Source organism: Desmodus rotundus, chromosome 1, assembly GCF_022682495.2.
Source record: "Desmodus rotundus isolate HL8 chromosome 1, HLdesRot8A.1, whole genome shotgun sequence".
Classification (NCBI taxonomy): Eukaryota; Metazoa; Chordata; class Mammalia; order Chiroptera; family Phyllostomidae; genus Desmodus; species Desmodus rotundus.
The window spans coordinates 125,287,021-125,575,378 of NC_071387.1; the positions used below are offsets into that span (position 1 = coordinate 125,287,021).

Sequence of the window (288,358 nt, forward strand, 5' to 3'; positions counted from 1 at the left end):
AATTTATCACACTAGTCTCAACAATCAGAACACAATAAAAGATACCTACTTAAAATCCTTATACAACCTTAGGGGGTGATATATTTTTTAATGTATTTTATTGATTATGCTATTACAGTTGTCCCATTTTCCCCCTTTATTCCCATCCACTCTGCACACCCCCTCCCACCTGCATTTCCCTCCTTTAGTTCATGTCCATGGGTTGTACATACAAGTTTTTTGGCTTCTCCATTTCCTATACTATTCTTAACCTCCCCCTGTCTATTTTTTTACCTACCATTTATGCTACTTATTCTCTGTACCTTTTCCCCCTCTCTCCCTCTCTCACTTCCCACTGATAACCCTCCATGTGATCTCCATTTCTGTGATTCTGTTCCTGTTCTGGTTTGCTTAGTTTCTTTTTGTTTTTGTTTTTTTTATGGTTTGGTCGCTGATAGCTGTGAGTTTGTTGTCATTTTATTGTTTATATTTTTGATCTTTTTCTTAGATAAGTCCCTTTAACATTTCATATAATAAAGGCTGGGTGATGATGAACTCCTTTAACTTGACCTTATCTGGGAAGCACTTTATCTGCCCTTCCATTCTAAATGATAGCTTTGCTGGATAAAGTACTCTTGGATGTAGGTCCTTGCCTTTCATGACTTGGAATACTTCTTTCTAGCCCCTTCTTGCCTGCAAGGTTTTTTTTGAGAAATCAGCTGATACTCTTATGGGAACTCCTTTGTAGGTAACTGTCCTTTTCTCTTGCTGCTTCTAAGATTCTCTCCTTCTGTTTAATCTTGGGTAATGTAATTATGATGTGCCTTGGTGTGTTCCCCCTTGGGTCCAACTTCTTTGGGACTCTCTTGAGTGTCCTGGACTCCCTGAAAGTCTACTTCCTTTGCCAGATTGGGTAAGTTCTTCATTATTTTTCAAATAAGTTTTCAATTTTTTGGTCTTCTTCTTCTCCTACTGGCACCCCTATTATTCAGATTTTGGAACATTTAAAGATGTCCTGGAGGTTCCTAAGTCTCTCCTCATTTTTTTGAATTCTTGTTTCTTCATTCTGTTCTGGTTGAATGTTTCTTTCTTCCTTCTGTTCCAAACCATTGATTTGAGTCCTGGTTTCCTTCCCATCACTGTTGGTTCCCTTTAGATTTTTCTTTATTTCACATAATGTGACCTTCATTGCTGCCTGGGTCTTTTTTATGCTGTTGAAGTACCCAGTGAGTTCCTGGATCATCCTGATAACCAGTGTTTTGAACTGTGCACCTGATAGGTTGGCTGTTTCTTCATTGCTTAGTTGTATTTTTTCTGGAGCTTTGATCTGTTCTTTCATTTGGGCCATATTTTTTTGTCTTGGTGCACCTGTTACGTAGTAAGGGGTGGAAACTTAGCTGTTCACCAGGGTGGGGCAACCCATGTGGCTGCACTGTGATGCTGTATGTGGGGGAGGTGTCCGAGAGGGAACAGTGCCGCTTGCTCTGCTCTCTGCTGGTTTTTCAGTCACTTCCCCCACTACCCACAAGCAAATTGGGCCCCTCTCGTGCTTCCCGAGTGGGTGGGTTTGTGTACGTTCTAGGCCCCTGTCGGTCTCTCCAAGGAGCTGTCCTGTGATGCTGGGAGTTTCTCCTGCTGCTGTCTCAACCCCCACAGGTTTTTCAGTCAGAGGCTCTGAGGCTTCATTTCCCCACGCTGGAAATTGTGTGGTCTGTCTCACTTCCCAGTTGTTCCTCCTGGTTTTTCCGTACCAGTGGTGGAATGTGGAACTGTCTACTCTACCAGTCGCTGCCTCGACAGGTCCTCCACCACCTTGCTATGAGTCCTCTCCAACACAGCTGCCCATCTCCGCCCCTCCTACCAGTGTAGATGAATGTTTCTTCTTTATCTCCTTGGTTGTCGGACTTCCATACAGTTTAATTTTCTGGCACTTCTGGTTGTTTTTTGTTTTTAAATTTGTTGTCCTTTTCATTGCGGGAGGAGGCACAGTGTGTCCACCTACCTCTCCATCTTGGCCAGAAGTCCAGGGGTGATATTTTAACAGGCATATTTTACTAAACAAAAAATTTAAATGTCATATGGCAGGAGACTACATCCAAAGTTAAAAGAACAGGTAGCATAGAAATATTTGTATAATAATAGAAAAAGTATTAAAGGGAACAGTGTGATTCCACTTGGCTTCTACCAGACTGGTATCAAGTCAAACAGTGACATCAATTTTGGTGAAGATGCAAGGAGATGGGCACAAGAGAACATCACTGGCACGACTAAACTACCACAAAAAGTTACCTATCCATACTGCAACCCTACTTTTGAGAAATTATCCTATAAAGATACAAATACCCTCACACAAAAATATATGTACACAAATGTGTATTGAAATATCTATTGGAGAAGAAAACCTGGAAATCTAAATAGATAAATGCTTGAACCAATTGTGGTACATCCATACAATGGAATATTCTATCATTCTCTAAAATATGTTAGATTTGTATCTGCTTATCTGAGGTTGGTGAGAGAAATTGCAAAGTAAAAGGTATAATATCCCATTGTTTTGTGAAGACATAGAAATATGAATAAAAGCATACACGCAAAATAAAATTTTAACATGGGAGTAGGGAAGAAAGAGATAATATGTTCCAAACTCCTTTAAACCCCATTCAATGACATGATACCAAATGTTGTATGTGTGTTGGTGGAAAAACAAACTTTTTAATAGGACTTAATAACTTTGGGAGCTGCTCTGTTGAGTAAAGTTCAAAGGAATACTTTTTCTGAACTGCTGGGATGTTTTTGATGCTTGATATTAAGTAAGAAAGGTTACCCTTTGGAGTACTTGGAAAAAGTTGAACATAGATTACTTAAATGTACCTGTCAGTCTTTTTAGAAATGTGTATAGCTTTTGCTACAGTTATTTTTAAAGCTAAATCTGTTTTTGAATTTTCCATGATTTTTCTCCCCTTTGCTTGCTTGGTATTTTTCTGTATGTATGTGTCCTATCATTCAGGGATCTAATGCAGAGTTAGCCTATCACATTGTTTCACAAGGCTTCTTGGAAGGAGAAAAAATGTCTTTTGTTCTTCCACTCCAAATACAGATGGCTGGTAAAGACAATTGGTGTGGCAACCCATTTCCTCCACAATGGAAATGCTTTGCTCATCTACAACTGATTGTCTACTCAATATTAGTATAGGTATTACTTACAGAACAGAATTTAAGCAGTACAGTGCATCAGCCTAGGATATGTGTTAAATAAATTTTTAAACCTATATTCCTCCCATATACAAAATACTCTCTAAAACTCCAATATTTTCATCTTACCACTCCATCAGGGTCAGGCTTGAGCCCCAGAATTCTATCATCTAAATCTAGCATGTAAATGGGGCCTTGAATGAGGTCCCTCAAGTACAGTCTAAAGACCTATGAGCTAATAAGTTATGTGCCTCCCACACACCAAATATACAGTGATGAGATGAAGATAAGCTGGCTGGCTATGTCCCATTCTAAAACGGGGAAAATTAGAGTCACATAATAGTCCCTGTCTATAGATATTCTGAAATTGAGCTGGGCACATGTCACCAGTTCCCTGAGTAATCCTTTTCCCTGGAAGTAATTCTCCACGATGGGTTATCCACTGGCCTGGTTTTTCTACCTCTGAGTCATCCTTCCTTTTCCATAAATGTAGCCTGTATTTTTAACTAAGTACTTTTCTCAGCCCATTTCTTCACCAGAGAAGTTTGAGGGTTCAAAGGCCTCTACATTTTATATTATCCCTATGCCTTATGGTTAAATCTGGGGGAAAAAATGTTTTTAAAAACCATGGGTTTCATATATATATGAAATTGTAATCCACTTATTAGAGAAAAGTCAAACCCATATTTTTTTTCTGAAACAAGCTCTTCTCTACCTTGGGCCACCTGTGAGACTGCTGTGGTATAGAGATTTTTAGAAGTTGTAGTATCTCACAAAAAATCTACTTGACACATCCCTAATCTGAGATTTTAACAAAAGGACTTAACCACAACCTTGGCCATGTCTTGACTCAGACCATTTGTAATCCACAATACTGAATTAATTTTTTTTTTAATTAATGAGGCCACTTCCAGTCAAGATGGAGGCATAGGTAAATACACCTCGCCTCATTGCACAACCAGAAGAAGGAACACAACTAAAGTAAAAATGAAAAACACCCAGAGTCGCCAGGAAAACACCCAGAACTGTATGGAAGTCTGACAAGCAAGGATTTAAAGAAGCTGTATTGATCCAGATGGGTAGGAGGGGTGGAGATGGGGCATCCTGGGTGGAGACAGATGACTCAGTGTGGCCACTGAGAGCTGGAAGCGGAGAGGCTGGTGGATAGGGCAGCCCCTGCCCATGTGGTGGATAAAAATCAGGAAGACACCTTGTGAGCCAGCAAGCATAGACACAGGCCAGACTGCGCACCCCATGACTCCAGCGCTGGGAAAGAAAGCCTCATAACCTCTGGCTGTAAACCCAGTGGGGATTGGGTGGCAGAAGAAACTGCCAGGTCCTCAGGAGAGCAGGGAACAAATGCCAACCCAGCCACCCTGGGAACCTCAACCAAGACAGCCACTGAGGAGGGCCAGTTGCACACGGGAAGTGGGTGAAGTGACTGGAAATGGGGCGCAGGCCAGGCAAGCCCCCAGAAGTCAGCCAGCAGCAGCGTTGTCCCATTTGATCCCTTGTACACACATGGAGCCACAGTTGCCCCACCCTGGCAAATGCCCAAGATTCTGCCCCATACGACTTAACAGGTGCACTAAAATGGAATCAAAGTGGCTCTACCTAGTAAACAGACACCAGAGGCTGCCAAAATCAGGAGATAAAGAAATATGGCCCAAATGAAGGAACAGAACAGAACCCCAGAAAAAGAACTAAGTGAAATAGAGATAGCCAACCTATCATACACAGAGTTCAAAACACTTGGTGGTCAGAACACTTGAAGATCTCATTGAATAAGACAAAAGCATAAAAGAAGAAATGAAGGCTCTACTAAGGGAAATAAAGGAAAATCCACAGGGAACCAACAGTGAAGGGAAGGAAGCCAGCATTCATATTAATAATTTGGAACATAAGAAATAAACACTCAACCAGAACAAAATGAAGAAATAAGAATTCAAAAACAAGGAGAGTTTAAGGAGATTCTGGGACATCTCCAAAAGAGCCAACATCGGAATCAGGGGTGCCAGAAGGAGAAGAGGAAGAGCAAGAAATCGAAAACTTATTTGAAAAAATAATGAAGGAAAATTTCCCCAATCTACTGAAGGAAATAGACTTCCAGGCAGTCCAGGAAGCACAGAGACCCAAACAAGTTGGACCCAAAAAGGACCACACCAAGACACCTCATAATTAAAATGCCAAAGGTTAAAAATAAAGACAGAATCTTAAAGCAGCAACAGAAAAGGAGACAGTTACCTACAAAGGAGTTCCCATAAGACTATCAGATGATTTCTTAAAAGAAACCTTGCAGGCAAGAAGGGGCTGGCAGGAAATATTCAAAGTCATGAAAAGCCAGGATCTGCAACCAAGATGACTCTCTCCAGCAAAGCTCTCATTGAGAATGGAAGGGCAGATAAAGTGCTTCCTAGACAAGGTAAAGCTAAAGGAGTTCATCATCACCAAGCCCTTATATGAAATGTTAAAGGAACTTATTTAGGAAAAAGAAGATTAAAACTATGCATATTAAAATGACAATAAACTCACAACTATCAACAACTGAATCTAAAAAACAAAGGCAAAAACAAACAACTAGAACAGGACTAGACTCATAGATATGGAGGTCATTTGGAGGGTTACCAGCTGGGAGGGGGAAGGGGAAGAATGGGGTAAAAGTATAGGGATTTAGAAGCATAATTGGGTAGGTACAGAATAGACAGGGAGATGTTAAGAACAGTATGGGCGATGGAGACTCCAAAGAACTTACATGCACAACCCATGGACATGAACTAAAGTAGAGGGATCACAGGAGGGAAGGGGGGAACCAGGCAGAGGGGAGCAAAGGGGGAAAAATTGGGACAACTGTAATAGTATAATCAATAAAATACTTTAAAAGAATTCATGAGGCCATTGTTAGGTGGAGGGAAAGAGAGAGATCCATGTGTGAACACAGAAAATTCATGCATGGAAGTAAGTAGCACACCAACTCCTTACCCTGAGTATTGGTAATTAGAAAGAAAGAAGTGAGGCTATTGGAGAACAACATGGGAATCAGAACCCACTAGGTGACAGTGCTTTGCTCTGAGCATTCCAGGATTAAAGTGGGAGCCTTGCTGAAAATCAAGTAAAGCTTTGCCAACTTGGACTAGTGTTTCATGGATGTAAGTACACAAAGGACCTCTATCGATAGAACTAGGAATATAGGCCATATTTATAGAAAAAGATGTTCAGAGTAGAATTGTGCAGCCAAAGACAAAACAAAACAAAATTAGCCTTTGTAGTATTTGGGATAAAGCTCAAGGGAGATTTGACATACTCAAAAAATAGTTCAGGTGAGGAAGAACGCACAGAGACAAAGAATCCAGTGGCAAGTCACAAAAGTAAGAGTTACAGCTAGGGGCAGCGCTATAGTTTCTATAGAGAATGGCTTAAGGGGTGAACATCTAGAAACACGCAGAGAACTTGGTTTCATGGGTAGGGTGTCTGACAGAATTGGCTAAGATTGTAGATAAAGTCACCCTTTGATACAGACAGTAGTTCCAGTAAGCTTTCTTAGGAAGAGGTGTGCTTTAGTGACTATGTTATCATAGGCATTAAGTAGTTCTGGATAAAAAGTGAAAAAATATGATAAAGATATAATCGTCAGTGATGTGTAATAGCCATGAGAAGGGGCTGCAGTCTATGGAAGTAACAGGAAAGTATCATTAATCCTAAATTTTTATTTTTATTCTATCCCTGAGTTTCTAGTTTGTAGAACATTGAACAAACTCTACCTTACCCAATCTGCATCTTGATTTCTATTGAGAAAAATACCTATACTTTTTACCTTGCTCATATGGTTACTGTGAGGACAAGATTACACTTAACAATGCTCCTAAAAGAAATAGGACTGGAAAGAGAGTTGGACAATCATATGTTGGAGGACGTTGAACTTATAGTCATGTTTTGCATCAGGCATTTTCACTGATGCACTCCCATGAAAATGTAGGTAAAGCACAAAAAAACACTAGACATTTCTGTGGCCTGTGCTGAAGGTGCACTGCCTTGCGTCTGTGCTTTTAGCCTGCTGGAAAATGTTGGGACAGCACGAAAGGAACTGGAGGCTATTATGCTAAGTGAAATGAGCCAGTCGATGAAAGACAATACCATAATGATCTCACTTATAAGAGGGATCTAATGAACAAAATAATGAGCAATATAGAATCAGAGGGATAGAATCATGGAACAGACTGACAGCTGTAAGAGGGGATGGGGGAGGCAAGGGCTGATTGAAAGAAGGTGAAAGGATTAGTCAAAGAATATATATGAAGGACCCTTGGCCATGGACAACGGTGTGGGGATTGACTATGGAAGTGGGGGTGGGCTGGGTTCAGGGGGGCAAAGGGAGAAAATTGGGACAACTGTAATTGCATAAACAATAAACTATTTTTTTTTAAAGAAAAGAGCATGCTAGACCCTGTCTTTCTCCTCTCTTCACACTGCCTGGAGTGCCCTTTTCTCTTGGCAAACTCCAGTTCATCCTTTTTATGAAATCAGGGAACATGAGTCACTTCCACTCTCCTCCCAGAGTGTTTGTGCATACATTTTTGTTGCATGTATTGTGGTGGTGTGTAGTATTTTCGGTCTGCTGTTGGGAGTCAGCCTATGTGCAGGGCTGACCAGTAGTTATATGTGGATTTTCCAACAGTGTGAGAATACCGTGTCCCTCACCCCCTGTTGTTCAAGGGTCAAATGTAGGTATTTCCTTACACACAAAAAGAGGAGGCTGGTACTCAGTAAGCAGAGTAGAAGCTTGAAGCAAGAGAGAAGAGGAAACAGGCTCAGAAGATTTCTTGAAACTTTATGACTTTGTCTAAAATTAGTTCCTATACCTTCGGCTGGGCAGAAGCAAAATAATAGGCATGCCCAGAGGTATTTCTGGCATGCAGCTGCAGTTACAGCTCTCTACTTCATCTGATTTATAGGCTTTGGGGGTATTGTTTTTTGGGGTTTTGGTCTGCGAGGATTTATTAATCTAGATGTAGCTGCAATTATTTTAAAATATATTTAGTCATTGAATAATGAACTGATTATTAGGAACTTTTTAGATTCCAGTGCATTTTTTATGACCCCAACTTGGAAATAGGCAAGACCTAGTTTGAAAATAAAATGATCTGAGTACTTATTGGCCCAAGTAAAATAAGTGAAGTTAATTATATTGTTAATTTCTTTTTTTTTTTTTTTAATTTTTCCTCAATTTTCTTTAATTATCCAATTGTACAAATATATTTGATTTCTGTTATCCACATTTATTCCTTCCTATCTTCACTGTTCTTAAAATGTCTTAAAAATATAATTACAAACATAAAACATCCATCCAATAAACTTAGATTTAAAACAGAAGAAAAATTTCAATGTCTCTGGTTATATTTATCAGAGGGGAGATGGGAAGGGATAATGGGAGGTAAGTGGGAAGGGTTTTCAGGAACAAGTATGAAGGACACATGGACAAAACCAAAGGGGGTTAGGATCAATGGTAGGAAGTGGGGATGGCTGGGGTTGTGGGGGGAATATGGAGACAACTATACTTGAACAACAGTACAAAAATGTGGGGAAAAATATATAGAATGATAGAAAGTGAATTATATGATGGCAAAAATTTAATTAGATAAATCTAAGCATGTTTACATGATAATAATGAAAGGTAATGAAGAACAGGAGAAAGATAAAGAAAAGAATAGAAGGGATTGGTGAGTCAAGATCCACAGAAGAAGCCAAAGTGCCAGCCATATTAAATAGAAGGTAGGTAAGTTTTTGGAAAGGACAAATAACGTTATGTGTCCCAGAAGGAAAGTGTCAGGGTAGTACATCAGATATAAATGTGTTGGTGGCAGGACAAGAAACTGAAGAAATTCTCACTTGATGGCATTCATTTTTTCAGTGGTAGGCTATGAAATATTTTGACTGCCAATTGTGATGCAGTAGTGTATTAGACTTTTGGAACTCTGGTATTTTCCTAGGAACCTTTTATCAGGTTCTTCTATGCCCCAAAATACTGGATTTTTATTCATTGAAAGAAAAAACATCTCTCTTATCTCTCATACTTTCCCTGCATAGTTTCTTTTTTTTTTTTAATATATTTATTGATTATGCTATTACAGTTGTCCCATTTCCCCCCCCACTCCACTCCATCCTGCCCACCCCCCTCCCTCCCACATTCCCCCCCTATAGTTCATGTCCATGGGTCATACTTATAAGTTCTTTGGCTTCTATATTTCTTACACTATTTTTACCCTCCCCCTGTCTATTTTCCACCTATCATCTATGCTACTTATTCTCTGTACCTTTACCCCCCTCTCCCCCTCCCACTCCCTTATTGACAACCCTCATGTTCTAGTTGTTTGCCTAGTTTGCTCTCGTTTTTGTTTTATGTGTGGTCGTTAATAACTGTGAGTTTGCTGTCATTTTTACTGTTCCTATTTTTGATCTTTTTCTTAGGTAACTCCCTTTAACATTTCATATAATAAGGGCTTGGTGATGATGAGCCTCTTCAACTTGACCTTATCTGAGAAGCACTTTATCCTCCCTTCCATTCTAAATGATAGCTTTGCTGGATACAGTAATCTTGGACGTATGTCCTTGTGTTTAATCTTGGGTAATGTAATTATGATGTGTCTTGTTGTGTTCCTCCTTGGGTCCAGCTTCTTTGGGACTCTCTGCGCTTCCTGGACTTCCCGGAAGTCTATTTCCTTTGCCAGATCGGGGAAGTTCTCCATTCTTTGTTCAAATAAGTTTTCAATTTTTTGTTCTTCCTCTTCTCCTTCTGGCACCCCTATAATTCGGATGTTGGAACGTTTCAAGGTGTCCTGGAGGTTCCTAAGCCTCTCCTCATTTTTCCAAGTTCTTGTTTCTTCATTCTTTTCTGGTTGAATGTTTGTTTCTTCCTTCTGGTCCATACCATTGATTTGAGTCCCAGTTTCCTTCTCATCACTATTGGTTCCCTGTACATTTTCCTTTGTTTCTCTTAGCATAGGCTTCATTTTTTCATCTGTTTTTCGAATAGATTCAACCAAGTCTGTGAGCATATTGATAACCAGTGCTTTGAACTGTGCATCCGATAGGTTGGCTATCTCTTCGTCGCTTAGTTGTATTTTTTCTGGAGCTTTGAAGTGTTCTGTCATTTGGGCCATTTTTTTTGTTTGTTTGTCTTGGCGCGTCTGTTACTTTAAGGGGCGGAGCCTTAGGTGTTCACTGGGGCGGGGTAATGCTGGTCGCTGCGCTGTGATGCTGTACGTGGGGGCGGGGCCGAGAGGGAGCAATGGCGCCCGCTTCACTCTCCTCCGGATCTCAGTCTTTCACTCCCCTACCCACAATCAATCTGGGCCCCTCCGGTGCTGGTTCCCGAGTAAGTGGGCCCGTGCACACTCTAGGCCCCTGTGGGTCTCTCCAACAACCTCTCCCGTGAGGCTGGGAGTCTCTCCTGCCGCCCCAACCCCCAGGGGCGCTTTCAATCAGAGGTTTGAGGCTTTATTTCCCCGAGCTGGAGCCCTGGGTTGCGCAGCGGTCTGCTTCTCTGCCCGCCGTTCGTTCGGTTTATCTGTGGGCGAATGTGGTGCCGCAATGTGCTATCCGCCACTCTGCCTGCCCCACTCTCCGCCACTCTGAGTCCGGCCCTCTGGGTTTATCTGTGCAAATGTGGGACCGCAGGGTCTGCTAGTGCTAGGACTGCCTGCGCCATTTGTCCCACACTCCGCCAGTCTCAGTCCCGCCACAGCCACGCGAGTCCTCTCCACCCCGGTGCCGTCTCCGCCCCTCCTACCAGTCTGGATGAATGATTATTTTCTGTTTCCTTGGTGTTGGTCCCCCTTGCTGTTCGATTCTCTGTCGGTTCTGGTTGTGCGAGGAGGCGCAGTGTGTCTACCTACGCCGCCATCTTGGTTCTCTATATTGTTAATTTCTCAATACGATCATACTATGAAATACAGCGGAGTCCCATGTTCTTTACCAAAGTTAAAGGGGAAAAAGACTAGTAGTCCTTTGATGACAGTGATGCAAGCTGCCTGACAGTGCAAAGGCCCCTTCCCGGCCCCCAAGAGGAAGTACTGAGGCAAAGGCCACTCTGCAGTGTTTCTACTATCGGCATCTGTAGTCTCTCGGGTCTAGATGGCCCCAGGAAGGTGAATGGTGGTGAGGGAAGGTGGTAGGTAGGGTCCCTGGAGAATTTAAATTTTATAATATTTTTAATTTTAGCATTCTTATGTTTTGTGGGGAAGTACAGAAATTGAGAGGTTCAGGATAAAAGAGGAGAGGCATTTAACAGAATGCAGCCCCCGTGGATAGAAGAGAGGCTTAGGGAGGCCCCAGAGGACTGGCGAGTGGGTTTACTCTGATCCGCTGGGATGAGATGAACTGAATGAGTGTGGATACACATGGCATTTTTGGTAGCTGGGGCAGGAAGTCAAGAAGAGTCTCCTGATCTGTATATTTTCTATGAAATAGGAGGTGAGGTTGTATTTCAAGAGCAGGCAGTGTGATGGGTGGGAAAGGTGTCTCAAGGAAAGGGGTAAAAATTGTACCCCCTCTTCCTTTTCATCATGATGCAGAAGGACATACAGGCTGGGGGAAGACATAACCAAGATTAGAGGTCATGAATCCGTAGAGCATTAAGTTTCACATTTTTGGTTCTTCTTAAGTAGCCCATATGAAAAAGTGGATGGCTAGAAAGATTTTCCGGCTTCATAAAAGGGAATGACAGTGGGGTAAAGGAAAAGGAGGCATTAGTGAGTAATTGAAATGCTGGTTCTCGGGGTTAGGCTGGAGAGGAAAGGAAGCCGAATAGGAGAAAGGAAGAGTGTGGGGGCCGGGGATGAGAGGCTGAAGCCAGGGTGTGGAATGTTAGAGGTAAAGCTTACAGAATATCTATGAAGATAAAGGTAGAAGGGGCTCTGGGGACTGCTGCTGCACGGTGCAGCTGGGGACAAGGGCACCTGAAATGAAGCAGTGGTCGAAGTTCCTGAGGTTGAGGTTGCAGACACCATGACCTCCTGGCTGATGCTCACAGCAGTCATGTAGATGGGGCTCCTCCTGCCTCATGCAGAAGAAGCCACGTCTAATTAAAGTTTTGTACTTTGTCCAAAGCCATCCATCTTACACAGGGCAGATTCGTTACTAGAACTTCAGGTAGTGGTGACAAATGTCACTGTTCACAGGCATTCAGGGATCGTTTCTAATTATTTGGAGGTAGGGGAGGCTGGGAGGGTACAAACTCTTTTAATCCTAATTTAGGTGCTTCACTGCAGACTGAACAATTATTTAGAAAGTACTTGCCTTTGTCCCTCCCATAACTGGGAAGCACCAACAAAGACTGTGTCTGCTAATCCAGAAACCCAGTAAATAGACCTAGATAACTCCTCCTCTCATCCCTGTTAAAAATAAGCAAAGGAAACCTCATTTAAAATGGAGTCAGGAAGCTATGAAGGGGAATCTCTCATGAACTGCCACCCAGACCCCAAACAGGAAAACATACCACAGCAGGAGGAAGAATTTCTCCTAGGCCAGGAAAACACCTCCATCTTTGTCAATATTCATTCACCTGAACCTCTTTAGCTGGTTGCCTGGTTACATCCTAGCCAATGAAAAAATGCTACACTCAGCCAATGAGAAGATTGAACTCTTGGAAAAGCCCCTCCCCTCCCCACTTCCTCTTTTCCCCCCTATAAAACCAGTCTTTCTCTGTTCTTTAGACTTGCTTGTGGTTGTTCACCATACTTTTGTTGTCCCAAATTGCAGTTCCTCTGATATTCCCAAATAAACCCATTTTGCTGGTAAAATAACTTCTTTTTGGGTTTTTTTTTTTTTTAAGGTCAACACGTTCCATATCCTGTTAATCTCTGGGGCCTAAATCTTGCATCCATCTTTCTACCTACTTAGTTTAGGCCCTCAGCACCTGTGTTCTTTCCCTATTACTGCTCCAGCATTTGGGGGGTTAAAAAAAACACAAACCTATTATTTTACAGTTCGGTAAGTCAGAAGTTCCAGTGGGTCTCACCAGGATAAAATCAAATGTCAGTAGAGCTGAGTTCCTTTCTGGAGGCTCTAATAAGAGGATCCATTTCCCTGCTCAGTGGCAGAATTTAGTTCCGTGCATTTGTACGAATGGGATACCCATTTTTTTGTTGGCTGTGGCCCATGCCTAGCTTTTAGAGGCCACCCACCTTCCTCGGCTCCTGATCCAGGTTGAGTTCCTCTCATACTTACAGTGTCTCTGACCTTGAAACTTTTCTTCCACTTTATGGTACTGGTATGATTAGATTAGATCCACCCAAGTAATCCAAGATAATCTCCTCATCTCAATGTCTCTAACCTCAACCACATCTGCCAAGACATTTTTGCCATGTAAATTAACATATTTATAGGTTCCTGGTATTGGGAGTGGACATCTTTCTAGGAGTCATTATTCTGCCTAGCACAGTATCCATCAAAATTTATGACAGAGAGCTTAGTCAAGACAGAAATACCAGGAGGGCCCATAAGAGATGCTCTCACACCCTATGTCGGTAAAGATAGCCGGATGGGAAGACATCTATGTTTACAACAGAGTACTATGGTTGTAACAGCCCTTCCCTTTAACTTTCTTTTTCCCTCTGTAAAAGAGTTTCTTGCTGCTTCTTGCTTTTCCTGTTTGCACGCGGCTTGCCTTGTCTGCACATACGGGATTGCAGTTCTTTCTCCCTGCCCCAATACAGCCATGCACTACATAATCCTGTTTCAGTCAACGCCCCACCACATGTATGATGGTGGTCACCCAAGATTATAGTGAAGGTGAAAAATTCCTGCGCCTAGTGACTTCACAGCACAACTCATTACACAAATATTTACCATTGTGCTCCAACTGCCTACAGTATTCAGTGATGTAACATGCTGCATAGGTTTGTACCCTAGAAGCTCTAGGGGAATAGAATTTATCACCCCAAAATATTTCCCTTTGGCATATTGATTATTTTAGGCTGGTTAATTTTAAGAAACAGCAGACATGAAAGAATCTCTGAAAACCAAACAGAAGTTACCCTTTGTAAAAGACATTCACTTGTGTAAGGAAAATTTCCACTTGCAAGGGTGTCTCCCTGGCTGTCCCAGGAAGAGTGGGCATCACCTTGTGTCTAGACAGTCTTATCAGTGCAGAAGACAACACTGTTACAGCCTTGTCATCGTTTGCTGTCCTTTTTCTGGTAACGCCCCATAACTGACTCCTCTACCCCCAACATCTTCTTTTGTCTTCAGCTGAAGATGGTATTTAAGGTAATGGTTTCATCAATTTTAATAGTTGACTTAGTTTTCCTGGGTTCCTTCCATGTATCTAGGACATACACATGTTATTGAACAGTTTTTGTTTTCTCCCTGTTAATCTGTCTTTTATTATAGGGATGTCTCAACCAAGAACCCAAAAGGGAGGAGAGAAAATTACCCACCCCACCTTCCATCCACAGAGCAATAGGCTATACCACACAGATGAGGCCAGTGGGGTGTGCAGCAAGCTATACCATCTAGGTTTGTCTGAGTTCAGGCTACGATGTTTCCACAAAGACAAAACCACCTAACTATGGGTCTCTTAGGCTGTATCCCTGCTGTTAAGCAGCACATGACTCTAAATCGTTTTCGGTGACAGAACACCTAGTCAATTTTTGTTTAAGGTCAACAGTCCCAACTTGACATATTTTAATAATTTCTTAAGTAAGTTTCATGGCTCTGACATTCTGTTTTCAAATGAACCTTCCTAGAACAACATTTGACATGCCCCCCATGTTTAAAATCCTTTCGCTTTCCACTAACCAAAGGTCAAATTAATATTCTTCAGCTTCTATCGGAAGAAAACACTCGGATTTAGTACTCTTCTAGTTTGTTTTTTGCTTCATTCCAATCTCCACTCCACTTCCTCACTAACCTCTCTTAATGCTTGAAAGATGTCTCAGTAGGAGACTAGGAGGTTCGTATCTGATTTATACAACTGAAGAAACTGAGAAGCCAGAAAGGTAACATCTTCCCTGCGTTTGTCCCAGGTCAGTCCCGACCCCTCGCGCCCAGGGGTCTAGCTTCGCGGTCCCGGTCCAGTCCCCAGCGTGCTGCCAGCCTCTTCCGAATTCTCGGCGGCACCGGGGCTTCAGTCAGGCTCCGCCCCGCCCCCCGCCCCGGCCTCCAAACTCCTCCCCCGTCCCGCCCCCCGCTTTCTCGTTCCGTCTCCGGGCCCCGCCTCTGGCTCCTCCTCTCCGGCCCCGTCCCGCCCCGTCCCGCCCCCGGCCCCTGACTTCTTTTCTCCCGCCCGCTCCGACCCGCGCCGTGGCTGATCGGTCCTTCCGAGCCGGCGAGCGTTCGAGCGGCTGGGGAAGTCCGTCCGCGCCGTCAGATCGCCCCGCTCGCCTCCGTCCCGGCGCCGCCGCGCCCCTTCTTCCAAGTAAGTGCTTCCCTGGCGCGCGGGTCCCGCACGCAGCCTCGCGGGGCTCTCCCGGCTGCTCTGCTGCGGGCTGCTAGTGGGGGGCGCTTTTCGCCCACCGAGAGTTTGGAGAGTGAGTGGGAGTGGGTGGGAGTGGTACATGTGAGCGAGTGTGTGTAGGGGTGTGCGCAGGCACTCACAGCCTGGAAATTCCCCGGAGTTTTACCCTGTTCAGGAGTTGCAGCGACAATCCGAGACCGTGGGCTAGGAGCCCCTACCGACTCGGGCCGACCCCCTAACTTGCACGCCCTGCCGCGAGCCCCACTCGCCGTTCCTTCCTTCCTTCTGTCGACGCGGCCCCCGCTATGTGTCACGCCCTCCTGGTAACAGCCCATGCGGTCGCAAGGGACTGCCCAGGTTATCAGGGTGCCCCAGATTGCAGGGCGAGATGCTGGCCTGAGATTGTAATCCAACCCTGCATTGTACAACTGGCAGGAACTAGAGTTTTGCCTTGAGATCAACCGGTGGAGACTTCCATCTGAAGAAGAAAGTTGTGTGTGCGCGCAGTACGATACTCGAGCCCTCTGCACCTGATGCAAGAACACCTGATGAGAGCCCTCGGACTCAGGGCAGCTGCGGGGCACTTTCAAGACCAGGCTGATCGACCACGCTTGGGCACCTAACGGATGTTTATTGATTCAGTGACACCATATCTTGAAAGCCAACTGATTTCCTACAACACAGGGCTACATAGAAAGGGCCGCTCCTCCTCTGAGGGAGTCATGGAAAGAAGGAGACAGTAGTTGAGTGCCCAGTGTTGAAACACCAAAATCCCTGAGTTACTTAAGACTGATAATTCTACCCCTCCGTAAATTATTTTTATTGGGGGCTAAATACTATCTCAAGGTAGGGCATATTTTAACATTTTAAAAAAGTTAAATCAGTAGCTTTGAGAGCAATAGTGTACTTGAATCCATCAATGAAATGATTCCCTGGTTGCTGAGGTCCCATCCGATTCTAACAGTCTCTGAATTCTCCTAGCTCTCAGTTTCTTCCTGCTGTTGTCTTTCTGTAGAAGTAGAGATACCCAGAAAATCTCCCCACTTTCTTGACAAGAATCCTTTTAAGAGGAAAACAGAGTTTATGGTAGGGAAACAGAGTTTATTTATTCATTGTAGTGTAAGGGTAACAAGAATTCTGTGGCTAAAGGAAGTAACGCTGACAGAGTAACCTTTGAGTGGCCATTGTGCGTTGGCATATGGAAGTTCGAGTTGTTAAATTACTTCAAGTGCTGCCTATCGCAGCAGCTATTTTTGCCCTGGTTTGAATCCTGTTACACAAAGTGTTTCCACAGATTTTTGCCAAGGAAACATTATGCTTTGAAATGTAAACATATGACTCCATCTCTTTAAGGAAAGAAATAATTATCACACTTAATTAAACACCTGGAAACATTTATTGCCACCTTCTAATTAGATCTGTAATGGGAAGTTAAGTCAGCAAGCTGTTCTTAATACTGTAGGTGGTAACACAGTTACCTTTTTTGTCAGTTTTTTGGGTGCCTGTTCCCTGTCCATACATATTAATTGGCTCCCCAACCCCTTGCCCATCTTTTGAGGATTACCTGTAATTTGAATAAATAAAGTTTAGGGAAGTGGATTACCACTTACCTCCACGTAAAATGAGTATCTTAGATATTGAATGTTTTGTGTTAAGACTTTGCATACAGAGGTAGGTTTTATCAGCCATTATATTCATCTAGATTATCTGATCATTTAAGTATCATTCATAAAGCATCAATCTAAGAAGATTCCCCCAAAAGTGTAATGATCCTCCACAAATGGGCCTTTACAATTTTTTTCTTAAAGGGAGACTTCTACTGTGCTGATTCTTGTGTGCTTAGGTTTAATTAGAAAAGGGGTGGTGTGAGCTGGAAAATCTCATCTTTGGTGTCTCTTAATTTTCTGTGTCTGACTTTATTGCTAGCTATAATCTTCATCTTCATCAGTGTAGTGAGGTGTTGTGAGGACAGGCCGTTCTGGTATCCCAACAGGATGGCGGAAACTGAGGGTGAACACCCACACCGCAAAGGCCAGGAACAGAGTATTTTATGAGGCCTGTTCTCTGCAATTCTTCCTTCTGCTGAAAGTGGAGGAAAGGGTGTGCAAAGAGAAATAATTGCATCCAAACAGTACTCATTAGGAAATGCCATGTGAGGGGAGGAGCAGATTTCTAGGTCGTTTATTGCTTGGAGAACTTTGACTAGCTGATCCTTGAAGTGGAGTCTGCCACAGGGGTGGGCACTACAGAGGTCTTGCAGTTAATTGATCCAATTAATAACTTTTCTGCTTGGGATAGCCCCTTAAAAGTGATACATTTCCTTCTTGGAAATGTCATTTGTACTCAATCAGAATTGAGCTTCGCTTCCACACCATGCAGAATAGGTCATCTACCAGCTCCCTCCGTTTTTGTCCAGTACACATTGGAGGGACTGAACGTGGGGTAAGCTCCGAAAGGCAGGGGAAGGTCAGTGATTAACAATAAGGACCACTTCTTTGCTCTCAGAGGGGACTAGGAGCATTCATGCAACCCCAGTACCAGAGGAACTGACTTGGGCAATTGGCTCATGCACAGGGGCCAACTGGATAATAAGCAGGCACCTTACTCCAGTTTGGCATTCACAGAGAGAATTAGCTCTGCTACAGGAGTTAAGGGAAGGCACCGTGCACTGCCAGATTCTTTTATCACCTTGCCCCTCCTTATACTGCCCACATCCTGTGTTTAATATCAAATGCACACAGTAAGAAGTCAACAAACACTGAAAAGGAGCTTCTAATACCCCAAATTTTATTTAACAATTTCAACTCTCCCTTCTCTGGTTTTGATGGCTTTGGCCCTGGGGTCTGAGCCAACCGCAGTTTCTAGACTTTTGTCCATCAGTGGTGCTCCCCAGGAGGTGAAAATGAATGATTCATTTAGAAAGAGAAAAAATATCAGCGAACTTTGTTGCAAAATGTAAATGAGGTCAAACAGTATCCAGTGGAAGTTAGTTTGCAGTCTACATGTTGGCAGTAAGAAGAGGAAATGACCTAGAAGTAGAGCATAGATAATTCTAGAATGTGAGAGGTAAGAAGCATCTTGCAGACCATCTGGCCGGTGAATCTTAGACCACAGCGTTTGCCATTATCCAAGATGGGAGGTGCGTCCCCTCAGTCCCCCTTGCAGAAGCGCGCACCATTCGTTCAGGCAGCACCACTGAACTACTGTGTGCAAGGCGCCGCACTACCCTCTCATGTTCACGGGAAGGCATGCGATCCGAGAGGACCGGTGACTTGCAAAAAAATGTTTGTTTGTAAGAATGGGTCTCCGATGGTAAACTGATAGTGGCAAAACTGGGTTCAGAATTCTGCGTTTCATGGTAAAGGCACTTCCTTAGGACAGCAGAAGAACCATTTTTCATTTTTTTTTTTCACAATCCTAAGAAACCCAAGTGAGCACATTTCTTCTGATGTCTGTTTCAAATAGCCCCTGTGATAGCTGCATTAAACCTAATTCCACAGGCTTTTGTTTTCTTGGCCTTTTATGTCAAGTATAGAAGTTACCTGAGAAACTTGTTTTAAAAAGTCACAGGTTCCACAGTAATCAGATAATACCCACCCATCTTTTTAGGGAGCAGTTGCTTTTTCTCTAAAAGCAAGTATTTATGGTTCAGAACCGGCTGCAAAGCTGGATGGGCATTAACAAATTTGTTTTCCTAGGATTGTGCTTTTTAATATAGAACAAGAGGAGTCATAGACCAACATGACTTTATTTCCCTCGCGGTGGCTGAGGGCTAGGCATACGGCAATCCTCCGCACTGAGAAGAAGAAAACGGTGAGGTCCTAGGAATGGGCCTCCACCAAAGCACTCCACGCTGACTTATAAACAAATCCAGGTTTATTTTCTTGTGGACAAGGGGATTAAGTCCAAAATTCCACTTGTTGTACTTGTGTTAAACATGGGGAATAAAGATGACTTTTAGTTTAGTCAAAAAGATGGTTGGTTCACATTACTTCTGGAATCAGCTGTTCGTGGCTCAGCCACCACTGGCTGAGTGACTTTGGACAATCTACTTAAGCTTTCTGAGCCTGTTTTCCCCCCAGAAACTGGGGTAGTATTTGCATCATAGAATTGTTGTGTGGATGAAACCAGAATGTTCTCCTGTTGTCCGATGTGAAGAAGGCATCCGACAAGTGGGAGGCTTTTTGAATTGGCCAAATCTATCTCATTTCAAGAGGACGGTGTTTGTACTGAGCCATGGTGGCGGAGAGAGGGAGAGTGGTAGCTTGCACCTTGTGCGCTTTAGCATGAACTTCCTTTGTTTCCCTCTAACGAGGCCAGAAGAGTCCAGAGAAGTGGGTGGATTTAGCAGTCTCAGTGATTCCCAGCTGCGGAGTCACGTGATTATATAGGGAAATCTCGCTGCTGCTCCAGCTACAGGGACATGAGCCAGAGCAGGCAGTCCTGGGTTTTAGGTGTCTGAGGGTGAAGAATAGTGTGACATCCAGTAAGCCTCCCTGTGTATATGACCCATTGCCGTTAAGTTGTGAGCAGTGGTTTGGTCTTTCACCACTGGAGGCCCTTGTTTCAAACCGGTAATGGATGAAACCACATTATCTAAGAAAGACAGGAAGATAAGTCTCAGCTGCCCTTAGTGCTGCAAAGGGACTCAGGCTAGCATGTGCTCAGGGGAAGTTGTGTGAATTCTGGAGGCAGAGGGCAGGGACGCACCTGTGGGGTTACCTGCTGGGGCAAGCTTTTCTGGGGACCTGGCACTCTTCAGGGCACATGTTACACATGAATATTTGAAAGGAGCCAAAAAGTAACAAATACTTTCTCTAAGCCTCGCTTGTATTGCTTCAAACCAAATTCATTTAGTTCAAGCCTTCTTCACTTCAGCTGTTATTTTATTTATTAAAAAAAAAATGAGTTTCTGACGACTGTCAGCCACAGTGAGGGAGGCAGATTGTGGTGTATGCTTGTGGAGACCTAACTGTCCTCCATCCTTCCCTGTCTCCTTCCCAGGGGCTCCTGAGCTGGCGGGGCTCAGGCCCTCACACAGTTGCTGATGCAACAAGGGAATTCCGCCGAAAATGCCACAGTGGTCTTCTGAGAAAAACTGCTGCACGATGCTGGCAACAGATTGCAAAGTTCAAAACAAACTTTTATGACTCAGACCTTTAAAAAATAAGTCTAATACCTGATTATACTGCTCTGTTATCAGGAAACAACTGTTATTTTTCATTCTTCTCTTTAAAAATAAGAGGTAGTTTTCTCGGAAATGGCTGGTGTTTGCTTAACTACTATCACCACCCTAGAAGGGCAGAGCAGTCTTGACTTGGTGATTGGACTTCCTTCTTCCTTGGTGTAGACATAGGCCCCCAGTGACTCATGAGTGTGTCTCACTTGGGAGGGGTGAATGAGCTCACACCTCCCCGAGCATCCAGTGGTGGCCCGCGTTGCACACATTTAGCCATTTTGCTCCTTTGCTTTTATGGCCCGGAATGATAGCGCCTGAAAGAATGACTACTATTACTGCCAGGGTGACAGACTGTATGTCGACAGGGAGCCTCCCGAGCAGGCAGGAAGTCCCTGCCCTGTGTGCCTCTGGCAGCGTGGTTTGAGAACACTCGTCTTGGCAGTCACAGAGGTGAGAGGTCAAGTAAAACTTTGAACTTGTCCAGTGTGCTGCTGTATTTTAGGGCTCATCTGAGGCCATAGTTTCCACCTTGACTGCATGATAAAATCAACTGGGAAGCTTGGTACAAAAGGTACAGATTCCTGGGCCGTACCTACTGCAGCATCACAAAGGCTGGGCCTGGAAATCTGTATTTTAACAAGGTCCCCTAGATGGCTGATGCAACAGATTGAAAACCCCTAGCCTGGGAGACTAGTGTTAATGTCTTTTTTTTTTTTTTTAATTTTTATTGTTATTCTAGTGTTAATGTCTTGTTGTCTAAAGATTATTCAGGCAGCAGATATCTTGTTTTTTTTCTCTCCTTTTCCTTTTTTGGGGGAGTTGGGGGTAGTGGAAAGAAGAAATCTCTTAAAAGTATGGAGTAGCTTTAAAAGCTTTAAAGTTTAAAGAAGATTGCAGTGAACCCCTGTGTACCCGTTCTGAGAAATAACAAAGTGGTTTTTCAAGTAGGTCCCCACTGGGTTGAAAAATGATGTCCAACAACCAGGTCAAGAACAAAAAATGACACCCAGTCAATAGTTCTGTGAGGCAGAGACATTGGGGAATCTGCTCAGCATTTACTAACTGGAGATCTAGAACCGGAGTCACTGGCAGTGTGGACAGCATCGTCGAGAGTGCCCGCTGACCTGAGGACGTCTCACGTTGCTCGTAGATCCCTGACATGGGATGGCTGTCCTTTTCTTCCTCACTTGTTGGGAGGAGTTCCAGGCCCAAGACCCTGAGTTGCCAAGTGTCCTGTTTTCCCTACCCCAGGCCTAACCCCCTGTCTTGAGGTCCTGGCACCTCCAAGAATTGATCCTGTTCTCAGAACACGCTCTCATTTTATAATGGTGGGCAATGGGAGAATGGAGAACAGGTTGTTTTTTTCTTTGAGCCCGTCTTTTAACTTCTCCCTTCCTTCTCCTCCTCCCCCTCCTTTAATGTTTAAATTTGAATTGTACTAGTACTTGAGATTTCCTTCCCTATTTCTGAATTCTGATCAGTTTTCAAGTTATCATTCTAATAAATTCCATTCATATGAAAATATGAATAATAAGGTCTGCTAGTGATGACACATACATGGGACTAATTTTAGTAGAGTCACTATTTTTTCCTCTCAGTTTAAATATTTGACCAGGGACTAGCAAGTATGAAAATGGCGTCATTTGAGTCTTGTCTCAGTCTTCTTGTCTATCCATCCCTCCTCCAGGTTTGCTGCCTGAATCCAGAGCATCAGGGGCCTTCCAGCCTCACAATTTGGAAAAAGGGGCAGATAGAGGAGATTGGGTGATGCCTTGTGGAGACAGGCAGCAGGGCCAGAGGATTAACCATTTCCGTCTTCCTGATGCATACCTGGACTCTGATTCCCCACAAGCACCTCCACCCCTAGTTTTACCCCTCAATCAACCTTTTGTAAGTTCTGTTCTCCTTTGTGGTTGCCTTATGTTTTGTGTATTCATGACAATAAATAGTATGCTGTGTCTCGGTAATGGTGTGCTAGGGCAGCCATAACAAAATATCACAGACTAGGTGGCTCGTAAACAATAAAAATTTGTTTTCTTACAGTTCTGGAAGCTGGAAGGCCAAGATCAAGGTATCAGCAGGTTGAGTTTCTCCTGGGGCTGCTCTCTTTGGCGGGCAGTCAGCCACCTTCTTGTTTCCTCACGTGGTCTTTTCTCCATGTGCATGCCTTCTCTGGGTCTTTCTTTTAATAAGGACACCAATCATGTTGGATTACAGCCCCACCCTTATGACCTCATTTAACTTTAATTAGTTCTTTAAAGGACCCATCTCCAGTCACGTTGTGGGTTAGGGCTTCAACACATGAATTTGGGGTAGAGGACAGAATTATCTCAATAACAAACTCCTTTGTGAAGGTTATTACAAATAGTACTCTTTTTTTGTCAATGGTTTACATCTACCTATATGTTCAGAAATCATGGTTATTATTTTGTTACTTTAAATAATTATCCTTTGAAGAAATTAAAACACGAGGAAAAGTTTTGAATATTTATCCACTTATTTACCATATTTGGGGGCTCTTCATTCTTTAGGGGAGACCCAGCAGGTATTTTTTGACCTTTAGCCTGAAGAACTCTCTTTAATATTTCTTACAGCTTAGAGCTGCTGGCATCACTTTCTCTCAGCTTTTTTTTTTTTTTAATTCAATCTCAACATGGCTTCTTCCTTATATCCTTAATTGTAGGACTTCTGTGCAGTTAGTCTTCAGATGGTTCTCCAGGTTGATTGTCCTATAATTTGGTTGTAATTTTGACGTGGTCACAGCATCCGCCTACTTCACCATCTTGACCCTCTCCCAGCTCCTTTTGTGTGCCCCTGGTGTCTGTGTGTCCAAATCTGTTCTTATAAGGATACCAGACAGATCGCATTAGAGCCCACCCTAACTCCCTCCTTTCCGTGGAGTCACCTCTCCGAAGACCCTATCTCTACAGCCTCATGTAAAGGTAGTGGGGGTTGGAGCCTCAACATATTAACTCTGGGGGATGGCTATTCAGCCCAAAACAATTAGGATGCTTTAGACTTCAGTTTAGACTTCCAGGTAAGAGATGATTCAACTGACAGTGATTTAAATAATAAACACACTAAATTATCTTACATGAAGGGTAGTCTGGGCTTGGTTTGATCCAAAGTTGAATCAGTGACTCAGACAATGTCATCAGGGACCAGGTACTTTTCATTCTTCTGTTGTCCAGTTCTTAGCGTTTTAGCATTTTTACTACAGACTTTACACCTCATGGGCAGAAAATGGTTTCCTCAGCAATGGCTATCTTAACATTCCCCTCATCCAAAAGGCAACAAGTGCCTTAACTGCCTCATCCAAAGGCAGGAAGTGCATGTGGCTGTGTAGGGGAGGGGTGGGACACAGAGAGGGCCGCAGAAATCTCTTCTCTTATAGTACCTATCTCTTTTCATCAGGGGATAACATCTTTCCTGCAGCTCCCTCAGGCCTCGTTGGCAAGAACTGAGTCATAGCTGCAAGGGAAGCTGTGCAAGTGCATAGGGGGCGCCGATGGATCCTCCACAGTGGGAGCCACTGTGCCAATAGGAAGAAGGGACAGAGGCGTGATTATTGGGCAGATCAATAACGTTTGCAGTTGCTAGACCTAGCTCCCATGCCCTAGCTAAGGCCATCACTGTTACTGATGTAATAATCCCAGGTTTATTGGAATGAAAGCTAACTACCCATGGTGAGTAGTTGGGAGAAAACCAAAAGAAAGATGTGGAAGTTGTTGAATATTACATATACTTAATTACTACTAACAGTGATTTTTTAATGTTGAGGGTTTGTAAAAATGGCACTACATACTTTGGATGTCTTCATCCTGCATTCAGACCTAGAAGATGTCCATCAAATCGAGTGTACTTTATGTTTCTGGAGATGTCCACAACCTCAGTGACAGTAATCATGACAAACGCTGATTGAGCTCTTGGAATGAGCAAGTGCTTCATACACATTTCATTTCATCTTCATAAGGGATTTACGAGAAAGGTATTATTGTTGATCCGTGTGTACAGATAAGGGATTGTGGTTTGGGAGGTTAAATAACCTGCCGCAGATGCCGAGCTGGGACTCACACCTGGCAGCTCAGATGCCTCGCCTCCTATGCTCTGAACTGCTGCGGAGTTTGAGCCTCAGCAAAATGCTACCAACTCCTTCATTTTCTGTGAACTCCTAAGGGCTGTTACCTCTCCAACAGTCAGGGTCTACTTCATATCTTGTAGTAGATTATATTTTTCAGATTTTGTTATTTTCAGTAGTAGAAACATGAACCATGGGAGGGTGACCAGCTGACGGTCACTCACCTGGTGACCGTCAGCAAGTCACCAGTCTCCTTTGCCAGATGCAGAGTGTCCCAGCTCTTAGGGTCTGTCATTCATGAACCTGTTTCCATCTTCAGATTGTACCAGAAATCCTGCTTTTGGTTTTTTGTTTTTGTTTTTTTTTTTACTATTGTTACTCATAATTTGCATGGGAAGCTGAGTAGGGGAATAAGGGGGTTAAATTCCATGTCTAACTCTGGGCACCAGAAGCTGTGTGCAGCTGGAGTATTGAATGCTTGCTACAACTTTTGAGTTCAATGACTGATGTCTCCCAGAACCCAACAGCCCTCTGCAATTCCAGTAGGCATCGAAGAAGTCATTCTGCATTTCCCAATTGAGATTGCCTTTGAGACACTTTGGATCACATCATATGTTATAAGCTTTAAAAAATAATTTAAGATGTTATAAGGCAAATTTAATTAAAACAATACAGGTGAAATAATTTGCCTTAAACACGAGAAGTTTGTTGAAACAGAAGTTTTTCCTAAGACACTGGCTCCAGCTGATTTGCTGCTGGGCCCTTTTCTCTCCTCCACACCTTGTGGTCTTTCCATCATTTGGTCTTTACTGTGCTGTCACCTAGATCTTAACACTTAAAAAAAACCCTTTTTATTACAAAATAAAGCACAAACACCCAAACTACCCCCCCCACAAAAATGCACACTCTGGTGAGTTATTATAAGGTAGTCACTCATATAACAATCACTCGGGCCAAGAAATAGAACTTTGCCACCTACCCCCAAAGCACCACCATCTTTCCCCAGCCACATGTCCCTGAGGCTCTCCCCGACTTCTGTAGTAATCACTTCCTCGCATCTCTCTATGGTTTTATCACCTAAGTGAGCAGACTGACCCACTGTAGTTGTCTTGCCCATTTCTTAAAAATTTGATGCGTCTCCCATAAAAGTCCTAGAGGGAAACATTGGCAGGAAAATCTCAGACATTCCACGCAGCAACATCTTCACAGATATGTTCCCTAAAGCTAGGGACATAAAGGAAAGAATAAACAAATGGGACCTCATCAAATTAAAAAGTTTCTGCATGGCTAAAGAAAACAGAATTAAAATGAAAAGAGAACCAACCATATAGGAAAACATATTTGCCAATGATACCTTGGCCAAAGGTCTGATCTCCAAAATATATAAAAAACACACGATTCCACTCCAGGAACACAAAAAACCCGATTAAAAAATGGGCAAAAGATTTTAACAGACACTTCTCCAAGGAGGACATACAGAGGGCCCAGAGACATATGAAAAGATGCTCAGCATCACTAGCCATCAGAGAGATGCAAATTAAAACCACAATGAGATACCACTTCACACTGGTCAGAATGGCCATCATAAACAAATCAACAAACAAGTGTTGGAGAGGATGTGGAGAAAAGGGAACCCTAGTGCACTGTTGGTGGGAATGCAGCCACTGTGGGAAACAGTATGGAATTTCCTCAGAAAACTAAAAATGGAACTGCATTTTGACCCAGCAATACCACTCTTGGGATTATATCCTAAGAACCCTGAAACACCAATTCAAAAGAACCTATGCACCCCAATGTTCATAGCAGCACAATTTACAATAGCCAAGTACTGAAAGCAACCTAAGTGCCAATCAGCAAATGAGTGGATCCCAAAACTATGGTGCATTTACACAATGGAATTCTACACAGCAGAGAGAAAGAAGGAGCTTATACCCTTTGCAACAGCATGGGTGGAACTGGAGAGCATTATGCTAAGTGAAGTAAGCCAGGTGGTAAGGGACAAATACCATATGATCTCACCTTTAACTGGAACATAATCAACAAAAGAAAAAAAGCAAACAAAATATAACCAGAGACATTGAAATTAAGAACAATCTAACAGTAGCCAGAGGGGAGGGGTGGGGACAGTGGGGAGAAGGGTTTTCAGGAACTACTATAAAGGACACATGGACAAAACCAAGGGGGAGGGTGGAAGCAAGGGAGGGAGGGCAGTTTGGGGTCAGGAGGGGGAAGAAAATGCATACAAGTGTAATTGAACAACAGTAAAGTAATTTTAAAAATTTTGATGTGTCTTTTAAATCTCTTTTAGTCTATAGATTCCCTTAATATCCTCCCCTTTTAAAAAATACGATTTTTCTGTTAACAGACATGAGCTGTTTGATCTGTAGAGTTTCCTACAGTCCTGATACCAAGAAAGAGGCACATTCATGGTGCACTTCACCTTGTTCCTTTGCCCTCTATTTCCTGATCTGGGTCCAGAAGCTTAATCAGACTCAGGTTTAATCCCTTTGGCAAGATTACAGGTGTGTAGTATCCTTTCCTGGGGGGTGGGGGGCACATGATGTCTGGTTTTTCCACTCTGTTTTGGCGTTAGCAACTGTTGTTCCTCATTTTCTTGACCTATTAATTCATTAGGAATTTCAGAATGGTGATATTCTAATTTACTGTTTTGATTTTATTAGCTGGAATAATTTATAAGGATAGACTCCCCTTTAATCTGCTAGTTGATTACCCAGTGGTACAGTTCACACAAAAAAAGCAGGATAAATGCTTGATTCTTTCCTTTGATTTGTCCAGATTTCAAGGATTGGTTGTCTGTTATTCTCAGAAATTGACCGCTTGGTTTTTATAAATTGATATTATTTTGGAATTAAATGTATTTGATGGGTTTCAATCCATTGAAATTTAATTTTTTTACTAAGACTGAAATAGTCCCATCTTTGACCAGTGGGAGCCTCATCCAATTAGCTCCTGAGTCCTCTGACATGACCTAACTAATATTTTATAGCTTTTCTGCTGTCTGGTATGTTAAGGTGATTTAGGCTTGTCTTGTACCTGGAATCAACCATTTCTTCACCAACCTCTGGTTTCCTTTAATGAGAACAGTATTTTTGGATGTCTATGCAAACACCAGGGATGATCGTGCACTGGAATGGTCATTGTTTCTAGGCCTTTTCACTGGTTAGGGCTGGGAAAATACATGCATACACATACACACATTTATGTACAAACATAAACACATAAGACATTGTGCATTCTTATAGACATTTCCAAGCCAAGTTCAAGACTGAGGGTTTTTTTGTTTAACCTCTTCTATGTGACATTTGTATTTCCTTTCTCTTACACTTAGGGTTCTAGGTTTTTAGTCACAGGGGAGATAATGAATTATTTGATTGGGCTGTATTCAACATACAGCATTTTACTTATTTCTACAGGTAGCTACATATGACCCGCTTACTATAAGTTCTAGTATCAGTGTTTTTAGACATTTTGATTGAAGCTCTTTCTGCAGTAGTTTTCTTAGGTAGGGCTCATGGGAACAATATCCCCTAATATTCTGACAACACTTTGTCTGTGACCCTTTAGTATAGGTCAGTTTTGTTGGGTATAACAACCTTCGCCCGCATTTTCTTTCCTTGCGAATCGTAAATGTTACTCCATTTTTTTCTGACAAAATATTGTCAAAAAGCCTGATTATGATAATCTAATTTTCTTTCCCTATGACCCACTCTTTTAGCCCTTTTGAGAGCATCAACTATCTATTTGTTTCCTTCGGTTTGCTATCTACATAGCATTCCAGTACAGTGATTAGTGACCTATTATGTTACCAGATCCAAGTTTATGGCCTGGCCAACCATGGTGCCAAATAACCTCTCCCTCCTATTAATTCAGAATACGCCATTTACTCTCAGTATCTAAAGCTTTCAGTCTTTGTAACCTCAGCTGTACCTTGCAAAGCGTATAACATTAGCACGAAGTATGTACGTGTTTATGAAATGAATGATGTGAAAGGATGTGGGGTTTTTCCTTTCCTTTTTAGCCTGTCAGAAGCTACCCTCCCCCTTTGATTCTTTTCCTCGGTGACTTTCATTCAGACACAGCTGTGCTCACTGAGGCAGGCTGTCCGCAGAGCAGAGGTGTGTGGGTGTTGCACCCATTGGTCGCAGGTTGTTCCTGCCCTCAGAGTGTCGGGCTGTCAGACGATGCTGTCCTGTCCCTGGGCTTCCAGGGCCTGCACACAGGGAACCCCTGGCCTCACAGAGTGTCTGGCTCTACACCAGATGCCACGGTGGTTTCCATACCTGGTGACCTCCTCAGTGTGGGTTTTCGGTAGGGCTCATGGGAGCAAACGACCTCTCATTGTGAGTTTTAAGGCCCAGGCCCCTGGCATGTGGGGCCCAGTCCCTGTCTGTCCAATTGTGCTGGGGCACCACCTGCCCTTTCCTTTCTTGCCTTGGCTGACCTTTTTGCTCTTCACTTTTAGCCACCAGAACCCATGGCAGGATATTGGACTGGGAGCCTAGGCTAGGATGTGATCCCTGCTGCATTCTGTTTAACATGCACACTGTGTTTTGTTTTTAAATTTTAAATGCCAGTTCGTGGTGCATACATGCCAGTTTGGCCCAAGCCCCTGCTGCTCGCTGTTGTAGTACCCCAGTCATTTATCTGCCTGCCTCCTGTAGACAGTGGGGACTGTGACCTCTGACACAAGCTCTCCAGTCTCTCAGCACACTTGTTACATGGGCAAGACCCTGGGCCGCCTGACTTGGTGGCCAGCCTGCGCTCGTCCTGCAGCGCCCTGGCCCTGGGTCTCCTTGTTTGGTCCTGGTCTGTGGGCCATGCAGACTTTCCATTCCCATCCTCTTGAGTATCTCAGTGCCATGAAATTAGCAGAAAAAAAGAAAGGAAAAAACAAAAACAACGTATGATATATAGTTTTTTAAAACATTAACCCTACAAAAGCAATGGTGTGAGTAATCCACGGATAATGGAACAGCGGCTCTTCGCCGGTGGACTGAATGCGGAGGGGATCTCTTATCTCAGGTATGCAGAAGAAATAGTGGAGCCTCATAGCCTTGACCACACCAGGGACATCTCGCAAGTAACAGAGAGTTGGTGATAGGGAAAAGCCACCACGACATGGGAAATTTCTGAGGGACCCACTGCTCTGTTCCTGGCCAGTGCCCCTGAGGTGAGGGCTATAGAGTTAGGCTTTCCACACCTGTGGCTGAGGCCTTGAGGGGCAGATCAGTGGCCTGACCCACCCGAGTGCGTTTTTTCCTCAAATCCAGTGTTTCTCGTTTCCATTGAAACAGTCCTGGGCGTGCCTCTTTGCTCCTAGGATTCTCCACACATATGGACTGTGTAAAAGTGTAACCATTTTCTGTTCTGCTTTTATTAATTCAACAGAAAGCTTGATGAAGACTTTTCTTCTTTTCCTCTCCCAGCTACCTTTTGCCTTTTTTCCTTTTCTCTGTCATTGGCCCCTGTGTGAACCAGCTGTGGTGGCGAGGCTCAATATTCATTGAGTACTTACTGAGCTCAGTAAATATTGAAAGCACATAGTAAGCCTGAGTGTTCCTTCCCCAGCGCCAAGGGGAGTGGAGTTGGGGCAGAATACACTCCTGGCCAGGAGGTTTCCACCAGAGCAAAATGCTGGGAGCACCCCAGCCTTAGCGGGCAGTGCCTAAGGGTAGTTCCATGTGGACTGGCTTGGGTGGGGGAGGTGGCAAAAATGGGAGGGAGGCAAAAGTGTAAAGCACCCGGTATTCACAGGCAGTCTCCTATGCAGTTTTTAACCAGGTCTGACCCTGCTTAGCTTCCCAGAGCAGGGGCGATCCAGCGCATTCAGGGTGGTAAGGCTATAGTGGGGGAAAGGGGCCTCCAGGAGGCTCAAGAGCATGTGGTTCCTCTCCAGGCCACTAGCTCCTAGGTTGCCCGGTGAGGGCACTCTCACATGCATGTGTTCCATGCACCTCTCGGTGATGCTTTGCCTTAAGCCTTCCAACTGCCCCTCCCCCAGCACATCACGTTCCAGTGGGCTGGAGGGAGGGCCACCTCGAAGAAGGTGCAGTTTCTTTTCTAGCAAAAATGCTGGTGCCCCTCCCAAATTCGGAAGGCAGGGCTCCCAATACTTGCACTGAGGGAGAGGGGAATGAATGGGCATTGTATTTAAATGTTTATGTACATTACCGAATCCTCCGTTCTATCCGTTATTATCCCCATTTCGAAGATGAGGAAACCGACCCCATGAGAGTGTAAGTGCTTCCCCAAGGCCAGAAGCATAGCTGATAGTCGCATCCCTTGGTTCTTTACCATATTGCTGTGTACTTCCTCATGCGGAAACACAGGCTTCACCTAGCCAGCTGGCAGGAGTGTCCTAGGTCAGTAGCAGGGCTGGGCCCCAGGGCTTGGAGCTGCCTACTCTGTGATGTTTAGATCTTGAGCAGACTCTCCCCAGGAGCTCTTTGAGATCCCTGATTTAGACTCTGCAGCATGAATGGGAGAGGGAGTGGGGATTTATGCAAATATGGCTCAGACTCAGCCTGGAGTAGTCCCAGGTTTAAAAGTCCCATTGTCAGAGCTGCTGACAGCCTGACAGCTCCTGTCTTATTGTTAACAGGCCGGCAGCTGACTCCTCAACAAGAGGCATAAGGCAGGTGAAACTCATGTGTCAATTTTGAAATTTGCTAGCCGTTCTAGTAGTGACTTTGGTGGAGAAAGAAGTTAAAACAAGGTTTTTGAATTTCTTAACTATCTGTGCTGTCTTTACATATATTCTCAGATGGTATTTTAAGCATTGTTATTTCTATTCAGGGGAATATTACAGACAAATTTTGTTTACATGGCCTTTCTGAAATAATCAAGCAGAAGATGCAGATGCTATTTGGTTATATGTAATTGGAAAAGCTCTGGACAGGCATGGGAAAGGTGGGCTGGGCAGGGACTGGCTGTGTGATCTTGGTGAGATATTCAACCCTCTAGGCCATGCCAAATCTAGGAAATGGAAGGTGTAGACTAGATGATCTCTAGTCCCTCCGGGCTCTGACACTCTGTGGTTCTGATTGTTATCACCTGCACATTTCATTGTCATTTTAAGCATGGAAACTAGGGAGGCTGAAGCCACAGGTGGAGCAGCATGGCAATGCCCGGGGTCCTCTGGAATGCATGCTGTCCGCCCCCGTGTGGAATGAGGAATTCTGCACCAGCAGCTCAGGGTGGGAAGCCAGGACTCAGGCCCAGAGTCTTTCCAGGAGGTTCCAAACATATAACATGAGATAAAATGCCAGTGAGAAATTTATTTTTAGATTATCTTTGTGTTCCTCTTCATTGCTAAGATAAGTGATTGTTAATTATAGTAACATGAGGAAATTTGCTGAATTATGTCTTAGACAAGAGAGCCTATCTGTGAGTCCCTAAGAGGCTGATACAAAGGAGTACAGGCGATTTCAATTTGGAGTAAAAAGAGTTCACTGCAATGTTGTTTTTAAGAATAAACAAAGCAAAAACTGAAAACAACTTAAATATGAATCAGCAGCTTAAATCCTTCATGCTACTTCCTTGAGGTGAAACATTATGCAGCTTTAGAACAAGGTGGCTCTCTGTGCACTGATATTGAAAGGTCTCCTGGAGAGATTAAGTAAAACAGCAAAATAATGATCCCTTATGTTTAAAAACGTATTATATGTTTGAGTGCATAAGCATTTTTTTTTAGAAGCATGAGCAACATACTATTAATAGCGGAACTATGGGCTGGAAGAGGGGAAAGGAGTTTAACTTTTCATTTTATACCTTCTAGAGTGGTTAAATTTCAAAATCAAAATACATTTGGTAAAGGAGAGAATTTAAATTTCAGTTGAGTTTCTGAGGCATTCTAATACTTCCTTAGAAAAGTCTATGAACAAAGCATGCTAAGCAAAGCAAGATGTTGTCTGTAACAGTTTAGGCTCTGAGCATTAGGTAACTCCCCCGTTCCACCTCCCAGCCTTTACTATATACTCTTCTTAACACACACTGTCCAGTTACTGTGTCCCCCCAATCCCAAAGTGTCAGTGGCTCCCAATGTCTATCTACAAGCACAAAGAGCAGTGCGGCAGAGCAGCAGAGCATGGGCCTGCTGGTTTGTCACCCCTGCATTCAGGCAGTGTTGTGAAGGGCCTGCTGAGCACCAGGCACAGTGCTACCTCAGGGATGTGTGGATGAATGACATGCTTTTCAGAGACTGTATCTGCCTTCTCACTTGTAAGACAAGTTCTCAAGACTAAATGCAACAGCAAATGCAAGGCTCCTTGCCCAGGCCCCAAAGGATAATATTTGCTCACTTGCCCCACCCTTCTCTGCCTGGTCAAGTCAAGGTCAAATCCCCATTACTCTTCCTCATGTTTCCATTGGTTCTCATTCCTAAACTGTGCGTAGCTCTAGGTGACATCCTACTCTTCCCTGATTTTGTCTTTGAGGGATAAAGCCCCCCTGTCCTAAAATGCCCATCATCTCTCCTTCCTAGCCAAAATTAGACTATCTTTCAGGATCTGGTTCAGATGTTGCCTCCTCCGTGCAACCTTTTCTGGTTCTATTCTTTGCCAGGAAAAGAAATCTGAAAGTAATTGCTTCCTCTTAAGAATTTGCATAGCTTCATCTGGCCTCCCTATCTTTATGTTGAATCTATCACTTATGGCATTTTACCTTAGTTTGCAGCTCTATGAGCTCTTGACTCCACTGGAGTATCTTCCCAAGGGCAGTAACTAAGTTTTGTTCATCTCTAGAACTCATCTCTTTACCCATGTTCTCAGAAATACATATTAGTGAATGACTCTATTTTTGTGATTTGCCCAAATATCTTTTGTACTTTCATTAAAAGGACCGTTTTAGTTTGCTACAACAAAAAAAGAAAATTTAAAAACATCCACTGCCTAGTAGCAGGTTAAGTAGAGTTTCTTATAGGAGAAAGAAAATTGGAAATTGTGGAACTGCTACCCTTAAAGAATTTGTAGGAAGTGACATGCTGGCATCTATCTAGGGTGTCCCAGGCAAGTCACCACCCTTTGCATGAGTAATCAGCTCGGAAGTCCTTGTGTGATGAAGTGAAATCTTATCCTGATAATTTTATAAAAGCAAACAAACTACACCCACTATTAAGATAACCACAGCAGAAGTCAAGGAAATTTAGAAAGAAATAAACATAAGGTTATAGGTGTATGTGAGAAAACAACTTTATTTTTCGTATTACTTTCCATCCTTACCCATATTTATATATTATAGCTGTGACCATAGTATATACATAATGTTGTATTCTGCTTTTTTCTTTTTTTTAAGTATATTTTATTGATTATGCTATTACAGTTGTCCCAATTTTTTCCCCTTTGACCCTCTCTGCCTGGTACTCCCCTTCCCTCCAGCATTCCCCCGCTCTTAGTTCATGTCCATGAGTCGTGCATGTAAGTTCTCTGGCTTCTCCATTTCCTTTACAATGCTTAACCTCCTATTTTGGGAGTTATTTTATACCTACCAATTATGTTTCTTATTCCCTGTACTGTTTTTCCCATTCCCTTCTGCCCCCTCCCAGCTGATAACCCTCCACATGACCTCCATATCTATGATTCTGTTCCTGTTCTAGTTGCTTGCTTAGTTTGTTTTTGTTTTTTAGATTCATTTGTTATAGTTTTGAGTTGGTTGTCATTTTACTGTTCATAGTTCTATCTTCTTCTTTTTCCTAAATAAGTCCCTTTAACATTTCATATAATATTGGCTTGGTGATGATGAACTCCTTTGGCTTTACGTTGTCTGGGAAGCTCTTTGTCTGCCCTTCCATTCTAAATGACGGCTTTGCTGGATGGAGTCATCTTGGTTGTAGCTCCTGCCTTTCATGGCTTTGATAATACTGCTTGCCAGCCCCTTCTTGCCTGCAAAGTTTCTTTTGAGAAATCAGCTGATAGTCTTATGGGAACTCCTTTGTAGGTAACTCTCTGCTTTTCTCTTGCTGCTTTTAAGATTCTCTCTGTATCTTTAACCTTTGGCATTTTAATTATGAGGTGTCTTGGTGTTGACTTCTTTGGGTCCAACTTGTTTGGCACTCTCTGTGCTTCCTGGACTTGTATGTCTATTTCCTCCACCAAATTAGGGAAGTTCTCCATTATTTTTTCAAATAAGTTTTCAATTTCTTGCTCTGCCTCTTCTCCTTCTGGCATCCCTATGATTCGGATGCTGGCACTTTTGGAGATGTCCCAGAGTCTTCTTATTCTCTCCTTGTTTTTTTGAATTCTTGTTTCTTCATTCTGTATTAGTTGACTGTTTATTTCTCCCTTATGTTCTAAATCGTTGCTTTGAACCCCAGCTTCCTTCCCTTCACTGTTGGTTCCCTGTGGATATTTCTTTATTTTATTTAGTATAACCTTCATTTCTTCCCTCATGCGTTTGCTGTATTCAATGAGATCTTTGGGTGTTGTGACCACCAGTGTTTTGAATGTGCATCTGATAGGTTGGCTATCTCCACATCACTTAGTTCTTTTTCTGGAGTTTTGATCTGCTCTTTCGTTTGGGCCATGTTTCTTTGTCTCCTCAATTTGGCACCTTCCCTGTGTTTGTTTCTGTGTATTGGGTAGAAATGCTTTGCCTCCCTATCTTGGTGCACCTGTTATGTTGTAAGGGACAGAGCCTCAGGTATTCACCATGGTAGGGCAGTCTGCTTCCCTGCTTTGTGGCACTGTATGTGGCAGAGGGGTCAGAGAGGGAACAATGCTGCTTGCCTGGCACTTGTCCCATTTTCTGTCACTTCTCCCACTTCCCATATGAGACTGGCGCCCTTCAAGCTGTTGACCTGGTAGTGGTTCCCAGAGCATGTGGGTTTGCATGCTCCAAGACTGTGGGGGCCCTTTAAACAGACTCTTCTGAGAGACTGGCTATTTCTTCTGCCACCCTAACCACCACTGGTTTTTACAGCCAGAAATTTATGAGGCTTTATTTTCCCAGCACTGCAATCCTGAGCTGCATTGTCTGGCCTGGGGCTGGGACCGCTCATTCCCCAGGTGACCCTCTCGGTTTTATCTGCCACATGTGAATGTGGGACCGCCTGTTCTGGTTGCATAGCTGCCTGGCCGCCTTGCCACCCTGCCACTGCCACACCGAGTCTTCTCTACTCCCACTCCTCATCTCTGTCCCTCCTACCCATCTGGGTGAATATTCCTTCTTTAAATCCTTGGTTGACATACTTCCATACAGTTCGATTTGCTTGCATTTCTGGTTGTTTTTTATTTTGAGGTTAGCTGTGATCATTCTTATGGTTGTGCAAGGAGGCAAAGTGTGTCTACCTATGCTTCCATCTTGGCCAGAATTCTGCTTTTTCTTAACATTATTTCCTACACAGTTCTCATATTTTTATGGACATTTGATTCTGTTTCTCAATGACACGACGAGTTCAGTTGAATGTTGCCTTTCTTGAGCAAGAAATGGGAACTATAAAACAAAGATGTAGCCTGAGGGAGTGTCAGCATTATAGATTTTTTTTTATTTTTATTTATAGCATTGTATGTTTTTAAAAGACAAGATCTTATTCTGATAATTGCTGCAATGTACTGGATCAAAATATTAACGATTGAAGTTTGCAGCACAGTACATGAGATTAAGATCATGAGCCACTTGGAAATGTTTTCTCGAATGAACACACATCTTTAAGAGATTAGACGGTGTTTGCCCAAGCAATGGTTCTTTATTTACAAAGTCTTGTGGGGAGCAGCTGGAAGACAGCTTTCTCTTATCAGCAGGTTTGTGTAACTAGCCTCAAGTTGTTTGCTAATGATTCCAGGTCTCCACCACTAAAAGGATTGAACAATTTTACATAGAAGAATCAATCTCTAGTCTCCTTTTTCAGAAGAAACTAATCTGACTGGTGCCTATTGCAATGAGGTGTGTTTCACATATGGAAATCATTAGGCTCAATACCAGAATCTCTTTGATGTTTCTGGACATAGTTTGCAAAGAGAGAGAAGGGCATTTAAACTAAACTTCACAGAATTCTGACAAGCACTACATACTTATTCTTGGAACTCAGTCTTCTTGCTTCAGCCCTCGGCTAAACTGACTAGATTTTTACTCCCTTTGTTAACTTGAAGTCACATTCACCCCTTTTCACAATGAGAACCAGCTGTCTGCTAACATGTTTTGTAGCTTTCCTATATAGAGGTTCTTGATTATTTTGCTACTTCTATTATCGGTCTGAGTCATTAATACAAATGTTGATTCAAGGTAGATTTACCTTCTGGGCCAAGGTACCCATTAAGAATTAGTATATTTTATAATTATCTTGCTCTACTATACTTACTGTGTATAATCTCTTAATAATTAAGCATAGGATGATGATCACATGTCTTTGTGTTTCCCAGAGGGGTAACTGCATCTTTGTGAGGTGTCTACCATTTGGTCTATAAAACGACCCATGAAAGATTGGTCCTGTTTTGTCCTGTTTTCCTCTATGGCTTAAAGAGAGGTATTCAATCCTATTGGCCACCCAGCTACTGTGAGTCCCGAGAAGACCTATTGGAAGAACTCTGTCAAGACCATGTCGACATAAGAAACGTTCAAACCTGTACAGAATTTTTGTAAGAGCTTTTGAGCCAAACTGATGACATCTGCCAGGGAGCAATATCTCAAATGCTCCTGAGAATAACACGTCTCCTATGTATTTGAAATGGAAGACACATAAAGAAGATTACATGGAGGTGGGAGAAAGCATGTGCTCTCTTGAGGGTGGTTATGGCTTATTTCAAAGGTATGTTAACCTACATGCACAGAAACAGTCAGCGGGGCTTGCTTAAGGCAACGGTAAGCCTTTTACTAAAGAAGTTATATGCCTGCGGAGTGACTACGCACCTCGACCTGCCCAGTTAGGAATTTATGATCCCCTTTATTAGTCCACAGCCCTAACAGTCCTGAATTCCAAGGAGGACCTGCCTTGGGCTGTAATTCTCCTTTAAATATTGGAGGATTCAAAAGAAATGTCACTTAGAAACCAGTGATATGCCTCCCATTCCTGGGACAGGGGCCAGAGTGCCTAGAGTAGGGATTCTGCCAGGTTTAGGTTGCTTGGACATGGCTGACTGACAGCAAACCCTCGCTGTTTATTATTACTGCCGGTCACTCCCTCATGCCCATCCCCGACTCCTGCCCCGTCCCACTGCCTATTTCTCACCTGTGACGCTGTCAAGCTGCTCTTGCCTTGGGATGAGTTAGGGATGTGAGGGTGGGAGGCAAGTCCTGAGGCAGGGGGGAGACGGGTCACTCTGTGTTTCTGGCAGTGGTTCCTAAACAGCCAGCGTGGGGATCCGCATCCAAACTCTCAGCTGCCAGCAGTTCTACACTACCAAGTCTGTGAGGTAAAAATAAAAAAGTGGGACAAATTTAAAATGATGGGATCAACCGGAACTTACATGAACTCAGCCCAAGGCACAGCTTTACCAATAGTGTCGCGTAGTTTTTCTTTTCTTTTCTCAGTCAGTCAACTAATGATTACTAAGTGTCTTACTAAAGCGTGCGGAGAATTGAAATACGGCAGAGATGGTCCCTGCCCTCTGGGAAATGTTCATCTTGTTCTAAGAAAAAGTTAGGGTGCAAATGATCCAGTGGGTATTCGTTTCAATCGCCACAGAACAAATTGCCCTAAAACTTAGCAGCTGAAAACGAGAATAAACAACTATTACACACAATTTCTGTGGGGCAGGAATTTGGGAGTAGCTTAGCTGGGTGATTCTAACTTAGGTTCTTTCATGAAGTGAGAGTCATGGAGTTAGCCAGCTCTGCAGACATCTGAAAGTTTTGGGGGGGCTTTTTCTGTTTTTTGTTTTGTTTTGTTTTTCCTGAGGATCCAATTCCACGCAGAGGCCTCGGTTCCTCACTCTGTAGGCTTCTCCCTAGGTTTACTGGAGGGTCCTCATGACATCGTGGGTGGCTTCCCGCAGAGTGACTTACCCGAAAGAGCACCAAGTGGAGGCCTCAGATGTCTTTTATGATCAAGCCTTGGAAGTCACATACCAGCACTTCCACGGTGCCCCACTGGTTCCCCAGGTCGCCCAGTTGATGTGTGAGGAGACTGCACAAGGGAGTGAACGCCAGGAAGTAAAAGTCCTTGGGGCAGGTCATGGAGACTGGCTGTCTCAAGGGGCAAAGATCGTGTGTAGTAATGAGAAAAACAGTGTTGCGGCGCTTCCAGGAAGGAGGTGGAATATAAAACCGATAGATTTTCAGTAGCTGAGGTTGTGGGAAGGGGTGTTGAAAAGGATGGGGCATCAGGAGCAAAGAGGGTTGACAGTGACAAGGTGTGTTTGGCTGGAGCAAATCCTGGCAAGGTGATTGGGGCCGAGGCCTGTGAGGTCTGAGTCCGGACTTTCTTTGATTGTTAATGATGAGTCACTGAAGGTTTCTGAGCAAGCGAGTAACATAATCATTGGCATATTTTAGCGTTAGTCTGTGTGTGAGCTTTCGTGTTTTGGTGTCCTTAATACCCAGCCCCCCGCCTTTTTTTTTCTCAGCATGATCCAGGCTGTCACTCTCTAATTTCTAAAATTCTCTAACACTTCTCCCCATGCCCCTTGATCGCATACAACTTTGTACTGTTTAACTTTTCATGTTTTTGTTTTATCATACACAGCTTCCAAGGGCCATAAAGGCCATATCTTTATCCATTTCTGTTTCCCCTGCTGTGCCTAGCTCACTGCGTGCTCAATAAATATTTGCTAAGTGACTGGATAATAGCAGCCAATTACTGTATGTGTGTATAGCCACTATTTCTGGCCTGCAGTGCATAACTTACAGTTAAACGTTTTTCAAAAGAGAGAGCCATTGCAATAGATTTGATTTATGTAGGTGGAAAAGTTTCGTGCGCTTGCCATTTGCCAAAATACTTACAGGAAACTTGGAATAATAATTTTACTTATAAAAACCCATGAATTATTTTTACTTTCAAAGAGAGCTCCTATTGTGTTTAAATTAAGCAGATGGAATAATAAGTAAGTGGAGTGAAGTAAGGGCCACTTGCCTCTTTGAATAGCGAGGGGCAGCCTCTTTCATGTACATAAGACAATGATGGAATAACACGTATGTTTAGGATTTGGGGCAGGGTTTTTGTCTTCCTCCCCCTTGCTTAGTTTGAATGAAATGATCGTTGTTCATGTCTTTTCATTGCCAAGTAAGTATTTCACCATAGTTTCATGAAAGTTGAAGACTTCTGGTTTCAAGCTAGCAAAGAAAGTTTTCTGAAAATCCCCCCTCCATAAACAACTAAAAAGGCAAAAATCCAGGAATGCAGACTATATCATCATAATCTGGGATACATCTGTCATCCTGAGCAATATAGAACTTAAAGACAGAAAGCAGATGAAGTGATTGCAAATGAGTTTGCAGAGAGAAGGGGGCCAAGAATAAAATACCTACAGGGGACGAAGGGAAAGGAGCAGAAGCAACTGACATGCTCACAGAATCTCAGGGAGGCTCAGAAATAAGAGTTCCCAGGTTCCACGGAGGACAGGCAGAGGGCCTGAGGATGAGAGTGGGGATGTGAGAGTCAACAGGAGGTGACTGGGATGACTAAGGAGGGAAGTTCCTCGGTAGCAGCTCTGGCACAGAGGTGGAGCACGGCCAACACGGTTCACGGAGGGATGTTTTACGGGGAACAGCGAAACTAAAAAAAAAGAAGGAATGGGCAGTGGTGGGTTTGAATTCTGTCTCTGTCACCAGTGAACTGTGAATATGAGCAAGTCAGGTAATGTCTTTGAACTTCAGTTTCCTCATTTGTTAAATAGAGGTTGGAATATATGATGTTGGGTGCATTCAAACTCTGATATTTTGTGATCCATTGGCTAACAAGGCTATAAAACCCCCCAGCAATTCCACTCTTAGGTGTCTACCTAAGAGAAATGAAAACATATCCACACTTATATGCAAATAATCATAGAAGCATTATGCATAAGAGCCCAAAATGGAAACAGCCCAAATATCCATCAGTTGGTGAATGATAACAAAATATTATGTATTGATACACTGGAACACTATTCAGTGATAAAAAAGAAGTACTATATCTGCTACAACGTGGATGCACCTGAAAAACACGCTAAGTGAAAGAAACCAGAAACAAAACACTATATGCGGTATGACTGATTCTCTTTAATGTAACATCCAGAAAAGGCAAATTCATAGTCAGAAAGTAGATTAATGGTTGCCTGAAGCTGAGGTGAGAATGGAGATTGACTGCAGACAGGCCCTTTGGGGTTGATAACGTGTCCTAAAACTGGATTGTGGTGAGAGTTGCCCAGCACTCTGAGTTACCGAGAAGTATTGCACTGAACAATTACAAGTGCAAATTACACCCAATAAAGCTGGGAAAGGGGAAGGGTAACCAACCTGGGGTAAGGGATGGAGAGTCGCAAATGGAACAAGATTGGCAAGTATGTTGATTATTTTTAAAGGTGGGTAATAGATAACGAAGCCTTGGTATACTCATCTTCTCTTTTGTGTATGTTTGAAATTTTACATTGTTCAAAGTTTAAATTATAAGGATAAAGAAAAATGGCAATCATAAGCCTGTTACTGTGTGGAGGTCAGATAACACACCTTACGTTTTACCTTCTATAGTGGGAAACATTCTAGACACTCTTGAGATATAATTTAACCCCCATTTACACCAAATCTGCAGTATATCAAGTCACTTATAATGTGTTAGCTTTTCCCGATCTCTCATAAGGCACTTGAGAAAATTGTGATTACATCATCAGAAAGAAGGCTAAGTTTTGATTAGAAAGTTCTGTTTAAGTAAGTGTGATACATTTTAAAAAGGATGAAATTAACATAAGCTTTAGTGCTTTACAGGGAAACCCTCAATCTTAGAAAAGTAGACCATCTGAAACCACGTCATTTCTATTAGCTGTGAAGAGCTGGGATTTTTTATACATGAGCCTTAGAAGCCATATTTTGTTCCAAATGCAGTCAACAGACTGAATGTAAGTCCAAAGTGAATGTAAGAGTGATTGTTATTTTCCTTGCTTACTGTGTTCTTGTACAAGGATCTGTTTTCAAACCTCACGTCAGCATTCTAAAGAAAGGGGTTTTTTGTCCCCATCTTACAGTGAGGAAAACTGAGGACAGAGAGGCTGAATAACTTGCCTGAAATCAAGTGCTGGTAAATGTTAGCGCTGGTGCCCTTATCAATTTTATTCTCCTGGTTGTATTGGAACATATTTTCTGCCAAAGGCCTTTCTTCCACAAACCTCAGTCTAACCTACGTAATATGCTTCCTCTATGGAGTCCATGGGAGAAAGAGGAGGGGTGGTGTTCTGGAGAGAGGGGAGCTGCCGGTGTCCAGGCCAGGCAAAGGCAGTAACCATCTGCAAGGTGCTCGAGTTTTGGGCTGCTTCATACTAAAAACATTACAAATGGGCCCCAAGCATTGTTTTGAAGATCATGGAGACGGCTGTTTGGAATTCGGGATTCAGATTCTTATTGGTCGGCAGAATTATTATGCTTTCTAACTGGTCTCCCAGCTTCCAGTCCATTCTTGGACTTGGCCACCCAGTTGTGTTGCTTCTTTGTGTAAAAATCATCAGTGGTCCTGCATCGCCTACACATTGAAATCTGACCTCCTTAGTTGGTGTTCAGAGCTCCTCATGTCTTGCTTCAACCTGTCTTTCTGTCCTGCCTCCCAAGGTTTCCCATTGGGCACCCTATCCTCATGCCATCTGGAACACTACACGGTTCCTATTCCTCTGTGGATTGGTTTGTTCCTACTGACTGTGATTCCCTGGTGCCCCTTCTCTATTGGACCAGCTCCTATTCAGCCTTAAAAGCCCCAGTGAAATGTCACCTCCTGTGGGAAGCCTTCTCTGATCCTCTCTCAGCAGCACCAGCTCCTTCTCCATTTTCTTCATACCTTGATCATGTGTGATTTTGTCAGTTATTCATGTGTCCCAGCTCCTTCAGGCCAGAGACCATGGAGTCCCATCTCTGTGTCTCATCACCCAGTTCTGTGTCTGGCATGTAGTAGGTCATCGTGGAATGTAGGTGAAATGAATTTTACCATAGAACTCTGATTTATAATTTTTAAAGATTTTTAACAAATCATCTTCATGTGGAAAAGGAATGGGAACTGACCTGGAAGTATTAAGGCATATATTCATAAAGTACCATAAATGTAGTCCAATTTCTTAGGTCTCAGTAGTTCATCTGATTGTTTTGTGTTGGGGAAGGTGTGGGAAAATGAGCATCCAGGAACTTGAGAGGGGCGAGATAGATGTTCCTAGGTAGGAATATTCCAGTTGAACTTCAGGAAAGAAGACACCACTTAGATTATTGAAATATTTTTGGTTGTTTCAGTCCCCTTTTTTAGCAATATAAGAGAAAGGAAGGATTGGTTATTAATTCACTGGACACAGGACCAAAATCATAGCACCAAATTTGGTGATCTTTTTGGGGTCAGACTGGCCAGTGCTTTGAATTGGAGCTTCAAACTACCTACTGTGTGTTCAGGTCATTCATTTAGTTCCAACATGTAGCTTTTCTGTAAATACCTACTGGTATTTTATGAACTAGAAGATCCCTGTACTCTCAGAGACAAATGCAAAAAGTTAACATCCCAAGGGAGATAATCCAGAAATATTGTCATTCTTTTGTTAGAGAAAATAATTTCCCAAATAATTAGGAGAAAACTAAATAGTTTTTTTCCTCCTCTCCTTCCAATATGTTTTCTAGTAGCCACTGGGTAACTGTTAAAAATTCACCTTCCTTCGGGAAGGGTGAGCTGAAAATGGCTTCTATTTCTGTTGAGAATTGGTTCTGCAGAACTGTCACATCTTCCTTTGTCAAGTGGGACGGCGCCTGGCTTTCCGTAGTCCTCCCCCCTCATTTTCCCATAGTCTTTTAATGGACGTTGTATGAGCTCATCTGGAGGGTGTTGCTCACCTGACCATCTTTTCACCAGGGTTAGCTGAATCAGTGCATCGATTTCCATTCTAATTAACACTTAAAGCATATGATCTGAGGGGGCTCACCTACAGAAACAAAAAAAGATTCAAAACAGCAAAGCAAAGCAACTCTCCTGTCAAATGCTGGGGAGATAAGAAGAAAATAAAACATTCCTTGATTTTTCTCTCTGCCCCAGCGTTGAAGGAGAGATCCCTCCTACTTGGAATTTTCCACTTCTGGGTGGAGATATGATATTGCAAATTGTTGTACTTTGAGCCATTAAAACTATAATTTCTGCCTTCATTTACTTGATTTATTATATTTTAGAAGTTGGCTTGGAAAGACCCACCTGTCATGTCTGCCATTCTCTTCTCTGCTTCTCTTGTCTGAGAAAAACTGACTCTTGTGCCCTAGAGCCCGACAGAGCAGAAACCACAAAGTAGGAAATCGGGGAACTGGGACCTGGCTTCCCCGTTGATTCCTTTAGGGGAACCGCTCTGCAGCCAGAATAAACATTCCAATCGGGTTAGAGATAACGTCTCAGTTTTCTAGTATCCACACCAGTGAGATCATTAAGGATATGCTCACTTTAATGAGTGTCGTGTTTTATTTAAAGTACGTGTTGTCTGATAGAAAATGCTTAGAATTTGGAAACTAGAGGATTGGGTTCCAGTTAGTGTTTTGCTGCTGACAACATGTTACACAGAAACCATTTCGCCTCCTCCCTCCTCCCTCCACTCCCCCTTGCTGCTGTGTGCCCTGGGCTGGGCTCAGTTAGATATACCTGTGCCTCATGTGGGTCACCACAACTGTGCTTCCTGACTAAATCTCAGAGCCCTCAAACATTGGAGACAGGCTTTCCCTTCCACCCTCATGGGGGTGTCAGTGGGTGAAGTAAATGCAAAGCATTGTATAATGGCAGAGAAACCAGAAGGATCAAATGCTTACATCAGACAAATAAAACAGAAAGGGTAAACAAGTCGAGTTCAAGGAGAAGTTTCATGCAGTGGGTGCTAAGGAATAAGAGTAACCGTGGCAGTGACAGAAAAAGAAGGGGGGGAAGGGGGAGCTCTGCCCAGCAGTGGCATGGGCATTCATCAGATGGTCGCCCTTCCAGCAAGTCCTTGCCCATGACATTGTTTGTGTGAACCCTGTAGTGAGAGTAAACACAAACCAACTACAGTGCGTTTCCAACACCTTGTGCAATCACTTCCCACCATTGTTAGGGAGTGAAATACTTCACCTAAGTAAATTTACCAGGTAAGTGGTTTCTAAGTATCAGCATTTCAACCCGTTTGAATGGAAATTTTCTCAACCTTTGTCTCTCAGTCTTCCTAGTATAAATGGAGAGACTGCCCTCTCTGGGTCTGCCTCCCAAGGTCTAGAGTGAGCTTTCCAAGAGACAACTATCACCTTGTCATTCCCCAGCCTGAAATTCTCAAGAGTGTTCCTGCTGTTTTCAGGATCAAGTTCATTCCAACTCCTTCACCTAAGATATGAAAGGCCTTGTTATCTGGTTCCAGTCCAACTTTCCAGCCTCATTTCCTTTCGCTCTTCCAAAGGGCGCTCTGTGCTCCAAACGGCTAGTTGAATCTAAACTTTCCACATATCGCTCCTTCTGCATTTGGTTGCTTCCTCTGAACTTAGGCTTCAAGATACTCCCAAGCATGCCCTGCTCCCCTATAGCCCCTGGTGCCCCCATATAAATTAGATGTTGCTTTTCTGGATTCCTCCAGGGTACCTCTCCAGGACTGAGTATATTGGACTGTAATTGTGGGTCTCTTGGCCTGCCGCCCCCACTAACAATAATCATAACTGCTAGCATTTGTTGATACTATGCTCCTTCCTAAGGGTTTTATTTGTATTAACTCTTTTAGTCCTCACAGCAACACTGTACAATAAATACTATTATTAACTCCATTTTAAGGACGAGTAGACTGAGTCATGGGACATTGTACAACTCACGTGAAGTTTTGCTATCACTATTTGGTATAAGTGGGCTTTGATCCCAGGCATGTTGGCCTCACGACCTGAATCCCTGCACCCACTGCTGACGGGCGGCAGGCCCTGGACCTGGTGAGGGCGCACAGTGGGCATGCTGGGGTGAGGGGGCAAACAGATGAGTGGGTACAGTGGTGCACCATGAGCTTACTGAGGCCAGCTGGTCTGAAACAAGAGCTGTACCAGATTGGCATTTGAAAGTCTTCTATTTAACTCGACTACTTCCTCAGAGTTGGTTGTCCATTTCTAATGTGATTGATATTAATCTTACCTTGAGTAAGGGAAAGAGCTTTTAGGGATGCAGGTAGAGTGTTGACTACTACAGAAGGCAGGGATGACCTTCTGGAAACTTCAGTGACCCACAGGGAAACCTGAATGCTTTCCCTGCTGTGATTCATGGTGCAACCCTCGGCAAAGTCCTTAAAACCTGCACTTCAGTTATATTCTGCCTCATGTTGCCAATCTTGTTACTGTCTTGTTGGGAATGTGAAATCAAAAACCATAATGACATAAACTCAACTTCTCTCCGATGAAAGTAGCATAACTATCCCTTTTTCCCCAGGGGATAATTTCCTTTTAACAAACTGATACTATTCCTTCCAGAAATTATTTTAAATTATCATCTGTGTATACCTTGTACACAGGTTTCCCTTTTGGATGCGTCAGGAAGCAAATGAAAACATCTCTGTTTAATACAAATTGATTTAAGTGGTACATTTTGCTAAATTCTACCCCTGTGTTTGAAGCTTCATTACACCAGAATAGAAAAATCCCATGGGAATGGTGAGGTGAAAATTACCTTTGAGAGGGCACGTCATTAAATCATGTATTAGTAAGCGAATGTTATATGCCTTCAGTGATGACATAAAGAGAAAAATAATGCCACATTGCTTTCAGGGAGGAGGGAGATAAGCTTAAATCTTCAAACCCCAAACAACAGAAGAGCCATCTGAAGAGCAAGCTTTGGTGCTGCGGATTCCCAGGTACAGCCTCACCCCCTGAGCAGAATCTAGATAAGCCGGTTTGCAAAAGAAAATGTTTAGTGGACGTAACCCACGTTCAATAAAACACCTCAAGACTTAAGGAATATGGGGTTAAGTAAAACAAATAAAACACTTTTCCTTCCCCTAATTTACAGTTTAAAAGTAGCTTTCTGGAAATTTTCAGTGCCTATTCAAGCGTGTATATTCTTTATACACACACACATTCAAGCATGTATATACACACAAATAGGATCACAGTGCTATATTTCATGGATTCTTAAATGTTGGTTGATACACATGACTTCACAGATGTGAAGTTATGAAGAGATGTGAATTCACAGCAGATAAAATACAGAATGTTACTCTTGTAGGACTCGCTTTTCTCCCCACACATTCATATTTCAAACATCAGTCCATATCACCAGTGAAAGAGACCTAGTTTATTCTTTCCACCTCATTCTATTAGATATTCCAAATCTGTATGCAAATATGTGTTCATATTCCAAGTTCATGACTTTATCATGATTTGTTAAGAATTCCCTTAATTGTTGAGCATTCATGATTTTTACAGGTTTTTATATTTCAGGTCATGCCGTAGTAAACATTCTTGTTTATATGCCACCATATATAAGCAATTATACTTCCAAGGCAGACTTCTAGAAGTGGAATTACTGGGTCAAAAGGTGTGCATACAATACATTTTTTTGGTGCCCCTTGTATAAGGCTCCCCCTGGCTTCTGTGTTGCAGTGTTTGGAAGGAACCAAACACAGACGAACAGCTTCTTCCAGCAGCCCTTATAGAGAAAGGCTCTGGAAAGGAGGATAGACACATCGAGTGAAGCATCTATAATTACCCATTCCTGCCACAGTCTTTCTACTTTCAGAGGCATTTTTTTTTTCATTTTTAAAACAGTTCTGCCTTGGGGATGGATGCAGGTGATGTCACAGTCCTTCCTGCAAAACCCCTGCTGTTAAACTGTGGATCTTACGAACAATGGCGTTTGAAACTGAGGAAACACGAAATACAGTGTATTTTAGTAAGTGTGTGTATAAGTCCTTCCAAGCCTTATTTGGGACGTATTCTTATTCTACTTTAATGGCGAAAATAGAGTTTTAACTATTTTCCCATCAAAACAAAGCTTGGAAGCAGGTCAGAGATTTGCAGACAGTTTATCAGCAGCTACTCCTCTGCTTTGGGGTCTGCACATGTAATGTGAAAGTGAACCTTCGTTTACTAAAGAGCCTCATTTCAGGGAGAAATCAAGTCACAAGCAGCACCTTGAGAGATACTGATGCTATGTTACCTACAACGACAGAATTTAGAAGCTGATCCAACCCGCTTAGCTTACAGAGAAGGAAACTTAGAGCTCAGTATGTGGTATTTTGTGCATCTTGCCCAACTGAGAGCTGACGTTAAAACAATAGTAAGTGAGCCCTGCAGGGGCACTACTGCAGTCACGGAGTGATAGCTTTGCTGCAACCGGCAGCGTTTCCCCCATCCCGCTGACGTTCTGGCCACCTTCCCCGTGACCGCTCTTAGGGTTTAGGGTCACCTGCATCATTTCCCAGCGGCTTGGTGTTGGCAGATCTGGCCCCTCACATCTGTTTCTCCTGTTTAATTAGGTTTGAAATTAAGCCACCACTCTTCCTCCACCTTTATTTTTCAGTTGCCCAGCTGGTGTGCAGATCATCATGCAGGCCACGCTCTCCTGACTCTTGGCACCGACAGGCTTCCATTACATCAGGGACGGCCTTGGGAGTAGGCCTTAAGCAGTCGGCACTTAATAAATATACTTGGCTGTGTTAGCTTTTTTGGCCATTCTGCAGACTGTTCTAGTAGTGCACTGGCAGGGTGTCTGAGCCAGGGAGCCCTCCGTACCCCACAGAGGTTGACGCCCTTTCTTTTCAGTTACCTACCCCATCCCAATCCCATATGCAGAGAAGCAAAAGCAGTTGTGCATGTGTGTGATCAAATTGTTAACTGTTCTTGTTACCTGTCAGCTGGTATGGAAGGAGACAGTTATTTTACATTTTTCAGTTGCTTCTTGTGAAATACAAAGATCAAAGTCCTTTTCTGCAGTTTCCTCCTCTGCTCAAACCACAACTTCCTTCCTATGTATTAAAAGCTTCTGCAACACATTAGTATTCTAGTCTACTTTCTCACCATGAGTGGCAAGTAGTAATTTTATTGGACCAAGATGAAATGTGCCCACTTCATCTGTGGGTGCCTCGGAGTCTCTGAATGGACACCCATATAAGACATTTACAGGGCTATATTTAGAAGCCCATTTTGGTTTTGTTTCTAAAGGAAAAAAAGCCTTTGTGGAGGAGCTCCTCAGTAGTTCTCAACTCGTTTTGGTTAGGGACCATTGTTCTCAGAATCTGAGGAAAGCTTGGGTGGGGGCAGGGGCGGGAGGCCTGGTAACCAAGGACAGCTGTGGTTCACTCCAGCACATTCTCTGAAAGTGATTCCCTTTCAACAGTTATTTAAATGATATGTTAACAAGATGGTTCTTAAGACTAACGGAAAGAGAACAGTAGAGGGAACAGGTAATGAAAGGGTGGTAGTTCTACAGGAGGTTGCAGCATCGGCGTTTGCACTGTGGGAGATGCAAAGTGGGAGTACCCATCTCAGGACACGAGGCACAATACCCAGTCTCAAGACACTGTGACAGTCCCAAAGCCCACCAGGGATGCTAGGGGTCAGTAGGCCTTAAGGAGTAAAGTTCTGCTCTTTGGCTTGATAGGAGTTGTGTGTGGGCCCAAGAAGCCAAGGGCGGACCGTTACCTGAATCTGAGCTCTAGTGCTTCCCAAGTGTGAGGCCTTGGCCACTCAACTTACTTCATTTTCTTAAGATGAATTAACTTTTAAGTTTTCCCACTGAAAGTGGGAAGACATCAAACCAGACACACAGGATTGTGGGAGGCCTACCTGGGATAACCTGAATGAAACACCTGGCACGTAGTGGGATTTCAGCAAGTGGCTGTTCTTTCTCTCTTCCTCTGTTAGTCTTTGATTCCTTTTGTGGGGAAAGTTTTCTTTCCTAAGGAGATGGATTTTAGAACAACAGAAATCATTAACAGCACTGAGAGTGATCGTATCTCTCAGAACTCAGGTACCTTTGAAGAGGTAGGAAATAGCTGTTAATCTTCAGGGCCACCCACACATAAGATGCTGTGGGGGGACAGCGAGACTGGCGCTGACTCTGGTGGGCACTGCACGAAGGCTGGAAAGTCCGGGGAACCATCCTAGGAGGGCCCAGAGGCGAGGAAGCCCTGCGCTCACACACACAAGTTGAACCTCCCCCCAGGACAGTAATTCCTGCAGGGGGCATTCTCTGCTGGGCCAGGCTCAAGGCTGGAGGCCAGGGCTGTCTCCCAGAGGAATTCTGGACAGCTGTCCACAGTGGAGGGAAGGAAGGTCTCAGTAAACTTGAAGAGGAGAGAGAACCAACCTGGTCAGGGCCCATTCCTAGTCTTTAAGGCTGATGAAAACACTTTGAAAATGAGGGTTCACTCTTCCCTTCCTTCTCCTTTTCCTCCCCCTTTTCTGTTCCCCAAGATCCACCTAAGAGTCTTTCAACAAAAACGTTACACTCCAAGGGCTTAAATATTCCTAGCTTGGTTTGGTGTTCATTTTAAAAGGAACAAAAAGGGGGAAATGGCAACGTGACTTTTGAAAGGTAAAATGAAAATTAGGATCCTGTTGAAAGAACCCTTTTATATTAATGGGATGGGGAAATAAGGTGATTAGCAAAAGTGGAGTGAAATTAGTACAAAGTGCTAGTGAAGGGACCTTGCGGGCCTTCACTCAGGAAGGAGAACAAAGCTCTGGTTGTGGCGTTTGAGTGTTAAGCAGAGGAGTAAAATATCCACAGACCCCTGTGGTTCTCTTGAGGTCCAGCGGAATGTTATTTCTGTCGTTGCTTCTCCGGGGTGATTGCAAAGTACGGAACTGGCTTCTTCGTGGCTCAGTGTTTCTTCACCCAGTTTCCACCGTGCCCTTAAAGAACCAGCCCTCCCCTCTGTGTCCTAGTATGGACTACGGAAAGTAGCACTAGTTAATAACCTTGTAATTATGACTCAGAATCAATATGAATGGAATGCTTATGTAGAATATTTTCAGTGGGAACCCAGGCATTACATTTAACAGAGGGAAAATGTTAGGCAACTACAGAGCAGTGCCAGGTCTGTGTGCTTTGAATGGGTATCATTTTTCATGCCTATTATCTGATAGGCGGAGTTTGATCAGGCCCAGGGTTGGAGGAAAGCGGGCAAACAAAGGCGTTCTCAATCTCAAACACTGTTGATAAGATTGCAAACTGGCAACTTATGTATTATAATTTAAAACACATGTACCCTTTGACCCAGCCATTTCATTTCTAGGGATCTATTCTTCGGTAATAATTTGACGTGTGAGAGAATGTATATGCCCAGGTGTATTCCTAGGATAGCCACTGCAGTATTATATGTAATAGAAAAAAAGACTGGACACGGCGTAAATGTTCACCAAACTTCAGCAAACCTAGTTTAACTAAGGTTCACTTAGTTGGGGTGCTGCCGTGTGACGGACGGGCTAGTGCTAAACCATGACCGAGAGAAAAGGAGCTATAGATTGCCTTTGAAAGATGATAGCAATACATTATTAAATTCCAAACTAACGTGTATAGTATGATCTTTTTTAAGTAAGAGGGAAGGAAGTGGGGCTCGGGGTAGGCATGCTTATTTGGCATTTAAACTTTGGAAGAGGGGGTTGGGGAAACAGGTGTGAGGTGGTATCTCATGCGGTTGTGACTTGCATTTTCCTAATGATTAGTAATGTTGAGCATGCTTTCATGTAAGTGCTGGCCATTTAAATATGTTCTGCAGAAAAAGGGCTATTCAATTTCTTTGCCTATTTTTAAACCCAAATGTTTTTTCTTGTTACTGAGTTGTGCGAGTTCCTTACATAGTCTGGCTGTCAACCCCTTGTCAGATACATGGTCTGCAAAGTTTTCTCCCACTCCGCAGATTGCTTTTTCTTCTTGTTGATCACTTCTTTTGTTGTTCAGAGCTTTTTAGTTTGATGTAATTTGCTTTTTTATTTTTGCTTTTGTTATTGTGCTTCTGGTGCCCTGTTAAGTATTCTTGGCTCCCTTGGCAATATTAGTTGATTGTATGTGTGTGAGTTTATTTCTGGGCCCTCAGTTCTGTTCCATTGGTTTATGTGTCTGTTTTTATGCCAATATTATATATTTTGATTGTTATGGCTTTTTAATGTAGTTTGAAATCAGGAAGCATGATGCCTCCAGCTTTGTTTTCTTAGAATTGCTTGGTAGTTCCATATGAATTTTAGGACTTTTTTTTCTATTCGTGTAAAAAGTGGCACTGGAATCTTGACAGGGATTGCATGGGATCTGTAGGTGCCTTTGGGTAATATGCACATTTTAACAAAGTTACTTCTCCCTATCCACTGAACACACGGTGTCCTTCCATTTATTTGTGTCTTCAAATTCTTTCGTAAATGTCTTCTAGTTTTCAGTATACAGATCCTTCACCTCCTTGTTCCTAAATATTTTATTGTTTTTTATACTATTTGAATGGGATTGTTTTCTCTATTTCTTTTTCAGATAATTCATTGTTGCTGTACAGAAACACAACTGATTTTTGTATGTTGACTTTGTTTCCTGCAAATTTACTGAATTTGTTTAAAATTTCTAACAGTTTATTGGTAGAATCTTTAAGATTTTCTGTATTATAAGCTCATATCATCTTCAGAGGCATGTATGCTTCTTTTTTTTCCCCCCAAAGACTTTATTTATTTATTGGTAGAGAGGGGAAGGGAGGGAGAAAGAGGAGAAGAGAAACATCGATGTGTGGTTGCCTGCTCGCATTCCTCCTACTGGGGACCTGGCCCACAACCCAGGCATGTGCCCTAGACTGGGAATCAAACTGGTGACCCTTTGGCTTGCAGGCCAAAACTCAGTCCACTGAGCCACACCAGCCAGAGCAATATGCTTCTTTTACATTCTGAGATTGTATATTATGGAGCAGCCTGAGATGAGTGGTTTATAGTTGGTACCTATAAATACAACTCGATCATTGTGCTTAAGAAGGGCACATACTCTGTCTGGGGAGACCAGGCTCAAACACATGAGCCATTTCCTTGTACCTAGCTTAGCTGGTGAACTAAGTGCTAAATTATGTCATTGACTGATTTGTTTTATCAACAAATATTACCAAGCATTTGGTGTGAAGTGTGGGATTGAAGCAAGAACAAAATTAAGGTAGTTTTCCACACCGTAGACAGAGTAATTTCTTCAAATGCAATTAGCATACAATATATAGAGGCAATGTAGCATGGAGGTTAAGAATGACCGGTGTCTGTTTTGTTCACCCACAAATCTCCAGCAAGTGGGATAGGACCTGTCCGATAGAACCATTCAGTAATACCTGTGGATTGCATAAACGCTCATAGAAGTAGTCCATGCCCGCTGGGAGCTTCCAAACCACTGGTAAAATCCACTTTTCCCATCATCCCTAGGACATTCCTTTGCCTATCCTTCATAAACACAGAGGGTTTCTTTGACAAATGCTAGGTTAAGTCAAGTAGGTTAAACCTCTCATTTTGATTCAGGAAGGGTGCTGAATATAGCACGTAGCATTTACTAAACTCATTTGAAATGAATGTGTATGGGTCTGGCATCTCTGAGAAGGGTTGGTTTGGCCATAAAAAGTCAGGAGAAGGAAGACACCAGGAGTAGAGAGAGTGTCAGCTTTTGTATTTACTAGACTCTCTCTAACAGCTAAAGCAATACTTGGCACTGCTTAATATAATTTTGGGGAGGAAGGAAAGCACCCCAGATCCAATGATCAGAGTGGCTCAGTAAGCTAGTTATGCCTTAGACTTACTTTTTAATATGTGTGTATACATACATATTTATGTATGTATGTATATGTATATATATGTGCATGTGTGTGTGTGTGTGTGTGTGGTCCTGCACAAATAACACCCCTTTTTAATTACAAAATCTTGTATTACAAAATCATAAGCATGTAATTCTATAACAACAATATCACACTCAAGCACACCATATGACATTTTAGGTGAAATGTTCAAATTAAACCTATAAATTATTACAATCATGTTATTACCCTACCAACCACACTCAAGCAGGCGTTACTTCTGCTGGACCCTGTATATGAAATAAATGAATGCAATAAAGGATTCAAAGTGAGGGGGTGGGTCTTGAGTCAGATGTGGATAGCGGGACTCTCAGAGCCAGGTCATACAGGTTGGTGTGAGCAGAGCGTGTTTGTGGAAGACAGTGGAAATTGGTTAGATTAGAACTGTGAGATTTTATGGTGGGAAATAGTAAGGAGAGCACTAGATAGTTAGAATAGGATCTGAGTAAAAGGAGTCTTCAGAACTGGGCAGAAGAATTGGGGCCATCAGAACGAGGGAACTTGCAGATTTTTGAGCAGAAGAGGGACAACTTGAAAGTGGTGTTGAAAGATTTGATATCTGTGTGCGAGATGGGTTAGAATTGAGCTGGACTGAGCCAGCTCATAGGCATTTGCAAATCCAAGAGTGAAAAACGAGAGTCCTAGCAAGGAAAATAGAGCATTAGGGAAAGACTTGAAAGAAGAGTCAGTAATGCATGGTGAGTATGAGTCAAATCTGAACCCCAGGATTAATTTAAGGCAGGTAAAGAGTGCCCTGTGGTCTTCATGGTGGTGTCTGGAACAAAATTTGCATATCCTGTACCCTCTCTAAGTCTGGGAAATTTTCTTCTAACCTAGCATTGCTAGCCCAAATCAGTGAGAGCTTGAGACATTTACAGTTGGTGGCATTCAGGTCACTGATATGGATTCTTGCAGGACCAGGGAGGCCACGTTACATGATGATTAGGAGCATGGGCTTTGATGACAGAGAGAAATTGGTCCGAGTTCTGGCTTTGCCTTGGATAAGTTTCTTTCTTTCTTTCTTTCTTTCTTTCTTTCTTTCTTTCTTTCTTTCTTTCTGTCTGTCTGTCTGTCTGTCTATCTTTTTTTTTTAAGAGTTTATTTATTTTTAGAGAGGGGAAGGAAGGGAAACAAAGAGAGAAACATCCATGTGTGGCTGCCTCTCATGCACCCCCTACTGGGGGCCTGGCCCACAACCCAGACATGTGCCCTGACTGGGAATCAACCAGCTGACCTTTGGTGCGCAGGCCGTCCCTCAATCCATTGAGCCACACTGGCCGGGGCTGGATAAGTTTCTTAAACTGCCTAAGCCTCAATAACGTTGTCTTTCAAATGGCAACACTAATGCATGTTCTTTACAGTGCATCCAGGAGTCAGTGAGAGAATGCATATGTGGCACTTAGCAAAATCCTGTATGCATCACACAACTCCGTACAAATTGCTGATTATTGTTGTTCCTGAACTAAGAGAAGTGTCTGTCATGTGTGAATGCGTGTGTGTGTCTACTTGCTTTTTTCCTAATTAAAGAAACAGCAATCAATCAATCTGTTAGCATAACTAGTAGGCTGCTGCAAGGTTGGTGAGGAAGCCACAGCCAGAGACTAGCATGTAGGGGAACAGTGCCCTCAGGGGCAGTGCCTGGCCATTCTCTGCCAAAGTTGGAACTAGGCCCTGTGTTGCTAAGCAGACTGAGGAAGCTGGCAGAGGATGCCGAGGTGTAATGGGCCGGGGGGAAGCATATTGGCTGCTCATGGCCGTGGAGCTTTAGTACCAGTGTCAGACTTTGCTGTAAGCACCAGGTAGGTCCCTGGTAATGTCATCTATTGGAGGATGGACCCCCAGGAAGGGCTTGACTTCCCTTCCCATATGGGGCTCTCTGAGTGTCTTCCCAGCCCACTGCTTGTTAGTTTGTTCATTGTTTTGAATGAACTCAGCATTTGTCCCAGGCTGGTTTGGTGGCACTCATTAAAGAGATGGCAGCTCCAAAGTCATCTTCATGGTCGAGCTGGCGTTTCACCCTGGGAGGAAAGAGGTCTGTTTTCCTGTCTGTGAAGCTTGGTTTCTAAATATCCCAAACCGTAGAGTGTTTTAAGATGCAGTGTTAGGATTCAAGTAAATCTTTATGCCCTAGTTCCTGTCCAACCAAGAGGGAAGAAGAAAACATTTGCAGACCAGAGCTGCAGTTCACCTTCTTCTTGTCCTCTGCTTTCTTCTGTTTGCTGTAATCAAGTAGATTCCAGTGCTCAGATAAGGAATACTCTGGTGGTGGAATGACATGCCTTTTTGTGCCATCTTATATTGATTCGATGACTTACCTGATATCATTGATATACTATAAGGAAGAGAATCTTACACTTGGCTGCATATTAGAATTGTCTGGCTTCAAAAATCGGGTGCCTAGGACCTCGTCCAAATGAACTAAGTCAAAAATCTCTGGGTGGTGAGACTTGGAATCAGTACTTTTCAAAACATCTCAAGTGCTTCCAGTATGTAGCCAAGAACCAGTGTCCTAGCAGAGTGGCGCTGTACCTGTGGCAATTGTCCCTCCTCCACCCCCCTCCCGGGGGACATTTGGCAATATCTGGAGGCATTTGTGGTGTCACAACTAGCTGAGCGGTGTGCTACTGGCATCTAGTGGGTAGAAGCCAGAGATGCTGTTGAACAACCGGCTGTGTACCGGACAACTTCGCCATAACAAGTATAATTATCAGGCTCAAAATGTCAATAGCACTAGGTTGCAAAACAGTGTTCTAGAATAATCAAGCTTAAGAAGTGAGATATGCCCGACAGTGTAGATGCCCACTGTGAGGAAATCATAGCATGTAGAAGTTTACATTTTTGCCCTCCCAGCAAGATGAGAGGGAAGCGGCTTAGTACTCTACCCCTTGAGTCTCTTCTGTCCTGCCCTCTCGGTGGTCCTGGCCTGTCCGTGTAGCTGGGGCACCTCCTGGCTCTGATTTTGGGGACAGAATCTCTTTCTGTGGTTCCATAAGTTTCCAGCCCTTGAATGGCTTGGAAGAAGACTAAAGTTAGGAAAATTAAGCCCATAGAAATTAGCCAAAATAAATAATTTTAGAACAAGCTTTCAAGTTGCTTATTTTCTTACATAAAATTAGGGAGAACCATTTGAGAGTGATTTTACGTGGGCTCTAAGTAATCTGATTGTATCTGCTTTGGAGAGTTCTTTCTCTTCTTTTGGAGTAGAGAAGAGTAGGCTAGGAAAGGCGTTTTTGATTTCAGCGCTGTACAGTTTTCTTTCATTTCCAGACCATCAGAAATACTTCATAGCAGGTGAACTGTAACCTATATATTTATTATTTACATAATTAGTGTTGTGCACTTTATCTCCCTCCAGCACGACTCATGTAAAAGATCTTTGTCGTAAGTAAGTTGTCTTATTTCCTGTGTACACTGTCAAATTTAAAGAGTTTAATTGAGGTGGTGAATTGTAATGTTAAATAAAAATATAATGTAACATGTTAAATATACTAAAAACTGTTTGTTTCCAAAAATCTGATGAAAGTGGATAGTTATAACTTTTGAGGTTCTCCGAATTCACTGATCTTATGCAGGTGGTTGATTGCCAATTCTTTTTTTAATTGTTTCTTTAAAGGGATTTTAAAGAGATTTCAAGTGGTACTTTTAATGCTCTACATCAACCTTTTATACTAGAATTAAATTCACATGTATGAATCTGGGGTTATGCCTGTAAAAGCTTTTTCAGTTGTCTCCTTTCTTTTTTATTTTATTTTATTTTTTGCTATTGCATGAGTCCTTTGCCTCCGGTGTAATGGAGTTTATTTATTCAGTATAAATTTCAGGGCCTACTATGTGCATTTTGCCTTAATAGCTATATTAGCTTTAAAAATTGTTTGTGTGGTTTGAGGCACTAAGCCAACACTCTTGCATTCTGGGTACCTTTTACACCCAGTGTAAAGGTTGGAATGTTTTAAATTAAGACTAGATGCATAACAGCTTATGTAAAATTTGGCATGAATACTCCAAACTTCTGTGTTGGAATAACATATCCCGTTTCTTCAGTGAGTTTTAGCAGTGACTCCATAATCCGAAGGATACTTTAATTTTTATCTAAGCCTGGTTTTTGTAGCTGTGCTTTTAACTTAATTTATAATTACACTTAAAAATAATTTTCTTTGGATATGTAAACATTCAGGCTTTTCTTCCAACTTTGGAGTTTTGTTGTATGAAGTTTGCAGAAAATTAATCCAAGTTTAGGTGTAAAGACTCTTTCCAAAAAATTTGATTGTCATGAGAACCATCATAGGATGTGCTCAGTACATGGTCACATATTCTCCTAACAGTCTGGGGGTGTGCATGTGTGTGTGTGTGGTGTGGCGGGGAGGACTGTTCTCTGCTGGGGCTGGGGGACAGGATGAGGAGGAAGAGGATTAAATCAGTGCTTAAGAATTGAATGGATCAAGCCTGAACTTTGAAGTAGAAATGACCTGGAACCATTCTGGTTTCTTGGGAACCAGAGTTATATTGTGGGCTATTTGGTATTGGTGTGACTTTTTTTCCAAAATGTTTGTCTACACCTTCATCACACTAAAGAACAGCTAAGTGAATTGGTGGCCCCTGTCTAGATATTTCCTAGAATTGGGACCTGTTTATCTACACATGTAAAGAGAACTGATTTGGGAGTTCTGGAATAACAGGGTGGAGCAAGAGTTAACAGTTTCCAAATGTTTGAAAGACATGTAAGAGGGATTAGCTATGTTCTCTGTGTCCTGAAGACACAGAACCGGAGCCAGTGGGTTGAAATATAGGAAAACAGATTCTGGCTCAGTCCAAGAAGTGTCCAACGAGATCATAAACTGGGGGCTGGTGACAGAAAGGGGGCGGAGGGAGGGAAGAGGTTTAGGAATGCCCTTCTAATGTAGGTTGTCAGGAGGACACAAACGGGATTGGACACGGGATTCCTGCAGTGGCCTGGAAGTAGACATTGAATTAGATCAGCGATATTCAACCAGTGTTAAAAATGATAGCAGCCAACACAATAGCTGTTTGGTATGGATGAATCAAAATTATACCTATTTTTTGGCATATCAGCAAAAATATTTTTTTTTTGATGTACAGCATAATTTTAGTAATTAGTTTATTTGTGCCATGAGATAAAAAAGGTTGAAAATGCTAGATTAGATGAACATTGGACACTGAACTTGACATTGGACTAAGTTCCATTGCTGCCAAGCCATTTTGTGCTTTTTAGGACATATTACATCCCCTGAAAAGTGGAGACACCTGGCATTCGAAGGGGAATCCATTAGTTCAGGCTCCCTGAGGGCTTACTGTCTTCAGTCTCTGCAAGTCCTCCTGCAGTTGCAGCCTCTCTGTTACAACACCAGTGTCTCTCTCCATGCAGGGGCATCTTCATCAACATCCACACATGCCTTGTTATTACCTGTCTTAAAAAGCAAATGAAAAACCAGATTCCTCCATGCAAAGAAGCCTTCCAGCTCTAGGCCCACTGCTCTCTCCATTCTGGTGGCACTCCCTAAGGAGCTGTCTCCGCCTGCGTCCTGCCCTGCTCACTGCCCTTCCTCATCCCCCCACTCCCCCAAACTGTCTCTGTTAAAGTCACCAGAGACCTGCATTCTAACAGATGTGTGGGCTCCCTGCTCCTCCTCTTACTGAGGGTCAGCAGCATTCTGCATGGTTCATCCTTCCCTCTTCTTAAAACACTTTCTTGATGTGCCTTCAAGGGTGTCACACCCACTTTTCCCCACGTGCCATCTGTAACTCCTTCCTCTGGACTCTTGGACGGAGGTGGCCCAGGGCCCAGTCCTGGCCTTCCTCTCCCCACTCTCACAGCCTCGGATCTTCACCGGGCTTGGGCTGTTAAAAAAAGGAGGGGTGCTAGGTCTTAATTTGAGTTTAATTAATTCAGAGTCTCTGAAGATTCATGGGCGTCAGCTTGTTTTTTGTTATGTGGGGATGCTAATGTGCAGCCAAGACTGGTGATCTGGTGATTTCACCTAAGCTCACGGAATAAATACCCAATGCTAGCGCATGACTCCCAAATTAAAGTAAGTGACACATCTTTTCCACACTCTGGACCTGACTGTTCTGTTGTTTATTTTAATTTCCTATAGGAACAGGCATTTCGATTTCTGCCTTGCCGTCCCAACCTGCTCCTTCCCTGGGTCTGCCTTTCTCAGCTTTTCTCCATCTACACATTTCTATATGTAGCTCTCAGCTTAAAAGCCTAGATGACATCTTGCGTCCTCCTTCCCTTGACACTCCACAGCTCATCCAACAGCTGGTCTTGTCCATTGTCCTTCCAAATATCACTGTCTCACATCCCTCCACTTCTACTACCACCATTTCTCTTCTCAACAACCCGGCAACTTCTTTGCTCTTGCCTGCCCCCTCACCACTTCTGCTCATGTTGTCGGAGTCCTCTTACAAAACTCACCAGACCATGTCATTCCCTTGCTTCAAACTCCCCTGTCCCCTCCCATGGTGACTAATAAAGCCCGCCTTTCTTACCATGAGCTAAAGGACCCCCTTGCATGGCCCTGGCCCAACTCTCCGACTTCATCTCTTACACCTCCTGCTTTCCCCACTGCTGTCAGACCACACTGACTGCCTTGCTGTGCCTGAAACTTGCCAACCTGGCTCCTACCCCAGAGCCTTTGCACCCACCCCTCCATCTGCCCGGAAGGCCCCCCGCTAAGGCATGTCCCTTGGCTCTCTCCCTCTTTTCAGCTTTCTGCTCAGGTGTCACCCCAGGAGAAGGCCTCTCCAAAATGCTCCCTTTTCTTCTAGTTTATTCCCTTCCACCCTCACATAGCATTTGTCACTGTTTGACATTCTGTTTTCTGGCTCTTTTACTAGAACCTCGTCGCTGCTCTGCCCCCTGCACTGTTAACAATGCCATACGTCATAGATACCAATAATAACAGAGTGCCACTCCTTCAGGCCTGATCCCAGAACCTTATGTTTTGTCACTTCTGTGGCCCTCGGTTCCCTTTCCAGCCCCTCAGCAGACCATGCTGCCGTATCCAGGATCTACTGCTAAGCTTCTCTCAGAACCTAGGCTCTTACTCTCCTGCCTCCCATTTGACCCCTGCCTGGTCATGGATGACTCCAGAAATACAGAGGAATGGGAAGGAGTAGAGCAGCATCCGGCCTTCTAGTGATGCTGGATGGACACCTTCCAGTTCTTTCTTGACTGCTTGCTTAGTGCGAGTCCATACTGCTCCCATTTTCTACACACAGATTTTCCTTGGCAGTCCACTCTCTGGATTTTCTCCTTCTTTTCTCTGCTCCTTCTCAGTCACCTTCCTCTTTTTTATCCCTCTATTAAAGGTTGGTATTTCTGTCCTGGCCAGGTGGCTCGGTTGGTTGGAGCATCGTCCCATCACCAAAAGATTGCATGTTCAACCCCCAATCTGGGTGCATACAAGAGGCAACCAATCAATGTTTCTCTTTTGCATCGATGTCTTTCTCTCTCACTCTCTTGCTCTCCCTTTCTCTTCCCCCTCCCTCCGTCTCTTTCCTCAAATCAATAAAAGCATGTCCTCACCAAGGAAAGGTTGCTTTTTCTTAGGACTCTGGGTTCTCTGCTTTTCTCTCTCCTTTGGTGATCCTATCCATTCCCAGGGCTTCACATTCTCACATGGCAATGAGTTCCAAATTTATAGTTCAAGTCCGACCTCCTGTCAAAATTCTAGACCTGTATGTCCAGCTGTAAAGGGTTCATCAGTACTTGGATAGCTCACAGGCAACTCAAATTCAATATGCAGTCAGCTGAAGTTAACCTCTCTCCCAGTTTTCCCCTCAGTGAATGATCTAGTTGGCCACCCAGAAACCTGGGAGGCATCTTCCTCTACCTCAGCCCTGTACCCAATCAATTGCCAATATTATCAGTTCTCCCCTGAAATGGCTAGAGAATCTATATACTGCTTGTCATGGTTTTCTGCCACCAGCTATGACCAAGACACCACCGCCACGTCTTACCTAGATTATATCAAGGACAGTTCACATGCCACATGCCCCTTATTCCCACCCCCTCACCAGTCTGGCTTTCTGTGCTGCTGTTGGTCTTTGTAAGATATCTACCTGATTGTCATCCCTTGGTTAAGATGTCTTATTGGAGTTTTGATAAAGTCTAAATTTTAAACAGGGCTTATAAGATTTTTAACAGCCTATTTTCAAAGTGACTGTACTTGTTGGAGTCTCCTGGAACTCTCCGTCTCCCTCACTTCACACCCCCACCACACCGCCCTAAGGCATCACGTGCTGCCTCTGGCCCCCTTGTTTATTAAACCTAGGAGCCGCCATCGGGCACAGTAAGGCCCAGTAAATATGTGTTGAGTGAATGCGGGAAAACAGTGGCCCTGGATTGTAGCGGTCAGTGCCCTTGAATTCTGATTTAATTTGCCTGAAAAATGTAAAGGCCTCCAAAGTCAAAAATTTTTGTTTTGTGGTGTGGTCCTGTGTGTATGTCTTTCTCCACTCTGTAGTTGCCAGGGGCTTATTAAAAATGAAACTAAAAAAAGTATGTGGGATTCTGCCAGCAATCACTTTCAATCTGTGCTAGCTGAATGGCCTTTGAGTTCTGAGCTCAGGAGGCTGCCAGACAGGACTTGGAACCAAACAACCAGTGTGACCCAGTGGAGAGCAGGGAGGCAGGCTGGCTGCATCGGCCTCTGCCGGGAACTTCTTCAGCGTGACCATGTGCAAGCCAGGATCCAAGTGTCTGAGACCTGTTGTGACTTGTCTGAACTGTTCATGAAATTGTCAAACCTGTTTAGGAAGAAGGCTTGAACACAGGAGTGTGTTTGGGTCTTGAGCAGTAAATCTTACTTAAAAGAAATAGACAAAAACTTAATTAACTGTTGGTCTCAGTTGTAATGAATCTAAAGAAGAATAGGGAAAGCTTTTTCCTTTAGAAGATCCAGGTCAGAATTTAAACGTCACCGCCAGGGCTGCGAGATGCTGGGTGAGGTTTCCCAGCCTCCCACCTCCCAGACGCCGATCTGCAGCGCCTTCCCAACAGGGATCAGAGGGGCCGCACAGTCAGTGCTGAGTCAGGAGGACAGCAAGAAGGGAATGACACACTTCCTGCCCTAACTCCTAGGGAGTTTTTATGATTTTTCTGTTTTGCTTTGAAGATTCCCTAAAAAGTCAGAAGATTGCCCTGGCCACCTCTTGATCAGCAGCCTCCATTTATTTTTGTGATCTCAGAGGATGTACACGCTGCTATACATTCTCGTGACTCGCAGATTTCTCAAAACCTTTTTCTTGCTACAAAAGTATATATAGTGTATTTATCAACTACAGTTTGAGAAAGGAAAGAAAGAAAGAAAGAAAGAAAGAAAGAAAGAAAGAAAGAAAGAAAGAAAGAAAGAAAGAAGCTTCTTAATTTCACCACCCAGGGAAAACAAAACAAAACAAAACATCGTGCATATATCACACGAGGCCTTTATTCGTATGCCTGTAATTTTGCCTCTATAAAAATTATATACTACTTACTATAATTCCTGTGCTTTTTTATATTGCTTTGTAGCCTTTGTGAAGCATTCTTGTGTTATTAACTATTCCACAGGTCATTTTAAAAGACTGTCTTGCATGCCCCTAGATAGATGTGCCATAATTCACTGAACCAATCCCCCATTTGGATCGTTCCGCTGTTATGTTTCCACCGTTGGCATAACAACACACAGCTCGCTTGAACTACAGCTGTCTGCACTTGTCTCTGTTTCACTGGATATATTCTTAGAAGTGGTTCAAAGAACATGTGGAGTTTTGAGGTTTTGATCTTGATTGCCACTTTGCCTTCCAGACATTTTACCTGTTTTACATTCCCACCATATAATATACACTTCTCTCCACGTCCTATATGGTCCTTTCCTGTTCTGGTCTTTGCCTAATTTCCGACTCCTGCTCGTACCCTTCTTTCCTGTGCTTCCAACACTGCAGCCACATTGGCCCTTTCTCTGCTCCTTTCCCTGGAGCGTGTCAGTCTTGTTCTGTCTCAGGCTGGAGTGCCTGCTCTTCCTCTGGTTTCAGTGCCACCTCTACCAGAGTGGCCTCCCTCAGAATCCCCTGTTCCTGTCCATCCTATCAGCGCTCGTGATCTGTCCTCTATTTATTTCTGTGTTTACTTGGCTGCCATCTCTTTCTCCCTGAATGTCAGTTTTGTGGGACAGGAGACCTCATGTTTTATTTCCCACCGCGTCCCCAGCTGGTAAGCCAGCGCCTCCCATGCAGTAGGTACTGGATAAATGCAGCGCCTCCCATGCAGTAGGTACTGGGTAAATGCAGGCTGGCTGATTGTGTTGAACGAGAGAACTCACCCATCACCTAGGGGCAGGCAGTGTAATGTGTATAGCATCGCTGTCCCTTGGAGTACACTTGGAGTACACATGCTAAATGCTGTGAGAAAGCTTCCAAGTGACAGAGGGAGACAGAGGGGTGGGAGCTGGCATCTGGCTACGACAAGCCACGTGTGAGCTGAGCCTTGGGAGACTGGCCGTGTTTTATAGCTCATGGTGGTGGGAAGGACCTGGGAGGCCAAGGAAAGCAAGAGTGCAGAGGCCCGGAGGTGGGTGGGCAGGACTGAGACCACCTTCAATCCCATGCAGTTGGGAAGCATCACACATTCCTCATCAGAGTGACATGGTGAAGTGTGGACCAGACAGGAAAGTACTTTTTAAACTCGATTCTAGGCACAGATGGTGACGTGATGGTAATAGACCTGTGCTTTCGGGAGGTGCACTATGAGGGCAACTAAGTGAAAGGAGCAGTAAGTACAGGTGATGAATAGGGCCGGAATGGGGCTGAAACGGGGGGAAGGGGCATTGCGGGGGTGTGGGGGAATATGGGAACTTGGTGGCTGGGGGGAGGTGGGGTGCTGGGATAGGGTGGGGGAGTGAGGTACATGATGACACTGAGGTGCCAAGTCTGAGTGACTGATGGGAAGGTGAGGTATGGAGCCCCAGAAGAGAGGCTGTTTGGGGTAAGGAAATGTATGAATTTGGTATTAGCCTGCCCTTTTGCTATATGAGGAGCGTTTTCTTGATTAAACTAGCCCACATGCCCTCCTTGTCCCAAAGGGCCCCCAGATAGGGGACTCTGGGCCCCTGTGGCCCCCTGCTCATCTGTAACAGTAGCACTGCTTAGTGGGGAGGGAATGCAGAGCTCTGACGCCTCTCCAGGGGACGAGAGGTGGTAGGCTGGCAATGCCTGCTCCCGCCACATGTAGAAGGAGACTGTTTGATGTCAGCTTGTCCTGATGTAAATTTGTTCCGTTGTTGGGTGGAGGAGGATGGGACGGAGGACAGGTGCTTACTGTTGGGTACAGGAGCAGGGGGGCACTGGGTGCCAATGGGGTAAGACGAAGAAGGTGGGTGGCACGATGCCCTTCTACAAATTGTCAGGACTGCTATGTGTTTTCCCTGGGGAGGGGGGGAATCAAAGAGAAACTTTACTCAAGACATGGTGTAATTTTTTCTTGCTCTTGAAATTTAAAAGTTTCTGGAAGTTGTGTTTTCAAATTCAAGTTTGAAAATAACCACATGGGTAAAAGACAAAATGACAAAGCCTGTGTCCTCTAAAGAGGGAACAGAGAGTAGAACTGCTTTGCTGGAACTCTCTGGAAAGCTGTCTTTTCCAGAAACCACCCTCTGCTACCGTTAAAGCAAAGGGTTTGACAGAATATAAATGGAAATGAGGGTAGGAGACCACAGATAAGGAGCCAGCAGTGCTTGGTGGATGGGTGACCTTCCAAACCAAGAGAAGAACTAGTGATACAGGGTGACAGGGTGGTGATGGAATCCAGAGAGGTTAGACAGAAAAGTGATCAGATTTGGCAGTGGAGGGAGTGTGAGGAATTCAGCTTGGGAAATATCATATGTTGCATATTAACTGGAAATTCTAGAAATTTATGGAGACATTTACTCTGAATTGGAGAGTTTTTCTTGGCGAACTGAGACTTTAATTAGTTTAATACTTTACTACGAGGGATCATGTTCCGTTTCACATGAAGGTTTGCGATGGAAGAATGCTATAAAATGTCAAGACTGTGTTTATACTCAGGTCCGGAGAAAACAAACCATATTCGAGCGCCCCGCACACTTACTGCAGCAGAGGCTCGGTGTCTCTTTGCTTTGTAAATGCTGATTTAGTGTTTTCATTGGTGGTGTAAGTGTGAAGAGGGATTTGAGCCTGCATCAGAGAAGGCAGACTTAAAAGCCCATTCTGAAGTCCTGAGCCCCCCGCTCTCACCGCAGCTGCGTGTTTAAGCAGCCAGCCCAGGGATTTGGGCATGCCTCCAGCCTCGCCGGGCTGCCTCGTTCTCCTTGCTGTGAAATGAGGTTAGATGGTATCAGAGGTCTTGCCAATGCTGCAGTTAGGTGATTCTAAGAGAGAAAAGAGAAAGACAGTCTTTGTTTGTTGAGTCATATTTATAAAATTTATACCTAAAACACAGAAACACGTACTATATGGTGGAAAGGTCTGCCTTCCCACACTTCCTTTCTGTGCAGGCTGTCAGGGGGAGGCCATGAGTGACAGCTGAAATGATGACAGACTTGAGAACTCTGCACCCCAGACCTGTCCTTGATGCCAGCACTGGCCCCCAGCAGCTCTGTTCACACCATTTAACTGACTGCTCTGCTGGGCCTTGAAGAGGGGGTTGCCAGGTGTCCTTTTTATTTTCCAGACAGTTCCACATTTGTGCTTTCTGTCTGCTAAACCAAGGACGTGTTCATGATATGAAGAGAAAAAGGCCAACACATTTAGAGTGAGACATACCTACATTCATATCCTGGCACTGCACTGAACAGGTGTGTTAAATTTATGGAGCTCAGTTTGCTCACCTGTAACCAGCGGGCAATAGAGCCCACCTCCCAGGGTTTTGGTGAGAACTGAGCAAATGCAGGGAAAGCGCCATGCCCGCTGCCCAGGTTCCAGCAGGTGCTCAGCCAGTGGGGCTTCGCCACCCTTGTCTAGGTGTGAACCGTGCACTTTTCTGCCAGTGCGACTCCTCCTTGGGCCAGAGAGGGTAAGTCTGACCACCCGCCCTCGGTGATAATATCTGTAAAAGGCTTCTGGAGCACCTTGCCAACCTCAGGCAGTCCCCTGGAATAATTTTCCCTCAGCCCGTCTTCTTTCCCACTTTACCAATGAGCCCTTATTCCTTGAAGAAGAGGAGAGGGACAACGAGAAGCTGAATCAGGAGGAGGCTGTGGTTGAGCCATGGTTTTAGGGAGGCCCTTAAAAGAGTTAAAGTGGCTGAGAACAACCCAGAAGAGGAGGGTGCAGAGAGAATGGATGGGGAATGGCAGGGAGTGGGGTTGAACAGAAAGAAAATACCACCACTCCTGGCAACCACCAAGTCTTGCACTAGGGAGTGCAGAGTATCTTGGGAATGCCAAAGCGCAAAGTTCAAGGTGTTTTGTAGATGTTTCCAGTTCTGTCTCTGAGGCTATAGAATCGGATGAAATAAACAAATGAAGGTATCTTTTTCATGCAGGCGCATTTTATTATTCTTGTGCTGATTTTGTTGAATGTGTTGCCGATAAGGATGTGGGCTGCTGTAAAGAAAATGTTTTTCTTGGGGTATGCAATAAGCAGTGGATGAAGCTAGGCCAGAGGGAAAGTGTGTGCTCTGGAGATTATTCTGGGAAGGTAGGGCCTAGGTCTTCTGGTTCCTCTTCCCAGCCTGGCCTCATCGTACAGAGCCCTGTTGAATGTGCTGCTTAACCTCTTTTGCTCTGTCAGTGTCTGGAAATTGGGATTACAACCCACTTTCATCAGGTGTGGAGACGGTGGAATGATTTAAGTGGTAGTGCCTCTCTGGGAGATGCCTAGATAACATGGAGATAGCCCACTCAGGAAGAGGAAGATCCGGTTTTCTAAGAGCCACTGTCATGTGGTTGCAGATGGGTGGAAAGGGAATATCAGATAAGATGGGCCCAGACTTCCCTAGTGAAGGCTCTGCCAGTATCTTGGTGAAGCTCTGAGTGCCTCTATCACAGGCAATGCCATTTGTACTCCCTGGGGCACCCTGCTTCAGAGCTGGGCTTGCCAGAAAAAGATGGAGGGCCATGTTTATCCCTGAGCACAAGCTGCCTTAACAAAGCTGGATCTGGACAGATTCTTTTGTCACTGGGCCACCGGGTGGGGTTTCTAGGGCCTGAATCCCTGGTGCCTCCTCTCCTCTCCCTGCCTCAGAGCACGGGTGATGCTGCTGCATTGGGCCACCATCACAACTGTCGATCCTTGCAGCTACTGGGAGGGTCCTAATTTGCAAGTCCCTGGGAAGCACAGAAGAGCTGTGTTCATATCTACAAAGGCAATCAAAGAGAGTTAGATATTTTTTTTTACAGAAGGCTGTTCTGTGAGTTTTAACTGCTCCACAAATCCTCTCTGATCTTTGGCCCCTGACTATGATTCTTCTTTCTTCCCAAATGAAGTAGGATGACCAGAATATATAATTACAACTGCTGGGATGGCTTAAAACAGCAAACTTTGAGTAAATCTGAGCATGTAAGACCTGGACAGGATGTCTTAAGGAAATGGATCCCCTGACTTATTGTTGCCCATCCAGATGTGTTGCTTCCTACTCTCCCATTGTTGGAGAGCTCTCTGCAAAATCAGGAATTGGTCCTGCTGGGTGTGGAGGTGCCCAGCTGATACAGGGGGCTGTGATGCTTGCAGCATTCTGTGCCCTTGCCTGGTGTCAGGAGCGTGCTGGTGCCTCCCTGACAGTGCCTGGAGCATGTGTGAGGGTGCTGCCACTGTGCTGGCAGTTGTTTTTATGTGATGCCATGTGACTTCCTCCAGCCTTCGCTTCCCACAGCCTCACTGTGCCGCTCCTTCTTCTATCGGTAGTGGACAGAGTGGTTTCTGAGCCGCCTAGCCATGCAGCTACCACTTGGGCCACATTTTAAGGAAACGTGAGAGACCAGTCCCTCTGTTTAGATGTAGCATTTCTGCTTTTTACACTTTGTAATTTACCCTCAGAATTGCTACTGAGTCAGGGTTTGGGAAGTACTGGTGCTTTAGAAACCTGCTCTTCCAGCCCCAGCCCTTGTGGCTCAGTTGAATGGGTGTCCTCCTGCAAACCAAAAGGTCGTCGGTTTGATTCCAGGTCAGGACACATGCCAGGGTTGCAGGTTCGGTCCCCAGTCAGGGCACATATGAGAGGCAACCAATTGATGTTTCTCTCTCACATCAATGTTTCTCTCCCTCTCCTTCCTGCCTTCCCCTCTCTCAAAAATCTAAAATAATAAAATTAAAAAACAAAAAGGAAAGAGAATACTCCTCCTGCACTTCCAGGAGGAGTATTCTCTTGGTATCTTCTTTGACCCTTAGTCCCTGATGAATACATAGCATCAAGGGGCCAGTCAGAATTTGGGAAGATGACACAAAGAAATGCAAAAGGATGGATTCTAAATGTAATCACATGATAATGGAGGCTAAAGAAAACAGGAAGTGTATAATATGCTTGTAAGTTGGTGTGGATTCAGTGTGTTTCAGCCTCCTGTCCGGAATGGTTAGTGGTAGGCGTTAGTGCCGGTCAACAGCAAGGTTCGTTGGCATTTGAGCGCGCTCTGCGTTTGCTTCACATGGTTCTCTGCATCCTGACAGCAGTTCTCTGAGGTAGATGCTGTAATTCTCACTTACAGAGAATAAAGTTTCCGGGAGAGGTACAGTAACTTACAAGTCTCCAAAACCAGGGAGCACCACCGCGGCGGCACGTGAGCCACGCCTACTAGCCTCCAGAGCACTTGACTATTACGTTTCAGTTGCTATCTTTCTTTTTGTTGCCGAGTACCTTTTAGATTCAAGACAAAGTGTTATTGCTTCAAGAGCATAAAAATAAAATCAAGAAACTTAGCAGGTAGTAGAAGATAGGTAGATAAGTCACCAAAGATAATATAAGGACCACTGTGATTAGGTACCCAGAAAGTGTTACCAAGAAAGCACCAGGGGATCCTCAGAAAGAGGCTTCATAGAGGTGGTGCACTTGAAGTGCACCAGGTGGAACCGGCAGAGTCTCGCGTGTGGGGGTGCAGAGGGAAAGACTTGTGGGTGGAGACGACTGTCAAAGCACCAGTAAACAAATAAGCCGGTAAAGGACTATTCGTGTATATGCATATATCTGTGTGTTCGTATGTACATACTGTGTGTCTGGGTATAGGCATGTGCACATTTTTAATAAAAACCTTATATTCTCTTCAAAAGCAAAAGACTAATGATTTTAAGTAGCAACATTGCCCAAACTCTTTTCTCTAGTTTTCCAGAGAACGAGAACACCTCCAAGCAGTACTTAACTATGAATAGACTTTCATGTTTATACTGGCCAGGTAGGAATGAGGTGTTTTTTGATTTTCTTTTTTCCAGGCATCTCTGATTGGTGCTGCTCCCTTTTTTAAAGTATGCGCTCCTCTTTTCTAGCATGTTGAAACATTAGACTTCCTGTTTCTGCTTGATTTTGAAAATATCTCCTGTTCGCCTCTCACAGATAATCCCTGTGTTCCTATGTAGCCGTAGTTTACAGGTAGCAAGTGCAGGCAGCAACCAGTCCATCCCCATTGGGATGTGGAGACCTCTCTGGATTCAAAATTAAAGGCTTCTTAATGCATTCCACTACAGGTGACGAAACCCAGCTCCCAGAATAACAAGCAAGACAACTTTTAAAGTGACTGTTGTTGACCAGTGTCTCTGTGCATTTGTTTGGAAAGCTCATGGTAGGTTTTTCAAAAGGACAGTATAGATTCTTTTGAATTATTCTCAAGGAGGACTGACTCTTCCTGAAGGTGATACAGATGCCAGATGCCATAGAGAACGTACCAACAAGGGTGGCTGTGCATTTTCCTCCCGTCTGGGTGACTCTGCCAAGACTCTGAAGCTGTCCTGATCGATACAGGGAGAAAATGCTGAAACTAGGTGAGTCAAAGCTGCCCTCAGACTAACCTGGGTGTAAGGTCCGTGTTGGAATCCAGTGGAATGGTCAGATGACTAAGTAACCTGGTGTTGCCGTCTCCGAGGGAATGACTTCTGGTCGCAGCTTTAAAGTGGTTGTGTTCAACAAATCACGGCTTTTCTCTCGCTGTGACTCTGGGTGTGGAGAACTGGCGTTGAGCTGAGGGGGTTTGACTACTGTTGGTGAAAAAATGGCACCTAAATTTGCATGGGGACGGTTTCATTAGTAGACAAATGAAGGCTTGAAGTGTTTCAGAAATGGGGCTCCGAAAAGATTGGATAGCTTTTTCACGTAAAGTTTCTTGTTTTTACAATTTCTGTGAGCTTTATTGACTCTAAGACATCTCTGACTCCCAGTGGTCTGGTAGTGGCAGCGGCACCATGGGATGGCCTGCGGACACGCGGATGTTTACTTCTGTTCTCCCAGCGTGTAGGTGTTTGTCACAATATCCCTGCTACCACTTCCTCTAACAGCCAATGAGCAACTTTATCCTATATGTAAGCCCTTTTGTACTTTTAAAATACACTTTAGGCTTATTTTCAGCCTATTTAATGCTTCTACACGTCGACTTAATTTTATTTTTAAGGTAAATTGGAAAAGTTTTTGAGGGTTGAAATAAAGAGGGAATTTTCAGTAGTCCTTAAATTTATATTTACACAATGTTCTTCAAGTTTATGTATAATTTTTGTTGAAACTGATTTAGAATTTTTCTGCTCCGAAAACTTTCTGGAGCTCTGCTTGAATGCTAGGAAGGAACTAAAAAATTGGAAGACATAGGTGGGTGTTAATATATGTAGTTTCTTGGCTCATTAAATGAAAGCTTGGCAACCAGTGCGACTTCCTAGAGCCGTGACTTTTTCTGTGACGTGGGATGTGGTCACTGGCACATCATTTATGTCAAGTGTACATTTGCCTCCCAGATGCCCAGAGCTGTGCATGTGATTCTCTGTCAGCTTTCTTTGTATATGTGTATACAGGCATATTCTATCCGATGTATAAAAGTGGTTATATGTCTGTGGCTATATATCATGGCATATATAAGGTTGGGATCAGAGCCAGGTTTGGTTGGGAAGGTTTTATGGAAGAAGTGAGTTTTGGGTAGAGTTCCAAAGGGAGGGTAAATAACATACTTTGGCAGAAAGAAGAGCATATATAACTTTTCCAAGGCTAGCGTGGTTAAGGCAAACACACTCATGAGTAGGCATGAACCATTTAAAGCACATTATAAATTACTGGTTGAAAATAGCCAGGCTAAAGGGGAAGAGGCAAGGGGATACGTATAGGAAGAAGAGGAGGGGCATGCGGGAGCTCCTCCAGTCCCTGTTGCCGGTAAACTTCCCCCTTGGATAGCAGCACCCTGGCCGTGTTGCCATCTAGTGGAACTGGCCCAAAGGCATGTGGGAGCATCACCCACCTCTTCTCGCTTCAGGTTGAATTAATAGTGTGGTATCTTGGTGGTGGGGAAGCTTAGATGAAGAATTAGACAAAGGAAACGGATGTAACTGTGTTCTCTAAAATGATATTCATTATGCCGTAGGAGAAAAGTAGGGGTGAATACAATATATATTTAAATATATATAGTAGAATAATATGTTTATCAAATATAAAGAATTTCCCATAGAAATGTATTTATCCCATTTTAAGAATTTCCTATAGACAACCTTTGGAGGCTGTGGTATTGCTGAGAGTACAGGGTGCCTGTGGCCCTTTGGCACAGGGCGTGGAGCATGCAGGAAGCCGCAGTGGAGAAGTTGTGCAACAGAGTGAAAGTGTATCACATCTGGCCCTGGGCTGGCTTGTTGTCTCATGTGGTTATGGAGTCCATACTGGTACAGTGGTGAAAGAGAGCCCTTGACCATAGATTTCACAGCCCACAGACCTCACAGCTGGAAGACGCTGTAAAGAGCTGTGCTCGCTCTCCCTTCACCCACCCATGCATACATCCATTCACCAAAACTTACTGAATTCCTGTCCTCTTCCTGGAACCGGGGAAACACCAGTGAACAAAGCAGATAGAAGTTCCTGCCGTGGGGGAGTCAGCCTTCTAGATAATAAGAAAAACAAATAAGTAAAACGTTCAGACATAGAGCAGGGGAAGCCAGATCCATGGAAAATGAAGCTAAGTATTTATGGTAGGTGCAGCTTTTGGAAACAAGGTAATAAGCCTTTTCCTGTGGCATACTTTTCTAGCGACCTCAGGCCTTCGTCTGGCACCGATATCCTTGATTGTTCTTGTTGGTCCATTCTGGATTAAAAAATAAGTAAATGTGAAAAGCAGTATACAGTGGTACTCAGTACTCATCGGCTTCAGAATGCATCAAACCCGGTATTTGTCACATTTTGATGAGAAAAAATGTTTCAGCACTGGGCGTTTGCTCGCCACTCATCACACTTGCTAGAACTTGCATGAGTCACCATCCCTCCCTGCAAGAGGAAATGCTTTCTCAATCGTCTCTTGCTCGCCACTCATTGGAATGAATTAACGATGAGTACCAAGGTACCACTGTACGTATAGGGAGAGATTGATTGATTGGTATAGATAGAGTACATGGGATATTTATTGTTCTGTGACAAGGAGGGAAAATGTTTTTTCAGTTGAACCGGGGGTGAGGGTTGTTGTGAGTATGTATAGGCAGGGAGGATTTGCAGCTGTGCGTCCTCACTGAGAATGTGACATTAGACTCACAGGGAAGATATGAAGAAGCCAGACCTGTGACTACCCTGGGGAAGAACACTCTGGGCAGAAGGAGAGCAGATGCAGAGGCCCAGAGGTGGGAATGGGCGTGGTATTCCAGAAAAGGCCAAGGGGCTAATAACAGTTGGGGAGAGGAGCCAGACAGACGGTGAGGAACCAGAATAGGGGGCACCTTGTGGGCAGTTATAATGAATTTGACTTTTACTGGGCAAGGGGTGAGAAGCCATTTGGTCTAGTTTAATCTACTCACTTTATAAATTAATTTTAGGACATAGAAATCAAGTCAGGTGTCCATGGTTATTCAGTGTCAGTGTGCCAGAGCTGGGCTGAGAACCTGCCTCACCCCAGCATTCCGCCTACCACCCTGTGTTCCCCGGGTGGGATGTTCGACCACGTGCAGGCCCAGACTTCCAAGTGCAGTGGGTCCAGAGAGAGCCGAGTGCCGGGGGCCCCTGCAGCAGTGGTGTCAGCCCGGTTCATGATGGTTTTTCCCCCAGAATGTGCTACCCACCTATAGAGGACCCACAGCAAACACAAGAAAGGATCAGAACTCTTATCTCAGAGGAGGCCTCTCCAAATGTTGCCTTCCTTAGTTTTGACATGGAGACAAATATTTTTGGTTTTCCAAGAATTACAATCTTATAGACCCCAGAATCTACAATCTCATAAAGCCTCCCTACATTCATATTTTTTAAATCCTCACCTGAGGATATGTTTATTGATTTGAGAGAGAGAGAGAGAGAAACAGAGAAACATCAATGTGAGAGAGAAATATCTACAGGTTGCCTCCTGTATGCACCCCAACCAAGGACCAGACCCACAACCTAGGCATGTGCCCTGACTGGGAATCAAACCTGCAATCTTTTGGTGTATGGATGATACTCCAACCAACTGAACCACCCGGCCAGGGCCCTACATTCATTTGTCAGTTAGTTGGATGTAGTTAACATGAGAGTGACTGCTATCAAGTGCAGCTTAACCTGGACAATTTTTGCCCAAAATTCTTTGTCTTCTTCCTTTATTACAAGCCAGATTCAAGCCTTTTTTCTCCTTCTACCTCCTTTAGATCTTATGAATGTTGTCCTCTGGACACAGGCCAGATCTTTGAATTTCACTATCCGTTGAAGGTCGGACAACTGCTAAGTATAGAGGAAAATGACCTTGTGCTGTCACCTGTGTCGTCCTCTTCTTTAAGCACCCATGGTCAGTATTCTGTGGACAAAGTGACACGAGGTATTTGCGCAAGGTCGTCCCATCTTGTGGAGATAACTAACTCATCCCTGACTCTCTTGCCCCTTCTTTCCCTTCCTCCCATTGTAGGTAGTATGAGATTTACATTATCGTCTTAATTTGCATTTACATTTGTGTAATACTTTTTCTGGGTTTTTTTGTTTTTTTTTTTTTTTTGATCAACCAAGGTAATTTCTTATGTTCATTTTTGCATGTTGAGTACAAATGAGCTCTGAAATCCCACTTCCTCAAACCGTGGAGGTCAACATTGATTGACCCCAATCAATGGCATCAGTGCTTTCAGCAGTTAGCTCTTTGTCTACCCCTGGAGCATGCGGGCAAAGACCCCTGTGGTCCTTTGGCCCTTTAGGAGAGTTTTCCTAGCTGGCTTTGGTGAGAACCTGAAAAGGAACGCTTGCTGGAGGAAGTTCCATTATCAAAACTCAGGACAAGAAAGCAAATGCAGAAATGCTGTTGTTTATGTGGTCGTTGCTATGAGCAGCAAGTAGGCCTTCAGAAAACTTGACAAGAGACATTTCTTCATTTCTAGCTTATGAACAAGTATTACTGCATGTGGGTGGTGGAGATTGAGAGAGTTCAGTTAAAGGTGCCTGCAAAGACAGCCTAAAAAAAATGCCGACCGATTTTCCCAGCTTCCAGAAGTGATTCTTTTGGGATTCAGCATTGTGGCGGTAAGACTGAGGAGTGGAGGTGCAGAAATGCAATGAGCTATGTGCTGTGTGCCTTTGTAAAAGCAGCCCTGAGTGGACTTTGAGCATATCCTAAGGCGAAAAGCTGGCCTGACCCGAATAGACCAGTGCTGTCCAACCCCAGCTCCCATCCTCCATCCCCAAGACAGTGCCCTGTCTCTGCTATCTACCTAATAAGTTCCTACCCTTCACTAAATGTGCCCCTGAGCACCTTACCACACCCTTGGCTCCTGGGACAAAGCCCAGGGCAGGTCTGACCTGGCTCCTGGCCCTTGGCTCCACATTAGGGTCTGGAATTTTTACACACCTTTCCCTACCTTACGAGTCTTGCCCTTTCTGCCCCCTGTCAGGAAGGCGGCCATTCCTTTGTGGCAAGGATGTCCCCACACAGGGTCCATCAGGAAGCCCCATCAGGGGTGGTGGGGCAGCACCATGCTGGGAGTGGAGGAGGAAGCCCAGGAACTGGGGTCCTATCTTTCAGGCTCCTCGCTGTCTGTGCACAGAGCTTTCTCAGCATCCCTGCTGGGACTCTGCTGCCAGTAACCACTGCCATCGACAGACAAGACTTGGCCTTGCAGGAGAGGGGCCCCCAGACTGTGCTCTGGCCTTCGTTAGGCAGCAATTTGAGGAAATGGAGGAGAATGGGCTGGTCATGCGGGAAAGCCGCAGCAACATTAGAAGTCCTTGTTAGCTGCGCAGGATATTATATCAGTTATGACTCTTATGCAAGAAAGAAACCCAGTGTAGACTGGCTCATACACAAGAGAATGTTTTATTGGCTTACATAACTAGAATGAGTTTTGATTTAGCAGTTCAGTGATGTCAAAAATGTGTTTTCTTTCCAATCTGCCTTCTGTGCTTAGAGTTCATCCTCAGCTGGCTTCCCTCATGGTGGTTAAATGCCTGCAGCAATTCTACCTTCATATCCCCAACTGTCCCGAGGGACAGAGAGAACTGGCTTCTGGTGGCTCTATCACAGGAGTGAGTGACCTTTTCTAGAAGCCCCCAGCAGATTTCTGGTGTCTCCTTAACTCAGATAGGGCCACGTGCCCAAGCTTAAGCCAGTTTATTGGCTACGGAATGTGCTGTGTTGACTGGCTTGGGCTTGGATTGCAGTCAACCAGTCACTGCATGGTGAGGGGGATGGGGTTACTTTGACTGAGTTAAAATGGTTGGAGCTGAGCCTGAGAGCTGGGGTGGGGGTAGTTCCCTCTCACACAGCACCGTGCTAAGGAGGGGGGATGGAAGTGTTGTCAAGTGAGCCACGATGGCTGCCGCACAGGCTTCCTTTCACTGGGCTTTTCTCTCCATTGCTTCTTATTTGGTGACTGGCTATGATATAATACTGTGAATGGGGCCCTGCATATTGGATTACCACCCCCCCAGACAGGGGCATGGATGCTATCAGGGAGACCAAGGACACGGACTCCAGGAACCGCAGCACTGCAGACGAGAAGGGGAAATTCTCAGAGTCCGTAAAGCGTCCCCAAGGCACCTCAGACCTGCTCAGGACAGCACTGAACAATGAGAATAAGAACTAGGGAAAATTAATTACAGGCAACCTTCAACCTGTGGCAACTATAAACCCCCACAAAACGCTGAAGTCCAGTATGATTTTCAAACAGTGTAGTAAGACCATATGTCCCTGTAAAGGATGCCCCCATCTTTTATAGACACAAGTTTAATGGCCATATTTGATTATTTTTAAAAAATTGATATTACTGGGTTCAGGATAATGTAAAGACTTTGAAGTGGTACACAAATAAACAAAATAGGGGCGGTGATTTGGGGTTCTACTTCGTTTACTCCAGACGGGACTTCTAGGAGAATGTCTAAGGTGGGGAAAGGGACTGAGCACATTCAGAGATCTCTTGGAGAGTAAGAAACACGGTGATGCAAAGGGAACCACCATTTGGTCATGAAAAGTTGGAGCAGAAGAGATGAAGTTTATCTTTGTAAGTGAAGTTCATGACTAGGTACACGATTGCAAACTCCACAGCCTAGTCTCCAGCCAGTCAATGTTCCCTGCCATGTCTCTGGGGATAATATGTGCACATAGGAGCCTTTTATTATCAGCGGGCTTTGACTGAAACCCTAACCATGACCTTGAGTGAGCTGGGCTGCCCATGTGCCAGAAATCAAGTTCAGGACTGCTGGGCTGGGCTACAAAAGGACATGGTACCTAAATGCATGCTGCGTCTCAGGGTGGCTGGTTGCAGAGAGGACACACATCCACAGTGGAGATCTTGGACATCTGGGTTCTGGTCCCTATTAAGACACTTGTATGACAAAACTTTGAGCACGTTCTATCAACTTGCTGGGCCCAGTTTCTCATTCGTGAACAAGTTTGAGGAATGAGGAGACTGGATGAGAGGACCTCATAAGCTGTCTTTGAGCACTAGCTTTCTGACTGGGTTCTGTGCGGGGTGTGATAGGAGGTGTTATGGGGAACTGAGATGGAGTTGAGGTAGGGAATTAAATCCTCTGTGCCGGGCATAGAGACAGACGCGTGATGGCACAGTGTTTGTATTGCCTGCTGCAGATGTCTCAAATAGCAACCAAGTGGCCTGACTGGCTGCGTACCGGGCATGAATTGCTCCAAGTGTCGTTATTTGGACACTACAGATGCTGCAGCGTAACCACAGCTTACTGAATAATAGAGTTGTTTCCTTTGCCGAGCCCAGCTTGGACTGGATATTGGCTTCCAGGCTAATGTTCTGTGACATCCAGATGTCAGGGATCTTGTGGGATCAGTGTACATGAGGCGAGATTAGAGGGTGACTCTGGCAGATACTTGTGTGAAAAAGCTGTTTCAAAGCCACGGTCACGTGGCTTATTCTGAGACTGATGAGCGGCCCTGGTGCGGTTGGTTTCCTCTGGTTAATGATGATTACCAGTGGTATTGCGCACTGTTGCGGTTCATCGTTTTCCAGTGACCCCATTGCTCAACAATCCACCCTGAAACATTTAACACTGGAGCTCTACCTTAGTAGGAGAAAAGTTATTTGTTTCTAATATCAGTTTATATAAACCAGTTGTCCCAAACTCAAATGTCTGCAAGAACCAGGCGAGAAATATGAATGTGTAAACAGTGCTTTGTATGATCAATTGGAACTTGAGAGGCCTGCGGCCAACTTGCAGAGAACAGGTCCCACCTAAAGGCACTAAAGTTGAGGTGAAACTCCGAACTTATCTGGCCCAGACAACTCTGAGAGCTGGATTCAGACCTAAGTTTACCAATTTGTGATTCCTGGGCTGTACAAACCAACTAACTTCCGCTATCATTGATGTGTTTGTTCAACTTGAGAGATGCCAGATTTCATGGATGTGAGCCTTTCGTAATTTTGTTTTTATAACAGATTTTAGCTTTTACATTAGAGTACAAAACTAACTATTGTTGGAATAAGTGGTTAAAAACCATAATTTTTACACACAAATTGGGAATACTTCAAAAGAAATAATGTCCTCATGAAAATAATTTCTTTGGTTCATGGCTATTGGAGGCTGAATCAATTTAGAGAAGCAGAGATGGAAATCTCAATCAAAACAGTTCTGAGTATTTCACATGACTTTTAAAAATTGCATCACTGAAGATAAGGAACTCCAAGCATTTGAAACTTATACTTCGGCCCTGCAAGTTGTCTGCTGAGTGTATACACTCCTTATTGCCTTTTCTTGGTATTAACAGGGGTGGGGTTAATGACCAGGGTGGAATTGGGTGTGATACAAGCTTATGCTCACTGCTTTCCCAACCTTCCACCCTCCCTACACGTCCACCTGGGAAGCACCATGAGGGAAAAAAGAACCAGTGAATTCATTTATTCTTAGATGTCAGTCACCCAGGACTTTCCTCCAAGGGACCCTTGTGTTTTTACAAGAACCTGATGGTAGAACAGAAAACAGGGCAAAGTTTAGCCCAAAGCACCACCTCTCTGATGAGAGTATTTTCTGTCATGCCGAGAGGATGACTTGAGACTTGGGAGCCTCCCAGGCTCCTCACAGATAACACCTCGTGTTGCCCTGCTGCAGGTAAGACCTGCTGGACCAGCAGCAGCCACTGAGCATGGATTGGAGCTCGACTTCGTTCTTTTTTATTTACATTATTCAAACTCGTATCAGAGCCCACACAAATTCTTGCAAATGTGTTTTGTGAGAGATTGATGGCACCCAACTTCCCCTTGCCTGGTGTTGGCCAGTGGGAGAATTCTGGGAATTTAAATATTCCTTCAGCAAAGTAAGTCAAAGCTGTGCTAAAACTGTGTTCTTTTCATAGTGCTTTCTCTTCGGAGTGCTCTCAACTTGTTCTTTTCAATGAGATTTCATAAACAAATAGTCCACCAGTCCTTTCTCTCCGTCCTTAACACCAGTTTATTCTGCAGCCCCTTGCAATTTGGCTTCTATTGCCAGTCAGTTACTCCACTAAATTGTCTTTCTCAAAGCTTTCCAGTGGCCACCTGCTCATCATATTTATTGGCCTTCACTGACGCCTTTCTTTCTGACCAGTTATTCTTTCACCTGTGGACCATTACACGTGCTGCTAACTCTACCTGGAACCATTCTTCCTTCTTTTCTTCCTCACCTCCTCTTCCTTGGCTAATTCCTGACCCTCCAGTCTTAGCTGAGACATTGCTTCTTTCAGGAAGCCTTCCTTGATGACTCCCTCCCCCAGGTTTGATTCAGGTACTGTCGTGTGAGCTTTCATAGCACTCCATACTTCTCTGCTGTTGCACTTACCATACGTACTATATTTTCATCAGTGCCCTGCCTTCTCCCTCACTGTACTATGGACTCTGTGAGGACAGGAGCTGTGGTGGTTTCATCCACACCATGTGCCTTGTACCTGTGCATGGCAGACGCTCAGTCAGTATTTGTACAATGAAGATGACATCTGAGCAGTCACATCTACAGCCTCCTGTGGAGCAGACAGTGAACCCGTTTTCCTCCATCACCCTTCAGTTCTTCCTAGGTCCCTTTGACCGCCAATTAGAAGATGTAGAAGGGTTGTTAGATACTGTCAGTAAAAAGTGGCATCTGGCCCTGAGGAAGAAGGCAGCTGTCAGGAAATCCTGGCCATTCACATTTAGCCATTTCATGACTAGGGCGTAAGTCTTGGCGTTGCTTATGTTAAACAGTGATGGTATTGGTGACGCAACCAAAGGAGAGGGTGAGCTCTGAGGGTTCCGAATACCAACAGAGTGGCAAACACGTGGTTCAGGAGACCAAGCAAAGAGGTGGTAATGATTTTTTCACTATTATGGAGAAAGAACTTGAATCTATCTGATTGGCAATGGTAGAGGAACAGAGAGTAAGAGAGAGACTGGTAAGTGTTGTGTAGATATAAACTATATAGACAGTACTGTACTTTCTGGGCTGCGTGAGGAACTTCCAAGGTAATTTAACTATATGCAATTTCAGTTGAATGATTTTAGAACCTGATGCCCCTTCTGTCACCTCTGAAAACATGATTCTGCTATATTAAGGGTGTCACATCTGTTCTGTAGATCTATATAGTGAGACAGGCTTTCTAGAGCATTTAAGAAAAATATGATATCTTGATCTCGTGCATCTTCTTGTCTCTTGAAATTGGGTAGGAATCGTTGACTGGCTGGAATGACAATGAAAAAGCACAGCGTTATTAGGCAGGGTTCCGTGAGCAAAAAGTAGGTTCACATCTATATTACAGAATGGTGTGATTAACAACAATAGTTTGCCCCAAAAGAAAAAAGTATGTTCCATAGCCTTTGTTTAGTGAAGAGGAGATACTCTACACAATCTATTTGAGAAATATTTTCATGCAAAACTGTGAGTTTTGTAGAAGCAGCGGCACCTCCTTGAAGAGCTCCAGTTATGCGGGCGACGAGGCCAGTAGAAGAGGCTCAGCATACACCCGCATTGGTTCTTCTGCTCCGACCTCAGACTCCCATGTGTGAAGTGGACCTCCTCGCCTTCCCTCTTGCCACAGCTGTTCCTCCTCTGGACCTCCACGTTTTTATTAATGTCCAGCTCCCTCTTTCTCCAAATCAGCCAGGCTCAGAGCCGTTGTACTGCTCTCTATCCCTCTTGGAGCCAATGGCATAGTTGCCTTGAAATACAATTATTTGTGCTCCACTAAATCAGAGACAACATGACATAGATAAAAATAGCAATGGGATGAGGTCAAAGGACCCACATTCTAGTCTCAGTTCACATTCAGTGTGATCTAAGTGACCTTGGGCCAGACACTTAATTTCTCTGAGGGTCTGGATCCTCCCCAGAAGCAAATGGAGCCAATAAAACCCAAGAGTCCTTCCTGACGGGACCGTTAGGAGGACCGCTGGCCACGTGTGTGACCACCGCTTCAGAGCTAGAACGCACCGCCTCACTGAGGTGTAGGGAAGCAGAGAGAAGGCGGTGCGCCTTGCATAATACCTAGCACATCGCAGTGCTTGGTAAATTACACTTATTATCGCTGGCAGTATTAAGGGAGGTTAATTCAGACACATAAATTGTTTGGTTCTCACCGGTTGCTGGTTCAGAGTTTGGGGGTATGTCCCACGGGCGTACTTTTGCCTTCCTCTGGTTCAGGTAACAGGGTTTGGGGGACAACCAAGTGTTGCCTTTTTTTCCATTCGCAGGTTAATTTCATCCGTTAAGAAAACATATGACAAAATTAATTATATATTGTACAATGATGGGTCCCAAAGTGGCTTTAAAACAGCATATTTTAAACGCAATACCCTCTGAGGGGAAGCTTGCTCTGAAGAGGCTTGCGTAACAGAATGTTTATCGCCTGACAGAAGTCCGTGCCTTGAGCAAAGATGTGTTTGGAATTCCTGTCTGGGATTTATTAGTAGGTACAGATATTCAGGGGGCCCAGTGCTGGATGTTCGTTCTTAATGTAAAGGAAACAAAGCTCCCACTCTGAGGATGGTGAGGTTGCTTCCCTTTTAACGTGGGCAGCTGCTGCTGGTACCTTGCAGGCCCTGGAAATTCCAGAAACTAATTTTGCTCACTTTGTCTTATTAATGGTGCCCAGGACAACTGTGGGGGGTTTGAGAGGTGGCCGTGATAAAGATGAGTACGATCCATTAGCTGAAGCCTGGACACAAGTGGCCTCTACCGGGTGTTTGCGTTTGCTCGGCACTCTGTTTACGGAGACGTTAAAGGAAGTGCGTCCATTCTGTGCATGTCGTAAAACAGAAGGGTTGCAGCTGTCAGAACTATTCTCTTCTTGGCTCTTTTTTCTGATAGAGCGTCTTGGTAAACCTGCTAGATTTATGGATTGGTGCAGATTACCAGCGTCAGCAATGCTATATTTCTTTTCTTGTTTTCTTTCTTTGAAGATAACAGATATTTATATATGCGGTTCCTTGTAGTGTGCTTTTTGAGTCAGGGCAGATTAAGTTTATTCTTATGTTGCCATAATTCAATATTATGAAATAATTAAATGATGAATTATTTAGTTATGTAATGCTTTCAAACTGTCCGGCGTGTGTTCTACTCTCTAGAAACATGAGGAAAGACCCACAGGTATTACCTTGTGATTTAAATAGCTTACAAATCCGCCTCAGGAGACAACTAGCATCAAACTGATCGACTTTCAGTAGAGCAGACGTTCGCTGTGGAAGTATAAGCTCGCTACAGGCCCCAGAGGGGAGCTGAGACCCGAGAAGGCTTTGGGAGGGGCAGAAAAAGTAGACCAGTAGCAGCTGCTCTCACAGTGTGGCTGCACAAAGGGTTATGATTCATCGTAAGGTTTGTTTCAAGCAATTTCCCATTAATTATTAAAACAATTATTAAAATTTCTGAAGGTTACGTACTTTTCAAATCATTCACATCCACGTGCAGGGCTGCGCATTCTTGATTTTTCCTCTAGTAGCATCCTTCACACTCCTTTGCACCGCTATTGCTTTCTTCAGGAGAGACAGGTGGTGTTTCAGCTGGCATCCTCGGTGCCTCGCCCACAGCCTGATTATCTCTGCTGCCTACGTGGGTACAGGGACTAGGATGGCCAGTAGTTGTGGTAGGTATGGATTATTACATTTCTGGCCTTGGGGGGCACTTGAATTTTCAACCCATGGTCTCACTTAAAGGAATGTGCGTCGGTGTCTGTCTGTGCCTTCAGGGATAAGAATACTTCTAGACAGGGTGAGCCTAAGGAACCATCCAAGCAGACCGGTCCTAATGGGAGCTGGAAATACGCAGACTGGAGCAAAGGTTCCCAAACGTTCTTCAAATCATTTTTTTGCCTGTTATTTTTTTTCAAGTCATTTCAAGGACAAAAGAAGTACCTGACAGTTTCATTTATTAACAGCTTAGGTCCCAATAACTTCATAACTAATTATCTACTAATACCTTTGTGACCATGTGAAAAAATAATACAAACCAATTTAAAGAAAGAAAAAATGATGTTTTCACTTCATTCTTCTCCACAGTTACTCACTAATGGAATGTGTGCACCCGTTGGGCCTTGCGTGTTTCAGTCAGGCTCCAATCAGGAGACAAACCACGCGATAATTTGGACAGGGGTGTTTAATATAAAGGAATTCTAACTAGCCAAACAGTATGGTGGCTCCTCAAACAATTCAAAATGAAATCACCATATGATCTAGCAATTCCACTCCTGGGAATATACTCAAAAAGAATCGAAAGCGAAGCTTTGGACAAACTTTTGTGCGCTGTGTTCGTGGCAGCGTGACTCACCAGAGCCGAAAGTGGAAGCAATCCAGGTGTCCACTGACGGAGGCGTGGGCAAACCGCATGTGGGCCATACGTGAGAGGGAACATCATTCAGGAACATCAGCCTTAAATATTTAGGAAAAAATCCTGACACGTGCTACAACATAGATGAACCTCGGGGGCATCGTGTTACGTGAAATAAGCCAGTCACAAAAAAGACATACTCTGTAATTCCAGTTACATGAGGTACCTACAGCAGTCAAATTCAGAGACAGAAAGTAGATTGGTGGTTGCCAGGGACTGGGGGGAGGGGAGGACAGGGAGTTGGTGTTGAATGGGTCCAGAGTTTCAGTTTTGCAAAATCAAAAGCGTTGTAAAAATGGGTGGTGGTAAGAATTGCACAATAATGTAAATGCACATAATACTACTAAACCATACCCTTAAAAATGATTAAGATGGTAAAGTTTGCACTGTGGATTCTACTATAGTTAAAAATTATAATAAAGAAAGCAAACTATTTTTTAAAAAGGAGATATTAACTTTGATGAGGATTGACCATTAGAAGGAAAGAGAGTTCTAAAGAATAGAGGAATAGCACATGGAAGGAGCAGTCACTTCTCCTGGGTTTGAGATAGAGCACCAAGCACGAGCTCCCCTTTCTTCCATCCGGTCCTTACTGGAGTGGGGATGGCTGGCTCCTCAAATGGCAGAGAAGTCACTGTGGTGTTGTGCTGGTAGATCTTGCTGGAAATCCACCCTCCAGGATGCTGTGGAAATCTGTTTGTGGGGAGGTTTCTCAGTGGAGGCAGTCTGCTAAAAAACACCTATGGGGGCATCGGCAGAAGCTGTTGGGGGCTGGACGGTGCTGACCACCAGGTACAGCAGGAGGCAGTTGCTGAAGAAACTGCCGGGTGCTGGAGGTGCCACGTGTGCATGTAGGAGTTTACAGCAAGACCACTCCAGCACCAGGAGGGAAAAGTTCTTCTGTAACATCTCCACAGTTTGTTTCACTGACAAAGCTTAGAGTTGAACCTGCTGGTAAAAGAAAAAAAAAATATTTAAACTCCCATCTTGATTTTCTCACAGCAAGTAAGGAAGGCTGAATTTGGAGGTGTGAGGCAATAAATTGATTACTGATCACCTCACAGCTTCTCAAACCTTGAAATTAGGGATTCTACCACCCTAATTTGCTGTCCCACGTTACTTTTCCCAAAATACGTGCAACCACTGACAACCTAGTTTTGCAAAGAAATGATGTCATCCAAAGAAATGTAGTGCTACCTAATATTACCCTGTGTGTGAGCTTGAATTAGTAGTTCATGCAGTGTTTGAGAGATGTTGAATAATTCTACGTTTCCCTCAAAATTACAATATACTGCAACACCCCTGTGAGTTTGCCATAGTGTCCTGAGGCACCACGGCACACAGTTTTGGGATCTTATGTCTAAAATCATGCATCCCTTTCAGCAGTTCTGACCACACCACTCTAAGATATGAGAATCTAAGATGCTGATTTGGTCAAGAGTACAGAAGAGTGAGGTGTAAAGTGAAAATTGTGTGGGGTCAATATTATTGTTGAAAACCTCTTAGGAATTACCAGACTGGAGAATAACATACCACCTTCCAGTAAATACAAGACTTACTGTATCAATGTTTCCGTTAGCATTAGAGCAGGTTGCTGTTTCTTTGGGCAGGATGAAATAGTTGGCTTGCCTTGAGAGGCACTGTGATTTGAAAAAATTTAGTCTTTAACACAGCGCTTATCCTCAGTGCTTGAGAAGCTTATAATGCAAGAGGCAACACAAGACACAAGACAAGAGCCAGGGAGGGACCAGCAAATCCCCAGCTCCATCTCCTGCTTCCTCTGTGGCACAAGCTCATTAAATGGGAACGGTGGCTGAGGCACCGTTGAGATTGTCACTTTCCTCTCTCTTCCTGTTTTGGGCTGATTGTACGTAGTTGAATTTGAGAAAGTTAAATGTCATGTGATGGGACTTTGCTATTGAAATAGATTTTAGATTAAGAAATTGGTGGTTTTTAGCCATCTTCTGTTTCTACTAGGAAATTAATGAGCTTATTAATAAGACCTTTTTTTAGGGACGTGAGCAGACACACTATTCGTAGTAGCAGTTTCCCAGGAAATACATTCATTTTGGTGATGTCTACAACTTTGTGCATCTTAACTGTCACCAATTTCTATTGCTCTTCTTTTAGGAGAAGCTGAATAATTTAAGTTTTATAACCTGACCCCTAATGGAAAAAAATGCCTTTTTTTATGGCCTGTGCCTTTCTGGGCTACCCGCAAAACAGCCCACCCCCCAATCCTGTTTGGATAAGTTCTGCTTTGGTTCACAGATTCACCACCTGCTGAGTTTGTCTGTTGAGTTTCATCCTTGGCTGCTTTCACCTGGCAAGGCTGGCCAGCCCTGTCTCCTCGCCTCCCAGTCTTCTCTGCCTCTTAAACAGTGACTAGTTGGCACAAAGGTTAGCTTCCCAGAGATCCTACCCAAGTCAGACACTCAGTGTAAAAAGCAAATTATGACGACTTGGAGTGCATTAGGCTTTCAAGCAGATCTCAGACCAGGAATCTGTGGTCCAAATTCCACAGATGGAGCACCGCTTTGCTTCTTTGAACAGAGTTTTAAATTCTGTTCAGAAGCCTGAGTAACACTCTTAACTGCTCAGAGGCAGTCAAGTAGGGCCCCTTCCTCAGCCTGGTTGGCATCATTTTCTACCCCTCAGAGTTTGCGCCCGGGAGAGAAAAGCGACTATCCCTGCTGCCACCTCCACCAGCACTGTTTGCTTCTGGGTTCTTCACAGTAATCAGGAACAGATGTGTGGCTGGCACTGCAAAGCGGTGTAACTGTCTCGTGTCGCATTCCACTGCAGTCCGCTAGCCAATAGCAGGGGGTCTCCACTAGGTCACTGAAAAGAAAATTTTGTTAAAAATGTATGTTTATTCCGTCCCCAAATTATTTCAGTGCTGTAAGGAGTAAAGGCAATGCTTAGTTTGACAATCACTGCCCTTAAACCTGAATTGCAGTTCATTAGGGGGAGGAACTTTCTAATGATGAGAAGAGAGATGGGCCTGTCTTTTAAAGGAGTGAGTCTTTACGAATAGAGGGAATCAAGGAGGTTTGGATGAAGGCTGACTGCCTGTGACGTGCCTAGGAGATCTCCTCACCACCAGCTAGAGGATTAGAATAAATGACCTCTACGGTTACTTCCAAGCCTGAGTTTCTGCAACTATGTTTGTTGATCACTTTTTCCTCTTGCTGCTTTTCGGAAGGAAAGCCGGGGATTTGTAGGTCAGATGTGACACCGTCTGGGCCCCGTCTGGGCCCTGCCTCTCTTCTTCCCTGTGAGTCCCTTCTGCAGCCGCACTCATGTTACACCCCCGTTGACCTCGTTACCCTGACACAGTAAAGAAGTTCAGTCCTTTGACTTTTCCTTTCTATCCTCGGACCACGCCATCAAATTGCCGCACCTATCTTGAATAGTATCTGTAAGGCCAGCAACCAAATAGATGCTCCACAGCCTAAGGCAGTCTGGCCTTACTCACGAAAAGTATTTGGAAAAGTGACGAAGGGGACCTTGATAACTTTCAGTTGTTTAATCACATTCTTGACTCATTTCATGACAGTTACTGCCCTGTTAAATAAGTGGCATTCCCCCCATTTTACAGGTGTGCAAACAGAGCTCAGAGAGGTTCAATGACTTGCCGGCTTTTAGAAGAATGAATAGAAAAACCAAAAGGAAACATCCTCGTGCAAATGAGGCAGTGCTTGCGGGGCTCATGGCAGCCCAGGTCTCCCTCATTAAGGGGTGTTCTTCTGCAGGCTCCTGACAGTTTCATATCGGAGGGGTTAATTAGGGTCCTGGCCCAACTTTTAATGTAACAAAAATATTTATAGTTTCCTGTACCTGAACAAATAGAAGCTATTGGGTTTGTAGCTTATTGAAAGCACTGAATATCAGGAATAGAATAACTGTGCCTGCGGCCGTCAGCTGAGCGTTTGAACGCAGCCATCTGAGCAGTCTGGGCAGAACCGTGGCAGCTCCAGCTCTTTGCATACTGCCTGGCATGGCGTGCTTGGAGCTACTCTTGTGCAAAATAAAGGACTTGCATTTTACATGAGTAGTTTAATAGAGTGAGAAAGTCTGGAGAGAGGAGAAAGGAAGCCGAGACGTACTGCATCTACTATATGTAGTCTAAGGGACAATACGACTTAGTTATGCGACCTTGAGCAAATCATAGCCCTCCTTTCTTTAATTACATATCTGTAAAATGGGTATGGTGACCCAAGGGAGCTAATTGGGAAGTCTGAAAGAAGCCTATATGAATGGAAGGCATTGTTGCTAAGTTTTGTAAAAGAAAGACCATACATCCCAAATTCTTCAGATAATATTTTCAAACCTGATTTTGAGTGTGTGTGGGTGTGTGTTTAATCATTTAGTAAAAACATTTTAGCCAGGAAGATTTCTTAGGAGAGAAATAAAAGCCGACACTGGAAGCCTGGGGAACAACTGCACCCCAGATATCTTATGGTCCCCACGTGCGTGCTCACCTTAGATGCCACTTCTTCCTGTCCCGTGGAATTCTGCACTCACACTCAGAGCATTAGTGAGCAGGGAGGGTTTGTTGAAGATGTCACTGAGGAGAGAGTTTACCTACAACAAACTTCAAACTACCAGGCAGGGCCCTGGAGGCAGCTTTCTCCCTCTTCCATCTGCACACTCAGCCTCCGTGTCCTTCCGTGACTCACAGCAGTTCTGCCCCCTATTCTGCCAGCCCCAAACTCCCCAACCTTAACCCAGTACCCAGCAATGGGTGGTCATAAGGTCTCTCGAGGCACAGGGCATGGCTCCTGAGAAGGCGCATAAGTAACCTCCGCTGTCATTTGAGTGTCCCCTTCTCCGGTGTGGCAAGTAAATCTTAAGGCCAGGAGAGTGAGATCACCTGGGCCAGGCAGGGGCTTTGGGGAGACGCCCACCCAGCCCCGCCTCTATTTTGGAAGGTTAAGTCCAACAGAGTGTCCGAGGAGGATGAGAAAGATGCAGAGCCTGCCACCCCAACCAGGTGAGACCGGGAACACAGACCTTTTCCGCAGTAAGGAGAGAGACTGAAAACAGACTTTATATATAGATTATAGAAGTCTTCAAAGTTTTTCAAAGGTATAGACATCAACTGACATTATTTGCATATGGCATGGTACTGTACATAGAGAACCCTAAAGATTCCACCAAGAAACTACCAGAACTGAGAAATGAATTCAGTAAAGTAGCAGGATACAAAATTAATATCCAGAAATCAGTTGCATTTTTCTCTGCCAATAATGAACTATCAAAAAGGCAAATTAAGAAAATAATTCCATTTCCAATTGCTTCAAAAAGAATAAAAGACCTAGGAATAAATCTAACCAAGGATGTAAAAGAAGACCTGCACTCAGAAAGTTATCAAAAGGTGTAGACATAATGCAAGAAAAGTTGAGGAAAGCCTCAAAGTCAAAGAGAAAAAAGCTACTTTTTATACCAAGTATAAACAATGTTATTGTAGAGATTCAGCCTCTTATCAGCAGGGTGGTAATAAAAATGTGGACGAAATGGCTGTTTTTGTGACCTGGGGCTCTGAATGACCTGGAGGCTGTAGGTACGTGTTATAACTCACAGAGATGCTCAGCACTTTTCACTGCAGGGAATGTACACCATTCCTGAATGTGAGCAGAGGGTGTGACTCCTCCTGAATGAACGGCACCTTCTCTTCCCAGCCCTGCTGGTCTTCTCATTTGTGTGAGTCTGGAAACTTGCTGACCTCCCCCGTTCTCAACAGACGTCTGGGCAGCTGTAAGCAAAAGGCCCAAAAGTCCAGATATTTTTATTTTTAACAGCTTTTTTGAGGTAGAATGTAAGAGGAGACTTTTCTGTTGCTCTGTGATAAAGTTCAGGTTAGATGTGTTAGCAATAAACCTTCCTTAGAGCCAAGGAAGGTTGAGTTTTTTGTCTGTGGTCAAAATTAGCAAAATTATGCCAGTAAGCTCCACATAAGCTGGCCCCTTTTTCACATGTAAATATTTGATACTGGCTGACTGAAAAATAAGTTAGAATCTTAGCCAGCATTTTAACTCTCCCATCTTGACACAGAAGGTGGGAAATTTTGTTATTAGACTCTAGTAGGAGTTCAACATAGTATTTAAAAGCAGTATTGTATTAAATGAGAAGTGTTGCTAACTTAGTTGCTATTTTGTATCAGGCTGTCTGTAATAGGTTGTTGGTATGACTTCCAAGCATATCCCAAGTCACACTAAGTGATGTTGGAGTGTTTCTTAAGCATACAAGAGTGAACAGGCTCCACTTGCAGGAGATAAATCATTGTGATGTACTATATATCACAATGTAATGTACATCACCTAGTAATGTACATTCACTAGGGCTAAAAGGTAACTAATCCCCTTTTGAATAAATGCAGCGCAAAGTCAGGAGGAAGTGACTGACCTAGTCTCTGGAATGCCCCAGAGAACCAGCTGCCCTTTGTCACCGTTTTGCAGGGTGGGGCCATGTAGTGCCCAGGGCAGATGGAGAACTTCCAGGTTATACAGGTGACTGAGGAGCATCCTTATCCACATATGATTTTTAAAAATAAGCTGAGCAGTCCTTGCACTTCACCTAGATCAGGACATTAAGTTTCTCTCTGGCTTTCTCAGGATCACGGTGAATGCTCAGAGATCATCCGAGCTGCTGAAAAGACTCTCCATTGAACTTCAAGGCTGATGTAGCAGTGTTTGAACTGTTCGTTCAGCAGTTCTTCTCCTTGGCTAACCTGAGCAAGGCTGAAGGCCTTTTTGTGAACCCCGTGGAAAAACAAGTAGGACATTAAGGACATGTATTTTGATACACCTTATGTGGTTTTTACGTAATTGGACTTGCGGAAGGACACTTAATAAGTAATTCTTTGGGGGACACTTGCTGAAAGAAGAGGTTGAAAGTGAGTTCTGCCTGTGGCAGATGGGGCCTGGAATTTGGGTTGTCCGATTTTGCATAATCATCACCTGGAAAAGGTGTTGCATCTTCCTCCAGATTCAGATGCATGGGAGCTGTCTTATCTGTACCGCGCACAGCCCTGGGAGAGCCTGCCGGGCTGCTGTGAGGGAGGGCGAGGACAGATGGCAGTGGGGGGCTCCCAGAATGTCCTTTCCTTGGACAGGACAGGAAAGGTCACTTATGACTGGTGAGGGAGCATTTCTCTGGATTCAGAACGATCCTCCTGTCTCCTCCATACACTGAGGTTCCGGGGTAGAGGTGCGCATCTGAGCAGGTCCCACCCCCGGACGTGCAGGCGCGGGAACACACAGTGCACTGGAACTTTCGGAAGGGTGCAGCCTGCTACCCTCCTGGTGGTGAGGTCAGTTTCCGGGAGGCTCTACAATACTGATATTTTCCAGATGTTTCTCCCCTCCTCTCCTCTCCGACTAGCTATGTCTTCCTCTCATCATCGTTCCCTGTCGGTGACATTGAGATCAAGTTCTACTTGGGGTCTTAGGCATGTTAGAATCATTCAGCAGTTGGAAGGGATTTATTATCTAGGCCTTACAGTAATACTTATAATAGCCTTCACTCCTTGTGAATAGCATAAACACCTCTTTTTCTGTTCAAACCCATTATTGAAATAAAACCTGAGTTTATGTCACAAAAATTTACTTTGAATGATGTGATAGTTTGTAATAATGGTCATGTACTTTATGGTTTTCAAATCACTTTTTGTTTATACTACCTTATTTAATACCAAACATAAATCTGTGAAGCAAATAATACTATTTTTATCCTCATTCTCCAGATGAGAAAAGGGAGGCTCAGAGAGGTTAAGTAATTTGCTTAAGGTCATACAAATAATAACTGGCAGAACTAAATTTTAATTCAGACTCTTTAAATCCATATCTTTTGTATGTCCTTTTTATTAAGTTTTTCATGGTGCCTTTCCTCTTGGGTTCCCCCCCCCCCCATATAAAAATAGGAAATGAGGACAAAGAAAGCAGCTGGAAATCAATTTGTTAAAAGAATGTAACATTTCTCACATTTTCCCAGTCAGTCTTTTGAGTGTATTATTTGAGGATGTTTTACCTTAGATTGGTAATAAAACTGGTGCTCTGCGAAATCTCTCCACGAGACAGGTATTTCGTGGCAGCTCTTGTCCCCACTTCTCCGAGGTAAAAACCAAGGCTTTATAAAGCTAAAATAACTTCCCCTCAGCCAATTGGAGGAGACTGCAGGCCCGACCAGGGGTCAGAATTGAGATCTGTTCTTAAGGCTCTCCAGCCTCTTTATTCTATCAGCATTTTGCATACCCCACCCTGCCTTTGGCATTCTGAAGGAATTTATCCAGGGCTGCTGTGAGTAGCTGGGGAGGGAATGGCGCTCTCCCTCTGAGGATGGCCCTTTGGAGTAACTGCAGGGGAGTTAGGCTCGTCCAGCAGAGTGCTCGCCGCGGTTACACCGCATGAGTAAGCCGCCTTGTCTGCTTTTCCTGTGCAAAGGTAATGGGTGGAGGCTGTCCCAACTTTCTTCAAAAGGCCCTCCTCTTGGGCTTGTGAAGCAGGTCCTTCCAGTCACATGGACCAATATGCACGTTACTTTCCTAAAAAAATAACGTACAAAACCGAGCAGGTTTAAGTCCTTAATTTTTGGCGTATAAGACCCCCAATGCAAGGAAAATCGCAAGGAAAATTAAATGGGCGTCAAAATGTAACCCTAAGATTCAGAAGTACCGTACTTTTCGGACTATATGACGCACCGGACCGTAAGACTCACCTACGTTTTAGAGGAGGAAAATAGGGTGGAAAAATTTGAAGCGAAAAATGTGGCCCTGCTCCCGCCTCCTGTGACCCCGCTCCACCGCTGCCTCCCTGCCCCCAGCGAACCAGGTAAGCTGCATTCGGATTATAAGACGCACCCCCATTTCCTCCCAAATTTGGGGGAAAGTGCGTCTCATAGTCCGAAAAATACGGTATTTCTTTTCCTGCCAGTGCATTTACTATTTCTGCAGCGCACGCTGAAGTGAGCGGTTTTTTTCCCTTTATTGCACAGGTATTTCACTGGCCTAGCCTGTCTCAGTTTCGTTTGCCTGCAGCACCCCTCTGCCGTCCTCTCGGAGGGCTGTGGTCTGGGCCTCCTCCCCACCTGCACGCGCCCCTGGCCCGCCAGCCCCGCCAGGTTTTCTCCACCCCGGGACGCGCTGCTGCGCTCGCCCCGGGGGCGGACTCCTGCCGCCCTGCCGAGACGCGATTCGTCACTCTTGCAGAACTTTCCCCCTTAAAATCCCTGCACAGAACCAGCCCTCCCTCCCCGGGGAGGTTTTGATTTTAGTGGCTTTCGTTCCTTTTATTTTCCATCGTGTTTGGGTTTTGGCCGCGGATCGAACTTGTGGCGCGTCCAAGTGCAATTTCAGAGGTAATCGCCCCAGAAGGCGGGTGACCCTGACACCATGCACTCCGAAGCAGAAGAATCCAAGGAAGGTATGATTTTGATTTCTCAGGGACCGGCCAAGTTTTGCGGAGGAATGTGGAGGAAGGGCGTAGTAGGAGAGCAGATGAAAGTTATAGTGAGCTGCGGGTATTTTGTTCGCTTTCCCTGCTCCCTCCTGACTCCGTTGGAGCTGCATCTGCCGATCCCTGTACGCGGGTGGGAGGAAGGGTCAGACCTAGCTCAGCCAGCCCACTACAGTCTGCTTTTCAGATTTCTCTGGAAACTGAAGGGCCCCAGTAGTGCCTCCGAGAACGCAAAATAAATGTGCTTGGAAAAGCACCGCCTGCCTCGGGACAGCCCACAGCCGGGGCCCCTGGTAGAATCGAGGGTCTCCTGAAAAGGGCTTCAGAAGTTGGAAACGCTGTGTGTTTCAGGCCAAAAGGGGAAGCTGAGGGAGGGGGAGAAGTGAAAGCTATTTGGGGAATATTTTTTTTCCCTTGCTGGCTTTTCAGCAGTGAATTCATTTTGTTGGGGGCTGAAGAGATATAACTGGAGCCTTGTGCAGCCTGAAACTGAGGAGAGTTTGTTTCCAACTTTGTCTGTTTCTAACTTTGCCAGAGCAAAGGGCTTCATTTACTCCTAACACAGAACGGGTGACAAGGCTGGAAAAGCTCCAACCAAAACACAATTATACGTTGGTGTTAGTACGTGGAGTTTATTTGTGTGTGAGTGTTTGTATGCTTTGTTTCCTGAAGCTTTGTGTATACAAAAGTACTCTTGTACGTAGGGGTGGCAGTAGGGATAGTTGGGCAGAATTAGAGAGTAAGGGAGTAGCGTGTTCAGGATTGTGAAATTTCTTTTCTTTTCAAGTAGCCTCTCGGCCAACTGGTAAATTTCAAGTCCATCACAGCAGCTCCCGGAGCCTGAGAAGCAGAAAGGAGCCCCCTCATTTTTTCTCCCTTTGGTAGCTATCAGTGAGGGAGAGCCCTTGGAAGTTGCCCTCTCCTGTCTTTTACTGATTCCCCTCCCAAAGTAAAGCTCTGTGTATCGCTGTGGGCTGACATTTACCTTATTATGCCGTGTGGGGGAAGCAGTAAAAGAAACAGGCGTGTTTAATAGAAATATGGGGCTGCTGTGGATAAAAATGACAGCCAGGAGCATTGTTTCTGAGTTTGATGTGGAACTTGGGGGATTAACATTTCCTTGCCTTGGCCTCCATCCTGATGATGGATACTTTTCTGTCTTTTTAGCAGCAGTTTATAGTAAGTCAAAAGTAGTCGAAGGAAGGCAAAGAGGAAATGGGCTGAGAGAATCCAACGGTGAACTTTTTAAACTTATATTGTTTACTTTATTGAATTTATTGCAGTATAGGTTTCAAGTGTGCAACTCAAGAAAACATCATCTGCACACTGTGTTGTGCGCCCATCACCCCAAAGTCTCTTTCCGTCCCCCCAATAGTGAACTTATCAGTGACAAGTAGCACTTAAATTTGTATTTTCTCCCAAGCATGTTTTTTCTTTCTTTGGGGTAAAAAGAGAGGGGAGAAATTGGAAAAACAGTATCCAAAAGTGCATTATACACTTCTCCAGCAGCATCCACGTTCTTTCCTCCTGCGCAGCTCTCTAGTTGTGATCCTGAACAGGAGTGTCAAGAGGTCCCTTAATGGCCCCCTCCTACTGGTTCCTCATTTTCCCTTCACTTGTCATTTTCATTCTCACATCAGCAGCAAACCTTCTGGCCTCTTACAGAAAGCCCAGAATGTTTCTTTTAAAGTAATATGTGGTGCTGGAGTTGTAAATTGATGGCAATTAGGGTAGGATACGAAATAACCCTTGAGGGAGATTGATCAAACACTTTATTAACAGATGGAATCATTGTAGCTTCCACCAGGAGGTGAAGGATGAGTGTCTGTCTGTGGGCACGTGTTGTGTGTGTGTGTGTGCACGCGCACGCGCGAGTGTGAATGTCCTGGGAAGCTCCTGCAAGGCTGGTTACTGGCTGGGATCTAGAACCACCGCTCAGATGTCTATGAAAGGAGCCGTGCTGTGTAAATAGCATCTTACTCTATCCTTTTTACTCCTTTCCCCTCTCCTTAGCTTTTGTTTTTCTCCCGTGGACTTATGTATCCCATTCAGTGTGAGATCCCCACAGCTCTTTACGATGTCTACATCGCAAGAAAATTGTCTTCAGATGCTTCATGCCTCATTTGCTGTGATGGGAGATACTTTCAAGTCATTATTCTGAACTGCAGTGTGAAACCAGTACACTCTGGGGTTGAATATGAAAAAAATATCAAGTCAGATTCAGAGGCCCTTGGAAGCCAACATATTTGTGAATGTAGAAGCAAATGACTGGGGATATTGTTAAGACTTCATAGCTTGGAACGTACTTGACTCCATGCCAGGAGCGCTGGACTTCCGTCCTGAGTCTATAGCCACCTCCTAAAGAATTGATTTAATTCTGCTTGCTTACAAATGAGTATGTGATTGTACTTGAGTATGACACAGAGAAAAATAATCTGGGTCTCACTTTACTAAAAGCTGAATAATTTAAGGTATTCAGGCATAAAATGATAGAAAAGCAAGAGAAACGAAGGAAGAAACCCACTTTATTAAAAAAAAAAAAAGGGAAGCCATTAGAAGGAAAGATACCAACAGTTTCCAACAGATGAGGGCTTCCTGAGGAGGTAGGTCAATAGTCATATTTTTGGCATTTAGTTGCTTTCTGTTGAGTAAATTACTTAACTAGGTAGTAGGAAAAGTGAATGGCAGGTAAGATCTCTGAAGACCTTTCTAGTGGTAAGCATCCTGATATCCAGGGCTTCTTGGCCCTCATTATTGAAGCTTTGGTACCAGAAAGCGAGGAATCCATTGTAAGGAGGGGCTACCTTGAGAGGACTTGGAAAATGGCAAGAGTTGAGCTGTGAGTCCAGCTCCTCCTCCATTGCCCATAATAGCTTTTCCCACACCTCCTGGCCCAGTTTGTTCATGCCTCACCAGCCCTGCTATTTCACAAAGAAAACAGTAGCCATTAGACAACTCTCTCAACTTCCTGACCAACAGGCTCACCTCCACCTTCACCCACCCTGCCGGTGTCTATGGAACAGGTGTGTGTCTTCCGCACTGAAGAAGACCACCCCTTCCACTCGGGCTCCTCACCACACCAGTCAGCCTCATGTCTTCCCGGGCTCCTTCTCTCCTGTGTGTAGACGTGCTCGAGCTCCCTACTTCAGGGTGTTTGCACTTGCTGGCCTTTCTGCCTGAAATATTCTTCTCCCCACTTGACCCCTTTTCCTGATCATTCCCTGGTTGGAAGCTTTTTGGAACCTTGAACATAAATTAGGATACCTTACTGTCCTTTCTGAGAGCACCTATTCCCTTCCTGGCTAGCACTCACCACGCTGTTTAGCATCTCTTCTCTAAACCACAAGCTCTTCAGGGCAAAACCATGTCTGTTTTATTCTTCACTGTATCTCCAAAACTTACCCAGTAACAGGTGATCATTCAATATTTTATAAAATGAATGAACGATTCCCATTTTTAAAAGGTAAGCCTGAATATTTTGTTTAATTTCAGACATTTATCTGTCCTTTAAAATGAGCCCTTTAAAGAAAACATTTTTGCATGGTTCCTACTTTCTCTGTTTTATCTCTCATCCCACTGAAGTGTTTTCTCTACCACTCCATGGAAATCACCAAAGTCACCAGTGACTTCCCAGAAGGTGCTAAAACCACGAGTGATCCAGCATTCATATTTTTGTCCTGATCTTACATGACCTTTTTGCAGCATTTGGCCCTAGGAGACCGGTGTCCCTGTAATCCTAAGCCCCTTCTTTGGTTCCTAAGGCACAACACTCTCCTGATTTCCCTTCCTTTTTCCTGCTTTCTAATCTCCTAGCCCTCCCACCTGGGCTCTTCTCAGAGCCTCCTGCGCAGCCTGCAGCCTGGTGCACACCACACTTTGAACATCATGGAAGTACCTCAAACTCAATATGTGTCAACTGAGCCCATCATTTTCTCCTCTTCACAAATTTGATATTCCTTTTGTATTTTTACTGATTTTTGGTCTTGTGGGCTTCAAACTACAAATCCGCAAGCTACCCATGGCCCTTTATCTTCGGCTTCTACTCGGCACTTTATCTTCCTCACTATCTGTTGAATATATCTCCTTCTCTTCGTCTCCCCCACCTCTGCCTTGGTTTGAGCCCTCAGCATTTGTACCCTGATGGTTATAATAACTACCTGTGTCACTGGTTACAAGAAATGGAAGTTGATTACTGCTATCATAAGCAGAAGAAATTTATTGAGAGTATACTCGGTGGGTTACACATCCACAGAAAGGCAGTTCACACATCTTCTGAAAATGCGTCAGGAGATGCAGCCAAGGACACGCCCAAGAACTGCCTGGTAAGGAACTCACCACGGCCTTCCACTCCTCTGTATTTTTCAGTTCTGTCACTGCTGGGACTCCAGACGTGGCTGAATATTTGGTCATCTTTGACATTCAAAAGTCCCAGAAACATACCATCTGATTCATCATAGATTGTATACCTACCCCTCCCTGCCCATGGGAGAGGGAACTTCTGGTTCGAGCTTTGGTAGTGGGAGAGAGGGGCCTCACTCCTCCCACCACTTGGAAAACGAGGGCTTCTCCAGAAATAAGAAGAAACTTCTGACGTGAGTCACCAAAACAACAATAGACATCTACCACACCATCGGACTGCTCCATCCAACCCTGGTGTTGCCCTTTTATTTACTTCCCTGTTCCCTTGTTTGAAGAGCCAGGAGTGGAGAGACCAGGTGTCTTGGAGGCAAAGAGAAGAGCCCAGGCCCTGCCTCTTTCTCTGCTGTCCAGGGCACAGGCAGGGATTTTTTGAGTGCATCCTTCACCCCTGATACAACAGACCAGGGAGCCTGGCAGGACTGGACAGGAGATGCCTGGAGCCCACTGCAGAGAGGGACCCAAGTACCTGTGGGACAAGAGAGGGACCTCACTTCCTGGGGCAGTGGCCAGCTTGAGAATAGAGGGTATGGACTTCCCTGGTCACTGATGTGAAATAAGGTTCAGTTAATGTGTGTTATATTAATACAACTAGGTGACCTGGTAGCATCTGTGGAGTTTCAAGTTTCTTTAAAATCTACAAGGTGTCTATGCGTACAAATGTGTGATTCTCGGCACGGTTGCGTTCCGCTCGGTCATTCATCATATCTCCTAATAATACATTAATTTGGGGGATGGGGGGTATGAACAGGCATTTGCACTCTTAATTATAGCCCCACTTGGTTTCAAGATCATTTAACAGGCCCCTAACCTGTTCCTCAGTGCTCCTGCAGAAGTTTCTCTGAGCTCCAGGTTACCTGAGTCCATCTGTCTGCCATACCTGGGTCCCCAATTCCCTGGTGGGTTTTCAGGAAGTCCATTTTGATGGACCAGCTTGCGAGTCAAGTGACTAAGGTCAGTCAAGTGCCAGGAAAGAGGTATGCCTGCAGGCTAGCCCCCAAGCACATTGTGCCAACAGGCTGGCTTGCAGAACATTCCAGGGACCTCAAGGTCAGCATCGCCCAACCTGCTGGGGCTGATGGCTCTTCAGGGAGACAAAAAGTAGAGACTCCCACTAGAAAGAACGGGACCAACACTGGGCAGAGCATTTGTCATAGAAAAGTTCAGTTCAGTGGAGGTGACTTACTAATGTTCTCTTCAGTCATCAAGATGCCCAGTGGTATTGTATAAGCTGCCACACCATGTAGTGTCCTCAAATTTCAACCTCACATGGTGTGGCAGCTTATACAATAGCAGTCACTGCTAATAAGCATTATTGTACCAGTTCTCTCCCCTTTTCCCCCTTCCCCAGCCCTTGCCTTGCAGAGGGAATGGAAAGGAAAGCAGTGTTCAGCTTTGATGAGATGCGTGGCACTTGTGCTGCTGACCTTGATGTCATCCATACTGTAAGAGGTACAGCCTATGCTCGAAAACACGACTTTGATGTGATTATGTTTCCTTGTAAGTACTCGTCAGCCTTGGAGTGAGGTGTGGTGATCAGGACTAAAAGTGCACAATCCAGTCAGAGATCTGTGCCCAGCTGTGTCCTCCACAGTGGATGTCACTAATAACCTGGTGTTGCCTGGCACCCCCAGTTCTGTGAGCTTATGTATATTGGGGCCCTTTATTCCTCACCTCTGAAATTCTCATCAGACTGAAAATGCATCACACCTTTCTTGTCCTGTAACTATGATGCCATGGACAATCAGGGTAATACAGATGATTAACACCCCTGCTCCTGGCTGTTGGTAATCCAGGAGGTAGCCAGGCAGTGCGTGGGTGGAAGAGCAAGCAGCAGGGCCTGGAAATCTCAGGACCCGGTGATTTCATTTCAGAATAATGCAGGGTCGCTGGGCTTGCTGCAAAGTGTTTGTCAACATTTCGTCTGTGTGAGAAAGATGCTAACAACCTTGGAAACAATGAGATCAGCGTGGTTGTGTACCTCTCTTCATTTAGTGGATTGTGCCTAAAAATAATAGTGTTAACTGAATTATTTTAAAAATCAAATCAATGCTTGTATCTGTGATATTTAAGGAAGATCTGCAGTGAGAAGACTTTTCTAATTAAAATGACTCTAATACAAGTAGAATCACCATGATTTAGAGTTAAAAGCAACCTAGCAGGTCCTTTGTCTAACCTCTTCACTTTAGAGAAAAGGGACTGAGCCCCGGAGAGGTGATGTTCAGGCCCTTTCTAACCCCCTTGTGCCTGTTTGGCAAACAAGAAATTTTGTGAATGTAAGTTTGAGCACCCTGGATTTTTGCATGAGATCGCTTTGAAGCAGGACAGATCTGTTTGTAGAGGTGTCACTCACTCTGTTTTGGGGGAACTGTAATGGAATGGTTGAACACATGGGGATTTCTTATTTCACCTTCTCCTGTGTGTACCATAGGAGAGTAAAAGATGAGGCATTGTGAAATCAACTTTACCTCTGCAATAGAACCTATTAGATCCCTGGTTCTGAAAGCAATGGACCGAGAGGCCATTAAACAGTGAGCTCACTTGTTTTCATTCCTTTGAGAACATCATTCGGGAAAATGAGCTTCTGAGGGCGCTGGTTGGGCAGGGGCTCTCTGCCTGGGTGAGAGGGTGTGCATGTGTGTGGGTGGGAAGGGAGTCGGTGTTCAGGTGCCAGACATGCTGTCGCAGGGGCAGACGGGCATGCCACAGCCTCGTTGCCCCGGGCTCCTCAGGCCTGGTGCCTTTGGGAGTCAGGTGCATCCTTTTTCAGGAAATGGCTGTGGGGCTGCAGCCTACTGCCCCCACAGCCGCAGACCAAGACAAAAAAAAACAATAAGACTGTTGTTTAAGCTTGTTCAAAGGGCTTAAAAACCTCGCAGAAAAGTTAGATATAGAGCTGCATTGTGTCCGGAGTGACTGAATGCTGAGTGGGCAGTAAATGGCTGAGGGGGTGCTGGCCTGGACTCTGTAAAACTGTGCAGCACCTGTGTTATTAGGCTGGTACCTGGTGGTACCTATGGTTTTCAAGTTGTAAGGGAGTTTGTGTTTGCGTATATAGTATTGTCTGTGGACTTACATTGCAAAACACTTGTAGTGACAAATAAGATTTAATTTTATAAATATGAGCAAAGTTTCTTCTGAGCACACGGTGAAGCAAAGAGGTCACTAAACAGAGTGTCTGCCACAGCTTTAGGCTCCTGAAGCCTTAAGGCCTTATTTGCCCAATTCGGGGTTGACTGTCAAAAACAGAATAAGCAACTCAGGAACTTTCCTTCCAGTTTGACAGGCCATCTATGCTTGACGTCAGCTCTCCGGGCCCAGGTGTGTGTTACCACGTGGTCCACTCAGCTAGGCTAGGAGCTGGGGACCAGAGGTTTCCGCAGAATCACAGGCTGTTCTGCTTGCCATGGACAGTTCAGTGTTTACTTCCAGGGTGTAGCCTCTCACCCTAAATCACTGCCACCTTCCCTGGGCCTCCAATACTCATAGCCGCAAGTGCTGACTGAGTTAGTACCTCCTCTTCGGAGCCTGGGGAAGCAGAGGGTGTATGTGTGCCTGTGTGTGTCTGGGTGGGGGGGCCCTGCCCTCCAAGAACTTCTGGCTCAGGCCATCAGATACAGCACATGTGCATTCACAGGACAAACTACATGATGAGAAGCTTAGGATGAGAACAGCTCAGAGGATGAGTGTTCACCACACGTCACGAGGGGTTAGTGGGAACTTCAGCTCAGCCCTTTAGGCAAGAGAAGAATGAAGGAGGTTTAGAGCATTGTGGAGTGGAGGGTTCATGGAGGGCATTTGTGGGCTATAGTACAGTGGTCCATGGGGACAGACTGGCTGCCCAGAGGGACACTGAGTAACAGACAGGCACTGGAAGTCAGAAGTAGAGTTGGTGTCCTTGGTTGTCTGTGCAAACTTCAACCGCTGATAAGGCTCTGTGAACTTAAGGTTTCTCATTAGAAAAATGCAGGCATTGATATCAGTTAGACTAAAGCTTGCCTGAGATACCATCTGGGAGGGAAACACAGGAATTAGGGGTGGGAGTCTTGAGCTAGAAGAGGGCAGACGCAAAGTACTGTTTTAGGATTACCACGCTAACAGGAACCATGCTTGGTCTGGAGGACAAGGCTGAGCCTGGGTAAAAGGAGCCTGGGCAGTACAGTGTGTGACTCTCCAGTCGCAAAGGGAGGAGAGGTGATTCCCCTCCTGTGTTCTCCAAGGGAAAGACTAAAGAGAGAGGAGAGGACTGGGCCATGGAGTTAGCCTCTGATAACATTCACTTTTTCAAGGGAAACAGGTAGATACAATCAGTAAAGGGCAGAGAAATTGAGTACCTCCAGAGGGAGAAGGAAAACAAGGAAGGAAGAAGGGCTTTAGAAGCCAGGAGGAGAGAGCCCCATGGAGGCCGTGGTCAGCCATGTCTAGAGAGAGGTTCCGTGGAAGGTGGCTTTGCCCCCTTCTCTTTGAGACTCAGGGAATGCTGGGACCCTAGGTTTGAAGAGCTCATCTGCTAAGGGATGAGAACACTCAGGAGTGTTCAGTCATTATTTAATGGGAGTGAGGGAGGTGTGTGGGGCCCAGAGATGACTGCCGCAGCTGTGAGCACGGGCCCAGTCCCCTGAGGAAGGGAGACGTTCACCAGGTCCACCAGTGCACACTCAAGCCCCAATCGCCAGCAGATTCCTTCCTGATCTCCTCCCCTATCATCTCCGACCTCTCCCTTTGGCATCACACAAAACGAGCACTGGTACATGAGGCTGACACGTGATCATAGGTAGCAATTTGATCTAGCTCTTCATCCTGCAAAGAAGCTTTGGCCGGTCTGAGAATTACAACATTTTTCTCTCCTCCCTTTCACTGTGACTTTCTCTTCCCCATATTCTTCCTTCCTGTGACAGGAACACATGTCTCAGAAAACCCCTGATGCTTCATTCAGGAATATCCCAGACTGGACACAATGTGGACTTCAAGGGCTTTAGTCTTACACATGTTAGATAGGATTTGGGCTGCGCCAATGAGCTGAGCCATTCTGCAGTGGGAAGCGATTGTCACACCAGTAGAAATATGCTAGATGGCTCGTCCCATGTGAGAACTAATGAGATAATATTTGTGTTGATGATTAGAGAGCTACATTAGTGCTGAATAAATAAGGAGGCTTTATAATCACACCCAATGACCAAACCCGCCCGTGGCCTGCCTACGTATGGTATTTACCTGATTAAGAAGTACTCATTTCACATTCTGTGAAAAGCAGCCGGGCTTGTCCCAAGGAACTTCTGTAAAGCTCTTTGATAAAGTGAAATATCAGTGCCCTGACTGTTCTCCTTATTGTGAAGCACTAACAAAGCCATTTTCACCTTTTGAGGATTAAAATTAGAATTAAGTCAGTTATGAATTAGCTAGAATGAAAACGCACCCCTCCCTGATATCACAAGTCTAAACGTTGGACTCAGGTTCTTCCGAGAAAGGAGATGACAGAAGGAGTCTCTCAGGAGCGTGTTCAAGGAGGTGGAATCCAGGGGCAAGTAGCACTTACTGAAAGGGAAGGAGAAGAATTGGGAAACTAGGATAGTGAAGGAAGTTGAGGGAGGGGCCATTGGCAGGTTTTGAAATTTTAAGGGAATAATGAGGAATAGATAAGGAGTGGGGGCCTTGGGGAGAGGGAGGAGGTGGGAGACACGGCTGGGATCCCAGCCTGATGCAGTGCCCAAGGGAGGGGTAGGCATATGGAGACTGAGGACAGGAGCAGTAAGGAAATAACTCTGAAGTGAAAACAAAACAAAATTAAAGAGGTGAGGAGCAGTATAACTAGGGTAATTGGGATGTAGACGTTGTGGGCATTTGTTTATTTTGTTTGATTCTGCACTTCTGGGGGTGGGGGTGGGCGGGAAGGTGTGCTGGTCCGCAGAGTGCGTACAGACTTGGAGCCCGTGAACCGGCGCTGTCTGTCCGCGGGGCGCAGAAGCAGCATTAGTGCGGGGCCTGCTAACTTGGACGTGCACCGAGGAATGCTGCTGCTTAACTCCAAACTGCCAACGCAGAGCCCGTCAGAAGCCCGCCCTGTGCTGTGTTGGCTTGGATGTCTAGTGACTTTCTTACTGGGTTGCAAAAGTGATTTCCTCAAAAAGCTTGCAAACTACACATGATGAATTAGAAAAGCAGTGATGCCAGCCTGTGGGAGTCGTTTCAAAGCTGTGCTCTGGGCTGTGCCATCCATTTTCCGGAAGGCCAGCGGAGCTTTTGGTGAATGGCTGTCACAGGAGTAGAGAACCACCACCCCCTTCTGTGAAGCCGAACCTGACTTCTGGGGGGTTCGCTCGTTAACAAGTCTGATGGTAAGCAGGCTCACTGAGGAATTTCAGGCCAAGGGGTTTTTATGGGGAGGGCTGGTTTAAATTATTGGACTCACTCCACAATAGCTCTGACTTGATGATCAAGCTGATAACCTTAGAAGTAGAGGATCGAGGACTGGTTGTTGCTGTCTGTCCCAGCATGCTTTGGGGTGCCCCTCTGTGCATGTGGTTAGGTCATGGGGGAGGGGAGGTGCTCTTGTGTCTCTCAGCAGAGGAACTTGAGCTGGCTTGTTTCAACATGTGTAAAGGTTAATCAGGTAAATTATAATGCATTTGGGAGAGGCAGCCTAGCTGAAGCCTGACACAGCCCTCAAGGTTGCTGGGAAAGGGTCACTCTTAAAACCCTTACTTGACTCCCTTTCTTTCGAAAGATGGCTTCTTAATGTAACACTATGGTGCTAGACCAGTTGGTAAAGTTTACATTCCTGATTTATATTCTAGTCTTCTGCACACTTGCTGCTTTAAAACTCTCAGACAGCCCTTCTTTTAAAGTATAATTGGACCAAGTTAAAAGGAAAAAAAGGAATAAACTGACTTTGTTGAGACATTCTACAGTCTTCAGGCATTTTTGTAAATGGAGATGTGGAATGTCCGTTGGACTTCTTTGATTGTAGTGGGTGGGAGTGGGAGAGCTGTCATATTTGGTAGTGGTGTGCTAGAATATCACAGAAGTTAGCAGCAAATTGTCTGTTAAAGTAATGATGTCTGTTGTTTTCTATTTTTCCCCCCATGGCACCATCTGTCCCTATTCTGTGAAGTAATCAACCTGTTTTCATTGTATATCTTCAGTTAATGTTTGATGCTGTTTTCTAGTTCATGAATGACTCAATTGACTACTAAACTTGGCAGTTTGTTACCATCATCATGCCCCTGGACAGGAAATGTTCAGTATAGATATGACTAACCAGTTTCCAGGCTTAAAAATAAAGCTGGGGATTTCTGGACAGAACAGGCCTTTGTCACTCATTTCAACGTGCCTGATAAGTATGAAGCTCAAAGCCAACCACTTTGGTTTCTCATTTTTTCCAGGCCACCACTTCACCTGGAATTTTCTATTATACAAATTGAAACTGATTTTACAGTGTTGGTGGTTTCCTTTTTTTTCAAAGGAATAAGGGGATATTTGAATAATCATGAGAATCAGGTAGAGTCTGTACTCTCCTTATTGCCTTTTTTGTATTTAGCTCCATTTATTTATTTATTTTTATTATTACTATTTTTTTCTTTTTTAGCTCCTTTTAAATGATCACCCTCGTGAGGTGGATGATGGGGAAATAGTCTTCACTTGCCTGTATGGCACCTTAAACTCAAAAGTACTGAGCATGTGCGTGGATGTCTTCATAAACTGTGTGACTTGTCCTCTTGAATCTAAGGCCTACCTGAAGTAGCATTCTTTCCTCCCAACGTCACTTCCAATCAATCCAGTGATTCCGAGATAATTTTTGTCAGGTAGCCCTTTAACAACACGGGAAGAATTATACTATTTGGACAGATACCAAAAGGTGTTTGGCATCTTGTTGCCTACAGCCGTTGTTCCAGGACATGAAAGATAATTTCATACTTTATGTTTTCTTGTCATATTCCTAAAAAAATGTAATTTTCTCTTCCTTAATAAAAATGTCTTTTCTCTCCTTTATTTCTTATTCTAAGTAGCATTTTGGGGGAGGAGGGGTCAGGGATTTAGGAAAGCTTGACACCACGATTTGTGGAAGTGCTAAAGTAGACCCAGCCTGTGTTAGATGAGGATGTCTCTAACAACAACAGAAAAGTGTTTCTCTTTCTGAGTCCTTAACCCTGTGCAAGAGTTAATCTGTGAACTTTTATTTGTTTTTCAAATAAGGAATTGTGCCAGGGAATGATGATTTAAAATACCAAGTGCACGCAAATATTTTTAGTTTGCATCAGGGTAAAGTCAGTAATGATTGTTTGGGACAACTCGGCTTCCTTTGCCAAATTTAGAAATAAACCCTAAATTTATAAAGAATGTGTTGGTTACTATACTTGGCTCTGAAATGCTTGTTCTCCTAGGCTCCTCCTCATTGACTCCTCTGTGTCACGAACAAAGTAAAGCAGAGTCGAAGAGCCTCTGCTGTGCTTCGGATTATAGCTTGATAAAAATCTGGTCCTTTGAAAACAGGAATCCTGTGCCCCAAATACCCTGTACCTGTTCCAGTAGGATGCTTTCAAGGCAAAAGGAGCACTATTTATATAAGCCAAACTTTCACTGAATGAAATGATTCCCTGATCTAAAATGGTGATCTCCTCTACATTTGTAGTGATCAAGAATCTTCCAGATTTTATGATAATGGGCATACTGTAGGGAAACTGACAATGTTTCATAACCAGTGAAGTGTGAGGATAGACATGTGGTCCAGAGGGTAAACTATTTTGCAGAATTAAAGTCTTTGCCCTTTTCATGAGACTTGTGGATCATGCAAAGATGGATTGTTGGCGATCTATCATCTGGCCTTTCTGTCTGTTTCTTGTCTGTTGTGTTTTCTCTGTCTGTCTGGGTTTTAGGTGCAGAGGGGCGCTGTACTCACTAAGGGTTGTACCATCCATGGTCTAGCAGTCAGCTAAAACCAAGATGGACATTCAGAATATTCTGGGGGGGGGGGCATTTAAGAAGTCCTGGTAGAACCTTCTTACTGGTCCCTTTGGAGGCCATGTGGGTGATCTTCAGTCTCCTAAGCCAGTGTTTTGAATCACAGTGGTTAGGCCTAACCTCAGCGCAGACCTGCAGGAGGGCTTTACCTAGACCAGATAGAAAACTGGAGAGTTGTCTTTCAAATTTCGGTCAGACTGGCTTTATTATCAAAACTCTTCTGGCACATCTTGTGTGGCAATGGAAAATGGAGTGTTTTAGTTGTGATCCTTGTGTTTGAAATACCTGCTTTTTTTCCCCCACTAGTTTTTTTGTTTGTTTTACCACAAAAGCATTTCTCTGTTTCAATTCATGGGAATTGTACATCTGTGGAGTTCTTCCTGGGTTCCGGCCACTGGGGCATGAATCATCCTCAAAAAAGCTTATTACTATTAAGTCTAGTTTAAAATAAAAAGCATTTTTAGGAGTAAAATTAGAGAAGAGAAAGCTGTTACCTGATTGGGAAACAGAGAAACAGTGGGTAAAACCAAATGTAAAAACTCTTTAGGTTAAGTAAAGGAGCCCTTTAAACCCAACTTAAGGCTTTCAACAACTAAAATTCTAGCCTTAGTTTGTTAGTTTATACCTAGAAGAAGAGAAATGGACTTTATCAGACTTTGACAGCAAATTAAAGACCTCAACCCTCTGTAACCACAAACATACATTCTCTGGAGTTCAATCAAATAATCGGTGATAAAGGCAAGCTACTGGTCAAAATGATCTCTGTTGTGCTTGAAAAGAGCTTCTTGCTTCAAAGACCAGAGGGACCCAAAGTGCTGGCCTTTGTAGACCTGGACCACCATTTTGCATTTTGCTTGGAGCCCAGAGAGACAAAGGAATAGCTGTTACTAAGATCTCTACTGCCCCAACACCAGCCTCCAGCCAGAGTTCTAGGCATCTTCTGTTAAATAGTTTCAGATTCTTTACCCTCCATCAGAATGCAATGAACTCTAAACTAGCTCAGGAAAAGATGACCCAATTTCTGACCCCTCAATATCTTGAAGAGCTTGGAGATTACTAAGGCCTACATTTGGAACCTGGTCTCTTAATTCAAGAATTCTGTGGCTTCCCTTTTCTGTGTGTGTTTGTGCCTGTATCTCAGATTGCCCTATTTTGTGATAATTCCAACTTAATGGAAGAAAAATGATGTGAGACATTTGCTATTCAAAAATTTAATTCCTTTTGATGTTAGCTAAAGTCTCTAAACATTTATTTAAACAAGGTTTCTAAATTTTGGTGGAGATAATATGGTATATGATTGTTATTTAGCTCTGTAGGATGTAGTGAAAAAAAAGATTTTTTTAAAAAGATTTTATTTATTTATTTTTTTAGAGAGAGGGGAAGGGAGGGAGACAGAGAGAGAGAGAAACATCAATGTGTGGTTGCCTCTCATGTGGCCTCCACTAGGGACCCAGCCTGCAACCCAGGCATGTGCCCTGACTGGGAATAGAACCAGCGACCCTTTGGTTCACAGCCCTCACTCAATCCACTGAGCTATACTGGCCAGGCCAAAAAAAAAAAAAAAAGATTTTATTTTGTTTAGTCAACAGGGAAAATATGGCAGAATTCATCTGGGGCGTTTGCTATAGACTGCTCCTTGCACTGGAATGTGGGTGGAGTTCTGGCATTTGTGTATTTGTATGTTTCAGGGAAATAAAGATACAGGGAAGCACTTGTTTGTTCCCTATATAAAGACTAATGTACAGCTGACAGTTTAAAAATACTATATGAGACATTTCATGTCCAACAGTAGCATCTGTTTTCTTCATTCCAAGATCAGCAAATAGAATTAAAGGTGGATGCTGAAAATGGAAGAGAAAAAAAACAACTTCTTTTTGGCAAAACCGCTAACTCCCTCCACCATCCTTTTCAAAGCAGAAATGGACTGAATGGCATAAGTGGAAAATTAACTGGAGATTAGGTCAAGTAGGGGGAAATGTTCCTTCCGGAGGGTAAATTTCATTTTCAGATTTAGAAACTGACTCAAATCACACATTCCAAAAACTTGATTCATCTTTTTCCTTAGCATGTAATTTTTATTATATACATTGTCTCTCATTTTAGAGATAAATTCAGTATTATTTTTCTAAGGTATCTTCTGCCTTTTGCAGCAGTGAGAACATTAGAAATCATATGAAGAAGAAATTTCAATAAAGTAGGTTGTCTTTATCCTTAGAAACATTATTTTAATTGGAGATTCTGTAATTTATCAAGAACTTAATATGAGAGATCCCCTATAGAGATCAGTAATATTTCTTAGGCACACAGATATGACCATAAACCTTGCTAATCATTTGATTCAATAGGATTATCTTCCGAGCCCAGTCAAATGAACAGCCATGCACCATGTGTTCTGCTCTTACAGGGCCTCCGGTCTTTTAGAAAATTAGTCTAGATACTTTAAAAGTACAAATTGACCATCATAAACTGCCTCCTAATATTTTATAAAAATGCTAGTTAAAACTGCTCTTATTTCCTTACGGAGATCTTTGTCCTGTGACTCTTTACCAAATTGACCCTGAGAGTGTGCGCTGATTCTTCCTCGGCATGAACGACATTTGGAGTTTTCACAGCAAGTGCTCGGCCCCTTTGACCAGCCCAGAAACAAAACTTAGACACTGTACTCCCCACCCCCACCCCTTCCCAGCCTGCTGGGCACACTTACTTCCCTTTAAAACAAAAACTGCCCTAAATAGGGTAGCTGTGACTCTGCACACCAAGAATGAGGTCCCAATAGTAGTTACTGTTGCTATTATATTGGTTCCTGTATAATACCTCTTATTATGAAAGGGGTATTATATAATGTAAGAAAGAGCCAAGAGATGAAGCTATTTATCCCTGTGCCTTTTACCATATTGATCACTTACTTTATCTATCGGGACGGTTCGGTTCATTTAGAAACTGGTTTGGAATTTTTCAAAGTCACGTCAACATTCCTCAGCAGGAATATCAGGACAGGCGAGTGCCAGGGGTCTGGCCAGGTGTAAGACAGTGCAGAGCCTGCACCAGGAAAGGACACACAGTGTGGGAGATCCTCCTGTCCTTGCGGGGTTTTCATTCCGGAGGACATATCAGACACACACGCAGGGACATACACGCCAGGGGAACGCCACATCAGTCAGAGAGGTGCCGGACGGGCTGTCTGGGGCTGAGGTGTTTGAGGTAGAACTGTTGAGACTGATGGCATTGGCAGGAAGCTGTGGAAGTATGGGGGGTGAACCACTGGACATGGTACAACAAATGATTTTTGGAGGCCCCAGGCCTTGTGTTAAATCATCTTCAATCACAAAATGAGAAGACCGATCCCTTTTCAGTTCCTTTGGAATACTTTGCCTCATTCACGGAGAATGCCTGCATTTGGGGCTGTGTGACTTTGGCCACCTTACTCACACTGACTCACTACCGCCTTCGGTACCATGCAGGTAGACGTGGGGCTTGTGGTCTTTGGCAGGCAACGATATCTGGCTAGAAACAAATAGTGTTGGGAATTTTTTTCTCGTTGAATCGATTGTTATTTAAGTTTTTAGATGATTTTTATGATTATGATATATTTAGGAGAGTAGTGCCAGTTTCCATTCATATAGTTTCCTTTTAAAACAAATTTATTTTTTTAAATTTGTTATGTAACCATAGGAAGATAAAATACACGTAGAAAGTAGACCACAAGGGCAAGTCACGACAGTGAGCAAAAGGACAAGAGTGTAGGATGTTGCTCAGGGAGCAACAGGGTGGCTTTTTGGGTGGAGAGAGGTTCCAACAAAGACCCTTCGGTGGAACCTGCAACACATTTTGAGGGAAAGGTGAGTGAAGAAGGTGGTGGAGGCCAAGGTATCTGTTGGAGAACCAGAGCTAGGAAGCCATCTGACTCAGCTTGATGGGCAGCCGGGGGAACAGGGGGCCTTAGCCTATGGGGTGACCGCTGGAGTCACACCCAAGGCTCCCTGAAAATGATTCAGAATGGTTTGATTGTGTCGAGGAGGGGTAATTTTCTGGCCCCTGGAGGCACGTTGCCAGGTGGTACAGTGGAGAGGCCCCATTTCTCCCCCATCACCCTCTCAAGTGTTGCCGGGTCATTTATCTTGAAAGCTGGAAATGTGAATCTTTATGTCACTGCTCCCAACTTTTACATGTTTTTTTATTAATTACAAAAAAATAAAGCATTATGAGGGCTTATTTTTGAGCAGATGAAAATGTTATGACGTTAGATATAGTGATACATGACATTTTGCATATAATAAACATTATTAAATGTACACTTTTAAAATGGTTACAGTGGTGAATGTTATGTTATTTGAATTTAACCTAAATTTTAAAAAGAAAAAAACATCATTGGGTCCAACCAAAATGTGTTGCCAGCCAAAAGTTCGTCAGCTCTGTTTTAAATGGAGGAAGTACTGTTTGTAATTTTGATAATCCTAACATAAAGCAGCTTTCACAGGGGAGCCAGTGACCAGGAGGAGTTAATGGGGGTCACATTGTGACCTTGAATTAACCTTTGGGCCTTTGTGGTTCTTGTGGCTTCTTCCATCTCTACAAATAGGCCTGCTGGTAGGAATGGTGAGAGGTGGAGAGTGGCTTTGCTTCTGGAGTCAAGTGAGTGGGTGGAAAGACAAAGCTACAGGAGGGTGGGGCTGCCACAGCGTTGTGGAGCAGTGATTTATTTTGTTGTTATTTGGCAACTAGTCGTGAAATTGATCTGTTATGTTATTTGCCAAAGTTTATTTTATCCAAATATCTACCATTAGGGAGGTAATCCATCTTCAAGACAGCAAGTTAATATATTTAGGGAAACATTTTTCAGTTCTTACACGAGAACGACTCTAAGGGTCTTTTTCGTTATTTTCTTTAACTGAAAAATGAGTTTAATATATCAAGTATATGTCATCAACACCAAAGGATTACAATTATTTTAACAAACTATTTGTCTTTATGGTGCTTGGGGACTTCACTATTTTTAATACTAAATTTAATTTAAATTAGCCAATTTCAATGAGGGCAGCATGTAAAACTTAAGATTTTATAGTATATCCCAACTTAATCCTCAACTTTTTCATTATTAACTAACTAGCAAAGAAAGGTAGAATATATACCTTTTTAAAATTTCTAGTTTTTATGAATTAATCCTTTAAAACATGCCCCTTTTTTGACCTGGCCAGGTAGCTCAGTTGGTTAGAGCATCGTAGCATTGTCCCAATACGCCAAGGTTTTGGGTTCAATCCCTGGTCAGGGCACATACAAGAATCAACCAATGAGTACATGGATAAATGGAACAACAAATCAATTTCTCTCTCTGTGTCCTCTTTCTCTCTCTTTCTCTCTCTCTCCCCCCTTTCTTTCTCTTTTTCTCATTCCCTATTCTTCCCCTGTGTGTTTCTGTACCCTCGAAAGGACCTGGGAATATTTTTAATTCATCAGATAAAGATTAGTTGAACACTTATTATGGCAAGAAATAAATAATAGATTGTAACCTGTCCCAAGAATTTTACTTTCTGGGATAATGGAAACAAATAAATATGATATAAAGCAGATTTCAATAACAGAGACAGGCTAGAACATTTCTGACTGAATCAGTCAGTATAGGCTTCATGGAAGGGGCGCTATTTGGGAAGGACCGTGAGGGAATGGATAGGATTTTACCCAAGATGGCTCCCCCTTATTTCCTTCACATCTCTGCTGAATTATCTTCTTTTCAGAAAGGCATTCCCCTGCTACCCTGGGTAAAATAGCAAAGCTTTCCTTCTTCAACCCCACCATTCCCTCGTACTCTTTCTAAAAACACACGCACATTCACACACACACCCCTTATTTTTCTTCTAACGCCTGTCACTACTTACATTTTTTTACATGCTTGTCTGTGTTTCAGATCTCCCTCCACTAGAATCTGTGTTCTTGAGAACAGGCACTTTGTTTGGCACACAGTAGGTGCTCAGTAAAAATGTGGTGAGTGAATGATGAATGAGACTGGGGAAGGTTTTTCTGCTATAAGTCTATTTACCAGGTAGAGCTCCAAACTGGTATGGAAAAGCCAAGCTCCACTTTTTTGCAGGATCTTTATAAATTTAGCAAATTTACCACCTCTCTGTGACCCAGTTAACATGTATAGAAAGAAAGGGCAGATTTGGGTGCCCCAGTATAGCTTTCTAAAGTCTGTGACTAAATAACAAGTATTATAAAAACAAATCATTATTACTCTTAACCTTCCCACCACTTCCCTCACCAAATCCTCCATGGAGTTTCACTGGCTATACATAATTTATGTTTAAATTATTTCTAAGATCCGTAAGACTCACACGTGTCCTTTGCTTTCTGGCAGGCGCACCGATGGGCAGAATTTCTAATTCCTAACCAGCCAATAGTAGTTCTGTAGGTTGGCTCCGAAATATAGTCACAGAGCTGAGAAATGGACACAAATGTTTGAAGACAGGAAGGGAGGGCTTGTGGGGAGCTGCAGAGTGTAGTCTCCTGCTAAGGGACAGCCACCGTTTACCTCAAGGCAGTTGTTGCTATGTGGGAATGTGGGCCCGTTTTGGTCACATCATAGGGTATTTCAAAGCAAATCAGAAACACAGACTTTGAGGTTCAGTTTCCCAATTTTCGAATAAACACCACTAGTTCTTAGAATAATACCGTGCAGGCCAAATGATGGGCTGTCTTGGTTACAATCTCTGCCAGATATCCTGATCTTAATAAAACGGAGGTACCTGAGCACTAGGAGCTGAGAGAGAGGCTGAGAGAGGGGTAGAAAGCATTTGCCAGAGAAGTGCCACCTTGCAAGTGCCCAGCGGCGAATGACAGTGCTCCTGAGACCGTCCTGGGTTTTGTCCAGGGTTTTATTCCAGCACTTCAGAGATTCTGTGTATCTTTATACTTGGAATGAGGCCGCTCACTTTAAGACCCAGCACATCCCATCTGACCATTTGCTTACCTTGAATGGGATCTGGCCTCCAGGACGTTGACATGGCTATAAAATGCATGACTAGCTTAACATTTTACTACAGTTACTGGGGAAAGGTTTTGACAAAAATGCTGGGAGGCTGTGCCAAGAGGCATATTTGAGAAATGCCCAAACTGAGGCCAAGAGGTTACCGCTCCCAGAATACTCAGACAGATGGGCTTGGGAAATTTACATGGATGATTCCAGAACATTGGCTCCAATGATTGAGTTAGCTAAATATGGTCACTTCTGCACACAAAAGTGGCTGGTTATTCTGTATGTTTTGGCAAAGGGCAGGGAGAAAAGCAGTAGACAAAAAAAAAGAAAAGGCATGTCTTTTATATAGATTCCATTCCTTTAAAACAAAAAGTAGTTTACATCCCTCATGTAAGGCTATGGTTCTGTTCATGGAGTAGAAGTAAGCTCATTTGTTAAGCTCCAGTATATGGAGTTGAATTGACTTCTTGATACACCTTCATGAATTGCTGTAAAAAAGTAATGATGGGTTTCATGGAGGCAGATTAGAAAATAGGGGTCTTTAGTTCACTGCGTGCTAGCTGGAGCACACCTGTTAAACACTTTGAAGAATACAGAGGTGAATGGACACGGTACCTTCGTTGTCAAAAATCACGATCAAGTAAGATCAGATAGGATCGTAACTCTCCCACAAGGCAGAAAATCATGTTAAAAGGAGAGGTTTATTCCTCTTTGGATTTGGAGAGGTCATTCCACCATTGGATTTGGAAAAGCATCTTGGGAAAGGTGGCATTTAAACTGAGGTTTAAAGGACGGGCAGGACTTTTTCAGGCAGAGATGGAGGAAAAGGGGGAGGGGAGATGCATAGCTTTTCTTTAGTGTCCATTCTGTGATATGTAAGACCTGTGGTCCATTTAAAAATTTTTTTTGGTTCAAGGAGTTGCCTATCCTGGGGAGCAGACAAACTCTAGGAAGTGGGATTCTGCAGCTGGCTAAGTGGCATCTTGACATTTGATAGAAAATTCATAAACAATGAGCACTATCTTAATTTCACTTTTCCTGTAGCGCGGTCACGTGGGCAGCAATGGGCCTTAGCTCTGCAGCCGGTTATACGCCCTTACGTTGCTTGGTCTCTGAGCCTCCGTCCTCCCATCCGCCCCCTGCCCCCCCACCCAGCCCCCAGCGTTAAGTATTGTGCAGCAATGAGAGGGCCAAACCGGAACGAACACTGCCGTGTTGGTGAAAATATTTTGCAAACTATGGATTTCTACACAATGTCAGCTGTAATTCTGTTGTCTCGTCCTAGTTCAGTGGCCAGGAGCCACCTGATGACAGAGGAAGGGGTGTGTTGAGCGCCGGCGCCGGTTTTAGGGGCCGGTTCAGTGACTAACCTGCAGTTCGGTGTGCTGCATTTTAAAATATGTTCCTGGTTTTCTAAACACTGCGTGAATATGAATATTCATCAGAAGCTAGGGCCTCTGGCAGGATGAAAAAACTGGGAGTGGAAAAGTATAGAAACTCATGGAGCTTGTTTAGCGGCTTTGCCTCTGCATTTCCATGTGAGTCGTATTGAATCAGCATTGTATCAGAGAGGCTTCCTGTCCTCAAGAAAGTAGGTAAATAAACCACAGCTTCATTAAAAAGTCCTTAGGAGAACCATAACACATCCTAACCAACATAATAAATAAGGAGGGGCTCGTTTAATTAAAAAAGAAAAAGGACAGTTCACTACCTTCAGTTTTCTATAAATGTTTATAGGATATAGTTTTTAATTTGAGGCCCAGTGATGGAGTGAGGCCCTGTTTAAATTTTGGTTAAAGTGTCATGTAAAAGAGACTAACTTTTTTATTGTCTTGGATATATTATCAAAATTCTTTGAGGCTTTAATATAATAAGCTCTGTTCTAAAAGCACTTTCTCTGGATTCTGTGTAGAAGCTCACATTTACTTTTTTAGTGAAAACAAATTTGAAAGGGAATCAAATCTGTTCCTAGTGTACTCACTGCATGCCTCGGTGGCCAAAGTCTACTCAAAAACCTAGACTCTGAGCATTTTAACCGATAGCCTTCTAGGAGGCCACGCCAGAGCTGGAGCCTCCAACGCAAGCACAGGGGCACTTCTTGCCAGTGCAGCTTCGTACACTGCAGTCCTGGGGATTCTGATTCGGAAGGTCTGTCTGGCCTCTGTGTTTGTAAGAAGCCTCCAGGCTTTTCTGATGCAGATGGCTCATGTCAGAAAGAACGCTACCCTGGATACCCGCTCTGTCTGTGCTCTCAAGTTTTCTATAAATGTTTTTAGGGTATAATTTTTAATTTGAGGCCCAGTGATGGAGTGAGGCCCTGTTTAAATTTTGGTTAAAGCGTCATGTAAAAGAGACTAACTTTTTTATTCTCTTGGATACTTTTTTATTGTCTGTCCTGCTAATACTCTCAAGAAAACGAAGTACCTTCGAAATGAGCTTTCCTGGGCCTTGGTGACCTTGTACGTATTTGTGTTTAAACTTTTTCTAAAATCCATAGATCCTCTATGCATCCTTGGGTGTCTGACATACAGATACATCACTGAGCTGAATTTGTAGTCTGTGACCAGCCAGTAGGAATTCTATAGGTCAGCTGTGGAATGCAATCACATTTATTTCTGTGAGGCAGAATCTTTTTTTTCCTTCAAGGTCCCTCTTTTGGGTTAATCTCCTTTTGTGAAACTGCCTTCAGACCTTCCCTCCCTCTATCACTCTGCATAGCAAAATGAATGTTCCTTCTCTTTGCCACCATTGCATTTCGCATTCTGCCTAGCTGCGTGCTCATTTGCTCCCCACCATGACCCACGTTACACCGTGCCTGGGGACAAGGGATAGTGTTATTTATCTTTGCAACTACGTACCGGATACATACCCAACAAAGCTTGCTGAATGATTCATGTCTTCGGGTTAACGCACTCTCTTCTCCCCTCACTACTGCTCCACAAAACATGATCCAAGACCAGGTCATCCCAAAGCATCGGGACCTCAGCAACGTCTACCTTAGCCATGGTAGCCATGTCTATGACAATAATAATACCAGTCATAGACATCAACCCAATTATTTTACATCTGGCACTATTCTAATCTATTAGCACTTCATATGGACTGTTTTAGTTTAATCTTTATAAAAACCTTCAGTATCCCCATTTGCACGTGGGAAACTGAGGCATACAGAGATTAAGGAATTCGCCACAGGGACACGGGCACTCAGTGGGAGAGCCAGGCTTCCCACCCAGACAGTACCACTCTAGAGCCAGGCTTCACAATCACCGCTTTGCCGAGCTTTGCCTGACTGCCGGTCTCGCCCTCCCCTATGCGCACGAGACAACTGTGAATCCATTCCCTAGGAACAGCAAAAGCCTCAGTCCATTGGTTTGCCAGTAATTTTCACCGACCTTATTTGACAAATGTGTTAATGGGTCCTCTGTGGGAAACTTGGGTGAGTGAAGTTAAAATGTTCCTTGACTGCACTGATGCTTGAACCTTCAATATTATTAAGACATTTTATGCATTTCAAGGGGGACCTTACTATACACTGTTTCCCCAACCTATTTAAGTAGAGAGAATTTTTTTTCTCCCATAAGACTCTTAACTCCTTGAAGAACTAGTTTTTTGTTGTTAAGGTAATTTGGGAAAAAATGCTGGCTAGAGCTCTTATCCTAAATATTTGGGTAATCCTTACTTTTGACCCTTTCTTATTTAGTCTTGAGTGTCTTTAGTGCTTAAGTATTTACATAGTCTTTAGTAACCACTTACATTTACCTGGAATAGTCACGGATCTGTTGTCAGGGTGTAATTACTAATAGTGCTCTTTTCAAAAGTACCGTATTTAGATGGTAAACTCTATGATTGCCTTAATCATAACACTTAGAGTCCCCCCACCCCCCATTAAATAAAGACCTGTGTTTCCTACTCACTGCCCTGTCTTCTCTCATTGAAGGACTCATTGCTGTTGCATGGTGGGAACAGACAAAGATAATAGCCATGTGGCTGTAGCATCTCATCATTTTATGTCATAATTGTGCATGGAATTATAGATACTTATGTACTTTATCGTATCTCATCATTCAACATTGTATTTTTTAAGACTGACTCACACTGCTCAGTATCTATTCATATATATGCTTATCAATGCAGGGGAAAAAACCTGACTCTGAAAGGTCACCAAAATTCTAAGAATAGTTGTTACCTCTTGGAAGTAGGATGGTGAAGCTAGGAAAGAGACTTTATGTATTTACGTCCTGGCTTTTGAACAGCTTAAGCACATTTTTTGTATTTTAAATTATATTTTTAAATGTTTAAAAACTGCTAAGCTTTATCCTTGGATAGTGTGTATATCCAATATACAGACTATTTCAAGCCCAGCTGCATTGATCTACCTTATGGAATTCATTTTCTCCCCCAGGGAGACCTGGTCGCTTTCTTTTATTTCTTTGTTTTTTAAAAAATTTTCCTTCACTTAGTTGAATATCATTAGGTCTTCCCATACCTTCAAGAGGAAGCCGCTTTTTTTAAGCTCATGTAGTATAATGGAATTTTTAAGAGAATAGCTTAAAGTTGGGCATATCAAAGTTCAAGTTCATCTCTTCCACTTATTGACCTATGGCCTTGAGAAAGTAGCTTAATTTCTCAGGGCATCAATTGCCTTATCTGTGAAGTGGGGATAATAATAACCTCCCTCTTGAGGTGGTTGTTAGGTTTCAGTAAGACAACTGTGGATTCTGGGCACTTCTGGGGATAATGTAGTAAAAGTTCAAAATACGGTAGCTAGCCAGTGGGCTCTCATGACCATAAACCTCCCACTCTGACTTTGGGTGGCCACAAGATTTGTTTCTATTCCTGTAACCTCTGTCCTAATATTTAGCAGACTGACATTCCTTGGAGTTCAACAATACCACTTCGTATAAATATCAGGAAGCTTTCCTCCAATCCTGGTATCAGTGAGCTCTTCTGACAGCTTGTGCCATGCAGACAGGAAGCAATGGAGGCGTCGTAAGATTCCCGGAGCAAAGTGACAGGAAAGAGCAGAGATGGGGTCTAATATGAGGTTAGAGGAGTTGAAACTCAGCTAAGCCATAGGAATAAGAGACACCAAATCATGAAGAAATTGCAGAATTAAAGCAACAAAAATAGTCTGAGATCACACAGGGAAAAGCTTCATGGTGTTTTCTTTAAGACGTAATTTCTCTTGTCCACAAACTTGGAAAACAGGGAATAGAAGGAGAAACAAGTAGAAAGAACACAGTGTGTGCAAATATTTGGGTTGAGTCACTGCTCCCTCATTTTGAGTGACGTGGAATAAGGGAGCAGAACTCCGTGTACATTGGTGCTACGGCAGGAGCCCAGCACACGGCTGGGTGTTTTCCGGTTTGTATCTCATTCAGTCTCACTTCAGCTGAAATGATCCCCCACCTAGCAGATGAGAAAACTGAAATTCAAAGAAATTAAGTTGACCCAACTCTACACAACCCAGGACGCTTGACCTTGAGCCTTTTCTTTCCATCCATGCCGTTCTTACCCGCCTTCCTGCCCTGCCTTTGGGTTCGGTGGGAGGCTTTGGAAACTCTGGGTGAGAAAATGAGACTGGAGTGATCTTGTCGCCTGCTGTGGATTCTCACCCCAGCTTTATCTGTGGCCCATTTCCTTTACGCCTTGTTTCTGTTACACAGTTTCGCGTGAATGTTGACACTGTTTCTCCTCCTGTCTTTTTGTAGGAGCCTTTAATTCTGTTCTCCAATTTTCTCCAGACAAAATACCCTTATGCTACCTATCAGCGTCCCTGTAGCACTGAATTTATTGCTAACAAGAGATTCAACACCTTTAAAAAAAAGAAATTCCCTGATAAAGTTTTAATATGTATTAGATTTTTCAAAAATGTCATCATGGAAAAGGAAATACAGCCCCTTACTAACTGAACTGTGTGAGGTCCCTGTTTTCACACAGCCATCTGGCCTTTTGCATTGCTCAGCCCCATATTACTTCCAGAAGGAGTTGATTAATTCTGACCAAATGTGATTCAGTACAAAAGACCATCAGAATGTACTTGAAGTTTAATTTGTTGAGTTCTTTAAACAAACCTGTGGAGAGGGCTGTTCTGTGCCAGGCCTTGTGTGAGACCTGTCCTGCGCGGTCCATGTTCACTTATCTTTGGAACAACTCTGAGAGCTGGGGGTTATTAATCTCATTGTGGATGGGGAAACTGAGTCTCAGTAATATCCCAGAGCAGTGTGGCAGTACATGGAACATTAGATAGAGAATATTTGGACTTTTATAAGTAAACTCTTCTTTTCCAGGATCCTGAGGGAATAAGTTGCCACAGGAAATGTGTACTAATTCTCCACAAGCTTACATTACACTTCGTAAATTTTAATATATGTTAAGGGGTATGTTTTTAAGAAGGTAAAACTCTCATGGCTCTCATCAAACACAAAGTATGCATGTCAAAGATATTACTTAACTCATTAAATAATGGTGAATCAGTAAGTTCATAATTGCTTCAAAGGAGAGTTCCAAGTGCAACACAGGCAGACAAGAAAATGAGAAATCACTTGCACCTCCACCAGACCCGTGTGTCTCTGTGGACAAGAGCCATTTGCAATATGATCGGTTTTCTACGACTCAGAGTTGTCTAATAGCTAAGTAAGGGACACTGCGAAGAATCTGGAGGAGGATGCTTTACAAGTCCTAGTATGCCATTGGAAAGCCACCCACTGATATTTTTTCTTTATTGACCCATTTTAAAGTCAGCACTTTTCCTTGTATTCCTCTTCTTTATTATGTTGCCTTTTAAAGTGTGCACGTAGTTTTTGGAAACGGTGGGTATCACAGAGTGAATGACTTAGCTTGTCACTGCGGTGATGTGTACCATTGGTTTTTAACCACTTGGCATCAGGAAAATTCATACACACCAAAGTTTGCATTCAGTATCAGGTTAGGGATCCCAGATACATTGATTCTTTCAAGACTACATTCTTTTGTGCTAGGGCCTCCATCTGTGTGACCTAAGGCCGAGCGTTAGGGTTAAGGTGCCTGGCCCTTGTCTTTTCTCTCTGAATGAGATTGCCTCCAGCTGGCTGCGGTGGTCAGTGCTCCTGACCCTTCCAGGGCGGCCCCTCACGGTTGGAATCTGCGGCTTCTGCGGACTGTGGTCCTCCTCCCCTGCCCTGCACTCTCCTTTTCTTTTTGTTTACTGTTTCTTCTCCATCCTGTTGAATTTCCCACTTTGGGATTGTTGAGTGTGGAGGTTCTCCAGCCGTTCCGACTATTCCTTGCTTTCCTGGAACACTACCAAATCCCAGTGTAGGGAGTCAGCTCTCAGCCAGTTGACTTCTTGCGACAGTGTTCACAGTTGGCTACAGCCATTTGCTTATCCCCAAAGCTGCCTATTTTGTTAAGCCCCATGTCGCTTTGGAGTGACTCAGATGCAAGAGAGATAGGGCTTTATGTATTTGTCTAAAGAACTTTTATTAACAGGCTGCAGCTGTCAGACATGTTCTCCCAATTGTTCCTTTCTCATGCTTTCTAACACTGGGCCCACTTGATCCAATGTTAAAATTTTCACTAGGCAACAATTAGCAGTGACAGAAATGTGCATCTGCAGAGACCGTTTAAAAGTTCCAGGTATGACAAATTTGGTGAAGAAATTATGTATTCGTTGGTGAGGTTGTAAAGAAGTGACTCGGAGTAATGTTATGTGGAATTTTAGTTAATTTCATAAACTATCGTTTTCACTGGTTAAAACTATAAAAGTGCTTTTACCTTCTGAGCACTTTTTAAAAATGTACACAGGGCTCGGTACAGTTTTACCATTAATGTTTACCTCCAGATTTATAATCGTTGATGCTAAAGCCAGGATTCTCTGAATATATCTACTTGCTTTTCAGCAAACATTACTGAATGGACCATATGATTAAGCAAAAAATATAAAATAAAATAAGGAGATACAGAGCCTGAGTGGAGGAGCAGTACAATAAGTGTGTAGAAAATAACATTTACAAATATTTCTATAAAACAAATAGTTTTAATATAGTAATAATCCTTTGTTTATTTTTAACATATAGCATCATTTTTCATTAGTCAAAAACATACGTGTGTATTTTCAAACACAAGTGAATTCATCCTAGTAGGTAAAACATTGAAGAAATACTTGCAGCCCTTTCTCCTGAGAACATCTCCTAGTCACGTCTTGGTTGCTTCCCAGGACATGTGATCCCTTTGGTTACATGTTTAATCATACATCCGATCAGAAGTAGAGGTGGGCTTGTGTCATATCTTCTGCTGTATCTCAGTCAGAACCGTTGCACCCTGCTGTTACACTAAATATTTGTGTTACTGTCCTCTGGTGTTTTGTCATTGTCTAACAAATCTGCCCTCTTTGAAAGAGCTGATTGATGGCTGTGAGAGAAACCACACTCTGGAGTGCACTTAAGGAGAAGAAAACCACATATTTAGCTAGATAAAACAAATATCTGTTTTAATAATTTTTAAAGTAACCCCCCCAAAAACCACCCACATATGTATTTAAAACTGTCATTTTGCAGGTCAGCATGTTTTCATGGGGAAGTATTTAAGTACAGTGAAGAGAGGGGGAAAATTGATTCTGCTTCTGTCAGAAGCACCATGTACCAGGCACCCTTGCAGACCCAGGGAGCACATGGTGAGCAAGATGTAGAGCAGTCTCTGCTCTCGAGAAGCTTAAATTCTAGTAAGGAGAAGCAGACATTAAAATTTTAGGCAAATGATGGGAATTTCGGGAACAAGGACATGGGATTGTTAGCAAAGAATGCAAGTTGAGTATTGTTTTCTAATTTACACTTTAAAAAACCCTGGCTTCTATGTGGGAAGAGATTGGAAAGGGGCATAAACTAGGCTGATGTGTGTGGAGATGGAGGGAAGTGAATAGAACTCAGAGAACTGAGGGAGGTAGAATAAAAAGAACTTGGTAATGGGATGTATAAGGGAGAGGATGGTATGGTGAGTGACTCCAGGTCTCTGGCTGGAGCAAATGGATGGAAGGGATGCTATTAATATATATATTAAAGAATGGAGGGGTAGTACTAAGGGGGGCAGAAGGGAATCAAGAATTCAGTTTTAGACATGGTACGTTTGAGATGCCTGCAAAATAGCCAAGGAAAAGAAAAACCTTGAATGCATTTGCAAAGCAAGTCCGGAAAAGAGGTCAGAGCTGAGTTATAACTGTGGGTGGCGTTGGCACGTGGATGTGTCCGAAGCCATGGAAGTGGATGAGATCACACAGGAGTGAGGGTCGAGTGAAGCAGAAAAACTTGGTCCAGGACTAGCTCTGAGATATACCAGGCCTTTCAGGGATCTGGTAGAGGATGTGGAACTGACAGAGAGACTGAGCAGGAATGGCTAAAGGCAGTTAATTTGCTAGAAAAAAAATCATATTTCATGATCACAGACCACACAGTTCTGGCCACCTCTCAGCCACAAACCCCAGCTCCGAAAAAGCCTTCACTAACATTAGAAAAGAAATCTGCTGTGTGCATGTCTTCCCTTCATTGGGGGTTGGGTGGGGTCTGGCTTCCTTCTCATTTTAAAAGATGACTGCACCAGATAAAATGCAAATAATAATAAAACGAGAGTGTGAAACTGCTGCTGTGTGTCCAGAGCAGGGTTTGAAGTTCCTCTGAAACAAATGTGACAGCCTCACAGATCAACTTCTCTGTCCTGGTTCAGATGTGGTTACCAGTAAATGGGGAACGACCTTGCTTCGTTGGCAGCAATCTTGCCTTTTCTGCTTCCTCTTGTGGGAAGTACAAGTGCTGCACCACAGAGTTGTTGTTTGGTCTGCATGTTTGACATGAAATGGGACGTTTAGATTTAATAAGAAGAGTAGCTGAGAAGAGGTGCAAACTTGCAAGCCCAGCCTTGGGAAAAGGAGCACAGAGGGATGTTTTGAACAGCGCCCCCTCTGGCGTCAATTACTTCACAGGGTCCAACACTGTTTCCATGTCATACACATCACAGCAAGTCCCAGATGGCATGTTTGTAGACCGTGACATGTTCTAATACATTAAAAGCAGAATAACCTTGAATTCCTGAAATCTAAGTTATTTGCTGTGTATCTGAAAATTTCGGGCTATCCCTTTCTGTATAAATCAGTTTTATTTATTTGTTGAGGTCCATGTCATGAGTTCAGTAATGGATATAGTCCCTGGCCTTAATATGGTGATATTAACTACACATGTGCCATTTCTTGAACACCGATTCTTTAGTGTGAATTAACCCACATGCTCTTTTGCAAAACATTGGAGAGTAGGAATAAAAATGGACTACTGGTTAAATGATGAAAGCAATAAAAAAGCTTGAAAGCCTTCGTTAAGTTACCTATTTCTCATGCTTTTTCACTTTCCTTTTCTTTTTCAAAATAGATTTCATTTCTTCTTCTGCAGTTTCAGTTCATGTTTCAGAAGTTTAAATATTGACATTTGATTGAGGGCACCATTTCTAGTTTAACCTAGATGTTCTTTCGCTGTGCATGGCCCCGTGTATTTAAGAATGATGTCGTGGTCACTAGGAACCACTTTGCAGGTACCTGTGCTATATACCATGAGCTACTTTGGCCCAAATTTCAAATCCAACATGGCATTTCCACCCTGAGGGTGTGGATCTTCTGGTGCCTACTCCAGCCTGGATTTGGGAGCAGCAGTTTTCTAGAATATTGCTAGCCTGTCCAAACCAGAAATAATTTAATATCAGTGATGCCCTGACTCATTTCTACATAATCCGTTTTACCTTTCATTACTGAATGACTGCTTTCCAACACTCAGGCCTAGGCTAATACACTTACACAGATAGGCTTATGCACATGCAGAGAGAAAGAACTGCCGCTCCTGGACCCAAAGGTGGAAGAGAGACCCTGAGGTCTCCATCTCTGAGGACCTAGCAGAAGAGGGAGAAAGCACAGTGTGGTGGAGCAGCACGCACAGCATGTCGGGGTGGGGGAATTGGAGAAAACTAAACGTGGTTTGGGGAATCAACATTGATTATTTGCACTGACTGACTGTAAGCTAGGAGCATCGCATAGTGTCTCATTTATATTTAACACATACATCTGCAAGAACAGTGCCTTAAACCTCTGTCAGATTCAGTTATGGTGATTTCAAAAGCAAACTCTAAGCATCAGCTTTTTCCAACTGTTCATGTAGCCCATTTTATTAGGTCATCCAGTATGGTTATTTCCTCAAACTGTATAAAAATGTAAAGGGAACAGTGGCCATTCATCAGAAATAGCAATTGACAATAAGCTTTCCAAGGAGTGTTTTGTTCCAATATTCACTTTCTGGGAATTTGAAGTTCAGGGTGGTTAGAATGGCCAAACTGTGAAGTACTGGCTCAACCCATGTCTTGGGAAATTTGACTTTTTGCAAGTAGATTATAAAGCAGGGCTCTCCGTTTGATTTGCTCCCATGAATTTGTCATTTTACTCTATCTTAGGTTTTTCATCTGTCCCTCTTACACTTAAATAGGTTTCTTTACGTTGTTCTTGGTGATTGTTTCCCAGAGGACACTTAGGGGGTTGATTTTACATTTATGATATATTTCCTATAAAATTTAACTAAAAACTTACTGCTTCGTGAGATGTAGTATTTTTATAATCAGAAAGTGTTATTCTTAAGAAAATTGAACCCTTTAACTTCTAAACAAAATATTGACCACATGACAGAAGGTATAAAATACTTGAATTGCCAAAGACCTTAAAGATGATGCATAATAACCTGTGAAATTCACAAATGAGATCCTAATGCCCAGAAAGAGATGTAGGAAATTTTTTTTAGCTCTTTTCTGAACAGAAACTATTCACAGTAGTTGGGAAGCAAAGCATAGTGGGAAAATTAGAAGAAAAATATGCCTTTATGTCTGTTTTTTAAATTGCTCTGTCACTGATACTGACCTCTTATTCCCCCACCTTTTGTTTTTAGTGGCCACAGATGTCTTTAATTCCAAAAACCTGGCCGTTCAGGCACAAAAGAAGATCTTGGGTAAAATGGTATCCAAATCCATCGCCACCACCTTAATCGATGACACGAGCAGCGAGGTGCTGGATGAGCTCTACCGGGTGACCAGGGAGTACACGCAGAACAAGAAGGAGGCAGAGAAAATCATCAAAAACCTCATCAAAACAGTCATCAAGCTGGCTATTCTTTACAGGAATAATCAGTTTAATCAAGACGAGCTAGCGCTGATGGAGAAATTTAAGAAGAAAGTGCATCAGCTGGCTATGACCGTGGTCAGTTTCCACCAGGTGGACTACACCTTTGACCGGAATGTGTTGTCCAGGCTGCTGAACGAGTGCAGAGAGATGCTCCACCAGATCATCCAGCGCCACCTCACCGCCAAGTCACACGGACGGATTAATAATGTCTTTGATCATTTTTCAGATTGTGATTTCTTGGCTGCCTTGTATAATCCCTTTGGGAATTTTAAACCCCATTTACAAAAACTTTGTGATGGTGTCAACAAAATGTTGGATGAAGAGAACATATGAGCATGTGAATTAAGATTGTGACTGCTCGTGATTTATTTGAAGGTGGAGCACTGTTGATTTATGAAGGAAAAGAAGCATTTTCTGAAGAGAAAACATATTTCAGAACGACTTTAACCGATTCAGTTGTCAGACATTAATGATGTTTAAGAGGCTCATTTTGTTTGAAGAAATGCATATTGCCAAGAACTGTGGTTAAAAGCTTCCTGAGGGTTAGCAGGTCATGGGGAAGATGTGTGGCTGCATGAGGCCGAGACAGAGTTATACAAAGACAAACGTGTGGCTCCAAGCCTCGCGACATCCTTTCCAGGGCAGTTGTCATTGTGTTAGTGACACATTGGATATTTCTACCGTGTACCGAGTTACCCATTTTGGATCGCTTTTATCCCTTACCATGTATATGTACCTCTTTTAAAAAGCCAAGAACTTTCTCTTGCTGTCATTTCTCCTTTGAAAACAATGCCATTTTCAAGTCTACCTTTTGTTAAAGCTTCTTTTGTTAGAGATTTTTGTCATTGACATTCAAGAATTAAGGCAGTCAAATTTGAACCCTCAAAGAAATAGAAAACTGCTTCTCTGAAATCAATGTTGTAGAAACCAACTGTATTCGATGTTACGAATAATGTCTCTGGAGTCAAGTCCTGTGTTTTAGCACCAACAGCGATACTTCTCAAAACGTAGTAATTCCCCCAAATGTAATGCACACCGTTGCCTTGCAAAGCTTGTTGAGGGCTTCACGTTCATGTTATCCTGAAAATGTTCTCATGGAGTCTCCATTTTTAATACTCATTTCAAATGTAAAAGACAAAGAGAAAATCTACATAGTTCTTGATATTAGGACAATAAAAAGTAAGTGATATTAAGAAAAATAAAACCACCTTATTTTAGATATGAGCCCATCTCCAACCAAAACTAATTTAGGGAGATCAGGGGCAAAGGGAAGAAAGGGTTTTGTTGCAGAACACAAGAATGAAAATTAACGCATTTCAATGTTTAATAAGTTTTGATAAGTAAATAAAGAATGTCACTTTTTTATTTAACTGATAAGGTTTTTGTTATTTTTTATTGGCTATTTTGATGAGTAAACCAAAGAGTATTTGCATTCCAAGCATTCTGTTTGTGTGTTGCTTCTATATAATTTTATGTGTGTGGATAATTAACATTTGCTTATTTCGTAAAAAAAAAATAAAAAATGAAAGAAAGAAAAAGAAAAGGAAAGAAACCTGCTGGCCGACAGCACTTAAAATGACAGATTCAACCACCAGCACTAAATATGTGTATTGTCCCCATGCTATGACTCAGTGTCCTCTTGCCTAATTTGTCCGTCTCCCAGAATGTTGACGTTCAAATAACAGTTCTCCAGGAAGGGGTTCCACAACTATGAATCCAGAAGCTGCAATCCACTGTACCCACTGCAGCCTAGAGGAAGTGGTCAGTTTCTCTGGGGCCCTCATGTGCTCATCTAAGATAAGCGGCAGAGACAAAGACACTAAATCCTGACACAAAGATTTGAACTTCAATTACTATTCTTACTACCCAGAGCTGGTAGGTGGCCACTCTAGGCCATATAAATGGCATAGTGACTGCAGAAATGACCCCTCTAGCTTCATATCCTGCAGAGTAGCTTACAAATTTAATTCAGCAGGCTTCCTTGACCAGCTCTGCTTTCCTCACATGAGAAAGCTGAGTGTCATCTGTGGAGGCTGCTGATTTGGTGCATTCTGGTCTCTCCCTCGGCACAGGTGTGGAAAATGGAGTGCCCTGGCAGTGGGTGGGGGCTTCTTGCTCATCTCTAGCCATGGACAGGGCCACCAGGGAGAGGACCTAGGGATAAATTTAGATCGGTCTGGGCACATTGGAACATAGAGGTGTGCCTGCAGGCTACCGCTCAAATATACGTGGGGCGGGGGGTGGGGGGGGAGAGCTACCCTTACCCTCACACTGAAGGAAGGCAGTGAGGAGTACCCCGAAGAAGGGAACCTGTTTGCTGTTATCTCTCAACATCCTCTTCTGGAAGGAACTCATCTCCTTACCAATCCTGTGCCAAGAGGCATGCTTCGGGAGGATCCGTTACAAAGGGTTGATCAACACGTTCAGTTCATCTTTGTGCACGGGTTTAGTCGCAGGGGTGAGGAGGTAGGGATGTGGGAAGGGTGGGGGCTGGTTAGACTGGAAAGACTCCAAATGTGCTTCGAATAGACCATTCTGAGCCAAGTGATAGTCATTTGGGGGTCTGATGAACATTTGTTTAAAAGATTAAGTCTTTTTCATTTTGGAAAAAACATGAATTCTCTTACAAATTGATTTTTTAAATGTTGTGCTGATGGCTTCTCTGCAAAGATTATGAGTGAATCTAATAGGTGAGCGATAACACCAGTATTAACAACAGACCCAGTGGTTATCGCTGGCCAGGCACATTAACCCTTGTAGTCCCGCCACAGCCTTCGCCGTTTCACAGATGAGGATGCTAGGCAAGAGCAGTTAAGGCATTTGCCTGAGGTCGCATAGAGCTATCAAGTGTCAAAACCACAATACCAATAAAACTACATTTTCATTTAAAGATAATATGGATAGAGGCAATTTTAGAAACATCATTGGTTCAGAGAAGAGTGGGCAGTGTGCTTCTGAAGTGGTTTTCACGTAGTGACATTTTAGATGATATTTAAATCCTACAGGCTGACCTATTCTCTGAGATCTGGGTATAATTTACACAAAGATATTTTATGAAGTTTTTGACATGGCTCCTCATTTGGGGGCATCTCATGGCTCAAATTTCTGTCCCCTCTGGAACTTAACTTCAAGGTGCTCACAATTGACAATGATTTTGGACATAGACCCATGAGGCACAGTGCACCCCAACGCCCAGGTGGTCTTTCAGCGGACATACCGGTGCTCTAGTGCACACAGCTGGGACAGAAGGAGCAGCGCACCGTTTTGTGCTCGGGAAAGGGATGGGGTGCCAACTTGCAACCTCATCATTATTTTCCAGATTTAGAGGTTGGAAATATCTGAACAAGTAAGCTTAAATATAGCCTGGTGTTTTTCTGATTATTAGAACTTTCACGTACAATTGAAACTTAGTTTTAAAAAATGCAAATGTTAGGAACTTTATTAGTACAGATGTGGTGCTCTTCTTTTGGTTTTGTATAACAGTATCTCATTCACAATTATGTGGAAAGTATTTTTTTCTCCCACCATGTAAATACTTAAAAAAACACAAAGCTTAAACTTGTAATGTATTTTCCCCTGCAAAGAATTAATACATTCTTGTAGTCTACATTTCAAGTCAATTGGATTTTTACTGAAAATTTAAATTTATCCTTGAGATACTTGATGAGGTCACACAAGCTAAGTTGTTATTTAGCATACCAACCTTGACAGATAACAAATAAAAGATGAATGTGCCTCTCCATATTATAAAATATTTGTAGTGAAAAATTAAGTGCTATTTAATTGCTAGGAAATTAAAATATTCTAAAAAATTTAATTAGCATGTAAATAGGGTTTACAATATTTTTACATTTTTACCATTTTTGCATTTCCAAACTCACGTTATCTGAATTAGTTGAACTTCGCAGTGTTTGAAAAATTACTGCATTGCTTGATATATTGTATTCCTGAGCATAAAGTTTCTGTGTGATTTGTTAAACCCAAAACAGGTTGTAACACCCAGTGCTGTACATGACAGGTAAAGTTTTATCCCTGCTCTGAAATAATTTTCTTACTGTGATTCAGATAAAGTCTTTATAGAAACCCCCTAATGAAAAAACACTGAGGCATTAACCAGAAAAATGAGTCAACTTTTTATTTCTAAAGTGGGACAGAAAAACCTCTAGGAGCTTATAATCACATATGGCCATTGTGGCAAACTACTGAAAATCCATTTTCTCATTTATTGAGGTGTCCTCGTGCTCAGCTATGCAGGCCAGGAGCCAGAACGACACTTTTATTTTGGGGAATTTCCCAAAGTGGAAACATTTTTCAGTGATGTAGACTTCTGTCTGTCTAGCCAAAGATGTGTTTTCCATCTAGCAGTGAGCATGGGTCCCGAGTTAGAGGGGACAAGTCACTCCAGAAACGACCTGTCTGCCGAGCCCTGAAAAAGGATATGTACAAGTCAGCCAGCATTCACAGTTAGGAGAAAAACATCTGTGCTTTGGAAAAAGTTCTTCGAGTACGGAGAATTGTGCTCTCTGTCCACCATGTTCCACTAGACCTTTATAAAGTCAGCCAGCCAGTGGGTACGGCCCCTTATCTTCCTTCATGGGTGGCTGAGGAAATTCCCTCCTTCCCCAAGCACAGCTGCGTCCCTGCGTTTGCCTCGTGGGACTAAGATGGCTGATGGGGCACTTGGGGTTTGTTCTTAACAGAAAGAAAGCAGACTTGATATTAAAAAGTGTGTGTTGATTTGCAGAGTGATCTAAGACTCTGTACTTTGGTTTCTCCTTTAGAGATGAATTACCTACGTCATTTAAAACAGCCGTGTATAAGGTATAAACACAGGGCATGGAAGTGACAACTCCAGGCATATTTGCCTGGATTGTCGCCGTTGTCTGGGGTGACTGATGCTTTGTAAGGAGCTGTGGGTCCCTTTTCCTGGTACTGGACTCCATCAGCCCAACGGGAGCCACTGCTTGCCCATCCTAAGTGACTGTCAGCCTCTTTTGCTGCTGAGATCCCTCGTTTTCACCAAAGGATAAATAGTTGCCAAGCAAATCATACATTTTTATAAGACATTAAATGTCCTGGAAGAGGACTTGTTAATTAGATACAAGTGCCAGCATTATTGCTGTTCCCTTACCATGGGGATTTGCATCTCACAGGACACAAACTAATTATTAAAATTCTCTGGCACACCAAAAAACATGTAATTTTTTTTTGCTGATCTGACACTGGATGGCTATTGTTGTGTTGGGTGTTGTCATTTTTTTATTTGACAATCGAAGGGAAAAGAGATCAGTGCCCCTGGCTAAATGGCCAGGTATTTCACGTTTTAAAAATTCCTGCAGCACACAGGTTGAAGATCACTGCCATATCATATGGAAACTGTGCTCTCATCACCAAAGAGCCACATTTTTCGCTTGCTGAAATAGTCACTGGAGGGTCTTCAGTGAAGCCCACAAGTGGAAACATTCCGTGGTGTTTTCAAATACCACACATCAGGAGTTTGCCATCTCTTCCTCCTGGGGACGCGCTGGAGGGGGCTGGGTGGAGTCCGGCAGGGCACGGGACGCGCAGGGCAGTCTCCACTGTTTCCAGCTCCGTGTCTGCCAGGGGGCCTTCTTACCTTGTCTCTAAAATCTGGGTAACATCAATTACCTCATATTCTCATTTCACGGGTAAATTAAACAAAATGTGGAGGACTTTGAAACTTCCTGAAGACTATTCCTGTGTGAGGTATTGTTTACCTAAGCAGTGAAAATAAGCCTGGGGCCTAAAATAATCGACAGACTTCCGCAGCCCAAGAGAATTTTATTAAATCTCAGTCTCCTTTAAAAAAAATTGTTTTTTTGCCTTCAGTTTATAATGAACACCTACTATGTGTCCCTACTATGTGCCTTGGAACTGCACAGTAGCACCTAGTGCTTGTACTTGAGGAGTTTGCTGATGTGGGGGGACACCGACAAGGCCACAAGTAGGTTAGTACTAAGTTGGGGTTCCCAGGATGAGGACAATCCCAAGAAAGGCTTTGTTAGCCTCAAATATGCTTTCTGGATTTAAAACTTTCACTGTTTTTTGAGTTTTAAATGCATTTTTGTAAAGCAGTGAGCTCAAAGTAGTGGCAGATTTCTTTTCAAAATCAATGGCAAGTACATGCATGTGTTGGGATAGACCAGGTAAAAGAAAAATATTTACAGGCCTTTCTTTTTATTATTGAAAATAAAAGTGATTGTAAATGAGTCTATGGTAGAACATAGATTACCAAGGGTACTGAGTGGAAGATTCTAAGGGAAAACAAAGAAGGAACATTTTAATTAACAGTTAACATTTTAATTCTTGGGAATATTTGAGAAATAGGAGTAGAGAATAATTTTTTAATCTTTTTTTTCAGAAATAGATTGTAGCCCAACTTGTGAAGCTGCATAAACTCTGGCTTCATACCCTTGTCCTCAGCGAGGTATATCTGTGTCCCCTGAGGCCTCAGGCCAGGACACAAAAGTACATGGTTGAACTGGTCCAGTGAGGACTGTCCTTCCGTGTTTCTTGCCAGCCGTGCCCCTGGATGGTGTGGTTCTTCCTGCTCACGTGTCGCTCGCTCATTGCTGCCCAAAGCTCCCTGAGTCTTGGAAAAGAAAAGTTAACAAACAGCATGTCCTCTTGCAGGCAAAGGATTGGAAATCAGTCCCAGGAATACTGCCTGGACAAAGTCCGATGTGGGGTTTAGAGCCTAAATGTGTTCATCCCCGGTGGCGGCCCCTGTGGCTCTAGACAAGGCAGGGATGTTTTCCTTGTCGTTGGGTTCCGTCTGGAGAGTTGGGGTCCAAAGTTCTTTTTGGACAAATCGCAACACTTCCTGATGCTTGCTAACTCACGACAGGATTTTTTGTTTCTCCTGATTACAAAAAGATGGGCTTTTGAAGTTTGAGTTTGAGTTTGTTTTATCTGTCTCTTGAAGAACCACGTAATTTCAACCGAGGATAATAATATAAACATGGCTGATCGTGTAAAAGTCTGCCCTGTGTTCTGAACCAGTGTTGCTTCTATTGGCAGGCCAAGAAGGATGTCTGCTCTCATTTGCCACACTTCTTTCTCCCAGGCTGGGAAAGAAGCACCCCCCAGACAGGACACGGGCTCCGCCTCCTTTTAGCTTAAGGAGAAGGAAAGCTACCCTCTTGGTAAGGGTCTCTGACTTCCTGGTTGCTGTCAGCAAAACAGGAGTTTGGAATTTGACAGCCTAAGTTTGTCAACCTTTTTTCAATGCTAATTTCAATACAGATGTTTTCCCTAAATAGCTTACCTTTAATTCTTCTGTTTAGTTCTCATAATATTTAAGAAAATCTTCTACACGTATATAGAAATTCAACTTTACAAAATATGAAACCCATTATGCAAATCATACAAGCCCAAGGAGCAAGAGAGATGACCCACCGAGCCTAAGCAGCACAGTTTGGCTTGCTCTCCCTCACCATTTGTGAGTGTTTTCTGTACCAGGTGTGTTTTCATCTAACAGTGCTTGACACTAGGACTGGGGCAACAACCCTGCCTGGGGGAAACACGCCTGAAGGAGCTAACCGAAACTGGAGAGGATTGAATATCCTTCTCTTTATTTAAACAGAAGCTTCCACTTAAAAACAATTACAGACGCAGAAGCCGAAGCCGCTGTAAAGATAGCACAATGAGTGCCGCATACCCTTCATTCATCTGTCTGCAATGGTGACCTGTTACATGGTGTCGCACAAAACCCAGACCAGGAATTGACATTGATATGTTGATACTAGACTACAGACCTCATTTAGATTTCACTAAATAGGGTGCATTTTTCTAACCTGCATTTGTGTGCGTGCATGTGTGTGTGTGTGTGTGTGTGTGGTTCCACGTCATTTTATTGCATGTATAGATCTGTGGGACCACCACCATAATCAAAATAAAGAACTGTCCCATCGACACAGGGAACTGTCTCGTGCCACCTCCCTCTGTACTCACACCGCCTCCCACTCCATCCCCTCCCCTTCCTGAGCAACTTGTCATCTGTGCTCTACCTCTATAGTTTCATCATTTTGAGAATGTTGTATAAATGAAGTCATAAAGTACAGAACCTTTGGAAATTGACTTTTTCCACCAAGCATCACGCCCTTGAGGCCTCTTTAGGTTGCTGCGTGTATCGGCAGTTCGCCCCTTTCTATTGCTGAGTAGTATTCTGTTACGTGAACGTACTAGCCTTTGTTCACCCATTCATCCACTGGAGGATATTTGGGTTATTTCCAGTATTTTTCTACTAAAAAGTAAGTTGTTATGAATATTTGTGTGCCGTTTTTTAAAGATTTTATTTATTTTTAGAGAGAAGGGGAGGGAGGGAGGGAGAAAGAGAGGGAGAGAAACATCAATTGGTGATTGGTTGCTTCTCACATGCCCCCAACTGTGGACATGGCCTGAAACCCAGGCATGTGCCCTGACCAGGAAGCAAACCTGCGACCTTTGGATTTGTAGGACGGCACTCAACCCACTGAGCCACACCAGTCAAGGCTAAGAAAAATATTTCTATCACCCAGAAGTTCCTCACCCAGAACAGAAGTCACTATTCTGACATTCCTGAGATTGTTGGGTGATGGTAGAGGCAAATTGCCTGACCTGTTCCTCCGAGCCCCCTCCCCCACCCTGCCTCACCAGCCTCAGTGCTGCTGCTTGTTTTAATTTGAAAATTATATGTACAATATATGTATACAGGTGAGGGTGGACCAAAGGAAACTCTGGTGGGAGTTTTCATAGATGATAAACTTGTTTGTTTCAGGAAAGAGAAAGTGACACATGTGGGGTTATTTCAATCAAGATTAGTTCCTGGAGATAGAATCGCTATCTCTGAATTTAATCATTTTCGGTATTCTTCTGGATTTTCTGCGTCTTCTGCAGGTGATTTATATTGATTGTCTTGGAATTCAGACTTCCTCACCTTGAACATGATGCTATGTATCCTCAGGAAGCATTTGCTGTGGGCTAACAGAGCTGTTAGCTATTTATGTTGTACTTGCTCGCTCATGTGTGTGGTGTCATTCTCTACAGACGAGAAACGGCACTGAGAAGGTAAGAATTTTTTCCAGTGTCTCAGCTGGTAAGCGGCAGAGCCGGGGCTTGAACCCAAGACTGACGCTGAGAGCCCTCCTCTGTGCAGTACCCTATGGCTCCCAGAATGGGCGGGTGACTGAAGTGAATCCCTAGTAGTCTCCTTTCCTGGTTCCAGATGTTCAAGGGCTGGGTGTCCTGGGGCGCGCTGAAGAAAGTTGCTGTCAAAAATTATCTGAAACACTTCAGAAAGCTGACAATGATTACTGAAAATGAAAAAACTGAGTTCCTTACTGTCCCGTCTGCGAATCAGATGACGGGGTTAACACGAGGATGAGAAAAACTGGTTGTGACCTTGTGCGGGTCGCTCATGTTCTCTGACTAGTGTTATTGTCATCTGTGAAGTGGAGCTAATTCCATGTAAAGCACTTGGTTAAAGAGTACCTCGAATATAATAAGCGCTTGATTCCTGTTAGCTGCCATCATCATCACCATCATCATCACCACCACCACCACCACCACCACCACCACCTGGAAAATACAGCTGGATGTGGAGGCCATGGCGGTGGTGCTGAGTGTGAACGAAGGCCAGGTTTCTGGGCTGAGATACCTCGGTAGTTAGCAGTGCCCTTTCTCTAAGAAAATGCTTGTTGTTAAATTTTTATTTGAAATACACTTTAGCCAATCATCCGGGCTGTTTTGTGAAAAAGGAATCTGATGCACAGAGTGTATTTAAAAGAATTGCTTAATCCTTGGGGCATTAAATTAGCAGTTTATATTTGAGGAAGGTTCAGATTTAGAGTTCATCGTTAATCTTCATTTTAAAAATATTCACTAGCTATCATACTGTGGTTTTCTTTTACTTTTGGAACATAAAAACATATTCAGCCAAGGGTACCAGCCCGCTCTGCTAACAGTCTCACCCAACTAAAACCAAATTCCGTCTTTCCAGTCTGCTGGCTCCCTCCAGCAGTGACCCCTCTCCTTCTCCGCGGCCTGCCTGAGGTCATGTTCTCCATGGATTCCAGCTCTGAGAAAGGCGATTGGCTGGTTCCTACCGCATCACCCTCATCTCTGACTGTGGGTTTGTCATAAATTCTATGTGTACAATATGTAAGCCATATGGACACCATCTGAGAAGAGCCTTTCTCCTCTGTTAGCTCTTTAGGATAAACTGAAAGCTTCTGAACCTGCTTGCCTCTGGCTCCTTCACTCTCGGCTACGGCTCCTTTGTTTTAAATCCTGGAATGTCCAAGTCATGCCAGAGTGAGTGTGGAGGAAGAGAGATGATCGACACGTATGTCACTCTGGATTTACAGGTATTGACTGACTCTGGCGTAACTTAATTGTTGAGTGAGAGGTGCTTTATATTAACTGATTAAAGCTATGCTTTGCCAGAACATACTGCCCATATGTTGGCAGAAGTTGTCTGGCCTGGATTTTAGGAGTTGTCCAAATTTCTACTGTTATGTCTAATTGTCATTACATGCACCTGGGGGTTAGTTAAGAATCTGTGTAGTCGTTCCTTAGCTGGCAGGGGAACTGGCATGATCACGAAGGTGGCTTTTCCAGGGCGAGCCTACCCCACTGCACTCCGAGTGTGCTGACTCTTGCGATGTCCCCAAGTGCAGGAAACCCAACTGCATCATTTGTGGTCGTGGGGGACTGTGTTGGTGCTCTCCCCTGGTTTTTTGTAAAAAAAGAGTATGTATGTATAGTTGAGCACCTGGGCCCATGGGGCCTTAGGACCTATAATCATTTATGTTTTTGGTCATTTACATTTGCAGCTAGGCCATCTATTCTCTTTCTATTGTTAACAACATTCTGGTTTCTCTTTAGGGTAGCACCTGTCCCCAACTCTATCCAGATGCTGACATCACCTCTGAGGACAGTTAGGCACATGACCTAGGTCTGGCCAATCAGAGCATTTCATTCTCTTTGAGTCAAGGGCTGACTATGCAATGCAGCCACGAAATCAGGCTCAACTATAGATTATCTTATGCCTCGTGCTGAGAAACAGGCAAAGAACCATTCTCTCTTCCCACTCGAGTAGAAACTATGAGGCTCTGAGCCTAGAGCCTCTGGCAGCCAATGTGCTTCCATGAGGAGAGAGCCAGCCCGAGAAAGACCAAACCTGGAAAACAGTGTTAAGAGACAGAGAGAAAGTGAGTCCTATGCTGTCACATGAGGCAGTACCTCGCCACACCTGCAGTCAGCCTTCCTGGACTTCCTCAGTTTCAAGTCAATACATTTTAGGTTTTTTTTTTTCCTCTAAGCCATTGTGAATTAAGTGTCTTTTCTTATAACAGAGAGCATTCTGACTGATACGAGATGATTGCTAGGTTGGTTTTGCATTCCTTGTGGAAAGTCCTTGCTCTTTTACAGAAGGGAGAGGTAACCCAAGAAAACTCTAGTCCCAGGAAATTTTGCCAACAAACAAATCTGTGGCCACCTGGCCTGGTCAATGGAGACAAACCAGCTAGAACTCAGAATTAAAGACTGTCCTGAAATATCATGAGGATGTATTGGTTCAAATTAAGGCTCACTATTTTGAAGCATTTGTGATCATTTATTTAAACTATTTGGGAAGGCTGCAAAGTGTCCCCCGGTTAAAAAAAAAAAAACCAAAAACCGCACAAGCTTTGTGGTTGGAGCTTGGGAAAGTGATTTCATTTCACTGAGCCTCAGTTTCCTCATCTGTAAAATGGGCATATCTGGAGTGCCTATCTCAAATAATCATTAAAGGCACATAAAGCACTCAGAACAGGATATCTAGTAAGTCCTCAGTAAATAGAAGCTATTATTGAATACTATTAAAATACAAAAGATTTATGTGATCTGAAGAGTTGGAATATTTTAGTTTAAGTAATAGCTAATAAGCTTAGTAATCAATGCATGTAAAAGCTATTGTTCCGGGAACTGAAGGTATGATCCACCTTGACTCCAGACCCTAAGCAGCTCCACCTTTGTGCCTCAGGAGGACTGCAAGCAATTCAAGATGGCATCTGAGATGCTAAGTCAAGAAAGACAGGCAGTTAAAGACAAATACCATATGATCTCACCTATAAGTGCAACCTAATCAACAAAACAAACAAGTAAGCAAAATAGAGCCAGAGACATGGAAATAAAGAACAAACTGACAGGGACCAGAGGGGAGGGGGCAGAGGTGTAAGAGGGAAAGAATGGGAAGGATCTTTAAGGAACATGAATAAAGGACCCATGGACAAAGACAATGGGGGTGTAGGATTGAATGTGGGAGGTGGGGTGGGTAGGGCAGGGGAAAGTAATGGGGGAGGGTAGTGGGGACAACTGTAATTGAACAAAAATAAAAGAAAAAGAAAAAAAGAATACAATTAATAATGCTTTGAATTTTTCCTTGGGCCAGAATTAAGAGTCAAAATAATTTAAAATAGAAACACAAACTCTAGAAAAAGCATTACGTGTTCTTAAACATTCCATATGCCTACGATTTGTTTGCTTGCTCTTCTGAGTTGGTAGGTAAAGGGAAATCTAAGCGCTGGTGTTTTCCTGTTTCCAGTGAGGGACCGAGCTATCCAATGGTGTTTTCCTTCTCAGTTTAAGGCTGTTTAAGTTGTCGATAACAGTCCTTCTCCTGATGGAAGTAAAAGTTCAGGCCAAGCTTTACCTCTTGAGCACTTAAAAATAAACCCAAATTAAAAAACACTACAACACAAATCAAAAAATGTAATTCAAACTAGTGTTCCTTTAGTACTGTGTGCCTGGCACCATGCTAAACTCTCCTTGTGGTCCATCATGTCTGTGTCACAGCTCTAGAAGATAAGAATTCTTATCACCACTTTACAGATGAGGAAACTCAGGCTCAGAAAGAAGGGACTGTGGATGGACACCCAGCTGTGACCGGAGGCTGGATGACAGCCCAGGCTGCCCCACCCCACTGCCTGCCCTGCCAGGCGCCAGCCCTGCCCCCACCCCGTGCCTGTGTACTCCCGAGTCTAGAAAGGTGGGAGTCCTTACCCTCCAGCTCCTCAGCCCACACTTGTCTGCTGTAGGTCTGAGAGAATCAGGAGACCTAGCTCCCACGGGTGGATACTCCCCAGATCACCCAGAAGGCCGATAGTGGGATTTTCCAGTGGCAAGCTACAGGCTGTGGGGCAGAGCTGAATCACTCTGAGGAAAAAGGATGTCTCATGGAATAAATCGTCATGTTCTCATCATATATGCTTCTTGCTCTGAAAATTTGGAGAAGCTGTCTTGTCATGGAAGGACAATCACTCCTTGCTAGTGAACCACTCAGTAAGTGATTTGATTACATGTGTTTACTGTGGAAGCCAAATGTGGAGAAAAATGTCTACTTACTTACTTTACTTATTTATTTATAAATACAATGCTCAGAGGCTCAAAGGGAAGAATAGAGAAGTGTACTTGAAAAAAATATTTGTTTTATGTGAATTTTGTATTGATAACATGTCTTATTCTGAAATGAATTTAAGTGGTAATGAACACCCCTCACCACCCTGACCACCCTTGAACTTTCCCCTGTCACCATGATGGTTATTATCCGAGGTCTTTGTTGTCGTCAGATGTTGTCATTCGCTTGGCTTCTCTCCCTGTGAGGGGTGTGTGTATGCCTTGGTGACGGTAGGAGTTCGTGGGAGATATGAGCAGAGGCTAAACAGTACAGTCGTGTGTCACATAGTGTTTCGGTAAAGAGTGGACCGTGCATACGATGATGGCCCCATGCGGTTGTAACGGAGCTGAAGAGCTACTGTCCGCAGCTGCCATAACGCCTGGAGAAGGCTGCTCAGGGTGCGCTGAGTGCTAACGTTAGTGTCCTCCTTGTGATCGTAGGACATGACAGCTCACGCATGTTTTGCCTCTGGAGGCCTTCCCTGGGACAAGGCGTGGGGCTGGAAGACCGTGATATCGATGCTCTCGGCCCCGTGCAGGCTTAGCCTCATGTGTGTGTGCTCTGTCTGAGTTTTTGCAAAAAACTAAAAAGTAAAAATATATATATATTTAATAGAAAAAGGCTTATACGCCTATAAAGAAAGAAAATGCTTTTGTGTAGCTATACAATGTATTTTTGTGTTATTTAAAAACAGTCTAAAAGTTTAAAAAATTAAAATTGTAAGCTAAGGTCCATTTATTATTGAAGAAATAAATCAATCCTTAAATAAATTTAGTGTGGCCCAAACGGACAGTGTTTATGAAGTCTGCAGCGGTGCCCAGTCATGTCCTGGGCCTCCGCGTTCACTCGCCACTCACTCGCCGGCTCACCCAGAGCCGCTCCCGGTCCTGCACGCCTGGTTCACGGTAAGCGCAGATGTACCACTTTTAAAATCTTTTATGCTATACCTTTTCTACGTTTCGATATGCTTAGGTACACGAATACTTACCATGGTGTTGTAATCGCCCACAATATCCAGTACAGTACATGCTGCACAGACCTGTGTGGCCCAGGAGCTACGTGTTCTCCCGCACGGCCCGGGTGTGAAATGGTTTGTGTAAGTGCGTGCCATGGTGTTAGCACAGTGACTAAATCGCCTGATGATTCACTTCTCAGATCACGTCCCTGTGGTTGAGTGACACATGATTGCGTTAAGCTAACAAGGATTAATGGTCCTCGACATACAGCAATGGGCAATGTGTGGTTGCCGATAGTTAGGGCCGACACATTGCACAGCGGGAAGGGCTTTCTCTGCACTCTGTTCGGACATCCAAGGGGAAGCCAAATGAGGCTGTGATAGAGACTATGGAGAAGGAAGGGCTCAAAGGTGGTTGAGCTGGACACGTGCCGCCTCTTGGCTGCCCAGATTCCACTTACTCTATTTTTAATAGCTTCCAGTGTTCACTGGGAATCTAATCTGTAGTACTCTCAATGCAAGTGGGAGCTACTTTCACACCCAGCTCTGAAGGGGGCATGGGACCCAGGTCTGCACAACCCAAGCCTCATAGTCCCCTGAGTGCAGACATGGATAACAACAAGCCATGGGCTCCATACTTCTTTGCTGATCCTTCTGAGCTAGACCTTGATGTAGTGACTTTTCAGCTTGGGTACAAGGGTGGCCTGCTTCTGACAAGTTCCTGATATGTTGGGGTTTGATTGTAAAATCATATTGACTTGAGCAGCATACAGCTGGGAAGGAATGCTGACACAAAGGCAGGAAGGCAAGTCTGTGGTATATTGGAAGCATATATTTCTCCATAATAAATGAGCATTGTATACTAGGGACCAGCGTTAACAGCAGGAGGTTGTTAGAGACAGGAGTTTGGGGAACTGTATCATGAGATGTTCTGGATGTAACCCTTGGAGGATTTTAAGATTCAAGATGTGATGTGTCTCCCAGGTTGCAGTAAGCTTCCCCAAACTTTTCGGATCGCTGTGGTACGGGACCTTATTTCTATGCTCATGCCTTTGGCCCGCTGAATGTTTTCACACCAGAGGATTGAGCCATTGCTCTTTCTCCAGTCATCTGAAGTCACCCCCAGTTGTTCAGGCATTTTGGTGGTTTTTTTCCATCTCTGATCATTCCTCCCACCACCAAGGCTAGACCAGGCTTTGCCTCTGACAGCACCTGAAAGACGTTTACATTCCACTCATTACAACACTTGGAACTCTTTGGAGATGAGGTATAGAAATCTAGTAAGAGAATAAACTCTTGTTGCAGACACTTGGAAATTTGTTATCAAGTTTTTTCCTGTCATAGTTTTGAAACCTGTTCTGTTGAATCCATGTGTCTGAGTAAGCTCCAGCCAGGACTCAAGGAATCATACGTCCATTGTCACTGTCATAAATGATCTCCCATTGCATTTACTCCACCCATATTTTTTGCCTGACCTTCTGCCTGCAGCGTCTGACACACTCTGCTGAGGGAAACTACCTTGCTCAGCTCTATTCATCATTCTTTTTTTCCAGGCTGTGCTAACAATGAAAAAAAAAAAAGAATCCGAAATCACCCTGTATGGTAATTAAGTATAAAGTGCCACTACCAATGGGACTTAGAGTTTTATTTTTTAAATTTCTTTAAAAGATTTTATTTATTTTATTTTCAGAGAGGGTAAGGGCAGGAGAATAAGAGGGAAAGAAACATCAAATGGTTGCCTCTCACACACCCCCTGCTGGGGACCTGGCCCATAACCCAGGCACATGCCCTGACTGGGAATCGAACCAGTGACCTTTCAGTTCGCAAGCTGACGCTCAATCCACGGAACCACACCAACCAGGGCAGGGACTTAGAATTTTAGAACTTCCCCTGACACACAGGGCTCAGGGGGTGATTGTGGATTATGACTGGGGGTTTCTCTTTATGTCATTCCAAGCGAGGTATGTTTTCCCAGGCTATAATTCTGACCTTTCTCTGCTTACTGAGGGTTTACTCTCAGCCTTTGAAAGCTACTCATTGCCTTAGTGCCATGACTAATTAATTGAAGAAGGACTCGAATGGCTGAACACAGGAAGTATTCTCATAAACCATATACAGCTGACCCTTGAACCAGACTGGGGTTAGTGGTGCCAACCCCTGCTCAGTCGAAATGTGTACAGGACTTTGACTCCCTCAAAACTTAAACACTAAATAGCTTGTGATTGACTAGAAGCCTCACTGTAATATAAACAGTTGATTAACACATTTTGTATATTACACATATTATAATAAAGTAAGCTAAAGAAATTCATAAGGAAGAGAAGATACATTTAAAGCATTTATTTATTTTTAAATCCACACATAGGCAGACCTGTACAGTTCAGATCTTGCTGCTCAAGGGTCCACTGTACCTGGGCCCGGGTGGCAAGTCAGAGATCAGTGACAGGCACTGGAGGGGGCCTTCAGCAATGAGACAGGAGCCCACTCCTGTGTGAATCAGTATTGGGGCGCAGCTCTTGCAGAAGTCAGCCCGGGACAGCGGCAGGGGAAACAATCTCTTCCCAGATACATTTTCCTTGCCTTTACAGAGGTATGCAGATGTTGGTCCTGCCTTTAGCCAGAAAAAAGTCTCTGGATCATTCCAAGGGGGAAAGTGTCGGGGAAGATAGAAACAGTAAAAATGCTCTTTTCTCCAGAATAGCAAAGTTTTAAGAACATTGAAGAGCTTCTGTGGCTCTCTACTCCCTCTTGTGGTGAAATGGTGTCACTGTTTTCTAACTATGGTACAACTTCAAGTTTGTGCCAAGGGCAGAATCACCAAGTTGTTCACCTTGAGAACATATTTAGACTGGATGTAGCAATCCAGTGAAGCAAAGACCGAGGATCTATGCAGCATTTGTACACATATTTCAGGGGACTAATGAGTTCACCTGTGAAAAGTAGTAAATAAGCCTATAGATCCACTGTTTCCACAAAGAGATGGTTTCACAAACGCTTCCCACCAAATGTTGGGCTGCTTATGGGGATTTTATAATCTGAGGAGGAAAGAAGGCATTGTGTTTTCACCTTTGCATTGCAGATGAGGGTAAATAATGGGAATTCTTCCTACAAAAATAAAAAATTCAGGATATGTCATGTTTTATTATATGTGATATAATATATATAACAAAACTGAAATTATTTTATTTATTGGGTATTTTATCCTCTGTTATATATTCTACTCTGCAGCACAGAGAGGAGTGGAACAAACTACACAGTGTAATTGGAAGGTCCCTTTTATAAAAGCCTAAATGGATGGGCAGCTGTCCAAGAAAATGTGCTACAAATAGATTCTGTTTTTCTATAAAAAAATGAGTTGGCAGGCACATTTTAAAGGGCTGTGCATTGATTTAGGATTGTCCTCATTAGGGCCAAGTGCACCCATTGTGTTACATAGTAGTTTTTAGGGCTTTGGTTAATTATGCTACATCAAAAGAAGAGTGGATACTTTTCAGGCACAGACCTTCTAAAGGCGCTCTTTAACCGGCCTGGCTGCTTGAGCATGGTCAGGGTAGCTGTAAACACTTGCCTTCCCTGGTGGGGTAGGCAGCTTCTACGATGGGCTTCTATGAGGGTATTGCAAGGGAATACCAAGGGGGCATTCATGCCCCTATGTAATCTCTCCTCTTTGAGTGTAAATTGGACTTATTGACTCATTTCCAATGCACTGAATGTCACAGAAGTTAATGGGATGTTACTTCCAAGATTACATTACAAAAAGACTATGGTTTTCCAAAATTTGGAAGCGGCCAAGATGCCCTTCAGCAGTGATTGGATAAATAAACTCTGGTACATCCACACAATGGAAGAGTATTTAGTGCTAAAAAGAAGTGAGTTATCAAACCATAAAAAGACATGGAGGAAACTTAAATGCATATTACTAACTGGGAAGCCAATTTGTAAAGGTTACATATTGTAAGATTCCTACTATATGATATGCTGGTAACAATGAAGCTATGGAGACAGTAAAAAGATCTCTGGTTGCTAGGGGTTAGGAGGACGGAGGGATGGCCGCACGAACCACAGAGGATGTTCAAGGCAGTGAAACTATTTTGTATTACATTGTGATAGTGGATGGATGTCGTTATACAATTGTCAAAACCCATAAAACGTACACCACCAACAGTGAACCCTTATGTAACCTGTGGACTTGGGTGATAATGATGAGTCAATGTAGGTTTATCAATTGTAATAAATATACCACACTGGTGGGGAATGTCAACAGTGTGCGGGTTCCTGTGTGGGGACAGGGTGAATATGAGAACTCTGTTTTCTGCTTAATTTTGCTGTAAACCTAAAACTGCTCTTAATATATATATATATGTATATATGTATATGTATATATACACACACGTATATATAACACGGCTTCTATCTTGGGTGCTTTCTTTTGCTCTCATTTACCCTGTTGTTAGTAGCTTTATGGAAAAGACCACATGGCAAGGAAGTGACGTCTTCAGCCAACAGTCAGCTGAGACCGGAGGTTGGCCAGTGGCCCAGACAAACCTTGAGATGACTGCAGCCACAATGGCACCTTGAGCGCCGCCTCGCAGGTGACATTCCAAGAGACTCTGAGCTTGAGGAGCCCAGGTGAATCATGCCCGTATTTCCGACCCACAGAAACTGAGATAAATAAATGTTTGTGACTTTAGACTGTCTAGGTTTCGTGGTAATTTCTTATGTAACAATAGACACCTAAGACACTTGTTAAGCTACCTCTCATATTCAATGTTAAAGAGCTTCTTTAACAGTAAGCGTTAGATGATAAGCACGTAAACTCACAGTCCACACTGGGAGCTCTGTGGACAGTGATGCTTGAGCCTGTGCAGCCCGACCAGGCATCGAACCCACAGCAGCGGCGCGTCAGGACCGTGCTCTAGCCCACTGAGCGCCCAGCCGGGGCGAGGTGTCACTTTCAAGTAAAAGCAACTTGTATGACTTTCTAGAACTGTTTTGCATTTTCTTTTCATTTTTTTAATTGGATTTATTAGGGTGAACTGCATTGTGCACCCATTGTCCCAGGCAATTTTCTGATTCTACCTCTTCACTTACCTGTGTTGAATAGTTAGGCCTTTTCCTACAGACCACAATATTTTATACATATTTATCTTAGAAGCCGATGGAACAAGCAGGCAAAATATCAGTAAGGATGTGAAAGACTTGAATAATATGATCTATAAATTTAACTTAATGGCCGTATATAGAACCCTGAGTCCTAAAATGCACATTCCTTTTAAGTACATCTGGAATCTTTCCTAAAATGTGGTGTTCATAAAGCCAATCTCAATATATTTTAAAATAATTAAAATCAAAGTATGTTCTCTGATTATAAATCATTAAGCTCAAAATCAACAACAAATAGATTACTAGGGAATTCCCTTATGTTTGGTATTACAAAATATACTTGTAAATAAATCATGCATCAAGAAAGAAAGGATAATAGAAATTGGAAAACATTTTAAACTGGAAAACTCAAAGTTTTCTAGGAGTCTATGAGAGAGGAAAAGAGAAGCAGGACTGGGGACTGTAATGATGCGTCCTGGAGCCTAAGCAAGAAAGAAGGGGAAACAGAAAGAGGCTATGCCTATTGAGAGAGCCATGGGGGCCAATGCATTGAAGGTCATGGCCATAGGGAAGAATTCTGCAATGAGGGTACTTGATCTGGAAAGGTCAAATGTTTGCCTATGAGCCTTCAGGAGTGGTAAGCTTTTTGGTAATGAACATGTCCAGGGGGTGACCGTGGAAGATAATGCCAACAGTTGATTGAATGCTTTTAAAAAGTCACTGGGAGCGAGAGAACTAAGTTATTAGGAAGCAAGGTGTTGGATGGACCATGCGCATGGATTCTGAAATCTTCAAGCAGAATGAAGGGATTTGAGGTGAAAAGTAAGGTAGTAGGAAATAAACTGTGTGATGGAAAAGGAGTTGTGAAAAGGAAGTTGGAAGATTAAAAGCAAATGGGATAAGAAATTTGGTGGTAAATTCCAAGCTGCTCAAAGTTAGTTGTGCCAAAGGAGTAGGTGTACAAGGTAAGTCAGGTTTATTCCTAAAGAACATTTCATCGGGTGCATTTTAAAAAGAAAGACAAAAAAATGGCAGAAGCTCATCATGTCCTGAAAATGGTTTTCAGCATTTGTACAATGCCCAAGATAATTGGTTGCTTCCCACCGAAAGAAACCAGCCAGGTTCTTACTACGATACTTCTTTGGGTGCGCTCAGCCTCACAGTGCAGTTTTACTTCGCGTGCCTCTTCCTGGTGTCGTCAGCTTCTCCCTAAGATGATTTTCTCAATACCCGTGACTGCTTGTGGTTTCTCTAAGGGAGATACACATCCAGTACCTCGGATTTGACCTAACGCAGGCTTCAGAAGCTACACAAATACTGTTTTCCTTAGCTTGGTGTATCTGCTTGTAATTGAGTTGCTTTTAAGCTACAGAATGTAGGGAATTTTATGGAGCTTGAATTGTTTTAAGCAGTTACTCATTTGCATAACTATACAAATAGATTTTCATGTAAAGATCAGAGAAAGCAAGCATCACCTCGATCACTGCCGTGGTCCCCAACTCATGTCCAGAACTAACCAGTTACAGGCTGATGTGCTCTCCTGGGGTGTTCGCTATTCCTGTACTTTCCCATAGACATACAGAGAGGAATATGTAGTTTTGTATGTCAGGTCACTTCACTCCCCTGCCGTTCAAGGGCTTCCCATCAAAAAGTATAAAATAAAATCTATAATTTCAACTGTGGCTTAAGTAAGAGTTCGTACAATCTGGTCCTTGCCTACCTCTTTGAGCCCCTCTCATGCCAGCAGGTGCAGAGGTGTTCTTCCCGTAGAGCCTCTGTGTGTGCTGTCCATGCTGCTTAGAAAGCGCAGTGCCCGTCCTTGCTTCACCGGCTCTTAACATTCAGCTCTCAGCCCCAAATCCATCTCCTCATAAGCCTTTCCTAGATACCCTCTGGAAAGACATACCTCCCTCCCCTGTCTCCACTTCCAATCCTTTTAGAATCCCATCACCTCGTTTCCGGCAAAAGGGCCACACCGTTGGGGTTTGAATCCTTACTGCGTTACACGCCGGCTAAGTTACTTAACCTTTTTGCATGTCAGGCGTCTCATCTGAAAAATGAGGATAATTATAGCACTTGCTTTATAGATTTCTTTGAAACCAAATGGGTTAATATTTGTACAACACCAAACACTTGCAATTATGTGGGATAATTTATTTATTTGTATGTTCATCATCTCACTTCTCCAGAATGTAAGGTGTCTACGGGCAGGCCCTCGTCTGGCTTGTTCTTAGTACAGTGCCTGACTCATAGCGGCCTTAGTAAATCAAGGTTGAATGTGTGAATATTTAAATCTTACTTCCTGTGTGCACATGAGATGAGTTTAAAATGGAAAACGTGGTCCTGCGTTTCTCACACACTTTCGCTTTTATACACTGGCCACCACTAGGTGCGAGCACCGTATCTTGTGCTGTTATGCTACAGATAGAATGAATACACAGTAAATCTTCACCAAACGGTAGGTTCTTTGACTATTAAGTGAAACGACGTATAGCGGAACCAGTTTTACCATAGGCTAAATGATCTAAACAAGTTAAGTTCCCACATCATCTGAATGTTATAATAAAATGTTGAACAGAACGATGTTTTTTGAAGACCTGCTGTAAATCTTCTAATATCTTCAGAGGCCCAGTTAGGTCACACTGCCACAAACTTTCCTACTCTAAAAGATGCACTTACATTCTTTCCTGCAATTTTTGTTTGTTTGGTTTTTTTTTTTTGGTTGCATAAGCTCCAACCTGGGTCATCTATTCAAGGCTATAAAACAAGATTAAGGAGAAAAAGATTAGTAACAACTTAACTAGATTTCCATCTACTAAGTTGAACTTGAGAGAAGGCCGAGTCTAAAGTGCTTCCTTCTAGGGTGCTAACAATGGGTCTGAAGTTCACGCAAAGTACTGCTGCCTTGCAGGACAGCGTCTCCTTCAGAGCTTTTGTGAGCCCAGGAAAGAAATTTCTATCTCCATCCAAGGCTTGATCCTGACTTACGCAGTATGTGGTCCTGGAAAGCCTGTATTGACTCCCAAATGAACCTTTTTTTTTTTTTTTTTAATTGAACTTGGCTGCAGTGGTTTCCAAGTGCTAAATCAGCCTGTGCAGCTGCAATCTCAAATCAGCTGCAGCTGGGTGACAGCTGAGAGAATTTGCAGGAAGCCAGATGGTAGGGTTCAGAGCCCCTGCAGCCAGGAACCACAGCCAAATCATGGCACAGGTGGTCTGATGAAGATGCCACTATCCTTGCAGCTGGATACTAGACACTGCAATTTGCACCTCTGACACTACTACCATTGAATGTTGCCCACTCCCACTAGAGCTAATGCCATTGCTGCTTCCTCTATTTATTACCAGAGTGGAGTTGGTACAGTCTGTCATTCCACCCTAATTCGATGCCTTGGGAGAAGCATCTGACTCGTAGAACTTAGGTCATGTAGTATGCCTAGTTGCAAGGGAGGCTAGAAAGGTGAGTATCTGGTATATTCAACCTCTTAGGTAGGAGATAGACAGAGGTACTGTATTCTCCAACAACTGAAAGCAGGTTTGAAGACTGAGAAGCAAAAAAACAGAGTACTGTTTTCCTCTAATATCCCTTTCTGTTCTCCCAGCATCAGGGCTAAGCCATAAAGCATAGTTTCTTCTTAGAAAGTGATCCCTTACAAAGGAGACATCCATAAAGTCGGAGCAGAGAGGATAAACTTAGGAGGAGTTCTGGCCAGCAGGAAAGATTAACTAGAATTCTTACTGGGAAGGGAATAAAAAAGATTAGAAGGGTAGATAATAGGGGCCATGGTTGGCCTGGGTTCTTCAGGGACCAGACACCCCTTGTCCCCTTCCTGGCCTGGGCCTGAAGAGATGGGTCAGGGAAAAGGACAAAGCACCAGACAGATTTTGACTCTATCTGAAGACATCGCCATGCAAGTGACCTTGAATCGTCATTGGGTGACTGCCGCAGATTGGTGGTGATAGCCTTGCTGTTGGTCGGTGTGATGAGCAAGCTGGAGGTCCTACACCTGTCTCTCTTGGCTCTTGGTTGGTATGTTTTGGTTTGTTTTTTCAAATTTTATGTGAGTAATTAAAAAATTTGAAATGTTTAGACTTACGTAGAGATTGCTAAACCAGCTCACAGAGTAAAACATAATGCACAGCAGATTCACAGAATGCCGAAACCCACACACTATTGTAAATGATTCAGAGGCTAGATTTGAGTTGGGGCCCAGTGCGGGTGAGTTGAGGACCACTGAGACCCTTCAATTATGCTGAGAAAATAAACTGCAAGTTTTATCTGCTATCGGTAGGTGGTGGGGGGTGGGAAACAGGCCAGCATGCCTTTAAGGACCCCCCCTACCCTTGCCAAACCTTTCCTCTACGTTAAGGTGAAATACAGGCTATGAGGGAGGAGGGAGAAAGACAGCAGCATTTGCCCCAAATAGACCAAGTTTTTAGTTTTCAATTGAACTCATTGGGGTGACACAGGTTAGTAAAATTATACAGGTTTCAGGCGCACACTTCCACAAAACATCATCTGTTCATTGTATTGTGGGTTCCCCATCCCACAAGTTAAGTCTCCATCCATTACCGCCTGTCTCCTCCACAACACCCCTCCACGAGCCAGACTGAGTTATTTTTACATGGTAAGTCTAAGTTTCCTTTTCCGACTCCCTTCCCATAAGAGAGAGGGCTTGAGAGCAAGATGAGACGATTAGAAAGAATAATCTACAGTTCTACAGGAGTAGGCAAAGGTAGGCTTACAGTGACGAGCATGCAAAACAGTTTATTCTTGTTATTAGCTATTAAGTGTTGTTATTTTCTACACAAACAACTACATAGCTCCTTTTTCCCACCTCTGTATAGCAACACTTTTTGTAGTGTTTTAAATTGCACACCTCGCTGTACTTCTGCGACTGAAATTCCTAAATCTGTACTGCCTCTATTTTATATTCAAGACATGTTTCCTTGGGCACTATACTCGTTGGCTCTGGTCTGGGACTAGCCACTGCCCAGCAGGAGTCTGGGAAATGGAGTGTGGGCTCCCAGCTGTGGCTGCGAAAGCCTTAGTTCTGCTCCCCGTCGCAGGTCTGAGGCTGAAGGCACCTCATGGTAAGTTACAACTGGGTTGATTCTGCACTTACATTTCTGAAAGTAGGAATAATATACACAGCCTTTTTTCCAGTTTATTTTTTTTTAATTTAAATTTTTAAAAAAAGTTAACAGGATTATGGGATTATATGGGAAACATTACAACACAAGATCCAAACAGATACCCTGAGGAGGACATGTGGGCACTTTCGCCAGGTGGAGCTTGGAGAAAGGGCCGGTGCACAGTTCACTAGGCCTCTAGTTTGAGGAAATTTGGGTCGGCTGCATTGCATAGCTTCTTCAGCTTTCTCTACAGGAAGCAGGGGCTTGGAGACCAAAGTCTATGAAATGTCTCGGAGTCCTACCCTGGAACCTAGAATTGCTATATGGTCATGCACAAGGTTCCCTTTTGCATCTTGATTCAGGCCTGGACTCAAAATGTCCATGGTCTAGGCCTCCAGGCCTTCCTCGGGGCCAGTAAACAAAGAAGGTGGTCATTGTTCTGAACCAAGGGTGGACTTGCCTTTGCTGAGGCAGCAGGTGCAGGGGCCGCAGAGCCAGTGCCAGCATGGGACTGCGAGGGGGGCTCAGTCTCCAGGCAACCGGCCCACTGGTTGGAGGTGGCACTGGGGTGGGGGAGGTCCTGGTGCAATGCTTTAGAAGCGACCTCTTTCTTGTCATATATAAAGGTGTTCCCTGGAGTAATCCTGCTTACAATCATTCTCCACACTGAATTAAAACATCTAAATGCGATCTGACTCACTCTTTTTATTTCTGAGGCCTTACCCTCTCCCCTTCTCCCCAATCTAGCCAGTGTTTTCATTACCTGTAGTTCTCCTTTATTTGCAGATTTCACTTCTTAAAGTACTTTGTGTGCCATCTCCTTTGGAAAGTTTTCCTTTTTCTCTCCAGCAGGGATAAGATCTGTTTATTTTGGCACCATTAACTGACTTTTACACATTTGTCGCAAGTCATATCATGCTGCACTGTTATTGAAGGTTTACCATATGACAAACTCTGAAGGACCTTACTGTTCATCTGTAAACTTGTGCTTTGTTTAATAAATTACATAGGGCTGTTATAAACATACAAACCAAAAATCACTTAGGAGCACTTGTGAAAATTTTTTGTCCCGAGGTTGTATTTTGGGGAGTCATCGTGGGGGTCCACGACTCTGCATCTTGTGACAGCTCCTGAATGTAGGAGGTCCAGGGATAACATTCTGAAAAATCTTTACCCATTGGTAAGGGTGCCATTCTTTCTTAGGAGCTATTTTGAAAGTTACTTAAGGATAGGGGCTGTATCCTATTTCTCTAGGGTAGTGCCTGAATCCAGAAAACACTTGTTGAGTGAAAGACAAAAGAACAGATGAATGGATAAACTCAAAGTGCCACGTCAGCCATTTTACTACATAAGCTCCTCCTATAACTACTTCCCGAAGTGGAAATGACCTTTCCAGCCAAGCCTCTGGGACAAGCTCTCTCCCCTGCTGGAGGCACCACTGACTACATTTCCCAGAGGGCCAAGGATCTCCGCGCAGGCGCACTTGGAAAACTACGGTGTCCGTCTCCTTCCCAGAAATTGGCAGGTCACTCCCGTCCCCCCTCTGCTGTCCCGCAGTTTAGGCTCCGGAGGTTCTGCTCGTCCGTGTGTCTGTTTGTCGTTGCAGGCAGGACTCATGGCCTCACCGCTGAGGTTCGACGGGCAGGTGGTGCTGGTCACCGGCGCGGGCGGAGGTGAGCGCGTGAAGGCCGAGGGCGAGCCCCCCAATTCGGGCCCGGAATTCGTGCGCAGCCACAGTTGTTGCCGCAGGGTGGGAGGTCGTGGAAGAGCTGCTGTCGGGACAACGAATTTGTCGTGGAGCGAGAGGTGGGGCTGGCCAGCCTTGAGTAGGGAGCCAGAAAGACCTACCGGGGGGGGGGGGGGGGACACGGTTAGGTGCAGCCCGTTCCCCCGTCTCTTCTTCGGGGAGCCTCCCGCGGGCCCAGGTCTTGCGGGAGGAGAGAGGCCGGGCTGCGCCGCGGGTGGTAGGGTCAGGTGAAAGTCCGAACTGACGCTTGTCTCTGCGCACCAATTGCTGCTCTTCCGCGGGTAGACTCTCTCAGGCTTTCTTAAGGACTTTTAAAGGTTGCGGAAAAGCGACTGGGTGCTGCCGTCACCCGCAGAAGAGTATCAGTTCCTTGCCTTTGAAAAGTCATTCTTTCAGTGTTTCTTTTCCTCCGAGGGATGGTTTTAGGCTCTCTGGGTTTTTACTTCTTACGAAGGCCTCCTGTAAAGATGGCATCTAAGAGTTCCCGCTGAGTTTGTGTTTATTAAGATAAGCACTGTACAGTAGTCCGCACTCACCCGCGATTTCACTTACCCTTGGTCCAAAACTATTAAGTGGAAAATTGCAGAAATAGTTCATAAGTTTTAAATTGTGCACTGCTCTGAGTAGCGTGACGGAATCTTGAGCAGCCTGGCTCTGTGCAGCTCTCGATGTGAATCAGCCCTTTGTACAGCGTGGGTGCTTTCATGATACAGGGAGATCACTGACATATCATTTGAGAGAATTGTATTGCTTGGTTGTAAATTGAGACGTTTCTCTGATGAACTTACCTCAGTATCTTATATTAGAGACTTCCTCCATTTCTTCACCTGATATTTTCTGTTAGCATAACTTTTTGCATTCTAATTGTGAATATTTGATTTATCTAAAAAACCCTGTGTTTAGAACAAGTGCTTCAGCTTCGATCTGATAAAGTATAAGAAGGCTTGAGTTATGTTGGCCAAGTTCTCTCTTGTTCAGAGTGGATTAAATTTTAAAATAAATTATTTGGTGATATCTTTCATTTATATTTGGGGTTCTTTTTAGAAGAACCTGATACTTTAGCCATCTCAATGTATTATTTGTATGCTTGCTGATCAATTAATTTAAACTACCAATTTACCAACTAATTTAAAAATGTGTACATGTTAAGACAATTTAAGTAATACAAAAGTAAGCCTTCCATCCTTAGTTGCTAGTCACACAGTTCTAGTCCTCAGAGGTAAACACTAATTGCCAGCCTCTTATATATTTTCCTGAGATATTCTGTACTTGTAAAACTTATATAGGTATGTATTCATTTTTGGATGTATGGATATACACCTTATATCTTTGAGTTGGAATTAAGTATTTAGTTACTGCTTAACTAAGAATTAAATACGTGTTTGGTGATTGTATCATTAAAGCCCAGCGCAGGATATAGAAATCACTAGCTATCTGAAGCAGGAAAAGATTTAATTTAGCCGTTTGTATTCTAGGCAGTTCCTCCTGGAATGGCTTGTGGAGCAATGCAGAAGTGGTCCATTTGGCGCCTCCTCTTGTGGAGCTGCCATTTAAACTGCCGCAGCTCAAGTCATCCTTGGATACCAGGGTGTAGAGAATGGAAGCTGCCCCCCCCCAGAGGTTAGGGAGCTAGAGCAAGAAGTTGCTGCTACATCCACTGTTTCTTAATGGTTAGGAAGCTTCCAGAAATCAGCTTCTTAACCAGCAGCAACAGCTAGAAGTCACAGTAAGGTGGCTTCTGCCTCCTTCCAACTTTCCACATGTCTCAGAGATACATTTAATGGTGGAATCCTACCATCTAGGTCGAATGGTAGGAAATGGTAGGTAGAATAGGTGGAAAAATGCAGTTTTAAGCTTCTTACCTCTGCAAGTGAAGAGAGTGAAACAGGGTGAGAGTTCAAATGAAGACATTGTAATGTAATTAATCGCTCACCAGTTACTTTAAAATAGGGATTGCGTTGAGTGGACCCCCAAAATTATGCTAACACTTGCTCAGCTTTTTGATTATTTTTCATTAGGACTGGGCCGAGCCTATGCCCTGGCTTTTGCCGAAAGAGGAGCATCAGTGGTTGGTAAGTTGATATTTTTTTCTTTTTAATTAGTAGTTGGTAGCTAAAGTACTACAGTCTTCAGAAGCCAGCCATGTTTGTCGTTACATCAAATAATTTGTGAAGGTCAAATTTTATCACGTATTTTTTCTTCTGCCAGCCCCAAATTTTTCCCCCTTGAGAATGACTTTATAACTTACTTGTTAAAGTAAACTAGTTTCATAGAATTTGCAGCTTAACAGACTTGATAAAGATGGGATGTCTTAAAGATGGGGTGTCATGTCATAAAAGGAAGTTGTTGCATTTGGTATTTTGTGGGCTATGATTTTTGGAGATAGAAGGCTGAGGTGAGATAAATCTCTCAGTGTAAATATATTGCTAAGATTAAGAAGTAAATGCATTTTGGGAACTGGAAAGTTAGAGTCAGGGAATCCTAAGTATTTTTTTAAAATCTCTTTAATCAAAAATTTTCAAATGGAAGTTTTTTACAACAGGTTTTAAAATTTTTCATTGAAGGGGTAGTTGCTTGAGTTTTATTAGGAAGGGTGGGTTGTAAGTGCTGCACTGAAGAATCCCAAAGGTGGGAGTTTTAGTGATCTAAATGGTTTGGCTTGGCCTGGTGTGCTGGGTACTTGGTATGGGCGAGGAGCAGTTTTGTCCACAGCCAAGTCTTTGTGTGGAATACTGTATTTTTCGGACTGTAAGACTCAACTGCACCATAAGATGCACCCAGGGTTTAGAGGAGGAAAATAGGAAAAAAAAATTTGAAGCAAAAAATGTGCTAAAATATTTAATAACATCCTTTAAAGCAGAAATCCTTTTCCGCTTTGACATTTTCCCACAATTACAGTAGATTCAGTGGGAGACTACGGTACGCTATCATATCTTTCTACAACAAAATACAGTAATGACAGAACCGTCAGCACTGTGTCCTTCATAGTTATGGGGACACTGTAGCTGCGAACATCAGTGGGTGATGCACTGTTATGGGGGGATCTGCTGCTGACACTGCTATGGGGACATCTGCTGCTGACACTGTTATGGGGGGATCTGCTGCTGACACTGCTATGGGGGGATCTGCTGCTGACACTGTTATGGGGGGATCTGCTGCTGACACTGCTATGGGGACATCTGCTGCAGACACTGTTATGGGGGGATCTGCTGCTGACACTGCTATGGGGGGATCTGCTGCTGACACTGTTATGGGGGGATCTGCTGCAGACACTGTTATGGGGGGATCTGCTGCTGACACTGTTATGGGGGGATCTGCTGCTGGAGGACCACAGGTTGTGCAACACTCCTGTATGGGGACAGCAGTTTTGCACAACCTGTGTGGCTCTGCAGCTGTGGCCAAATTACAGCTCCCATCATCCCAACCTGTCCAAGCATGATGGGAGTTGTAGTTTGGCAACAGCTGCAGGGCCACATTGACAGGTGACCCTGCAGTGGAATTTGCCTGTGTTAATGTTAATGGGGGACACACCAGTCACGTGATGGAGGCACGTATGGGCGCCGCCCCAGGCTTTCTTCTCCTAACGTGCCTGCACCGCCTGTACCCTCCTCCCTAGCACTCTAGTATGTGGCAGTGGGGACTCTGCTCCTGCCTCCTGTGACCCTACTGCACCGCACCCTCCCCACAGCGAGCCAGGTAAGCTACATATGGATTATAAGATGTACCCCCATTTTCCTTCCAAATTTGGGGGTGGAAAAATGCGTCTTACAGTTTGAAAAATATGGTAACTGAATGAGTGCTCAGTGCAGGGTAGGTGGGTAGGGGAGGTGTTATGGCCCAGTATTTACTAGTATCTTTTCTGGGGTAACATTGTTGGCTCCCAATCCCCGATTTCCTCCATTTTACTAAGAAATACATAGAGACAAATTTTCCCTGATTTGTTTATGGAGACATAACAAAAGAGTAAGCGAGAAACCAGATTTTCCAAACAAGGGAGAACTAAGCCGGACATTAAGTATACTCTTATCCCTCAGTGTGGATGTGTAACTTATCTTTATGGAAAGAACACTGAGACTTTGGATGTTGCTTTTTTTAAGATCATAGCCCATGACTGTTAATCCATTCTGCTTGTGGCAAGGACACATTTTGACATTGTTGTATTTGGCTCGGGGGTATATAGTTTAGGTCCTCTTTGTCAAATTTTCCCAGGAATATTTTGTGTCCTGGCCTAATGACACATGTTGTTACTGTTTTTTTCTTTTTTTTTCTCTCTTTATATTGCAGTATATTCTGAATATTTTTACTTTATAATTTTAAATTGATTTTTAGTCAATTCTGTAAGTGCAAGGACCTTGCTTTATTTTCTCTGCCTTCTAAAGGACCTAGAATATTGCTTTGTGTGAAGAAGGTGCTTTGTTTATTGTTTTTTTTTTGTTGTTTGACATGGGTTTTTCCGGGGGGGCGGGGCTGGTATGTCTTTGAGATTGGTTGAATAAATTTCTATTTTTCTTTTTGTTGTGACTAAGATATAATTTTAGGTTATAAATGCGTTTTGTGAAAAATTTACAGCAATGTGTTTTTGTGGGGATCAGTTTTTCTGTATTTGTGACCTTTGTTAAAATCTGATTAGGAATTTTGAGTTCTAAGAAAAAGTAAACAGGGACAGTGTGTCTGTTTATTTTGTATTGCCTTATAGATGATATTGCAGCGTGTGCTGCTGAAAGTCCAAAATGGTAGAAAATTTCTGTCTTGGAAAAATATTTACCAAACTCGGCCGAGGAAGCCAGATTTAGTTTCGTTTAGGGTAGAGGTCAGTCTGTGAGAAAGTCTCACTGCTTTTTCTTCTGCCTTTTCAGTCTCTGACCTTTCTGGGCCACGAGTGGATTGTGTTCTTTCTTAACTAGCACTGCCCTCTACTTTAGGTTTTTAAAACATGGATACACTGGTCCTAGATTGCATCACAAGTGCTAACATTTCTCCTGTTAATTTTTGTTCTGCTCATCATTTTCTTTTGCCTGAGTAAGCAAAATATAGTAAAGTGGAATAAGGAAACTTAGGATCTTATGGCATCAGAGTATCTTGTTTATGGAAAAGTGATTAACCGGATAAATCTATCACTAGCTCAGAGGCTAATAAGAAGTAAGACCTTAGGAAATAGAGTAGCTTGTTTCTCCTATAAGTCAACTTTTGCTAGATTACATTGGGTTAACAAACAGATTTAAATGGCTTACAATAAAAAGGATCATTTCATGCATATGTGACCTTTCAGCTTCCGGTCATGTCCCAGTGTCTCAGCTCTGTGTGTCTTTCAGGATCCCGGATGAAGGAGCAGCTTCTATCTGGGACATTGCTGTTCTTGGGTCAGAGGGAAAACAGTAGATCCACTCAGTGTCTCTGGCAGCTTCTGTTCCGAAGTGGCATTCCACTTCCACTCACATTTCATTGGCCAAGGAGAATCACTTGGCCAAGACCAAAGTTAAGGGCATCACTTAAGATATATATTCTAGAACTTCATGTTCATATGATTGCTACATTTTATATTCCATAATGTAAAACATGGGATTTTTAACTGGGTATAAGAACTGCTAAGCCTTTGCCTGACATTAAAACAGGTGACATTTAGTTTAATATAAATTACATCTTTCAGAAAATGTTTGCACACATCTGAAGAAAATACTGGGAATGGAATGGTTTTGAGGCTTGCTCAGTAGGCGAGCCATACCCAGTTTTCTGGTATTACGGGCTGTCTTGAGGGCATGAGGGCAGTAATTGAAGTGTTATAGTAAGAACCTTTTCTTTGGCATTTACAGTAAAAAAGGCGGAAAGTTTTCTATTCTTGAACCAAAGAAGTAAAACCATTGAGTAATTAAAATTACAGTTTTTGAAAGTAAGATTGATACGATATCTTTTCTACATAATCCACACACAATAATGGTGGTGCTTTAGACAGGTGGTTAAGATGGAGGTGGAGCAGCGAGGTTAAATTCGTGATACATTTTGAAGGTGTATGTGGTATGATTTGCTGATTTACTGATGTGGGTTGTTAGGGTAAGAGATGGGTAGAGTGGCCATTTCCTGAGATAGGAAAGCCTGAGGGTGGGCCAGGTTGCAGAGCGGAAACATTCCTGTTAGACATTCAGATGGAGATGTTAAATAGGGGTGGGATACAGGACTCCACAGTTGGAAGGACAGGTTGAAGCTATATGAATCGGAATATTCTCAGTTTAGAGATGGTATTTAAAGCCAGGAGACTAGATCACATTACCCAGATGGTGAGTACAGATAAACCAGCGATTTTCAGCCTTTTTCATCTCATGGCACACATAAACTAATTAATTACTAAAATTCTGCAGCACGCCAAAAAATATATTTTTTTACAGGTCTGACAAAAAATAGGTATATTTTTTAAAATTCTCTCTTGAGGATATGTTTATTGATTTTATAAAGAGAGGGAAGGGGTGAAGTGGAGGGAGGGAGGGAGGGAGAGAGAGAGAGAGAGAGAGAGAGAGAGAGAGAAACATCGATTGGTCCTCCGGTACTTGACCCAACTGGGAATTGAACCTGCAACCTTTGGTGTATGGGACAGCACTCCACTAACTGAGCCACCCGGCCTGAGCAGTATAACTGTGATTTACTCATTCTGGATGGCTATTGTTGTATTGACTTGTAATTTTTTGATTTGACAATCTAAGGGAAAAGAGGTCAGTGCTGCTGGCTAAATTTTCAAGTATTGTGTGTTTTAAAAATTCTTGTGGCACCCTGGTTGAAAATCACTGAGATAAATGGGAGTCCGAGGCCTGAGCTCTGGATGACTCAGTCTCTCATTTTCAGTTTCTCCTCACTGTAAGGACACCTTTGATGTCTTGTTGTTCAGACATAGAAAGTCAATTAAAAGGACCTAATTTAAGACACTGCTGTTTAAACTGCCCCACATTTTTGAGTCCTTCAAACATTTAGATACATTTATGGCTATTCTGGAAAAGATTTCGCAGGAGCTATGATGATGTATCTTTCTGCAAAACAGTGAAAGTGGCATGGCAACTCCGTGTTTTCTCCCTTTTCCTTGGCTGTCAGGAAGCTTAAGGGTAAACCCGACACTGTTGCCAACTAGAGAAGTCCGTGCTTTCGGTAGGTTTGTCTTTGCCTGACGTAGCATTTTGTTAATTTTCTGTTCTTTAATAGCCCCTGCATATGTATTTTATATTTAAGTCACTTTAAGTACTTTTGGTAGCATTCAGGACATAAACAGAATATACCATATTTTTCGGACTATAAGATGCACTTCCCCCCAAATTTGGGAGGAAAAGGGGAGTGCATCTTATAGTCTGAATGTAGCTTACCTGGATCACTGGGGGTGGGGGGTGGTGGAATGGGTTTTTTTTTTTTTCCTATTTTCCTCTAAAACCTAGGTGCGTTTTATGGCCCGGTGTGTCTTATAGTCTGAAAAATACAGCAGGAAGAAATCCCCTTTGGAATCCCACAGCTCTAAAATCAATGAAATATTCTTAATGCAATTGTTTGCTATAGGAAACTTTATCAAAGTGGGGAAAAGGCATCAAACATGGAGTTTAGAAATGTCTAGAGGGGCATCCAAGGAATGGCTAACAGCAGTTACCTCCAGGAGAGATTGGGATAGGACAAGTGTAAAAAGGGGCTTCTTGAATTTGTATGTCTTAAAAACATAAAAAATGTAAGTAACCTCTCTAAAACTAAATATATTTATAATATAATATTGTCCTTACCATCTTTTATACACTTCTTGGATTATTTAGAACAAAGGATGTCTTACATATCAATACACATAAAACTTATTACACTTTTGTAGAATTGGAAGCATCCTTTTACTTTAGAAATAAAAATAGTTTATAGATATGTCATTGGTAATAGATATAACTCATTTAGTGACACATTCTTGAATTGAGTAAATACATGAACATGAATATCTATAAAGATAGTTAAAAGCACTCTTCAACTATAAAGCATTATAACATGAATATTCTTAATAATTTAGTGGGAAGTTGGAAACTCTTGTAAGAGCAGTTTCCCTGCATTGAACTACAACAGAAAGCAGGAACTCCTCATAGTAAAGTGAAACAGTAAAGTGAAGCCATCAAGTAATGTTAATGCTCAGATATTAACCTCTGTTTCTTTCTCAGTTCAATAAAGGAATTTATGATTTGTAACACTATGACAAATAATAAAAATCTTTCGTAAATAAAGGGACACTTAAAAATCTGTAAGAAAGCCCTGGCTGGCTGGGTCAGTCGATGGGAGCATCGTCCCATACACCAAAAGGTTGCAGGTTCAATTCCCGATCAGGGCACATACTTAAGTTGCAGTTTCAATCCCCAGTTAGGGTGTGTATGGGAGGCAACTGATCGATGTTTCTCTCTCACATTGATGTTTCTCTCTGTCTCTCTTTTTCTCAAATCAATAAATTTACCTTTGGGTGAGGATTAAAAACAAATCGTAGGGAGGACAAATACCCTAAATAAAATGTGATTTAAACAGGCAAACTATAAGAAATCTAAATGGAAGATTTACAAATATATTTTATTTTGATGGTTTCAACTGAAAGTACTCTGACCTTAACTATCATCTTCCCATCCTTACTACCTATTTTACAGCTGTTTGTTCGACTGAAGTGGCTGATTTATCACTTCCTCTGTTACTTCCCCCAACAAATGGATTTTTTTTAAGTGGGCGTAGTTACTTACTTTTTAGGATAAAAGAAACTTACTTACAGCATTAGAGAAAGAGAGTGGCATTGTAGTAGGTCAAGGCTCTAGTCTGCATATTGCCATTTCATACGGCCTTGGAGCCTGGGGCAAGCTCCCTGTCCTTTCCCAAACTGTTTACTCCTCTGTGAAAGTAGGAACAGTGGTTCATGCTAACCTCCTAAAAGGCTAAGTTTATCAAATGTGGCAGTGTATATAATGGTTCTTTGAATGCAAAGTACTAGACACATACCGGTATAGGATGGTAATGGTATTTAAAAAAATTATGTATTAATATTATTAGAAGTTTAGCAGTATGTTTAAATGGTAACACTGTCACATAGTATGGCTAGGTTTCTCTTGTGTACAATTGCAAAACTTTTAATATTGTTTCTCTCCCAGTCCTTCAGCATGTCACCAGCTTTTCTAGTTGAGGTTGTAATCCCTGTAATTTAGCTCTGGTGAGAGTGGGATGACTGAATGAGGTCAGTGAAATTTAGTACTCTCAAATCTAGAGACTTATTTTGAATAAATCTGTTCTGATACTGTTTCACTGCATATTACTGATCTCAGTAAGTTATTCAGGCTGTAGTGCTTCTATGTGTGGCTGCACTTTGAACAATTTCCACTGGGGGGTGGTGTTTCATTGAACACAATTGAACAGTTCTTTACTTAAATACCAAATTTGCCAGTTTGCTTAGTGAAAAAGGGTCTTAAAATGCTGTTAGCTGCACGTTTTAAAATCTTGATGTTTTTTGCTGGTTATTTCCTGTCATGGACATGGACAATTAATAGGAATTTAGTCTTAAGTCTTACCACTTTGTTTTTAATCTCTCGAAGTATAATTATAAACATCTTTCCATTATTTTTGTTCGCAGCATGTTTTAAATGAAGTAAGACTGATAAGACTATATTGTTAGAAAAGTATATCCCAGTCCACATTTTGAAAAACTTACTTCCTTAAAAAACAGTTAAGTAAAAACACATTGATTTAGCCAGTTTTAAGTTTAGATAGGCATTTGCCTTTTGTCGGTATTATCTGTTTTTCTCCTTTACCACCCAACCCTACTTGTAACTATTATTCCAATAAAAAAATTCATTTTTCATAAGAAAAGATTTTTTTCAGGTGTGGTAATCATCAACTAATATTAAAAGACTTTAAAATTAGTATATGCAGCTATGCCATTTATTGTTTAGTATTTTTTGTTATATTCCTAAAAATCTATGTAATAACCCTACAAAATGATCATTTTGCAACAAATTGATTTTTTATCTCAAGTATTTTTCTTAAATTCTATTTTTTCAATATTTGGCATTGATCTGTATATCTTTTCATTAGTTTTTGCATGTTTCATAAATTTTACCTTAAATTATTGTGTAAATTAACTTATTCTGTTTGTAATTTTGACCTCTTTTAATAGTTTTATTTCTTTCATTGTAGACTGTGGCATAGTATGTTTTATGAAAATTTATAAGTTGCTTCTGTCGAATATTTTAATATCATACTTGTTCTTCATCACCATTCCTGTAAACAGCTTTCTTGACATGGAGAAGTTATTTCACATTGTGTTTTTAATGTTTTTTTTAACTGTGGGAAGAACACTTACTGTGAAGTCTACTCTCTTAACAAATTTTTAAGAGTACAGTAGTCCCCCCTTATTCATGAGTTCACTTTCCTGCCATCAACCACCGTCTGAAACGATTAAATGGAAAATTCCCCAAATAAACAAACATCAGTGTGTGCTTAATCTTAAGGTGATCTGTAGGTTTTTTTCCTTTTTTGGCTAAAATTAGGTAGACTCATACTATTTTTCTGTCTTTAAAAAGTAAAACCATTGTAAAATTAAAAATTTTATGAGTAACCAGTGTTTAAGTATTTTTATTGCTTCTTCATATCTGTATTTAAAAACAGGCGTGTTATGAATGTACATACCTCATGGTGTGTTTAGTAAGATGGGGTGGGGTAGGGTGGAGCTGGGCAGATAACTAAAGAAGTACACAAATAATACTATTTCAGCTTATACTTTGAAGGTCTAGAAATGAATTCATGTTTATTTGTTATTGCATTGCAGTGAATGATTTAGGCGGGGACTTCAAGGGAGTTGGTAAAGGCTCCTTAGCTGCTGATAAGGTTGTTGAAGAAATAAGAAGGAAAGGCGGAAAAGCAGTGGCCAACTATGGTATGATATTTGAGAGAACTATACTATTTTTAAAATTTTTCTTCAACTAATGCTGTTGCACACATTAATAATCTCTGCATTCCAGTGTAATTATGAAATTCGGTTTTATCTAAGTGAGCCAAAGCTGTTTGGCTACATATTTTATATAATATATGAGAATTTTAAACTTTTGATGTAGATTACTTCACAAGTCTAACATTTATTCTGTTGTTTGTTTAATATTTTTACTAATGAGCAAGTGATATAATCAGTAAATTATCAGATAACATGTATGTTCTTGTTCTTTAAAGATCTGTTTTAGCTAAAAGGTCTTATGCATTTCTACAAAATAACATTAAATTCTCCTTTTGAAATTGTTTACATTTTTTTAAGTAATATCATATAAGAAGTGAAATGCCTACTCTCTGTACCCAACCTCCATATTCCATTATACACAAGTAATCATTGCTATATGTAATTTATTATCTTTATAAGAACTTAAAGAGTAAAAGTTAGGCATTAAAGTGAAGCCACAAGAAAAACAGCACATATAACCTTTACATTTAATGTATTGATTCTAATAGTATTCGAAAGGAACCTTCTTGAAAAGACTTACTTTAAAAAGCTAGGGCTTACTGATTTTTCTGCAATTTAGATTGTTTTTATGGGCCAGGGATTAATTAGATTACCAATGACTTCATTTTGAAATTTTAGAGGAAAGGAAATAGGGTATGATTTATTGAGTGTTTGCGGGAATAGTAAGTCAGACATTTTAGTATCTTTCCACATTAAGGATTTAGAAAAATGTTTTCAGCTTTTTTTAATTTGGGGGTTTTGAAACTTATTTTATAAAGATAAAATGACATATCCAGCCCTTTGCCCCAGTTTTGATATGCACCCCGTATCAATCAGGATTCAGTCAGGAAAGCAGAAGCCTCTCTAGGTGTTCCAGGTGTGAGGGTTTTAATACAGAGAATCAGAGGCTTGCGTGACCATTGGAAGGGCTGGGGAAGTGCATGGCAGGGAAACTCGATGACCGCCTCAGCCTGCAGCAGGTGGTTCTCAAGAGCTGCCCCAGATGTGCTGCTGGTCTTACATCTTCTAACAGGACTGCCTGCACCTGCAGGCCTCTCCTGCTTTTGCATGCTTTAGATCAGGGGTGTCAAACTCATTTTCACCAGGAGCCACATCAGCCTTGCGGTTGCCTTCAAAGGGCTGAATGTAATTTTAGGACCGTATAAATGTAACTACTCCTTAATAGTTAAGCGAGAGCTTGGTGCTGCCACTGGGTAGAAACAAGATGCCAGGCCAGATAAAACAAGGTGGAGGGCTAGATTCGGATTCTTGCGATTGCAGAGAGTATAGAAAGAAGCAGTGGTGATGTTGAGTTGACAGTGACCATTTGACACACAACTCTGGGGATATGAGCCCTTTTCCTCAGTTGACTAGTGGAAAATAATGAGACCATACTATTTTGACAAACTTTACTCTTTGTGGTTAGTATTACAAAAACAGTAGGTGTATTATCTATATATACTTATATAGTGTTGAACATGCTTTTTCAAGTTAAATATGCACCTTCTTCCCTCCCTCCCAAATTCTGATTTGCATCCTTAAGCAGAAGTGCCTGTTGGGCTATTTCAAAATAAATATACAAGGTGGAGCAAAAGTAGGTTTATAGTTGTTCGTATGGAAAGTAATACAGTAATTAATTAATTAATAATACAAGAATGAACTCTGTGTTTTGCATACTCACAGCTGTAAACCTACTTTTGCCCCACCCTGTATATTAAATAAATACTCAGGACTGCTGGTCAACATGGAGGCATAGATAAACATGGCTCACCTCACACAACCATAGCAAAAATTACAACTAAAATATAAAACTATCACCCAGAATTGTCAGAAAATCGAGCTGCATGGAAGTCCAACAACTAAAGAAGAATTAAGGAAGTCACGTTCATCCAGATGGGTAGGAGGGGTGGAGATGTGGAGACAAGGAATTGTGGTCCCACACCTGCATGTGGTGGATAAAAATTGAGAGATACCTTGGGAGCAAGGAATCCTAGCCTCATACCAGACCACTTAGCCCAGGGTTCCAGTGCCAGGAAGATAAGTCCCCATAACTTCTGGCTGTAAAAAACAGTGGGGATGGGGGCTGTAGAAAAAACTGGGGTTCTCGGGAATCTCCTCTTGAAGGGCCTGAAAGGGACTGAGGACTTACACAGACTCACCCACTCTGGGCTCTAGCACTGAAGCAGCAGCTGAAGTATCTGGCATCAGGGCAAGTGCTTGGGGACAGCTCCCTCCTGGACAAAAGCCCAGAGGCCAGGCAATAACCAGTGTCCCTTTTCTGAGCCCTCCCCCCCACAGAGCCACAGAGTGGAGGAACCATATCTGAGACTCCATCAACCTGGTTCACATGGGTTGCCTTGCCCTGGCAATTACCTAAGGCCCCACCCTATCCAGTTTATGGATATGCTCTTCTACAAGGCCGTATTACTAAGACAGGGAGTCAAAGCAGCTCTGCCTAATACATAGAAACAAACACGGGGAGGGTGCCAAAATGAGGAGACAAAGAAATATGGCCCAAATGAAAGAACAACAAAACTCCAGAAAGAGAACTAAACAAAATGGAGATCTATGCAGAGTTCAAACCACTAGTTATTAGGATGCTCAAGGAACTCATTGGGTACTTCAACAACGTAAAAAAGACGTAAGAAGAAATGAAGGTTACACTAAGTGAAATAAAGAAAAATTTACAGGGAATCAACAGAGGAGTGGATGAAGCTGAGAATCAAATCAATAATTTGGAACATAAGGAAGAAAAAAATATTCAATCTGAACAGCAAGAAGAAGAAAGAATTTTTAAAAAATGAGGATAGGCTAAGGAGCCTCTGGGACAACTTCAGATATACTAACATTCAAATCATAGGGGTGTTGAAAGGAGAAGAGAAAGAGCAAGAAATTGAAAACTTATTTGAAAAAATAATGAAAGAAAACTTCCCTAATTTGGTGAAGGAAATAGACATGCAAGTCCAGGAAGCACAGAGAGTCCCAAACAAGATGGCCACAAAGAGGCCCACACCAAGACACAACATAATTAAAATGCCAAAGGTTAAAGATAAATAGAGAATCTTAAAAGCAGCAAGCAAAAAGCAGGTAATTACCTACAAAGGAGTTTCCACCAGACTTTCAGCTGATTTCTCAAAAGAAACTTTGCAGGCTAGAAGGGACTGGCAAGAAGTAGTCAAAGTGATGAAAAGCAACAACCTATGACCTAGATTACTTTATTCAGCAAAGCTATCATTTAGAATGGAAGAGCAGATAAAGAGCTTCCCAGACAAGGTAAAGCTAAAGAAGTTCATCATTACCAAGCCCTTATTATATGAAATATTAAAGGAACTTATTTAAGGAAAAGAAGATCAAAATTATGAACATTTAAATGGCAAGAAATTCACAACTATCAACAATTGAGTCTCAAAACTAAGCAATCAAGTAGATCAGAAAGAGAATCATAGACATGGATATCGTTTGGAGGGTTATCAGTTGGGAGGGGGAAGGAGGAGAATGTGGAAAAAGGTACAGGTATTAAGAAGTACAAATTGGTAGGTACAAAATAGACGGGGATGTTAAGAACGGTATAGGAAATGGAGAAGCCAAGGAACTTATATGTGTGACCCATGAGCACGAACTAAGGATGGGGATTGCCAGAAGGAATGGGGAGTACTGGGTAAAGGGGGAAAAATTGGACTGTATAGCATAGTCAATAAAGTATATTGAAAGTAAATATTCAGTTTGTTGTTTAGACACATTTCACACACTGAATAGCCACGTGTGGTTAGCAGCTACAGCATTAGTGAGGAAATGGGACATTGTCATCTTCACAGACAGTGTTGTTTTAGATAGTATTTGCCAAATACTTCTCTTTCATCCCCTCTCCTTTATTTCCCTCCTTTTTTAATAGGTTAAAGTATTACCTTAGGGGCTAAATTTCTTTTGTGACATTAGATCACCTGTATTTTGATTTATGATGTGCCTGCACTATAAATGTATTTTTCTGGTAAACGAGTTCTGTTGAGTGAATAGTATTTGTCATGTCCTTTGATCTATAGTTTAGTGATCATTTTGAGAGACATTACTGAAGTTTTATACTAATTTCCTTCTCCCTCAGATTCAGTGGAAGCAGGAGAGAAGGTTGTGAAGACAGCACTGGATGCTTTTGGAAGAATAGGTGATGTTTCTTTGCATTTATAGTACTAACAGATCAGCTACTACTTTCTTAAAAACTCCCTTTCTTGATAATCAAGTGTTTAGATATGTTTTACAAATTGATTACATAATCTACCTTATTCCACAAAGGGCATGAGGTATGACAGTTTTTTATATATGTGTGTGTGTGTTGTTTGTTTTATATTTTTCTGCACTTAAGAGCTTTTAAAAAACTTATTCTCTAAGAATCCTTTATATAATAATTTAATTATACCCCCGATGCATTTATAAAATAAAACATAAATCAGTGTTTGGCAATAGAGGACCCAGTGGAATCCTTTGGATAATTATAGTGATTTAAATTAAAATGATTCAATGTGTTGCAAATTAATTAAGATGAATTACATACAGTTGACCCTTGAAACAGTGTAGGGGCTCAGGGTGCTGACATGTCACGCAGTTGTAAATCCATGTGTGACTTTCGACTCCCCAAAAACTTAACTGCTGGTAGTCCACTGTGTACCAGGTGCCTTACTGATAATATAAGTAGTCAATTAACATTAATTTGCATGTTATATGTATTATATACTGTATTTTTATAATGAAGTAAGCTAGAGAAAAGCAAATGTTAAGAAAATCGTTAGAGAAAACACATTTATAGTACTGTACCGTATTTATTGATATTGTAAGTTTGTGTCATGTGTATAGAAGATGAATTGTCTGTCAGTACCCACATTAATTTCATCTTATACAAAACACTGTAAATATTAAATGTATTATGAACACTAGACATCAAAAATGAAAAGATAATGTGAAAGAAATTCACACTTGCAGGTAAAAAGATTCATGCATTGACAATGAAGAAGTAGTAATATGATTTCTTTTTAGCGTAATTGATAGTGGGACTTCAGTGTACCCTCGCCTGTAGACTACGGAATGAATAGTTGTAAGATTTTTATGGCATACAGCATTAGTTATATTCATAATACACTATTTGAAATGTTATGTTTTTTAAAAAGCACTTACCTCTGATCATAGGCTGATACACAGTTTCTCCAATTATGAGAGAGAGCCATACTTGAAGGTGATGTAATTCTTCAAAGCAAAGTGATAAAATAGTAAGAAAATTAACACCTTATTAATTTCATATTAAATATCGCTCACCTTATGCCTATGTCAGGACAGGTTATCCATTTCATGCAAGTCTTGCATACAGTGTTCTGTGTGACACAAAAATGTCTCATGCGGTTCTTGCCATATATTTTTACACAGACACATATACAACAGATACGTTTATTAACTGTATGGCATGATGACTATTTACTGTCCATTAAGTAAGTGAAAGTGAGCCGTCAGGAAGGTCTTCATCGTCATCCTCATGCTGAGCAGACTGAGGAGGCGGGGTTGGTCTTGCAGCCGAAGGGGTGACTGAGGCGGGAGAGGTGGAGGAGGTGGGAGGGAAGGCAGGAGAGGCAGGCACACTCAGTGTAACTTCACGGAAATACATCATCATTTCTGTCTAACTGTTTTGCAGTTACATTTTTAAAAAAATGTTTCTATATGTACCATCTTTCTTCCAACATTTGCTTTAGTTTTCAGTGCTCATGTAATTTACGACATGGTGTCGTAAAAGGAGTCAAAAGCAATCTTGAATAATCAGTACCCTTCTGCCAGGCTGTCTGATGTCAGTTTGTTTTCTGGCACCGCTTTTTCTATGTCTTCTTCCTCGTTGTCTGGCGCTGGGTCAGAAGCACTCATCTTCGTGAAGTCGTCTTTGCTAATTCCTCTGGTGTGGTGTCTGTTAGCTCTTGAATTTCTCCAAGATCCATGTCTTGAAATCCTCCCCCGCCCCACACCTTTTCTTGCCATATCCCCAATCTTTCTCATGATTTCCTTGATTGGCTGTATTGTAAATCCTGTGAAGTCTTGCACAACATCTGCATGCGGTTTTCTCCAGTGGGCTTTATTGTTTTGGGCTTGAGGCTTTCAACAGCTTTCTCTTTAACAACGATGGCATCTTCAATGGTGTAATCCTTCCAGACCTTCATGCTGTTCTCTCCGTTGGGATTTTCTTCTATAGCATTGACAATTCTTTCCATAGAGTACTAGGTATAATGAGCCCTACACATTTAGACATGGTGTTAAGGAGCAAGTACACTGTTTTAGTGAGTTCACTGTTGAACTCGTGGGATTCTCTGTAGTGAAGGGCATTATCCAGTATTCAAAGAACTTTGAAAGTCACTCCCTTACTGGCAAGATACTTCTTGACTTCAGGGAGAAAGTGTTGTTGAACCAATCCAGAAAAAGGTTTCTCATTGTCCAGGCCTTCTTGTTGTACAACAAAAAGACTGGCTGGTGGTGTTTATCTTTTCCCTTCACGGGTTGGGGTTTAGCAGCTCCTGATGCCCGACTGCATTTGTGCAAAACAGTAGTTAGCTATCCCTTCCTCCCTCAAATTACGGCACTCATTTCTTTTCCTTACTAATAAATATCTTTTGTGGCATTTATTTTTTCCAGAATAGAGCACTTTCATTTGCATAAAACCCTGTTCAGGCAGAAAGCCTTTTTTCTTGGTGATTTTCTTAATGGTATCTGGGAATTTGTTTGCTGCCTCTTGGTCAGCAGAAGCCGCTTCTTCCATTATGTTGAAGTTTTTAAAGCCAAACCTCTTTCTAAAATTATCAAACCTTCTTATTCTGGCATTAAATTCTCCAGATTTAGATCCTTCATCTTCCTTTTGCGTTAAGTTGCCATACAGTGAGTTTGCTTTTTCTCAAGTTGTGTTAGTATCTGTAGCCACGCCTTTCTCACAGCGGCCCTGCACCCACATAAAAGCTGTGTTTATAATAGGAGATAAAAAACTACTTCACGAAATGTGTGCAGTGTTCATGACAGCCAGCATAGCTATGATAGCTTCATGAATTTCCTTTTTTTTTTACAATGGTCCTTAGTCTGGATTCATTCATCTTGAAATGCAGGCAACCGCAGTTAGAGCTCTCAATATATGGTACGTATTAAGCAATTCAACTTTTTTAAAAACAAATTTAAGACAGGGAATACTTTATTGAGACCCATCAGAGAAAGGGACAGGTTGGGTCTGTAGTAACAAAGCATTGTGTTTTAAAGCGTAGACCAGTAATTGTATATTAGAGTATACACTGCTACATACAAATTAATTGATCAGACCACAGCTTTTTACTGTTTAAAACAGAACAAGCATCCCCATAAAAGCAGCACCTTTGTGAAATTTTAACTTTATTCTTCTTCCTGATTTTGTCCCTCCACAGAATCCACATAATCCTTCTCAGGGGCAGCCATATCCTCTGGGCCCCAGAAAAGTCCCCTTCCTCCATGCCCTCACCCGCGTTGCCCTGGACAGAGGCACACTTGGCGTATATCAGGTCACAGTGCGGTCCAGGCGAGCCCAGGCCTCAGCAATAGCTGTGGTGTTGTTGTGCGGCACGCACACAGTGCCCTGTACTTTGGCCAGGTCTCCACTCATACCCACAGTGGTAGGCTGCTAATTAATGTCAACTTCGAAGCCAGTGGGGCACTAGTCCACAAACTGGGTGGTACGCCTGGTCTTGATGGTGGCAACAGCACCGACATGTTTGGGAACCATGTCACCTAGATACAACAGGCAGCAAGCCATATATTTACCGTGGTGAGGGTCACATTTCACCATCTGTTTTGCTGGCTCAAGGCACACATTGGTGATGTCTGCTACAGAAAGCTGTCCACGGCAGGCTTTCTCAGCAGGGATGGCAGGGGCATATGTGGCTAGAGGGAAGTCAATGCAGGGAAAGTGCACCAGGTTGCTCTGAAATTTGGTCAGATCAACATTCAGGGCTCCCTTCAAACCTCAAGGAATCAGTGATGGAGGCTACAATTTGACCTATCAGCCTATTTAGATTAGTATAGGTTGGGCACTGAATATTGAGGTTTCTATGACAGATATTGTAGTTGGCCCTGTTATCAACTGTGAAGGCACAGAGTGCTCGAGCAAGGGTGGTGTAGGTATTGAGGATGGAGTTGTGGGGTTTCAACTACAGCTGTGGGAACCTGGGGTGCTAGGTAAATGGAGAACTCCAGCTCGGACATCTTGCCATATTCATCAGACATTCCATCAGTGGGGAGGTAAAGCCAGAGCCAGTTCCCCCACCAAAGCTGTGAAAACCCAAGAAACCCTGAAGACCTGTGCCCTGCTTGGCTGGTTTCTGAATTCTGACTAAGACAAGATTAGTAATCTTTTTACAATGGTGTAGTACCCATGTACTTAGTTATTGGCAGCATCTTCCTTGACTGTGATGAGCTGCTCAGGGTGAGAGAGCTGATGGTGGGTGCCAGTACAAACCACGTCAGTGGCGGTGGGTTTCAGGTCCATATGCCGGCCAGCACCTGTCTCATTGAAGAAGGTGTTGGAGTCATCTCGCCACCCCCATTCCCCCCACAATGGTCTTGTTACTTGGCATCTCATCTGGCCATCAGGCTGCATGACATATTCCAGGCAGTAGAGCTCCCAGTAGGCATTGCCAATCTGGACATCAGCCTGGCCAGTGTGCGTGGAGCTGCACTCACACGTGGTTGCTGCTTTGCGGCTGCCAGAGGATGGCAGACCAGAAGAGAGGTTTATTTTTACACGTCGACTCTTAGGCAGTTGCTGTAAGAGAACCTGCTCGGCTTTTTCTTACAATGTCATGACTTTTTGCTGCTGCTTAGGAGCACTTCCAGCGTCAGTAGTAGCACTTTGTATGGGTTCCATGGTGTTACTCAGGTTTACAGGATTGCACTGAGAAATGAAAAATGCAGGAGAACCGTGAGAAATCACTTTTTACTTCTGCATGCGGTTTGCTGAAGAGAGGAACTTCTCGTGTGGAGCGATGAGCACCACATGGCATTTTAAGCTGATAGTTGCAACACGTGAGCTCATGCAGTAGCAACAGGAGGTAGCTAGAAAATTATTACAGTAATACAGTATGTACTACAGTTAATCTTATGCAGTTATTTAGTACTGCATGTTTTTTATTTTAAAAATTTTATTGTATTTTTCCATTACCATTTATCTCCCGATGCCTCCTCTCCCGCTGCAGTCACCACACTGTTGTGCATGTCTATGAGTCCTCCTTTCTCGCTTGACTCCTCCGCCCTCTAACCCCCCCGAGCTGTCAGCCTGCTCTCCATCTGTGAGTCTGTGTCCATTTTGCTTGTTAGTTCAGTTTGTTCATTAGATTCCACATATGAGTGAGATCATATGGTATTTGTCTTTCTCTGACTGGCTTGAACATAATACTCCGTTTTTACAATTGTTTACATTTCTCTCCTGTGAATGGTGGCATGTATGGTCTGTGTGCATATTTTGATAAATTTCAACTTTTTGTAATAGACTTGCATATATTTTTTGGTAATGATAAAATAGACTACTAGTATCTACATATATTTTATGTATTTTGACATACCCTTTTCTTAAATTTTTTTGATTTTCTAGGTTATGTGGTTTGTCTACAAGTTTTTTGAAAATTGTTTCAAATCTCCAAAAACTTTTCTAATGTATCTATTGAAACAAATTCACATATAAGTGGACCCATGCAGTTCAAGGGTCAACTTGAATAAAGTTGCATTAAAAAAAACCCTTCATTTTTAAGAAGCATTCCCAATGTATTGTTTAGTGCACTTTTCTCTAGATAATCTTCCTGGTTTAGTTCTGCACATTTTAAATAAGATATTAATTATTGAATTCCAGAGAGAAACCTTACTGCAGCCCAAAATACTTACATTCTGAAAAACATTAACTTTTTTGTAGTTTGAATGTACTCCCCCCTTTTTCTTGTCTAGCATGTTTAATTTTCTAGTCATGTTTGGTTGAGCTTATAAGAGACATTTTGCAAGTAAATTTTGCAGGGATAGAGACCACACAGATGTGAGGTCATGGGGTGAAAATAGATATGTAATGGTGGTTCGCCTTAAAAAATATAATTTATTTTCTTAAGAAGAATACAGTTATGTGTTTCTGACTCTTAATGTTTTCTTTCTGGGTTTTTGACTTTTGAGTGGCAAAAAAAATATCTTTAATCTTTTAACTTTCTGTGTGAATTTTGAGATTAAATGGGAAATGACTTATGGTTAGGAGTGAATTCTAAGAACCTAAGAGTTGCGCTATAGCTAATTCTGTAAATAAGATGGTAGAATTTCAGCAGAAGGAAGGGTAGAATATGTAAGTTTGAGAGCAAAGCACCAATATAAGATGATAGTTGTTGTGGTTTTATGAATCAGAAATTTTTTTTGCTATAAATATAGAATTTTCTCTTGATAGCACTGTTCACCAATTATATATACATGTTTCCTTGGCAACCCCCCCCCCAATTTTTGAAATAAATGTAATTCAAGCAAATGCAAATTAATAGACTTGCTTATATATTTCTGACTTTCATCTTTTTATATTGTAGATGTTGTGGTTAACAATGCTGGGTGAGTATTTCTTTTTTCATTTTTAGTTAAGTAACCTGCATGCAAGGTTTTTTGTTTTTGTTTTTAAAATGTATGCTCCCTGCTTCCCTAACTGATGTATCATTTTTTTAGAATTCTGAGGGACCGTTCCTTTAGTAGAATAAGTGATGAAGACTGGGGTAAGTTTTTAATATATGTCTCTGTGGAACATACCTATCAATTTAGCCTTTTAGTATTTGATAAATTTGTATATTTAAGTTAAAACTTACTTTTATCTACTTTTGCACATGTAAGTGATGATGAGTAAGCTTTATAACTGAAAATTGTGGTACTTGGAAGTAGCGTATTTTTTTTAACATCTGAGAAATTTTAAAAAAATCAGTTGCCAGAAGTTATTCAGAAGGATTTTGTGCCTTTCATTTGTTTCCCTCTTTTTTTCCTTGAGAGCTCGGCATCATTTTATAGCAGTATCAACTCTTTCTAACAGCCTGTAGCATGCTTATCTGGCTGTGTGATTCTTATTTCAAAATCAATAGCCAAATATGGAAGAGAGCCTGGGGCACTAAAAATGATGGAGACCTTCATATTGGGTGGGGAGAACCTAGATGTAATTTTGAAGCCTCTAATAATTAGGAAATTTTTCCTTAGGAATGCCATGTTGGAAAGACTGAGTTTACATAATGAACAAGTCATAGTTATGAAAAAAATTATTTTTCTGTTTGCTCATCTTACTTTGCCCTTACTTTCATTGGCCATCAGAACTAAAACAATGGGGACAGACAGTGGCTTGCATGATAACTGAGTTGAATTATATCATTGTTTATAGTGTGTGTTTCTGGGGAGTATTGCCAGAGTTCTTTTGGAAGAAGCAAAATATCTTTGTGCCTTAGAGTTAAGCAAAGAAGGGCTTTTAGTTTCCTCTTCCCTTGTAGGAATTGGGGTACAAAACAAGCCAGGAAAGATAAGATTTGTTGGCAAAGCGGGGGCTTATCTTGGCGCTTTCCTTTGAGCTCTGGTAGAGCTTGGATGTTTCTTCCTCTGGTTTTATCCTAAGCTCACCACTTCTAACCACCTCTCCCCCCTTCTATTCCTGTTTTCACCCTTACATTATTCTTCTAATATACACATGAAAACATTTGATGAGGCCCCAGATTGAAACAAAAATAAGTAAGAATGGTTAAAAAATAATTAAAATAATCAAATGAAATATAAATAAATTGTGTTAAAAATTAAACCTAGAGGGTTTTGTCTATCTGAATAATTCTCCAGGTTTTCTATTCATTAGATTAATAGCCCTAAGAACAGATAAGCTTCTTTCTCTTCCTCCCTTTTTCCCTCTCCATGCCCCTCCTTCCCCTATTTTCTAACCTACATCTCCCAGTCTCCCTAACTCATTTGCAAACCCTGGGAAAAAGGGATATAATGATGTACTGAGCATTTTGTAAATATTTTTCAATGATGAACTATGTGGTTTATGATTATGCTTTAATGTTTGTATTGAGTCCCAACTATATTTGTGAAATTTTTGGATATTTGTATTAGTGAATTTTTATATAAAGTAGGCATAAATTAAAGGTGGCATTATATTCAGTTATATATAGGGACTTCAATAATTTTATCATAAATTATAGGCAAAACATATGAACTATTGATTGGTTTCAAAATTGGAATAAAAGCAAAAATACTCAGAGAGTGGTGTGACAATAGTTGAATGTTGCTATAAAGTAAGTAAGTAAGTCATTGCTTACATTCATTCTGAGACATGTTGATTGGAATTTTTGACAGAGTATTTAATGAAAATAATTTCTTAATTCAGATATAATCCATAGAGTTCATTTGCGGGGCTCATTCCAAGTGACCCGGGCAGCATGGGATCACATGAAGAAACAGAATTTTGGAAGGTAGAGTTGCATGTGGCTTTCAGGGGGGATTAGAGATGTGTGTGGGTTCTTGTGTACAGGGAATGATGATTGCTTTGATGTTGAGGAAAATATCTTCAGATATGTGTAGGCTTAGGCTTTTTAAATGTAGCTTTGGCCCATACCTGCTCATTAAATTGGCCATTTAGTTACAGATTAGCTGAGCTGGACAGCTTTAAATTTTTCACCTCCTACTTTTATTTTTTTTTCTTCACAGTTTTTAAATTGTTCTTCAAGTACAGTTGTCTCCATTCCACCCCCCCCCACTACTCCTCCCCACTCCAGCCATCCCCACCTCCCACCCTCGATCCTACCCCCCTGCCTTTGGCTTTGTCCATGTGTCCTTTATACATGTTCCTGACAACCCTCCCCTTTTTCCCCCCATTAACCCCTCTCACCTCCCCTCTGGTTACTGTCAGTTTGTTTTTAATTTCAATGTCTCTGGTTATATTTTGCTTGCTTGTTTGTTTTGTTGATTAGGTTACACTTATAGGTGAGATCATATGGTATTTGTCTTTCACTGCCTGGCTTATTTCATTTAGCATAATGCTCTCCAGTTCCATCCATGTTGTTGCAAAGGGTAGGAGCTCCTCCTTTCTGTCTGCTGTATAGTATTCCATTGTGTAAATGTACCACAGTTTTTTGATACATTCATTTACTGATGGGCATTTAGGTTGCTTCCAGCATTTGGCTATTGTAAATTGTACTGTTATGAACATTGGGGTGCATAGGTTCTTTTGAATTGGTGTTTCAGGATTCTTAGGGTATAGTCCCAGTGGTGGAATTGCTGGGTCAAAAGACAGTTCCATTTCTGGTTTTCTGAGGAAGTTCCATACTGTTTTCCACAGTGGCTGCACCAGTCCACATTCCCACCAACAGTGCACTAGGGTTCCCTTTTCTCCACAACCTTGCCAGCACTTGGTGTTTGTTGATTTGTTTATGATGGCCATTCTGATCCATATGAAGTGGTATCTCATTGTGGTTTTAATTGGCATCTCTCTGATGGCTAGTGATGCTGAGCATCCTTTCATACATCTCTGGGCCATCTGTATATCCTTCTTGAAAAAATGTCTGTTCAGGTCCTTTGCCCATTTTTTAATTGGATTATTTGTCTTTCTGGAGTGGAGTCATGTGAGTTCTTTATATATTTTGGAGATCAAACTGTTTTCCGAGGTATCATTTGCAAATATATTTTCCCATGCTGTTGGTTCCCTTTTCATTTTGCTGATGTTTTCTTTAGCCATGCAAAAGCTTTTTATTTTGATGAAGGCCTATTTGTTTATTCTTTCCTTTAGTCACTTGCCCTAGGGGATACATTGGTGAAAATATCGCTGCATGGAATATCTGAGATTTTCCTGCCTATGTTCTCCTCTAGGACTTTTATGGTGTCATGACTTATATTTAAGTCTTTTATCCATCTCAAGTTTATTTTCGTATGTGGTATAAGTTGGTGGTCAAGTTTCATTTTTTTACATGTAGCTGTCCAGATCCCCCAACACCATTTGTTGAAGAGGCTATTTTTACTCCATTTTATGCTTCTTCCCCCTTTGTCAAATATTAATTGACCATAAAGACTTGGGTTTATTTCTGGGCTCCTTGTTCCACTGATCTGTGTGTCTGTTCTTATGCCAGTACCAGGCTGTTTTGATTACAGTGGCCTTGTAATATAGTTTGATATTAGGTATTGTGATCCATCCTACTTTGTTCTTCTCTCTCAAAATTGCTGTGGCTATTTGGGGTCGTTTATGGTTGTATATAGAACAAACATTTTTGAATCTATAAATTGCTTTGGGTAGTATCGACATTTTTGATGATGTTAATTCTTCCAGTGAATGAATATAATACATGCTTCCATTTGTTTGCATCTTCCTTAATTTCTTTCTTCTATGTTGTGTAGTTTTTGAGTACAGGTCTTTTACCTCTTTGGTTAGGTTTATTCCTAGGTACTTTATTTTTCTTGTTGCTATATTAAATGGGATTCTCTTTTCTGATTTCTATTTCTGATATTTCATTGTTGGTATACAAAAATGCCTTTGATTTCTGAATATTGGTATCCTTCTGTTTTGCCAAATTCACTTATTAGGTCGAGTACTTTTTTGGTGGGGTCTATAGGATTTTCTATGTACACTATCATGTCATCTGCCAACAATGACAGTTTTGCTTCCTCCTTTTCAATTTGGATGCCTTTAATTTCTTTTTCTTGTCTGATTGCTGTGGTTAGGACTTCCAATACTATGTTGAATAGGAGTGGTGAAAGTGAATATCCTTGTCCTGTTCCTGATGTTAGTGGGAAAGCTTTTAGTTTTTTCCCATTAAGTATGATATTGGCTGTAGGTCTCTCATATATGGCCTTTATTATATGGAGGAATGCTTCCTCTATTCCCACTTTGCTGAATGTTTTTATCATAAATGGGTTTTATACCCTATGAAATGCCTTTTCCACATCTGTTGCTATGATCATGTTTGTTTATGTGATGTATTACATTTATTGATTTGTGAATTGTACCATCCTTGCATCCCTGGGATGAATCCCACTTGTCATGGTATATGATCTTTTTAATATATTGCTGGATGTGCTTTGTCAATATTTTGTTGAGGATTTTAGCATCTATGTCTATCAGTGATAATCGGCCTGAAGTTTTCTTTGTTCTGTCTTTATCTGGCTTCATCAAAAGAGTGTGGGAGTCTTCCCTCATCTTGGATTTTTGGGAATAGTCTGTGAAGGATAGGGGTTAGCTGTTCCTTAAATGTTTTGTGAAATTCTGCTGTGAGACTCTCCAGTCCAGGGCTTATGTGTGCCAGGAGGCTTTTGATTACTGCTTCAATTTCGTGAGCTGTTACTGTTCTGTTTGGGCTTTTTCTGCTGTTCTGATATTTTAGTAGTACAAACATTGAGGACTTACCTGTACTTTATTCTCTAACCAAAATATCATTTCGTGTATCCACTGACCAGCGGGGGAGAGATGAATGGCTGTTTCCTGCTAGTTGGTACTTGTGAGACATGCGTCAATCTTTAAAAACTGTTTAGGAAACTGTAGGACTCTCATGGTTGTGTCTGTGTGAGTGACTCAGAACGTGGTAGAGTTTGAGAGTAAGATTGGGTCAGAATATAAGTTGACATTGTTTAAATATGAGACATTTAATGTTATCCAGAAAGAGAGAGGATCACAGTGGTGAGGACTAAAGAATTAGAGTTGCTTTATCTAATATTTATTACTAAAATTTTAACATATATTGCCAGTTTATTTTGTTTTAAATATTTATTGTTGTTTTCAATAAATAACAATGTACATTCTTACACTTAACTTTATTTAGTTCTGACCAGGGACTCTTTTAAAAACAGTTAAATCTTGTATTTGAAGTTTGAGAGATTACTTTCATTATTAATATTATTTTAGATATATGAATCATGACTATAAGAACCTAAGACAGTATACAAAGTTGTTTTTGATAGGTGTAATAGTACTGAAAAGAAAATAAAGACATAGAGTTGCAACATTATCAGCTCAGAAAAGGTGACATTGGGGGATTGATTTTCTGTTTAGGATCATCATGACTTCGTCGGCTGCAGGAGTATATGGCAACTTTGGCCAGGCGAATTACAGTGCTGCAAAGCTGGGTCTTCTGGGCCTTTCAAATACTCTCGCACTTGAAGGCAAGAAATACAACATTCATTGTAACACTATTGCCCCTACTGCTGGATCACGGTTGACCCAGACTGTCTTGCCTGAAGGTAAGTAGCTTAGATTTTTTTCAGTATTATTACCCACAAATCTTCATGGGTAATAAATGGAACAGCAAATCAATTGTTTCTCTCTCTCTCTCTCGCTCATCAATCAATTAAAACAAACATTATCTCACACAGTTTTGGGGGGATCGGGAGTCTTCAGTGGCATAGCTGGGAACTTGTGGTCCTGAGTGTCTAATGAGGTCTTAATGAAAATGTTGCTGGGACTCCAGCCATTTGAAATCTTGTCTGGGTCAGAGGGTCCACTTCCAGGCTCACACGCGCGTGACAGTTACCAAGAGGCCAACGTTCCTTCCTTGAGATGTTAGTTTCTCGTCACGTGGGTTTTTCCACAGGACTGCTCTTGATATAGCAGCTCGCTTCTCAAGAGCTAATAATTTGAAAGAGAGACAGCAATCAAGATATAAGTTGAGGTATCTTTTAATTTTAGAAGTGATATACTGTCAATTTTATCCTATTATGTTGGTCACAGAGAGCAATCCTGGTATGCTGTGGGAGGGGGCTATAAAAAGGGACGAATGAGAGAAGATGGGGATCGTTGGGGCCGTCTTGAAGACAAGCTGTCATGCAACCCTAAAATTGGGGCGTTACCAATTACTTGGCATGTATCTTTTTCATCCTTTATCACAACCTCTTTGCTTGCCCAAGACGTAATCACTTAAAATGATCGGTTTTCATTTCCTTACTACTTTTTCCTTTAAAAATATTAAATATTAATTAAAATATTTTAAAAATAATAAATACATGGCTAAAACTATTGTGGGCTTGCTCATTTTGATACTAATAAAATCATAACGTACTGCATTTTTGAGGAGGAATTATTCTTTTTTTCACACAATGTTATGGTTCTAAGATTAATTTTTATTATGTATGCCTGTAGTTCACTAATTTTTTAAAATACATTTTATTGATTATGCTATTACAGTTGTCCCATATTTTCTCCCCTTTACTTGCCTCTGCCTTGTAACCCCACTCCCACCATCATTCCTCCACCTTAGTTCATGTCCGTGGGTCATACATATACGTTCTTTGGCTTCTCCATTTCCCATACTATTCTTAACCTCTCCTTTTCTATTTCTTTCTTACCTAAGATACCATATTTTGCCATGTATAATACACATTTTTTTGCCCAAATTTTTGAGGGGAAAATAAGGAGGCGCATTATATGTGGATAGTACTAATTCCACATCTATATAAATGTTCTTAATTCTTTTACTTATGCTTATGTGTTAAAAATATAACTCTAGAAAGCAATAATGATATCCATATGAATATAGTAATTGGTTTTGTCTCTAAATATAAAAAAATAAAAATTAAAATGAAAGATTTTTTTCCTGAAAGTTTGGGTCAAAAACGTGGATGCACATTATATACAGCAAAATACAGTAAATAACCATTTCCAAATTTGTTTTATCATGAAATTTGAGTTGGCTGGAGTGTCCCTTTGGTTTTCTCCTAATGCTTATAATAGAGAGTGGAGAACATTTACCATTAGGTATTTTTCATATTGGAGAGCTTTTAGAAGCTATAAAGTAAAAAGTTTTTGAAGCTGCTCTTTAATTTACAGGGACTATAAATATCATCTTTGCTTCTTTAGCCTATTAATATAAAATTATATTTTGTCATTTCACAATTAAAGTTTGCAGTTGTTTGATTCTTTAAGATTATCAAGTTTATTAACAAATTGGATCTCATTTGAACCTTGGAACAACTTTTGGTATAGGCAGGGAAGGCATTTCACTTTCCATCTATCTTACTGAGAAGACAGATGTCCAGGGAGTTGAGTGATGTGCTCACCATCCTAAATTGCCTGCATGGCAGGGCTAGCGTTAAAATCCACACCTTTTACTCCTTGTGTAGTACCTTTCTGCTCTATTAAGTTGCTCACAGAAAGATTCAATGGGAAAATATTTCTTACACTTTGTTATTGATCGGTAATGGTTACAAGGTTCATTTCACATCATTATCTTCCTAACATTACAATTGTCGATTTTATTTTTTATTTTTAGTTTTCTAGTTTCTGGTTAAATAGCTAGGAGAATAAAATAGTTCTAGGAATGAATGGCACCTAAGTTCCTTACGTTATACATGAGTATAGCTTTGCTCACTAGTCTTTGCCTAGGCAGGTCTAACTTGTCTTCTGAATAGTATGTTACCCACCTTGGAAAGATATGTCTGATATATGTAATATTAGAAGCTGGAAAGAGCTGTATGATGAAAAAAGTTATTTGAAAAGCTTGAATGTTATACTATTTAATTATGTACATCCAATTTTGTTCTTTTTATTTAAAATGTCTCTAAATTGCCTATAATTTTATAGGTAAGAAATTTTCAAACAGTAAAACAGTTGCTTAAATATGTGTCTATTCTTGTTCATAAACTTTCTTTGGGGGATGTTGTTTATTCCAGATATTGTGGAAGCTCTGAAGCCAGATTATGTGGCACCTCTTGTCCTTTGGCTTTGCCATGAGAGTTGTGAGGAAAATGGAAGCTTGTTTGAGGTATTCTTACCCTTCCTCCTTTCTGGAAAGTATTATTTGTGTAATTGAATATTAAAAATAATTTAAAAAGTAGTATTTTTCAGTTGCTCACATTTGTAAAAATCTTCATCAGTTGATTTTTTAAGTATGGTTATGTTATAATTAAGGAATAAGTGTTGACTAAGGTTGTTTTTGAGAAAGTAACTGGAACTTCATAAATTCTCTGTCTACTTAGTTTTTTACTTATGATATTGTCACCAAATGAGAATGTGGCTGGTTTGGTGTGTTTAGTCAAATATAGAAAGTCTCATTTGGTTTGGGAAGCTCAGTAGTAAAGTGGAAGGATTTAGGGATTAGAGTGAACCAGGCCAGATTTTGAATTCTTGTTCTAGCACTTGCTAGCTTGCTGGAATTTTGTACAAATTAACTTCCCTGGGCTTTAGGGTTTTGGGGGGGTTAGTTGTGGTAACTAGAAATTATACTTTTAAACTCTTAGCATAGGACCTAGTGTATATTACATAACAATCACTCCTTAATTTTATTGTATTTTTCCCATTACCATTTATCCATCTTGTCCCCGCCCCCTCAGGCACCACACTGTTGTCCATGTCCATGAGTCCTTTTTCCTTTTTGCTTGATTCCTTAATTCTTTTTTTAAAAATATTTTATTTATTTATTGTTATAGGGGAAGGGAGGGAGGAAGAAAGGGAAAGACATCAATGTATGAAAGAAACATTGATCGGTTGCCTTTCACAGGCCCCCAGCTGGGGACCTGGCCACAACCCAGGCATGTGCCCTGATCGGGGTTCAAAACTGCAGCCTTTTGGTTTGCAGGATGACAGCCAGCCCACGGAGCCACACCCCAGTCAGGGCTCCATCCCTTAATTGTAAATTTTATATCAGTATAGCAGGAATTTAGTCTGGGTGTGATAGATGAGTAAACACAAGTTACTATTTATCTTAACTCTAAAAATAAACTCTCTTTCCTTGTTGGAAAGCTTTTGTTTGTTGTAGAAATAAAAGCCACATATACGACCATAGTCCGTGAGACCCATAGTCAAAGTTCTTTCAGGTAGATCTCTTTGTGACACTTTGTACATTTTTGATTTCTCATTTGAGTTTGATCTCTTTTTTCCTTCCTAGGGTGAACTGTTATATTTCTGCCCCCTCCCACTCCTCTATTTGATTTTCTGTGATAATAATGAACCCATTGTATGAGAAATACTATGATATCCAAAAGTATTTCTTGGTAGCAAAATAACCTGACTCAGTTTGAAGTGAATAATACATTAGCCTGATTCATTTAAATAAAAAGCTGATAAGTAAATAAAAAACTCTTTATACATGTTTAAGTAGAGAGATGTGCCTCAACTTTCTTAATCATAACCACTGAATGTGAATTGTGTAAAATTAGAGGGGGAAAGAACTTTACAACTCCAGATTTACAGACACATAAATTTACTAATGTCAAGCTCAAAATTTGGCCTGTTTTTTAAAAGTCTTATTGGGAAAATTTCTTTAAAAAACCTTTTTATCTTTTATAATTTATTATTCTGTGAACAAAAATAATACATGCTTTTTGTAGTTAACTTCAAATATCCAGGAAAGTATATAGAAGAAAAAAATAGCCAAATAAGCCCCATTGCTACTATTTAGAGTTAACTATTAATATTCTTAGGTATTCTCTCCTGGTCTTTCATTAGATGTACATTTTACACTAATAGTCTACTTCAGATAGGCATTTACACACACACACACACACACACTCAAACATACATCGTTAGGATCATGCATAGATGAAATCTTGTAGGTGGTTGTTTTACTATATTGTGAACATTTTTAGTGAGGAACATTTGCTATGCAGGATTGATAAAATATAGTAAGATATATATGTGTAATATCCTGACTTAAACCTTCAAAGTAAATTGCCACTTTATTGGAAAGGCCCTAATAGATAACTGGAATGGCAGATACAGATTCTTTGGCTCAGCTGAAGCTGTTGTGTCTGGCACCGAGGGGAGCTTGTAGTTTGGTGCTTCACTCTCAAAATATGGTAAAAGATGACTGTTATCAAAACCACTGCTGATTTATCTATTATAAAAAGTGTGGGCATATTAATAGAAAGACCTCTAAAGGGTGATTAAAAAGTCATACCCTTGACCCATATCGTAGCCACTAAGATATGTGCTGTTGATAAATTTTCTTCGGTCGTATGTATGTGGAATTCTCGTGATGAGTTCTGGCACATTGTAGTTGTGGTATTTGAAGATACAACAAATATTTTTCTTTACATCAAACATTTTCTTCTGACAGTATCTTTGAATGGCCTTTAGAAAAAAATTTATCTTTCTGTGTGGCAATTAATATATTTGTTCATTTGCTTTACCTTCATATATAAAGATGTTTCATTAAAATGACTATATATAGTTCATTAAGTCAGATCCTGGTTTTATTTTTCTTTGCTTTAAATTTTGTTATTCACTAAGTCGCGGGACATGAATTTCAAGGTTGTGATGTGCTATGCAATTTTACTATATATATTGTTTAGCTTGCATGGTTACCTCATGAAGAGTGTACTAGTATCCTTATTTTACCAAAGCAGTAGCTTGGATTAAGGGAAATCAGATAACTTGACCAAGGTCACAACAGCTAGTCAGTGGACTACGTGGTACCAAACCTTGGCCTCTGACATCAGAGTCATACTTTTTTCTGCATTGCGCTGCTTTGTATTTCTACTCTAACAACATGAACAGTGCAGGCATGAGGGCCAGTGGATTTTTGTAGAGCTGTATTATTTTTTCTGTTGTCATATAGTATCCTGATATTCTTAGTAAGATAGCTGCCTATATTTTTTTAATTTTAAAAACTTTGTTAATGATGTCACACTAGATGGTATAACTTCTTTCCCTTCTTTTTTGGTAGGTTGGAGCAGGATGGATTGGAAAGTGTAAGTCTCTCTTTCCTTATGTTATTTCCACATCTTTAAACCTGCAGATCTAATTAAAGCTGGGTAAAGAACTTGTCAAATGCCTAACTTTTGGATATAATTCAAACCTATTCTAAAAGTTGTCCTACAGACCTGTGGCATTTTCAAGAATCTGTTTTCTTTCTGTTGGTAGTTCTTACTGAGGATTTGACCATTCTTATTCAGAACTGGCCATTCCTTCAGACAGCACAGTCTGTATTGATGGTTGTCCTCCCTCCTCTCTGGCATCCAACCTGCTTGTTCTGACTGTGTCCTCAGAGATGTGAGTGCGAGGGAGGGCTAGTTCTGAAAAGGGGGGGAGAGCCCCAGCAGGCAGGTTCTTCAGTTCTCCCATTTAGCTCTTGTCTTTCTGGGAGCATGAGACATCAGGAGGAGACAATGAAGAATCACATGGACAATTCTGTGGGGCAGAAATTGCATCTGATCTGTGGAAATTATTCCCCTTCAGCCCAATAGTAAATTCATTTGGCTTCAGTTCTCTTTTACCCCAGCCCTTAAATCTTGTGAGCTCCAAATTGGATAATTGCTTTAAGGCGTTTTCAAAAAACTGAAAAATTTGTGTCCTGATTTATATTTTTAGTTGGCTAGAGGTATCAAAATTAATTGAATTATTTAAAAAGTTCCCATTACTGGAGGGTATCGTTACAATGTATTGTAGACTATCAGTGTTTTCATTTGTTCTCTGCAGTTATTAAAGTAAATTATACTGCTCAAGCATTTTTAAGTGTCTTATGACATCAGTTTAGGAAAGGAAGATCAATTGTTACAATAAAACGTATGTCTGGGACTTTATCGACAGGAACTCTAGAAGCAGTCATTTTTGTCAAGCCCAAGACAAATCTTCAGTTTAATAATCATCAAAGTCTGACCATTATGTTTAAATAGGTTACTGGTGGTTATTTATTCCTCAGTCCTTTAAAAAAGGAAACAATGTTAATTCTCCTCATGAAACTTAGGCAGCAGTAATAATGATTTTTGTGAATAGGCCCATTCTAGTTGACTTCCTGTGGAAAAGAAGGAAGAACAAAGGGAGGGAAAAGGAGACTTATTTGGGATTGTCTGATATAGTATTTGGTTATCTGGAATTTTTTATCTGTCTTTACCACTAGTCCTCAGTTTGCTATCCAACAAAACCTTGTTCTGTTATCTTGAAGTATAGTCCCCAAGTGATCTCTGGTCAGTTTTTTGACATGATAATATAATTTATCTTCTGATTCAGCATTTCATTCTGCTTTAGTAGTGTCTGGTAAAGTGAGAGAAATTTGTCCCTTCAGTTTCAAATATTTTTTTAAAACTATACATTATCTTAATGGGTTTGTTATTTTAGGAAAAATACATTTTAAGGAATGTAATAAAGCTCTTTAGAAGTTAGAATCACTTTCTGAATTTCCTTTTTCTTAAGAGTTAAAAAAATGGAAGAGGCTCTTAAGAATTTTACTTTACTTCTGTCTTCACTGAAATTATGTGCTGAGTATCTTAGTTTTGTTTCTATAACCAGTACGCTGGGAGCGGAGCCTTGGAGCGATCGTAAGACAGAGGGATCAGCCAATGACTCCTGAGGCAGTGAAGGCTAACTGGACAAAGATCTGTGGCTTTGAAAATGCCAGCAAGCCTCAGAGTATTGAAGGTAAAGGGTTCCACTCAGTCCAGTCCTGGTTGGGGGACCAGAGGCAATCTCTTCTGTTACGAAACTGCTATTTTAACTGTGGTGACTTAGACTGTTGAATCATCTAGAGTGCATTTTCTGGTCTAGTATGTATTAGAACTCTTCAAATTTAAGATGTGTATGTCACTACCACTGTCAGTTTTTTATCGTCCTATTTTTTTGGTGTGCATATGGCTGAGGGGTGGTATGAGGTAAGTTACCCAGTTGTGCTTAATGCATCTACTCCTCTTCTGATGGCTGGTTTCAGAGTCTTCCATTATTTAACCATATGCTCCTTATCTGACCAGATTTTTTCTTTTATTTCCCAAAAAGCTTATTTAAGCCTATTTTCTTTAGGCTTAGCTCTTTCTGTCTAGTGAATAGATTTTGCTGTTTTAGCACTTTGTCTTTGCTCCTGTTTCTCTCTTTCTAAAATGACCCGTCTTCCTTTTATGAGTATTGTACTTTAGAAAAACTTAAGCCCCAGATTTCAACAAAACTTCCCTACATATTCTGGGCTACATCGATCTCTCTCTTAGCTGAACTCTTCCACTTGATTGTCCAATCGTAATGGCTTTCATTTCATAATCATGTAGTTTCTTTGGAATCAGAGACTATCTTGCACGTACTTCTTCTGTATTTGGTGTTAGCATAATGCAGAACTAATAGAAAGGGTTTTTATAAATGCTTGTTACCTTGCATTATTGAGGCATCTATGATGTGCCACAGGAGTAAATAACCAATCAAAGTCACATTATTTTTTCTAGCATAATTCACATATGCACATAATATATAAAATTTAAAGGACCTTTCTGGGAAAGGTCATGAACAGAAAACTCATTTTTTCCTCTTAGTAATTTTATATTTAATGCGTGATAGGAGAATATATCCAAAAAATGACTATTTTTTCCCCTGAATGACACTTTGCCGCCTGCTGGTACATGCACTAAAATTTTATTATGCTTTTTCTCAATCAGATGATAACATCATTGTTCTGTCATTAATGGTAGCATTTTCTGTGTTCTGTATTTTGATATTTTGATATTTGAGATTAATTTAGTCTATCAATATCAGTTGCCTATCAATGAAAATGAATGAAAGGAAAAAGGAAGAAATATATTAAAGACTTTCCTCTGATGTCAAAGTTCCAATTTATTTCCTTAAAAGTATTAGACTAATATAAAGAAGAAGCTAACTAAATGAATTGTGTAATTATAAATGACAAGATATGTCTAGTATTTGAAGTACTATTGAAAATATCAGCTTTTTAATACAATTGAGACTTTGTAGAGCATGTACTTACTCCATTTCTCATTTTATAGATGATGAACTAAATCCTGGAAAAAACTAAATAACTTGTCCAAACTTTCTCAGTGTTTGAGCCAAGAGTTCACTCAGGTTGTTTCTCTCTGAGTGCAGTGCTTTCAGCCTGTGTCAAGGTGACTTTCAGTTAAACAGCCACTGCCCCCCAATCCCCCAGGGTAAGCAGTCTGAATGGGGAGGTAAGGGAAGGATTAGAAGGAAGAAGCTTCTCTACTGGTATCCCCAGGAGTGGCAGATAGCCCAGTCACCTCACATTCTGTAGTTTGGTTGTAGTTTTTCTCCGAGTTTAGAAGAAGACTCGTATCTTTAAGGTTGTTAGAAAGGTCCCAGAGCCTGGCTGGAATCACTGGTCATAAGGATGGTTTTCTCTGGAAGGACTTTTAGTACTATCTTCAGATCTACTACCTATACAGAGACCTAGGGGGTAACCTTGGCACTATTTCATCCTGGAGAAGGGAGGGTGGTGGGGAGAGAAGGGAAATTAGTTATCCCTCCACCAAACAGAAATTGCATGTGTATGGACAAGGGTCCCTCTTTACAGAGTTGTAAAATTGCTCAAAGCTCATTGCAAAGCTAACAGTCATAAGCCGGAAAGAGTATGTTGGACAATGTCTTGTTTTCCATTAAAAACACCCAGTTATCTGTGGCCTATTTCAAAGACTTTCATAATTTTTTCCTGTAATAGCCTCACATCATACATTCAGTTCATGAGTGCCAGTCAAGAGTCTGCATCGGGCTTGCTGGATGTTACAGGAATAATTATCTAGCACAGCGATTTTCAGCTGGTGTGCTGCAAGAATTTTTAAACCATGCAGTGCCTGACTATTTGTCAGGGGCGCGGACCTCTTTTCCCTTAGTTTGTCAAATAAAAAAAATGACAACATCCAACACAACAATAGCAATCCAGTGTGAATGACTCACAATTATACCTATTTTTTTATCAGATCGGCAAAAAATACATTTTTTGGTGTGCTGCAGAATTTTATAGTTTTATGGTTCCATGAAATGAAAAAGGTTGAAAATCGCTGATCTAGCACATTTTCTTGGTCACATTGTTGTTGTTGTTTTAGAGTCAACTTCCAGTATAATTGAAGTTCTAAGTAAAGTAGCTTCAGATGGAAGAGTGTCAACAAATCATACCAGCCATGCGGCGGCGTCGACAACCAAAACCGGATTTGTAAGTGGCTGTGCCTTCTCTGAAGATCTTTACTTTAATACAAAGAGATTGTTTTCCAAGCTATTGATCTGTTGTTAAATAGGAAAGATAAGTGACCCCCAACCTTTTCATAATATGTGTACAAATATTTATAGAATTTGAATGAACACAAGACTAAAAAATGTAACCTTTACTTTCTTTCCTTCAGTATAATTAGACAAGTGTCTTTTTTTTGTTTTTTGAGAATCACCACTAATGCGACTTTAGTCACTATTTTTAGTAAAGGCTAATTTATTTTAGAGCATCTTCTGAGTCATGTTTTTTAAGGGAAAGCATTGATAGAATGTGTTTTGGAAATATTTCATAATGGCTGCAAGTAAAAAGTATCCCACAGTGTCAGAAATTCTAACAGAATTGTGGTTATCTCATGGGAAGTTTGCCAATTTACCACCTTTTTATTTATCCTTCAGAAAATGTTTAGTGCATAAATAATAATAAGTAAATCATTTTAATACATTCAGTTTCGGTATTCTGTGACTCAGGACACACAGTGACACACATATAATTAACCATATAATTTTAACCCTGAGAATATGATCAGTTTATAAGAGTGATTTTACTTTAGACTTGCAGTTAGCAAACTTCTTCATTAAAGGGCCAGGTAATAAATGTTTTAGGGTTCCTGGACCACATACTGTTTCTGTCACATACTCTTGATTCTCTTTTTTTAACCACTCTTTAAATATGTGAAAACCATTTTTAATTCTCAACCATTGTTTGGTGACTCCTGCTTTAGAATGAAAGTGATTATAAATTGGACATCATTCTTTCATAACCTAATGTATGCTTCACAAAATTGCTACATATATCATCACTGAATAGAAAAATACAATATCCAGTTAGATAAAGGACAATCCTGGGAAATAACTTCAGATAAAATCTCATTTTAACTACAACCATTATGAGGCAGTCTAACTTATAAGCATTAAGCAGTGTTTTGCTCCTCTGTTTATAGTAAATTTTTATATAATAGATATTGTAATTTATAACAAATTTGTTTATTTATTTATTTGTTTTATTTTTATTTTTGAGTAGCTAGTAGTAGTTAATCCAGCATCAGAATCAGGAAGCAGGAAAGTTAAAATGAGACATGCTATCTGTTAGCAAGAAGCAAGTGATAAAAATATTACTTAGCTGTAAATGCAGTTTTTTTCATATATAATCTAATTGATTTCTATTAAAAAGTCAAATATAATGAAACAATTATAATACTCCATGAAATTCACTAAAATGATATTCTAGTCACATTTTTTTAAAAGCAAAACTAGGTATGTATGTAATGAATAGTTTTGAAACATTAAAAATTTAAAGATTTGACCAAGATGAGTAAAAAATTATTTCCTCCAATTGTCCCATAGGGTGGAGCTATTGGCCATAAATTTTCTTCATTTTCTTCTGCTTACACGGAACTGGAAGTTATTATGTATGCACTTGGAGTGGGAGCATCAATCAAAGAACCAAAGGATTTGAAATTTATTTATGAGGGAAATCCCGACTTCTCCTGTTTGCCTACCTTTGGAGTTGTTATAGCTCAGAAATCTATAATGGGTGGAGAATTAGCAGAGATTCCTGGACTTTCAATCAACTTAGCAAAGGTATATTCATAATAACTATTATTGATACATATCACATCCTATGTGTGGTTATATGATTGTGTGTATTAATAAAATAGTTTATAATGGTTGATTCAGGATAAGAAGTTAGCATATCTTTTGACTTTTCTTTTTAAGAATAAAAAAGAAGAGAATTCAAAATACAAACAAAAAGAAGAAAACAACCCTGTTTAGTCCCACAACCCTGGCATAAGGTCATTAATCCTCCCTCTGCCATCTTCTTACTGTTTCACCAAGGGTAAATAACTTCTCTAAGCTTGTTTTCTTCTCTATAAAATGGATATGATAACCCTTTCCTGATGATATCGGTGCAAGAGCAAGCCAGGGAATTAATTATCCAGTGGAAGAGTACTGGAGGCAGACAGAACAAGTGTAAAAGGCCCCGTGGCAGGTGCATATTTGGCTTGTTTTTGGAACAGCAAGGGGATCAGTATAGCTGTAGAGTGAGCAAGGGGCTCTGGTAGAAGAGGGCCTTGTAGACTTGTAAGGATTTCAGTTCATATTCTGATAAATGAGTGGGACCATCAGTAGCACTTTGAACTGAGGAGGGATATATGAGCTGCCTGTGTTCACTCACAGGCTCTTTTTTGCTACTGTGTGGAGAAGAAATTATATAGGAGCCAAGCATGGAAGCAAGGAAACCAGTTACTAGCCTCCTATATTAACTCAAGCAAAAAGCTGAATATCGGGGGAAAGAAAAAAGAGTCAAGGATAAAGGTTTTTGGACTAAAGGTTTTTGAGATGATATATACAAGGTGGGTAAAAGTAGGTTTACAGTTTTTATGGAAAATAATATAATAATAAATAATACAAGAATAAACTTTTGTGTATTCACAACTGTAAACCTACTTTTGCCCACCCTGTATGCATCTCTATATTATTTACAATAATATGCAACATATTTAATATGTACGGTAGTTACATATGACAATATTTGTAATAAAATAGATATGTCCAGTTATTTTAAGGTGGGGATAGTTAGGAATTGTTTTTGGACAGATTTGAGATGGCTGTTAAACATGCAGGTGGAGATGTAAAAGGAGGTAGTTGAATTTATGAGTCCAGGGTTTGGGGGTAAGGTCTAATTGGGGTTTGTAACCTTTAAGTGATATTTAAAGACATGAGACTAGATGAAATCACCTAAGGTGTGAGTATAAGTAGAGAAGATCTGTGTTTAGGGTTCCTGCAGTGTTTAGTGGTTGACGAGATGAGAAATTGGCAAGAGAGACTTAGAAGGAATGGCTGGTGAGGTGTGAGTTATGAGGAATATCAGGAGAGTATGGTGTTCGGGAAGCAAAGTGAGTGAGTCGTTTCAAGAAGGAAGGAGTGCACAACTAAAAGAAGGCTTTTGAGGTGGGGTTTATTTTATTTCTTGGAGTAAGGTTTAGATTATGAGCCCAGTGCTAATTGGTGAATCATAGAGCTGTGAGACACTTTCTGCAGCTGATTTATTGGAGAACCCGTTTACTGGGGTTTCCTGTAGCCCCTTGCTGCTCTGAACTTATGAGAACTTACTAGAGTATTTCATGAAGTTGGGAGGGAAGCGAGAAATGAGTGCCGAGCAGCTCGTTGTTTTAGTTACTCTCCCATGGTAGTTGCTGCGTACAGTTCTTCTGTTTGCGTAATGTAAGAGCAAACAAAGCCAATATTTCAGACTTGTCCCTCAGAGTTGAAAGGGGTTCAAAACCACAAATGGCGTTCCAAATCTGTGGCTAGGAACAATAGCTATCTTGGAGTTTGAATCCCATCTTCCCAACCTTGAGTTTCCAGGCCATACGATTCAGTGAGGCAGTCCTTCATTTGTCGTCCCGTTACTGCCAGCCTCCCACAGCTTTTTGTTCCCTTCTGGGTTCAGAGGAAGACTGGGAATTAAGCTGTCCCATGGCAGGAGAGTGTGGTCATTTGGATGTGTGGGTCAGGTTTTGTTTATCCTGTCCTTTGGTTTTCCTACATATGTGTATCCTTGCTTCAATACATTGATGTTAAGTAGCTGTGAAGTTACACAGCATCCTTAGTATCTGCTCTTTGTAGATAATTTATAAGATATTATACTAAGAAAATATTGGAATTGAAATGCTTTTATTTTGAACATAGTTATGAAGGTTTATGTTTGTGTTTTGGTTGAGTTGTGTGTATTTGGTATCCGTGGCCAATTTGTTCATTTTCTTTGTTTTTTTTATTGATTATGCTATTACAGTTTTTCCAATTTTCCTCCCTTTATCCCCCCTCCACCCTGCCTCCCAACCCTCCAGCATTCCCTCCCCCCTTAGTTCATGTCCATATATGGGTTGTACATATATGTTCTTTGAGTCTTCTGTTTCCCATACCATTTTTTATCTGCCCCTATTTTATGTCTACTAATTATACTTCTTCTTCCCTGTACCTTTCCCCCACCATTCCTCCCTCCCCCCTCCTCACTGAAACCCCTCCGTGTGATGTCCATTTCTCTGACCCTGTTCCTGTTCTGGTGGTTTGCTTAGTTTTTGTTTTCGTTGTTTTTCTTTCCTTTTAGGTTCATTTGTTGATAGTTGTGAGTTTGTTGTTATTTTAGTGTTCATATTTTTAATCTTCTTTTTCTTAGATAAGTCCCTTTAATGTTTCATATAATAATGGCTTGGTGATGATGAACTCCTTTAACTTGACCTTATCTGGGAAGCACTTTATCTGCCCTTCCATTTTAAATGATAGCTTTGCTGGATAGAGTCATTTTGGATGTAGGTCCTTGCCGTTCATGACTTTGAATACTTCTTTTTAGTCCCTTCTTGCCTGTAAGGTTTCTTTTGAGAAATCAGCTGCTAACTTTATGGGGCACTCCTTTGTAGGTAACTGTCTCCTTTCCTCTTGCTTCTTTTAGGATTCTCTCTTTGTCTTTATCTTGGGTAACTTAATGATGATGTGCCTTGGTGTGTTCCTCTTTGGGTCCAACTTCTTTGGGACTCTCGGGGCTTCCTGGACTTCCTGGAAGTCTCTTTCCTTTGCCAGATTGGGGAAGTTTTCCTTCATTATTTGTTCAAGTAACTTTTCAATTTCTTGCTGTTGTTGTTCTCCTTCTGGCACACCTATAATTTGGATATTGGAACGTTTTAAGTTGTCCCAGAGGTTCCTAAGTCTCTCTTCATTTTTTTGGATTCTTGTTTTTTCCTTTTCTTCTGGATGAATGTTTATATCTTTCTTTTGTTCCAAATCGTTGCTTTGAGTCCTGGTTTCCTTCCTGTCACTGTTGGTTCCCTGAATATTTTGCTTTATTTCACTTTGGGTATCCTTCATTTGTTTTTTCATTTTTTGACCAAGCTCAATCAGATCTGTGAGCATTTTGATTACCAGGGCTTTAAATTCTCCACCAGATAGGTTGGCAAACTCCTCATCGCTTAGGTTTGAGGTTATGCTCTGTTCTTTCATTTGGGCCACATTTCTTTGTCTAGGTGCAGCTGATATTTTGTAAGGGGGCAGGGCCTTAGGCATTCACCTGGGTGGGGTGACCCTCTTTGCTGCATTGCAGCGCTGCCTGTGGGGGCAGGGCCAGAGAGGGAACAGTACAGCTCACCTGCGTGCCTCTGGCATACTTTTCAACTCTTGTGTGAGGCTGGGAGTATCTCCCACCACAGCAACCCCAGCCGTAGCCCACAGTCAGCTCTGAGTCTCAGTTTTCCCCTTAAGTCATCCCTTCCCATGCAGCCTGCCCAGCTTGTCACCCAGCCACGCCCCCACGGTCTGCTGCTTGGCCATGGTTTTTCTGAGCTGGCCCACGAGGTTCGCTGCCTTACTGGTCAGGTTATTCTGGTTGAGTTTTTCTTTAATTCCTTGGTTGTTGGAGTTCCATGTAGTTTGATTTTATGGCGCTTTTGGTTGTTTATTGATTTTAGGTTGGTTGGTATCTTCCTTTTGGTTGTGCAAGGAAGTGAAGGGTTTCTTCTACCTATGCCTCCATCTGGGCCAGAACCTGTTCATTTTCATTCAACAGATATTTATTGGACACCCAGTATGTTCCAGGTATAGTGATAAGTACTGAAAGTACAGCTTAGTTTTGCAAATAATTCATAATTATCAGTCAGTAAGGATTTATGAATGTCAAAAAAGAACACAAATGTAAGGTGTGGTCTCTGCTCCAAAAGACAGTTTTTAGATTGGGGGACTGATTATTTCTGAATCATGTGATTAAGAAGTAGAAGCCAAAGTGAGACAGATAATTTGGGGAAAGTAGTGATGTGAGCATGTGGACAGTGAAATGTCAGTTTTGATTAGCAATATCCTTAGGCAGAACCTGTGGAAAAAGAAAGTCTGCTGATAAAATTTTGCTTATCCTGACATAGGTTCTGCATGGGGAGCAGTACTTGGAGTTATATAAACCACTTCCCAGAGCAGGTGAGTTCTTGATACACTGATTCTGTAATCACACCATAATTTTATTTTCTGACTCACCTTCCAGCTGTGTCAGTGTGTTACATTGGCATACAGTGACCAGATTAAACCACGTCACAAGTTATTTATGTGCTTGTCAGCCATTAGAGAAGGTTGATTATTAACTAGCACTTGTTTTGGTTATCTTAAACTTTGTCTTTTAATAGTCTTATTTAGTAAGTTACTTCACAATCTAACAGTTAACTGAGTATGTTGTAACAACAGAAAGGAGCATTTTTGTGCGTATGTTCTAAACTTAGTGATTGTGTGTAATCAGTTATGAGTCCTGTTAATACGGTATTCTTTTCTCAGGTATTTATGTTGGTGCTGATCTTCATAAAACAAGCTATGTTAAAAGATACAGAATTTTTGTATCTTTCATCAGTTTTATTTTTCTTAATAATATCTTGTTCAGTAAAGCTTATCATTTTATTCTTTCACTATAATTTGATGTATTTGTTTTGTTTTGCTACTTTGATGTCAGAATATTGTCTCATTACATACTGACCATTTAAGTTGGTACAATACAAAAAAATGTCATTTCACACTATATAATGTAGAGGTTGGCAAATAGCTAGAGTCCTACTTTATTTTTTTCTTCAGTATTCTTATTTTACTAAAAGGATTGTGAGATTCTTACTGCTTAAGGCTGAGTAGCTTAAGTTCAGCGTTAGTGTTACAGCATAGGGTGCACACAGCTCTTTCCATCTGAGGCCGTGCCCCTCCCTGCTGGGTACCCGCCACGTGTAAAGCACAGTATTTGGTTTTAGATGATTTTGTGATCTGGCTGCATATCAAAGTCACCTGTACTACATTTGTTACAGTACCCGTTACTTGAAATAAGTGGTAATGGATGGAGTCCACGTCCCAGCCCTGGATGTTCTATGTACATGTGTGTGTGTCACGTCTGTGTGGTATGATGGTGGCGATGGTGGGGCTGGGAAGCTTCCTGTATGTTTTTTATGCGTCCAGCCTAATGTGTTCATTTGGGAAACAGTGGTATAAGAAGGGAAGAAATGTGTAAGATAGGTTTCTGCCACTAGAGATTTTAAATATGAAGAGAGATTAGAAATACATTAAAAAATGATTGCAACAAAAAGGTGCTTTCAATAGGAATGGAAAATACTTTTCTTAGTTTCTTGTACTTCTTTAGCCTCAAGTTATGTTCTCATGATTACTTTTCATCAGAAGCTCCTGTGCATTTTCTTTAAGTAGTTTTAAAGTTTACTGTCTAGTAAATATAAATACTGAAAATTCAAGATACTTATAGTCTAGAGCCTCGTTAAAAACCTGCAGAAAACCAAGGTTTGACCAATATTTATAACATCTTCATAAAACACACAAGTTGGTGAGACGTAGGAACTCAAGCATCAGGAGACTGGTGTCAGCATCTCTGTCTCTCTTCCTAACTCATTTGTTAGCTACAGCGATGCTATCTACCATATGTTGACTTACCGCTCCTTGTGGTAAAAATATAAACATAATTGGATGGAGTGCAAGGAACTGAATAGGGGCACTTTACTTTCCATCGTGAACGAGCACATGTACTAGTCCAGGCTATTGGTTTCTAGATTTTCCAGGGTCAGATGCTTGATCTTTATTATGTTTCTACTTGATGTCTTTCTTTTTTTGATTCACTACTTTCTTGAGAGGATTTCTATTATTAGGGCAAAACAATACTTTATTTCATCTGGAAAATGAGATTGATTATGTTACCAATCTCTGACAGGAATGTGTGACTATCAAATATCAGTATATGTAAATGTGCTGTGAATAGTTAAGCATTATGCAAATATAATTATCCCAAATTTCTCAAATAGAACCTCTGGATATGTGCTTTTGATTGTTAGGGTAGATTTAACCATTTTCTCCTGAAGTACTCATGTTTAAGTAGATTTTAATAAAATTATAAAATAACATGTTCTCATTATAGAGAATTTGTAAATTATAGGAAAGTAGAGGAAGAAAACAATTGCCTGTTAATTATTTATTCACTCACTGAATATTTATTAAATACCAGTGCCTATTTGGTGCCAGGCATTCCACTAAGGGTTGGTAATGTAACCATGAAAAAGACATTACCTTTACTTTTACAGAGTTTAGAACTTGTCTAATGATGTGTAGAGACAGTGGGCAGTGAGCGGCATTATGTAACGCATTGTAATGGGATACGGGTACGTTTGTTACAGGAGCACACAGGAAAACCTGGAACGCAACTTGTGGGGTTGAAGAAGGCTTCTTGGTAGAAATGAAATTTAAATTGAGATCTGAAATTAGGAGTTACCCATGTTCAGAGGAGATTGAAAAATATTTCATGCAATGGGAATACTCTGTGCAAAGTTTTAGAACTGAGAAGAAGCATTGACTGTTAGGGGAACTGAAAATAGTTACAGCTTCCTTAAAGACAGGTTGGGGAGGGAAGCAAGATGTGAGAGCAGAGAGGTAAAAATGGTCTTGCAAAGCCTTGAAAGTCAGGTGAAGAAGTCTGGATTTATTTAAAGACAGAAGATAGCCACTGACGGACTATAAGCAGGAGAGAACTATATGATCAGATGTGGATTTTAAAAAACATCAGTTCTGCTTGGAGTATAAACAAATGAGATAGAGGGAAGGAGATTTTGTAAGAGACTCTAGTAATAATCTAAGTAAGAGACCATGGTTGATGGGATAGGGTTGTTGGCATGAGGATGGGTGCAGGTGAAGGAATTGCAGAGATATTTAGAAAGTAGGCCTGATGTTTGATTGGCCATGGAATTTATCATCTGGGGATATCATCACCATTCGTCAAGTGTTTTTCGATGGCTTGCTAATAATAAGTTCTAGGTATTCTGCTAGGGCTGTGAATAAATGGGGTAGAGAAACAACTCCGTCCTCCAGTCCCATGGAGCATACAGCCTTGTTGGTGAGCAGTGTAGCCACACAGATTGTGTAGCTGTGTAATTGAACTACATGTGAGGAACTGACTTGAAGAGAGATTTAAAAGAAAGATTTCAGCTTGATACACAGGCAAAGAAGGAAGGAAAGAACATTCCAGACAGAGCCAAGGGCTTGTATAAAGGCCTCAGTATACAAGAAGCATGGATAAGGAGGAGAAGAGGAAGGCCTCGTGGCTGGAGAGCCTGGCAGTGGTGGCGGGAAATAGTATCACATAGATCATGTTAGGGAGTTTTATCTTTATCACAAGAGCCGTGGGACGTGGTGGGGAGAGGTGTAGTGGTGGTGGCGTTGGGCAGGGCAGTTAATTAATTCCACTGTCAGATTTGACTTTGGGGAAAATTGCCTCAGACACGTACAGAGCAGAGTGGACGTGCAGGCCCTGCTTCAGCCTGTCGCGGTAGTCCCAGTGAATGACAGTAGCTCGCATTAAGGCGGTAGTGGCGAGATGGAAAGAAGCGGGTGGGTCAGAAGCTGTTTAGGAGGTGAACGTGGCCAATGTGGATGTCATCTTTGGCTTCTGATTTACCATCTTTCACATCCAGACAGTTACCGAGTTCCTTGATTCTCTTCAGTACATCTGAATCCTGCTATTTCTGTCCACCTCCACTTCTACTTCTTTGTTTAGTCCACCATCACCTCTCACTTTCTAAGTGTTCTTTCTGCCTCCATTCTTGTTCCCACTAGGTCTATTCACCACACTGCGGCCAGAATATTTCCAAAATGCAAATGTGTCTGTCACTTCTTATTAAAAACCACAGATGGCTCTTCATAGACTTAAGGATGAAGTAAAGGTTTTTAGTAAAATCTAACTTACTTCAGAACTCAGTGGTGGTGCTCAAGTTTCTGGCTTGGGCTGTTATATGGATAGTACCATTCATTCATATACGGAACAAAAGAGAAAAGCGTGTTTGAGAAAAAGATGAGTTCACTCCCAGACAATGAAGATCCATCAAGACATCACCAGTTAAATGATGGAAAGAAGAGGCCATAAAAATACCCAATGATTAGAGAGAAACAATGTCTCATTGAATCCAGTAGAGATTTGAGAAGGAATGGGGTAAATGGTATGAGTTGTATGCTTAATAAATGTTTGTTAGATGATTGAAAACTTATTTCTTAAAATCTAATTTATCAGAATTATTGATGTTTCAAATTTAGTGACTCAGGTATTCTGATTGAAAATTATTTCAAACCATACTTTTTAGTTGTGCTGAACTTCCAGTGGAAATTATGTTAAATTATCTCATGTCTTAACATAACTTATGGTTTTTAACACAGCCTATTCATTTACTTAGGGTCTTTAAAACAGTCTATTTATTTATTTATTTATTTATTTTACTTTTCATTTTAGGAAAATTAAAATGTGAAGCCGTTGTTGCTGATATCCTAGATAAAGGATCCGGTTTAGTAATTCTTGTGGATGGTAACTCATTTCTAGTTCTTACAACAATATTGTTAAACTCATAGGCTTTGTATGTAACATAATAATTCACCATAGAAGTGATTAGTAAGTTTGTATTTGTCAGTTTGTGGGAAAGCAAGATAAGCGATCTAAAATTTATAAACTTTTAGAAAATAAGGGAGGAGGGGAAGCAGTATTAGATTAGGGTATGGGGTAGGGACAATGGGACATTTCAGGCAATTTGAGACAATATAACCAAAGCACAGAAGAAATGTGGCTGGTTTGAAGAACATAGAGGAGAATTATACTTGCTGGAGTATGTTTTTGACAGGAAGGGATACGTAGATAGCCCTCAGTTGATAATTAAGCAGCATTGTAAATATACTTTTCTATGTTAGCTCTTTGGAACTTGGAACATATTTGACCCCTGAATCATTTAGGCCTATTGAACTCATAATATGGTTTAAACACCATAGCCACATTATATTTGCAGTGGAAAAAAAGATATAACAGTTTAATAAATGTTGACATACTATTAATTAAATCTGAGCTATCGATATGTTTCTTAAATTAATTTTTTAAAGTTTAAGAACAAAAGAAATAGATATTGTCAAAAATTTTAGAAATAATGGCAGTGGAAAGTTTGATATTGTCTGATGTTTGGAATATAGATGTTACCATTTTTGTTCTGAATACATAGGAGGTTATACTGTAGATGCTGTTTTGGAACCGGCCTTATTTTTACTTAATAATATATTGAGAACACTTTTGATGCTCTTAAATATTCTGCTACATGTTTTTGTTAACTAATAGTATTTCATCATATGTTGGTTATCTCTCCTTTTCCTCTCTTTTTATCTTGTTCCCCTTCTCTTCTTTTCTAGATTTTCATATTTTCTTGTCGTTCCAAATGTTGGACAGTATTCGGCTGTAGCTCTCCCAGTTTTCTTTTAGCCTTCTCACTATCCTGCTAAAAGTAATACACCACAAAACAAAACTTCGGCAGTAACCTTAGCTTTAACTTTTACTGTTTTCTCTTGACCTAATCCTTTTATTTAACTGTAGCTTGGCAATGTGTAATAATGTATTAGAATTTGTAGATAAAGCATAGATGAAGGTAGATACACAGTTTCTTAGGTAATAAAGACAAAAATTTTATTTTAAATACAAATTTCTATGACTTCCCTTATTTTTTGTTATAATTGGATATTTCCTATCATGCAGTTCAAATTCATGTTCCTAGTTTTCTAGAGCTGGAGATACAGATAATAATCAAACTCTCACTAGGAAGTTAGTAGAAAGAGCAGCCGTCTTACATTCATTTACTACTTGCTTACCTGTCCACTAACTTGCTCACTTGTCATTTATCCATTGATTAATTAATTTAATACATATTTTTTAGGTGTCTTTTTGTCCCAGCTATTCTAATTGTTGGGAATATGATGATGAGCAAACCAGCCCTGTTCCCGCCCTCCCGAAGCTTATCCTTTCGTTTTCACTTCTTTCCTGTTTTACATTCCAGGCTCTCTTTGAGTGCTTTGGCAGACTGAAAGTTTGAATGTGAGGTTACCTGAATTTATAGTGGGATCCTTTGAAATGTTTGAGATGGAGAGAATTGAAATATTAAAATTTGGGAGGTTTAAAAATAGGTGAGAGAAGCTGCTATTTCATAGTCAAGAAAGGGTTTGTGAACATCTTCTGTCTGCCTTCCGGCAGCTGGGACTGAGTGAATTAAAATGAATGCACTGTAATCCAAACTCAAGCATCTTTAAATTACAAAACCTTTTAGTAATTGCATTTTGTTTTCAAAACTTTTAAAGGAATTGCTGATTGGTTATCTAGTTACATCTTTTGATAACTTAAAATTTTTTTCATTTACTTTTCAGTCCATTCTTATTCTGGAAAGGAACTTATATGTTATAATCAGTTCTCTTTATTTGTTGTTGGCTCTGGAGGTGTTGGTGGAAAACGGACTTCGGACAAAGTCAAGGTAGGCTATGGCTTTATAAGCAAAATAAATGTGCAGTTAAGGGTCCTTATCTATATTTCAGATTTACCACTTTACCATATATGTAATTTCATACAGTGGAGGCTCAGTTCTGTGAATCAGAATATGTTCCTTGGACTTGAAATGCTGTTTATGTTGGCATATTTTAATATATAACATGTTATATATAGCAAAGTCTGAGGTAAGTGATATACTTGAGATATTATGGGTATATTTTTACTTTCTTACACAAACTTTGCAGCACCTGGAAGTCTTTAGAAAAGCCTAACATGTACAAAGAGATTCTTGTAGAAATTAAAATCTTCATTCATTAAATGATGGAAGCATTTCACTTGTGTAAGACAATTCTAGTTATTCTTCAGTTCTCAAATTGTATTTAAAAACATATTTTTCCTAAAAATATTTTAGAACTTGGATTTGACACAAATTTAGCCTGGCCTTTACATCTAATTTATTTGAGGTAGTAAGATTATACGGTAATAAATATTCTTCTGGAATAAATAAGGCATTATTAAAACAGTATTGAGAGACAGCTTCTGGAATCATGGTGTGAGGAGTTCCTTGAACCCTTTCACCAGTGAAACAATCATAACTGGTAAAAATTATATATAAAAAAAAGGAAGTTTAAAGTTTCTGGGAATTGTTCTAAGGGAATTAGCAAATGAAGAAATATCTACTCAACGTTTGTGTCTTGGTTAGAGCAGTGAGAATCTGTGGCATTTGAGCCATAACTCTCTCCTTCCTTCCTCTTCCCCTGGTTCAGCATGATAGAAGCTTCACTTCAGGCATGTGCAGCTGAGAATACAGGATCCCTCTGCTCTTAGCTCCCAGAATAGGGCCATGCTGCCTTCCCTGGAGGAGCATGTCACTAGTGATGCAGAAGCTCCATACTGGGTAAAAGTGGCTGTGTTTTGTGTTTCTTTGACCAGCCACCCCTTGTAGGGCAGAAACTCTGTCCTACCCATGGTAGGCTGGGAATACTGGGCCCTAGTCTTTCTTGCCCCAGCTTGCTCATAGAGTGGGGGCTCCATGCTGACAGAGGTGAGCTGAAAGACCAGAAGTTACTACTCCTGTCCAGCATCCTGCTTTTAGAGTGAGGATATTAATTGGAGAAAGGTGGGCCAACACCTCTGCCTTCATCTCTGCTGCAGTGGTGCGGAGTTTTTGCCCAAGGGGCAAGGCTAACTGTAATAATGAGAGCTCTGAAGCTTTTCCCAAGGAAACTGACTCATTTTGGAACAGAGTATTTGGAAGTTCAAAGTAAGGATGTCTTCAGAAATAAGGTTACTTTAGTGATAATCAAGAAGAGCCTGGTAGCTCCATGAGACCAGTAAGTTAAACTGGCCTAACTCGAAGTTTACTACAGAGAGCCATAGAATGAGACAGCTAAGTGGAGACCTCATGGGATCCTAACACATCTCTAAGACTAGCCTCAAAGACTAACCACCCCTGTAGAGAGTCCTGACTTTATTATTTATTTATTTATAATATTTTTATTTTTCAATATAAGTTGATATACAGTATTACGTTAGTGTAGGTGTACACTTCAGTGATTAGACATTATACAACTTACTAAGTGATCATCCTGATAAATCTCACACCCATCTGACACCATACGTAGACAGTTATTAGACTATTATTGACTATATTCCCCATGTTATACTTTATATCCCCACAACTGTTCTGTGACAGCTTTAGGTACTTCTTAATCCCTTCTCCCTTTTCACCCATCTCCCCAGCTTCCCTTCCATCTGTCAATCGTTAAATTGTTCTCTGCATCTATGAGTCTGTTTCTGTTCTGCTTGTTTGTTTAATTTTGTTTTTTAGATTTAATTGTTGACATTTATGTTGGTAGATACTGCCATTTTATTGTTCATAGTGATCTTATTTTTTCCTTCTTAAAGAAACCCTTTAACATTCAGGTACTGGTTAGGTAGTGATGAACTCCTTTAGCTTTTTCTTGTCTGGGAAGCTCTTTATATGTTCTTCGATTCTAAATGATAGCTTTGCTAGGTTGAGTAATTAATCTTGGTTGTAGGTTCTTGCTTTTCATCACTTTGAATATTTCTTGCCACTACTTTCTGGCCTTCTGAGTAGGACTTCCGTTCAGTTAGATTTCAGGGTATTTGAATGATGGTTGTTCTGTAGCTTAGTTGTAATTTTGATGTGGTTGTGGGAGGGTGCAAAAACCACATTGAAAAATCAGCTGAAAATCTTGTGAGAGCACTCTTGTAGGTAACCAACTGCTTTTCTCTAACGGCTTTTAAGGTTTTCTCTTTGTCTTTAACCTTTGGCATTTTAATTACAATGTGTCTTGGTGTGGGCTTCTTTGGGTTTGCCTTGTTTGGGACTCTCTGTGCTTCCTGGACTTATATGTCTATTTTCTTCTCCAGGTTAGGGAAGTTTTCTGTCACTCATTTTTCAAATAGGTTTCCAGTCTCTTGCTTTCTCTCTTATCCTTCTGGCACCCCCATGATGTGAATGTTGGTGTGCTGGAAGTTGTCCCAGAGGCTCCTTACACTATCCTCATGTTTTTGGATTCTTTTTTCTTTCTACTGTTCACATTAGGTGTTTTTTGCTTCCTTATATTCCACATTGCTGAATTTATTCTCAGCTTCATCTATTCTACTGTAGTTTCTCTGTAAATCATTCTTAACTTCAGTTAGTGTATCCTTCATTTTGAACTTTTTTTTTTTATGGTTCCCATGTCCCTTTACGCTGTTGAGGTTCTCATTAAGTTCACTGAGCATTCTTACAACCACTGTTTTGAACTCTTTATCTAGTAGATTGCTTTTCTCCATTTTGTTTGTCTTTTGCTGGAGTTTTGTCCTGTTCTTTCATTTGAGACATGTCTCTTTGTCTTGTCATTTTGGTAGCCTCTCTGTGTTTGTTTCTGTGTATTAGGTGGAGCTACTATGTCCCCTGGGCTTGGTAGAATAGCTTTGTGTCATAGGTGTTCTATAGGGTCCAGTGGCACACCCTCCCCAGTCACCTAAGTGGGCACTCCAGGTGTGCCCTGCCCTGTGGGCTGTGTACACTCTCCTGTTGCACTTGAGCCTTGATTGCTGTTAACACAATGGGAGGGATTTACCTGCAGAACGATCATCTGCAAGGATCATTGCAGCTGCACCTGTGATCACCAATACCATGGAGGGTCAGCTGTTCAGGGGCCCCCCAATAAAGCAGGACTTACTTCAGTGGGACTCTGTTGTTCACTGAGTCCTCTCCTTGAGTGTGTCACTTGTGGAGGTGGTTGGGTAGTGCTGTGACATGATCTGAAGCTATTCAACAAGTATGCTGGCTCTGGGGCCTCCTGGTAGGTACAGGTCCAGGTCAGCTGCCACCTGTGTTCTGCCTAGAGCCACAAAGTGATCTGCAGATGGTTGCTACTTGTGCTGGGCTTGGAGATGCCCAGACAAGGCTAAGCTGTGAACCAAGGCTGGCTGATGCTCATGCCCGGCCTGGGACCACTTAGTGAGAGGAATGGGGCCTGCTGTGGCCAGATGCTGCTTGTTTGAGAGATTTTAGGACAGTCTGAAGCATGAGCCAAGATAGGCTATTCAAATGGAAAAAAAACATTGGAAATAGCTTGGGGGGGCCCACAGTTGGTTGGGGGTTGTCTCAGGGAATCACCAGGGTGTGGCACAAGGTGTGAACCGGGTTGATGGAGACCCAGATATGATGCTCCCTTGCTGGCTCTGTAGGGGGTTGGTCTCAGAAAAGGAGCAATGGCCTCTGCCAGCATGCCCCTCAAGTTCTAGCCGTGACAACAGACAATTCAGTTCCTCCTTGTATGTCTCTTGTGTGTTTGCAGCTATTGCCCCAGTGCTGGAGCTCAGAAAGACTGAGTCCAAGCAATTCCATGCACTGATCCTTTAAGAGGAATGCCAGGCGCTTAGCAGCCCTTCTTCTCTCTCAGCCTCAATCCCCACTGGTTTTTATAGCCATATGTTATAGGGACTTCTCTTCATGGTACTGGAACCCTGGGCCTGAGGGCCTGGTGTGGGGCTGGGACCCTTTGCTTCTCAGGAGGGACCTCTACAGTTGAGATACCCCTCCCAATTTTTATCTGCCACACATAGGTGTGAGATCAGCTGTACTGTGTCTCCACACGTCCTACCAGTCTCTGTGTGGCTCCTCCTTTAAATCCCTAATTGTAGGACTTCCATTCAGTTAGATTTCAGGGTATTTGAATGATGGTTGTTCTGTAGCTTAGTTGTAATTTTGATGTGGTTGTGGGAGGGTGCAAATACCACATTTACCTATGCTGTCATCTTGACTGACAAGAGGTCTGACTTTAATTGGATCAGATCTTGGAGCAATTTATGCCTAAGGCATTGTTTAAAATAATAGAGCAATCATCTGGCAGTTATTGGAGCCTGTCATCTGGGTATGATACCAAAGAGGCAGACAGTTTAACACATTAGGGAGAGACAGTCACAGAGAGCCCTGCCGAAATCACTGTCATCCAGAGTGCAGTTTGCCGAAGGCTGCACCCTTTGAGGAGCAACATCAGAGGCTGCATACCGTGGGAGAAATAGACTTCACTAAAACAGGTTAGCCAAGTCATTAATAAATAATAACAGCAGGCCTAGAACGGAAGGGTAATTAGTATCCACATTTACTACAGTATATTATCTAAAATGTCTGGTTATCAGCAGAAAATTATAGGACATGAAAGAAACAGGATAGTGTGACCCCACAGGCAAGATTAACAAAACCAAACTGGTGCAGGAACTACCTTTGAGTGGACTTTATAATAGACAGAGACTTCAGAGCAGCTATTAATGTGTTCAAAGAACTGAAGGAAACCAAGCTTAAAGAAGTAAAGGGAAGTATGTTGAGAGTGACTCATCAACTAGAGAAAATCAATAAATAGAAACTATAAAAAAGAACCAAACAGAAGTTCAGGAGCTCAAAGGACAATAACTGAAATGAAGAATTTACTGGAGGGGCTCAACCGTAGATTTGCACTGGCAAAGGAAAGAATCCAAAAGCTTGAAGATCTGTCTATTCCATCTTTATCAATAGCTGTCTGAAGGACAGAGAAAAGGTGAAGGAAAAAAAAAAGAATGAAGAGCCTTAGAGAAAAATGGGATACCATCAGCGGGAGGACCAGAATGAGAGGAGAGAGAGAAGAAAGCAGAAAAAACAATTGAAGGGAAATGACTTTCATGAAAAACAGTCTACATATCCAAGAAGTTCAACCAACTCCAAATAGGCTATAAGTGCAAAGAGATCTGTACTCTTTTAATGAGCATTTAAAGATTAAGTCAATTTAGATGTGAATTGTTCGTCTAATTTTTATAGCTATCATCATCTTTTGCATTTGGAAAAGAGTCTTTACCTTTTTCTCCTTTGTGGCCTAGAGAATGGATCTCATTATATAATTTCGTTCATTAAACAGGGAAACCATAGTGTAGATGAAGCTAGCTGTTATGAAACTTTAAACATGATCTCCTGAACATAAAATATTTTTTAAAAAATATGTTATTCAGCTTGCAGATTTTATTATTTTAAAACATGGTTGCTTATCAAATACTAGTTTGGGTAAAGAGAATAAATATTACTTGTTGGTATTTAACACACAATGTTTTTTTATTTCAGGAAGCTGTAGCCATACCTAAAAGACATCCCGATGCCGTAGTTAGAGACACCACCTCACTTAATCAGGTAAGATTATATTTTGAAAAAGTGATAAAACCACCTGACTTCTGACACTGTTTAATTAAGAACTCTTGACACCCTATAATATTGTGAGGCCAAAAGTAGTGCCTGTGTCCTTCAACATAATAAAAAAACTTTTGTGGTCAATTCATTCTTTCTGAATTTTTATTTATCATTTTTTTCTCCATTAGGTATCAAAAGACAATATAAAATGGTTTTTCATTAGTTGGTTCAAAAGGCGTTATGCTTTCTTGGTGATGAACTGCGTGCCTTAGGGAGGCTGTCATATTCAGTAGTGAAGAATTTTATGAAAGCTTTAGAGAGCAGGATAGAAAAGAATACAAAGGTAAATTTTAGTCATCCTTTCCTCTATTGGGAAAAAAGACTAGGCTTTACTGCTGGAATCAGATTATATTATGCTAACTTTAGCAGATAGGCAAAATAAAAGCATCTTAGAACGGGTGGGTGATTTAATCTTTTTTGTTTGATACAATTTGTTTTCTGATGGTGGATATAAAATGCCCTGTCAGTTAACAAATTCTGTATGTAGAGACTTACTTAAGAAACAAAAGGTAGCCATAAAGATGAGAAAAACAACTTTGTTTTTTAGATACCTGAAGATTCTTTCCTAAAGTAATCAGTAAGACTATGCAGAGACAGAATAGAGTATGTAAAGCTCTGGTTACGCTGTGAGTGGACATGTAGTGATAGCAGAGTATTTAAAAACCTACTTTTTTAAATGCTTATTTTGATATGCTTGCCTTGAGAACTTCTGCAGGACTTACGTTTGCTGGCAAATAGAAATATAGTTTCATGAGCCAGAAAGAATTAAGGTTGGTACACATTAATTGTATTTTTCTCCAATTAATTTTAGAAAAATACAATTTCTAAAATTGTATTAGATTTTAGAAATCTAATACAATTTAGATTAGTTTTTGCTTTTAAATGTTTTTCCAATTTCTGTTTCTTAGGAATTTCTTAATAATCCTGTATTTATGTTTAATTAAAGCTTCATAGTAAAATCAAAATTTTTAGGGTACTAAAGAACAGAAAACGCTTCATGGTGCAGAACATCCACCAATGTTCTTTTATTATTCTTGGGTTATTGAAAATAATAAAATGTATTTGCTATAGATAAGGAAAACTGAATAGTTTCCAAGGCTTGAATTTCTACACACAGTAGTAGAGAAATTTTTCTTTACTTTTTCAGACAAATAGAGCTTTTTATTAGCTTTTAGCAGAGCTGACTCTTTGGCTACATGATGAATATTGTTAACAAATATTTGTGTATATTTAATGAGCAGTCATTGTTTGACAGGGATTACCATTTTGTATCATATGGTCATCCGGAATATGATGAAAGCTACATACTATTTCTTCAAAAAACATTTTGCATAAAACTTCGCATAAATTTTAGAGAATTTTTGGGGTTTTGAAATACGATATGTGCTGTAGGAGATACAAACAAGTAGAAAAAATGTGATCTCTTGCCAAGGAGCTAAAGGACACTCAGGATGTGGATACCCGAGTAGCTAGGGCACCTGTTCCAAGTAACAAATGCTGAAAATACAGGCCTTGAATTGTAGAGCAAGTGCTGGAGGCATTCAGAGGGGATACGTATTAGGGAATGATATACAGAAGGGTTTGGTAGGAAAGATGGGGCTTACTGACCTAAAATGCTGTGTAGATCCTCTCTCTTACCAGAGGCCCTTAGATTACATATGTTTTATATTTAAAATCTAATCATTCTACTAGAATAGGTCTCAGTGTTGATCATGCCAGGTCACTTTTCCCATGTAGTTGGGGTGCTCTGCGTATATTCAGATTTTCTTGTATTTTCAAAAAGTTTTCTAGGATTATGATTTTAAATATTAGTTCTTATTCATTGTTTTATTTTTCTCTTTTGGATCTTTTTCTGTCCTTTCAACCACTTTTCCTTTTTAACTTCTTTCTTGATTTCCATTCTCTTGGTTCTTTTCCTCCACCTCTTAGTAAATTTTTATTTGAATATCTTTGCCTTATAATTAGTCTTCATTTCTGATATTTTGTTACATTTCTTTTTTGAGTTTAATCATCTCTTAACTCATTTCTTAATGTTGTTATCCATTTGTAGTCTTAGTTTTTTAATTTCAGATTCAAGGATTTTGTTTTATATTTTCAAATGCTTGAGTGTTAGAGTTTTCTTCTGTTTGGTAGTTTTTTGGTTTGGGGAAAGTTCATTTGTTATAATGTTTTAGTTTATTTTCTCTTTTAGTCTTACAGTAGCTTTGTACAGATGAAGATTACTTACCTATATGTATTTTGTGGGTAAGTTTGATAGTTTGAAGATTTCTTAAAAACAAAGAAATCTAGACAAAGATTTCTCTGTCTAGAAATGATTTTTCTTTCTTTTTCTCTTCTCTCTTCCATGTTCTGCTTTTGTACTCCCTTCCCAGCTCCCTGCCACTTGCTACAGTAGCTTTGTTAGGGTGTTCAGAGCATGGCTGTGCTGGCCATTGGTATTTGTTCTTCTGTTTATAAGAATTTGCAGTTTTCGGTGTTCGCTATTTTCTAGTTATTTTGCAGGTTTAGGATCTGTGTAGTTTCTTTTGTTCTTGTTGATCTGTATGCATTTTTGGAAGATGTGAGGATTTAGGAAGCACTAATTTCAGAGTCTCTTTATTTAGCATTTAGTTTAACTTAATGGTACAATTTTTAAAAAATAAATTAAGAATTAATTTATTCACACACAGAAAATCCCCCCACTCACATACAATGTACAAGTCAGTCAATAGGTAGCTGTTTTTCTTAAGTTTTCTGTGTTTGTGTGTGAGTATGCGAATTCCAGTGACTTCTCTGTGCAGGCAGAAATGAAACAAAACAAGCTTTCAGCTTTCATTCTGAAATACAAGATTCCTTTAAAATATTCTGAAAAATAAACCTTTACAGTTTTCCTTATTAGTATTCACAGAATAGTTATTTTGCATTATGTCAAAATTTAGTCAAACCTCCATTCATTTCTGTCTTTAGTCATTTCTCACAATGGATCTTTTTTTGTCTTTGCTTATTTACTCTGCTATCTTTAAGAAGCAATGCTATCATTGAAATAAAACAACTTTTTTTCGTATTTCTTTAATACTGTGTTTTTAGAAGAGTTGTTTCTTTGCATTTATAGGAATGACATCTGTGGTATAAGAATACTGGTACTCATCTTAAAAATTTGGTTGTCACATACTGTTGCTAAAGTTGTTATAATCAGAGCTCACATTTATTGAGGTATTAATATTTATCAAGGATAATGCTTTGTAAGAGGTTTATTAACCTCTCAATTTTTTAAATTAGAAAATTGAGGCTTAGGGTGATAAAGAAATTTACCCATTAATGGCAGAGCTGTATTTGAACCCAGATCTTGTCTGATGCCAAAGCCTATATAATCTATCATGAGTTTGATAACTTCCCCTTCAGACTCTGAAGTGTATCTTTCCCTTAATTTGTATGTAAACAATAATGTATATTTGCCTAGTGTTTTATTATTTGTAAAAGGCTTTTTAAAAATTATTTTATCTTAAAAAATTAAAATACCATTTATCTTTTAATAGAATTTTGGATTTTCTGTTTGTCCTATAGTTCTATTAATTTTTACTTCATGTAATTTGAAGCTCTTGATGGATGAATATTTTTTTTAAAAAATATTTTGTTTATGCTATTATAGTTGTCCCAGTTTTTCTCCCTTAGTCCCTCTCCACCAAGTCCCACCCCCAGTCCCTCAGGCAATCCCCACACCATTGTCCACATCCGTGGGTCATGCATATGTGTTCTTTGGCTAACCCCTTCCCCTGCTTTCAGTCAGTTCCTTCCTCCCTCCCCTCTTACAGCTGTCAGTCTGTTCCATGTTTTCTGTGTCTCTGATTCTATTTGTTAGTTTATTTTGTTCCTTAGATTCAACATATAAGTGAGATCATATGGTATTTGTCTTTCACTGACTGGCTCATTTCACTTAGCGTAATAGTCTCCAGGTTTAACCATGGTGTCATAAAAGGTAAGAGTTCCTTCTTCCATACTGCTTCATAGTATTCCATTGTGTAAATGTACCACAACTTTTTTATCTATTCATCTATTGATGGACTTGGGTTGCTTCCATATCTTGGCAATTGTAAATATTGCTGCAATGAACATAGGGATGCATATGTTCTTTCAAATTGGTGTTTTGGGATTCTTAGGATATATTCCCAGAAGTGGAATCACTGGGCCAGAAGGCAGTTCCATGTTTAGTTTTTTGAGGAAACACCATACTATTTTCCACAGGGCTGTACCAGTCTGCATTCCCAAAACAGTGCAAAAAGGTTCCCTGTTCTCCACATCCTCACCAGCACTTGTTTGTTGATTTATTGATGACAGCCATTCTGGCAGGGGTGTGGTGACATCTTGTTGTGATTTTAATTTGTATTTTCTGACAATTAGTGATGTTGAGCATCTTTTCATATGTCTGTTGGCCATCTGTATGTCCTCCTTGGAGAAATGTCTATTCAGGTCCCTTGCCTATTTTGTAATTGGGTTGTTTGTCTTGCTGGTGTTGAGTCATATAAGTTCTTAACATATTTTGGAAGTGAAGCCCTCATCTGATGTATCATTGGTAGATATGTTCTCCCATACAGTCGGTTCCCTTTCCATTTTGATGATGGTTTCTTTAGCTGTGCAAAAGCTTTTTAATTGGATATAATTCCAGTTGTTTATTTCTTCATTTCCCTTGCCCTATGAGATATATGGGCAAATATATTGCTTTGCAAGGTATCTGAAATCTTATTGCCTATGTTTTCCTCTAAAATTTTAATGGTATTGTGACTTATATTAAGTCTTTTATCCACTTTGTGTTTATTCTAGTGTGTGGTGTAAATTTCATTTTTTTGCATGCACTAGTCCAATTCCATTTATTGAAGAGACTCTCTGTACTTCATTGTATCCTCTTGCCTCCTCTGTCAAATATTAATTGACCATAAAGGCATGGGTTTATTTCTGGGCTGTGTTCTGTCCATTGATCTATGTGTTTATTCTTATGCCAGTACCAGGCTGTTTTGATTACAGTGGACTTATAGTATAGTTTGATATCAGGTGTTTTGATCCTTCCAGCTTGGTTCTTGGCAGATTGCTGAGGCTGTTCAGGGTCTTTTTTGGTTCCGTATAAATTTTTGGAATATTGGTTCTAGATCTTTGAAATACACCATTGGTATTTAATAGGAATTGCATTGGATCTATAGATTGCTGTGGGTGGCATGAACATTTTAATGATGTTCATTCTTCTAACCCATGAATATGGTATATGCTTCCACTTATTTGTATCTTCCTAAATTTCTTTCTTCACTGTTCTAAAATTTTGAGTACAGGCATTTTATCTCCTTGGTTAAATTTATTCCTATGTACCTTATTTTTTGTGTGTTGAAATAGTAAATGGGATTGTTCTCTTAGGTGAATAAATGTTTTTGAATGTTACATTCTCTTGATTAATTGACCCTTTTTTAATCTTGACCTTGTTATACAGAATCTTAATAGTCGATTGGACTTACTTATTTTTTGAAGACATATAAAGGGAAAAATATTGAGTTATTGAAAAAATGAATAATTTTCATAACTATCACATGAGGATAATGAGGAAGGGAAAGAGCTTATTTAAAAAATTGTACAAACCATATTAAAAAGGAAATGATATTTTCCTGTTAATTTCTGTAAGTAAAATTTATTTAAAAAGAATAATAATTAAGGATAATAAAATAATTACAGAAATTAAGAAAGTCAGGTAACTGACATAGCTATTCTATACACAACATTTTAATAGTCCTGGGAAGATAAACACAGCAATTGATAAGGGAAGAAAGAAGTCTAGAGATAAACCCAAATGAGTCAAGTTAATGATGCGGATCCCGGCCCTCGGGATCCATGTGTTGTGGCTGCAATGGACAGATTCACACAGACTGTGGAGTCCTGTGGAGGAAAAGGGACTGCACGGCCTCTCTCTCAAGGGGAGAGTGTCCCAACCCTTGCCTTGACAGGCTTTTATTGCTTTTCTGGGCACATTACATGGAGGATGGTCCTCATTTACTATGCACAGGTTGGCTTTAGGCAGTTACAGAAAACAAAAGAGAGGATGTTGCTAATTACATCAAAAAGGAAGGATATTTACAAATGTAAAGAGAAAAGTGGTTGAACTGGTTACACTTGTCCTTGGAAGGTTTAAAGATTTGCAGTAACATTTGCTACCTCAATTCAGGGTGAGGGAGTTTTAGCAAAAAGCAAGTCTCATAGCAGCCTAGGTACAATGCAGGCCAGATTCTTCACTGGAAAACCTATCTGTGGGCATGGGTCCTGTGTGCAGGACCTCGCTTTCCACTGGCCTTTCCCAGTGGGAGTTGGGCCCACGCCACGCAGAATGGTCTCCTATAAGTTAATATACAGATACATTAAATACTCAGCTGTTTTGTGAAATTCTTCCCTTTGGTAGTGAAAATTATTCTCTAGTTTGAACAATGCCCTATTTAAGTGCTAGGAAGTATGGTGCCTTCTTGTTATTTATATCTTTCTGCTAATTTTGTCTTATCTATGTAAATAAGTGATACGAAAATCTGGAGTAAGCAGAAATTTAATCTTAATGGGAAGCTACCAGTCTCACTTCTTGCAGGATGAGCTGATGCTCAGGATTTAATGTACCAGAAGAATGAAAGTTTGTATGGAGTTTTTGCATTGACGTTGATGAGTCTAGATTGTGTTACAAGCTTCAATTTAAAACACCCCATTAAAAAAGTTGGCATCAATTTTGTTTAGTAAGACGAAGCCATAAACATGTACCTTATCTTAATTGTGTTTTTTTTAAACAGACCTTAATTTTTTTTAATTTATTGATTTTACAAAGAGAGAGGGGCGGGAGGAGAGAGAGAGGTAGAGATTTGTGGTCTCCCCATTCATGCATTCATTGGTTGTTTGTTGTATGAGAGTAGATTGATGGATTTCTTTTTGTGAATTTCTCCTTAGGCAGTGGTAGCCAGGTTATCCCCAGATGTAGTTCTTAGCTCCCCTTCCTATTATTTGAGAGTCCTCTTCACCTAATTTCAGTGTCAGGTGTTACAAAAACACATTTGATTTACAGTTAATCTTTTTGTTGTTAGAAATAGTTATTTTTTAATCAAAGCTTCAATTAGGTACATTATAATGGATTTTGTATACAAATAACCAGCTGTGTTTCCTGTTTTTCTTTTAATGTGTTCTAAGAAAGCACTGAATACTAGTTACATTTATAATTCTTTCTGCACAGGCTGCTTTGTACCGCCTCAGTGGAGACTGGAATCCATTACACATTGATCCTAACTTTGCTAGCTTAGGAGGTGAGTTGCTAACAATAGGTACTGATGTAAAATATTAGCTCAGTTATCTAAATAAGACTTAAAGACATTGCTACTTATGACTGGCAGTTTAACATTTAAAAAATAGCCCTCTAGTAATGTATTTATGCAAAGGATATGGAAAAGTAGGAAATAGTATTCAGAAAATGGTGTACTCGAAATTGAGATTATAGTAGAAGGAAACTCCTGCTAGTGTAAGTAAGGTCTAGGATAGGACTATGGGGGTCAGTGTCTGATATCATGAAGGGCCAAGGTCATTGGAGGCGAGAGCAAGAAACTGAAAAATTAGGGAAAGATTATCTGTATACACGGATATTGAAATCACCATGGATGATTTCATGGTTACAACCAGAACTAAACCAAACAATGCTGTGTGTTCCTAGATCTCTAACATTCTTGTTTTTTTTCCCTTTCTTTTTTTATTTTATAATTTTCACCAAGGAAGTATTATTTTTAGAATATTTTCCCTATTACTTAAAATAGAAGGTATAATTCATGCCAATGCAGTTTAAAGGTGTATTTTGAAATCCTGAATTAATTATTCTTGGTTTTTAAATATGAAATGTATACATATCTAGCTAAACTCTCTCAATTTTTAGGTTTCGACAAGCCCATATTACATGGATTATGTACATTTGGATTCTCTGCCAGGCATGTTTTACAGCACTTTGCAGATAACGATGCATCAAGATTCAAGGCAATTAAGGTACACATATGTTACTGCATAATTTGAACATTAGTTATTTCGTTTTTTATTTTTAGAGACGAAAAGGAGTTTTAGTGACTTCTTTTAAAATAGGTACTATACTAAGGTAATATACATTTTTATTACATTGACTTGGTAATTAGCACATTTTCTTTTTGTAGCTAAAAATACCTCTATTACACATTTATCATGAAGGATATCATACACAGTTATAATTGTATCACACTAATTGGATTGGTTTATAAATTAACTAGGAGAATACATATATCAGCATATATGCCTTAACAGAAACTTAAGATTTACCTTAAAAATTTTTAACTGTTTTGTAATTGCCTTCATGTACTTGAAAATGTTAAGTGACTGCATTTGAGCTCTAATAAACATACACCTACATCAATATGATGGTTGCATATTGATTTAGCTTTTGTAATTTCGAGTGGTTTCAAGTTTTCCTTATAAATTACGAAGAAAATTGTCTCTGGGTAATGTCTTTGCATAAGTGTAAGGAAGAGATACACACTAAAAAAAATAACAGTGTCAAATAGCTCCCAAAGCTTTTGAGCTTCTGTTCCACATAGGGCATTTTTCTGATGCCTTACCTTTGATAATACTGATTATTTTCATGCTTTTCATTTTAACTATTTTTATGGTTATTCAATAACATTACATGGAGCAAATAACATAGTATAGAAATTTATGAAATAAAAAGTGTAATGTTATGTTCTATAGACCAACCACAGACCTTATTCCCTAGACTTAATTAGTACCAACTTTTTGTTTTATTTTTCAATTATAATTGACATACAATCTTATATTAGTTTTAGGTGTACAGAACATGATTGATTAGACATTTATATAACTTACAAAGTGATCGATCACCCCAATAAGTCTAGCACCTCCTGACACCATACATTGTATTACAATATTATGACTATAATCCTTATGATGTTCCTTACTTACATCCTCGTGGATACCACTTTTAACTGCTTTAATTTGTTTTGGTGGTTACCTACACAGTGCTACTAAATATAATTATGTTTCTGTTTCTTGGTCTGTCAGTATTAAACACTATTTATTGACTCTGTACTTTAAAAGACAAAGAATTAGCTTATGCCAGCTATATCCTTTCTCTACTAATTTTTATCATATTATCATATTATTTTTATTCCTTTATAAATTTAAGTACATCTAAGCCTCTCTTTTTTGTTGTGCTCTTTAACTTCCCTTCCAGTTTTTTCCCTCACAAGTAGAAAAGTTCATTTAAAAATATTCCAGTCCCAAAACTCATTTTTTTTAAAGGTTCGTTTTGCAAAACCAGTATATCCAGGACAAAATCTACAAACTGAGATGTGGAAGGAAGGAAATAGAATCCATTTCCAAACAAAGGTATGAATGTTTTGTTACCTACTTCACTATATCCTATCATTTTTTTCCATCTTAACATTTTTTGCTTATTACTATGCATATGAGACAAAACCTAGACTGTATAATCAGTGGCAACTTTTATTTGGAAATAAGATGTCTGTGTACCTTGTTTTTATTTGGTTTTACTTTCAGTAAGTTGGTTGAAGTCTGTGTAGCAGTGGCACAGCTGTTCTGAAGATCTGGCCACAGCCTTTCGGCTCAGGCAGGCAGTCGTGTTGCCAGATCTAGTCTTCCACACATTGGCGACATGGCCCTCAGAGATATTTGAATGAAAACAACAAAAAAACCTGTTTAATTCCTTAATGAGGGAGCTAGCAAGTAAGATGATAGAACTGGTTCAAAAGAGACTTAGAACAACAGTGTTTATGCAGCCCAATAGGAAAGGCATTCTAAAATAATTTTCCTGAGTTAGAGACAAAACCAGTTAATGTCCTACGGAATAATAAAACCATACCCTTTACGGTTATGTTTTCTACTGAGCAGAAATCATGTGCATCTTAATCACACAAAAATCCACAAATTAAGATTTTACGTGACAGAGTCTGAGCCTAGTTATAAGTGATAGGACAAATAAAATGTATCTCCCTTTAGAGTTAAGTAATTTTTGGGTGAGGCTGTTAGCAGTGTTCCAGTAAAATACTAAAAGGACATACAACCATCCTCTTATTTGTAAGTTTTTTAAAAATTGATTTTTTAGAGAGAGAGAAAGAAACATCGATTTTGTTTCACTTATTTATGCATTCAGTGGTTGATTCTCCTTTGTGCCCTGACTGGGAATATTGCAACTTTGGCATATTGATTGGGACGATGCTCTAACCAGCGGGGCTACCTGGCCAGGGCTATTTGTAAGTTTTTTAAAGATCATTTTTGTTAACACAGTTTACCAGGCTGATACTTTTTGGCCTTATGTTGTACTACGTACTGGGTTGGCCAAAAAGCCTGTGTGGGTTTTTCCATAGAATAAAAGACACATTTTTCATTTTTACCAATAACTATTGATCTGGATGTTTTGAGTATTTCAGCTATCTCTCTCGTGGTATAATGTTATTTGATTGCTGTTAACTTCAGCTGGTCTACCAAACCGTAGAGCATCGTCCAGTGAGAAATCTCTAGCACTAAATCTGGCAAACCACTTTTTGACACGTTCGATCAGTCACAGCACCTTCTCCATACACTGCACAAATCTACTTTTGCATTTCAGTTGTGTTTTTACCTTTCTTGAAATAATGAAGCGTAATATGCTGAAAATGTTATTTATTTTCTTCCATATTTAATATTAAAATGGCTACATACTAATTTTGATAAGTTTTTTTAAATGCAGGCTGCCATGACAGCTGTCACAGTACAGTCTAACAAAATTGCTTCGAATGAAGTTAAAGACAACTGAGTGCTACTAGAGCCATCTTACAGAAAAAAACAAACGAATTTTCTGGCCAGCCCAATAGATGGTTTGTGTTGAGCAGTTTAAACACCACCACTAGTAATAACAGCTTCCAGTTAGTGAGTACCTATAAGTAGGCCATTATCTATAATATGCATAAAACTCTACATTTAATATAAGAAAATCTAGGTTCAGGTCTTCTAAATAACTTGCTCATGGTCACGCAGAAAGACTGGAGCTGGGATAGAAACCCAGGTCTGCCTGGCTCAAAGCTTAGACCCCAGGGCCCTGCATGTTTTTACTGTGTCATGATTTCTTTCACAAATAAATAACTTTGCAGAACTCTTCCTTCTGTGGTTGCCTTACCTTACGCCTAATTGCTTCCTGTTGCTTGCAGTATTGTTTGCCTGCTCAATTTATGCATTCTATTTATTTCAGTTTTCAAATTCTTCCAGTCTTTTTAGGCTTCAGTTCAAGCTCTGTCTTGCCCTTAAGGCAGTCCCTTACTTACTACTCTCTTTCCACCCATACAAACACACTTACTAGCTTTTTCTGAAATCTTCTCGCAATTATTGTTTGTGCTGCGTAATCTGGAGTCCTCTTATTTTTTAGTTATTTTTGTGTAAGTTTTATTTTTTGAAAAAGATTGTGAACTCCAAGTGTTTAGGACCATGATTGTATTACAGTTTTTGTTTTCCCACAATTCTATTAATGAACAGTACAGACATAATTTCCATTGATTCAAACTTAGTTTTGAGAGATAATTTAATATCTGAATATAATACAGAATTCCCATTTTGATAAATTCTAAGCACCTCTTCTTATTTTTTTCAGTATATTTGCTGTTTTTCCCCTCAGTGACTAGATGTACTCTTTTTCTATTAGTTATGTATCCTCCCTCCCTCCCTTCTTTCATCCCTCTTTTCCTCCCTCCCTTCCTCCCTTCCTTCCTCCCTTCCTCCCTTCCTTTCTTTCTTCCTTCTTTCCTTCCTACTACATTTTAAGGAATGTCTTCAACTAATGTTCCAAATGATATGCTTGGCTTGATTATAAGAAAATAATTTACTAAAGTATATTTTGTTTATAAATTGTCTCTTTCAGTTCCATTCACTGTATATAACTTGAAATAAAATGAACAAATTATTTGAAAGATCTTTTTTTCTGAAGTATGGCATGTAGTCCAAGGATAGTGATCTTGATCATTAAAAATGAGTTTTAATAAGTGCTACCTTAACTTTTAGACACTTTCCTGTACATTCATAGCAAGACCATAATTTTATGAAAGAGTAGTCATTGAAATAATTTTAGATAAAGTATTAGGAATTAGAATATGAGTTCCTGTAATGAATATTTTAATAAAAGGCTATTTTAGCGTTTAGTTTATGCTGTGTACACTTCCTACTTGAAATAAGAACTGGAATTATTACCTTTAAAAGTCCGATATTCACAGAAGAATTGTACTTTGATTACCACCCCCTCATGTGGATATGGTGCCGTGCTTTCTGGTTAAGGATTCAGCAGTCCTCCCCCCCGGCTCCCCATTAGACACATAGTCGTGTTTTTTTAAGTCCCCCAGTGCTCCGGCTGCACTCAGAGTTATCTAAACTGGTATTTTTGGAGAAGGGACCTGGTCATACATATTTTTTAAAAGAGCTACAGTTGATTCTACAGTTAGTATTAATAACAATTATATTAAATCAGTAAGGCCTCATTTTTATTCATCTTGACATTTAACTTAAGAACTTTTAGTTTAATTTGGATGATTTTTTTATATGAGGAAAATGTAAATTTATTTAAGTTACTTTATACTGTTACACGTGACATGTGTTTTCGTTGGAATCATCAGAGTGAACTGGTTTATTTTTCTTTCTGTACCCATATAAGACCCAAGAAACCGGAGACGTCGTCATTTCAAATGCGTATGTGGATCTTGTGCCGACATCTGGTGTTTTAGCCAAGACACCTTCTGAGGTAGGTTATAAAAATGGTATCCAGGTCATTTCCTAATTTCTGAATTTCAGTTAGGATTGCTTTAAGAATGTTCAGGCTACTTTAGAAAGTTGAGTACTGTGAAAGGTTCTTAATCTTGAACTAAAAGACATTAATTCAAAACTGCTTACAATAAAAAGAATATTTGGACAACAGGAATTTTTTAAAAACTTTTTGGAGGGGATAGGGTGTCTCTCAAGAAAAAATAATTAATTTTCTAGTTTTAGCATACTTAAATCAGTTGTTTAAAAAGAAATGTCAAGCAAACAATATTTTGTAGAAAGATAAATGAGAAAGTTAACATCCTGTACCTTCTCATGATTTAAAGATTTGTATGAAGCTTTATATATAAATATAAAACAATAGGATATATTGTTTATCAAAACAATTTTGTTATTCTCTGTTAACATGTTGAGGCTTTTAATACACACGTTTATGTTCTCTGTTTATAAAATACTAACTTTGTAATGTTGACGTTTTCATACCTTTACTTTATGATCTTAAATGAAGATTAAAATCTCTTAAGAAGGCTCTAAGATCAAAAATTGACGAAGTTTTAGAGCTAGAAAGAAATTCAGTTTTTATGTAATTTAGTCCTATTTTGTAAATAAATAAATAGGACCACAGAAGTAGATTATCTTCCTATTGAAGGTAGTTAAAGATATAGGTTGTTTAGTTCCTAATTTATTTTTAAATTATTGTTTCTGAATTCTGATAAAAGTAAAAACCTCTTATTTAGAGGGCTGAGGTTCCATTTCTTTTTTCATGTAATCTTTATTGTATTTTTTTTCCATTACCACTTAGTCCCTTTTATCCCCCCTCTCTCTAGCAATCACCACACTGTTGTCCATGTCCATGAGTGCTTTTTCCTTCTCGCTCAATCCCTCCGCCCCTAATCTCCCCCCACCGACTAGCTGTCATCTGCTCTCCATCTTGGGCTGAGATCCTGGATGATATGAATAAATGTAAGGAAAATGTGAAAGAAGCCTGGTATTAAAAAAAAAACAAACTAATTTGCCTTACTCATACGCGGATTTTGAAAAATAATTACCTTATGGTACATATATTTTGTAATAATTTTTCCCCTTGACTCATTTTTACTTAACTTTTAACATTAATTTTTCTCCTTTGCCTAGGGTGGGGAGCTTCAGAGTACTTTGGTATTTGAGGAAATAGGTCGCCGTCTTAAGGACATCGGGCACGAGGTGGTAAAGAAAGCCAATGCAGTATTTGAGTGGCACATCACTAAAGGTGGAAGTACTGCGGCTAAGTGGAGTAAGTTATATCCCTGACTTTGTAAAACTCTAAGGCAACTCTTAGTTAACAGAGATAAAGTATCCTTGTTACAATTCAAGCCTGTGTCTTTGAAAGGTAAATCCTACTTCATAGGTCAGTTATTTTTCATGGGAATAACAGGTTTAAGGTACCCAAAGACATCTATGTTTTTTAGAGATATAGGGAATCAATTAAAATGAAAATATCTCTTTTAAGGATTCTATTGTAATACCTGAATCATAGTACTTTTAAACAGTCATCCTAGCTGTATGTTAATTTAACTTCTCTTCATATTTCTCTTAAACATAAAGCAAGTTCATCAGGGCAAATGAAATAGTTTTGTCATTATATTTTGACAATTTTATAATTGTTTTCTTTATACCAAAACAATAATTTGGATTATCACCTTAGTTATCAAATTGTTATTTAAGGGTGCCTATTTAAGTGCCTTGAAAATCAGATTATTTTTCATTACAAGTGAAGGTTACTATAAATGTTCACTTAGACCAAAAAATTAAAATACATCTCTAAATCAGCTAAAACTTTTGAAATAACCTTCTGTTACATATTCCTAAAAACATTTTGAAGTTTTGTTCAATTGATTTTGGTTCAATATAAACAACTTCCTTTTTAATGTAACAGTTGCTGTTTCTTTAATGAACATAAAGAAACAGCAACTGTTACATTAAATGAACATTTTATATAATGAACATAAGGAGTATATGTTCATTATATAAAATTTGGTATAGAAAGGCATAAAGAAGAAGGTAATGATGTATAATCCTACTACCCACAGTTAACATTTTGGTGTTTGTTCTTCTAGAATACATTTGTGCTTATAGGATATTAATTTAGAAAGGGTATAAAGGAAGGCAAAAATGTAATATGTATTTGGTCCCCCAAATTTCAAAGTGTCTTAATATTTTCCTACATAACTGCATAGATTAACACTGTATATGTAGGGGTCATCACTTTCTCTTTTCTGTCCTTCCTTTTTTCTTTCTATGTAACCATGATGGAATTCAATGTTTTCCCAATGGATGACAGTGTGTTAGAAGTTGAGTTATAAATATGAAGCACAGGACTTTCGAAGATACTGGTGAAGAAGAGAAATGAGATCTATAAGAGTAAGGAAAGGTGCTGGAACTCTGTCACTGTTGGCAGAGTGGAACTTGGAAGGGATTTATGAAGTATACAAGTGACTCCCTCTTGGCAGACAGTTTCAATACAGTTTCAATAGCCAACTAGGATTTTTCCCTGGTCTTGGTGACACTTTCCTTGTAGATAATACTAGAAAATGTGTTCACATTTAAAAATTGCCTTGAATTAACCTAAAGAAGGATTTTTTCTTTATATTCCCCTGGAAAATGGGAATATTGGAACACTGTTAATAAGTACTTGTTATTGATGCTTTGTGGCTTGTTTTTGTTGTATCATCTCTTCTTCAGAAGCTTATTTATCAAAGCTAACAATGAAATTGGATCATAAAGCTTTCTCTGAAAGGATTCACTGTTACCTTTGGTTATCCGCTGCCTGTTATTTCATTGGATTCTCAGCTGTGCGACTATTTTCAGTTCTGTTTGTTGTTTTCTTGCAGTCTTTGTGTCACTGAGTTAAATCGCAGTATCTGGCAGCAGCAGAAACTGTCTAGGTCTTTTGGCTTATGGTATTTTGGAAAGCGATCCCATATTGCCATCTCTGTTTTGCATCTTGGCACCTGATGGACATGAAGTAGATGACTGAATGCTTTGATTTAGAGAATACCTAAGGTGCTTTTCTTTTGCAAGCAGTTTTAAAAATGTTTGGCTAAGCACTTTATTACCAAATATTTTATATGTTAAATTGCTGTGAGTTGTCCCAGGCTGTTCACATCTTGGCTGACTGGAACCTTGTTATAGAGAACAGGGCTAGGCTACTCAGTTTACCTTGGCTGGGCTCCGTTGTCACTGGAATTTCATAAGTGACTGGCCTTGAGCAAGCCTAGGAACCAAGGGTTTCGGGTTCGGTGGCTTGGAAGGCACATTCCATACCAAAGACTGTGGACCGTGCCCATCTTCCCTGTTTTCTCCCTCACCCTGCCTTCGAACAACAGCAACAACACATCTCTGGGCAGAATGTGTGTGTGTTGTGGGGAACCGGGGAGTCTTCTAAAACCAACTTAGTCTAAATCTAGAAAGAATCAGTAAAGTTCTGTGTCCGTGCTGGGTTAGGGTTGGTTTTGGCTGTGGAGAAGGAGGAATCCTGTCTGTGTCTTCTGAGGTGAGGCCTCTCTGAGCCTGTCCTGGTCGTCTGGGCGCTGCCTGAGCCAGAGCCATGTGGCCTCTGCGTCCCTGGGCTAAGGTGATCTGAGAGAGGCTGGAGAGCCCTTCCTTTCTCCTGTGGCCCAAGAGAGTGTGTATAACAGAGGGATGGAGGCCCTTGGTATGAGAAATCAGAGGAGGGCCTTGGTGGGACATTTTGGGGAAAGAAGCCTCATTTCTTGGAAAGCTCACTTGTACCTTCTCATTTCTACCTCTGGAGACTGTTTTGGTTTTGAAGTATCATTGTAGAATTATTCAAAACATTATGATCCAATGATAGTGCTTCCCTACATAAATGAGGTCAAAGTAGAAGCTTTATTTCACTGTTAATATGTATTTTAATATCAAGAACACAGTGATTTTGTTGTCTGTGTTTTTTATTACTCCAAAATGTAATTGAGTGCCTGGACATGTTTGAACACCTTTTTTGATAACCTGTGCTTCAGGTGTTTTACCCTTTGGAATAAAGGTGGTCCTTTGGCTTTTTAATTTTCTAGAGATTCTTGGATTAGATTGGGAAGGTAAAAATGGACATCTGATGGAAAAGTAAATCCTGAATTCCCTTTGAACAGAGCCTGTTGCTCATGACAGTCATCTTACTGTATTATGATCATTTCTAATTATATGTCTCCTCCTACTTGATCTTTAACACTGAGTTTAACACTGAGAAAGAGCTTCAGAATAATTTATTTCCAGCCTCAAAGAAGTATTTGAAGTCATGAAAGGCAAGGACCTACATCTAAGATGACTCTATCCAGGAAAGCTATCATTTAGAATGGAGAGGCAGATAAAGTGCTTCCCAAATAAGGTCAAGTTAAAGGAGTTCATCATCACCAAGCCCTTATTATATGAAATGTTAAAGGGACTTAGCTAAGAAAAAGAAGAAGATCAAAAATTTGAACAGTAAAATGACAACAAACTCACAACTATCAACAACCGAACCTAACAACAAAACAAAACAAAACAAAAAACAAAAACAAAAGCAAAAACGAACTAAGCAAACAACAAGAACAGGAACAGAATCACAGAAATAGAGATCACTTGGAGGGTTATCAGCGGGGAGTGGGTGGAGGGAGAATGGGGGCAAAGGTACAGGGCATAAGAAGCATAAATGATAGGTACAAAATAGACGGGGAAGTTAAGAATAGTATAGGAAATGGAGAAGACAAAGAACTTGTATGATCCATAGACATGAACTAAAGTGGGGGAATGATGGTGGGAGGGGGTGTACAGGCTGGAGGGGAATAAAGGGAAGAAAAGAATGGGACAACTGGAATAGCATAATCAAAATATATTAAAAATATTTTTAAAAATAATTTATTTCCAGCCTCAAGTATGGATTCCGTAAATGTTGAGTAAGTGCTAAAAGCTTATGGAACACAGTTTGAGATAGAATCAGATGCCTGCCTTTTTAAAAATGTGCTGAAATTGGTGCCTTTTCTTCTATGAAAACAATAAGTTTATTGTATGGATAGTGACGTGTATTTTCTGTTTAGCATGAGTGAAATATTCAGGAACAATATAATACAATTGAGACATTTTATACGTAAGCAGTATATTCTATGATATTTGTTACTATTAATTTCTGAAACCAGCCAAAAGTTGTCCTAGTAAATAAACCCTTTGGATCCCATTCTATTCTAGGCAAGTAAAAATTAAGAGGAAATGAAAGATGACAGGAAGGCATAAAGAAACTTAAAGAATCAGGGGCTTGTATGGCCTATAGAATAGTCTCCTGAAAATTAAAACAGTTATTTTTATCTGCAACTTCAGAAACCAAAAATTCTAAAAATGGATTTTTTTTTTCTCATAACTCTTTGGTTGTCAAAACCTGACGTGAACTTAGACGTTACAGCTGCTTGTCCTTATCTCACCTAGTGTGAGTTAGTCCAATGTAGGATGAGGAAGTCAAGTATTTGTTGATAATGTGTTGTGACTTTGGAGGTCTTTCATAATATTTAATACATGTTTTATGAACAGTATGTTCTTCCTAAAATCTGAAAAATTCTGATTCTTAAACACATGTGGCCTGAAGGAGTTTAAATTAGGAATTGAGACCTGTTCACATACACAGATAATTCTGGTAGAACGGAAGTGAAGAGAGACATGGGAGAGCTGCTGTTGGCCCTCCCAGATGGGAGGGTGGGTTCATTCAACAAATACCTGAGTGTTTAGTATGTGCCAAGTTCTCTGCCAGGTTGTGGATTACAAATCTGAAAAGACAGGATTTTTTTTGTTTTGGTTTACAGAAACCAGTATTAGAGGCAGTGCATCAGGGAAGTTTATAGTACTGGAGTTAAGGAAACACAGGTTGTTGAATTCAGGTTAAAAGGAAGGAAGACTGGTAGTAAAGTGCTGGCAATGACGGAGAGGAAAGAGCCTGTCTGGATCTATTGCTAAGATACAATCGACTGTCTTGGCTACTAATACTGTCTGAGAAACAGGAGGAACAAAAAGGAGACAGCTAACACCAAAGTGTTGAGCCTGGGTGGTTGAGGATGTTGACTCCGTTACTGCAAGTGTGAAAAATGAAGAGGAGGGAAGATTTGATGAGCTGTGGTGCCACAACTGTAGCAGACGGAGATCTGGACTAGGTTGTGGGAGCTGTGGGCCTGGAATGTAGGGATGAGTTCGCAGCTGGAGACAGAATTAGAAACCACGTTCATGGAAATATTAGTTGGAACTCAGAGTGTTAGCTTTGCTACTCTGCTTCATATTTTGTTTTCTTTGGGGTGATAGATTTAAGCTCATTGGCATTGAGCAGTTTGCTTATTTTTCTCCTAAAGGAAATTTGGTTTCCTTTTACATATTTATAATCTTTTCCATTATAGGAACATAATTGGATTTTATATTTATATAGCAAGATTATAGAAATACTATACATTATTGCTTAAATATTGTTAAGTTATAAAGTGAGTTGGCTTTTTAAAAATGTATACTGTAGCTAATTATGTAGGGCTAAGTCTACCTATTTGGACTAAATCCAAGCATCCATTATGCACTTTGGTTTTGTGCATGATCTAACCTCTAGTTCATCTGTTTTGGATCTTGGAAATTTGCCGGAATGTGAAATAATATGTACAGTTTGGGCAACTGCCATTCTTCTAAGATCTGATCATTAAAACCTGCTAGTTCCTGGGCTGGTGTATCTCCTAGCAGTCACACCAGTTTCCTTTTTAGGGTTTCTCAGCTTGGATGTAAACTAAATCATCAGAGTGTTGATTCCACAGTCAGGACTGGGATCCAGCTGAGTGTCTCATGTGTTTATAGAAAAGACGTGAAAGGTGATCTTTGGAAAGAAGAAGCTGTCCAGTCTGGGGTGGGGGCCTGTGTGTGAGAGGGGCAAAGTCCAGATAAAGACCAATGTCGCCTGGCCTTCCGCTTGTCCATCTTCTGCTGCTGCGGCTGCAGTTGCTCTCCCTTTCTTTCTTTTTAACTCTACAGAGAATCCATGAAAACACATTCATAATATCTAAGTGTCAATAAGAACAGAGCCTTTGCTCTTCACGCTCCATTTCTAGTACCTTGTGTATCATGTGACACCCCCAAGAAGAAACAGTGAAGTGAATGAACAAATATACAAAGTCAAGAAGTTCCCTTCTCTTTTCCCTTTCCCCTCCCCAAGGTAACCATTATTGTTAACTTATGTTTTTAGTTTAGTTGGCAGTATTCTTCTCTGTGGAGAGTTAGAGTGATTAATTTTCTCTCTGGAGCAAGGCTTGACTAAGCAAGATGTAGTTAAGCACTCTGGTTTTTTCTTATGTACGCGTAGCCTTTCCTTGACCCTAAATTGGGAGTCCCCTATACACTCTTAGAGAGAGTGATGTGACTGTAGCTCCTTCACTGGCAAGAAAACTCCCCTTCAAGAGGCCGAAGCTGGATGAGTAGAATTGGGCTTACTACTAGATGACTGGTCTCAGTCATATTTGAGGTAATTAAAACTTTCTGAAGTGTAACTGTGGCATAAAGCTCTATAAATGTTATACAGAGAGCAATGCAGGAAAAATTTTAATAGCGTTTCTAGTACCCAGCCTGTTTCTGGGACACTTAATTCTTCTGTCAAAAACAGTTAACAGAAAAGGAGCTAACTTTAAAGTTTATGTACAACAATTAGTGCAATAAATATTTTATAAAATCGTAAGTGTAACAAAACTGATTAGAATATTTTTTAAAATGTATGTTGATTAGCTTGATGAATTCAGGTATTTGAAAGGTGACTATAGTGTGTATTCCCTTCCCGCAACACGCAGCTGGTTTGAGATCCAGCTTCCTTTGTTGACTGTAGAGTATTTGAACCTAATGGCCTTGACATATAACCTCCACTAACTTATTCCTTACATTATTCTACATTGATTCACATTTAAAATGTTCTATTGTGTAAGCTTCTTTGAGGGAAAAAATTGATTTGATTATTTTGAAGAACTTCTTTATAAAAAGAAAATGTCAAAAAATAAAGGACTTAATTTTTTTTCTAAATGACAGGTAATATATATTGTAGAATAAGCAGTACATTATCTTAGGAACTGTAAAAATGTCTGCATTTTAGTTGGTTTATTTTACTCTTATATTTTGAAGAAAATATGACACACATTTTTTTTCTTATTTTCGTCAGCTATTGACCTAAAAAATGGTGCTGGGAAAGTGTATCGAGGCCCTGTAAAAGACACTGCTGATGTAACGATCACGATTTCCGATGAAGATTTCATCGATGTAGTCCTGGGCAAGCTTGATCCTCAGAAGGTAAGAACATTCTTAAAATGGTCATTTATTCATCATTATTGCTTCCTACTTGACAGTTGCAGTTTTCAGCTGACTTCCAAATTCTGATTTATGATACAGAATTCTTACAACTCTGAAGACACAGTGGATGCCAATATCTGAGTTGACAGATCATGAATTTGTCTAATAGATTTTCAACTGACACTCTTCAGAACTGAATTTTTGGTGATATTCTTCTTTAGCAAACCCACATCTAGACTTATTATATTATGTTATTAGTTCAAAGGTGAAAAATCTTATGGCATTAGTGGATATTTTATAAAAGTAGACATTTATTCCTGACAATAAGATTAAGAGCTTGTCATAATCATCTTTGAAAACTGGAAATAGAAGGATAGAACGTTAACAGCCAGTGTCTTATGGAAGGGGAAACATTTAGAAACAGACATTTCAGTGGAAAACTGTGATTAAGACAAGAGAGCCCTCTCTGACCATGATGAGTTAATATTGTTCTGAAACTTTTGGCCAAGTTATAGACATACAGAATGAAAGTACCTGATGTAGTGATTAGAATGCATTAGAAAACTTTGTTATTTTCAAATTTTGATTATGTAGCTAGAAATCCCAAAAGAATCAACTAATAGGTTCTTAGAATAGAGGAATTCAAAGTGGTTAAATGCACAAAAATTATTAAAAAATAGCTTTCACATAGCAAAACCAAATAGAAGATACAACTGAAAAAATTTGTTTATAATTACCACCTAAACTAAAAAATACTAATTACTACCCTAATAAGAAGATTCATTGCTTATTTGAAGAAAACTATGCAACTTTACAAGGAACAGAACAATTTGAATAAATGAAAATGTTCTGTTTTTTGGGATAGAAAGACTAATTCTAAAAGAATCGTAAAATAATTTTAAAAGGATTATAATGTAGTACAATAAAAAATATGTTCTTTGTCATCAGATAAATCTGAGTTTGAATCTTAGCCCGGCCACTTACTCTGTAAACCTCAGTTTTCTTATTGGTAAAATGAATAATCGTAACAATCCCAAAGCGTTGTTACGATAACTAAACCCAGTAATATATGTGAAGAGCTTACTACGGTGCTTGGTACCGAGTGAGTCCTCAGTTAATTCCTTCCCAGGAATTCATTTAGTACCTACTCATATTTGGGTTCTAGGGGTGCCTGACTGTGGAGCTTAGTTCTAGAGGTGAATGGAAAAGAGATATAATTTCAGGTACGAAGAAAAATAAGTCAGGGTAATAGGTTAGAGTGGTGATGGACAGACTTTCTGTGCAGGGTCCCATTGTTAATGTTTTAGGCTCTGTGAGCCAGATGGTCTCTGTTGGACCCATTCAGTTTCACCACTGCAGAGTTACAGTGGCCACAGATAAGATGTGACCAAATGGATGGGGCTGTGCTCCGGTAAAACTTTATTTACCAAAATAGGCAGCAGGCTAGTTTTGGCCCACAGGCCCCAGTTTGCCGATACCTGGATTCGAGTGTGATAGGACAGAGGAACTGCCTGAGGTAGGTTGTCCAGAACGTCCTGATAGCAACTTGAACAAAGTGAGGGGTGAGCCCTACTGCTAAGGAAACAACTGGCGCAAAGGCCTGAGGAGTAACGTCCTATGTTCGAGTGCTGTAACTGCCAGGAGGCCCGTGGTGGTAGAATGAGCCTCGGGAAGAGTGGTAGGAGGGGACAAGGGAGCACAGGCAAGGGCAGGGCACACAGGACCTGTGTCTTCGTAAGGAGGTCAGATACTGTGTGGGATGGGAAGCCAGTGAGCTGCGGAATGACAGCATCTGATTTTTAAAGATTGTTCTGGCTGCTGAGTGGAAAATTGACTTTGGGGGAGAGTGGGTAATTGAGTTCTTTTTTAGATATGTTATATTTGAGATATCTGTATTTAAAGATTAAATAGGATTAAGTAAATATTTATATAATTGCTAGGAATAGCAGACCTTTGGGGGCGAATGGGTTAGTCAGTGAATGGTACTGAAGAGTTGCTTAGGAGATGGTAGTGCTTTATGTTATTCTGAAGCCTAAGTCAATACCATGCAGAATGGAATTAAGTGTAAAAAATAAAAGCAGAAGCAAAAACTTAGGTGTTTATTATTATTCTTCATGATGATCCTTAGAGAAATGCTAATTAATATCAGGGTTTTTCTAAACTCATTTGGTCCTGTTACCTTCTCTCCAACCTCAGTGCTGTTTGTCATTACTATAAATATACAGTTGGCCCTCTATTCCCAGGTCTCACATGTGTGGAAGTAGAGGCCTGATTATATATTTTTGGAAAAAAATTTGCGTGTAAGTGGACTTGCACAGTTAAAACCCATGGTGTTCAAGGGCTAGCTGCATTTTATTTAACTCAGTACGTTCAAGTATTTCAACGTATAATTAATATTACAAATAGTAATGGAATATTTTATATTATTTTTAAAAATACCAAGTCTTTAAAATCCAGTGTATATTTTATACTTACACTGCATCTCAGCCAGGACTAACCATGTTTCAAGTGCTCAGGAGCCACACGTGCTAGCGGCTTCTGTATCGCACAGCACAGGTTTAAACTTTCTGTCTTGTCTTGGCTTTTCTGCCCTTTCTTATCTGACGTCCGCATCTGTCACTGCACTCATACTGTGCTTTCGAAGGTCACCGATGACTACTGTCTCGCTAATTCCAATGAATATTTTTCTGTCTATGCCTTACTCAACCTTTTAGTAGCATTTAACTCAGTTAATCACCAATTTCTTGAAATAATTTCATCCTTTGGCTTTCATGACACCATATTCTCCCATTTTGCTTTCTTTACCTTTGGCTGTTCCTAATCTCCTTTGGTGTCTTCTACCCCAGCCATTAAATGTAGATGTTTCTTAGGGCTCATTTTACAGCTCTTTTCTAAATAATGCTTCCCTTAAATGACTTCATCCATCCCATGGTATTTTAAGCCATCTATATGTTGACAACTCACAGATTTAAATGCCTCACTCCATTGTCGTCTCTGAGTTCCGTAGTGGTACAACCAGCTCTCTACTTGACTTCTCTGATGGCATCTCAAACTTAATGTGTCTGAATTAGAACTCATGATTTAGTTTTCTCCATAGTCTTTTCCTTTTCAGGCAATGGCACCATGATCTCTCCATCCAAATTAATATGCTCAATAATATAAGAATTGTATTGGCTTCCTTCCCTATCTCTGTATCCTTTCTATACTTAATACTGCCTGATCTTTCTCCAAAATACATCTTCTCTTCATCACTAGGAACATCACCGTGATCCAAGCCTCCATCATCTCTCACCTGGCTTACTAGATAGGTTTGAGACTGCTTCCAATCAGAAAGTACTTGCTTACATTTTCTAGTTTTGACTCCCCTACTGTAATACTCGCTTAATGAAAACAGGGAGAGATGTCTGTTTTCCAGTCTGGAGCATTGCCTAGTGCACTGTAGTCAGTCCATTACTACTTGAGTAGATTAAAGGAAGGGTAGAAATAAGGAGCATAGCTCAATAGCAGCAGTTTAGAAGTTAAAAACTTCTAATGTCAGATTCGATAAGGTATTCCCGTAAACCTGGGAAAAAAAGTAAGATGATGATGATTCACAGTATATTGGTTATATAACCTATAAAAAATTCTGAAAAGCACTAAGACCTCAGTGGGCAGAAGAATGGGCAAAAATAGAAAAAATTGGCAAAAGTTATGAACAATCATTAATGAAAGAAATAGAAATGACTAATACACATAAGAAAAACTACTCATTTTTCCAAGTATCTAAAAATGTAAATTAAAGCAGTTGTTTTTGCCTCAAATTTTCAAAAATTAAGAAAAGTATTGTTAAGGTTGGGATAAGAGAATTCCCATGTAGCTGGAAGGAACAGTAATTTGGTGTAGTCTTTCTGGAAAGCACTGTGGCAGAGGTTCGCCGACTCTCTTCCTTTTTGGCAAAGTGTAGTCTCAGTCAGTACTTCTTGCACAGCCCTCCTAGGCCCCAAGAAATACCTAATGATTCAGTTTATTAAGTAGGTCCAAACAAGAGTAGTTTCCCATGTTGTAGTTTTTTATATTTGACCAGTTTTTCAATACTCCTTAGTGTCCCTGTGGGTTTGCTGAGATGCCCTGGTGTCTCACAGTGTATATATAGTTTGGAAACTGTGGCAATTTGGAAGTATAGTCAAGAACCTTAATGTAAGAAATGTCATGGTTCAGTAACTCTTCTTCTAGGAATCTATTCTAAGAAAATAGATGAGAATAAAGATTTACGTACACAATTCTTCCACTTAATAATAACAACCATCAAATATTGGTGTATTTACACCAAGAATTAGGTGTTCTTATTTCAGGCTCTAAGTCCCCCTCAGACTTTGGGACCTGGCACGCAGGTCTATGCCCGACTCCTCCTCTGCAAGCATCGCAGGCGGTGGTTTCTGTAACTGCGCAGTGAAAGCAGCCCTGGTTTTGAAATTCCTGTCTCCAGTTTGAATGTCTAGCAGTGGATTCTGGGATAAAAGGTTTAAGTAGTTTTTTACTTCACTTCCAGCTGAGGAGGATTTGTTTCTGAGATTAAGTTGCTACTAGTTAGTAAGCAGTTAATGGCCTTACTTCGTGCTGGCTCTGTGGCCTTGAGCAGGTTGTTTAAGCTCTCTGAACTTCAGTTTTCCATCTCTCGCTGGGGGTGAGAATCACTGTTATGCCTACTTCAAGTTATTGGCTGTGCTTCTCAAGTGAGATTGTATTTGTAGGGCTGCTTTGTAATGTTAAGTATACATAGCTATTACTATTTGTAATCTAGATAGAAATCTAGGGACTTCTTTTTTATTTCACACTCTGTTATTTTCTCATAAGCTATAAAAACTGATTTATTATTTTTATTTTACTGATAGGGAACTTGACACTGAGGAATAACTTTAGCAACTTGCATAAGTTTCTTTTGGCAGGTCAGATACAGAGGTGGTACAGGAGCCCTTAGCGTTTTAACATGACAGCCGTTTGCTTGGTAATAATGAGCTTGCTCTGCTCTTACCACGTATAAAAACACCAGGCTAAGCACTTTACACACCACTTCACTTAACTCACACAACAAAGCCGCATGATTTAGGTACTGTTGTCCTGCCCTTTGCAGATGAGGAGGCTGGAGCTCAGAGAGATTACGTACTTTGCCCAAGCTCAGCTGGCTAGTAAGGGGCAGAGCCTAGATTTTAACTCAGGCCTCTAATGCTGTAGTCCAGGATCGATTCACTGCTTTGTTGTACTGCCTTAATTTATTATTATATGCTTTCTATTTCATGAAGATGTAATAAATATTTTTAATCTGCTTTTAAAAGTTCTGAATTTAATATTTTAATTATTAAGAATATAGTTAAGAGACACTGAAGTTAAGAACAATCTAACAATAGCCAGAGGGGAGTGGGGAGGGAATAGTGGGGAGAGGGGTTTTCAGGAGCTACTATAAAGGACACATAGACAAAACCAAGGGGGAGGGTGGAGGCGGGGAGGGAGATGGGTTTGGCTGGGGTCGGGTGGAGGGGTGGGGAGAAAATGCAGACAACTGTAATTGAACGACAATTAAAAAAAAAGAACACAGTAAAGACTTTTATTTATATGGTCTCAAATTCATGTTTAAGAATATAGACTAAAGCTAGAAGTGTAGGTTGAAGCAGAATACCCAGATCTGTCAGTTCAGATAAATTATTTTATGGTTTTATAAAACACACAAGGAGTATATATTTTTCTTAGCTGTCTAAAAATATCTATAATCATTAAACTATCGTTGCTAGATAAAAGTTGCCTCTGTTGTTAATAGTTAATTAAATTGTATTCAGTCTGAAAAAAAAATTTTTTTTGAACAATGTTTTAAAAACACAAATAAAATGTAACATGATAAAGTTTGACACTCCTTTTCCGTCTTCCCTTTCCAGGCATTCTTTAGTGGCAGACTGAAGGCCAGAGGGAACATCATGCTGAGCCAGAAGCTTCAGATGATACTTAAAGACTATGCCAAGCTCTGAAGGACATACTCCATTATTAACCAAAGTAGAAGAATACTCTTTTCACCCAGATACGCAAAAGTGATTCAGCGAAGTGATCAAAACTAAGATGCCCAGGAAATCGCTTAACATTTTCAGATTTCAGATAACTTCTCAGATTTTCATTTTCTACTAATTTTTCATGTTGTTATTTTTACAAGGAACTGTAAAATAGCATGTAATTATCCTTCTTAGATTTTATCTTCATAATAAAAAATTTTCACTCAAGTCTAGTCTCTTTAGAATTGTGATAGCATTTACAAGTAGAAAGGAAAATTAAATGAGTAAAGGCCACGTTGATGCCTGTTGAGCTTTTTGTTGTTTTCTGTTCTCTAATTTATTGAAAGTCCAGTTTTAACACAGATTTTCATGTATGTACTCGTTTTCATACTTTGCTATGGTAGATAGTATTCTGCTTTAAGGCAGGGGAAAAGTCTTCGTGTTTCCAAATAGTTTTATTTCTTCTTTTCCCCCTTTTTCTGGAAATTCTTTACTTTCATCTTGTAAGTCTACCAAATACATAGCTTTCTTGCTTAATCGGTAATCTTAAATCATAAAATGGTCACCAGCAAGTTCTGTCCTATTATTTCCCCCAACATTCAGCTCAGATTACGTATGCTGACAAAAGTGCTCTTTGGATGGCTTGGCTGCAGAGGAAATGAGAAGGTGAGTGGGATGCTCAGGTCAAGGATGGAGGAAGTTTCAGTCATGGAGCACAGCTGAGGAGAGTGTGTGTGAGTTCTCAGGGAAGCAGACTTTGAGATGAAGGTTCACGGGCAGAAAATGTATTTGGAAATGTTTTTGGGATCAACAAGCAGAGGGGTGGGGTGGTTTAGGGCGTAAGCAAAGGAAGCAGGGCTAGGCAGAGAGGGAAGTTAGGTTGTGGAGCATTTACCAGAGGCCTTCAGCTCAGGAGCTGGGTTGGCCTTCAGATGTATCACTGATTATGGCCTGCCCCTCAGTCCTGAATAGGGCTTCTGGGAGCACACAGCACAGTACTTTGCTTCAGAGAACAGGAGTGAGGGAATTAGAGTTTAGGGATGAAGGAAGAAGTTCTCGCAAATACAGAATTTTAATACTTAGCACAGTGCTGGAACATACTGTAGGACCTCAATATATTATTGTTGATTTAATGAATAAGCAGGATATGTAGAAGGCAGAGAAGAAAAGTTACATATTTGGAAATTATGTCTTAGTCTCATGAACTTTGTATGGTATCATAAAATTAATTTTAATTCAGAGTGATCTGTTGTTAGGCTGACTGAATTAAAAAACAATGGCAGTCTCTTCATGTTACTATAAAATGGTAACTGTTATCCCTGTTCAGCTTGGAAAAGCCTAGTGTCCTTCCAAATAGAAATAGCGTATTAAAATTAATCAAATGCCACCACCAATTAATGGATGTGTTGAATATATACCTTAGATGCTTAAAACGTGTTGAGAAAGTGATGTTTAATTATCTTACTAACCTGTCAATCTTAAAGGTATCCAGATTTAGCAACAGCTTTTTTATTAGTCCTCATGCCCCTTAACCTTTCTTTCTATAAAAAATGTAATCTTTATTGTATTTTTTTTCCATTACCATTTAATCGCCTTATATCCCCCTCCCCGCAGTAGTCACCACACTGCACAACCTTGCGTTTCCGGAATAAATCCCAGTTGATCATAGTGTATGATCTTTTCGATGCATGCTGTATTTGGTTTGCTAATATGTTGTTGAGGATTTTAGCATCTATGTTCATCAGGGGTATTGGCCTATAGTTTTCTTTCTTTGTAGTGTCTTTACCTGGTTTGGGGATTAAGATAATGCTGGCCTTGTAAAATGAGATTGGGAGCCTTCCTTTCTCTTGAATTTATGACACAGTTTGAGAAGGAAAGATGTTAGTTCCCAGAATGTATGGTAAAATTCACCTGTGAAGCCATCTGGTCCAGGACTTTGTTGTTTGTTGGGAGTTTTTTGATGACTGCTTCAGTTTCACTAGGTGTAATCTGCCTATTCAGATTCTCTGATTCTTCCTCATTTAGTTTTGGAAGATTGTATATTTCTAGGAATTTATCCATTTCGTCCAGGTTGTCCAGTTTGCTGGCATATAGTTGTTCATAATATTTTCTTATATAATCTTTAGTATTTCTTTAGTGTCAGTTGTTATTTCTCCTCTTTCTGATTTTATTTGGGTCCTTTCTAATTTTTTTCTTGATGAGTCTGGTAAAAGGTTTGTCAACCTCGTTGATCTTTTCAAAGAATTAGCTCTTGGAATCATTGATCTTTTGTATGGTTTTTTTGGACTGTATTTCATTTATTTCTGCTGTGATCTTTTTTATTTCCTTCCTTGTACTCACTTTGGGCTTTCTTTGTTGTTCTTTTTCAAGTTCCTTTAAGTGTAAAGTTAGATTGTTTATTTGAGCTTTTTCTTGTTTGTTGAGATAGGCCTGTAATGAATGCTATGTATTTCCCTCTTGGCATTGCTCTCCCAGTGTCCCACAGGTTTTGGATAGTTGTGTCCTCATTTTCATTTGTGTCAAGGTATTTTTAGATTTCTTCTTTGATCTCATTGTTGACCCATTCATTGTTTAATAACGTGTTATTTAGCTTCAATGTCTTTGTGTGCCTTTCAGTGTTCTTGTGATTGATTTCCAGTTTCATTGCATTGTGGTCAGAGAAGATGCTTGATCTGATTGAAATCTTCTTAAATTTATTGAGACTTACTTTGTGTCGTAACATGTGGTCTGTCCTAGAAAATGTTCCATATGCACTTGAAAAATATGTATGTTCTGCTGCTTGGAAATGCTCTGAAGATATCAATTAAATTCATTTGATCTAGTGTGTTGTTTAAGGCCACTGTCTCCTTGTTGATTTTTTGCCTGGAAGATTGATACATTGAAGTCAGTGGGGTTTTTAAATCCCTGACTATAACTATAACTATAACTATAACTATAAACTATAGTCAGGGAATTAAAAGGGATTTATAGTCAGGTATTTCTGTCGATCTCTCCCTTTATGTCCATCAAGATGTGCTTCACATATTTAGGTGCTCCTGTGTTGGTGCATAAATGTTTACTAGGGTTATATCCTCTTGTTGGATTGTTCCCTGTATCATTACGTAGTGTCCTTCCCTGTCTCTTCTGTATAGCCTTGGTTTTAAAGTCTATTTTGTTGGATATACGGTAAGTACTGCTACCCCAGTTTTTCTTTTTCTTTTCCATTAGCATGAAATACCCTTTTCCATCCCTTCACTTTTAGTCTGCATGTATCTTTCAATCTGAGATGGGTGTCTTGGAGGCAGCATATATATGGGTCTTGTTGTCTTATTCAGCTACTCTATGTGTTTTGGTTGCAGCACTTAAACCATTACATATTGATAGATACATATGCTGTCCCATTTTATTGTTAGACTGTTTTCCTCTGTTTTTTCTTCTTTCTTTCTCTTCTTCTTAAAGCAAGCCCTTTAACATCTGTTGCAGGGATGGTTTGATGTTAACAAACTCCTTTTGCTTTTTTGTTTGGGAAGCTCCTTATTTCTTCTTTGATTTGAAGTGATGGCCTTTCTGGGTAAAGTAGCCTTGGTTGTAGGCCCTTGCTTTTCATCACCGTGAATATGTCGCCCCACTCCCTTCTGGCCTGAAATGTTTCTTTTGAGTAATCAGATGCCAGTCTACTTGGTGCTCCCTTGTAGGTGACAGCCTGCTTTTCTCTTGTGCTTTTAGGATCCTCTCCTTGTCTTTAAGGCTTGTCATTTAATTATGATGTGTCTTGGTGTGGGCCTTTCTGGGTCCAACTTGTTTGGGACTCTCTGAGCTTCTTGGACTTTTATGTCTCTTTCCTTCACCAGATTATGGAAGATTTTGGTCATTATTTCATCAAGTAGGTTCTCGATCCCTTGTTTGCTCTCTTCTCCTGGTATTCCCATGATGTGGATGTTGTTATGCTTCATGTTGTTTAAAATGTTTCTTAAGCTCTCATTTTTTTATTGTTGTTCAAGTACAGTTGTCTCCATTTTCACCCCACCATGCATCCCTCACCCCACCCATCCCTGCCTCCCACCCTCGAACCTACCCCCTTTAGCTCTGTCCATGTGTCCTTTATACATGTTCCTTGATGGCCCTGTCCCTATTATCCCTCTCCCCTCTCCTCTCTGGTAACTGTCAGTTTGTTCTGTATTTCAGTATCTCTGGTTGTATTTTGCTTGCTTGTTTGTTATGTTGATTAGGTTCCACTAGATAGGTGATAAGATCACATGGCAGGGGTGTCAAACTCATTTTCACCGGGGGGCCACATCAGCCTCACAGTTGCCTTCAAAGGACCGAATGTAATTATAGGACTGTATAAATGTAACTACTCCTTAATAGTTAAGCGAGAGCTTCGTGCTGCTGCCGGGTAGAAATAAGGTGCTGGGCTGGATAAAACAAGGTGGAGGGCCGGATTCAGCCCCTGGGCCTTTTGTTTGCCACCTGTGTCATATGGTATTTCTCTTTCACTGCCTGGCTTATTTCACTTAGCATAATGCTCTCCAGTTCCATCCATGGTGTTGTGAAGGGTAGAAGCTCCTTCTTTCTTTCTGCTACGTAGTATTCCATTGTGTAAATGTACCATAGTTTTTTGATTCACTTGTTTACTGATGGGCACTTAGGTTGCTTTCAGTACTTGGCTATTGTAAATTGTGCTTCTATGAACATTGGTGTACATAGGTTTTTTTGAATTGGTGTTTCAGGGTTCTTAGGGTATAATCCCAGCAGTGGTATTGCTGGGTCAAAACGCAGTTCCATTTTTAGTTTTCTGAGGAAATTCCATACTGTTTTCTTTTCTTTTTTTTTTTTTTTCCTGTTTTCCACAGTGGCTGCACCAGTCTGCATTCCCACCAACAGTGCCCTAGGGTCCCCTTTTCTCCGCATCCTCTCCAACATTTGTTTGTTGATTTATTTATGTTGGCCACTCTAACCGGTGTGAGATGGTACCTCATGGTGGTTTTAATTTGCATCTCTCTGATGGCTACTGATGCTGAGCATCTTTTCATATGTCTCTGGGCCCCCTGTATGTCTTCCTTGGAGAAGTGTCTCTTCAAGTCCTTTGCCCATTTTTTAATTGGGTTGTTTGTCTTCCTGGAGTGGAGTCGTGAGTTCTTTATATATTTTGGAGATCAGACCCTTGTCTGAGGTATCATTGGCAAATATGTTTTCCCATACTGTTGGTTCTCTTTTAATGTTGTTTTCTTTAGCCATGCAGAAGCTTTTTATTTTGATGTAGTCCCATTTGTTTATTCTTTCTTTATGACCCTTTAGGGGGCATATCGGTGAAAATACTACTGTGTGGAATATTTGTGATTTTCTTGCCTATGTTCTCCTCTAGCACTTTTATGGCATCACGACTTATGTTTAAGTCTCTGATCCACTTTGAATTTATTTTTGTGTATGGTATAAGTTGGTGATCGGGTTTCATTTTTTTTGCATGTAGCTGCCCAGCTCTCCCAACACCATTTGTTGAAGTGGCTATTTTTACTCCATTTTATGCTTCTGCCTCCTTTGTCAAATATGAATTGACCTTAGAGACTTGGGTTTATTCCTGGGCTCTCTGTTCTTATGCCAGTACCACACTATTTTGATTACAGTGGCCTTGTAATACCGTTTTATATCAGGTATTGTGATCCTTCCTACTTTGTTCCTTCTCAAAATTGCCATGGCTATTTGGGGTCATTTACAGTTCCATATAGATTTTTGAAATGTACTATGTCTGTGAAATATGTTACTGGTATTTTAATAGGGATTGCATTGAATCTATAAATTTAAGTTCTCATTTTTTAAAATTCTTTTTGCTGCTTTGTGTTGGTGTTTTTTTGTACCTCGTATTCCATATCATTGATTCAGTCCTCTGCTTCATCTAACATACTGTTTATTCCTTCCAGTGCATTATTTATTTCAGATACTACATTCTTTATTTCTGACTGGTCCTTTTTTGTGGTTTCTATGTCTCTTTTCATGCTTTTGAATATCCTTATAATCATCACTCTAAATGCTCTGTCTGGTAAATTGCTTGTTTCCATTTCATCTAGTTCTTCTGGAGAATTCTCTTGTTCTTTCATTTGGGGTCTGTTTCTTTGTCTTCTCATTTTGGTTGCCTCTTTGTATTTTCTGCCTTAGCTGTTAAACCAATCAGTTGCTAAACTGAGCAGTTGTTAAACTAATTAGCTGTAATCAACTTAAGCACCACAGGGTGGGGCAGAGTAATTCTTGCTGGCGGGGCTCTTGCTTCCCCTCAGGCTGATGCCACTTGGAGAGGAGTCCTCTACCTGAGAAGGATGGCTTCTGCAGTGTGGGGAATGACTCAGCGTGGGAATCCTGGCAGCTGTTCCTTCAGTTTTCTCACCAGAGCCACCAACCTCAGACTCTCCTCAAGCTTCTCTGTAGTCCACTCTGTTCTTTCTCTGCTGGAGTCCAGGGTAAGTGGCTGCAAATGAAATTTTGACCCCACACTTTTCAGGGGGAACCCTCCATCAGCTGAAATATCCCTCTAGCACTTTCACTGGAAGCCAGCCCTCTTGTGCCTCTTCCATACCCCTACCAGTCGTGTGGTGGTAAAGTGGTTTCTTCTGTCTGTCCGTGGCGATAAGGCCTCTCTCCAGCTAGTGTTCAGTTGTTTATTCAGGATGCTTTCTCTACAATTTATTTGTAATTCCAGTTTGGTCCTGGGAGGAAGTTGTGTAGCTTCCACTTACTCCTTAGCCGTCTTGGATCCCATCCTCCTTAACCTTTCTATAATAGTTAACATTATTGAATGCCAACTATCCTCCTAATTGGTTACTTTCCTTTTATCATCCAATGAGAACTGTATTTATAATGAGTTTATGAGTTAATCTCTCTTGTGTCTTTTGTCATTTTCTCTATATTTTCCAGGATTTTTGATTGAGGTGTCAGCCTTCTCTTTTGGGGAGACATTTTCTTCCTGGATAATTTAATGTACTCATATCCTAAGTCATTACCTAAGTGTTGGTAACTCCCGATCTGTACCTTTAGCTTGGATTTTCCCAGAATTCCGCAGTGTCATCCATAGGTCCCGGTCATTACCAGACTGCTGTCATGTAGTTACCGCAGATAAAGGTCCAAAGTAAACCTGCGGTCTTCCTCTTCCCCCCTAAATCTGCATCTCTTCCTGTTTTTGTCTTAGTTAAGAGCATCACTTTTTGCCTAAACTAAGAAACCAGTCAGCTTTGACCTTTTCTCACACCCAATATTTAGTCCTTCACCACCTTTTGTCACTTCTACTTCTGAAGATTTATGGATTTTGTTCTCTGATACCACACCCAAGTACAGTCCTCATGCTCGACAGCTCATTTGAGTGGCTTTTCAGTTGGTCTCTCCAGTCTTTCACCACCTACCCTGACCACCCAGCAGATTGGCCTTCTGAACACGTGACTTCCCAACTGAAAAACCTGTGATGGTCGTCTTACTATCAGACTCCAGCATAGTTCAAAGTTGCATCAGTTGAAATTCTTTCAGTTGCAAATAATAAAACCAGTTCAAATCTGTGTAACAGAACTTAACCACATAACTGAAGGATAGGGCTGGCTTTGAAGGGGCTTGAACAGCAATTCATTGTCATCTAGGCCCAATTCCTTGCCATCTCTGCCTCCTCTACCTGCTAGCTCCATGTTGTACTCCTGGAAGCTCCAGGTTATTCCTGTCGTGGTTACAAGAACACAGCCAACATGTGCAGCCTCGCAGTCTCATTCTGAATCAACCAGCAGAAGGGAGAGCACTGGGTTATCTCAGAAGCCCCGGTAAAGTCCTTACCTGGTCTCACTAGCTGTCATTGGGTTAAAAGCCAATCCTTGAACCCATCACCACAGCCAGAGATGTTGGATGTACTGATTGGCCTGCATCCACCAGGGCCCTTACGTGTAGCTAAGGATAAAGTGTGATCCCCAAGGCGGCCCCCAGTTTTGGTGGTTTGCTGGGAGGACTCACAGGACTCAGCATATAGTCATACTCAAGACTGATTTATTACAGCAAAATAGTACAAAGCAAAATCAAAAGGTAAAAGGCTACATGGAGTGAAAGTCCAGAGGAAGTTGGGTAGAAGCTTTCGAGAGTTCCCTCCCTCATGGGATTACATAGGGCATGCTTAATTTCCCCCAGCATTGAATTGTGACCATAGGTATGAAATGTCCACCAAGACTCAGTGTCCAGAGTTTTAACTGGGAGGTTGGTCACAGGGGTGTCTGCCAGAGTATGCACCAAAAGTCCAGAGTCCTAGAAGGAAAGAAGCTTTTTGTAATAAACCCTATTTATTGTCTGTACAGTTTGGGCACAGGGACCCATTCTCAGTGAGGGAATGGTGGGCATCTTCCTGAAATCTGAGGTCCCAGATGCCAGCCAAGGGTCAACATTGTGAGCAAACCTTTTTAAACATAGTGGTCTCTAGCCAGCCATGTTAACTCTTTCCTGGGCTGATAGGGTCAGCCACACCTAAACTACGTGGCCCAGTGGCCCCGAGAGAGAATCAGGTGTGGTATCAGGGAACTTAGAGTACTGGAGAGCCAAGTCAGAAACGTCTACCCCAAAGGCTCCTTGGCCCTCCTAAACTGCTTTTCTACCCATCAGCTGGGAAACTCCTCCACGTCCATCAGCCTCCTGAGTGTCACATGTGCAAAGCTGTTCTTCACCAACGCTGGTAGAACGGCCTCTGACGTCTCAAAACTTTGTATTTTAAAGCAAATAATCTGAGAAAACTAATTGTCATATTGGAGAGAAATAGTAATAATCTATTTAACAATAATACCCTGACATTAACTTTGTCCTTTAGGTCAACAAACATTGCAGCAGAACTAAATGATCATCCCATTCCATGTACTTCTGAAGTGGAGAAGTCTCAAAAGTTGAAAGTGATGAAAAGTGATTTTCTTGAAGAGCAGAAGATTTTAGGTCAGTGTGGAATAAGCTATTTAAGAGAGGAGAGGAAAGAAAATAACCTATTTAAAAACCCATAAATAGGCACAATAGAGAAATTGCAAGCCTTGATTAAAAGTAAATCTAGGTTTATATCCCATGCACATGCAATGTATTGGCTGAAGTTGCCTAGTAAGTGTCCTCTAGATACCAGGTTACTGTAGCTTAAAAAATAGAAACCAGGGGAGGTAAAGTGTTGACTCACTAAAATTCAGAGCTGTTTATAGCCTCATCCAGAATCCATCTTTTAAGAAACTTTGTTGAATAACTTGAATCTATAGCTAACAAGTATAAAGAAGTGGAGAAGTAGAAAGCTGTATGGCGTTGGGAGCAGTGGCTGGGAAGTTTTTGGAGGCAGCATGGAAGACACAAAATTAAACCAGGAAACAGACTAAAAAGTATTACTTCAAATGGGTATCATGTGAAGGAAGGTTGAATGGCTCCACAGAGAACAATGCCTGGTTACACCAGGGTTCAGCAAACATTTTCTGTAAAGGGCCAGATTGCAAATATTTTAGGCTTTGTGGTGTACATATGGTCTCTTGCATATTCATTTTTTAAATAGCTTTGTTAAAAAAATGTGAAAACCTGTACAGAAACAGGCCAGGGGCTGGGTTGGGCCCGCCAGGGTGGGACCTAGACCTACGTGTTGTGAGCACTGGTTTAGAAAACACAGTTTTAAGGTGTCATTTTTATTTGCTTTAAGTAATTATGAAAATACGAATTCACATGAATTACAAAAGCATGAGAGACTCTCTCCCACTTCCACATCTGGACATTGAAAACCGCACAGCACGTGCTTGGCCCTGCTCCCACCAGCCCATGCTACGATTCCGTGCGAATGCTGTGTGCTGGACCAGCGTGGCACTGCACCTGGTGCTCGGCAGACCAGCAACTCAAGTATCGCCTTTCCATCCCCATCAACATTCATGAAGCACCACCCTCTGTGTAAACAATACTGTTACAGACATTTCACTTCTGAATTGTTTCCTGAGATTAAAGCTTTTAGGATGTGGAATTACTGGGTCAGAGGGTAAGAGCCATTATAACATCCTTTACAGCCCCAGGGAGGTGAGGGAAGGAGAGCAAGTGTCAGTATTTTAGGAATGGTGGGTTCTGTCATAAAAAACAAGAGACAGCTTTATATAAGCCAGTGCCTGCTGACTGCAACAGTGCTTTAGTTCCTGGAGTCATGAAATTTTGTATTGCTAAGCAAGAAAGCAATGGAAGCCGTGAGACTTAGATCTCTGATTCAGATGAGGTGATGAGGTGGCTGTGGGAGAAATTAACAAAAGTGTGCATGCTACCGTGTGTGCAGATGATGGACCAAGAGGAGCAGGCCCCTGCTTCTGGCTGGGAATAGGTACTCTATCAGAATACACAGTCCTGTTCACAGACTGTAGCGTAAGAAGATGGGTAATGCTGTGTTTAAATGGTTTGAATGTTTGGCCTTTTCTTGAATAGTCAACTGAAGCTGGGGCTCAGTGGCAACCAAACCTCAGCCCAAAGTGAGCCACAACCGTTGCCCATTTCCCAAAGGAGGGTACCTGGACAGTGAGAGTATCTCACCTTAGATTTCAGATTGGGACATTAGTAAGGGGGATGTTTGGTACTACTATCTTCTGCCCCACTATCCTCTATAAAAATAGGTCTCTCTTATTTTTCCTCTGCCTAGTTAAGAGTACCTGATTTTATTGGCCTGTGAAAGTGAATTTAGGACAGATTGGAGCAGACCATTTCCCCTTACTCTTCACCTTTCAGCTTAATGTGGGAGCTATTCCAGAAATAGGGCTTTTTTTTTTTTTTAAGATTTTATTTTTTAGAGAGAAAGGAAGGGAGGGAGAAAAAGAGGGAGAGAAACATCAATATATGGTTGCCTCTCATGCATCCCCTCCTGGGGACCTAGCCCACAACCCAGGCATGTGCCCTGACTGGGAATTGAACCATTGACCCTTTGGATCATAGGCCCGTGCTCATTCAGTCCACTGAGCTGCAGCAGCCAGGTTGGGCTTTTGTTACATATAACCATATTAATTCCCAAATAGCAATTTTGAAGACCATCAGTGGATAGTCAGTATTTATTGAATTTCTAATGTGTACCAGGCATTGAAAATTTAGATGTGAATAAGGAAGAAAAAATAGGTAACTTTAAGCAGCTTATTACATTGAATGAGTGAATCTAATTTTATTGTTACTAAAGGATTGCTATTATTTAAAGAAATTTTTAGCATATGTTAATGGTTTCTGAAATTTGATTTAAATTGCATTTTAAAAAATTTTATTCAAGTTTTTAACATAAAATAAACTAAATCAGTTTATTTATCAGCCCCCCATCCCACACCCCTACCTCTGATGACCATCAATCTGTTCTTTGTATCTAAGAGCTTGGTTTTCAAATTGCTGTTTTTTAATTAACTAGAGAATTAACATTTTCCCATGAGTTGTTTAAGAAATATGTATTTTCTCACATGTGAATTGTCAGTTTTCTTCTTTAGAGTTGACAATTAAAAAAATAGAAACCCACTTGGCAGATGGCAATGAGACTCCAAGTGAGCCGTCCTAGGTCACACTGGGAGAGGTATGAGTCAGACCAAGAAACTGGGTCTCCAGCTGGTGGTTCCTGCCTAGTCCACTGTGCGTGCTCAGCGGTATTTTTTTTTATTAATTAATTTATTTTTATTCAGTTACAATTGTCTGCATTTTCTCCCCTTCCCTCCACCCCACCCCAGCATTTCTAAACCTGTTTTTCCATCTGTGCCTTTTAAGGACGATGTGATTGGCCTTAAAGTAGACTCCTTAAATTAAGGTGATTGGGTCTCTGAAAGGTGCTGTTTCTTTAAAGCTAGAAGTATTTTTACTCTATAATTTTGGAATTATAGAAAATTCTTAAAGGTGAAACAGGAGAAGGCTGGGTATTTTATAACTACCTGAACCAGAGAAGCTCCTTTGACGTGTTTGGATTCTGACTGCCCTTGCAGAGTTGAAAATGTGCTCCTAGCTGACCCTGACAAGCTCCTTTATGCATTGAAGTTCCATTCCCCAAGTGTCTTTTCACAACATCTCAGGGACTCATCTCCTCTAGAGCTCCACCCCTCCTCCAATATCCAAACCAATACAATATTCTTGGTATTTTTTCTGATAAAATCTTGTAGCTGACAAGGTCAAATTCTCTCTTGAATATAATTAGGCTTACACTGTAACCATTATAAAAGAATAATACTTAGAGACCTAAGACATGGTCTATTAACTCCAATTTCTATACAGTAGTTCACCTTTATTGTTTTTATATATCTTAAAAGTGAAGTTATTACTTATAAACATATTGGACTACTATAGGACTATGACTTTATCATTCAGCCATTTAAAAGAAAAACCATTCCAAACAGGCCGACTCCGAAACCTGCCTGCCTCCCCTCCTCCCCCCATGCCTCCAGAAGCTCCAAACTCCTCCTACTTTATTATACATAACAGCTCAGCTCTGCTTCTCAACCAGACTACTGGAGGGCCTCTATTCACAGCTAACAAGAGTTTCAATGTACATAGCTAAAGAAAAAGATTTCTCTCAAAGACGAATTCTGCCTCTAACTTTCCTGTATTTTTGCCTTCTGGTCAATGTAGGATGGGAAGGTAGGAAGAAGTGAGTAGGAAGGCCCAGAGGTTGCTTGAGAAAAGGATGCCAGCTCAGGGACCTAGTGTCCAAGTTCCCACCACCTGCAGCGCCCCCTGCTGGGGGTTTACAAGTACCATCCCAGGTAATCATCACAATAAGCCTGTGAGGTAGAGAATATCGTTAGTCCCCACATAAAGAGTAGGAAACAGGTTTGGGGAGGTCAATTAACTTCCCCAAGATCACACTGCTGTTAAGTGGCAGACTGGGGGTTGGGTACCAGCAGTCTGTGCTTAATCACTATAAAACGCTGCTGCCTTATGCATTATGCTGGTGCCACACCTACATCACTGCCCTTTATTTCTGTGAGTGAGATGCACTTTTTAGCATTTTTTTTTCCAAAGAGGAAACTTTCCCAAAGTCATAGAGTTGGGATGTATTGGTGCCTGGAGTGTAACCCGGCTCATTTAACTCCTAAGTCTCTGTGGCATGTTGCCTTGATGGGCTTTCCGTTTAAAATATTGATGTGCTTTTATTTGGGTTTGTCAGCCGAAGTTTTTAATAATGATTCCATTAAAAATGTGCAAGTATTTATGTAGGGTAAACAAAGTCAGCCTGGCTCCCTCACCCAGGTGTCTGGGGAGCCAAGATAAGTAGTGTTCTCATAGCCTTGAGACTGGGTCTGATAAACGGTTCCCATAACATTAGGTGGACTCGCATGCGCAGAATCACTCTGTATTATACAATATTCTGGCTCCCTGCTGACTTTGTGTGCATGTAGTGTATTGGGAGCTGGGATTTCCCACTGGGGGACAGGTGACATGCAGTGCGCCTCGCAGGGGGACACGCAGCTTGCAGCGTACATGGATCGCCCCCCCTTGAATAAAGGCAGGTCAAGCATCCCATGGCTCCACGTATATTCCTCCATCCTCCCGAATCCTGGAACCTTTCTGGCCTTGAAAGGTCACAACAGAATTTATAATTAACCGCACTAAGGTGCCTAAGAACATTTATTTTACTTTATTATTATTAAGACAATTTTATTGTAGGACATTTATTTTAAAAGTTCACAGTGTGAGCAATATAAAGAAAAGGAGCAAGTGCATCTGAGATTAAGGAAACACTTTCAGATAGTCAAAGTACCACTGGGCAAGAAATACACACTCTTGGGATTGCGGGGTACTGTATTTTTCTATTTTTGGAATTACAAAATAGATAAGAAACATCTTACCGTGTACTTCAACTTGTCAAAAACAAACTCACTTGCAAGTATGAAGAAAACACACATTGTCATTTATGTTACCCTGCAATAAAAATACGGAGTTTTCATTGTCTTTTGAAATTACAGGGCCCACAGAAACATTTAACACGTAAAAAATCACAGGAAGAGTGATAGGACTGTTGTCTCTTTTTAAAGAGTAGCCTAACAGAGCCCTGGCTTGAGTGGCTCAGTGGATTGAATGCTGGCCTGCAAACCAAAGGGTTGCTGGTTCGACTCCCAGTCAGGGCACATGCCTGGGTTGTGGTCCAGGTTCCCCCGTGTGGGGCATGGGGCGTGCGAGAGGCAACCACACATTGATGTTTCTCTCCCACTCTTTCTCCTTCCCTTCTCTTCTGTCTAAAAGTAAATAAAATCTTAAAAAAAAAAAGAGTAGCCTAACAGAAATTAAGAGAATTTAGAATCAACAGACTCAGTAACATCAGTCAATATCCAGCCCTCTGGAAATATCCAATTTCTTTTTTACTGCACCTGGAGCAAAGGTGGTGCAGCCTTTGATCAGTTACCTCTAATGATGGAGAGCTCTTTTTCCTAAGGCAGGGAGGGTCTTCCTTAGGAAATGGTCTCTGCGATGTGTTAGAAAATTCAGTGGGATGATGAAGTATGCTTCCTTGTATGATCTGTTGATTTTGGGTTTTGTTTAATGAAGCTGGAGAGATTAAATTTCCCCTGCTCTGCAGAGGTGGTTCAAACCCTTTCTGAAAGAGTGGAAATGTGGTCCGATGGGAACAATAGTGGACTCCAAGTCAGGCCACTGGTCTCGGCTTCACAGAGTGGGAGGTCTGAGGGTCGCTTCTGTGATGCCTGAGAATTGCCTCTCTTGGATGTTCTTTGGCTCATCTGAAAGGTTTGTTTTAAGAGTTCAGTGAAAATGAATAAGAAAGTGCTTTAATAACACTGCCTTATAGTTGTGTATTCTATGATTCATCGAATTAGTGCAGACAATGCTCTAAATGTAGGCAGATGAGTGTAGAGTTCAGTGATTCAGATACTTTACTTAATTATACAGGAATTGTCAAGACCTGGAGCACTGGTGGGCAAGTTTGTCTGTGTGGGGGTGGGGGGAGGGTTCTGGTTGTCAAAGATTTGAAGTCCAGAGGGAACACGTGCTTCAGTCTACCTGCGGACGAGTCAGATCTTTTTCGTGGGGAGGAGGAGATGCTCCCGAGTGCCCTGCTCTGAAGCTGTCCATCCCAGATTCACTCCTCGGCCCTGCAGGGACCTTCCACAACATATTGGCTCGTTTCCTAAGGACGGGGGTCCTAACCTGGCTCCAGCAGGTGGATTGTGGCTCTCGGGTCCTGTCTGGCTCTGTTCACCTTTACCAGGGTGAGACTTTATTTCTCCACTAGCGGTGATGGGCCTGCTCTTAGGGGGCAAATTTCTGGGACTCGACAACCATTATTCATTTACCTGTTACCACCAATGGGTGACTCAGTTTTCTCAACACTATATGTTTTGCTTTTTGGATTGGATTCACCTACTATCAAACCATTTCCTAAGTAATGCTTCAGTTTTATAAACTTTAAGGCACTATGTCTTATACTAGTGGTTCTCAAAATATGGTGTCTGGACCAGAAGTATCAGCATCTCCTAGGAATCTGTTAGAGAGGCAAGTTTGGGGGCCCTACTCCAGATCTGAATTCCGAATCTCTGAGGGTAGAATGCAGCCGTCAGTGTTTTAACAAGCTTCTAGGGGATTCTGATGCACATTAATGTGTGAGCACCCTGTCTTGGCTGTTCGGTTGTCCTCTGGAGGCAGATTAGCCACTTCGTCTCCTCCTCCCTGACCTAGTCCTAGACAAAAGTTCCTGCCTGGCCTTAGCTTTCAGTGTTTCTCTGCTGGCGTGCTGCTAACACCCATCCAAAGGACCACCCTCGCTCCTACATAAACCTAGTCTAGGTTATGCAACATCATCATGGAAACATAAAGAGCCACGCAGTCTAGTGCTGTGATTTACAGACACCCATCCTGATCTGAATTAACCAGCCACTTACTCTGCAATGTCAAACATCACACAACTTTTTTTTTAAGAAATGCTGCTGGGGGTGATGGTGGCATGGTGGAGGGGCTCCAGGGATGGGAAGCCAATTAGGATAATACCCTATTTCCTACCCGGGATACCTTTGCTGTACTTCCTTCTTTTCTCCTCTTCTTTTTCCTCCTAGTTCTGTTTTTCTTTCTTCCTACAGGAACAAGTGGGTATTTGACAATGTTATTACCTAATAAAAAGAAGAGAGCATTGCCTTATTTATAGACTGTGGGCGTTAATATCCAGAGGTTTAAATGTGAAAGCTGAGGTAGGTCTTCATGATTGCTACTTAATTTCCTCAGGAATAACTAAGTGGGAGCTACAATACGTCTTTGTTTAGCAGCTATGGTTTTCATTAAATTTAATTAAGACTCCCAGAAGCTTTAAATTTAGGGCAACTTCAAAATGCAGGTGGCTTCTGTTAAGTATAATTATATTCCCTTTATAGCTGCTATGGTTTGGGAGAGCTGGGCTGTCACGCTCAAAATCTTTAACAAGCTCACCAGTGCTTTGGTTTCAAGAAAGTTAATTTCCAAGCATAACCTGCCCTCCCTCTTTTAACCCCCCGCCCTCCCTCCCTCTGTTCCTCTCTCCTTCTCTCCCTCCTTTCCTCCCTTTTTGCAGAAGGCCCAGGCTGTTGTGAACATAACAGAAGCTGCCCAGTTACGGTTACAACCTTACTGAATAGTTGAGGCCACACTCCAGAGGTTAGTTTTCTCAGGATTTTAAGTCAGTCTGGTTGACCATTGGGGCAGGCTGGAGTCCTTGAGTTCAGTAGATGCTGTGTCCACGAGGCCTGCGGAGAATAAGAACAGAGGTCTGGGGCATCTTAAAGGCAAACACCAGCTACCAGAGTGGAAGTGTGTGGAGCTCCTCCTTGCCTTCCATTTACTCTTTTTCCTTTGAATCAAGTACATCCATTTTACGTCTAGACTTAGAAAGAAATTTGTACACATTTGTTGTGAAGGTAGTACAATAACATTGCAGAAAGTCTTCTGATGTAATTATTAGTGTTTCCCAAAAGACAGACTGAATTATAATAAGTCATTTGCTCAAGGTCAGTTTCCTGAACCCTCACCTGCAAATTGAGTGGGTTTAGGGAGTAAGAAGAAGAGAAAGAGGAGTTGTTAAACAGCTACAGTGTGCAAAGCTGGTCCTTCAGGTGCTTCCTATAAAAAGAGTTCCTTCTCAGAGATCCCAGAACAATTGCGTTTTCCGTAATTGCGCTGAAATTTCATATCAGCATTTTTCTCAGCTAGCTCCGAGCACAATGTATCATTGCAAAGGTAATGAGAGGAGGTTGTCAGGAGTTTGATGAAGCCCAGGTTTTGGGGTTTTTTTGTACTCTTGGTATCAGCTACACTTCCCCGGGTCTGAAAACAGATTATCTAGGTCAATTCATTGTCTTTGGAAGAAAACAATTTTCTTATAAAGCTGCAAGCAGAATTCCTGTACTACTCACGTACATGTTAATGTCCAACTGTAATCCCATGCACATTTAATGACATGCATAATTGTTTTTCTGATCTCTGGTCATTGGGGACAAATGTGAGCAATGGAATGAGCTGTTTTAGTTAGTGTTATTTTAATACAGTTAAATCATATTTAAGTTTTGTTTCTTTTTGATAGTTGTTCAGTATCTATAATGAGCATTACTATACTCGATTTTTAAGTATTACCAGTGTTCCTGCTATCCATATAAAATAAAAACATTTCTCCCCAATTCATGATTAAATGTGGACTGGATGTGAGATGATATCAAGGAATTTTACTCAGGGCAACAGTGGTGTTTTCTTCGTTTAGGAAAATGTCCTTTTGTTCCAGGACGCACACTGAATTAGGTGGGGTTGGAGTGATGCGACAGTGGGCGATACTGTTCTTTCTACTTTTGTGCATTTTTGAACATTTTCATGATAAAAAGTTAGCCCACTCATGCGCGTGCGTGCTGTAAGGCAAAGCGACTGCTCCTGACCCCCCTAACGTCAGGCCTAGTCACAGCCCTTTACTGAAGGCGGCAGTCGCTGCTGGTTCACCCTTGTAAGGGACGCGCTGTGACTCTGTCTCCCGGCTATTATGTTGTGTACTTTTCTGCAACACTCCGACTGCTCGGATGCAGCAGGTGGAAGTAAAAGGCCTACTGTGGCCTTGGACTTAGGATGAATTTTTCAGTTTTGTTTACCCTCATTTAGGGGAATCACTGGAGCTTTGTGTGACCCAACGAAGGAGTGACCTAACACCCTCTGCCTGGTTTGAGAAGATGATCAAGGAAGTCTGGGAAACACTAGGGCTGCTCCCCAGTTCTTAGCCATCAGAAACACCCCCCCTGTCAGAAAAGGCCCATGTGGGTAGATGGGGCTGGGGTGGGTGAGGCTGGGAGGTGGGGAAGGAGGGGCAGTGCCTGCTGCCCGCATTCAGGCCCAGACCGCAGGGAAGTTGGGATATTCGTGCCAGGAAGGAAGGGCTCCAGTCCCTGGCTGTGTTTATGGGGAGCCACTTCCTCTGGCTCCTGCCTCCCACGCACCACATCCCGTGCATTTCCCGAAAGTGGTTCTGAAGTGCTCCCTACAAGTTTTACCTCCATCTACTGGCTCATGGCTAACACACCTGTAAGGGGAGAAGACATTTCAATCTGTAATCAGTGATAAAAATGCATAAAAGCGAACACCTGGCTGAAATGAAGCATTTTTAACTCATTTGCCTTAAAGTATAATCAGTCAACCAGTGCTCGTGGTGACGTGAGAGCTTTTCCTAATGAGAGGGAAGATGGTGGTGGGGACGGTGTGGAAAGCAGGAGCCCTGCTGCTGTCGCTCCGGTAGGTGGCCAGCGCTGCCACTGCGGACTGACAAAGGCCTTTCCCACCGCTGTGGCCTCTCAGGCCGGGAAGACCCAGAGGCGCACCCTGAGGTGCGCTCGTGAAGCAAGAAGTCTCCCTGTTATAGTTGGAGGATGGAAATAAATTCCATTGCTCTGCCGTGTGAAGTTTCCCTTTCTCCAACTGTGACAGGGGGAAGAGGCCTCAGAGCTCCGGACAAGGGAAATGCAAGTAAGGGAGCCGAAGCCAGACAGTTCAGTCAGCGCGCCTGCCCTTGCTCTCCAGTACTTAGGTGCAAGGACGGCCACCTCGTTTTGGATAGTGTAACAGAGGAATTTTCTTCTCTGACTCTGTTACATGGACCGTGGGCCACACCAGTGATACAGGTGTGATTCCTGATACATGGTATTTTCACTGGTGCCTTTAAATCCTTGCTCTTTGCCACACATTGATTATAATTGTTAATATGCTTTGGCGTTGTCTTAAACCATTGTGTCAGTTGTGAGAAGGTGATTCAGAAAGACTTTTTCACATACATCACCCGTGACTGCTTCCTGAACTTTCTCACATGTGGATCAGGCATAAGGTAGTCAGCACACACTTTGCTCCACGACTGAAATAGCAGTGCCTTACGCGGAGCACCTTTGTGCCGGGGCCTCTAACAGAACCTCAGCTAGTTTTTCAGTGCGTCTGTAAGTGGCTTGGAATGGGGAGGAGTAAATTAAGATGATTGTAAAGGGGATGTGAGTCCCAGCCACGTTATCTCCTCTCCTGCCCTTAGGCCGTCTCTGTTGCAGTTATTCGCTCATTGAGGACATGTTTTTGCCTCTCTGAATTGTTCACAAGCTATTAAAGTGTTTGCAATAGTGGAAGCTCATATGAGATACCTCCCCGCCCTATGAGTTTGGAGATGTTTTAAATCGTACGGGGACTTCCTGAATTGCTAACGCATACTGCGCCCTTAGAAAGACTTGTTCTTTAGAGCAATCGTGACCTGATCAGCTTTCAGCTGCCTTCAGAAAATGGGCTAGTGTTTTCTTCGTAAGGCTCTCGTGAGAGTTAGAAGACATATCACAATAATGCCGTGATACTGAGACAAGGGCAACGACGGTCTGGTTGTGAAGCAGAGGGGGTCTGGAAAATTCTGAAAATCTAGGCAAGGGAGTAGGGCCCAGAATCCAGGCCAGAGATTCGGCAGGAGTGACTTTTCCACCATCTCTAGTTGGTGCAGGCTGCACCAGCTGGAATCCTTGAAGGTTTTAGCAGTTTTTCTAATCTTTTTACTCTTTAAAGTTGATATGTGTTGAGAAAAATAGGGATCTATGCATTGGTTTTCAAATTATGGTCATTGAACCAGCTGCACCAGAGTCAACTTGTTAGAAATGCAAATTCTTGGGCCCAGATCAGAGCTACTGAACCAACAGTCTGATTTTTTTAATAAAAGATTTTATTTATTTATTTTTAGAGAGAAGGGAGGGAGGAAGAGAGGGAGAGAAACAGCAATGTGAGAGAGAAACATAGATTGGTTGCCTCCTGCATGCCCCAACCAGGGACCTGGCCTGCAACCCCGGCATGTGCCCTGACTGGGAATTGAACCAGTGACCTTTCTCTTTGCAGGCTGCTGCTCAATCCACTGAGCTACAGCAGCCAGGGCAGTTTGTCTTAACAAGTTTCTGGTGACTCTGCTTTGTGCTCAAGTTGGAAAGCCTCTGTTCTACCTACATTCAAGGATCCCAGCAACAGGAAGGCGATGTTTCCAGAAGAACCCATCGTGAAGACTAGTTTGGTTTATAACCTCTCAGTTAGTGAATGAGTGAATAGGAGGTCGAGTTTTGGTGGCTAAAATTGGCCACAAACCCAACAACAAAATTTATTTTTCCTATAAATCTGGGAAATAAATCTCCTATAAATCTTTCCTATATATCTTGCCTCTTTAGTATAAAATATTCCTGAATCTAAGAAGGAAAGTACTGACTTAGAAAAAAGTGTGATTCTGGGAAATACCTGACTAAGTTGACAAGATGAAAATTACTGTCCTTAAAAGGGAACTTATTTGATGATAGTAAATAAAATTTTATCCCGATGAAAGTGTGTAAAAATTAAATGTGGATGGATGATTACCGGGAAGTTGTTGACTTTCAGTAACGGCGATTTTCATTTGCAGAAATTACATGTAAATTGGCTGACAAACAACATCAGTAGGGAAAAGAGTCATGGGGTTTTTAGTCATTTAGCCTTGGATCGGTTATGCAAAGGTCCATGATGAGAATTAAACAGTTTAAGATATGATTAAATGAGAATCCCCTCTTGCGAGTTATTGAACGTGTAAAGTTGTTCTTCTGATGAAGGTTAATTCATTTGTTAATGTAAGGAATTCCAGTTGGAATGTGGGATTTTATTAACGTCGTCCTCCATCAGCGTGATCGGAACTTGCTCAGTGGCTCCTGTGGACAGAGGAGCAATCGTGCTCTTTTCCTCTCTCCAGATACCATTCGGAGGAATTGGCCACATCCACAGGGAGGGTGGGTGAACATTTGACCGCAGGTTTATACCGAAATGAAAAGGATACAAAATTAAAACAAACAAACAAACTTTACCTCAAGCTAAATGTAAATCTTTTGAAAATGAGGACCTTTATAGGCATAAAGGAAAAACAATATACCAAACCAAAAAGTGGCCTTGGGGGCGCCTCGATGTGGGGACGTGGGACTCTTAATTTTCTAAAATCACCCCTTCCCTTGCACGGATATGATATACTCACCTACTCACTCCTCACAGCAACATTTGTGGCTGAATAGCTTTCCTATCAGACTGTTGTGAAGTGGCAAAGACTGAGTTGTTTTCTAGAAGCCCGGATATCATATTAGATGCCGACCAAAAAGGATTCCTCAAGTGTCCACTATATAACTTACTCTTCCCAGGACATGTGTTAGAAATAAATTGTGAATCAGATTTCCATGTGTCATTTTACAAACAATAGTCTTTTGAATATTTTAAATAAAATAACTACTTTCTGCTACTAGTGGTCTAGAAATAAATGAAATAATACCTCTCTTGGAGCTCTACTAAGGGTTCTTTTATGTTATTTTTCTTTCTAACAATTGCAGCTTCAGGGTAAAAGTCCATTCAGCAACGCCTACTGGGAAACAAATGATGAGCAACAGACCGTAACCATACGTGTAATTAGAAAACAAGGCTCCCTTTTAACTTAGAGCTGCTTTTTAACCTGGTAGGACCTAAACTCATTTTAGAAGGCTGCAGATATATATGTGTACGTGTGTCATTTAACTCAGCAAAAGTACTTCTTCCCAAAACAGGCCACCCTAAGGCTTTGTAACTTATAGCATGTGAATAAATGTTTATTATATTTAAGCAGTGAGAGTGTAAGAGATTCAGAAGTTGGAAGACAGAATGTGGGAATACACGTTAAAATGAAGAGAGGAGGATCTAATATTTCCACTATAAGCCAACTGTTTCTATACATTATATCATATAATCCCCAAGTCAGTGCTTCAAGGATAGTATCTCCATTTTACAGGTGAAATACAGAGGGATCAAGAACATCCTCAAAGTCTTGGACTAAAAAAGGGATTTATTACAGAAATTTTAGCAAGCCCCCAATTTTGGGTGCTGGGAATGGTAAGGTCCAGGCAATGTCAGAGCCCTGATGGGGTAAATAATTGACCAAAACATGCGCAAGGCCCTAACCCCTGCCCTTCGCTCTCCCAGCACCGCGGTCACACTCGCAGGAGGCTGCCTCCTCTCCGTGCTGCTGCTCCCCGACTTCACCCATAAAATACAGGCCAAAGGAATCAAACGAAGGTGCTGAATTAAATCCAGTATCCAGAATATACAAATAACTTTTACAACTCCACAATAAAGAGGCAAATAACCCAATTAAAAAAATTGGCAAAGATTTTAAATAGACGTTTCCCCAAAGAAGATATACAAATGTCAATAAGCACATAAAAATGCTCAACATCATTAGTTACTAGGGAAATGCAAATCAGTGCCACAAGGAGATACCTCTTCATACCTACTAGGATGTGGAGCCATTGATCTCGTTTGCTGATGGGAAGGTGAAATGGTGGATAGCCACCGTGGAAACGCTTGGCAGTTCCTCAGAAAGTTAAACATGGATTTACCGCATGACTCTACCATGTGACTTCTAGGTACATACTCTGAAGAACTGAAAACATGTCTGCACAAAAACGTGTGCACAAATATTCATGGCCCAAAAGTGGAAACTCAGACGTCCATCGGCTAAGGAATGGATGAACAAAATAGGGTATATCCATGCAAAGGAATGTTATTTCATCACAGAAAGGGAGAGGCACTGATCCATGCAACAACGTGGGTGAGCCTTGAAAACACTGTGCTAAGAGAAAGAAGCCAGACATAAAAGGCCAGATATCACATGACTCCATTTATGTGGACTATCCAGGATAGGAACTCCACGGAGACAGGAAGCAGATGGGTGGTTTCCAGAAGCTGGGGGAAAGAAGGGGGTGGGAGGTGATGGCCGCAGGGTAATGCAAATATTCTGGAGTTAGATAGTGGTAATAGTTGCACATTCTTGTGAATCCACTAAAAGCCACCGAGCTGTGCACTTTAAAGAGGTGAGTTTGATGGTATATGATGATATGCCAATAAAAAACTATTTATGTCTTACTAAAGGCATAGAAAGATTAACAAAATCAAAAGCTTTTTTAGACTAGATATATGAGATTGACAAACTAAAAAAAAGTGATAGGAAAAAGAGAACATTTAAAATAATACAGAAAGAAATGGCCGAATAAATACAGACACTGCAGGAATGTAAAAAATAATAATAAAAGAGTACCGTGGTGTCCCACAATAACATGACATTGATTTCCTGGGACTGATAATGTATTCTGCCCCTGCTTTGAAATGGCCATGGGCTCAGCTTTTTATCTTTTCTGGGGGAGCCATGTGGGTGGGTGGGGCTGGGGGGGGGAGTAGCAGGCAACATTTGAAGAGGCCTCAAGGGGGGGCAGGAGACCCTTTCACCCAAATCTGCAGCATTGGGCAACCGACTAACTAGGAAATTCCTGGACCTGCTGCCACTGACCTGGAAGTTTGGTCCAGGCTTGGGCCCCAGAATTGTCTCAACTGAAGCCAGACTGAACTGTTACCACTAGATGGCAGCACATTGCAGCTCACTGGGATAAAGTTGAACTAGACAACTCCACTCTTGGCCCCTGATTGTATAGAAGCTCATCGTGGACATTTTACTAACCTAACAACTAAACATGTCTCTCTTCATGCACATAACTGACAGTTTTGGTTTGCATTCTGCTTATCCAATTATACGCTTTACTATATGAATAACTGTCCAAAGGAACTTAAAAACCTAGATGAAATGGATACATTCCTTGGAAAATATAAAATGGCAAAACTAGCACAAGTATAGAAAACTTGAACAGAACCATAAATATTAAATACAATGAACTGACATTGAACAACTCCTCCATCCTGAAGCCCCAGGCTTAGATTGTTTTACAGGTAAATTCTATCAAACTTCAAGAAACAGTTGGTTCCTAACTCATTCTAAATATTCCATATGATGGCAGAGATTAAAAACTGGCTCATTTGATGGACCTACAGTAGTGAGGTTCAGAACATGTATTTGGGGGCACCTCTCTGCCGGGATGTGTGGCTCTCTCAGTACCAGCCAGACTTGATGATGAAGATGATGCCCACTGTACCCAAATATGTGCCACAGGGTGCCTGGTCCTTCTTCTCCCTCTTCCCCCTACCTCCCCTGCAGACAAGCTCTACACTCTGGGTTGAAGACTTTGGGTGGTGGGTGGAGACTGAATGTCACACCAGGACCTCCTGATCAGTGGAAACTGAGGCACAGGGAAGGGGAGTGCACCTTTGAAGGTGAGGCCAGGGTGTGAAAAGAAGCACCCAGAGCCTGGGAACTACCAAATGTTAGAACTGGGAGTGACCACAGACTGTGGATTCTGGGACTTTGCAGGCATCTCTTCTCTCTGACCAGGCTGAGTGAATGCCCTCTTCCCTGAGGTGAGGTTGTGAGGTTATAACTCTGTAGTGACAGCTCCCTCAGGGCAGCTGGCTCAGAAAGTCTTTCCTTGGGCTTAGTTGAAATACACATCTCTGAGGCATTCCCTGAGGACCTGAGCTGCTTGAGCTGCTGAACTGGGAAGGTGAACACAACTTGCTGGGAAGACACTGGGACCTCAGATCTGTGGGGCTTAGGGTGCAGACTGGTGCTGGTGATCACATGCTGGGGACTTGAAGCAGGTGAAAGACCAAGACACTGAAGAGTCTAGACCGGAGGAACCAGGGTCAGCTGGGGGCACTATTTTGCATACAGCTGCAGGACAGCACAGGCTATATGAATGTGTTGGGAAAATCCCATATTAACCAGGGGTTTCTCTTATGCCGAAATCATTTCTCTATCAGTCCATATATAGGGACTCCTGCAAGAAAGACTGTGTTTAGGAATTAATTTATCCAAGAGTATAAGCACACTTTGCGGAGATGAGTTTAAAATGTAAGTGAAGGACAAAGATAATCTGAATAAGTGGACAGACACTCCATGTTGTTGGATGAGATGACCTAAGAGAAAGAAGAGGGTGATTCTTCCTCAATGATCTATGATTTCCATTCAATCCCAATAAAAATTCCATTTGAATTTTTTGATGCACTTCTCAGCCTTTAATCTAAAATTTATGCAGAATAATGAAAGTCCACAAATAGTAAGCCAGTCTCTTTTTTTTTCAATTGTGGTAAACACATGAGATTACTCTTTTGAACAAATTTTCAGGGCTCAGCACAGTATTGTTAACTGTAGCACAATGCTGTGCTACAGATCCCCAGAACTTTTTCACAGTGAGCCAGCCTTGGAAAAGAAGAGGAAATGGGGTAACATTCCCTGGCAGATAGTAAGACATACTACAAAGCCATAGTAATAAAGTGTCATATTGGTGCATGGGCAGATAGACCAATGAAGCAGCATAGAGAGCTCAAGAACAGATTCGTATATTGATTGGAAATTAATATAAAGTTGGCATTCCAAGTCAGTTGTGTAGTAGATGCTATTGGCAAAGCTCACTATATGAAGAAAAATAAAATTGATCTTGTCATAATACCACGTCCAAAGGTGGATTTCAGAAATTAAAGATCTAAATGTGGAAGTTAAAATGATACAGTCTTTAGAGGAAAATGTAGAAAAAATTTTTTTTAAATTATCTTTTATTATGTTATTACAGTTGTCCCAATTTTTCCCTCTTTGTCCCCTTCCACCCAGCATGCTCCCACTCCCTCAGGCAATCTCCACACCGTTGTTCATGTCCAGGAGTCATGTGTATAGGTTCTTTGGCTGCTCCACTTCCTATACTGCACTTTACATCCCCATGGCTATTCTGCAACTACCCATGGAAAATGTCTTTGTGACCTTAAGGTTGGGAAGGGTTTATTAAATAAGACTTCAAATTTAAAATCCATAAGAAAAATAAAGCTGATTTTGATTATATCTGGGCAATGTTATTACAAAGATTAGAATGTTAATAGACTATAAGTAATGTGGATGAGCCAACAGGGGACCAATATCTAGAAGACACAGAGAACTACTGCAAACTAACAAGAAAAAGGTACAGAATTTGATGGAAAATGGCAAAGTATACAAAAAGAATTTACAGAGCGCATACAAAATTTTATAAGAACATATGCAAATAAAACAATTAAGTGTTTCAAATAAAAGAACTGCTAGGGAAAAAGCAGATGAAAAAGAAAACATTAAAATGGGGAAGAGGAAACTACATTGTTGCCTGTAAGAAGGAGAGAAATGCTAGTAGCCATGGGGATTTGGAAAATCTACTGTGGAGTAAACACATAAAGGAGTTAATGAGTAAGTACATTAAGAGAGGGGCCCGTGTGGACCAATGCACTGAGTCCCACCAATTGAGCATAATTACTTTAGTCTTTTCCAAAGGAGACCCCAAAAGAAAAAAATTTGAAGATATCTGTCATTTAAACTTCAAGCCCACTCCCCATCCTAGTTCTACCCATTGAGAACAGCAAACACCTTCCCTTATAATTAGGTAACCTCAGCAGCTGTCTTGATGATTACCCTGATTCCCTGATGTATGGAGGGCACCTGGCACAGAATACAGACTCAGATGCTAGTTCCCTATTCCCTATTTTAATATTTATTTTATCATCGGCTTCCCCTCCTAGAAGTTCCTTATTGGAAACATATACAAATGCCTCACTCTTGGGTTCATTCTTCTCCATATTTCTCTCAATCTCTTTTGCAGCGTGGCCCCGTTAGTGCTTTATTTATTGCAGGCGTGTCTCCCGAGTATCCCTCTTTCTGGAATTGCGTGTCTGTTAACGCAGCTGGGAGAGAGCGGGAGCAGCCTGGCAGCCGCTGCACCCTGGTGACCCTTGTGGAGGTACTGCTCCCAGCCCTCCATCCCTGCCTGGGAATCTGTCCTGCAGTGCATGCTGCTAAAGCCCTTCCTCCCCCGTCCTCTCCGGGTGTAGTTTCTTAGCCCTACGTAAAACAATGCAGATACCTGTTGGATTTCATTTTGTTAAATCTGACCTCAACTTTGCCCTCAGCCTGTCAATCGTGCTATCAAAGGAGTTCCTCCAGGTTTGTATCATTGTGTAGATTTTTGTTGGCTCTTGTGGGCTGAGCTAGGACCATTCGGTGGATGTTTCAGAAAGGCAGGTTGAGCCTCATCATAAGGAAAACCTTTACAAACCTGAATGGTCTTAACAGAGAATAAATTCCCATGCAGGGTGGTGAATTCCCCATCACCAGAAGTGTTCTAAACGCACCTCTGATCAAGGTGGGGATGGTGGCGTTCGGTGGGTCTCAACCCTCCTGTCACTTCAGACCTTCTGGGAGTTGTTGACACTCCCCCTGTGTGACCCCCTTTTCTCAGATACTCTGATTGAATTGGCGTGGTGTGGGACCTCACACCAGTTTTTTTCTTAAAGTCCCCCAGGTGGTTCCAGGGTGCCCCCATGAGCTGAGGCAGACGTTCGGAGACTCAAACGAAAGCCCAGGTTAGGAAAGTTGGGTCTGACAATCTAAAGGTCTTACTTTTATCTCTGACATGGTATTATTTTACCTTTCTATTTGGTATAAAGCTGGTGCTTAGGTGCTTTTAGAGGCTGACCTCCTTTTCCTCCCCACGTTTTCTTTCAGGGAGGCTCTCCCTGTGTCCACCTGGAGCGTGTGTAGAAGGAACCGGCTGCCGCTCCTGCAGCTCTTTCTCCTGGGGGCCCACGGCCTGAAAGTGCCTTGTACCCGGCGTGCTACCAATCACAGCGCTCTCAGCAAAGGGCGGTTTTTGTGGAGCTGGCCACTTAAATAGCAGCACAAGATTGAGAAAACACATTTAACTGTGGAAAGGCTGTCGGCAGTTCCCGGGAGTGTAAATTTCCTTTTTGGGGGGCATCCATATGTTGAGCTAGTTTAGAAAACCTTCAGGAATGATTAAAAGGGCCTCCATCTCCACTGTGGAAAACAGAATGGAATTTCCTCAGAAAACTAAAAATGGACCTGCCCTTTGACCCAGCAATTCCACTGCTGGGATTATACCCCAAGAACCCTGAAACACCAATCCAAAAGAACCTGTGCACCCCAATGTTCATAGCAGCACAATTTACAATAGCCAAGTACTGGAAGCAACCTAAGTGCCCATCAGCAAATGAGTGGATCAAAAAACTATGGTGCATTGACACGATGGAATTCTACGCAGCAGAGAGAAAGAAGAGCTTATACCCTTTGCAACAGCGTGGATGGAACTGGAGAGCATTATGCTAAGTGAAATAAGCCAGGTGGTGAGGGACAAATACCATATGATCTCATCTTTAACTGGAACATAATCAACAAAAGAAAAAAGCAAACAAAACATAACCAGAGACATTGAAATTAAGAACAATGTAACAATAGCCAGAGGGGAGGGGGGAGGGGACAGTAGGGAGAGGGGTCTACAGGAGCTATTATAAAGGACACAAGGACAAAATCAAGGGGGAGGGTAGAGGTGGGGGATGGAGGTGGGATTGGCTGGGGTGGGGTGGAGGGATGGGGAGAAAATGCAGACAATGGTAACTGAATAACAATAAAAAAATAAAAATAAAAGGAATTCCATCTAGGGGCACTTGTTAATTATCTCCATCCCGCAGGGACAAGGATGCGGTTGGGAGGGAAGGGGAATAAGGGCAGAGAGAGAGATCCATTGCAGAACCCCAGTCTATAATGGAAGTAACTACCTGAAGTGCCCTCAGCAGAAAGTCTACTTCCTGTTTTTCTGCAAAGTGAACTTATCATGAGATTTGAATCCTCAGATGTCCCTTTACCTCTGTCCTTTTCAGACTTAGTGTCTGCTCCTTCTGTCTCTGTAGCTCCCCTGAGGGCGGATGGATAGGCTGGCTCTGCTGTGACTCAGTGCCATTTTAACGAGGGAGTTCTTTTGTCTCTTGCCTTCTTTCAGGAAAGAGATCAGAGCTTGACAGTATAATAGGCCTCCTTAAATACCTGTGAAAGGGTAGAGGTAACTAAAAAACAATCAGTTGCTTCTAGGTGAATGGCAATAATTTTTGCTCTAAAACCTTAACCTTCCAACCATTAAAATGTTAAGTGTAAACAAGATAGACACCTTTTATTGCCTTAAATAAATGCCTTCCTTAAAAAAATTCCTTCTCAGATAAAGTTTCCGGCTAGTTTTGTGGATTTCTCTCCTTAACCTGACAATTGGCCATATATTCACTCCTTCCTAAATTCTTACGTTGGTTGAGGTAGGGTATATCAGAGTATGTTTTTTAAGACATGAACAAAATCCTGCTTGTCACCTCACTGATGAGTGCTCCTGTTTCTGCTGGGTGGGCTTTACAGCTATCACTGAAGTGTGAACCTCTTCACTCAGCCCTTGCAGAGTCCCCTGGAGCCAGGAGCTGTCACCCCATGGCCTGAACGCTGGGGGAGGAGGAGGAAAGCCTGACAGACAGGAACAGGGGCTTCTTATTCATAAATTATAGCATTTCCTTGGGCTGATGGTGAAAAACATGAGTTTGTGCTTATGTGGATCATTTTAAATTCACATTTGGGGAGTGGGGCATAAAAACGATCCTCAAACAAAACACAAGTGCCAGGCTTCACCTGCAAGTTTTGAGCACCATTGGCTGATGCTCCATGCCCGGCAGGCTTCTAGAGAACAAGACACAGTAATTGTTGCTTGAGTGGGTGAGGAATTTCAGATCTGGCTCTCTAATTGACACCCAGAGATTTTGCTTTAGAAGTCTGGTCCCCCAAAAAGGCCAGGGGATGGATAAGTGCTAGGGCTCTAGGAAGTTCTTAGCTGTTCTGGCTCCCTTATGAATCATCTGCATGACTGTAAGAACTAGGCCTAAGAACTTCCTAACCAAGAATCAGTGCCCTGTGGCCTGGTGAAGATTGACAATGTTGGCACGACAAGTGTGACTGTTATACAACTTTTCTTAAAGCTTCTGGGAGCCCTACCACAGTGGAGGGTGCAGGCATCACCCTGGAGCAATGGAGACTATTACGACCAGGAGGGACTGTGGTGCGCTGGCCCAGCTGCCAGGAAAAGGTTCTCAGACCAGCGCAGCTCCCTAACCTCTGGGCTCTGGCTGCCTGGAACTTTTGGTTGAATTAAAAAAACTGATCAAACAAGGGCACACATACATTAACTCATACTGCATACAGCTGTCAGAAATCATGTCAGCAGATGTGATGGACATGGGTTGTATTAATTATACAATTCTTAACTATTTTAAATCAGCTAAAATTGCAGCAGACCCATATGATGAATAAAAAGATTGTGAGTATGAATAATTACCTGGGTTATTCATTTGCCTTTTATCTAAGTAAACTTTCATGTTTATATGTCAGTGACTGATTTTTTTTCCAGCTCTCATTATCAGTTCAAACAGTCCTCTGACTTATGTCTTTATTCTCATGCTACCTGCTCTTTAAAAAAAAAAAAACGTGGATACCTTTGGTCTAGACTATGGTGATTTTAGATCTGCTCAGCCTCACATCCATTTTTGTACCCTTGGTGTGTTCCCTGTCATGGAACGGCCTACCCATGAAGGCTGCTGTTTCCCAAAACTTGTTGTTTACTGGCTTCTCATGAGTTTAGACAGTGAAGGCACTGAGAAGGGAGGAGCCAGGGTATTTCCCCTCCTCCTTCTCTGACTTGGGCTGATTCACTAACATTAACTGAATTTATTCCATGGCTCTAACTCCTATTTTACAGGCCCATTATGGTTCCAGCCCTTGTTGGCTAATGGACTTTCCTGAGCTCCAGCAATTCAGCTTCCTGTCTTCGTTCTGTAGCCTAGAGGTAGTATTGGCTTCCTGCTGGAAGCCAGTATTGGGGTTACCACATTATCCTATTTGGCTCTAGCTTCTCTATCATCTGAGTAACTCATTCTGAGCATTAAATCCCCTGTTATAAATACTTGCAGTGGTACATAATCCTACTCTCTCCTTTTGTAAAGAAGGAATTTGAAATCCAGAGAGATTAAAATGTGCTTCTCAAGGCCATCTGGAATTCGGGCCTCCAGCATTTCTATCACTGACAATGCAGTTAAGAATCCAGAAGTCAGACAGTGGTAGTTTCTTTAATGTGAGTAGTTATTAAAAAATCCTTGCACTGATGCGCATGCAATAGCTTCTCTAATTCGAGTCTTTAATTCATTTTGAGTTAATTTTTGTGTATGGTGTAAGACAGTAATCTAGTTTTATCTTTTTTGCACATGATTGTACAGTTTTCTCAACACCATTTCTTGAGGATACTGTCTTTTCCCCATTGTACATTCTTGCCTCCTTTTCCATAAATTGATTGACCATATGCGTGTGGGTTTATTTCTGGGCTCTCTTGTCTGTTCTATTGTTCTCTATGTCTGTTTTGATGCCAATAGGATACTATTTTGATTTTTATAGCTTTGTAATATAGTTTGAAATTAGGGGGTGGGGTGCCTCTAAACTTTGTTCTTCTTTATCAAGATTATTTGACTACTGGGGTCTTTTGTGGTTTCATAAAAATTTTAGCATTGTTTGTTCTATTTCTGTGAAAAATAGCATTGGAATTGTGACGGAGATTTCACTGAATCTGTATTTGCTTTGGACACTTTAACAATATTAATTCTTCCAATTTATGAGCACAAAATATCCTTTTATTTATTCGTGTCTTCAACTTTTTTTCACCAATGTCTAATAATTTAGAGTGTATAAGTCTTTCACCTCCTTGATTAAATTTATTCCAGCTATATTTTATTCTTATTGATGCAGTTGTAAATGGGAGCATTTTCTTAATTTTTCATTTGGATAGCTTGTTGTTGGTGTATAAAAACATAACACATTTTTCTGTGTTGATCTTCTACCAGCAACTTCACTGAATTTGTTATTAGTTCTAATAGTTTTCTGGTGTAGTCTTTAGTGTTTTCTATATATAACATCATATTGCCTGTAAATAGAATTTTACTTCTTCCTTTCCAATTTGGATGCTTTTTATTTCTTTTTCTTGTCTAATTGGTGGAGGCCTTCCAATACTATATTGAATAAAAGTGGCAAGAGTGGGTATACTTGTCTTGTTTCTGATTTTAGAGGAAAAGCTTTCAGGTTTTCAACATTGAGTGTGATGTTAGCTGTCAACTTGTCATAAATGGACTTTATTACGTTGAAGAATGTTTTGTCTATACCAACTGTTTGAGAGTTTTTATCATACATGGATATTGAATGCTGTCAAATGCCATTTCTGCATTTATTGGAATGATCACATGAATTTTATCCTTTATTTATTAATGTGATGTATCACATTGATTGATTTGTGAATGTCGAGTCACCCTTGCATCCCTGGAATAAATCCCACTTGATCATGGTATATGATCCTTTTAATGTTTTGTTGTATTCAGTTTGCTAATATTTTGTTGAGGATTTTTGCATTAGTGTTCATCAGGGATACTGGCCTATAATTTTCTCTGTTTGTGGTGTCCTTGTCTGGTTTTGGTGTCAGGGTAATAATGTTGGTCCCATAAAATGAGTTAGAAAACATTCCATTCTCTTTGGTTTTGGGAAGTGTGTTGACAAGGATTGGTAGCAAATCTTTTAATATTTGCTAGACTTCACTAGTGAAGCTGTCTGGTCCCGGAGTTTTGTTTGTTTAGTGATTCAATCTCCTTACCAGTAATTGTTCTACTCAGATTTTCTATATCTTCATGATTTAGTATGGGCAGATTGTATGTATCTAGGAATTTATCCATTTCTTCTAGGTTGTTCAATTTGATGGCATATAATTGTTCATAGTAGTCTCTTATGATCCTTTGTATTTTTCTGGTTTCAGTTGTATAACTTTTCTTTCATTTCTGGTTTTATTTTCTTGAACCCTCTCGTGTTTTTGCTTGGAAGTCTAGCTAAAGGTTAGTCAATTTGGTTTATCTTTTAAAAGAATCTTCTCTTAGTTTCATTGATCTTTCCTATTATCTTTTTAGTCTCTATTTAATTCTGTCCTATTCTTCATTAATTTCTTCCTTCTACTAACTTTAGCCTTCATTTGTTCTTCTTTAATGGTTCCTTGAAATGTAAATTTAGATTGTTTATTTGAAGTTTTTCTTGTTTCTTGGGGTAACCCTGTATTGCTATGAACTTCCGTCTTAGATGTGCTTTTGCTACATCCCACAGATTTTGATAAGTTGTATTTCCATTTTCATTTGTCAAGAGGAAAAGATTTCTTCTTTGATTTCGTTATTGACCTATTGGTTATCCAACAGCATGTTGTTTAATTTCTACATATGTGTGATTTTTCCAGTTTCTTCTTGTAATTGAATTCTTGTTTCATACTATTGTGGTTGAAAAAGATGCTTGATATGATTTCAATCTTCTTGAGTTTATTGAAACTTGTTCTGTGGCCTATTATATGATCTGTCCTAGAGAATTCCATGTGTACTGGAGAGGAATGTGTATTCTGCTGCTTTTTTATGGAACGTTCTTTATATATTCAGTACATCCATCTGCTCTAATGTATCATTTAAGGCCAATGTTTCCTAGTTGATTTTCTGTCTGGCTGACGTATCCATTAATGTAAGTGGGGTATTAAAGCCCCCTACTATTATTGTATTACTGTCAATTTCTCCATTAGGTCTTCGAATATTTGCTTTATATATTTAAGTGTTCAAATCAGATTTTTCAAGTAAGAAAATCCTAAGGCTTCTTTTTGCCCAATCTTATTTCTCCCTAATCTGCTTTTTATCTTTACCCTCCCAGTAATCCTCTTGTGCTCCTTATGGCTACTGGATGTCTGCATAGCAGAAGCCTTACCAGACAGGGCTTCTTTTGATCCCTCCCTACTGTTTACTTGAGGCTCCTGAATGGCTATCTCACTTCCAGCATCACATTGCCCCTTTGTTTCTACCAGAATGCAGCACTATCAGCTGATTCTGTTATTGTTTTAGGCAATTTTACTGACTTCATTTCTTAGGCTACAAATGAGTCACATAACTATAGCAACTACAAAGAAGGTGGGGAAATACTGTTTGTCTTTTTTAGCTGAACATATTACAGTCCCCCAAAGTGAGTTCTGCTACTGAGAAAGAAGGAAAGCATGAGTATTCTGTAGGTAACCAGTAGTTTCTGCCCCTCTTTATTTTTATTGTGGAAAATATTGAGTTCATGAAAGCAAAGTGCCTGCTGATAATGCAGATAGTAGTCAGGCATGAGGGAGAGACCGCTGACCATCAGCCCTTTGGTGTGGTTTGGAGAGGAACTTCTGCCATTGGAAAGGGGAGGGGGAAAAAAGATGAGGCTCTATTAGTAAGTATAACCTATGATTAGAATCTCTTGGTCTAAGCTAGTATCCTTATTTAACAGATAAGGAAATGGAAGCTTAGAGAAATTAAACCTTCTTACTTCAAGTATTTATTGAGCACCTAGAAATGTATATTGTTAGTACTTGAGATTCATTAATGAACAAAACAGACAGAGTTCTCTGTTCCCAGTAGATCAAGACCCTATGGCAGAATGGGACTCGAATCCATGTGCCCATTGTTATATTGCTGGGGCCCAAAAGGACTGTAGCTTTGAGGTTACTTGAAATTCAAGTAATGAAAATATTATGATTGAAAACCATCAGAGATTTGTCGGGTTCTTTTGGAGGTAATGGGAGATTCTGAAACAATCTTCTTGCCTTGTTAATCTGATTGATCTCCAGACCAAGCGATATCTGCTGACTACCTCCCATGTCCAAATCCCCAGACTTGTCTATTTTTTTTAATCTCCTCTTAGGTTTTTTTCTTCCTACATTGTAAATGGCAGGGAATATGAACAGGCAGAGTAAGTGTCATTTCTCCTTCCAAATAATACTTTAAAAGGAAAGATTCCATTTGAATGAAAATAGGTATCTAGTTCTTTAGGGATTTACTTTAAGTTGACTAGTCATGTTTGAAAAACATGTGGAAAAAAAGTAATGAAAACTATTTTGAACAACCATATGTAAATGTTCATAAAAATGTTTTTCTTCATATTCATTTTGGAAAAAGGTATCTTTTCTACTGATGCTACCATTAATTAAAACACTTTGGGATGTCTTCTATCCTACTGATTTCAGAACCACTTTATAAGTCACACAAGAAATTTGGTGTCATTACTTTATAAAGAGACCCCCCATTTGATCAAAATACCATTTCTTAGAAGGACCACTTAACCTTATTTTCCAGATCTGGCTCTGAATATCTTTGTCTATTTTCACCACTAAAATTTAAACGTCTATGTCGCAAGCTGAAGGCAATTTTAAAAAGACATTCAAGGCACCTATTCCACTACATGTCACCTAACACACCGGAAAATTTCTGGGAACTTGGTTTTCCTTCCACTCAGACTTATATGGACAGAGGTTACATTAAGGAAGCTCTTGGTCCTTGATCCTTGTCCTTGTCCAAAGATGGCAGGCTTACAATACAATCTTTTCTCCAAAGGGCAAGGAATAGAAGATACAGATGTTGAAGCAAAAACATGATAGAGAATAATTTTTTTCTTTTTAGTTATTTATAGCTAAAGTTGGTATTAAACACTAATTTTTAAATCTTCTGTAAACTGATTTATAAATCATTTTTCTATTGAAAACATTTTTTAAGATTATTTATTTATTTTTATAAAGAGGGAAAGGAAGGGAGACAAAGAGGGAGAGAAACATCAATGTGTGGTTGCCTCTCACATAGCCCCCACTGGGGACCTGGCCTGCAACCCAGGCATGTGCCCTGACTGGGAATTGACCTGGCAACCCTTTGGTTCCCAGACCATGCTCAATCCACTGAGCTACACAAGCCAGGACTGAAAATGTTTTTAAATGGCATTTACCTATCATGCAACTACTGAAAATATGTATAAGTTTATATTGTGTTTTCTTGCTTTTGCACCTTTAAACAATAAGGTGCTTTCATTTTGCACTGTAACTTAAGAGCTGTTTAATTTGTTTGGTATTACCTAATTACAATTTTGAAAATAAAAAAATATTTTGAGTAATGACATTATTGTTGGGGTAATATTACATATTACCACACTCCCAAGGTATCTACTTGGAAAATGCGATAACTATTTTGGCAGGTATAAAACCACCAACTCCATGAATAAGGTCAAATATATAATCTGGTATCCTTCTTTATCCAAATCTTAGCAAAAATTTTGGATAGGGGTAGCATATATCCCATTAGGGTTTCTACCCCACTGCAAAACACAAAATTATTTCCCCTAAAATCACTAAATCCCTTTTTTCATACCTATAGAACACAGCAAATTTATCTGGAACCACATTTTCAAATATCTGTAGAAGTTTTTTATACATTTAAAAAGATTATAGGCTTGGCAGACGAGGACCTGTGCCTTGCAGAGCTGGTCCTTCACCAGTTTACCTCTCTTCATGAGCCTCATCGCTGCTCCCTTTGATTCCTACTCGTGGGCTCTCCCACCTCTCTCCTCCCGCTCTCCTCACAGGCCGTGCTACGCTTGTGCTCTTCCAGCGGATGTTTCTCTTGGTAATGTGAGAGAGGCTGTGACAATGCACAGCGCCTTTGTCAGAGTGCACAAGCCCAAACCTGTCTTGAGAACAGCTGAGCGGGGACTTTTTACTAAGGATTTTGTGCCACATCAATGTTTTTTCTGACGTGTATATGCAGGTTCACTGAAGCAATTTTTTATTTGAATAGTGAATTTTATGTAAGTACTTTTGTAAGTTATTAAAGTAGATTTATTTCGATGAAAGTGCTCAGCAAGTAAGGAAACCGGTGTGAAGTAGCTTGGGTATCTATTTATCTAATATGTGATTTATTAGCATGTCCAATTTGTTAGTATATCAAATATGTTTTGTTCTTTAGGAAAATTCCAGTGTTTCCATGGGATTAATATTGGAAGTTAAATTTTTGTTTTGGTATTTTGAAAGAATTGCCTAAGTGGTATTTGTTACATATTTCATATAACATTTTTTTTTTATTGTTAGTCTTGCTAATGCTCAGCATGCTTTCTGTTGGATGAAGGCAGAGATTTCTATGGAGATCAACTGATCTCCCAAAGCTGACTTGCAGAATTATCTTTAATCTAGTGTAATTCATTAGATCAGTTGTTTTTCAGATTTATACTTTTTAAAACAACGTTCTGGAAATGAATAGACATGGCTAAAAGTGTTTCACTGTAAAATAAGTATGGAGGACATATGTCCCTTCTTTGGAGATTCACAATTTATGAGAACATACTAATGATTGTGAGAAGACTTGTGGATAAAACAAAGCAAAACAAAACAAAAAATTCAAATTAACTTTGTTTTATTAACATGTCCCATTTTTCAAAATGAAATGCCTATTAATATCCTGTAGAACACCAGTTTGGAAGACATTCCATTAAACCATTTCTTTATTTCTATTACAGATTGAAGAGGCTGTTCTAAAATTTGATGGGAATTCAGACATATTCTACAGTTATGGATCTGCATTTCCCAGCTGTTAAAAATACTTCAAAGAAGTTAATTCTGATGCTAGACATCAGAATTTGGCAAGGACCAAAAGATGTAGAAGTTGGCAAAATGTTATGCTATAATAATTAAAGGTTTTTTTCCATGTTAAGCACAGATCAGTTTCAGAAAAGGCTGAGAATTATTTGTTTAGAATTCCAATAAAAATTAAATAAAATATAAGTCTAGTTTACCCAAAGTGTATTTCAAATTTTGAATAATTTCTCTAGGGATATTATATAAATGTAGTATTTGATCCATTCCTTCAATATAATATTTATTGCGGCAGTGAAAAGGGAGAGATATTTGCGGTAATAATATTAGTGTTATTTTATATGAAATGTGGCTAATCTCGAGTTGGTTATTACCAGGAACAGATGGAATGGGATGGAAATGAACACAAAGACAGCCGTGGAGCTAGTCTTCCCTTCCGGACTTCCTGTACAGCATCAGGCCCCTCAGAACCCCCACCTCCCCAGCCCCGCCATGCTGATCTCCCTATGTACGTGGTTTGGAATATCATCCGAAGTGTAACTTTTAAAACGGATGTCACCTCCTCCATGAAGTCTTTTCTGATCTTCTTTTGCTGGTTATTTCTCTGTCTCTAGATCCCTAGCACTGAGGAGTTAACTATTGTCTATGGCATTTACATTCTGCCTTGATTGTGGTATGTGTGTTCTTGTTAAGACCCTCTTGCAACCCACACCCTACCCTGAAATCCTTGTTTGCAGTTCTTGTACTTAGCCATGTAGCTGTTATCTAGTATTTATGAATTGAATAGTGTAAAAAAACCCCAAATAGCCAAATAGTTTCTGTAAGTTCTCTCATACCAAGAGCAATTGGTGCACACAAAATGGGCATACGAGGACAGGCCACTCGGTGCTTAGTGTTGGTGTTAGTACTAATGATCTCATCGGGACACCAGATCATACCCAAGGAAGAACGTAAGGTATGTTATTTCATCATTGCATCTCCAAGAGGCAACGCTAATTTAACCAGCAGAGTATTTTTCAATATTTCTGCTGTATGGCCTGTTTTTATTAGCATATTATTATTTTAGGGTATATAAATCTTTGGTAGCTGTCTGGATTAAACAAATAAGCAATCAAAATCTAAGGATGCCATGAAATGAGACCATTTATCAGGTCTGCTACCTCCTGACTTTGAGCAATTGACTAATTACTTTAATTTCAGAGCTAATTTGTGGAATTCCATGTCACAGTACCTTACATTTGTCTAGTGGTTGGAGGTCCATAAGGTGCTTTCATCTGTAGCACTCATTCAATCAATCAACTAGTCAACTAACAAATTAATTTTTCATCACACATTACTTTGAGCTCATTATGTAACAAACATTAGTGAGCATGATTTGGCAATTCCTAAAATAAATATGGCCATGTTCCTGCCCTGTGGAAGTTTTTAGTCTGGTAAAGGGAGAAGGAAATATAAACAGGAAAGTGGACTAAAATGTTGTGTTCAAAGTCGATTCACACCAAGGTGGGACCACAAGGTGGAGGGTGGGTTCTTCTCACTAAGGGAGGGGAAGTGGCCAGGAGAGCCTTCCTAGAGGCAGGGTCAATGAGGGTCTTATTTGATTCCGATCAGTGCCACTGCTGTCCATGGCTTACAGTTGGGAACCTGGCTCAGCGAGCTGAAGCATCCTGTGAGGTGACCCTGCTCTTAAGATTTCAGACACAAACTGTCCCTCTCCACAGCATCTCCTCTGCGTACCACACGGGGCTTGGAATGTGAAGAACCTCGTATTCTAGCAGGGATGAGAAAGAGAAGGTAAGGCTGGAGAGCCTGAAATGGAGGATTATGTTTACTTAGAACAGGCCTGGTTCCCACGGTAATAAGAAAAACAACGTGATTAAAAACGTTATTCCTCCATAAAGGAAAAGAGAAACCCAAAGACAGGATTTAGAGCGGGAAACAATGGCTTTGCTAAGATTTGCAGGCTTGTGAGATTTCTCAGTTACAGAGGATATTAAGGAAAGTTATTTGAAAACTATTTAAATGACTTAACATCATTCCCCCTGGGCAATAAGGAAACTTACTTTTTGGACATTCGGCTTCTATTAACATGAAACTTGGGAGGAAATGGGGTTTAAAAGGATGACCTAATTCTTGTGCTGTCACCACCCACAACTCTAACTTCTTTCTTATTCTGCTCACTAGAAGCCACTAGGTTTTCTCATGGGAAGGATGCTTCCTTTTAGTCATACGTTTAGTATATGTGGCCACTTTCACTACATTGGAGGCATATTGATTTGCAAAGTTCCTTAAGAAGACACCTGTGTGCATTTAAGATAACAGGGACAAGAGCCACTTAGTATTGGCACATATTTTGTTTGCTCTCTGAAAGAAATCTTAATGTCAGATATTATAATATAGCATCACTCAAAGATTTTGTTTGTAAGCTAAAACAGCCCAGAAACTGTGATGGAAGGGGACTTGGTCTTTTTCTTGGCTTCTGTACCTCATGCAATCACATAGATATAATGAGTTGGAATGGTATATTTTATAGATTTCTAAATTGTAACATCACAATGTTAAAAAGAAAGCCACGTGCCCCAAATGGTGTGCCTTGTGCCGAAAGCCCGTGACAACAAACCTAGACTTACTTAATACCTGACCTTGCTGCACTTTTAACTTTCACCAGAAATTTAGTCTTAATCCACCAGTCTGGAATTTTCTGGTCAACACCAGTGAGGTGAACTGTCAGACGGACCCTCTCCAAACCCCGCAGAAAGCAGAGCCACTCTTCACAGTGAAACCCTTGCCGGCCCCTTCCCCACAGAAGATGATGTCCTGGTCTAGAATAATCCTTTCTTCTCTTTTGCAGGTATTTCCCCGGCCCACCCTTCTTCCTCTAAACACCTTCCATGCTGTGAAACCCCTCAGAGGGGCCTTGTTACTAGATGGGACGCTGCCTGATGCATGAATGGCTTAATACAGACAATTAGATTGTAAATTTACTTGGTTGAATTTTGTTATTTAACAACAGTTAGGGAAGAAGTAGGCATTTTAACTTACCAAAAACAAAGTTCCATTATGCCAATAGAGTAAACAACCCTTATTTTTTATGATTCTTTACAGGTTAAAAATATTTCAAATAATCTTTTTGGCTTTCATAAGAACCCTGAAGAGAGGTATAGGAGATCTTTTCTGCAAGGTGATTTTTTTTTTAAAGCTCCCTAAGAAACTGAGGACCAAGCAGGTTAAGGCTGGGATCTAGCTAATTTTAATGAACCCTTTTTTCCCATTCTTTTTGACTAGTGTTGCTTAGTTCTGTTAAAAGATAAATGAAGCATCTTAAAATTCTTGAGTTTTTCTGAGCAAAAATCTGTTTGAATTGGGCAGTGCCATATGGAAAGTGGCTAGGAGCTCCACCAATAGGAACCAGGGGAAAGATTTTATAGCAAAGATGTGTAAGCAAAGCAAGGGGGTTATCTGATTGGCTGGAGCGTAAGCATTTGCATTATTTGGGAGAGTTGAGTTGGCTGCTTGTGACTGGTTGTCCTTTGGTTTCCATTTCTTAACCTTAGGCATTTACAGACTTAGGTTTTGCTTACAGAAGCTGCTGACATAAGCAGCTTACATAAGCTGCTGAGCTATTAGAACCACCTCAGTCTAATGGCCTCCTTGTTTAATTGATCGAATGGTTCTTTATATTTTATTGCTTCTTTGCAGAGGAATTTTTTCATGCATACACACTGTGCCCCTAACCCTGACCTGCTATTTTTCATACGTGTGTGACTGTTTGCAAGAGACCCTGATTGAGAAAATGGATAATTTAGTACTTATAACAAAAGTAACACAAATCGCATATCCCAGCAGTACAATAGTTTGAATTGCTTTAATGTATGAAGAGCAGAACATAATTAAATTCTAAGAATCAAGAATCATATTTCATTTACTGGGAGCACCAGAAGCGGGAGCGAATTAGTTGGGATGAACACAGCCCACTAGGGACCCTCATTATAGCCCTGGGTGCAGACTGAAAGGTACGAAAGGAACAGAAGGTGCTGATATTCCCAATGTCAACTCAGTCTCTCTGGCCACGCTAGCCTGGAGGGTTTTTTTTTTTTAAGATTTTATTTATTATTTTTAGAGAGAGGGAGGGAGGAACAGGGGAAGAGAAACATCTATCTGTGAAAGATACATGGATCAGCTGCCTCTCACACCCCCCCAGCTGGGGGCCTGGCCCCAATCCAGTCATGTGTCCTGACCTGGAATGAGAGCGGGGACCTTTCAGTTTGCAGTCCCGCACTCAGTCCGCCGAGCCACACAGAGAGGTCTAGTCTGGAGCTTTAAAAGGGGTCACATACATGGTAATAACCTGTAGGGTTAGGTTTTTATCCTTTTGGCTGTCGCAAACCCTCATGTCCTCCCAGTCACACCCAGCAGAGAGTCCCCAGGGCTTGTCGCCTGTGTGCTGTCCAGTGCTGTCCACACTGTGGGTCTGTGATGTGTGTCCTCCTCCTCTGCTCCAGTCCCCATGTTGGCAGACTGGTTGCCTTCAGAGGGGACACAGATTTTGCTCTCAGGCGGCAGCCTCTCCTGGCACCATTCTTTCCTCTGCCTCTGAGTCCTTTCTTGCATTCTTGATGTGAGCTAGGCAGAAGTGGGATGATGCTGTCTTCCCCTTTTGGGGGATGCATGGACTTCCGGGCAGGGCGAGGAGCTTAGTACGCCTTCTGTTTAGTTGTAGAAGCATAGCCCTCTCTTATAAGCACTGAGTTCTGAGTCCACAAGGGCACGTGGGCCATGGACAAAGAGGCAACATATTAAATACTATAGTAAGACTATTACCTTGTTCTCATTTGGTTCCTCATGAAAATACTTACAAGTATTTCCTGGCAGACTAATACCTAACAGCTTCTAGAGGATCCTGGAATTCTAGCACTAAACAGACCCTAGACTCAAGCTTAGGGCACCCAAAATATCAATATTTTGTACTCAACTTGGGACTGATTTTTTTCCCTTCTAGTTTTTGGTCTTTCTTTCTTGACTTATTTCTTTGGTTAATTGATTTTTTAAAAATCCTTAGCTCAAGAAGTGAAAAGTGCTTTGGAAGACAAAACTCCTTCAGGCAGATCCACATCTCTGCCTAAAGGGAAGGACCTGAAGGCAGCCCGTGGAAGCCGAGTTGCGTATTCCCAATCAGCAGAGGCGCATCCTGCTTCGCTCTGCTGGTGAGTGACCCTAAACAGCTGGAAAGGACTCTATTCCCAGAAACTCAGTGATGTTGTCCATATAAACAAAACAAATCTAAACTGGGATCTAAAAGTGGTGTTTAAATTAACCAAGGGAGGCAAAACGTGCTGGATTTGGCATTGGGGCAGCAAGTATCTGGCTGCAGGGCCCTGTCTCACCGTCCACAGGGAGGTGACTCATGCCTGCTCTGACTTGGGAGTCCCAGGAATCCTCTCAGGAGCCATCCTCTCTTTGTGTCCTGGCACCTCCACACACCATCTGAGCCCATGTCTTGTCTTTACTTTATTAAAATCTCAAAGAGGATCAGGTGCCACCTGACAGTTTCAACTCTGTGGGCAGGTGTTTCTCAACCAGGTAGCATTTAAAAGGCAGCATGACTTGGGGAAGCAAATGAACGAACGAACGGCAGTGGTCTGGGTGTCCAAGCACGTGCCAAGTTTCTTCTCTGTGGACTGTGCGAGGTTCCCCCTTCTCCATCTCCCCTACCGACTCTCCTCCACCTCCCTCACTCTTTGTGGACTGGCTTGATCTGCATTATGCCTCTTTCTCCAAAATTCTAAGTATGGGATTGTGGAAAAGGTCCTCCCGCCCAAGGAGTTTCTTCAGAGCCCAGTGCAAAGTCTCCAGGTGTGGGGAAGGTGTTTGCCCTTCCATTGATGGGGCACCTCCGAGGTGCCAGGTGCAAGTCACTGTGCAAGGCGCCCCTTCCATGTGTCCTTTAATCCTGCGTGGTGGTGGTGGTGGTGATGATGATGATGATGATGATGATGGCAAACCCTTACATGGCAGTTACCCTGTGCCAGACTCTGTTCTCATCAGTCCACACATATTCGATCATTTAAATCCTCATCACAAACTCTGTGAAGTTAGAACTATCACGGTCTTCATTTTGAAGGTGACCATCTGAACTATAAAGTCTAACATACAAACAAACCAACATGTGCCCGAGGTCCCAGGGCTGATCTCAATTCCTCATAAACCACACAGGACAGTTATCCTCTCTTGTGGGGGAGAAAGCTGGGGTGCTAATAGGCTCAGGAAAACTGTCCACAGTTCCAGGGTGAGTCAGTACCACACCTGGGAATCAAACTCAGTTTAACGCATTCCAGAGCCCAAGTTCTTTCCACTTTGCGGCTTTGCTTTCTCAGAGGCATTTTTGCTTTGACATACGCCGCAGAGCATGGCATTCTTAATGAAAGGAAAGCCTGCCAAATGAAAAGCAGATTAATGCGATATTTGGGATGCTTTCCAGTAAATAATGTCTTTCAGAATTCTTATCTTCTCCCACTCAAATTGCGGAAGCCGTAACAGTCACAATTACCCCAGCGTGGCTGCGGCAGTGTGGGAGGGAACTCTCTTAATTTTATTGCTCACGGTAGACACAGGAGACCAACAAAACTTTCCTTTAGGTGGCTGAGGTGTAAGTCAGAAATTGGAGGTATCAGATGTTGGCATTCTCCATCAGCCTCCCCTTGCCTCTCCTGTTTCAGTCATGTCTCAGAATACCATTACTTTAGTAGAGAAATAGAGCTTAAAATTGGATCAACATTAAAAATATTAGAAAGGCCAATGTCAACCTGCTTCCCAAATAGATGAGACTCAGCATCATTTGAACATGACTGCCTGAGATGTGAGGAGAGTCTATTGTTTTTATAATAGATAATCTTAGGTACTCCCTGGGAATTTTCAAATATCCCTTGTGAAACGGAGGGGCCAGAAGAGCAACGTGATTACTTCTGTATGATATATGGCTGAATTTGAAATCAGATGTTCACATTTAGGTTCAAGAAGAATGTGTGTCTCCACTCACGCTAGCCGTTAAAAAGGCAAAAGATTTCTACAGTCTGAAGAGAAACCAGAGTATTCACGTTAGCTGTTGAGGATACGGGAGATAGGTCTCAGTTCCTTTCTCTAAGAGCTAGTGACCTATTAAGGGAAACGGGAGGTAAGCCATGATGATCTGTGCTGTGAGGGGAAACACCTTCACTGCCTGTCTACCACAGACCAGGCCTTGTGTCAAGCACTTTATGTAGGGACATGGCAAGATGGGAGAATCATCTCCATTGCTGGGGAAGGAAAGTGATGTTTAGAACAAGATGCCCTGGCCAACAGCTCTTTGTTAGTGTGGAGGTGGTTCTAATGACAGACCTGAACTCTCTCCCCTGCGTTTTATTATTAATTCATCATTATACCATTTGACATTTAATGGCCTAACTTATTAGGTATCCCTTTATGGGATTTAAAGGTTTATATAATTAGCTCACCAACTTGCATAGTGTTTTGAGAAGACAATTTTGACCTGGGGTATTCTGAAGAATCTTGGGCAAATTGAATAATTGTCAACTTTTTAAAAGGAATGTGCAAAACAGAAAACTTTACCCATTTTTTTTAAAGCTTTTATGTTTGTGGAGTGAGGCTTATGGACAGTCTTTAGGAGGGGGATAAAAGAGGGGAGGATGTCATTATTTGGTAATAAATAATGGTTTTGAATTTTGATTTGGCTGCTTTGAAATGGCTGCTTCCACTTGGCAGGCGTTCAGTTTGCTGTGGTTAACAAAAGGCCAGTCTTGGGAGAAGTGCTTATGATGGGGGAAGTGAGAGCCCCACTCTCGTTGCTGTGGTTAGACCTTAGTTGGAATACTGTGTTCAGTTTTGGGGAATGTACGTTAAGACAAATACGAAGCAACTAGGACACATTCAGGAGAAAATGGATGAAATGGGGAAATGAAACCTGGAGGTTTGGAGGAATAGGGCCGTGTAGCCAAAGAAAAGACTTGAAGGGATGAGACAACAGTGTTCAAATATTAGAGGAAATATCTTATGGAAGAAGAATGTGGATTTATTGTCTGTGGTCCTGAGAGGTAAAGCTAGAAACAACAGTTCTGAGGATGTAGATTTGTCCTTACAAGGAAGAATTTCCTGTTATACTCGCCCAAATACATATTTTGATTGTGTGTGTGTGTGTGTGTGTGTGTGTGTGTGTGTGTGAGTGAGAAAGTGATGGATTTCCAGCCCCTGGGAGTGTTGGAACTGGGACAAGTAACTACTTGGTAGAGCCACTGGAGAGGAGACTCAAGGGTATCGTGGGGGTTGGATTTCAGTAGCATCCAAGTCCTTCCCAACCTTGAGCATTTCAGCAGCTACTGGACTGTCCTTTCAGGCTTTACCTCTACCTTGGCCACCAGGGTTGGGATATGCTTTTGGGGGATGGGTGGATGACAGGGGATGAAGAATCCACAAAGGCAGGGCAGGTACTTGGACCATTTTAATTTGGTCTGCCATTTTTATTTTGCCTTTCCTATGTACTCATCTGCTTGCTTTAGATTGTAGGCACTGGAGGCCTGCAGCTAAAGCTGCATGATTTAGTATCCTTACATTAGCACACCATCTCACACAATTGTGTTCTTGTAAATGTTACCTGACAATGATTTTATCAAGTCTCAAGTCAGGTGTCCAGAATTGGTGGCTGCAAAAGTAAAACAGTCTAACTTGGCTGCATGTACAAACTCTAGGTTTGTAAAACTTATGGCTGCCTCTTCTCTCTCTGTGGGGGAAGATAGAACTTGAATTCTTTTCCACATTCTAATGAGGTGGAAATTTCAGGGGGAGGGGGGAGAGAGAGAGAGAGAGAGAGAACGATTCAAAGGGTTTCACACACAATTAAAAGTAGCCTTAAAAATTACCCATATGCATGCTGTACTGCTCCCAGCTCTACGTCAGGTAGGAAGCTTCAGCTGTTCTGAGCCTCTAACCTTTTTACCTCTTTTTAAGGACCAAAGTGATTAATAGAAGGTTTTTGCTCATGTCCTATAGCTGAACTCTTGTAGATTCAACCAGTAAATATTCCAGCAAAAGGAGTGGGAGCGTGACCATTTCATTGCTTTCCTCAGGGAAGACACTTAGGGCTCATAGTGACATCTAATCTTCAGTGACCTCAGCTGTCACACCTAGGAGCAGGCTTCTCAACAACTCTTTAAACAGCTGGGAAGTATGATCAATAGAGAAAGAGGCATTTTAAGCACGGTATTTTTCAGGTATTTCATACCCCCCCCCATTGTGGACATATTGCCCATCTTTTGGAAGAGACCCTGAGCCCTTGGCCAGAGCCTGTTCATCTCATTTACTTCTATGAATTGATGTCCAGGGTGTTAGGTTTATGGAGATTTTCAAAACCCCACCCAATGCATTTGGAGAAAAAGTGGTGCAGTGTAGATTATTCCTAGGCACCAGGCATCGTCTGAGCCCACTTAGAAGGCTTGCTTTCCCTTGCCTACAATTTACAATAGCAGCTAAGTCCTTGATGGGAAGGTGTCCTGTACAGTTATGGGTTTCACTCCAGTCTCGGGGCTCTTTTATAATTAAAGCTTGATTACTTTGTAGTTATTCGAACTGCATGAGTCTCAACTCTGTTAACATTATTAATTTGCAATGGGTATATATATCTTAGGATTTTAAAACATTGCTTCACACAGGGGCACCATCTCAGGAAGATCTAGTCTGTCTCAAATAATAAGGAAATTGAATATTTATTTTTGGTACTTTCTCCCCACCACCCCCAACATCTCCCTCTCTACTAAATACCACTTCTTCTTTGCCCTCTCTGCACATCTCCTGCCCTATTAAAAAATGGCCCAATTCTCTACTGTTTTCCACTAGTTCTTGCTAAAACAGTGACTGCTAGTGGTTTAAGTTAAGGTATCAGTTCTCATGAGGTTATTTGTATTTTAATAAAAAGCTTTGAAAATTAAATATTTGAAGTACTGAATCTTTAAGGTTACATGTTAGGCAGTGGGGAAATATTTCAGATGGAGAGGGAGGGAGTTGGGTTGGTGACACAGGACACAGGACAAGCAGGGCTGTCCCTCTGGTGCAGGTCCATGCGGCTGGTGACAGGTTGGGACTAAAGCAGAGACGGCATTGCCGTGCAGGCGTGGGGGAAATAAAAGAGGCAACTGGTAAGGACGTTGTTTGGCCTTGGAATAAAGAAGATCCAGTACTCTGACAATTTATTTAAGCTTTTATGTGGGGAGGGGTAGAGGAGCAGGTTGGGGAGCTCATACTAAGTGCAAGGACATGTGAAGAATCAGAGATAAGTCACCACGGTCTCTGCTTTCCAAGGGTTCACGCCCTGTGTTGGGAGGAAATCAGGCACATTTGTGAATAGACCGGCCTGGCCACACCATATGAAAAGAGTTATCACAGAAGTACAAATAGCATGCCATTAAAATGTGGGTTCCATTCTCACTGGTTATCTAGAAAGGCTTCTTATAGAAAGTAAAATTTTAGTTGAACAACAAACTGTACTTTGAAAATGCATGCTTTTGAAAGAAATGATTTGAGTGAATGCCTGCACTTTGTTTGAGGGATGGGAGTTTGCAGAGGCTATGAGGTGAGTGTTGTGCTGTCGTCTGGAAGACCCGGCTTCGACCCTGCAGGGCTTTGCATGTTTAGTTGAGTGTTTTACATTTCATTTTGTTCACGTTGGAAAATCATTTAATATTTGACCAGGGGCATAATATTCTTTAAGAAAATAACTATGACCTGGATGGATTAAAGGTGGGGAACAACATACTCATTTGTCCACAATTAGGGGAAGAGTGCAAGATTGTTTTTAATTCATCAGAAGTGCATCGTGTCTGCAGGAGCAAAATAAGCAAGATTATCTTAATCCATAAATCCTCTTCCCACATATGAGTTCTTTTTCATCTTGGAGCAAATATTTGGCAGCCAAGTTATCTTTAAAGTAACAAGAGCAAAAACTATTTGGAATAAATGTCTCAGAACCATTTATTACGTTGCACAGAACGGTGAGCAAATAGGATTGAGCTAAAGCATTCACTGTGGTGTAGAGCGTGGTTCTGCCGGGGCCACCACACTATTATCTGTGCTTTTATCTTGGTTTGACTCTAGCTGTTGCCACTACTATTACTCAAAGACCTGGAGTGCCAACAAGACGATCGAAATAACAAAATGGGAGTCAAGAGTTTTTCTGCCTGTTTCTTGAAGTTTTAGGAAGATTGTTTCCTTTTGTATTCCTACCATTCAGAATGTACAAGCTTCCCAGACATCTTATCTTTACTAAGTCACACACTTTAAAAGTCAGTGAAACTATTTTGCAGTTGCTTTTCAGTTTAAGGCAAGTGTTTTTGTGGGCTTCCAAACCCTCCCTCCTGAATCTACTTATAAAAAAGAAACAATACAAAGTAAATGCCATATAATCCCAACTACATTGTCCTGGTGTAAAAATCCTAACATAGCATGATGGGAAAAGTTTATGAATTATGATTTTAGAGATCTGAGTTCTAGCCCTCTTTTCATGAATGACTATCTTGATGGTTTTATCTTGTCTTATATTTAATATGGAGGTTTTGGATTTTTCTATATGGTTTCTATGCTCTTCTGTGGTACTGTCCATATTATTTTTCCTTATGGAGTCTAGAAAATGGGGAGACACATGATAAGATTGTGGTCAACACTTGGGTGGAAGTGATGTCTGTTACCTTCGGGGTAGAATATCTAACGGCAATGTGAGGCTCTCCAGAATTCTTTCTCTCTGCAGTGATGACTGATAATTTTCCAGGTAGTGGTGGCTTTGTCGACCTGGATCCATAAGTGAGGACAATGAGAAGCAGAACTCCTTGCCAGCTGACAATGGGCATGTACAAAGAGCAACCTTTGTTGTTTTAAGGCACTGGGATTTGTTTTTTACAGTAATATATATAATTAAGCTTATTCTTGATTGACATGGTCTCTACAGCATACTTACAGCTGATGAATGGGGAAAAGCCCCAGAGATACAAAAGATATTTATTTTCTTAAATTAAAATTTTACCGAGTTTTCTGAAATAGATGTCAAAGTCCGCTATGAGGGGCAGCAAGTTTCTTACATTGGGAAAACTGAAATCTAGATTGGGCAACCTCTTGAAGGTGGTGCTGTAGAAGTTGGAGGTAGTTGCATGATACAACAAGAAATATGTATTTGGTCCTCAACCCCTTTCTGATACTGAGCTCCTAAAACTCTTGGAATTTCCCACGTAATGAGATGGATGAGGGTGTCTCCTGTTACATTAATGAGGTGAGTTTTGGAAGGCACCTAAGGGTGGGGTTGGTTGTCAGTGGAGCCAGCCTTGTGTTTAGAGGGCTGGAACTTTCAGTCCCACCCCTGCATCTCCAGGGAGGGGAGAGGGGCTGGAGGTAGAATCAGTCACCAGTGGCCAATAGTTTGTTCAGTCATGCCTATGTGCTTTCCCCTTAAGGTCGGGAACAAGACAAGGATGTCTGCTCTTGCCAATTCTTTTCTTTTCTTTTTTTTTTTTTAAAGGTTTTATTTATTTATTTTGAGAGAGAGAGGAAGGGAGTGAGAAAGAGAGGGAGAGAAATATCAACATGTGGTTGCTTCCTGCACGGCCCCCACCGGGGACCCGACCCACAACCTAGGCATGCGCCCTGACTGGGAATTGAACTGATGACCCTCTGGTTCGCAGGCCTGCGCTCAATTTACTGAGCCACACCAGCCAGGGCTCAGTCATGCCTATGTAAAGAAGCCTCCATAAAAGCCCTAAAGGAGGGGCTTGGAAGAGTTTCTGGGTTGGTGAACATGGGGAGATTCAGGGAGAGGGATGTGCTCGGAGGGCAGGGAAGGGCTTCATCCTTTCTCCATTCCTTGCCCCATATATCTCTTCCAGCTATCTCTTCCTGAGTCATATCTTTTTATAACAAGCCTGTAACTCAGTAAGTCAAATGTTTCTCTGAGTTCTGTGAGCCACGTTGTATGAGCAATTTAATCAAACCCAAAGCAGGAGTTGTTGGGACCACCAGTTAATATGAGGTCTGTCCAGAAAGTATCCAGCCACACGCTATGAAAAATAGAGACATTTATTGAAGAAGATACAAGATACAAGAAACATTGTACACAGGACAAGGATGCCTCAGTCCCCTTCACAGTAGGCACCCTGGGACCTCACACAGTTCTCCCCGTCGCCATCAGCTGCCCCATCATATTCTCCTGAATCTCATCAGTGGTCTGAAATCTCTTCCCTTTCAAAGGTGTTTTTAGTTTTGGGAAAAGCCAGAAGTCACAGGGTGCCAAATCTGGCCTGTAGGGGGGCTGAGTCTCCTGGGTAATTTGATGTTTCACCAAAAAACTCTGCATGAGATGTGTTGCACATGCAGGTACGTTGTTGTGATGAAGCTGCCAATCCCCGCTTGCCCATAGCCGCGGCCTTCTGAATCATCCAAATAATTTCTGCGGAGGAATGTTCAAGCTTAATGAAAAATTTGATGCAAATTCATTGCTCTACTCAGTCATTTTGAATGTGATGGCCACAAAGTACACATGCTCACTCAACATTGTCTACTGCCCCCACTGAAAAGTGCAGTGAAGTCGTCATTGTTCACACACGCACATTCCAGTCCACTCTGATTGGCTGTCAGGTTATGTCATTATTGCTCAAACTGTTCTGTTGTTAACAATGGTTAGACTTTTTCTGGATAGATCTCATATAGCAGGTCAGTCAGAAACACAGGTGACAACCTGGACTTGTGACTGCTGTCTGAAATGTGTTGTGTGTAGTGGGGGTAGTCTTGTAGGAGTGGGTACTTAACCTGTGGAATTTATGATACTGTCTCTGGTTAGATAGTGTTAGAACTGAGTTGAATTATAGCTCACCCAGCTGGTTTCCGAGAATTACTTGGTGTGGAAAACCCCCACCCTGTCTCCTAACCCACCCTGTACCCATGTTGGAATTGGTACTCAAATCTTAAATTGGATTAAAGAACTTCAGGGTCCATCCTGGTTTAAAAGTATTCATATTTGAAGCTCCTGAGGGTAAGTATTACACCTCAAATTTGTGCACGGAGTATGGTATATGAAGTGCTTTCTCCAGTGTTAACTTCCTTCCTCTGCTGTGAGAATAAGAGTTATTATTTACTGTGCCTTCCATGGAAACTTGAACAGATGCTAAGAAAAAATCATCTGGAGAAATACGCTAATTCTTCACCTGAATTCCATAGCTTCTCTGATGGCTGTAGAGTGATAACTCACTGTGGTTTTCATTAGTGCTTTCCTGATGACTAATGATATTAAACACCATTTCAAGTGCTTACTCACCATCTGTTATCTCTTCAGTGAACAGCTCCATGGTTTTTGCCATTTTCTAAATGGATTGTTTATTTTTTTTTACTAGTGGTTTTGAGAGTTCTTTATAGATATTACTCCTTTGTTGGATATGTGGTTTGCAAATATTTTCTCCTAATCGGTAGCTTGTCATTTCATACTCTGAAAGGGATCTGTGACATAGTAAATGGTATTGATTTTGATGAAGTCTGGCTTATTTATGAATCATTTCTCTCTTGGGTCATTGCAATAGGCCCACTGTTCTTTCTGCTTCTTCGCTCGCCTCTCAATAGCCTTTCTCAACAAAGTGATGAGAATGACTTTTATGTAAAATGCAATTTTTCACTCAAAAGTCTCCAAGCTTACCATGTCACTCAGAGTAAAAGCAACAGTCTTGACAACAGCCTACGAGGTCCCTGATGATCTCCGTGATCTCATCTCTCCCTGTCTTGGCCTTGGCCACACTGGCTTCCTTCATGATTTTCAGACAGGCTAAGCAACCCCTGATCGAGGACTCCAGCCTCTTCATTTTGCCTGGAAAATGGACCCTTAGCTCTAAGCTCCCTTGTTGCCCTCCAGTCTCACTGACACAGGACCATTTTAGGGAAGACTTCCATGACGTCCCATTTAACATAGAAATGGACTCATTTCCTATAGCCCCAAATTTAGGTTCTTGCTTTATTTTTCTGCATGGTACTTGTAAATGTCTAACCTACTACATATGTCACTTATTTTAAAAATTTTGTCTATTTTCTCCCCTAGAATTAAGCTCCTTGAGAGAAAATATTTTTATCTGTTGTGTTTGTAAATGTTCAGCTACAGGGTCTAGAGAGCCTGGCACACAGGGGGACTCAGTAAATATTTACTGAATGAAGAATGAATGAAGAAAGGAAGGAATGACTATAGAAGTCCCAACCCACCTTGCACTTGCTGAGGTAAACGCCATGGTCCCAGCATGGAGAACCTGAGCCAGTGCCACTGAAACCATCCTTTCTTTTCTGAAGATAGGTTCGTTTCTTTTGGGAATTCAGGGTCCAAGAAAAATGCCTTAAGGATCATTTGCCTTGGAATGATGGAATTAAAATTTATAATGAAATTTCAACTTCTACTGAAGTAATGGTTTTCAATGATTACTAATGCTATTTGTTGAAAGTCTGATGGGAACGTTATAGTAGAGGGACAAAGCCAACAGCACCTGAAACCACTGGTCCATTTAAGCATCATTAAAAATGGGACAATTTTATGTGCTTCTTGTTGTGATGTAATAGGACGGTAAAAACAATATTGTAATAATAAGAAATTGAATCTAAATATAATCAATTCCTTAGATTTAATTACATGTTTACAAGGAAATACAGGAAATAGGGGAATACCTTAAATGTTGTTACAGGAATACAATTAACCAACGGAAAGTGGAAAATTCTACAGGATAAACAACTTAGTGTCTTTAACAAATAAACAGCAATAAAAAAGGTGTGGGGTGGGGGAGGGGACTGTTCTAGACTTAAAGATACATTGACCAATTGCAACATATGGACCTTGTTTGGGTCTTGAAATCAATGGACCAGGTATAAAAAAGACATTTTACCACAGGTGGAGGAAATTGGGTATGACTTGGTTATTAAGTGTTATGAAAAATTATGGCTAAATCTGTTGGGTGACATAATATTGCTGTTATGTTAAAAGGTTTTTGTCTGTGGAAGATAAATACTGCTGCACTTAAAAAGCAATGATAAATTGCTGAGATATGCTGCAAAATCCTGCCCCTCAAAACACCTAAACAAAATGAACAAAACACTAAGTGTGTGTGTGTGCATTTGT

General features: G+C 41.2%; 2 protein-coding genes, 1 long non-coding RNA gene, 1 other non-coding gene and 1 pseudogene across 8 annotated transcripts; 4 read left to right on the plus strand and 1 right to left on the minus strand.

Moving 5' to 3' along the window:
- Positions 1-15,454: 15,454 nt before the first annotated feature.
- TNFAIP8 (TNF alpha induced protein 8) lies at positions 15,455-127,435 on the plus strand. 4 transcript variants are annotated; one of them, XM_024571558.4, is made up of 3 exons: positions 15,468-15,583; positions 70,377-70,670; positions 125,826-127,435. In XM_024571558.4, exons 2-3 carry the CDS (start codon positions 70,658-70,660, stop codon positions 126,389-126,391), a joined length of 579 nt encoding a protein of 192 aa, XP_024427326.1. In that variant the 5' UTR covers positions 15,468-15,583; positions 70,377-70,657; the 3' UTR covers positions 126,392-127,435. The 4 variants fall into 4 exon arrangements, with proteins under 4 accessions (XP_045060435.1, XP_024427326.1, XP_053766539.1 ...); XM_045204500.2 differs by lacking the exon at positions 70,377-70,670 and having other exon boundaries at positions 15,455-15,583; XM_053910564.1 differs by lacking the exons at positions 15,468-15,583; positions 70,377-70,670 and adding an exon at positions 92,894-92,915.
- A 9,193-nt stretch (positions 127,436-136,628) lies between these two features.
- Positions 136,629-136,792, plus strand: LOC112315060 (U1 spliceosomal RNA). The gene has a single exon (XR_002975836.2). It is a non-coding gene; the product is annotated as a U1 spliceosomal RNA (small nuclear RNA).
- Positions 136,793-139,081: 2,289 nt separating this feature from the next.
- Positions 139,082-145,142, plus strand: LOC139440285 (uncharacterized). 2 transcript variants are annotated; one of them, XR_011650399.1, is made up of 3 exons: positions 139,082-139,381; positions 140,272-140,401; positions 144,906-145,142. It is a non-coding gene; the product is annotated as an uncharacterized lncRNA (long non-coding RNA). The 2 variants fall into 2 exon arrangements; XR_011650397.1 differs by having other exon boundaries at positions 144,909-145,142.
- A 6,967-nt stretch (positions 145,143-152,109) lies between these two features.
- On the plus strand, positions 152,110-234,736 carry HSD17B4 (hydroxysteroid 17-beta dehydrogenase 4). Its single transcript, XM_024571702.4, has 24 exons — positions 152,110-152,363; positions 154,456-154,509; positions 163,227-163,334; positions 167,488-167,547; positions 173,969-173,990; positions 174,102-174,148; positions 175,786-175,870; positions 179,434-179,621; positions 182,046-182,137; positions 185,039-185,063; positions 186,601-186,729; positions 189,141-189,247; positions 190,645-190,881; positions 195,210-195,261; positions 199,586-199,657; positions 201,523-201,626; positions 207,252-207,317; positions 214,591-214,660; positions 215,278-215,384; positions 216,684-216,770; positions 220,075-220,161; positions 221,316-221,454; positions 228,367-228,494; positions 234,401-234,736. Exons 1-24 carry the CDS (start codon positions 152,306-152,308, stop codon positions 234,488-234,490), a joined length of 2,214 nt encoding a protein of 737 aa, XP_024427470.2. The 5' UTR covers positions 152,110-152,305; the 3' UTR covers positions 234,491-234,736.
- Positions 168,419-172,207, minus strand: LOC112315032 (tubulin alpha-1A chain-like; annotated as a pseudogene).
- Positions 234,737-288,358: the final 53,622 nt, after the last annotated feature.

Bases quoted from the DNA above. Each gene is read 5' to 3' on its own strand.
- TNFAIP8 (XM_024571557.4), top strand. From the start codon at position 93,476: ATGCACTCCGAAGCAGAAGAATCCAAGGAAG. The intron at 93,507-125,825 runs GTATGATTTTGA...TTTTGTTTTTAG, and splicing joins AGCAGAAGAATCCAAGGAAG to TGGCCACAGATGTCTTTAAT.
- HSD17B4 (XM_024571702.4), top strand. From the start codon at position 152,306: ATGGCCTCACCGCTGAGGTTCGACGGGCAGGTGGTGCTGGTCACCGGC. The intron at 207,318-214,590 runs GTAAGATTATAT...CTTTCTGCACAG, and splicing joins ACACCACCTCACTTAATCAG to GCTGCTTTGTACCGCCTCAG. The intron at 215,385-216,683 runs GTACACATATGT...TTTTTTTTAAAG, and splicing joins CAAGATTCAAGGCAATTAAG to GTTCGTTTTGCAAAACCAGT.